Below are 278,987 nucleotides of genomic sequence, written 5' to 3' on the forward strand. Positions count from 1 at the left end.
TTTAATCAGCATGTCGTTTGGTCTTTTTAAGCACAAAATCCTACACTGTGTAAACCATATGACAGTTGTTAGAGCTATTAAAGCAGAGAGACAGTGGCCGTTACAGTAGGTTGATCACTTGCCTGGAAAGCCACATTGTCCCACACAGTGAACTTGGTGCTTTCTCTGTAATTCAAGGTTGGTTTGAGTAAGATATGCTTGACAATGATAACAAGTACATTCATCTCTCTTCAGGAAAATAAAAATGTGGGAGAAAAAATTATGGTCTCAATTGAAAAAAAAACTAAAAACAAAAAAAACGAGTGGACACTGAGCTGGTGAGTAGGCTATGTCCACTTTAGGATGACCAGAGTGGCTTGGCTGGGTGGTCCTCTGGGAACCCTCATGTCACTATCTAGTTAGTCTTTTTTCTTGGGCTGGTCAGATTTCTCAGAGACATTTTAAATCTCCTACCTGGGCAGTGAAGGTCCAGTTGCCAGAGATCCAGAGACAAGCAGAGCAGAAAAGCCAGGAGCCTCAACATTCAAGACCCAGTCTGAATGTCAGACCCTCTAGAGACCACTGCAAGGAGAGTAGAGGGGAAGAGGTGGGCAGGGGTTCCAACAGACTGACTCAGCTTTGCAGGAGTCCTCCTCATTTCGGTCCTTCCTCTTCCTACCCTGAGACCTCCAGTCCTAGGGCATCTAGTGCTCCCAGTTGCTGAGTCTTTCCAGGATGCTTCAGTCTAGATACAAGTTTGCCTTAGCTTCTCCCATTGCACTTTTAGGACTGGGCTTTCTCTGGTCAGCTACAGCAGTTACTTGCTTCCCACCAGGGCTAGCAAGTCTCATCATCTCTTCCCCTGCACGTTACGCCGTAACTTTTTTTTCTTTATCATGGATTTAATGGTTTTTTTTTTTTTTTTTATTTAGTGGGTTTTGAAGAAGGAGGGATGGCATATGTTCAACATGCCATGTCTACCCTAGAGCCTTAAACTGTATTGTAAGTGACACCTTTCTCCAAGTAGCTTCAGGTCTGATACATGTATGTGTTTTAACTAATCCTATCTCATACCTAAGCAGTAACAAGGAGGCAGGATTGTAACCAGCATTTCATGACGCTTCAATCCTTTTTCACATTCATTAACAAATCTCATGTTTTTGTTTGTTTGTTTTTAAATATTTTATTTATTTATTCATGAGAGACACAGACATAGGCAGAGGGAGAAGCAAGTTCCCTGCGGGGGAGCCTGATGTGGGACTCGATCCCAGGACCCCAGATCACTCCCTGAGCCGAAGGTAGATGCTCAACCACCGAGCCACCCAGGCACCCACAAGTCTCATGTTTAATAAGAACAGTTTTTAAATGTTTATAGCAGCCTTTTTAGGAAGCACCAAAAACTGGATACAACTAAATGTCCATGCACAGAGAAACAAATAAACAACTATTATATGTTCATACAATGGAATACTGTTCAGCTATAAACATGAATAAGCTACGGAAACATACAATATACACAAAAAGCAAAGTAATTTTAAGCCAGGAAAAAAAAAGAGGAGATATGATATGAGTCAATTTATATAAATCAAGAAAACAAAAACTGATCACTAGAGACAGAAAGCTCTAGTGGTTGCTGGGGGAGGGGAAGTGGAGAGGAAAGCAGGGAGGAACAAGGACAGGTTGGGGAGTAACAGATATATTCACTATCTGATTATGCTAATGGTTTCATGGCAGTATACATATGGAAAAACTTAAAGTACTCAGTTAAAATATGTGCACTCTTTTCTATGTCAGTTATACCTCAATAACACTGTTCTCAAAAAAATTGACTTCTACAGGGATGCCTGGGTGGTTCAGTGATTGAGCGTCTGCCTTTGGCTCAGGGTGTGATCCTGGGGTCCTGGGATTGAGTCCCACATCCGGCTCCCTGCAGGGAGCCTGCTTTTCTCCCTCTGTCAGTGTCTCTCATGAATAAATAAATAAAAATCTTTAAAAAAAATTGACTTGTATAAAACGTGAAATCTGATCTCCCAAAACTAACATTCAAAAGCCTTCACCTCACACACAATTCTTTCTTCTCATCCCATTGCTGGTCCTCTGCTCTCTCCAAGTACTGCATCTCTCAGAGCCCCACAACCATCGCTAACCCTCAACAGAGTTAGCTAGGCCTTTGTCCTGCGGCAAATAAATGAACGTGGATTGAAGATATAAGATAAATCGGGTATGGGGTTAAATACAGTTAAACAGACATCTCACTTAAGTCTTACAATAACTCTAAGGCAAATATTATTAAGCCAATTTTTCAACCAAGGAAACTGAAAGGCAGGTATCTTGCCTAAGATTACACTAGGATTTGAACCTCATCTGACCATTAAAGCTCCATGGTGGGATTCCTGGGTGGCGCAGCGGTTTGGCACCTGCCTTTGGCCCAGGTCGCGATCCTGGGGTCCTGGGATCGAGTCCCACGTCGGGCTCCCGGTGCATGGAGCCTGCTTCTCCCTCTGCCTGTGTCTCTGCCTCTCTCTCTCTCTCTCTCTGTGACTATCATAAATAAATTTAAAAAAATAAAATAAAATAAAAATAAAGCTCCATGGTCTCTCCATCTGGTGAACAATGATGGAAGAGAGAAGTATGTGACTGGTATGCAGGTCAGAGCAAGTAGGTAAATAAGTAAAATAACCCTCCTCGTGAACATACTGGAAACAACCCCGGAACCAAAGTCAGTACAGATACTGAAAATCCCTGAAAGCAAAGACTGGAGAAGCAGAGGAAAGAAAGGATTTATGTGATTGAGGTAGGAGTGTTGGTAGGAATGTAAGTCCAGTGGAACAGAACAAGACACCTAAAGTCAATGAAAAGCAACCAGATCCTGCAAAGATTTCCTTATTCGGAAACTTCCCTGGTAAGTGGGGCCTGAACCCAGGCAGCCTACTGGTGTCTCCCTAGTTCACCTTGTCCTTGGGGCTCCTGTAAGTTGACCCTAACCACTAGCATGCTTCCCCTGAAAGGTGTGTTATTCGTCCCACAAAGCAAAACAAAACCATTCCTTTGATAGGTCTTCATTCAGGTGAAAAAACTATAAGGCTTTCAGTAAGACTTCACTAGATACAGGATGGGTACAAAGGAGACATAAATGTAGATACAGGAACAATGCCTCTCTGACTCACACAATCTGGGCTGGATCCTATTTAGAGAGTTATCATCCCTCCCTCAACTCTAGAATGCTTTTGGATGCTTAGAATCACATAAGGGGGCCTCATGCCCTGGATAGGAAGCTCTAAAGGGACCCATGTATCACAAACCCACAAAATAAATCAAAGAATATACACGAGGGTCCCTCTCATTCAAGATCCAAGGACACAGAGTGACCTTGAACAGCTGCCCTCTTGATTTAGACTGTTTAGACTCCAGGGAAAAGGCATCTCTACATATATTTTTTTAAAGATTTATTTATTTATTTATTTATTTATTTATTTATTTATTTATTTATTTATTTATTTTATGATAGACATAGAGAGAGAAAGAGAGAGGCAGAGACACAGGAGGAGGGAGAAGCAGGCTCCACGCTGGGAGCCCGACACGGGACTCGATCCCAGGACTCCAGGATCGTGCCCTGGGCCAAAGACAGGCACTAAACCACTGAGCCACCCAGGGATCCCCACATCTCTACATATAAATCTATGTTCTGATAAATTAAAAATACAGGGAGGATTTGAGTTGCAGAAGCTCATAGGTAAGAGAAATGACACTTGTTAAATTTCTGTCTTTGCAGTTAAAAATAGAGCAACCCTACGATCCAGCAACTGCACTGCTGGGGACTTACCCCAAAGATACAGATGCAGTGAAACTCCGGGACACCTGCACCCCGATGTTTCTAGCAGCAATGTCCACAAGAGCCAAACTGCGGAAGGAGCCACAATGTCCTTCGACAGATGAATGGATAAAGAAGCTGTGGTATATATGTATACAATGGAATATTACTCAGCCATTAGAAACGACAAATACCCACCATTTGCTTCGACATGGATGGAACTGGAGGGTATTATGCTGAGTGAAATAAGTCAATCGGAGAAAGACAATCATCATATAGTTTCACTCATACAGGAAATATAAGAAAAAGTGAAAGGGATTATAGGGGAAAGGAGAGAACATGAGTGGGAAAAAATAGAGAGGGAGACAAACCATTAGAGACTCCTAACTCTGGAAAACAAACAAAGGGTTACGGAAGGGGAGGTGGGCCGGGGGTTGGGGTGACTGGGTGAGGGCACCAAGGAGGGCACTATGTGGATGAGCACTGGGTGTTATACTGTGTGTTGGCAAATCAAACTTCAACTAAAAAAAATAAAATGTGAGTGGGAGAAGTGTCAAGTTTAAATAAACAAATATATATGTATATATATTTAAAATAAATAAATAGAATACTTACAAAAAATAAAAATAAATGAATAAATTTCCCTCTTTGCATGAATGCAACAGATTCTTGCATAATTAAGTGTCCTTTTTCAGTAGTAATGCTCATTCCTTTGCTACTCTTCATGTTCTATTTTTGGTTCTGGAGGTTCTCATGAAATATAATTTTATTTACAACAGATAAGGACAGCAGCTAGAAAACATTTCACAATTTTAAACTCAGATGTACCATTCATTTTTTTAAATTGAAAGATTATTTATTTATTTATTTATTTATTTATTTATTTATTCATGAAAGACAGAGAAAGAGTGGCAGAGACACAGGCAGAGGGAGAAGCAGGCTCCAGGCCGGGAGCCCGACATGGGACTTGATCCCAGGTCTCCAGGATCAGGCCCTGGGCTGAAGGCGGCACTAAACCGCTGAGCCACCTGGGCTGCCCTAATTCTAGTCATTTTAGATGTTTTAGAAGAAAAAGTAGAAAACATGCAACTTAACATTTACTTAAATTTACATTTTTGCAACTCCTGGTTGGCTCAGCAGTTGAGCGTCTGCCTTTGCCTCAGGGTGTGATCTAGGGTCCTGGGATCAAGTCTCACATCGGATTCTCTGCATGGAGCCTGCTTCTCCCTCTGCCTGTGTCTCTGCCTCTCTCTCTGTGTCTCTCATGAATAAATAAATAAATAAAATCTTAAAAAAAAAAGACTTTGTAAAAATAAAGTCAACATAAATAAATTCTATGGACTAGATATAATATGCTAATTATGTTATTTCATTACTTAGGCAAGCAATACTCACCAATTAATGGAATACTTCAACATGTCCAATTATTTAATTATTTTGATGACTAGAACTTATTATAAAAAATATGATTTAGCATATTTTTGTGGAGTGAGACACCTGAGTGGCTCAGTTGTTTAGGCATATGATTCTTGATTTAGGTTCAGGTCATGTTCCAGTTGGGCTCTGTATTCAGCGCAGAGTCTGCCTGAGATGCTCCCTCTCCTTCTGCTCCTCCCCATGTAAATTAATTAATTAAAATTTTTAAAAAGGGCAATTGTTTCAGATCCCCTCCCTTTTTTTTTAATAAAAATTTTATTTATTTATTCATAGAGATGCAGGGAGAGAGAGAGAGGCAGAGACACAGGCAGAGGGAGAAGCAGGCTCCATGCAGGGAGCCCGACGTGGGACTCGATTCAGGGTCTCCAGATCATGCCCTGGGCTGCAGGCTGCGCTAAACTGCTGCGCCACAGGGGCTGCCCGATCCCCTCCCTTTTGGGGAGCCTTATACTATCATAAAGTAAACTTTGCTTTGCTGTTAATCAAAAGGAGATTAGGACCATGTGAACCCATAGACAGAGACCATGTGAACACAGAGGGAGAAAACAATCACCTACAAGCTTACAGAAAGAAGCCTCAGAAAAAAGCCAACCCTGCCAACACCTTGATCTCGTTGGTCAAGCCTTTCTGTCTGGGTACTTTGTTATGGCAACCTCAGCAAACTATTAGTAAGCAACACATTCAGCTTTGTCTTTTTGTTTCAGGTACTGATTAGTGGTCTCAAAATCCTTTGACAGGGACGCCTGGGTGGCTCAACCGTTGAGCATCTGCCTTTGTCTCAGGGCGTGATCCTGGAGTTCCAGGATTGAGTCCCGCGTCCGGCTCCCTGCGTGGAGCCTGCTACCAGGCTCCCTCTGCCTGTGTCTCTGCTTCTCTGTGCGTGTGTGTGTAAATAAAATCTTTAAAAACAAAAACAAAAACAAAATCCTTTGACAATCTGGAGGTTCCACTAACATCATTTTAAAGGATCATCATAGGAGGGGCACCTTGATGGCTTGTCTGCCCTCAGCTCAGGTCATGAACCCAGGGTCCTGGGATCAAGTCTCATATTGGACTCCCTGCTCAGTGGGGAGTTTGCTTCTCTCCCTCACCCTCTGCCTCTCCCCTCTGCTCGTTCTCTCTCTCTCACTCTCAAATAAATAAGTCTTTAAAAAAATTGGGGTGGTGACGTTTGCACATATCTGCGAATATACTAAAAGCCATTGATTGTGCACTTAAAATGGGTACTTTGTTTTGTTTTGTTTTGTTTTTAGGTAAAATACTTTCAGGTCAATTGTTAAGTCTCTCTGGCCTTCCACTCAGATATACTTCTCCAATCACATGGCATTAGAGTGGCTGTGATAATTTGGGGGATCTACAGAGTTGGGGATATATTTGATTTGGGTTTAATGAGATAGATTTATGCAGTTTGCAGTCATTTCTACGGATAATTAAGGTATCATTAACCATTGACCCGTAGGCCCGGCTTCCAGGAATACACCTATAGCCAGCTCTCTGTGCTGCCCTATGATAGAACAAAATACAAGTTGAAAGCCCTAGGGTGAAAAATGAGTAAGTCCTGTGGGGCTCCGCAGCAGAGGTTCTTGGTGATGATGGATGAAAAACCAGGCTTGAAATGTACAGTCAGAAGATGTCTATGGAAAGTTCTTCCAATAATCAGATAGCTAAAGTTGTGAGATTAAATCCCCATCAATGCCTGGCCACAGTGGGAACCGACTCCTGTCAGGAATACGACTGTTACACAAGGTTTATGATGTGCAGCGCACAAAGACTGGAAGCGCATCTCATTTTAGGTTTGCAGCGAGAGCGCAGGTGGATGAGCATCAGCTTCTCAGCTGAATATTTGCAAGGGACGTTCTCCCTGAGGGCTTGGCGTATGGAGAAGGGCTGAGAAAGGGCAATGAAGTCATGACTTTTGGTGGGGAAGCTGGGCCAGATCTTGATGGTCAGCAGACGGAGGCCTTGTTTCCTGAGAAGAGCGCTGGGCTCACTCCGATGGTCTGGCCGCGGGACGCAAGAGGACACTTGCAGTCCTCCTGGCCAGACAGTGACCAGAAGAGTCTGGTGCCCAGGCAGTTCCAGGGGAATTCCTGGATAAGTTTACAAATAATACGCCCAGTGATTTCAGCCGCGTCCCTGACATCACAACAGGCCTGGAAAGGAGCGTGACCGACAGGACACAGGACCAGGTTTCCCACGGGAGAAGATGCAGCTGCGCTCAGGCGTCCCGTGGGTCTTTGCGCGCCAGGCACCTTGAATTACTTGCTTACAGCTTGTTTTTCCACCGAGACCTGGGGCACGGTGAGCAGAGGGGTTGTGTCCATCTGCTCATCACTGTGTTCGTAGAAACAGAACACTTCGAGCCTTTTCTGCTTCAAATCTTTTTTTTTTTTTTTAAACTGATAGGAAAGGAGGCCATTTATAAAAGTATTTAGAAATTGAGGTGCCTGGGTAACTCAGTCAGTTAAAGGTCTGCCTTGGGCTCAGGTCATGATCCCGGGGTCCTGGGATTAAGTTCCACATCAGACTGCCCGCAGGGAGCCTGCCTGCTGCTCCCCCTACTTGTGCTTTTGTGCTCTCTGTAAAATAAATAAAATCTTTTTTAAAAAGTACTTAAAATTAAACCACCAGAAGAGACAAAAATTCAAATAAGCCAAAGGATTAAAATATCTTGGTTAAAGAAAGAACGATTACAAAAGCACCATGGTTCTTTTCCTTTTTTTTTTTTTTTTTTTTTAAGATTTTATTTGTTTATTCATGAGAGGCACACAGAGAGAGGCAGAGACATAGGCAGAGGGAGAAACAGGCTCCCCATAGGGAGCACGATGTGGGACTTGATCCCAGGACCCTCGGATCATGACCTGGGCCAAAGGCAGACACTCAATCGCTGAGCCACCCAGGGATTTTAAAAAATCCCTTTTTTAAAGATTTATTTTAGAGAGAGAGTGAGAGAGCATGAGTGAGAGGGCCACAGGAAGAGAGTGAGAGAGTCCTAAGCAGACTCCATGCCCAGTGCAGGGCCCAACGTGGGGCTGGATCTCACAACCCTGAGATCATGACCTGCGGTGAAACCAAGAGTCAGACACCTAACTGACTGAGAACCATGTGAACACAGAGGGAGAAACGGACTGAGCTACCCAGGTGTCCCCATTTTCTTTCTTTCTTTCTTTTTTTTTTGAGAGAGAGAGAGACTGAGACAGAGATAGCATGAGAAGGGGAAGGGGTAGGGATAGGGACAGAGGGAGGAGAAGCAGACTTCCCGCTGAGTAGAGAGCCTGGGATCATGACCTGAACTGAAGGCAGTCACTTAACCCCGGCGCCCTGGGTTCTTTTCTAATGGAAATAACGAAATTTAGAATTTATGGGTTGGTGGGACACAAACCTGTTGGAACACTGTAAACACCGTATGTGTCTGTGAGTGAGGTTGTATGCATCCCTACCATCAATAGTAAAAAATATTAACCATGCTGGAAGAAATAATGAATTGTACTCCTACTCAATAGTTAGAAAATATTATAAAAATTGTAGCCTATAAAGAGGTGAAAAAAATAACAGCACAAAAAAATTGACAGTGAAAATATGTAAGGAAAAGTGATTATAAAGTTTTATCTGGAGGCACCTGGGTGGCTCAGTCAGTTAAGCGTCTGCTTCAGCTCAGGTCATGATCCCTGGGTTGGGATTGTGCCCTAGCTCAGGATCCCTGCCTAGAGGGGAGCCTGCTTCTCCCATCTCCCTCTGCTCCTCCCCACCCAGCTCATGCTCTCTAATAAATAAAAATCTTAAAAAACCACAAAAACCAAAAAACGATGTGTCTGTTAATTTGTGTTATTTTTTTTTTTTTGGCATTTTATGTTTGTAGCATTTTGATTGTGCTTTTTTCACTCCAAATATCCACTTGTGTAAAATAAGGAAAAAATCTAATGAGAACAACAAAGAAGACAATTACATTGAGAAAACTGCTGCTCCCAGTGGACAATGGGCTATAACATCCCACTCTCACCCATCTCATCCTACATAAACCAAATTGTAAGACATCAAAAAAAGTTTTATAGTGCTTTCTACATTTGTCTAACTTTGAAGATACCAGTCTTAATGCTACAATGGTTATCTAAGCAGTTTATTTTTGGTACTTTTAAGACGACTTCATAGTTGATAGTTTTAGGACTAGATCAATTGTCTTGACTGTGTTCCATCCTTTTCCAAGGCCTTCATGCTTACCCTCTCCATCTCCCTACCACCCAACCACTGCCCCAGGTTCCTCAGCCAGTAAACATGCTGCAGTTATTCTTATACCAAAAAATATGTATTTCCTCACTCTTCTTCTCTACCTCTTTGTCCTAGTTGATGATCTACCACCTGGACTCTAGAGGGCTTTTATAAAGAAATAAAGGTATTGATCATGTTAACTAGAGCATTATTTATAATTAGAAAGACAGAAATAACCTAAGCGTTATTTTGCCTCCCCATAGTTGGTAGAATCATCCTCTAAACTAGAGTATGACCAGATTGCTCCCCTCATCTTCCTCACCCACAGGGTGGAAAGCTTCTGAACAAGACAGTCTTTTATGATCTAGGCTCTCCTATCTAACATCACGGCCTACATTTCATTGGACTATTATCTCTTACAACCCAATTATGTTATTAACAAGTTTTCCCTTTGTTCTTTTATGTCTGTAATAACTTCTGCTTGGCTAACAACTTCTTTTTTTAAAGACTTATTTATTTTTGAGAGAGAGAGAGGGAGAGGGAGAATCTCAAGGAGACTCTGTGCCGAGCATGGAGCCAGATGAGAGACTCAATCCCACAATCTTGTGATCATGACCTGAACCAAAATCAAGAGTCGCACAGCTAACCAACTGAGAGCTACCCAGGTGTCCTTACCTGACTTTTTTTATCTTCATCTTTCAAGACTCAAGATATCTTATCTTCCTTGATGAAGCCTTTCTTGACCATATTGCCTCAATGCCCACTGACATTTTGCCTGAGCTGAGTGTTCTTGTGTTCCCAATAGTAGCCTGTAAAGAACTCTTATCAGAGGACTTACCGATTATACTGACATTATGTTTCCATGTCTGTCATTCCACCCTCAAGTGCAGGTACCTGTACCTACTACCAGAGTGAGTGCTTAAATGTTTGCAGGATCCAAGATGGAACCATTTTAAAGAGTAATCAGTCTCAAATTTAGACTTTAAGATATTGGTTTTTTTTTTTTTTTAAGATATTGGTTTTTTAAAAACATGAACTGGACTATAAGGTACTTTTAAAAGGTACAGTACCTTTTAAAAGGTACTGTTTACTTTCCTCTTGTAAAGCTTTCTGAAGACTAGTGGTGTGAATTGGAAAAAATGACCCAACCTTATTTTAATGATTAAAAATAAAATTTCAAGCTGGAGGCAATCAGTATACTTGCTATAGTAGCTTTTATCATCCATCCCTGACAGGACCCTGACAGACAAAAACCAAAAACCTGGAAGACAGATGACTGTATTTTACTTCTTACTGCTGATCATTTCATACCTAGATTTTAGCTGGCATTTGTGTGGATGGCATTAAATGGACTCTTCTTTCTCAGAAATGGACTCTATTTTGTCATCCTTGGTGTATGTAGCTTACCACCCACTGCACCTAATAGTAAGTGTTTTAGAACTTTGCATTTTCTGGTCCCATGCAGTTTGTCCCCTCCTTCATCCATGCTTAGGGAGCACTGTGCCTTGTATGTCAGACAGCATCACGCTTCCTAGTTCCCCCTTTTCTTCAGAGAGCAGCTCTTTCTTCAGAATATACCTTCTCCTTCTGGTAGCTCCAGATTCAAGGTTCCCACACGCCACTTCATTTTATATAAATATTGTCAAAAATCACCTTAGCTTTTATTTTGTGATAATTGGTTTTTGAAAAATATCCTTTCCTTTCCCATGCTTAGGTCTTGAAAGAGTCCAATTCTTTGTAGAAATAGCATTTCACACCATGGCAAACTGTTTTAGAAACAAGACATACTAATACACCTAAGTCTTTATTTATTTGGCTCTAAGAAGAATTTGCATGAAAATGAGCCTATATGGCAGGTACAGAACGTACTGTAACAGCACCAGAGAGGTATCCTCTCTGCTCCACAGAGCCTCAATGTTTGAATACATACAAGTGACTTTAGTAATAAAACCAGAGTCCAGGAAAAAAGGAGCCCTTTAGGAAAAAATCAGTTTAGAGTGACTTTTCAAGTTGACCATTCCTTCTCATATATTTAAATTCAAATAACGGATACATTCACAGGCCCAAATGTTGGCATAGAATAAAATCATGTTCATTTATTTTTTCTGCATCTTAGAATTAGAAGGCATAAAATTAAATACGTTGAATGTAATAAATTCATCCATACAAGTGCAAGTCTCCAGCTATAATGCATTTTATGGCATATTTTTCATTTAAAAAATGTACCAGTAAATCAAAAAAGAGGGAGTATGTCCATTTAACTTTTATTTAAGTGTATGTAGGAGGTCTTCAGAAATCAAAGATGAGCATGAAGATATGGCCAAACATAAAATCTATCAAATTCAGTGAAAAGTTGCTGACTTTAAATAGTAGTTGTAAGAATGACCAATATATATTCTTTGTTAACAACCCCTCACTCTACAGTAAAAAAAAAAAATAAAATAAACATTCAGTAAACATTCTTTCCTAAGGTAGTTTCCCTTATATATCAGTGATTTATCCATTTCTTTGTATACACAAATTTGTTGAACATACCAATCAGTGGTTCTCACAATTGAAAAATAAAAGCACAAAAAAGTTTACACTCTTGTACAGGTAAATAAAAGATCACCTTGAATTAAACTGGATCTCCTTAAGGGCATAGTATAGTTTCAGTTTCAATAACTATTACATAATTAGTTTCTTACATACAAATATTGACATATTTGGCTTGTGCTTCAAAGCCTTTGTGTCTATGAAGTCCAGTCAACGCAGCTCATAATTTGAAGTCACTGGGGAGTTCTTTACTGCTGCTTGGTTTGACCTGATCATGCATTAGAGTCTCCTCAGCATCTGCTGGGGCACTGCACATATCCGAGGCATCATCAGCATCAGGGTCTAAGCCTTCAGGACAGGAAAGTTTTAGCAGCTCTTCCCGGAGCTGAGCAGTGTGACGCTAAATAAGGGAAAACAAGTGATATTAGAATTATAAACTCTGGCATTCTAACATAACACCATTTGAGGGAGGAACCGAGTTTAAACCAAAACCCAAAGCATCAAGCCTACAAATATTTATTGAGCACCTTCCTTATACTAGCTACTGTAAGAAGCAGTGAACAACATAGGCAAAAATCTCTAACTCCAAAATAATTGATATTGCTGAAAAGCCCAGAGTAGCATGCTCACAAACCCTACCCGTGCCCCCATCTCAATAACAGGAACAGCACTGCTAATGATTTATAAGATACCATTCATGTGTGATGTATATGCTTTTTAAATTTACTTTTAAAGATTTTATTTACTTATTTGACGGAGAGAGAGAGGGAGCACAAGCAGGGGGAGCAGCAGAGGGAGAGGAAGAAGGAGACTCCCCACCGAGGAAGGGAGCCTGATGTGGGGCTCGATCCCAGGCTGGGATCATGACTTGAGCCAAAGGCAGATGTTCAAACAACTGAACCACCCAGGTGCCCCTTATATACTTTTAAGCTAAAAGAGAGCAATCTCTTGACTTAGAATACATCCTGCCTCTGCCTAAATATTTTTGACAGAAAGTTCATAAATGAAAATAAAGGCCCAGGTGGCTCAGCGGTTTAGTGCCTCCTTCAGCCCAGGGCGTGATCCTGGAGTCCTGGGATCGAGTCCCACGTCGGGCTTCCAGCATGGAGCCTGCTTCTCCCTCTGCCTGTGTCTCCGCCTCTCTCTCTGTGTGTCTCTCATAAATAAATAAATAAATAAATAAATAAATAAATAAATAAACAAATAAATAAATAAATAAATTCTTAAAAAAAAAAAAAACCGCACCATTATTTTACTGAATGTAAACAAGTATTTATCAGGTACCAGGTCTTTTTCTTTAATTTTTTAATTTTTATTTTTTTTAAGATTTATTTATCCTTTATGATAGACATAGAGAGAGAGAGAGAGGCAGAGACACAGGCAGAGGAACAAGCAAGCTCCATGCTGGGAGTCCAACGCGGGACTCAATCCCGGGACTCCAGGATTGCGCCCTGGGCCAAAGGCAGGCACTAAACCGCTGAGCCACCCAGGGATCCCTGGTACCAGGTCTTATGTAGAACATTTGCAAATTGTTTTACACTAATTATTTCACTTAATGCTCAGAAAAAACCTTAGAAACAATTTAAACATTCTAATTTTTGTTTCAAAAGTAGGATCCACGCCCATGTACAGCCCAACACAGAGCTCAAACTCATGACCCTGAGATCAAGACCTGAGCTGAGATCAAGAGTCAGATGCTTGGGGATCCCTGGGTGGCGCAGTAGTTTGGCGCCTGCCTTTGGCCCAGGGCACGATCCTGGAAACCCGGGATCGAATCCCACATCAGGCTCCCGGTGCATGGAGCCTGCTTCTCCCTCCGCCTGTGTCTCTGCCTCTCTCTCTCTCTCTCTATGACTATCATAAATAAATTAAAAAAAAAAAAAAAAAAAGAGTCAGATGCTTAACTGACTGAGCCACCCAGGTGCCCCCCTCACCTTTTTTTCCTAATTTAAACCAGTGAAGAAGAGGATCCAGAGAGCTCACATAGTTTTGCATTCTACCACATGCTACCACTGAGATACAGACGTAGGGATGTTAACAGTTCTACAAATAATAAGTCTTGGTTTATAATTTTCTACTGGGAGAGAAATGATCTCAAATATCACACCAGGGCTTTGACAATTTGCTGTAGTCAATAGATGACTTTGAATATTAACCAACATTTACAGAACAATTTTTACGTATGAGGCACTGTGTTCAACAGTGACAATGTTAAAGCAAGAAGTAGACTAAAGATATAATCTCTGACCTCACAGAACCTAAATTTGGGTTGGATGTCTAAGACCTCTATAAAGATAAAAATAGCTACACACTTGTAGACATTTGTAAGATTTCAAAATATATTAACATGCTGGTAATTTGTTCTTTTTTTTTAAGATTTTATTTATTTATTCATGAGACAGAGAGAGAGACAGAGAGAGAGAGAGAGAGACAGAGACAGAGACAGAGACAGAGACACAGGCAGAGGGAGAAGCAGGCTTCATGCAAGGAAGCCTGATGCGGGACTTGATCCCAGGACTCCAGGATCACGCCCTGGGCTGAAGGCGGCGCTAAACCACTGAGCCACCCAGGGATCCCAACATGCTGGTAATTTGTTTCTCTACCCCAATTTCTCTTTCACTGTGGACAACAGAAGAACACATTAAGTAGGGAAGGAGAGGGAAAAATATGATGATTATAAGGGCCTAGCTGAGGTGGGATATTATGCTTTTATTGTGGAATTATTAAGCTAAGTAGCTGCTTACTCTTCTCAAGTAGCACTCAGCAGCAAAGATGTAGTTGAAATTATGTAAATTGGGACTGATTCAGGGATAGATATTTCTAGGCCAGAGTGACACAGAAATAACAGAATAAAAGAATCTGAGATATAAGCAAGACACCAAATGACATAACAAAGCCAAAGAAAGTGGACTTTTGCCACTAAGGTTTTGTGTATAAAAGAAAGGAGATATCTAAACATAGGTTTGGAGAAGACCAATTTGGTTATGGACTACAGAAACAACTAGAAGGGGGAAAACTAAGTCCAAGAAACCTGGTCAAATAGATAAAGCTGTGGGACATAAAAATAATGGGGGGGGGGGGGGGGGGGAGTTCCCAGCAGTTCCCTGAAGGCATCACTGATAAGATCTAGTACTGACCAAGTAAACTACATGAAAGAGGGGTTGAATAATATTTGAAGATTTTAAGATAGAGAAAAATGATTTAAAATTAAAAATATGGGGTGCCTAGTGGCTCAATCAGTTAGGCGTCTGACTCGATTTCGATTTCAGCTCAGGTCATGATCTCAGGGTTTCGAGATTGAGCCCTGTGTTGGGCTCTGCGCTGGCCATTGAGCCTGCTTAGGATTTTCTCTCTCCCTCTTCCATTGCCACTCCCTCTCTTAAACAAACAAATAGCTTCCACACAGCAAAAAACAACAACCAGCCAACACAACTAAAGACAGCCTACTGAATGGGAGAAGATATTTGCAAATGACATATCCAGTAAAGGGTTAGTATCCAAAATATACAAAGAACGTGTGTAACCCAATACCAAACAAATAATCTGTTTAAAAAATGGATAGAAGACAGGTACAGACATTTCTCCAAAGACATATAGATGACCAACAAACACATGAAAAGATGCTCAACATAACTCATCATCAGGAAAATTCAAATCAAAACCGCAATGAGCTATCACCTCACACTTATTAGGAGGGCTAAGATAAAAAAAGTCCAAGAAATAACAAGTGTTGGTGGGGATGTGGAGAAAAAAGAAACACTTGCACTGTTGATAGGAATGCAAACTGGTGCAGCCACTATGGAAAACTTTATGAAAGTTTCTCAAGAAATTAAAAACAGTACTACTCTATGATCAGTAATCATACTACACTGGGTATTTACCCCAAAATATGAAAACATTAAATTCGAACAGATATATACACCCTTATGTTTACTGCAGCATTCTTTACAAGAGCCAAATTAGAGAGGCAGGCCAAGTATCCACTAACAGATGAGTAGACAAAGAAGATGTGACATATATATACACGATGGAATATTATTTAGGTATAAAAAAAGAATGAAATCTTGCCATTTGCAACAACATGGATGGAGCTTGAGTACACTGCTAAGCAAAATAAGCCAGTCAGAGAAAGACAAATACCATGAGTTCAGTCATGTGTCATTTAAGAAACAAAACAAACAATGGGAAAAAAGAAGAAAGACAAAGAGAAAAGAGACTCTTAACCATAGAGAACAAACAGATGGTTACCAGAGGGGAGGTGGGTGGGGGGCTCAATGAAATAGGTGATGGGGATTAAGGAGTGTACTTGTGATGAGCATCAGGTGTTGTATGGAAGTGTTGGATCACTATATTGTACACCCAAAATTAATATAACACTATATGTTAACTACACTGTAATTAAATTGAAATAAATGAAATAAAAAAACTCATAGAAGTGAGAGTAAAATGTGGCTAGCTAGGGCATGGGGGTGAGAGAATGGGAAAGATGCTGTTTAAGTGTACAAACTTGCAACTAGTCTACAAATAGGTACTGGAGTAATGAGCAGAGCAGTGATTATAAACAATAATATATTACAATTACCAAACTTGGTAAGAGTCTATATCTTAATTGTTCCAACCAAAATAAAGAAATGATTATCATACAATGTGACAGAGGTGCTATGGCTACAATAATAATCATATTACACTATATAAAATGTATCAAGTTAATATGTTCTATATCTTAAATTTACACATTATGTTAGCTATATTTCAAGTAGCACTCAGCAGCAAAGAGATTAAAAAAAAGAGATAAAAAAAAAAGAAAAGAGATAAAAAAAAAAGAGAAGAAAACTTGACTGGAGGGAAGAGAAATTCTAATTTGAGACCTTCACTTAAGTAATAACAGAGCATCCAAGTAAAGATGCCATAATATAATTCTGAGAAATCAAAAACCAGGTAATAGTTGGAAAAGTTGTTTAAAGAGAAAATGGCTGGGGCGCCTGGATGACTCAGTGGTTGACGGTCTGCCTTTGGCTCAGGTCGAGATCCTGGGGTCCTGGGATCGAGTCCCACATCAGGCCTCCTGCACAAAGCCTGTTTCTCCCTCTATCTCTCTGTATCTTTCATGAATAAATAAATTTTAAAAAGAGAGAGAAAGAGACAGAGAAAAATGGCTTTTGGGGCACCTGGAGAAGCATGTAACTCCTGAACTCAGGGTTCTGAGCTCAAACCCTGTGTTGCATGTGCAGACTGCTTAAAAAAAATAAAATCTTAAAAAAAAAAAAAAAGAGCGAATGGCCTTTAAAGCAAAGAGCTAGACTTATCATGGTGACTTTGTAACATATATAAATGTGGAATCACTAGGTTATATACCTGAAGCAAACATAAAAATTTTATGTCAACTACACTTAAAAAAAAAGAAAGACACTAAATGGCCAAAGTTAAGGGTACAGATACAACTGAGAGAGAAAGAGAATAAAATGGCCCTGAGGGCCAAAATGTAATCCATCAGGTATATAATCATTTAGAAGGGGGAAGAAAAAATACACTAAAAGAATTGAAGAGCATGAGAAAAGGAGGAACCAGAGCACTCTACAAATGAAAACTGGTAGAAAAGACAAACATTTAGATCAGTGAAATGAGAGCTTTTTAAAAAAATTATTAAAAAATATTTTTTTTAAACTTAAAAAAAAAGTAAACTTGAAGCTCCAACTCACAACCCTGAAATCAAGGGTCACATCCTCTTCTAGTGAGCCACCCAGGTTCCCCAAGTGAGTATTTTCATAGATAGACAGACAGTGTTATACAAGCTTAAACTCAAGTAATCTAAGGCAAGGCAGGCTTCCATAAAATGAAACTTAAACTGCAACTGAATGGCAGTTAAGTTCACAGAAGAGGTAAAGTGACGGTAAAGTCCTGCAGGGGAGAGATGGGAACAGAGAGGGGAGCCAGAGTCATTGGTGTGGAGAACTGGTGGTGGGGACCTTGGGTAGATTGAAAAGTAAACTGCAAAAGAGAAAAGGGAAAAGAACAAAAACTCATTCACAGAGCACACGTTGTTGTCAACATCCTTTTCAGGAAGTGTCAACTCGCTGTCAAATTTAATCTATCTTTTCTACAGACTTTTGGTAGTAATTTAGGCCTCTGAACTTAAAATAAATGTTTCTTTGAATCCTTCTGATTCCTTTACCGCTGGTGACTACGGCTCTACCAATGAATATAGGACTCTTTGACCAAAGCCGCCAAGGGGCTCCTGTTAGGAAGGCTCACTCACCTTGAGAGCTGCTGCATGGTGGGACATAGTTCTGCCTACCCGCTTATCACTGCTGTACTGCTGGATATCTGCAATCCACTCCTCACACTGTGCCATGATCTCAACTCTCTTCAAGTAAAAATGTTTGTGTATAACCTTCAGAATAAAACAACCAAGGGAACAAAATGTGTTCAGGTCAGAATTTAGAAGACAAAATAAGTGGCATTACAAAGAAATGAAATTTAAAAGACTATTGCAATCATTTTGTCTCCACAAAACTCAATTTAGTGAATTTTACATTAACAAGGAAGAATCAGGCTAATGATATCAGAAGACATGTGTTGAAATGCCCAGATCTACAGCAACCAGACATTCAAACAGCTAATCATATCACAGAGAGGATAAAGACATATATAATGCAATACCAAGGTAAGCACTGTAAATAAATAGCCAGGAGAAAATAATTAGGAAAGTACCGACAACAGAAAAACTGTCAAATTTTCTACCTTTAAAACAGAACTCTACAAAAATACCTAAATAAAGACATTACAAATGTCAAAGATATTGATACAGAAATAAGAACAGAGCCATAAAAAAAGGCACTGTTATTACTTTATTAATTTTATCTTCTGGTTAATTTATAGTTAAGATTGTATTTTATAAATAGGGTATTTATTTGAGAGAGGGAATAAGTGTGGATTGTATTTTATAAAGTTAACTTGTCTTGTTTATTTATTTGAGGGAGAGAGCAAGCTTGCATGCAAGTGGATGTTTGTGGGGGATGGGGGAGGTGTCGAGGGAGAAGGGGAGAGAGAGAATTTTAAGCAGGCTCCAGGCTCAGTGTATAGCCCCACATGGGACTGTATCTCACAACCCTGAGATGGAAACCAAGAGTTAGAGACTTAAATGACCGAGCCACCCAGGCACTCCAAAGTTAACCTTCCTTGTAGTCATGGTGGTTTGCATATGGAATTTTTAAAAATTCTCTTGGAAAAGTCAGAATTTCTTCCTGTGTAATAAGCAGTAGGAGTCTACTGACAAATTTAAGTAAGAAATTAGACCAATTTGGAAATATTGTAACAGTTAAAAAATACTATTCTGGGGGTGCCTGGGTGGCTCAGTCCATTAAGCATCTACTTTTAACTCAGGTTGTGATCTCAGGGTCCTGGGATGGAGCTTCGCATCAGGCTCCCTACTCAGCAGGGAGCCTGCTTCTCCCTCTCCCTCTCCCTCTGCCACTCCCCTTGCTTGTGCTCTTTCTCTTGTTCTTTCAAATAAATGAAATCTTTTTTTTTAAATGTTTTATTTATTTATTCATGAGAGACACACGGAGAGAGGCAGAGACATAGGCAGAGGGAGGAGAAACAGGCTCCATGCAGGCAGCCCGATGTGGGACTTGATCCTGGGTCTCCAGGACCATGCCCTGAGCGAAAAGCAGACATTCAACCACTGAGCCACCCAGGCATCCCTAAATAAATGAAATCTTTAAAAAAAAATACTATTCTATATCCTAGGTGAACCATTATATTCCAAGAAGCTTATCTTCCCTAAAAATGGGCAGTAATACCTACAAAGTATTATTAGGAAAAATTGGGAAGGGATGTAAAACAGCAGTAAGGTCCTATTATTACATTTAACAATTGCCGCATTTGATGCCTATGGGGACACAAAAGTAAGGCATAACCTGACACGAAGAACCACAACAACCACAGAACCAGATAGGTGAGCACACCAAAAAAGATAGTTAAAAAAGTATGGAATTGTTGAATCACTATATTGGACACCTGAAACTATTAACACTGTATGTTAACTATACTAGAATTAAAATGAAATGAAATAAGATAAAGAAAAAACAAAGAAAAGCAAAAACAAGACCAAAAACCCCCTGGGAATTCAGGGTCACATGTGATTGGGAAAATCAGGAAAGCATTCATGACAGGGGTGCCCCTTGAGAGCTAGGTGAGCTAGGTTCTAAGGAAGAAAAATGATGGCTTCAAATTATACTTATCTGCTTTTTATAAAAGTCACCCCCCAACTGTGAGTTCCTTATGTTAACAGTTTTTCTTCCAGAAAAAAATGTTTATGTATGAACCAACAAATTATACATCAACTGAGTATAAATACTTACATGCTTATTTCAATACATTTTAAAAGTGAAGTTCAACATATACAGAAAAGTACACAAATCACATGTACAATTGGATGCATTTTCCAGTGCACACCAATGTAATCTCTACTCAGATGAGAAACAGAACATTATCAAGTATGCCAGAAGTCCCCTTTGTGCCACCTCTCATCGATAATTCTCATCCATAGGTATACACTACCCTAACTTCTTATTTTTCTTTAAAAAAATTTTTTTTGAAGGTGTGGGGGGAGAGGGAGAGAGAGAGAGAGAGAGAGAATCTCAAGCAGACTCCCCACTGAGCACGGGGCCTGACTCAGGGCTTGGTCTCACAATGCTGAGATTATGATGACCTGAGTTGAAATCAAGATTTGGATGCTTAACTGACTGAGTCACCCAGGTGTCTCTCTATTCTGACTTCTTTAAGCATGTTAGTTCACTCATTTCTGAACTTTTTATAAAAAGAATCATGAAAATGAAAATTACTCTTTTATGCCTGGCTTCTTATACTTATGCCTCTTATGTCTGTTGATTTTGTTGATAGGCAGGTGAACGGTTTCTAGTTTTTTTTTTTTTTTGGTTTCTAGTTTTTGACAGTTACGAATAATGTTATGAACATTCTCTATACTCAATATGTACCAAATTTCTATGAAGCACATACCAAGTAGTGGAACTGCTAGTCATTCAGCATATATTCAGCTGATCAGATCCTGCCAAAAGAGTTTTCCAAAGAGGCTATACTGATTTATATTCCTGTCAGAAGTGCGTCAGAGTTCCAGTTGCTGCACATCCTAACATCCAGTACCAAAAGCCTTTAAATTCCTAGAATACTGAAGAATAAGAAGACAGGGGCTAGACAAGGTAGGGCTTTGTAGGCCATGGTAAGGACTTTGGGTTTTTTTCTTCATATAATGGTAAGTCAGTGGAGTGAGATGATGAGATTATGTGTGGAGAATCTCTGTAGAGGGACAAAACTGGAAGCAGGAAAACCAGTGAGGAAACTACTTTAACGGTCCAAGTAAGAGGTAATGGTGGCTTGAAATAGGTCAGTCATGGTAAAGATGGTTTTAACCACCGGTTTTGATTATGTTTTGAAGAGTGGAGCCCAACAGGATTTGTCATCACACTGAATGTGTTATGTTAGGAAAAGAATCAAGTCACAGGTGGTAAAAGTTTAGGGCTTAAATGATGGTGCTTTTACTGAGAGAGAGAAGGAAGGAAGAATCAAGAGTCCAGTTTTGGGATGCCTGGGTGGCTCAGCAGTTGAGCACCTGCCTTATGCCCAGGGCCTGATCCTGGAGTCCTGGGATCGAGTCCCACACAGGGCTCTCTGTATAGAGCCTGCTTCTCTCTTTTCCTATATCTATCGCTGCCTCTCTTTTGGTCTCTCTTATGAATAAATAAATAAAATCTTAAAAAAAAAAAAAAAAGAGTCCGGTTTTAGTGTTAAAATAACTTTAGTACAATCTAGTAGACTTATCAAGTAGTTTATATATCTGGATTCACTCTTTGAATCTTAAGGCTAAAAGAAGGTCAGTTTCTGCCCTTGAAAAACTTATATTCTCCTTTCATAGCATGAATTTCTTCAGTGCGCTTGAGTTCTGAGTACCTTAGCGTAGTGCCTAAGAACAGCTGACATTCAATATAGGTGCAAAATGAATTACTTAAAATAAGTAACTCAAGCTTGAAAAGGGGCAGAATACACTTCAGAGCACAAAGAAATACTTGTTTGTATTTCCAGTAATATGAAGAAAAGTGATTTCCCATGGCATTTCAAGGTAAATTTCAAGCCTTTGTGAAAATAAAAACCCAACTTTATCATTCAAAGTGTGAATTCATTTAGTAATAACAAAAATGAAAGAAAAAATGATCTTTTTGCATTCTTTCAAAGTATACTCATCATTGCTATTTGATAAGGAGGATTTCAGGTACAATGCTACACAGTAGCCACACATAACTGCTTAGTTAGCTTAAAAATCAATTTGCTGGCAGATAACATGCCAATTTTTCCTCTAAAATGTTGAGTGTCTAGTACAATTTAAGAAACTGATGATGAAGAGAAGCAATTTTTAAAAAGAAACATGTTTCACAATACAGTTAAAGTAAGATGTGATAAAGTAGTTTGATACCACGGATGAAGAATACAATCATATTTTAGAAAGACTGCGGAGAGACAACTAACCACAGGAACAGTCCCTTTTCAGGATGTGGTGAAATAAAAAGTACTTGTGAATATGAAGACAGGTTTCAGAAACTTACTAAGCCCAACTTTATCCTAAAGGAAAGAAGATGTCTTTTCGATATTCACACATGGATATTAGTTTAAGGGAAAAATTTCTATTTGCAAGACAAATGTAGAAAGTACCTTGACCTCTAATAAAAAAGAGTTATTTTTATGAGGACTATTTTAATAAGATAGACAGTTTGTTAGTAGAATGCTAACTGTTAAAAATAAGAAATTTAAAAATTGTCCCCAAATATAGTCAGATGCCTTTTAGGAAGTAGGGGGTTTTAAAATTCGCTTCTATTTATATTACTTATCTTTTATGATTAAAAAGTATAGTTTAGTATACCACAGATTGTCTAAATATAGTCAAGTACAATACTAACAAACTATATTCTATAATGCCTTTAATAAAATGTTTCATTAATTTTATTGAACATACCTCTTTAAAGCATGGTGAAGGGTTTCTGATTTGTTCTAGCATTGCCCACTTAACCGTTGCTTGTCTAATGTTTCCATCGTATTCTCGAGAACTCTGTGTGCCACTGGGAGTGCCTCTAGACCGTTCATATCCTGGTTCATTAAAATAAGGCTCAGCTACTAATATAAGGGACTGAACAGACACCAACACCTGAGGAACAAAGAAATAAAGACAAGCTATAATGGGACATTTTTATTACTAGGAAACCGTATCTTTTAATATGTTCTCCATATATTTTTATCACCATAAAATGGGTGTTAATCATTAGGACACTGAAATACTGTATTATTAAAAGTAAAATTAAAATAGGTACAGTAGACTCATATAGTATTTGTATATTTTATGTTCTTGAATCCTTGAAAAAAATAAAATAAAGATATTTCTTGAAACTGCTTAAAAAAACCCCATTTGTTTATAAACATCCTCCACCAATTTAAATATTATTGTGCTTGCACTGCCCTGATTCTCAAAAAGCAGAATGCTAACCATGCACTCTTAATACTCACTTGTAAGAAAAAAACTAGGCATGAGGCAATCTTTATTTTTACTCCAAGGAAAATACTTTTTAAAAGGTATCTCGTATTTGCCTTTTTTTAAAAAAAAAGATTTATTTATTTATTTTAGAGAGACATTACAAGTGTGAGGGGCCAAGGGAGAGGGAGAGAGAATCTCAAGCTGACTGCACTGAGTGTAGAGTCCAATGTGGGGTTTGATCTTACAACGCTGAGATCATGGAACTGAACTGAAATGAAGATTCAGCTGCTTAGCCAACTGCTCCACTCAGGTGCTCGTGCATTTTAAAACATATACCACTTTGGAAGTACACAAATGCCTCTTTATTTATTTATTTTTTTTTTCAGTGAACTCAACAATATAGGAGTCATAATATTTACTTTATGGAATTTTCTGGAGCAGTGGATTATCTGACTTGTTCGGTCATTTTATTTCATGGCACACTTTACTGTAGCCATAAACTGTAGCCATATGAAAAAACAGTACATTAATAAATCCCTGAAAAGAAAAAATTTCTCTTTTTTAAAAGGACTTGATTTTTAATATTAAAAGTTATCTAGCTCTGAGAGCAATGTATAATATGTAAGTCAGAGACCACAGTAGACAGAATAACTTAACCCTTCACAACTTTTTTCGGTCATCTGTAAAATGAAGATAGCACCTACATAAAAACTGGCTGTGAGAATTAAATAAACTTTTGTGGCAGCAAAGTAGTAGTGCTCACTAAATAAATTTAATTAATACACAGTAGCTACTCTTTCTTTCAGTAAAAATCAAACCATGCATCCAGAAGACAGTAAAATACAAAACAAAATTATTTCTACTCTGAAAATAAAAGTCTTTTCACCCTATGTAACAGATGCCTGCAAAAAAGCGGTCAGCATGAGTTCCATTTTGATCAACAAAACTTAAAAGTACTACCTGGATCAAACAAAAAAATACTGTTTATCATAGCTACATCTGCCTAAAATGTTTTCTCAGAACATGAACTGACGTTGAATTAGTAATTAACTGGAAAACATTTACTACATAACATAGTATATTGTATATATAGCTATACTTAAGTTAATAATAAACAGTTATATTTTCATTCTGTAATGGAGGGTCACTAACTCCTAGTCAATCCTCTGATCCTTTAACAAAGTCATGAGTTATAGACCTTTATTCATGGGCTAAATTTACAGTCCCTCTCCTCTTTAGTTTTATATTAGCATCCACAAAAGTGCAAGAAGTTTCCATTGTAATTAGTTCAGAACTGACCAAATAAAAAACCATGTATCAGCTTCCTTTTACTATCTGTGTCAAAACAAAAAAATTCACCCTGTTGTGTGGTCTTCTACCAGGCCATTTAAGTAGTCAGCAGTAAGTCTCCTACAATTTTTTTTTTTTTTTTATGATAGTCACAGAGAGAGAGAGAGAGAGGCAGAGACACAGGCAGAGGGAGAAGCAGGCTCCATGCACCGGGAGCCCGATGTGGGATTCGATCCCGGGTCTCCAGGATCGCGCCCTGGGCCAAAGGCAGGCGCCAAACCGCTGCGCCACCCAGGGATCCCCAAGTCTCCTACAATTTTATATATTAATTTGGTCACTATACTCCTACCACTATCCATTCTTGTGACTTATTCTTTAGAATATACACTGATTTTCTATATGTCTCCCTCTGCCCCACATCGTTTAAGAGTTATTAAACTTTTGATTTCCTGTATTTTCATGTTGCATCTAAAATTTTATTATAGATATTTCAAGCATAGGAAAGTAGAGTTTATAATCCAAAATATTAACTTGCAACAAGAAATTACATTTTAAGAAATAATAACATCTCTGGTGTAAAAGAAACAATTAGTAAAATGCTTTTAGCCTTTTAAAATAGTTAAGTACCTGCCTCTGGAAAACTATGCTGATAATGAGGAGGACTATAAAACAGTGAATGGGGATCCCTGGGTGGCGCAGTGGTTTGGCGCCTGCCTTTGGTCCAGGGCGCGATCCTGGAGACCCGGGATCAAATCCCACGTCAGGCTCCCGGTGCATGGAGCCTGCTTCTCCCTCTGCCTGTGTCTCTGCCTCTCTCTCTCTCTCTCTGTGTGACTATCATAGATAAATAAAAAATTAAAAAAAAAAGAACTTTAAAAAAAAATAAAACAAAAATAAAACAGTGAATGATTTCCATAACTTTCCATTTTAAGAAAAAAAAGATATAAAATATATATAAAAACATGAATATATGTATATAATATAAATATGACTTTTGATTTTAAATTGTGCTAATAGTTAAGACTATTATTACTATGTTACTGCTGGATATAAGACCTATGGCCTAAGAATACAATATGTGATATTTTTATACAAATAACCATGATTCTTTAAGAATCTCACTACAGAGAAACCAAGCAATTCTATTAAAGCTTGCCACTGTTCAAAATAGTTTGGAGTTGTTTTAAATTATATATAACCTTCAAAAAATTTCTGTGGAATACTTTCATTCTGGCAAAAGTGCTTTTATTTATTTTTTTTTTTAAGGATTTTATTTTATTTATTCATGAGAGACAGAGAGAGAGAGAGAGAGAGAGAGAGAGAGAGAGGCAGAGACACAGGCAGAAGGAGAAGCAGGCTCCATGTAGGAAGTCTGACATGGGACTCGATCCTGGGTCTCCAGCATCGCACCCTGGGGTGAAGGCAGTGCTAAAACACTGAGCCACCCGGGCTGCCCTAAAGTGCTTTTATCCTTTGTGCCCATGTGATAAATAAAAATTTGGCAAAACAACAGTGGCACCCAAAATCTAACCAAGAAGAAATTAAATAATTTTCCCTGAGCCTCTCTAGTCTGCCCCTGTAGAAAGTATCCAACAGAGGATAAAGAGCAATGTGTTCCTGCCTACATGCATGTTTCTTGTATAATGTTAATAAAACCTCACAAAAGATTAATATTTCTAAAGAATACAGATGCAAAAATCCTCAGTATATATATCCAGTAACATATAAAAAGAATTATATGCCAAGAGACCAAGTGGATTTATCCCAGAATGCAAGGTCCAAAAATTAATATAATACATTGTATTAATAAACTAAAGAAACAAAAATAGTAGAATCATTTCAACAGATGCAGAGAAAGCATCTGACGAAATCTAACATCCATTCATAATAAAAATACTCAACAAACCAGGAGTAAAGAGGTATGTGCTCCACATGAAGAGAATTTGTGAAAAACTCACAGATAATATGATCTCAATGGAGAAAGACTGAAAGTCTTCCCCCTAAGATCTGGAGGAAGACAAGGCTATTCACTTTTGCCACAGAAAAGAGAGCGCCTACTTGCTCCTGCCCAAGTCAATTTGCAACAGATCTGAAAACCTAGATTCAGGAAACTATCTAAAATAAAGAGAATATCATATAGTTGCTGTATAATTTATAAAACTAAAAAAATTACAAGTAAAATATTTAGTCAATAATAGAGTCACAGTTCAATTAGAGTATATGAACTCAAAAGATTATTAATAGCAATTAGAAATTATAAAAATACAACTCGGAAAAATGGATATGCTCTGATATTAAGTGAACAGAAGTGTACGAATGATATATCTACTATGTTAATTCTCGCTCTGTGAACTATATATATGACAAGAAAACCCCTAAAAGAAATGTATAGAAAGGATAATTTTTATGTATGGGTACTTAAGTTTCCAAACTTGTAAGATTTATACCCTTGAGCTTAAGTTACTTTATTTGACAAGATTTTCTGTATATATTAGGTATACAGGCAATATAAAAGCAAAATCAAATCAAATTTTAAAACTAAGAAACCTTGAAAATTAATTATAAATTTATTTTAAAAATTATATAAATTCAACAAAAACTTTAATTCTCAGCTAACTCTAATTTACTTCATGAAAAACAGAATATCTCTGAATTTCCTTTTGTAGTAAAACTCATCAGAAGCTTAGTCTGACAAGAGTAATTAATACACATAAAAATATTTCAAAGTTTTTGGACTAGAATCAAATAATCATTTCTAAAATGTAGTAGTAGTTACTTGGGAGGAATATTCTAGTAACTGTAAGAAAACAGTTCTCTGCATGAATCATGTAACTTCTTTTTTCTTGGTCTAGACATTAACAAAAAGGGAAAAATTATTGGTACTATTTTCTTAGTTCATGAGGATGCTGCAAAGCCTTTTCAGAAAACCAAAAAAGTGACATCCGAATTATCTTTCTATCTTTCTTTTTTTCTTTTCTTTTTTTTCTTTCTTTCTTCTTTCTTTTTCCTTCCTTCCTTCCTTCCTTCCTTCCTTCCTTCCTTCCTTCCTCCCTCCCTCCCTCCCTCCCTCCCTCCCTCCTTTCCTTCCTTTCATGTATGTATTTATTTATTTGCCAGAGAGAGAGAGAATGCACACACAAGCAAGAGCAGCAGGCAGGGGGAGAGAGAGAAGCAGACCCCCTGTAGAGGCGGAAGCCCAATGCAGGACTCGATCCAGGGACCGTGGGATCACGACCTGAGTTGAAGGCCTAACTGACTGAGCCACCCAGGCACCCCTTAAACACTAAACTTTAACTGTGAGTTTGAACTACTATGAGCAATAATGATTTATTTCTGCTTCCTCAATAAACAAGGAAAAAAGTTAATTCATATTATTAACATGCTTACCTATCCCTTTGCTGAGACTCTGAATTAAGTTAAAGCATCAACAAAAAGCATTCGATGGGATATTATATAACATATTATGTGCTTAAGTGGTATGTGGAAATTAATTTCCAAAATTTAAGACTATGAAATGTGTGTGTCAAATGCTCTGCAAAATAAGAACTACAAATCCCAAGTTTTATGACTTTTAGGACAGTGCTTCAGAGCCTCAGATGAGTCCCATTATTAGCGAGATTACAGAAAAATCATATTACGTGTAGAAGAAAATGTATTACTAGTAGTTTATTAAATTCTACTCACATGAGTTGAAGCCCGGTAGTGACTGGGAGATAGGAGAAAATTATCAGTCTTACGTTATCTTTTTGCACCATAGCATAAGGGCAACTTAGGAATTTTTAAAATATTTATTTATTTATTTATTTGGATTTTTTTTAAACATAATTTTGAAAAAGTGCAACTTTCATCTTATGTCTTAAGATTCTAAATTTCAGACGAGACTCCACTGTATTAACTGCTCACCTATAAGCTATTCACAATAGCTTTTTGGTTACTATGTTTATTCTTGGTCACCAAAATAAATTTTTAAAAACATAGATAGTTCTTTATTTTTTAAGTAAAACTCAGAGAAATGTGTTTACTTGCAAAAAGCTTGAGGTCTGAGGATTCCACTTCTCTTCTGGTCTTCCATGCCACGTATTTAAGATACTTAAACACACCTGAGGAAGAAGAGAAGAAAGCATAAACAGAACTGAGTGCTTTTTAAAAGCAAACTGTTGCAACTAGAAGCAAAAATGAAATGCTATCACATCAGAGTATCTGTTTTATGTACCCAAACAAAACACTAAGAGTCAATAAGAACAAGTTGGCATCTTCAGATGTGATCCAAGATCTGTATGGCAATATAATTCCTTCGTAATGAAAAATGAATCAGTAACTATTACATGTTAATACAAAGAATGTATTTTTTAATGAAAACTCTTTGCCAAACCAAAAAAAAGTTTCAGGAGGAAAAGTAGTACCATTTTACATTAAAAAGACTGCCCTTGGGGCACCTGGGTGACTCAGTCCATTAAGCGTCTGCCTTGGACTCAGGTCATAATATCAGGGTCCTGGGATGGAGCCTTAAGTCAAGCTCCCTGCTCAGTGGGGAGTCTGGTTCTCCCTCTGCCCATCCCTGCAGCTTGTGCCCTCTCTCCCTCTCTCTCTCAAATAAATAAATAAAATCTTAAAAAAAATCTCTCTCAAAATTTTTTAAGTTTTGAAAATGGATATGGCTTAATGGAAGAAATCTTCATTTCCCTATCTGCCTCTATATTCAATTGTTACAACATATTGTTTTGGTTGAAGTATACAGATAAAACCTAGCTTCACATAAACATGAAGTTGGAAGGAGAGGACCCCATCAGCCTCCTGAAAAGCCCTTGAGGATCTTCTGGGTTCCTCAGAACAAACTTTACAACCCAGATAGATAGATACTTGTTCACTCAGCAAGAATGAACTCAAACTATCTGCCAAAGAGAGGTCAAGAGGTCATTCTGGAAAAAACAGAACTGGGGACATTTTATCTATATTTGTAAACTAATAATTTCATATAATAGGCAACTGATTTGGAAAATAAGTGGTCCTTAATAAAGCAGAGAAGTCCGTCTCCTTGCTATTCTTGCGATTACTCTGTGACTGAAATAATGCAAAATACACTAATTCATTTAGGATATAGTTGTATTAATAATTTAAAGAGACTTATATCTGAATAGCTCTGTATATTATTATTTAAGGTACTGTCAGACATTTGATTTTTAGAACATTCCTGTGACTATGAAGGCAGGTATTCTTACCTCTATCTATAGATCTAGAATCCAAGGTTAAATGTTACCAGTGTACAATACAGCAAAGACTATATAATTCAGGATATTCAACTCTCAGGCCCTTATCTGCTTCCCTATACCATTAAGTCTGTTTTTGTTTTGTTTTGTTTTTAGAGAGAGGGAGAGAGGGAGGAGAGAGAGAGAATGTTAAGCTGGCTCCACTCCCAGTGTGGAAGCTAAATCAGGGTTCAATCTCACGACCTTGAGATCATGATCTGAGCAGAAATCAAGAGTTGGATGGATGCTTAACTGAGCCACCCAAGCGCCCCTATACCATTACGTCTTAAGGAAGTAATTTCTTAAGTAAATTTTAGTATTTTACACTTAAATTCTATTCAGATTCTAGTCTCTCTCTTGAGTAAAGCCAACATTGCCATATCTTCTTTTCAGTTCAGTCAAAAAATATCTATTCTTCACTCTTCCACTAAAGTAAGGTTTATTTATCTCTGGTTAAATCTCCTGCAATAAACTCACAAAACAAATCCCAGTTTTATGATTTAAGTTTATGAAGAAGACAAAACCAAGGGAAAACTTAATCCACCTTTAATAAACCAGATCAACTTGAAAAACTTGCTTCTCTCATATCATCAAAGAAGTGTCTCCTTGTGAAGTCTATAAATTTTTTCTAACCATCTAGTAATTTTTAAACATGAAATACTTCCAGCATGGAATTCACTGCTGTAATTCCATCAAGTTACCCAAAATTACTTTGAAAAGTGATGATTGTTCTTTTAAATCTAATTTTAAAAGTTTTACTGCCGTATGAAATGCTTTTTATTATACCTCTTAGTCAACTTCCCTTTTAGATAGAATGCATCTTCCTATTTGTAAGAAAATATAAAACATTTCAACATAAATTAAGTGTCAAAAATAAGTTTACAATTATATGTATCATGAAAAACATGGATAGCTACGAAAGCAAAAAAAAGTGATGATACGCAAAAAAGGAATACAGAGTTGACAAGACCATGCTTTTGCCATTCAACTATCCTGAAGTACTTGTGAAAAGAGAACTGGAATTGGAGATACAGAAAGTAAAAAAAAAAAGGTGAGAGGCAAAGACAGACACTTGGCTCTACTACCTCCTGAGTGAAGAAAGCTCTCAACTGGCCAAGGAATATGTTGAGTAAGTTAGTCCCTCAGTAACTTCTTAAGACTCTAAGTGCGTCTCAACACTGTTGTTTCTGCCTTTTTTGGTTCCTTCTCTCTCTCATTCCTCAGGCTAATCTTTGCATATAGGAAAGAGAAGCACGAAGAAAGCCACGTAACTCTCAGAAAGAGATAACCAAAAGAAAGTTTTTGTTTAAATTACAAAGAACCTTTGGTTTCAACACTTTGGCATTAGAAACAAAAGGCCAAAATTATATTACCTTGCCATCATTATAAAGGTTTGGATTGAATCGCACGCTATGACCACCAGTTGTCTCTAGATTCACAAGAGGGGGTGAACTGGGATAATCTTGAGGAAAATATACGTCGAACTCAAAGCAGCCATTTGCATAAGGGGTGTCCGCTGGACCAGTTATCAGAACCTAGTATGCATATACAAATACACAAAAGTCCATGTCACTATTCCTAAACACTGCTTGCTATTTAGAAAAACACAATCCAACATGAAATAAGAACAACCTTCTTATATCCTATATACATTTCCACCAGAGTGTGTTAAAAATGAGGTTAAAAGTTAAAAATAACATGAGTAGGAAATGGTGTTAGATTAGGATTAAAGTTATTTAGTTCTGGTGAAAATGGGCTATTAAAAGAAAGATGGCATAACATCTTATGCCTTTTAATATTAAACCAAATACCTTTTAATATTAAGTTACTATTTTTCTGAGAGCTTTCCTTCATGATATTTCCTATAGTATTAAACAATTTGAAATTTTGCACATACTCATTATCACATCCACAAGGAAGGAGGGTAATTTTCTGCAATACATCTTCAGATAAGTTAATATTTTGAGAAGTAACTTAGTTTTAAGTATTTTTCTTTGGGATAATGAGACAAGTAGATAACAAGAATAAAAGTTTCTCATGTAACAATTTATGATAAAAAAAAAGGTTTTGAGAGAATAGTAGGTGTTTCTCATAGGGTTATTAGCAGTCTAAAAAAAAGCAGAGAACCCAAAATTGAGTATCAAAATTATTTAATGAATTTTGTTTAAGTCAATGATACTAATTGTGCAAGGCATGAGCAGCAAAGCCTCTGGTACTGAATAGTTGTGTGAAGGCAAGTGGCACTAGACAATCGGTGACAATTCTGATTTATGGTTGGGGGCTCCATGTTGGGATTTTTTTATTTAGGTACATCATAAGGTTTAACAGAGACACAGGCACAAGTCTGAACTTATGTGGTCCATTTAGTGATACAATACTTCCAGAAGCAATCATTCTATAAGTGGCTATTGTTTGTAACAAGGAAAAGGTAAGAGTGTGGTCAAATAGGCAGTCTATGAGATTTCTACTAAGAAATTATCCAAAAGAGCAAAACAAAGAAGTAAGCAGGCAAAAAAGCAAAATAGGGTCTTCAAATCAATGTGTCAATAGTTACAGCTGTGTATCTAAGAAGACAAACTATGGAACCCAGAATTAAATAACAAATGTAAAAAATGGTTTGTCACCATTCCTGTCCCTGTCACGTGTCAAATCTTTCTAATTTTCTTGCTGTAGCAATCACTTAGAATTAAGGCCAGGTCACCACAGTGTTAAAACATAAAGGTGCAGTTATTTATTACTGTACTACCATTACTAATTCACAGATCTTATGGTTCTGTAAATATATGAATTTCCTAGAAAAGGAAAGAAAAAAAAAAGGATAATCTTGAAGACTAATAGTATAAGACACAAGACAAATATCTTAGGTGACAAGGAAGAAATCTTTACACTTTCATCTACTGACCAACATTAAATCCTTTGATACTAAGCTCTTAAAACTATAGGCTGCATACAGCCTTTACTCAAGAAAGGTATTTTGGCATTTTCTTCTGAACTGTTATTTTGAAGAGCAGTCTCATACACATACTCTAACATTAAAAAAAGGACTCTTTTCATGAATGTCCAAAATGGTCAAGAGAATTTTTATTTATTAAAATTCATGTTATTGTTAGTGCTCTGTATGAATATTTGAATAATGACATCAGCTAGAGAGACAAGAGAAGCAGTTGTATGTTCTACCTTCATAATGTCAAGTCGTTCCTCATCACAGCGCACAAACACACTGGAAGAGGATGAAAGAGGCAGTGAGGTTGACAGTGTCACAGCTTCCTGGGCAAGGCGGCGGGCTCGGGCGGCACTGTTTGCATCATTTGCATTTTTCACCTGAGACATGTAGTGGTAATTTACTTTAAAACCCAACTTCCCATCTTCATCTTCAGAAACCATCTCAAATGTATCTGAAAGAAGAAGAAAAGAACACTGAAAAAAAAAAAAAAAGCACTAGGAACAGAGGATAGTTTTTATACTAACAATAATCGCAAATAAATCTCTAGCCCTTCTTCCACCCCACATGGAGAGGACTGAAGCATGGACGGGGAGTGCCATCAGTGAGACTATAACAGTGATGTATGGTGACAGATGGCAGCTGTCACATTTGTGGGGAGCACAGCAGAAGATCCAGAGATCATGAGTCACTGCTGTACACCTGAAATTAGTGGAACACTGTGTGTCAACCATACGCAAATCAAAGAAATTTTAAAACCCCACAAAATGCAGAAGACTGTGAAAAAAACAGGAACTATGCATGTTTATGTCACACCTACTGTTGAATGGATGGACTACGTAATGGAAGCAAAAGCAAGAAATGACTGTTTTTTAAAGATTTTATTTTTAAGTAATCTCTACACCCAACATGGGGCCTGAACTCACAACCCTGAGATCAAGAGTATGCTCTACGGACTGAGCCAGGCAGGCATCCCAAGGAAATGATTTTTGTCTACAACGTGAACACACTGATAGGTTATATCTATGCTATGACAGTGTAAAGCAGAAGACAATTTATTCTTAATATGAGTGGTATATAATATTTTTGCCAAAATAATTCAGAATACTAAATGGCAAAAAGCATTATTACATTTCAATTTTAAAGACAAGAATAGGTAGTTATATATTTCCACTGATTCTGGAATCAGAAAACAAACGTCCTAGGCTGAAGCTTACTCTTTCATTACTTTTGGAATTTAAGTTAATGGAATAAAAAGAGGATTATTAGGGTAATCTTTTAAGTACTTTGAGAAAATATAATGGGCTAATTCTTAACCATCTATTGAGACAGATTTAGAAAAGACTTAAAGTTATTCTTTACTTAAAAACTCTGTATACAATAGAAAGAAAAAAATAGATTTGAACTTCATTTCTAGTTCAGATTATTCCACCCTAACCAGTTAGTTACAACAAAGAGATTTATATAAATTTTAACACTAAATCAAAACGACATACAAGAGGAAATACTGTCATTAGAAGCAACAGTAAATTTTTATCTTATGTTCATATAATTCTAAATATATGGAAAAATTTTAGTCTTTTATTATAATTATCATTGATGCACTGAATCTCCCCAAGATATTTTTTTAAATTAAAAAAAATTATTTATGATAGTCACACAGAGAGAGAGAGAGGCAGAGACACAGACAGAGGGAGAAGCAGGCTCCATGCACCGGGAGCCTGACGTGGGATCCGATCCCGGGTCTCCAGGATCGCGCCCTGGGCCAAAGGCAGGCACTAAACTGCTGCGCCACCCAGGGATCCCTCCCCAAGATCTTAATAAGTACAAAGTTCTATGCTAGACTGTTTGGGTTAAATGATAAACAGAAAACTAAATCTGGGGATGCCTAGATGGCATATCGGTTGGGCGTTTGCCTTTGGCTCAGGTCGTGATCCTGGGTCCAGGGATCAAGTCCCACATTGGGCTCCCTGCGAGGAGCCAGCTTCTCCCTCTGCCTTGTCTCTGCCTCCCTCTGTGTTTCTCTCATGAATAAATAAATAAAATCTTTAAAAAAACCAAACAAACCCTAAATCTGCCTTCAAGTAGTTTATAATCTAGAAAAAGGGAGAAGACCTATAAAAGGTCACAGGTCTGTGCACTCCATGTTTAAAACAGGAGTGCCACAATATTTAATAGCTCTTTCAGAGAGAAAAAGAAACTTCTGGTGCATTTCTTGTGGAAATTATCACCAATTCTATAGGAGTAGAATCCAATCTAAGAAGAAATGTTGAGGGGTGCTTGAATGGCTCAATTGGTTAAGCGTCTGCCATTGGTTCACGTTATGATCCCAGGGTCCCTGGATCTAGCCACTGTGCTTGAGCAGGGAGCCTACTTCTCTCTCTGCCCCTCCCACTGCTCCCTCATAACTAACTAACTAACTAACTAACTAACTAACTAACTAAATAAATAAATAAATAAATAAATGTTGAAAGCTTTGAAAGCTTACTTTATCATATAGAACATATAACTGTTAACTGATCAAATGTACTGTCTTAGCAAAATTGATATTTCCTGTCAGTAAACTTGTGAACTGGAGTTCTTTCATCTGCCCGATTCTGCTGCCTTTCACATACTACAGAGATAAATTTCCCTTGAATTTTATAAATAGCAATCTGCCAGAAACAAACATGGACCCATTCCCATGTCTGGAGGAAAACTTTTCTACAACATATGCATAAGAGAACAGGATCTGCTAATACCAAACTTTTATTACAAGCTTCAATTATGGGCACCTGAGTGGCTTAGCTGGTTGAGAGTCTGACTCTTGGTTTCAGCTTGTGTCATGATCTCAGGATCATTAAGATTGGGCCCTGCAACAACTCTGCTCTCATCACGAATCAGCTTAATATTCTTCCTTTTCCTCTGCTCCTCCCCCTACTCACGTTTGCACGTGCACTCTCTAAATATATAAATAAAATCTTACCAAAAATATTTTCACAAAGTCTTTGATATCCTCTTCAAAAGGTAAAAATTCTCCTTTCCTTGAATATGGGCTAGACTTAGTGACTTACTTCTAATGAATAAAGCAGAAGCAGTGGTATACAACTTCCAAGACTAAATCATAAAAGGCAGTGTGAAAGCACAAACGTGCTTTCAGAGAAGGTAGATATATGTGAAGATACTTAAGAAGTACTATGGAGAGGCCTATGTGGCAAGGAGCTAAGGCCTCCTAACAACAGCCACATGAGTGAGCTCAAAAGCATAGCCCCCCAAAGCCAGTCACGATTTCATGACTGAAGGTCCCTCCAAAATCTTGAGAGCAACTTTGTAAGAGACTGTAAGCCAGAACCAGTATGCTGAACCATTTCTGAATTCCTGAGCCATGGAAACTGTGATATAGTTAACATTTTAAGCACCTAAGTTGTGGGAGTAATTTTTAATGCAACAAATACATCATATGGAGTAAGTTGATAAAATACTATAGAAACTACCCAGAGTCCAAAAAAGACATATAAACTGTTTTATTTTTTTTTTTTTTAAGATTTTATTTATTCATGAGAGACACACAGAGAGAGGCAGAGACACAGGCAGAGGGAGAAGCAGGCTCCATGCAGGGAGCCCGACATGGGACTTGACCCCAGGTCTCCAGGATTATGTTCTGGGCTGTAGGCGGCGCTAAACTGCTAAGCCACCCAGGCTGCTCGTAGACAATATTTTTGTTACTTTGGTAATCATTTATAGTTCCTGAATTTCCTGAATTCAAGTGCTTATTTATTTTTTCTTAAAGATGTATTTATTTATTTACTTATTTATTTATTATTTGGAGGAGAGAGCACACATGCAAGCATGTGTGTATGTGGCAGGGGTAGGGGGAGCGGGAGAGGGAGAATCTCAAGCTGACTTATTGCTAGGTGTGAAGACTGACAGAGGGGTTGATCCCACAACCCTGAGATCATGACTTGGGCTGAAATCAAGAATCAGACACCAAACTGACTGAGTCACCCAAATGTCCCCTGAATTCAAGTGTTTATCTTTTATTTTTATTTTTCTTAAAAGATTTTATTTATTTGTTCGAGAGAGAGAGAGAGAGAGAGAGAGAGAGAGAGAGGCAGAGACACAGGCAGAGGGAGAAGCAGGCTCCCTGCAAGGAGCCCGATGTGGGACTCGATCCGGATCTTGGGATCATGCCCTGAGCCGAAGGGAGACACTCAACTGCTGAGCCACCCAAGCATCCCAATTCTAGTGTTTATTAAACATAATGGTCATAACCTATCAATGTCTGGCACAATTATCCAAAAACATGAATTCCTTGGCAAAACTTACATTCTTTCTGAATAACAGCATATGCACTTCACCTCAATTCTTCCAATCTTAAGATGGTGAACAAGACCTTTCAAAGCTCTGCCTGAGTGCTTTATCATTTTCAGATATATCACTGCATGTGATTTTTATTGCAAACTTAGGAGGTAGGGTAGAGCAAAAGTTAAATGATTTATATGAAAGTTTCAAAGGCAGTATGACAAAAATCTATATATTTTTACTCTTGCTTTAATGTTCTTTTTCATATAGCCCAATTCTTTTGGCTGGTTCTCAAGGGTGGAAAAGAGGCACAGACAGTAACAGTTACTAATGGTCATCAGAATTTTGAATTCTGTGTTTATTTATAGGCTAGTACCTTACGGTGGAAGTTGATAGGCTCTTTACTTCAGTCTTGTCAAGAGTTTTAGAATTGGAAAGGCTATAGGTAAACTCTATGTAACTATGTTTTCCAAAGGCAAATCTCTTGGAATTCTAAAATGGTAACAGTAACAGACTTAGTCCAAAGTCCTAGGTCTTAGCTACTTTTACGCCAGGATATACAGCAATGGAGACTTCTTAAAATCACTTACTGCCTGTTTGTCAAACATTTGATTTTGTTTTTTTCCCCTAGGTTTCTAAAGAATCATGATTTCCAAATAGAACTAAAATATAGATATAAATTCAGAGATAAAAAGATGGTAAACATTTTTGCATGTGTGCACATATATATCAATATATATGCAGTGCACGAACACACAAATACATATGATATAACTCAGGGTGCAAGCAAATTTTTAAATCTTTAATTTACTAGGATACATTTCAGTAGCAGTTTACACAATGTGAAATGAGATCTCAAGAAATGAAGATTAAAATTTCAACTTACCAAACTGTAATTTCTTCATAACAGCCACATATTTTTCTTCAAGTGATTTCAATACTGATAAAGGTTTGGGTTTCATAGCCACCTTCTTTGAATATTCACCTAGTTTTTTTTCTGTTATTTGATATTTCAAGATAAATAACATAAACATACATTATGAAAGATTAAAACAAAAAACAATTAACTTCTAGAGTTCAAACTTTGAATTCCAAAAAGTTACCCAACTCTTTATAATTATCTTCCTATTGTACCATTTAAGAATAAAAGATTTCTTTTTATTTCTTAAATGTAACTAATAGGCCTAAACCCTCACCTTCAAACCTTAAATTCTTAAAATGTTAGTTTTATCTAATCACGCAGAACAGCTGAAATAAAATATATAATACAGATTTATTTATATATCCTATAGATAAGATATGAAAATACTAATTTCAATTCTCACATTGTCTTAATGTATTCTTTCCTATCCAATAGGAGGGCATTTCTCAATTTCATGACTATGAATAGGAAGGAAAAGAAATTGATCATGCATGCTGTCAGCCTACCAAATCTAGTCTTAATAATCATATATAATAGAAATAAATATTTTAAAATTAGATACTATTCATGATTAATTTGAAAACCTAACAACAAATTTTTAGGTAAAGGTACTTGCTTTGAAACCATTAGCAGAGAGGAAAGAGAGGCAGTTTAAAGTATACATCTCTGGAACAAAAGAAAAGCAGCACAAAAGCAGCAGTACTGTACCTTGATTGGCCTGCCGCAAACTGGTAGTGGCTGCATGGACGATCTCGGCAGTCTTCTGGATGTCTGGTACCAGCAGTGTCAGTCCTTCTGGTTCTTGATCAGATGCATCTGGTTTTACTCCTGTTTTAACATTTTCCCTTTTAGATCTGAATTTTTTTTTTAATATGGAAAGAAATGCAAGGAAAATTAAGATTTTAGGATTGAAATATAAGTACCTCCATAAATCAAAATGTGGTTAAAAAAATCAAAAGGATAGTATGTATTTCATTTGACACATATATGATATATAGCTGAAAGTAGTTTAAACTAGACTCGTTGCTTCTGAAGTCATACAATAATGCATAGTATAATAAAATTTTGGGTGGGTTTTCTCTTCATATGCAAAAATAAATAAAAATAAGAAATAAACATTGTAGAAATACTGTGAAAAGACCCAGATACTTGAAATGTCCTTGGATCCACACTTTTAAAAACACACTTAAAGTACTTATAAATACCTAAAAGCACAGAAATCACTTCTATTATCTAAAAGTGACAGAGGTGTATCCTCTAAGACTTGGGAGTCATAGGATCATATGTAGTTTTTCACATTAATACTATTTGTATTTCACTCAGAGTAAATGTATTAAACCCCAAGGGGAAAAATAAACAAGTAAAATGCAGGTTCACTGCTAGATTATCTTAATATAATGTGCTTTTATACATCAGAACTATATTTAAACACTAAGTTTTAGGGCATAATGATTTTAGAGGCATTCCCTATTCAGGATCTAAAATGTACCCCAACCTTATATCAAATTTTATATCATAATAGGATGCACCACAACGTCTAAGTGTATAAGGCATCAAAATGTTTCTTTAAATTTTCTAGATGAACACAGAATTTTAAGAGTCACTGAAAGGTAACAAGTGAATATCAATATCCTTTTTTCTATTTCAACTCTCAGCACATATTATTTACAAGATAATCATTACACTATTGCTTAGATACTAAAAGTTTATATCTTAGATACTAAAATTTACATCTTTGTCAATTCATTAAATAGATTAACTTAATACAAACTGAAATCACATATAAATAAAGGTGTTTAAAATATTCATGCTAAGGTATGACCTAGACTACACATTACTTACTTTTCTAGTTGTATACCTAACCAGCGAAACAACTTGGCAATTGTATTAAAACATATTTCACAAAGTGGGCATGGAGCCTTTGAGAACTATAGAAAGACTAACAGAAGGTAGAAGAGTTCTTAACAAAATGATATATTTATTTATATATAAATGAACTGTTCTTTAGCACAAAGACAAAAATCTGCTCAGAAGCAATTCAGTGCTTAACGTTAGGGAATATAAGAGGTAAATTAAGAACCACCACTCAGGTGGGTAGCAAGGGTAAACATGTATAGTATTATGCAAGTGTTTTGAACTGACTGCCATAGTGTGTGAAAAAACAAGTATCCACAGATATTTTTAACTGGAAGGTATATTGCCTAACATGGCAAGATGACTTGACTTAATGTGTCACTGGGTTATTGTGTTTTCTCCTATGCTCTTCCTACTTTTCCTGGTATAAGCAGTCACAGAGAACATATGGCCAACTTTCCTTTGCCACTTAGGACCATTTAATAGAGGTTATATATTACATCATTTCAGTCATCAACTTCTGTATATGTACAAATGTATATGAACATATATGTTTGCATGTATATGTAAGGGCAATATAGTAAGTGAACATTTTAGGACTGAAATATTAGGCATTTTAAGTGCTAGAATCAAATAAGATATTGTATCTTTTATAGCTATGAAATAAAGTTGAGATTATAGCTTATAGTGAGTCTGATAATTTTCTTAATAAACATATAATTCTGGTAGATAAGCTCAAACAGATTCTCAACTTCTACATTTACCAACAGCTATACGCTGCTTGATAGTATTCCTTTTGAATTTATAAGGATTCTCTCTTCCTGCCAATTATAAATTATTCTCCCTCTAATACCAGGGCTTAAAAAATTCTTAATAGGGCTATTGACCATAATAGGAAAATAATAGTAAGTAGTTTGAAAAAACAGAAGAGTTATGGTTATAGCTATAGCTGTAATAAAGATGATTTCCTAAAACCTGTCATCAAACAGTTGATCCATTGTACGCTCAATGAAGATTTCACTTGAGAAACACATATTGCCAAGCAGAGAAGAAAGATATGGAAGTGAAGCTCATTTTTGCAGAATTAGGGTATTTTCTCCTTGAAGAAATAAGAATGTCTGGCATGGAGAGTCAACTGCATCAATGCAATTTAGAGCAAGTTATCCTTGGAAAAAGTACTCATTCTAAATTTCAAGCCCTATACATGAATACCAATTTCCTAATTCCAGTTTTTAAAAGATTAGTAGGAGGCATTCCTATTATTACAATAGTTAAAATAGGATGGTACATTTTATATATTTTTTGACCACCAAATGAGAAAAATACTTAAAAAGTACAAAAATCTACAAAAGATTAAAAAATATTTTTTATATCAAATGTGTGAAAGAAATGATCTTACATATCTCATTTGGAAGATAATGGTTAACTCATAAAACAGGTATTTTAGACCTTTACACCAGGTTCAAATGAGAAATTTTTATGTGAATCATCTTCTTGACAAACACATACAGGAGAAAAAGGAATACTGTCCAAAAGGCAAGAGTACTTCAAATATACGAAGAACACACACTCCCTGCCTAATGAGGACTACAACTAGTCATTGTCTAATATTAAAAACTACAGCCAGTAGGTCTCTTTTCTATAAAAGTTGCAGGTTACTGTCAACCCATATGTAGGCCCAGCTCATGAAAAAAGGCCATACCTTAGCTCACATCCTGAAGTCTGTGGGAAAAGCTATTTGAGTTCAAGGCACCTAGCTGGAAGTAGGTCTTTGAGACTGACAATGGATCCAACATGGTAAAAGCAATCAGCGACGGCCGCTACCATGGTATCCGCTGCTTTGTGCATACGTTGAATCTGGTTGTGATCACTGCCCTGAAGAAATACGAGGAATCAACTGAAGTTTCTACTATTGCACAGAATTATCTGCAAACATTTTCCACTATGCTGTGAATTCCAACTAAACGGCTAACAAATTAAGCAAATTTTGGCTCTGTGACATATAATCTGAACTAGGATGTGAGCAAAATGGGTAAATCTTTCTTGTAAAAACAAAAGAAAAAAACCCCATAACTCAACATTCAGTTATAGTGACCTGCCTCTGCTAACACTATCACCCAAAATAAGTTGGATTTTTGTTAAGACTAAATGCAAAATATTGGAATTATATTCTTTTATAATCTATAAACTGAAAACAGCTTAATATAGCCATTTTCTTGGTAGAGCTTTAGGAAAGATCATCTCCATTCCCTGCACTCCTAATTCTAAAGTCAAAACTATCACACAATTGAAACAAACATTTAAAAAGCAGAGCCATGTTGAAGAAGTAATCTGTAGACAATATGCTGAAAATGTCCAGATTCCAGAACTATTAAGAATTAGCATCTTAGAGAAGATTCTAAAACTATAAGCAAATGAAACTTCTATATTTTGCTGTATACCAATGGGTCACATAATACTCCATAGTTCTAAAGCTGTTTGCCAGAGATTAAAGTCTAAAACAAATTAAGATTAAAAATAAGCAGAAAGATTAAAAAATATTACTGTGGAGAACTATTTGCTTCTAATTATCTTCAGAAAACATGAAAATATTCTTGAAATGCACCAGTAAATGGAGCAAAGACTTGTGTAAGATGAATGCTTTCCACTGTAAAAACTTAATTTTTAGCTGATTCCCTTTTGTTTTTAAACTCTTTCCAAATGGAAGTACCAGTTTTAGTTTTCAACATGATTTGAAACTCAAACTAAAATCCTATCTTGGGAAGTATAAATGAGCACAATAAGAGAAGGAAATACTCAAAAGAGAGGTATGAGAGGGTTTTAATAATAAATCTTGATTTCTAGATTAAATAACAATATAAATTTTAGGTTAAACATCACAGGACAAAACGAAGGTACTGTGTACTACTGTGGAGTGGAATAGCCACAAATAATATGCTTCATCAAGAGACAATCCAACTGAGGTAAATAAAACATAGTAAAAACAAATGTTGGCACTGCCATCTCCATCACTGAGTAAAAGGTTGATGGACTACTAAACCTGTTCAAGGTCATCAACAAAGAAACTTAAAAAATATATATATATGTATGGTTACAACAAATGCTTCCTCGCTATGAAACTAGGCCTCTTTCATTCTGTAAGCGTTAGAAGTAGAGGAAAAAGAGGTGGAACTAGGAAATGTTTTTTCAACAGAAACAAAAGTAGGAGGCTGGAACTGAAATTCTTTGCTAACTGACTGAAGCCCTCAAAGAAATAACTTAAAGCAATTATAGTAAGAGAATCTGATAGAAAATATGCCTTTTTAAAAGGAGGTCAACTAAATCCTATTGCTTAGACAAAAAGGAATTGGATATTTCTACAAGAGAATTCAGTTACTTTTAAATATGATGAACTTCTTCAGGAAGACACTTTGAGATATCTAAGAAAACCAGCAATAAAGGAGGGCCACACTTCAATGCTGTTTAAGAGGAGTGCAATGTCCAGAGCACCTTAAACTCAGCATAGAGGCATTTGTGTTGCATCCTCATTAGCATTTCAGATTATTTGACTGATAGCAAGTCCCTCTTTCAAATTTTTGGTGGAATATCAAATACTAAATATAGTACATATGATTATTTGCCTACTGGAATCAAGCAGGAAAAGTCCACATATAAGATTAAACAATTGCCTTTGTTCCTGCTCCAAAAAAGCTATGAAGTGTTACATTTATTCAAAAGTAAAACCAGACTACTATGGCTATACTCTGTGTTTTGAGATAACACAGGTTGGAACAGTGAACAGAAATTCAATTTCACCACGACTGATATGTAAAAGCTGAAGGGGTAACATCTTCACAGTGTAGACGATTTTGTGGGCAACAGAATGAATTTTCACACTAGACAATTATATTTCAAGTGGAAATGATTATGTGTGTGTGTGTATAACACTCTATACTTATATAAAAGTTTAAAGTATGATGCTACACATCCCTTTATTAATGGAAGTGTGTTGCTTTCGAGTTCTTTCATGCTTAAGTCTAAAATAAAATATGGATCAATAACTGGTCATATATGGGGGACTGTTTTTACTTGGTCTTCATTTTCAAAGATTAATTTTAGAGAGATCGAGTGGGAGCCTGTCGTGGGACTTAGCTCACAATGGTGAAATCATGAACTGAGAGGTAATCAGAGTCGGAGGCTTAATGGACTGAACCACTCAGGCGTCCTGCTTATTCTTTAAATATCAAGTACTGCTATATAAATTCTCTTTTAGATTTTGAGGGAGAGAAAGAGAAAGAGAGAGAGAGAGCAGAGAGAGGGGGGAAGGGCTGAGCAGGGAACCAGACTCTGGGCTCAATGCCAGAACCCTGAGAACCCTGAGATCATGACCTGAGTCGGAGGCAGATGCTTAACTGACTGAGCCACCCAAGTGCCCCTAATTCTTTCTTGACAAGGGAGTTAAAGATACTAGAAATATAAGGTATATTAAAATAGCAATAAAAGTCAGGAGATGAAAAAATAAGAGGGTGTGTGGGGGATAGGGAGAGGCTTTTTACAACATAGAGAAAACAATTTTATCACCTCAACACACTACCCTACAACACAGAGAAAACAATTTTATCACCTCAACACTACCCTAATTTATGCAAGTTGATACCAAATCAGTTTGAAAAGACAATAGAGGAAAAATTCATATACCAATAACTGAGAAATTTTCAGGAGTGCTTTACATTAATTCGTTTAAGTAAGAGAAACATCAAATGGCTAAAGCTGACTCACTCTTCACCTAAGTGATAATTATATAAAGTTGCTCCCTGCTCATGTACTAGAGAGACCAAAAAACAGTGAGGCTTAGGTTTACTTCAGTAATTTAGTAACTACTACTTAGGCACAACTCAAATGCTATGCACATCTAATGAAATATGCTGCCTTTAATGGCCTATCATGACTTGAAAATTCTGAAAATTCTTCAGGGTAATGAAAAAAGATGAGTAAAGGGAAGTATCAGAAAAACTGTGTAGAATTTGCATTATTAAATATATTTTTATAATTATTAAAAACAAAATTTTCAATTAGAAAATAACTTTACTTCACTGTCAACATTTAAAAAATTATATATCCTGAGTATCTAAAGCTGCTTCAGAAACAAATCCACCTCCCCAATTTCTAATTATTCACTGATGCACAAACTGAATTGTTCTTTGGAAGATAAGTTTAACTTAGTGGATAAATATATTTGACTGGGACATAGGAGATATGAGTTATCACAGGTCTGTCATTAAGCATCAGAGAACCCAGATCAAATCACAGTATTTATGGACCTTATTTTCCTTCATTTATAAAAAGAAGGATCCGAACTACCTGAGTTCCAAAGAGTCCTCTTATAATAAAGAAGATGAGATAAATATATATACAATGAACTACTACTCAACCATAAAAAAAGAAATGAATTCTTGCCATCTGCAAGGCATGGATGGAACTAGAGGGTATTATGCTAAGCAAAGTAAGTTGTCAATTAGAGAAAGACAATTATCTATGATCTCATTTATATATGGAATTTAAGAAATGAAACAGGATCATACGGGAAGAGAGGAAAGAATAAAACAAGATAAAATCATAGACAATGAAACTCTTAATTACAGGAAACAAACTGAGGGTCACTGGAGGGGAGGGAGGTGGGGGGATGGGGTAACTGGGTGGTAGACATTGAGGAGGGCACATGATGTAATAAGCACTGAGTGTTATATAAGACTCATGAATCACTGACCTCTATCTCTGAAAATAATAATAATATTATGCGTTAATTGAATTTAAATTTTAAAAAGTGCATTTGGTAAAATGAGTAACATCAAAAAGTCTTCATATGAAAGGGCTGTCATTCATAATATTTAAGGAAGAGTAAAAAAAAGTAGAAAAAAAGTAGAATGTGCAAATTAAAAGTCTACTACTTTAAAAAACTTAGAATTATTACCATTTATCTATAGACATTCTTTTTTTTAAAGATTTTATTTATTTATTCATGAGAGACAGAGAGAGAGAGAGAGAGAGAGAGAGAGGTGCAGAGACACAGGCAGAGGGAGAAGCAGGCTCCATGCAGGGAACCTGATGTGGGCCTCGATCCCGGATCCCCAGGATCACGCCCTGGGCCGAAGGCAGGCGCAAAACCGCTGAGCCACCCAGAGATCCCACCTATAGACATTCTAATATATTTTAAATCACTCTTTGCTGCTAATTTAAAAATATCTATTCTCTAAAAAAAAAGTCTCCTTATAGCTCTAAAATCTACAGATAACATGGAACAGCTTACTTATTGCAATGTGCATAGAAGGATTTGTTACAAACCAAATCTTACTCAGCAAGACACTTCGAATTCTGTAATTCAGAATGCTTAAAATAGCGTTTGAGATAAAGATAGTGGAGACTGTCCGGAAACGTAAAGCTCATATAATGTAATCTGATAAGGAATAATCATTTCATATTGTTATGTGATACTGTGGAGACGGAAGTATTAAATCAATTTATAATTTGTTAATCCCTTAAATAGTAGAATAAGTTGTATTTTGGCATTTGATCAAAGTGTTTTTCAAGAACCAGCTAAGCCTCTAGCCATTCTACACACATGAAGCCTAAGTGATCAATGAACTATTCTGGTAAGAGGTAGCGATGGTGTATCTGAAGTAAAGGGCAATGGACTTGTCTTTCTTCATAAAAATTTTGTTTTTAAAAATGAGCATCATAGGCATCAAGAGACTGGGGAGTGACATGCCAGATTTATAACCTATTAGTAAGTTTTTAATGTTAAACTCTTTTTTTTCTTTTTTAAAGATTTTATTTATTTATTTATTTGACAGAGAGCACAAGCAAGGGGAGCAGCAGGCAGAGGGAGAGGGAGAAGCAGGCTCTCCACTAAGCAAGGAGCACAACTGAGGCACAATTCCAGGGTAATTCTCAAGAAAAAAGAAAGGAAATCAATAAAAGCACAGAGGCCGAAACACAAATACTATACTAATCAAAATTATTTCACACTGGCAGAACAAAAGGCATGCGAGGAATACTCTGGAGTTCTGCCTGCCTAAGTCATCAATCTGACAGTTACGAAAATTTGTCTTCATCAGATTCTGACCCCCTATAATTGGTTCAAAATTAAGTGGCAGTGACTCTGGATCATCAATGAATACCTATCACAGTCTGTCTTTGGCAAGTGGGTAACTCTGCTGACACCTTGCATGCATCTTTGCCTTCTATTTGATAAACGTGCTCTCTTGTTCTCAATGCGTTTCCTCACCATCTCTCTAGCTCTTTTGGTCCCTGAGGAACTATTTCTTTCCACTGCTTGTAGGCCTAAATATTAAAAAGTATTAAACACAAAAGTCATTAAATCACAAAACTGAAGGGAAAAAGCTAGAAATTAAGACTTTATGAATAAAATAAACAAGAAGCCAGTAATTTTTTTCTGCATTAGTCAAGAAAGGATTACCAGAAAGACAAGAGTGTTTATGATTAGGAAAATTTGTAATCACCAACAAGGGATTTAATTCCACTTAGAGCATAAGCCCTGTATTTATGTGTGCATAAATATCCAACTCTTTGTTCTTCACAGGCGCCTAGGATAGCAGTGGACAAGCAAAGGAAATGGAGCTCTTTATCATTTTGGAAGTCCTCTGTTCTTTCTACCAAAGCGATTACTAAGGTGGCTTTTGAACAATGTCTCTGAAATAAAGTAATAAGCTACCTTAAATGACTGAGGCAAAGTTAAATAGAACCAATATTGATAGTTTAATTAGCCATTTCCCCATTTTTTGGTGAAATTATTATAAAAAGTATCAAAGGAACAAGAAAGAAATACAAAATTTCCGGATGAAAGCATCCTGAAATGCTCCAATACTGTTTAGGTTTTAAGTGATAGATCATGGAAAAAAATGGCCTAAGTAGAAAATTACATTTAACCTTACAGGCACAGCTGTTTTCAGATGGCTACACAATTAATGGACAAAACATGTCATCTACATTTTAAAAAATCAAATCCCGAAAAAATTTCTGATGACTAATTACCTTTAATCTTGTCTATTTCAGTTGGAAAATGTTGAATATAAAATTCTCTATTTTGAAGTGATACTTTTGCCTATTCTTTTGTGCTTCCAAAAGGGAACGTTATTCATGATTTAATGCTTACTAACAATCAGTCAAAAGCAATAATAATCAATTTGTCTATGTTAACCATTAGACTCAAATCAGCTCTATACAGTTACATATTGTGAATCTTGAAAGGACAGGTTAAGGAAGGTGGTGGATAGTAAAAATATAGAATCATGAATAAAAGAATATTAAAATAGTATTGACTTTAGGAAGTTTAATGTACAGTAAATATTTAACAACTGCCTAGGGAATGGTCAACTTTAAGTCAGAAAAGAGGGATATTATAAACCAGAAGTACTACATTCATTCTCTAGTGCTCTGGTTTACATCAAATATCAACCCCACCAGAGTACTACATTACTCATCAAACTATCCCATAAGAAATCAACATTTTATTAGGGTATAATTATAATTGAAGGGCATTTGAAATGCATCTTAGAGTCTATTTTTTCAAAACTTAAAATTCAGAAGCTACTTCTTTTTTTTTTTTTTTTTTTTTTATGATAGTCATACAGAGAGAGAGAGAGAGGCAGAGACACAGGCAGAGGGAGAAGCAGGCTCCATGCACCGGGAGCCTGACGTGGGATTCGATCCCGGGTCTCTAGGATCGCGCCTTGGGCCAAAGGCAGGCGTCAAACCGCTGCGCCACCCAGGGATCCCTAGAAGCTACTTTTTAGATATATGTATGTGTGGACATTGATGGAGATGAATATATAATTATATCTCATACACATAATAGCAAAAAAATCACTAATCATAGAACTACTAGGCATAAAAGGCATTCCTGTGGGGTTGTGCCACTGTGGCAACAACTCTAGTTCTTCCTCTAAGCAGTCATTCTTGCTCAAGGCTTAGAGTATATAGATAAAGTTGGGTGATGAAATCTGATCTCTGAAATCCTTTCAGTAGCTCATCACCACACTTAAGAGTAAGTAACCGTAAATACACCATTTCTCAACTTCTAACTCCTGCTTTCCTCTTCAGCCTCATCTCCCACTCATCTACCATACCCAGTCATACAAAATTTCTTTAGGTTTCCCTGAATATGTGATACTTTGTTTCATTGCTAACATTATTCTCAGTTTGGTATATCAACGAATGACCTACTTTATTTAGCTAATTCTTATTTTTTAGGTATCCAAATCAGGTTTGATTCTTCAGTAATATCTTATTCTTCTAATATGCCATGTACTGTGTAATTAAAACTGTCCAGTTATTGTTTACCTCATTTATCTGTCAGTCCCTTAGAAGAAGGATCCAATTTTCCTGCTATGCTCTCATGAACATTCAATAAACAATCTGCTAAATGAACAAATCAGACAGGCTCTTGTGACCAGGCCAGCTCTCTGCTATCTAAATACAATCACAGATTTCAAGATTTTATTTATTTGGGAGAGACAGCAAGAGAGAGCATAAGCAGGGGGAAGAGGGAGAAGCAGGTTCTCCCCTGAACAGGGAGCTCAACACAGGGCTGGATTCCAGGACCCTGGGATCATGATCTGAGCTGAAGGCAGACGCTTAACCGACTGAGCCAGCCAGGTGCCCCAAACACAAACTTCTAACACACAAGTCTGGCAATATCCAGGTCAATTATCTGCCTTTACAGTTTCTTAACAGTATCTTTCTGTTTCCTCTTACAGAGAGTTTCTAGCGTGGTTGGGGGCAGAGTCATAATCTCCTTCACTCTTTGAATTTTGAGGTCAAAATCAATTAGCGACAGAATAATCTCAATCAGGTTATTCCCAGCAGGAAAGTAAACTTCCCTTCAGCACGGGATCAAAACATTTCATTTCTCTCATCCACAATAAGAAGATAAAAATTGTATAAAGATATAAAGAAGACATAATTTAAATGAAATGAACCACAATTATCAACTAGAGACCTTTTGCAGAGCACACAGCAAATCTATTTTTTATTTAAGATAACCAAATGGTTAAACATATTAAAATTTCATTTGAAGGGAAAATTACTGCCCTTTGTGTATGCTTGGTTAAAAAAAAAAAAAGGAACAAGTGAGAAGTTAAAAAGGAAAAAAAGCCAATATGGTATATAATTAGTAAACAAGTACTAGCTCTCACTTAAGAAGAAAAAAAGAAAAACTATACTAAAAAGATGTACTTTATTCACCCTTACATTTATTACTGAGGGCAGAGATAAAAATAATGTAAAAATTTTCTGAGCTGAAATACACCTATACATTACTTTCAAGGCCATACCTCTAAACCCTGATAATACAACAAGGCTTACCCAGAAATGATCAATGAACAGAACATATTTGCTTTGACCATTCTCAAGAGTATTCTGGGTTTTTAAAAAAAAATACAGATGGGCTGGGGTAGGCAGGTAGGGGGAGGGGAAGTTTTATACTTTCAGACAGTGTTAAAATTAAACTTAGCCAATTTCTGTGGGTATGAAGTCTATAAGGAAAGTGGACTATGCTGATCTCTTTATCAGAGTTCTATTATAATGAAAATATGAAAAGAAATACATCTTTAGTCCTGATAGGCTGGAAGATAATATATTTTATCCTCTCACTCTGTGAAGTGGAAAATGAATTCTCGATGTACCAAATGTTGAAAGGCAAGTAGAGATGTTATAATATGTATGTCTTTGATGGTTTCCTTTTCTAACACAGGTTGTAAAATATAATACATATCATGAATAGTCCTAAGAATATTCAAATCCTATGGTAAAACTCACTAACATTGTTACTTTATCACTAAAACAAGTTATTAAAAGGTTACTGTACAGTCACTGTAAAGATAAAATAAAACAAACTGAATAATCATTATGATCTTTACATCTATGTTTCATTGGTACAGGATTTAGAAGCCTGAAGTGCCATTTTTCTTACTGAAGGAGGAAAGAATGTGAAGAGTAATTTTTTCCAGTAGAAAAGGAGGAAAACAAAAAGCTCCAATTAAATGAAAGTCAGTTACCCTCTATCTGAAATTGTATTTTATAGTGAATCATCAATATATTTTATACAGAAGTCAAGTTTACTTTTAAAAAATTATACTGCATATATTATGGAAACAGGAAATATATTAACTTAGGAAAAGCAACAAAAAAGGTGCTCTAAGTACACAAAGTCCATTCACTGCAATAAGTATCTTCCATAATTACCTTAGAATTCAATACAGTATAACACCATTTTTGCAGGATCCAACAGAAATTATAACTTAAGGAAATATATAATATAAAGAGTTTTTCTTATTTTACTGGTCTTACGGTCACATACCACCATAAATTTGTGATATTATTTTTAATAAAAGTTAATTATGACTGCATTCCACATCTTCACACAATTTTTTCATCTAAGAAATAAAATTTTCCTGGGAAAAAACAATGTTTCATATATTTTCAATTTTGTTATCAATTAGTACTATACACCTCATAACGCAGAAAGATGAGATACAGAAACACAGGACAAGATTCCCCTAAAAATATACACAAGGGCAATTTCAAAGTTTTGTATATTTTATATTATTTTGTCAAGAAATATGTTTATTATACAGTAAGGAACAGAGATTGCCAGGGTACAGACTGGATGTTCAATGAGACATTAGCTCAATTAGAGGATCAGACCCTCAGTTCAATTATGACATGACACTATTTTTAGGTATGCCAGACGCCTACATTTCTTGTTAAGATTTTTGCCGTGATGAATGATGGGACCATACATAATATTCTCTTCTCTATAACACAAATAATCTTCCATCAGAGATTATATACCTTTACATATTCCTTCCCTGGTAAAAGAGTAGTATGAACCTACAGGTTTTTATGTTTCTACCAACTGGTTCTTCTTTAATCTTTTATCCAATTTACAATTCTTAACTGCCTGGCAGTGAGTCACAACCTTTTAAAGTGATAGTGAGTACAAAAAATAAATAAGTACAAAATTACTGCAGCAGAATAAAGAAAAAAATTACTTTTTCAGTGACCAATTCTCTGCCATCATTTGATGTATATTGTGTTTCTCAAATTTTAGTATTTTAATTTAAAAAATAAGTGAAAATAGGTAGAAAAAATACATTGTCAAGATGGTAAAGAAGATTATCTGACTCAAAAGACCACGGCCAAAAGAATAAATTTCTACCGGCAGTATAAATACCTTAAAAATCAAAATTTCATTAAATGACAACCACTGAACAGATTCTGCTAAGAACAATTTTTACTACATTACTTAAAAAGAGTTTTTTTAAACATCTGAATCTAATGAGGTATAAACCTAAGCCAAAAATTCATTTAACAAATTTACCAAGAAGATAAATATTAACTTTACTATAAATACGACAAAACAACTGAATCCTCTCACTTCTAAAAAAGATTATAGCATGAACAGTATCATATATCAAAATGAAACAGAAGTAATCCATAAACCCAACAATTCTATTTCTATTTCTATGAATCTACTGTGTGGGGATTTGTACAAGCTTCAAAAGATGTATGTCTGAGGTTATAAACAGAAAATAGCCCAAATGTCCACTAATGATTAAGTAAAATATAGGATCTACAATGAGTAACGGCAGTATTAAGAATATGTCAGCTAGTATGTATTTATTGGTGCTAAAACGTGTCTTTGGTCTTAGTACTGACTAAATGAGCATCCATCTGTATACTAGGTACAATATAACAAAATTTAAGATAAACTCCAAACCTATACCTGTTAAGACTACACAAGGAGAAGTCTGACAAGCCATTGTGAATAAATGTTTCTGTAGGATTTGGTGGATATTTTTTTCTTTGTAGTTTAGATCTTGCTTGTATGCATGTGTGCTTAATCAACATATTTCATTTAAAAAACACATAGCTATTTTAAAAAGACTGGTAGAAGCACAATCAAGAGAAATGAACCAAGTATACTACCTTAAACGGTTGGTGTAGGTATCAACACAGGTCTTCATTTTGGCTAACAATGTACCAACAGAAGTTTGACATTCTGACTGTTCCTCTTCCTCTTCACCGTTCTCTGTAGAAAGAGGCAGCAGTAGGGGCACCATGGACGTACAAGAAGCAATGGCCCGGAGCAATTCCAGCAGAGCTCGATAGAGTGGCACATGTCTTGCCATGTCAAGAACTGTAAGAGGTAAAGGGGAAAGCATAAAATGAGAACATGTACAATTACAATGTAAAAGTTAAGTCCACACAGCCATATAACTTCTACTCAGACCTTTTTTTTTTTCTTTAAGATTTTATTTATTTTGAGAGAGAGAGAAAGAGCACACACACGAGCAAGTGGGAGGGGCGGAGGGAGAAAGAGAATCTCAAGCAGATGCCTGGTTAAATGCAGAGTCTGACATGGGTCTGAATCACACGACCCTGAGATCATGACCCAAGCCAAAATCAAAAGCTGGACACTTAACCATCTAAGCCACCCAGGTGCCCTGCTCGCTCACTCACTCTTTCTTTCAAATAAATAAATCTTAAGAAAAGAAAGAAAGAAAGAAAGAAAGAAAGAAAGAAAGAAAGAAAGAAAGAAAAAGAAAAAAAGAAAAAGAAAAAGAAAAAGAAAAAGAAAAAGAAAAAGAAAAAGAAAAAGAAAAAGAAAAAGAAAAAGAAAAAAAAAAAAGAAAGAAAGATAGATCTGGCTCTCTGCTCAGTGGGGTCTACTTCTCCCTTTCCCTCTGTCCCTCTTCCCTGCTAGTGCTCTCTTGCTCACTCTCAAATAAATAAATAAATAAAAATCTTAAAAAAAAAAAAAAAAAGACTAGGGATCCCTGGGTGGCGCAGCGGTTTGGCACCTGCCTTTGGCCCAGGGCGCCATCCTGGAGACCCGGGATCGAGTCCCACGTCGGGCTCCCAGTGCATGGGGCCTGCTTCTCCCTCTGCCTATGTCTCTGCCATTCTCTCTCTCTCTCTCTCTCTCTCTGTGTGACTATCATAAATAAATAATAAAAGAAAAAGAAAAAAACAAAAAACAACAACAAAAAAGTCTAATAGCCCACATAATACTTTATAGCCAAAATTCATTAGTAATAAAATGGAATTTTATTTTCAAAATTAACTTGAGGGATCCCTGGGTGGCGCAGCGGTTTGGCGCCTGCCTTTGGCCCAGGGCATGATCCTGGAGACCCGGGATCGAATCCCACGTCAGGCTCCCGGTGCATGGAGCCTGCTTCTCCCTCTGCCTGTGTCTCTGCCTCTCTCTCTCTCTCTCTCTCTGTGTGACTATCATAAATAAATAAAAATTTAAAAAAAAATTAAATTGAGGGATCCCTGGGTGGCGCAGCGGTTTGGCGCCTGCCTTTGGCCCAGGGCGCGATCCTGGAGACCCGGGATCGAGTCCCACGTCGGGCTCCCGGTGCATGGAGCCTGCTTCTCCCTCTGCCTGTGTCTCTGCCTCTCTCTCTCTCTCTGTATGACTATCATAAATAAAAAAAAAATTAAAAAAAAAATTAAATTGAAATGACAAAGCCACTATAGCTCAGGCAAAATAAAATGATATGATCAGTTTATCAAAGATATATAATTCAGTAGATCAACTGGTTAGAAAAAAAGAGTTAACTAAGATTTTCTTAAAGATTTCATTTATTTATTTGACAGATAGCAAGGGAGCACAAGCAGGAGGAGTGGCAGGCAGAGATAAAGGGAATAGCAGGCTCCTCCACTGAGCAGGGAGTCCAATGCAGGGCTCTGATGCAGGGCTTGATCCCAGGACTGTGGGATCACAACCTGAGCCAAAGGCAGACACTTAACTTTAAGACTGAGCCACCCAGATGCCCCTATACTAACTTGTAATAATTACTAGTTCAAATCAAGTGTTTTTTTAAAACTACATGCATCCAAGAATGAATTCCCTACTCTAAGAAAATGTACTACTTCTAAGGCTTTTATAAGTTCTTTTGTTAGGTTTTGTGGGTTTTTTCCAACTTCCAACATGATTTTGTGAATTGTGTTAAGATAAAGAGCTAACAACATTTTTCCTTCCTTTTCTTTTTTTTTTTAAAGTAAGCTCTATGCCCAGTATGGGGTTTCTGGTAAGAAAAAGAAAAAGGTTTACTACATTACTTAAAAGGAGTTTTTGTAAACATCTCAGGTCTCAGGACCCTGAGATCAAGAGTCACATGTTCAATCAACTGAGGCAACCAGGTCCCCTTAACAATTTTTTTTCTAATACCAGATATTAAATAAAGTTATTCCATAAATATTCACTGAAAACATGCTGCTAGATAGGATGAGAATACAGCAGTGAAGAAAATAAACAAAATCCCTCTCCTAGTGTAGCTTACATTCTAAATAGAAAAGGACAAATGAGTAAAATTTTCTTCAGATGCTAATAGGTACTCTACTACACAAAAGATTGAAATGGGGAAGGAGAATTGAAGGAGGGACCAGTACTGGGATTAGAGTATGGAGGGATGAAGCATAGGAATCCTGAACTTTATGTGGCAACTAATTAAAACAGTAAAATTAGTTGTGATGGTCTGAAGACAAACAGGGAGGCTGTTTAGAATGATGGAAGTAGGTCCTCATTTTCACACCTTCCAACAGTGATGCAGAAGACAGGGGTAGAAAAGTATGACTGCTTGTTCTTGCCTTATTTGAAATTTTACCTTCTATCTTAATCATATATAAAATTTTCATACATACTTGGTTATATTTAAAGTCTCTTTTCCAACCCATGGCCCTAATATTACTACTTTCTATAATTTGATAGTATAACATAGTATACTCTACTTTTCAAGAAAATTCAGTTAAAACCCAAAGTTACTAATCAATAGGCATAAAACCTGACATTAATACTTGTGAGGATACAAGAAAGCCAGACTTATATAAACAGGTAGATATGCAACTTGGTAATCAATTTGGCATTCCTTTTTAAAAATTTTATTTATTTATTCATGAGAGACACAGAAAAAGAGGCAGAGGGAAAAATAGGCTACATGCAGGGAGCCCAATGTGGTACTTGATCCTGGGACAGCGGGATCATGCCCTGAGCCAAAGGCAGACCTCAACTGCTGAGCCACCCAGGCGTCTCAATTTGGCATTATTTAATGCTCATATTTTATGACTTAGCAATACCACTTGTTACTATTTACCTAAAAAACACAGGTAATCAATATAACACTGTTTTTAGGGGCACCTAGCTGATTCAGTCGAGAGAGCATGTAACTTTTAAAATTTTATTTATTTTTACAATTTTATTTATTTATTCATGAGAGACACAGAGAGGCAGAGACATAAGCAGAGCAAGAAGCAGGCCCCCTGTGGGGAGCCTAATGGAGGACTCAACCCAGGACCCCAGGATCAAGACCTGAGCTGAAGGAAGATGCTTAACCACCAAGCCATCCAGGTGCCCTGCAACTCTTTTTTTAAAAAAGATTTTTATTTTTGAGCATGTGACTCAATCTCAGGGTCATGAGTTCAAGCCCCATGGTGGACATGGAACCTACTTAAAAAAAAGATAAAAAAAAAAAATACATAATACTGATTTTAATAGTGAAAGTTGGAAGCATTCTAAGACCAATAAATTAAAGGGTTAAATACACAATAATATCCAAATGACTCTATCCTATGTAGTATTTATAAAGAATATGGCAGATCTCCTACACCAGTATTTGAGTGACATAAGTTGCAAAATATGTAAAGAAACTCAAATATACTCGTTATGGTTGGTGAACTATGTAGGAATTCCTATGTAGGAATACGCAGAGGAAAAGATGAATTTCTAAACATTAATGTTGCATACACGAGTAACATTTCACACTGATTACCCTGACAAATCATAAAAGATTCCTGATAAGGCTATCATCTACTTTTTTTTAATTTTTAATTTTTTTTTTTAAAGTAAGCTATATACCTAGTGTGGGGCTCAAACTCACAATTTCGAGATTGAGAGTCCCATATTCTACCAACTAAGCCAGCCAACTGCCCCAAGGCTGCAGTCTATTTGGACCATTTTTCTCCTTCTCGACTCCTTTACCAGGCATATCACTTAGGTATATTTATGTCTAATCCTTTTTCTAAACAACATTTTTTTTGCGTGTGTATAACTGTTTGGAGAAGGAATTATGGCTCCCATTGTGTGTATGAGAAACTAAGATTTAGTAAGTTGTATGGGCAGCTAAATAGAATATAGCAAGACCAACACTGACGGTGAGGTACATCTAACTCTAGAGCTTTTTCATTAAACCATGATGCCTCCTGTTCAATAGTAGTCACTGTTCACACACAGAGCTATTTAAATTTAATTCAAATGTTTTACATTACAGAATTAAAAATTCTGTTTCTTAATTGAACTAGCCACATTTTCAGTGACTAACAGTCACATGAGTCCATACTGGACAACACAGATACAAAATGTTTCCATCATAGAGAAAATTCTCTTGTATAACACCACCTCCAAAAACTAATAAATTCCTTATAGTCTGAAAAATATGTGGTATTTGTGAAGTATATGGGGTCTACCCAAAGAAACAGGTCTTTCTCTGGGAGTAGTAGATATCACATAGACTAAAAGGAACAATGACTTAGTAATTCAAAAATAACGGGCATATGGGCTCTGCTCTACCCAAAGAGATGGGTATATCTCTAGGAGTTGTAGGTACTGCACAGAGTAAAAGAATCTCTAGACTATATTCAAAAGAGTGTGAATATTTTGCTTCAGGTTTGTTTCAAAATCAGTGATATATACATGTACTGGATATACTTGTATAGTTAAGATATAGAATATTGAGAATAGGGATCCCTGGGTGGCGCAGCGGTTTGGCGCCTGCCTTTGGCCCAGGGCGCGATCCTGGAGACCCGGGATCGAATCCCACGTCGGGCTCCCGGTGCATGGAGCCTGCTTCTCCCTCTGCCTGTGTCTCTGCCTCTATCTCTCTGTGACTATCATAAATAAATAAAAATTAAAAAAAAAAAGAATATTGAGAATATTAATCATAAACTAGTAATGGTACTTTCATGTAGAGAGAAGGACTAGGGTTGAGGGGGTAACATTAGGGTGAAACCCAGAGGCGGAGGCTTAAGTGTCTGAGCCACCCAGGTGCCTCTGCTTTCCAATGTTATTAAGTAACGTATACTGGGTAGCCCGGGTGGCTCAGTGGTTTAGCGCCACCTTCAGCCCAGGGCCTGACCCAGGATTAAGTCCCACGTCGGGCTCCCTACATGGAGCGAGCTTGCTTCTCCCTCTGCCTGTGTCTTTGCCTCTCTCTCTCATTCTGTGTCTCTCATGAATAAATAAATAAAATCTTAAAAAAAAAGTAATGTATATTTAAAGACTTTCCTCAGAGTTCAGTGTTTTTCCTAACATTCTTTTGAATGTTTATGTTTATGTTCCATATTACATTAACTATTAACTCCAGATAATCCATCCTACACTGCTCTGCAACATCCTATTGTTGGAAAAATTAAACCTAATAAAACAAAGCATGGCTTTTTATAAGTAATAATATATAATCTCCAATTAGAGAAGTAGCAAACTAAATTATATGCTAAACCACATCATATTAAAGTGGCTCCAAACATTAAGTGATAGGAGTTTATCATATATATATATATATATATATATATATATATACACATATATATATACACACACACACACACACACACACACACACACAAAACCTTGTCTTAGAGGTTTAAAACAAGACCCTTTGCCAGGATAATCAATAGGATTAAAAATAAACACCAATTTTGTTCTTACAACAAAATAATTGATGCAACGTGTGTGTTTTTTTTTTTTAAGACTTTATTTATTTGACAGAGAAAGAATACAAGTAGAGGGAGTGGCAGAGAGAGAGGGAGAAGCAGTTTCCATTCCAAGGCCCTGGGATCATGACCTGAGCCAAGATGTTCAATCAACTGAGCCACCTAGGTTCCCTGAGGCAACACTGTTTTTATTAAAAGACAATAACCCTGTTGGATTAAACCTAAAATATTCTGATTATAAACTATTTGGTCCAAAGAATATGAAGAAGTAATTTGATAAAGGAAATTTTAAAGAAAATGAAAAAGCACATCTCCAAATGGCAAAACATTATTCTTACTCATCAGTTTCTAAGAATAAAGGTATAAACCACAGTACACTGATTACTAATCCCCAAAGGATAATAGGAATTATAAGCAATGTAGTCCTTTTCCTTTCTAAAATCGAAAGATGACTAAATAATACAGGAAATGATTCTGATTACATTATCAATAAATCACTAAAACCAGAAACTAACTCTGGTTAGTTTAGAGGTAATCTACCTCTAAAGGTGGCTTCATGTAAGATTTGTATAAATTTAGATATAAATTTAAATGACATGTGATCTTAATTAGGACTAATAATTAGTGGTATTTTTTTTTTAAGTTTTAGGTTTTTTTTTTTTTAATTTTTATTTATTTATGATAGGCACACAGTGAGAGAGAGAGAGAGAGAGAGAGAGAGGCAGAGACACAGGCAGAGGGAGAAGCAGGCTCCATGCACCGGGAGCCTGACGTGGGATTCGATCCCGGGTCTCCAGGATCACGCCCTGGGCCAAAGGCAGGCACCAAACCACTGCACCACCCAGGGATCCCAATTAGTGGTATTTAATTGGTATTGCTATAAAACTTTCAATAATGCCTTTTATATTACAGGTTACTAACACCAAGCACTAAATTTTTTTCATAAGTACCCAAAAAAGGACACAAAAGAATGAAATGTCTGGACTTCTAGTCTAATATTATTTTTCTGCTGCTTCTGCTTTACCAGAAAATAAATTTACACATTAAGGGCATATTCATGATGCTTTACAAAGAAAACTGGATACTTCTAAACAGAACACTACTGTCTCAAAGGTAAATAGTGATTATGATAACACTGGGAGCACACATGCCACACAAGAACTATTTAAGCACTTTATGTATATTAAATAACTCAATTCTCACAATTTCATGAGGTAAATATTATCCTCATTTTCCATATGAATAAAGTGAAGCACAGAAAGGATAAAAACTTTGCTCAAGGCTGCATAATCAGTGAAGTAGAGAGGACAGGATGCAAAAGCAGATGGTCCAGCTCTTTAGTCTACATCCTTAAGCACTAAAATATAATGCCACTCAAAGGTCACAATTTCAGAAAAAGCACTAACATGATTAACTACCACAGAGAGAAAAAGTATTTCATGCATGGTGAAAAAAATTAGTATAGCTGGAAATTCATCCTAACAGTTTCCTTAAAGCACACTAAAAAAAAAAAATGTTAGTTGCCTTTAAGCTTTAATATTAAATTTTTTTATCAATAGATTTTTATAGCATGGTCTCAAATTTAGCTTTCTACTGCATTCACATGATAAAATGAAAAACTTAGCTCTTTATTTTAATTCTCAGGAATCTTGAAAGTGTGTCAGGATTTTTCTCCTTTTTTTTGTTTAGATTTTATTTTTAAGTAATCCTCATATCCAATGTGGGTTTCAAATTCACAACCCTGCGATCAAGAGTCTCATGCTCCATCAACTGAGCCAGCCAGGGGCCCTGAGTGTCAGGATTTTCTGTCACTTTGTTACCAAAAAACTGTAAGTAGCCAAAAAAATCATGAAATAATTTTCAGATGAATTATTATTTTTATTTTTTAAATATTTTATTTATTCATGAGACATACAGGCAGAGACACAGGCAGAGGGAGAAGCAGACCCCCTGCAGAGGGCCTGAAGTGGGACTCAATCCCAGTACCCTGGTATCATGACCTGAGCAAAAGGTAGATGCTCAACCACTGAGCCACCCAGAGAGTCCCTATTTATAAGTCTTAAAATCAATTTATTGAGGCATAAGTTACAATCAATAAAATGAACTAATTTCCAATGTGCCTTTAATGACTTCTGACAATAAACACTCTGGTGTAATCACTGTCCAGATGAAGATACAGGATATTCTATCATCCCAAACACTTCTCCTTAGGCCTCTTTTCTCCTATGGCCAGCTTCAGATAACTCCTATGCTTCCATTGTAGAAAGCAGATAAACAGAAGAGAAAATCAACACCACCAAATTGGTTTTTTAAAAAAGAAATAGAAAATCTGAATAGCCCCTTACCAGTTAAAGAAACTGAATTAATTAGAACTCTTTTTATTAAAAAACTGCAGGTGGCTTTACAGGTAATTTTTATTGAACACTAAGAGAAAAATCATTTATTATTAATCTTGTTATATCCTTCAGAAAATAAAGGAAGTGGAAACAACTCATTTTTGAGGACAAAATTAACCTGATACCAAAATGACACAAAGACATCACAAGAAAAAAGAAACTATGAATCAATACCTCTCACAAACACGGGAAAAAAATACAATAAAACACAACTAAGTGGGATTTTTTCTAAGAATGCAAGGTTTACTTAAATGTGAAAAGTCAAGGTAATGTAACATATTAATGGACAAAAAAAGAAAAGCCATTATGAGCAGATTAGCCTAACAAAATTCAAAACTCATTTATGATAAAACTCTAGCCAAAACAGGAATAGAAGAAAACCACCCAACCTGATAAACAGGTTCTATAATATCCCTACTTCAGTCATCACATTTAATGGTGAAAGAATGAATACTTTTCTCCCAAAGTCACAACTCCAACAACATGTAGACTGTACAAGAAAAGAAAAAGGCATACAAATTGGAAAGGAATAAAAATGTCTTTAATGTACATGGCTTGATTACTTATACAGAAATCCTAAAGAATCTATAGGAACTAGTTCGTGAGTTTTACACGGTAGTGGGATATCAGGTAAATAAATAAAACTCAACTGTATTTTAATATACTAACAGGAAAATGAAAAATTTAAAAACTACCATTTACAATTGCATAAAAAATGGAAGTGGGATAAATTTAACATAAATTTAAGAGTACATAAACACTACTGAGAGGCATTAAAGGAAAGCTAAACAGAGATATACAATGTAAATAGATCAGAAGACTCCGTACTATCAGTTCTCTCCAAATTGTTGTAAAGACTAAATATAATTACAAACAAATTCCCAATTTGCCAAATGACTTTTGTTGGGGGTAGAAACTAACAAGATGGGCAGCCCCTGTGGTGCAGCGGTTTAGCGCCACCTGCAGCCTGGGGTGTGATACTGGAGACCTGGGATTGAGTCCCACGTCGGGCTTCCTGTATGGAGCCTGCTTCTCTCTCTGCCTGTGTCTCTGCCCTTCTCTCTCTGTCTCTATGAATAAATAAAATCTTAAAAAAAAAAAAAAAACTAACAAGATGACTTTAATATGCATATGGAAATTTAAATGCCCTGGATAATCAGAAACAATTATAACTGAATTTTTTTGCCATAGATTACAAATTTTATAATTAATGCATCTAAAAAGTAAGTAAACTCTTAGAGACAATTAATTAGCCCAATGCTCACCTTTTCAAACTGTTTGGCAGGACAAAGTAACAAAAAGAAACAAACAATACAATGATATTTTGACTAATGAATTCCCTAAAGGCAGAAAAATTCTCTGGTAAGAACAAACCAAAAATAGTTCATAAATCATACAAAGCCTGTTGGGCTTAAAAGCTAAGACTGGCAAAAACATTTCCACATAAAATTTCTATTCATTCCAGCCCATATAAAAGTTATAAGGGCTAAGCTAATAAACTCTGGTGTTCCAACATTAGTCTTTCTCTCTTCTCCATTGTGGTAGAAATAGCTAAGCTTTTTAAATTTCAAGTAGCTCCATACTTTTATCTTCTATAACAAATCTAGATGCCTGTTCATACTTCTAGCTATATACATACAATTATTAAAGGCTACTGATAGCCATTTCTGGAGGGTGGTAGATTAGGTAATCTATTTTTACTTTCTTCTTTGTGCTTTGAGGGATTGCTTAAGTTACTCACGGCATGGACAAAATGATGTCTTAGATTTGCTTTAAAACAATCTACTATGTTTATATATCTGTGTGTCTGTAAAGAATTGAGTGAGGATATAAATAAAAAAGCATGGCCAAGCTTTAACCTCAAATGAAGCTGGGTGATGGAGCTCATGGAGGTTCATTATGCTACAATCACTAGTTTTCCGTACTTTGAACTTTTCAATAATAAAAGATATTGTTAAATTGTCATAGTCATAAAGGGCAAAAAGTCTGAGAAATGTTCCAGATTAAAGGCAACGAAAGAGGTTACGTATGTAATATATGATCCTAGATTAAATGGTGGAAAAAAGCAATTTTTTTCTTTGCTATAGAGGACATGATTGGGACAATAGATGTGAAATACGAAAAATATTCGTGAATTAGAGGATTAGATGGTTGTATTAGATTATTAATTTTCTGTGCTGGGAAATTGGACATCCACATGCAGAAGAATGAAATTGGACCACTCTCTTTCACCATACACAAAGATAAACTCAAAATGGATGAGAGATCTAAATGTGAGACAAGAGTCCATCAAAATCATAGAAGAGAACACAGGCAACACCCTTTTTGAACTCGGCCACAGTAACTTCTTGCAAGATACATCCACAAAGGCAAAAGAAACAAAAGCAAAAATGAACTATTGGGACTTCATCAAGATAAGAAGCTTTTGCACAGCAAAGGATACAGTCAACAAAACTAAAAGACAACCTACAGAATGGGAGAAGATATTTGCAAATGACATATCAGATAAAGGGCCAGTTTCCAAGATCTATAAAGAACTTATTAAACTCAACACCAAAGAAACAAACAATCCAATCATGAAATGGGCAAAAGACATGAAGAGAAATCTCACAGAGGAAGACATGGACATGGCCAACATGCACATGAGAAAATGCTCTGCATCACTTGCCATCAGGGAAATACAAATCAAAACCACAATGAGATACCACCTCACACCAGTGAGAATGGGGAAAATTAACAAGGCAGGAAACAACAAATGTTGGAGAGGATGCAGAGAGAAGGGAACCCTCTTACACTGTTGGTGGGAATGTGAACTGGTGCAGCCACTCTGGAAAACTGTGTGGAGGTTCCTCAAAGAGTTAAAAATAGACCTGCCCTACGACCCAGCAATTGCACTGTTGGGGATTTACCCCAAAGATTCAGATGCAATGAAACGTCGGGACACCTGCACCCCGATGTTTCTATCAGCAATGGCCACAATAGCCAAACTGTGGAAGGAGCCTCGGTGTCCATCGAAAGATGAATGGATAAAGAAGATGTGGTTTATGTATACAATGGAATATTACTCAGCAATTAGAAACGACAAATACCCACCATTTGCTTCAACGTGGATGGAACTGGAGGGTATTATGCTGAGTGAAATAAGTCAATCGGAGAAGGACAAACAGTGTATGTTCTCATTCATTTGGGGAATATGAATAATAGTGAAAGGGAATATAAAGGAAGGGAAAAGAAATGTTGGGAAATATCAGGAAGGGAGACAGAACATAAAGACTCCTAACTCGGGGAAACGAACTAGGGGTGGTGGAAGGGGAGGAGGGCGGGTGTTGGAGGGGAATGGGTGACGGGCACTGAGGTGGACACTTGACGGGATGAGCACTGGGTGTTTTTCTGTATGTTGGTAAATTGAACACCAATAAAAATTAATTACAAAATAAAAAAGAAAAAAAAGAAAAAAGAAAAAAAATGAAAAAAAAAGATTATTAATTTTCTATATTCTGATTACTATAATGTGGTTATGTAGTAGACAGCCTTTGTCTTTTGGGAAATAAATCCTACAACACTTATGGGTAACAGAGCTATAAAGTTCCACAATTGGAAAATGTGTATATATGTATAAAATTTATGCGTGTTTGAAAAAAATTTAAAAAATTTATGCATGTTTGTATGCATGTATATATAGATAAAATGAAGGAAGGAAATCAGTATCAAGCTTTTATAAAGATGTAGGGGAAATGGCTACTCAATGTTACCGGCTAACATCTATAGAGTACAAGTTAAAATCTGGCAAAACAAAAAAATAAAAAGACACACACTTTTAATCACCAGTTCTAGTAATTCTAAAAATTAATTCTAACAATAAAATTATCAAGGTTACCAAAATTATAAAAGCAAAGGAATCAGTTTGTGCTTATCAGTATGGAGATGATATAATTACTAAATATCAATTGTGTGGTCAAAAAATGAAGATGTGCTCTATGATGTATTAGAACAAATTCCAAAGTATGTAATTTGAGGGTGGGGAGAAGCAGGAAATAGAAATGGGGTTGTATGCTATAGAGCCATTTTGGTAAAATATAATACAAAACAATAAAAAAGATAAGGATATGTATTCATATTTACTTGCTTTATACACACACAGGATCTCTATAAAAATATAAACAATTAGTAATAATGATTTTATCTAGGGAGCTCAACTGACTGGCTATGGGACAGAGGTAGGAAGACAACTATTTATTATGATATCATCTTAAAGCTTTTGAATTTTGAAACAAGAATACTTGGCTAAAGAGTAAGTATATAGTTTAATATTTAATAAAACTGACTTACAAGGAAAAAGCACATGATATTGTATATTTAGATAGGTGCTAAAATTACTTTCAAGAAATTAATGGATGTACAATACCCACTCTAAAGGTACAGAATATTTAATTAGTTTGAGAGCTTTAAAAATTTTACTTCGTTTATGGCACTTCAATTTTTCCGCCTAATTGGCATGATAGCATGAATTCAGCAGACCTAACCCGCTCTGCAGTAAAACTGATAAAAATTCTTTAAAAAAAAAAAAAAAAAACAACCCATCACTCAGGGTCTCTGGAAATGGCCCTAAGAGCATACAAAAAACTGAGAAAAAATTTATTCAAGAAACTCTACTAAGACAAAGAAAGAAAGAGTCTGTAGTAATTGAACCAAAATCCTGCTCCTTTCCTCTTTTCAGATCAGCAATAAAGAAAATCCACTCCAGACTGGTAGAATCAGGGTTCCATCTCCCCCTAGTTGGAAATAGAAGATTGTCTTCCCAAGAAGTGGGAGATATCAGCTTTTGTCATCCTACCATTGGTTACTTGCTGTGGCTAGGTTCTAGGTAGGTATTGTTAAGAGTTAGATGCTTCCTTCTGTCCTGGTCCCACCCGGGACAGAGGACTCAAATAAATAATTCTGCGAAGGTATATAAATGGCCAATGAACACTTGAGAAGATGCTCAAGATCACTAGTCTTCAGAGAAATGCAAATCAGAACCACAATGAGATACCTACCACTGCACACTAAGATGGCTGTAATTAAGCTCAGGTAATAACTTACTAACATGTAAACGTGCACCTCCACTCCTAGGTACATACCCAAAGGAATTGAAAGGAAGAACAGAAAGAGATATTTGTATGCCTATTATTGTAATGTATAAGCATTACTCACAAAAGGTGTAAAGAACCCAAATGTCTGTCAACTGATGAATGGATTAGCCAAATGTGGTAGATATCCAGCCATGATGGAATATCATTGTTATAAATAGAAATCAAGTACTGATAAGAACATCAATGAACTTTGAAAACATTACAATAAGCATAAGGAGCCAGTTAAAAAATCTTTTGATCCCATTTATATCAAATGTTCACAATGATCAATTCTATATATAGAAAGAAAGTTAATGGTTGCTTAGGGCTAAGGGGTGGTGAGAGGACACCAGGATGACAGCTAAAGAGTATAGGATTTGTTTTAGAAATAATAATGAATGAATGAATCAATGAATGAATGAATGAGATAAAAATATTCTACATGACTGTGGCAATAGCTGTGCCTATCCATGAATATGCCTCAAATCATCAAATGGACACTGTAAGTGGGTGAATTGTATAGTAACTTATCTTTCAACAAAACTGTCATGAAAACCTTTATCTTTTTAGTTAGTACTTATTCACATATGATTATTTTCTTCAACTGCTTTATATTATTACTTTGCACATGAGAAAAAGAAAACAATAAATTTTATAAACATTTTCCCTAATGTGTTAATTTTCAAACACATGAAAACATAGACATAAATACAACTTATACAGCCTCTTTCAACGTGGGATCAGCAAAAGAATGAAGCTTCAGAAAAGTCTTCCTTCTTCCATTAAAATTCTGAATAGCTTCCATTTCTACATTTAAATATTTGAAACATTAGAATTTATAATGATATAAATGTAGCCAGTTATCCAAAAATTTCCATTTGTACCATTTTATAAACTCATTTAATAAAGTACTGCACTTTTTATTCTTCCCAACCTGCTTCTACTTAAAATACAAAAGAGAAACAGAACAGAGCACAAATCATCCCAATAAAAACTCCAGTAAGTTATTTTGTGGATATTGGAGGATTCTAAAACCTATACAGAAAGGCAAGACACTCAGAATAGCCAAGACAATATTTAAAAAGAAGTCAAAGAACCGCTACAACCAGACTCTAAGACTTACTATAAAGTTATAATAATCAAGATACTGTAGTATTGGCAAAAGAAGAGACAAATAGATCAATGGGACAAAAATTCTACCAAAAATCTGTGCATGAAGGTTTATAGTATTCATAACTGCCAAAGCCCAGAAACAATCAAGATGCCCTCCAAAGGTGAACATATAAGTAAACTGCTGAATATCCAAGCTATCAAGCCACCAAATGACATGGAAGAGCCTCAAATACATGCTGCTTAGTGAAAAAATGACAGTGAAAGAAGCCAGTGTGAAAGGTCATATACTGCCTGATTCCAACTATGTGACATTCTGGAAAAGGAAAAACTGGAGCTGTTAAAAGGTAAGTCGTTAGTAGAGGTTTCAGGGGAGGCGAGGGAGGCTGGGATGAATGGGGAGAGAACAGGGAGTGTCTTAGGACAGGGACTCTATTTTGTATGACACTATAATGGTGGAATGCATGACACTATGCATTTGTCAAAACCCACAGAACTGCACAAAACACAGTGAACCTATTATGAACTACTGCCTTATTTAAAAATGATGTACCACTATTACTTCATCCATTGTAACATGTACCACACTAATGCAAGATACAAGTAACGGGGTATTAGGAGGAGAAGAGAGAGGGAGTAGATGGGAACTCTGTAAACCTACAACTGCTTTTAAAAGAAAAGTAAGGTATATTAAATTAAAAAGTAAATACATAAAATTATAGTATTTTAGAGAAAATTATACAAGAATATTACTAATTCAAGACACAATGATTTTCAAAAAGTAGTTAAATGGTTGCAAGTTATCAAGAATAGCAGGGAAAACCACAAAATGAGAAGCTACCTGTCCACTTTACGGATAATGCTGAGGACAGCCTGGATTGCTAAAACTCATGTAAGAGGAGTCAGGGAAAAAGACAGGAAAAATTTACTAGTACTGTATGATTGATAATTGAAATTTCTTTTGGATCTAAAAATAAATGGGCATAGAGAAAATAAAATACCTCTTTTAAGTAAATGAAACTGGGTATTTACTCCTATTCAAATGGCATTTATTTCATTTAATTAAGTTAGTAGTAGTAGGAAGGGCCAACTGGGAATCTTAAATTATGAAAATAAAGTATCTTCTCCTCATATAAGGAATGGAAGCAAAAGCTGAGGAGACAGGAAAATAAGCAATGGACAATGAGACTGAGGAGAGTCCAAACAGTGTGAGACATAAAACCTTTGGGTCTGGGCAGCCCGGGTGGCTCAGCAGTTTAGCGTCCCCTTTAGCCCAGGGCTTGATCCTGGAGACCCGTGAACAAGTCCCACAGAGGGCTCCCTGTGTGGAGCCTGCTTCTCCCTCTCCCTGTGTCTCTACCTCTCTTTCTCTGTGTCTCTCATGAATAAACAAATAAAATCTTAAAACAAACAAACAAACAAAAAAACCTTTTGGTCTGATTTATAAAGAACTTTAAATAAATCTCATTGCTGCATCCTTTCTTATGCATTTTGCACTTAAAATGTCAAGGTTTTGTATGTTTGCATTTTTCCTGGCAACAATTAGTTACATAAACAAGTGTGCTCATCTTAATGTCGAAATCTAAGAGCCATTAACACATCTGGCAATCTATACTTATGTCTGGAACGTGGAACACATCCGGCAAACTATACTTATGTCTGGAATGTGGAACATGGTTATTAATATCTAATTTTGCATTATTTGTGTTTTTTAAAAAAATATTTCCAAATATAACCAGAGAGGAGAATTTGGAAAACTAAGGAAAAGCTAAATTATGTTCTCTTTTTCAGATATGCACTTTTAAACTAACATGGATGGGTGGTCAGTGAACAAAAGGAGTCCATAAATAAACTCTTAATGAAAACCTGCCTGTTAAAACACAGAACAGAGCAATGTTTCAATCTTGAATTCTTTAATCCTATTTTTCCCCTGAAGAGTTGCATCAGAAAACCCTTAGTTGTCTTGATACTTTGATCCTTTTTATGCACGTGCTTCACTGTTATGATTAAATGTGACCAGCTGATAGAGAAAGAGGAAGAGGACAACACTTCTGCAACACCATGTCTGTAAGGGTGGCTTATTGCTCCTTTATTCAGAAGTAACAAGTGTGTGTTCAGTGACTGCTTACTACATGCAAGCAAAGTCACTATCTTCCTGATGCTCAGATATTTCCTGGTTGCTGAATTATGCAATGCCTGAAATAGACCTTAGAATTTTCAACAACTAAGGATACCGGTGTGTGATATCACTATAATTAGTCCAGTAAGAGAAATTTTCTAATTTAAAAGTAGTAATGAGGGGAGCCTGCCTGGGTGGCTCAGTGGTTGACCATCTGCCTTCGGCTCAGGTCATGTTCCTAGGTTCCAGGGCCCCCAAAGGGACCCTGGTTCTTCCTCTGCCTCTCTCAATCTGTGTGTCTCTCATGAATAAATAAATAACATCTTAAAAATTAAATTAAAAAATAAAAGTAGTAACTAGTACTAGAGTAAAATTCTCATTTTCTATACTTGAAGCTATATATACATATATATATATATATATTTAAAGGTTTTATTTATTTATTCATGAGAGACATATAGAGGCAGAGACATAGAAGGAGAAGCAGGCTCCTCACAGGGAGCCCAATGAGGGACTCGATCCCTGGACCCGGGGGTCACACCCTGAGCTGAAGGCAGATGCTCAACCACTGAGCCACCCAGGTGTCCCTGAAACTATATTTTAACAGAGAAAAAGACATTCAAATGACTCAAAAGAAACAGAAAAGTTTTAAGATTCATCAGACAAAAAATTCCTAAGAAATAACCATAAATGTTAACATTTTTCCGTGTGTGTGAAGCTTGTATACGTTCAGCATGTATAAAAGCTAAAATAATTCTAAGAAAAAAATGAAACACATTTACCATTTGCTTATTCCTGGCAGAAGCTATCAATTTATACAGAATAGTTACAGTGAAATTTACTATGGATTCCTAATGGAGAAGACTCCTCCCTCTGGATGACTTGAAAACATTTGCCATCTTCAGTATGAAGCCTATTCAAATTTTATTCACTTCTTTTTCTCTGAATACAAATAGAAGCTCTCCACAATAAGATCCATTCATCACTACCATGAACTAAAGCAGGATATCTGATAACACTTTATTCCTGATGCAATGAAGAGTAAGGAAAACATCGATTTTATTTGAAAACACTGACATTTAGTAATTTCATTAAAATGTGATTATATGTGCATACCAGACAAAATGACAGTAATTCACATTAAATATGTCAGTTTACATATACATAAAAAACTCAAAAATAAATTTATAGCTACTAAATACAGGATAATATATAAATGGTAGAATCTGATATTTGCCTTTTCATTACATTTTCTATTCTGTTGAACTGTTAAAATGGTAATAGATTTGAAGTTCTACTAAAATAACTCATCTATCATTTTGCATCATGTCAACAGACTAAAATAGAAATGCATACTGAAAAATTATCCAAGGAAAATATGGTAAATTTATTTACTATTTTTCTACATGTTGAAAGATATCTTTCCTAGAGATCTGTTTCATGGTTTTCTTTTTTTCTAGACCAAGAGATGTTCAGGGAAAATGGGTATTTCTGTCATTACAGTAACAAAAGACGTTTAAAAAAAAAGAAAAGGAGAAAAAGAAGGGTCTATTTTGGCCATATTAGGCATTACTGGGACAGCACTTCATCTCTTGTTAATTGTTTTTGTGTATGTCTATGTAACACTCTGGTGGTTTTTTTCATGGGGCTGCATTCAGGAAAATATTCAGCTCTCACAAGAATGATTTCTAAGCAGATCCCTTAAAAGTACATTTCCTGAAGATTATGACACACATTCTAGGGTAAGTGCCTTGCTCTAAGCGCAGCAATAAATATAAACAACAAAGATTAGTGCCAGAAATCATACAAGATTTGGTAATATAAACAAGACACCAAGGGACACCTGGCTGGCTTGGCTTAGTAGGTGGAGCATGCAACTCTTGATCTCAGGGTTAGGAGTTCGAGCCCCACATCGGGTGTAAAGATTACTTGAAAATCAAATCTTAAAAACAAACAAGACACAAAAGCAAAAATGCCACACACGTTATTCTAAATATACATATTGAATACATTTTATTTACAACCAGTTGCATTTAAATGTATGTTTTCTTTAAGCCAACTAACAATCTACCTAATATAGGATAGGAAAATTTAGTCAGAACGGGAAAGAAGACTAACAAAATATACAGAAAATATTTAGTCAGCATTAATAAACACTGAATATTTTCAAAATGACATCTTCTTTTGGATTTATATATATCCCAAAAGAAATGCATGCTTTATAATGATTTTTTTGGTATGCAACTGTAAGATTACATTAACGCTACATGGAAAAAGCATCCAGTTTTTTCCTGATCAATCTTCAGCATGTGTTGGCTTTCTCTACTGAATTTCAGTAATAAAAAACAAAAACAAAATAGAAGTTCACCCAAAGTGTAAAAACCTCAACTCAATCTAGTAAAATATTTGTTTATAGAATGTTGATTTAAGTGAACTTAAAACTAATGTGAAAACTAAACAAATTCATTATTCAAATATTTAATTTTCAATTAAGGAATTTATCTCATTTTGCCTAACTTGAAACATAAAATCATTCTCTATGACACATATACAAAAACAAAGCAATCAGAGATCCTTAAATTATTTCTCTGTGAATTATATATCCTTTCAAGTATTTGAATACTAAAATTTAATCCCTACTTATTTGCAATTAACAAACCCACAAAGTAAGGTGATAAATGTGCCTATCCTGAAAGATAATCACATAACAAATTTAATATAATTGGTAAACAAATTTATTTAAAAGACAGTTCTTCAACAAAAATAAATAAATAGTCGATTTTTTTGTACTGATCTGATAAATTTGATTTTTACAAAATCCTTCCTAACTAAACTGTATTCCCTCCTCTAGAAGATGAAGCTGTAGAAATTATACTTGAGTAAAATACAGTTAAAGAAAAAAGGCTAAAATTAACATTAGGTACAGAAAAGACAAAGAATTTTTTTTTTTTAACCAGAATATCCTTAGATTCTAATTACAACGTAACTACATAAACAAACTTTTCAAAAACTATTCTTTGGTATTACATATTAAAAACAAAACATGGCTCTGCATTTAAGATTCTTGCAAATGAAATTACTGAAAGGACATCTTAAGTAAGCATCATGATATTTATCCATTAGAAACAATTAGAAGGTGTTTTACAGCAGAGCTATGAATTTCATACATAGTTAGCACTAACTCTATCATATATAAGTGCTATAATGGAAATATCAATGAGTTCCATACAAATATATTGATAAAAATAACTTCTGCACCTAATAATTCATATACAATATTTAATCTTCCTTGCAATTTTCCAATTATTTAATTTATTGAGTTTAAACTCCTCAACCAAACCTTAGCCAACAAATTGTTTTGGGGATTCATGTGTTGACTTTCTCTACTAATATACCTAGATATTGTGAACTCTGACACAAGTTGGCAGTTCAGTCAGCAACTAGACAAGAAAAATAAATACAGAGAAACACACATCAAAGTATCAAAGACTGCCAGCAGAAGATCAAGTTACGTATGTTTTTTACACAAGTCGGGGCCAACTTGTTCTATCCAGCGAGAAGGGCATTCCACCAGGGATCTCGTTTTTTCCTCTCTCTCTTTCTCTCTGAAATATTTTATAGTTTCTCAATGTAAACCTAATTAACTTTTTTAGCCAATTCCTTTATTATGCTTTTTATTATTTATTTTTTATTATTTATATTTATATTTTTATTTTATTTATATTTATTTATATTTTATTTTTATATTTATTTATTTTATTATATATTTTTTATTATTTATTATTATTTTTATTTATTATTATGTTTATGTTTTTAGCCAATTCCTTTATTATGTTTTCCTCTATTTATCATATAAACATCTAGTTCGTGTAATATTTAATCATATAATAGCAATACAAGCAGGATACATTTGAAAGCAAACACAACTTTTAATAGATTTACAATTTAATTATTGAGAGGAGAAATATACATATACAAGTCTAGTTGTTTATATAAGAATTGGAGAGTTATATTTCATTTGGAAAGTTGGTTAGGTAGAATTACATTAAGCAAATTTATACTATAATGGGACTACAATGGAAGAAGTAAAAATACAAGCATTAGGTACACTGGCAACTAATAGGAAGGGAAAGATCACTTTACTTTGGTTAATCAAAGAAGGGATCTCTGACATTGCAGATATTTTATCCGTACAAAATTGTACAAATCATATCAAATGGAAGCCCATTTAAATTTTAATTAAAGCAACCAAGTCCCCCTCCTTTAAAATTTACAATTATTTAACAGAGTGATGTATTCTATACCAAAGAAATATATTCCCATATATGCCTTGATAAATGTAAGAATTCCAGATAAAAGAAACATTTGTTGATGAAGGCCTATGGGCAAGACACCCCAAGTGGATACTAACATGATCAAAATATGGCACCCTGTACTCTTTTACCAAGAATGAAATGGTAGATAGGTCCTGGCAGTATCCTGTTTTTGAATCTTCTGTAGAAATAAATACACTAAATGCAGGCAAGCAGACCAAATATTTTTGTACTCCTCATTTAATTCTTTTTTTTCTTTTTAAATATTTTATTTATTCATAAGAGATAGAAACAGAGATAGAGATAGAGATAGACATAGAGATAGAGAAGGGGGGGCGGGGGCAGAGACACAGGCAGAGGGAGAAGCAGGCTCCATGCAGGGAGCCCAACGTGAGACTCAATCCCAGGTCTCCAGGATCACACCCTGGGCTGAAGGCAGTGCTAAACCACTGAGCCACCCGGGCTGCCCTCCTCATCTAATTTTCAAGAAAACTGGGGCCATATTATAACACAATTTGGGATTAAAAACCAAATGACAAAAAAAAACAAACAAAAAACCAAAAAAACCAAAAACAAAAAACAAAAACAAAAAACCAAATGACATGCAACTCTACTTAGCAGAAGAATCTTTTAAAATTTTAACCCTTTACTGATAGACTGTTTATTAAAATAGTGCAAAGAAACATACATAATACAACTCAAAAATTTCAAAAAACTATTACCAAGAAAACTGTTAAGATATAAAGTTAAGTACTATGTCATAATGGCTCAATAATTTCTATTTATTTGTTCCCAGGCAATGTATATCAACAAAATAACTTTTCAAAAATGATGATTTACATATTTTCTATTGATAAACCACAATAGCTTTTCTTCTTTTTTAAAGATTTACTTATTCATGAGACAGAGAGAGAGGGAGAGAGAGAGAGAGGGAGAAGCAGAGACATAGGCAGAGTGAGAAGCAGGCTCCTTGCAGGGAGCTCGATGTGGGATTCGATCCCAGATCCTGGGATCACATCCTGAGCCAAAGGCAGACACTCAACCACTGAGCCACCCAGGCATCCCAAACTAATAGCTTTTCATGGTACAACCCTAATTTAATCTCCAAGCTCCCAAAGAACAATAGGCCCTCCTGAATTTGCTGCCTTTAAGACCAAAAAGATGGGTACAGGGTTGGGGGTAGGAAGAGAAGATTGTACATTTACTTTACTTGTACAATTGTATATTAAATTAACTTTTTAGTAATAACTTCAGGTTTTAAAGAATGTGGTCATATTTAAATTAAGACATTTGCCATAACAAAATTAACTTTATTTTCAAATAGGATAACTCATGAAATTAAACTTGAGTTGACTTTTTGAGAAATATAACCAAAGATAATATACAATAAGAATTCTACACATGTAAAATCCATTGTGAGGGAAATCAGATGGTGTAATACAGCTTGCAATAATGGGTTTTGTCCCACTTTAGCTAGCTATGGAACTACCAAACCAATACTGTGAAGATGAAAAAATTTTAATACAAATATATATCATTTAGCTAAGATAACTAGACAAGTTGGTAGGTACTCTATAATGTACCCAACAAAAAAGTCCTGTGCTTGTCTTCTCATTTCTACCTCTTTCTAACACAGCATGTTTATTTACTTCTCTTTTCCATACTGAAAAAACCATTTATATCTTGCTTCAAAATTTGAAAATTTGTGGGGCACCTGGGTCATACAGTCAGTTAAGGGTCTAACTTGGTTTAGGCTCAAGTCATGATCTTGGGGTCTTGATATGGAGATGTCAGCTGCAATGCTTAAGATTCTCTGCCTCTGTCCCTCCCCTTGGGCCCTGCTCTTTTTCTTTCTCAAATAAACAAAATCCTTAAAAAAATTTTTTTTTTAATTTATGAGTTTAATAACGGCCAAATTACTGCTAAACAGTTAAGCCTGGATAAATGAATAAATTTCTTTGGATTTTATTTTTGTCATTTGTCCCTTCCTTATCTGTAAATTGGCAGGGACTGAACAGGAAAATTCAAATTTTCCTTTCTGAAACTATATTTACCTCCATGCTATGAAACCAGCACTAAAATGGTAGAGATTTTATAACACTTTGATAATGAATGGCAAGTAATTTAATGTGCTTAATGATGCTGCTTTCTGAAAATAGGAGCATGTCATTTTCCAAAATGGCACCAAGACAACGTAAAGGTGAGGAACCCTAAAAGTAACATTCTACATTCATTAATGTTTTTTTTTAAACCAAATATTGCTAGCAATGAAATAGGATCCCCATCTAGTGGCCAGCAGGGTAAACTGCATGCTTAAAGAGCATAACTAACATAAATGTTAATTAACCATGGCTTGAGAAAAAATGATTCTTGTTTATAAGGGTCATACAGCTTTCAAAATAACATGGCAATTTGAAAAAGAAGTTAAAATGAACATATTCTTTATACAAAGATTTTCCTACCTACCTAACTACTTTTTTAAAGAGTTTTTAGGATTTCTTTAAAAATTGATACTGGAAATAAAACATTTAATTCAGTTTTTCAATTACCCACCTTGAAGCTCTGGCTTCAGATTTACTGTTTTATAATTTTTATAACAACTCTCTTATAAATTTAGCTCACTGAATTAAGTTATTTCAAGAAAAATTTAAAAATACATACACAACACTGCTTGGTACATAGAATTGACCAACAGAGTAATGTCACTGATTTCATGTTAATCTAATATACAAAACCATATAAGAACACTAACAGGCATCTTTATTTTACTTAGCATAAAAAGAACTTTTTAAGCTTCAAACATATTCAACTGTTTTAAGTAACTGGAACCATGCTATAACATTTGACAAATCTGATTAATTTAGATAAATATGAAGACTTATACTGCCCCTATGATGCTGCCCAACCAAACACTCCAAAAATTTCTCCATTCTTTCACTTATAACAAGCTTCTACATCTTCGTCTCCATGCATTTTCAGTCTAAGAGAGAGGCCAATATATGAAAAGGTTATAGTAGGAAAACTGCTATTAGGTTATTAAAAATTCCTCCTGAAATAGTTAATTCACACAGAAAAAGAAATATTAGCATTTTCTCCTAACAATGATAAGTCTGTATGAAGCTCCAGATACATACACATTCATAAGAGAGCATCCAGTAATTTTTAAATTTTACAAATTAATCTAAAAATAACATACTGGGTAAATAATGCAAACCCATTACTATGCTATAAGTAAAAATGTTGAGAATTACTTATTAACCATATGTAACAGGTATCATGACTAAATACAACCAGTACCTCTCTTTGGAGAACATGATCAGTGTCTCAGTTATAGAACTGTTACAAACTCAATAATGGAACACAGGTTGTCCTTTCCCCTAAGTAGTCAGTATGCACTCTTCATGCTGGTGATAATTTTGCAACTGCGAGTACTCTCTTTTTACCTCTGATGCAAAGATGTTCACAGTTAAAAGTGCAGATCAATCACTGTGTGCAATTACTGTTTATCAGTATGGCCAGCATATTGTTAATTGCTTAAAATTTCTGGCCAATTCTTAAACTTCCACCAAAATAAAACAGATTTATAGCTAACCTGCTACAAAGCTAGCCTTCTAAGAACTTGAAGTCTTCATTAAAAGAAACAAGGAGGGACGCCTGAGTGGCTCAGTGGTTCAGTGTCTGCCTTTGGCTCAGGTCGTGATCTCGGGGTCCTAGGATCAAGTCCTGCATTGGGCTCCCTGCATGGAGCCTGCTTCTCCCTCTGCCTGTGTCTCTGCCTCTCTCTCTCTCTCTCTCTCTCTCTCTCTGCGTCTCTCATAAATAAGTAAATACAATCTGAAAAGAAAAGAAAAGAAAAGAAAAGAAAAGAAAAGAAAAGAAAAGAAAGAAAAGAAAAAAGAAGCAAATTCTGGTATTCATGTCAATCTTTAATAGTAATTAAGAAGAAAAGTTATAGGATTTCAAAGTACCTAACTAGTACATTAGGAACTGCAAAAGTACAAAAAGGAGGTGGGAAGGTAGTTAAGAAACCACATTCAACAGTCAATGGCAGGCCAATGAAAAAAGTAGGGCATACACTACTGTATGTTTCTATATTTTGTTTTGTTTGCCTATTGTTTAAAAACACAGAAACAAAATGTGCACTACTTGACTACTGCTCTTAAAAGAGCCTATTGTGGGATCCCTGGGTGGTGCAGCGGTTTGGCGCCTGCCTTTGGCCCAGGGCGCAATCCTGGAGACTCGGGATCGAATCCCACGTCAGGCTCCCGGTGCATGGAGCCTGCTTCTCCCTCTGCCTGTGTCTCTGCCTCTCTCTCTCACTGTGTGCCTATCATAAATAAATAAAATAAAATTTAAAAAAAAAAAAAGATTAAAAAAAAAAAAGAGCCTATTGTGTCATACCTGTGTTTTTGTATATTACCTGCTGGTGATGTCAACAAACCATCTCTTGAATATAATGTCTCAAGTGAAATTATTAGCACTGTTCTCACACTTAAATACCAACTTGCCAGACAGTCTATGAAATAAATGGTGTACCCTGTAAAAATGTCAGTATTATGAAGACAAAGAAAAGCTGGGAACTGTTTCAGATTAAGAGAAGAAATATGACAAATAATGTAGAAGATTCTAGACTAGATAGTTTACCCTATCCCACCACCCAAAACTGCCAAAATAACAGTCTATCAGCAAATGATAAAACTGGAAAATGGACTACAGATTAATTTTCTAAAATTGGAATTTTACCAACTTCCAGGAAAAATGACTACTTTGTTTAGATTTTAAAATGCTCTCTAGAAAACATTTTAACCAAAAGAGATTATAAGTAACATATTTACCAATACAACATTAAACTATATTTTCCTAAAAAACAATTCATATTTAGAATATTCTACGTAAGCATACTTTTCTCACAAACTAAAGACCAGAATATATCACAAACTCAAGAATAATTTTCTCTGATCATCGAAAACATCATTTAAGAGGCGTGCTGCGAAATGACCTGACCTATTCATCTCAATTAAGTCACTTTTAATTAATTTATCTTACAGTATTATTTCAAAATAATTTGTTACCACACTCAAATATGAATATATCAATTCCAATTATACCACAGAAGAAGGTACTAGATTCAAGCACATAAAGCTAAACCCTGGGCTAAAACACACACACACACACACACACACACACACACACACACACACAGACAGACACCTTTTAACTGGTAAATAGTCACAAAGATCAAACTGATTTGTCATATTAAATTTCTAAAATAGTTCCAAGATACAGTATCAAAGTCTCTGTAATTCCACATGGTTACTAAAACCAAAGTTAATAAATCACAGTTTACTTATTAATATACACTTACCAGAAAATGTACCTTACATGAATGAATACATTATTTTAAACAGTAAAAGTAGGTAATACTGGATTTCCTTGACCCTGAACCATAATAAACATAAAAGCTCAGTGTAATACAAAGACTGAATTACAGAACAAGACAAATTTTAAAAATTTTGAGGATATACGTTTTCAAAGTGAAATGATTTTTTTTTTTCAGGTTCATCTCTGTTTATTGTTTTCAAAACAAAACTAAAAATCACCACTCAAAATGTTTGAGAAGAGTGCTCAGCTCCATCACAGTTAAAAGCTTTATGTAATTTGCAGCCAGAGCATCGAGGACTGGTGGTCACCAATGGGAGCTTCCGGCGTGGCCCGGACAGGGCCTGGGGCCTGGGATGGCTGCTCCCGCCCCGGGAGCCCCAGCTCAGTCCTCTGCACGCGCCATCCAGGGGCACCCACAGAGGACAAGGACAGCTCAGCCCCCACCGGGCTTGCCAGTTGCCCATCCGGCACCTCCCTCCCCCTCCAGAGGTCCCAAAACGTCCACAAACAAAGGCGTCAGGCAGGTGGAAGCCCAGGTGCTAGTGCTGTCAGCCTGAAGGCCAAACCGCAGCTGGGCCGCCTGCATGTTCTAGAAGGGGGAGCTCCCGGCTCCGGGCTCAGATTAATAAAATAAATTTAATAATGTGGAAGAAGATAAAAATCTTATCTCACTCTACTATTCAATTTCTCTATATAGTCCAATATTAAATTTTAGCATCAACATCTACAACAGTTTAAGTACTTATAGCTCTCTAAATATTTTACTTAATCAAAATATACTGTGTATTTCACACCTACTTTTAAAAAAAGATGAATGTGACGTATGAAACAGGTCAGTGTAAAGAAAAAAAATCAACCTAAATAATATATCACTTCAACATTTTTATGAAGAAATTTCAGGTAACTAGAAAATTATATGCTTTTAAAGCCTAATCATCTCCATGATAGTAGAAGATAAGGGGCAGCTACCACTTTTGAAATAGAAATACCTTTTCCATTCATCCAACGGTGCATTAAACTGCTCCAAGCACCAAACAGACTTCAAGACTTATTCCCATTACTTTTCTTACTTAGTCTTCCTTAATAGTCTATTTAAATGTGTAAATGTCTATTTTCATAAGAATATGAATAAAGACAGAAAAAGCAGAGCAGATTGTTGAAAATAAAAATAAAAAACTAAAAGTTCCTGGCTAAAAGGAGATGTTAACTGTTTGTTTTCGTTGGTAATATGTGTAAACAAAATACAACTTTCAATTATTATTTAGGAAAAGAATACTAATTCTTGGGACTAATTTCACAACTAAGGTAAAAATAAACTAGTTTCAATTATCAGTTGCATACTGGCAAAGTACTTACAGTACTTTTATTATTGAATTTGTAAAAGCTAGTACTCTTATTAAGTATCTATGGATTAGAATAATTTATTTATCTGCCTTTCTTCAAATTACCATCATCTGAAATTGTATAGTGTTTGAGATAAACAAACATTAAAATGCAAAGAAGTTCAATCAACCATATTTAGCTCAGAATATGGTCATGAAGCTGCCAGCCTTTGCCCCATTATTTCTAGTAATACGTTATTTTTTTTTTTAAAAGTACATTCAGAGGTTAAAACAAAGGGATAATGAAAAATTTGATTTTGTGTTCCAGGACAGGTCACAACACAGTTATCCATTTAGGAGTCCTTAAAAACAACTAAGTATCTCCAGAATAATTAAGAAATAAATCCATTAATCTCATATCTACATATACTGGGGAAGACTAATACCAAATACTTCAATTGTATCTTATTATTTTAATAGATTATAAAATAAGTTAACAAAGGACTAAGGAGAATGTCATTTACCTGAATCATTTCGAAGATAAGAGGACATAGCTGGGATGAGGCAAGACTGGCTGAGCAGCTCTAGAAGTACAGAAGGAAGGGCATTACTGTTCTGAACTCGACTCTCATGAGATGACTGGGCCTCTCCATTTATTGCACCACTCACAGGATTTATATAACTTGCAAGAACCTAAAAATAAAAATTGTTGGCTTTAAGTTGGATTTTAGCTTCACACACTTTAAAAGTCCACATTTTGTTATTCAGAGTACCAAAAGTTTATATTTTCAAGTCAGTCAGTGTCTATCTTTTAAAAACAAGGTATTTTTTTCTTCAGATTTTTAAAAGAGAAGGGTGTGCTTTTAATATGATGGTACACTACAGCTAGACATATAGAAAATAATCCAGCTAAGAACACATACTTAAAAACTTAGCAGCAATTCTGATATTATTTTATTGACTAGATCCACTTTACAGTTTGAGAGTGATCTTAAGAATTTTATACTAGAATGTGCCTATCACTATAGAATTGCAGAAAATAAGGCTCAAAGATTTGACCTATTTTAGTCAATTAGTTGATGCAGGGACTAAAGCTGCAGGGACTTTAAACACCTCCTCTTCTCATATTGGTGCTGTGGGACTTTCCATACTTGTTCACTTGCCCGATTCTAGAAAAGTCATAAAACAATATGAAAAACGAAGCTATAAATCAATAATTTTTTTAAGAGTCCAGATACAGCACTTTAGATGAAAAGATGACTAGAAGAAGTTAAAATGGTATACATTTTCCAGTTATTGGAGAATTTCACCCTTGTCACTTTCCTCTCCATGAAGAAGCTGAGAGGGAGAAATTTATAGTCACAAGTAGAGAAGAACAATCTTTGTACAGTGGTATCTTAAATGTACTGAGAGCGAGGAACATCATGTTTTACAGAAGTAGCTGAGCATGAGTTGGATAGTCAATACTTAAAACTCAATACAAAAATTTAAAAATTAACTATTTTATACAAATGCAAAAAATTTAACTGTTATCACTGAAAATATCAACTTTGTAAACATACCTGCAGAAGACAGGTAACATGTTCTTCTTCCAGCCTCTGTTTGGTTAAGGCTTGTTCCACATCCCATCCAGAAGCTGTAGAGCCTGTTCCAAAGCCAGTTCCTTTGGCCCAATACAGCTGCTGTTCTTCTGTTGATGTAGGGTTATGAGTGCTTGATACCTGTGGCTTATAAGAAAAAAAAAAAATGAAGTATTTTATATGAAATATATGAAAATTTATGAAAATTTCTATTTGGTTTTATTTACCCTCAAAAACATTTATCAGTACAAATGAAAATAGTTTAGCTGCTAAACAAAATAGTCTGAAGACGCCTCAAAAAATTTAATAAAAGATTACTATATGACCCAGCAAATCCATTCCTAGATATATAGCCAAAGAAACAAAAACTGATAAACAAATAGGTCCATGTCTTTTCACAGTGAGATTTTCTTAATAGCCAAAAGGTCAAAACAACCCAAATACTCATCAAAGGATAAATGTATAAACTAATTGTGATACACACACATACACACACACACACACACACACACACACACACACTAGAAATACTCAGCCATAAGAAGTAATGCAGTACTGATACACGCTACTTTGTGGATGAACCTCAAAAACATGCTAAGTCAAAGAAGACAGACACCAAAGGTGACATACTGTATCATTCCATTTACATTAAATACCCAGAGTAGGTAAATACAGAGACAAAACACAACCTAGTAGTTGCTAGGGGCAGGGGAAAAATGAGAACAAATGCTTTATTTTAGAATAAATAAAAAATTTAAAATATCAGTAAAAGATGGTATAAAGATGACAGAATTACTCTAAACTAAATAGAGAAAACAATGAAAGGAACAGGGATATGAGTCAGATCCCTTAGGATGAATCTAGTACAAGCATATCTTAGGAGAATTCTATAATGGTGTCACATGTTTTCAATTATAGTAAGCAAGACCGTTTCTATTTCTAGAAGGAATAATCCTCAATTTCTTTCTTATTCAGAATGTGATGTGTAGAAAAATCTCTTTTGGCAAAAGAGGACATATTAAATGATGTGAGACAGAAGCAATTATTTAGAATGACTGGCTTTATTAACCTCAAACTCTGTAAAGGTTGATTATTATTATTTTTGAGGACCGTAAAATTAATTTTATAACAAAAACTCTCTTTTAAAGAATTCTTGTTAAATATAACATACATTCAAAACTAATTCGAATTAAGGTCATCTTAATTACATAATTACTTACAAGGGTAATTTAAGAGTAATACTAATATTTTTCAGTTCTTTTTTTTTTTTTTAAGATTTTATTTATTTATTCATGAGAGACAGAGAGAGAGAGGCAGAGACACAGGCAGAGGGAGAAGCAGGCTCCATGCAGGGAGCCTGACATGGGACTTGATCCCAGGCCCCCAGGATCCACCCTGAGCTGCAGGCAGTGCTAAACCACTGCGCCACCAGGGCTGCCCTTTTCATTTCTTTTAATGGGAATATTTTCTAAGGAAAAAATCATGAACAATACTTTCATAAATTGATCTGCAATTTGGTTTTATGGATCTATGACTGAAAATGTCATCTTTCACATTTCATAAGATAAACTGTTAAATGAATGACAATTTCATTACCATATAGTTAACAGAATAACATTATTGATGAAAAGTTATTTATTTAAAAAAACTCTATAAAGTGTAACATATACACAGAAAAATCACAAAACAAGTTTAATGAACTGCAAAAACTTTTAACTGTGCAGGTCAAGAATTAGATCACTGTACATAAGAACTGCTCCTATTCCATTGCCTACTCATCAAACCTTCAATTTCTCCACAAAGTGAATTATAATCCTGATATTTATACACATTACTTCCTTACTTTTCTTTGCTTATAAGTTTACTACCTAAGCATGAAACTCTAGCCACTATAGATTCAATCTAATTGTGAACATCATATAATTGGAATCACGCTGTGTAGATAGTCTACTATGTGTGGCATTTTAGTTGTGGTTGTGAAATGCATCACTGCTGTTACGTGTAGTTGGCTGTAGCCATTCACTTTCATTACCTTATAGTGTTCCATTTTATAGTAGATGACAATTTGCTTACCCTTTCTACTGTCTCATTATTTTATCTATCCTAGTCACTTTATATTATGACAAATGATGACAGGACAATATTTGGCATGGTGGTCTTTGGAATTTTACACCTTCTGATGGGTGTGTAATCATAGTGTATTAAAGGTCTTCATTTGTACTTTTCTGATAACTAAGAAACATATCATCATCTCACATTTATTGGATATTTATGTATCCCCTCTTATACAAGTACCAGCCTACCCTTTCATCTATTTTTCTTTTAGGTTTTCTGCCTTTTCTTTTTGTAATTTTGGAAGCTCTCCAAATATTATGAATATAAGTTCTTTATCAGATATACCCAAATACAGTCTCTCATATATATTTAAGGTATAGTCTCCCATTCTGTGACTTCCCTTTTCTCTATTTTTTTTTTAAAGATTCTATTTATTTATTCATGAGAGACACACACAGAGAGAGAGAGAGAGAGAGAGAGAGAGAGAGAGAGAGGGGCAGAGACACAGGCAGAGGGAGAAGCAGGCTCCATGCAGGGAGCCCGACATAGGACTCAATCCTGGGTCTCCAGGATCACACCCTTGGCCGAAGGCAGGCGCTAAACTGGCGAGCCACCCAGGGATCCCCTTTTCTCTATTCTTAGTGATTTTGATGAAAAAAAGTTCTTAATTTTAACACAGTTGCTTTTTTCCAGCTTTTTTCCCTCATGGGCTAGTGCTTTTAAAAATATTCTTTTTAAGAAATCTTTGTCTACTCTAAGATCATAAAGGTATCTCTGGTTTTTGTAAAAGGGCATTGTTATATTTTGTATTACATATATAGATCTGTCATTAGTTAAAATTAATTATCGCATATAGCGTACATTAAGGTTTAAAGATTCATTTTTGTTCCACGAGAATATTTACCTGACCCCAAAATCATTAATGATAAGATTATACTTACTCCATTATGTTGCAGAGTTACTGTTGTCATATCAGATAACCAAACACAAAGGGATTTAAGTCTCTATTGTTTGCTGGGCTTCTAGTCTATCCTTGTACTAATGCCACAGCTTAATAATAAATTTTGATACATGATAGCATAAACCTACTTGATATGCTATTCTTTGAAACTCCCTTGGCTATTCTTGACCCCTTGCATATTCCCAAAAAATGTTAGAATTGGCTTGTCAATTTCCTTCAAAATAAATCTGAAATTCCATCAAACATAAAGATCACTTTGATAAGAAATATTATTTTTTAAAAATTTATTTGACAGAAAATTTATTGCACAAGCAGGGGGAGTAGCAGGCAGAGATGGAGAGGGAAAAGGAGATGGGGGGGGAGGGGGGAAAGCAGACTTTCCTCAGAGCAGGGAGCCCAATATAGGACTCAATTCTAGGACCCTGAGATCATGACCTGAACCAAAGGCAGATACTTAACCGACTGAGCCATCCAAATGTCTGATAAGAAATATTACTGAACTGTTCTATTTTCTGTGCCCACGGAAATAAACATAAGCACAGACCTCAGTTTATTAAAGATTAGTATTTCTTTATAAAAAACTTCACATATTTCATGCATAAATGTCTTGCAATTATTTTTTTAGATTCATTCACAGATATTTTCTTTTTGATGCCTTTCTAAAAAATATCTTAAAAAATTTCTTTTAGGTTATTTTCTGGTATACAGATGTAACTTAAATACTGAACCTAGATACTGTATCCTCATTAAACTCATTAATTATTTGGGGGTTTTCTAGAAACACAATCAAATCATCTTGAAATAATGAGGGTTATTTTTTTCTTTATTTCCCTTGTCTTACTGAACTGGCTAGAAGCTCCAATTCAATACCATGATTCACTAAAGTCCAAGAAAGAAAAGGATGAGAGATCAGGGTATAAATTCAGCATATTCTGGAAAGCTTCTCAAGCTACTAAATCTTAGTTTTTCAAGTAGATGGGTTTACTTATGGTTTTTAAAAGAGCCTAAAAGGGAAAAAAACAATTCACAGTTTCTCTTTTAAATACCCTTTGTTTTAGGTGCACCTGGGTGGCTCAGTGGTTGAGAGTTTGCCTTTGGCTCAGGTCATGATCCTGAGGTCCTGAGATTGAGTCTCACATCGGGCTCCCTGTGGGGAGCCTGCCTCTCCTGCCTATATCCATGTCTCTGCTTCTCTCTCTCTGTGTCTCTGATGAATGAATGAATGAATGAATAAATAAATAAATAAATAAAATCTTTTAAATAAATAAATATCCTTTGTTTTACAAGCAAAAAAAGGAGTACACTGAAATATTATTTCAGGAAAAAACCCTATTCTGTACTCCATGTTTAAACTTAACTTTTTCATAATCTAAATAATTAAAACTAAACCCACCTCTGCTTGATTGAGACTAGAGTTTGGTACTCGTGGGGCATGGTGGCTCAGAGCAGAGAGGCAGACAAGAATGAGATGTAGTGCTCCAATTTCCAATGCCATTCGCCTGAGAAGCACACCATCATCAGTTGTCAATGGTGTAGTACTAAACAAGCTACGAAGGACATGAAAAGGAAGAGTTGGAAGCACATTGGCTGATGGAGACTGCAGAATATGACCTAGATTAAAAAGAAAGACAACATTAAAACTATTTAAGAACATAATAAAGAACAATATACAGGGTTACAAATTAATAGTGATAACATAACAGACAACATGAAATATAGTACTAAATTTATTAAAAACAACCCGAAGACAACAAATAGAATAATACCTGAAAATTTAATAAGTGTCTGGAAAAACTCTAAGATATCATATATGTAAACAAAAGTAGCTGAAATGTATTTATATGTTAATTAATAGTTATAGACTATGTTGAGATTATTATAAACCAGAAATTAAACTAAAACCTAACAACTAAAATAGAAGCATTGAAAGTTCCTCACAACAGTATAAAGATAATCTGATTGCCTTGGGAGTAGTTTCAACCATGAAAAGGTAACAAAACAGTAAAACTATTTTGTTTGGTCTGTAACACAGTTTTCTATTACATCTAGTTAGAAACGAATGCTAAATGCAAAAACCCACCAAAAACTACTGCCATATGAATGGTGGATGAGACAACCACCTCAGAAATGGATATGAGAATTACACTTTTTAATAAACAGTCATTGAATATTCACTAAAAACAAAAAGCTGAATGGCATAAAGGCAATTTTCTGCTAAGGGTTACACCTATCATTTTGTAAGAGTGCCAAAATATCATTTACCCTTCTATCTACTTAAATTATAAAACAAACAAACAAACAAACAAACCCACAGATCAAGTAATTAGAAATTCCTGATCTGCGGTGCCTGGGTTTTAGCTCAATTAATAGTCTGAGCCACAGAGTCTGCTTGAGATTCTCTCTCCTCCTCTCTCTGCCCTTCTTGCTCTTGTTCTCTCTTTTGCTCTCTAAAATAAATAAATAAATCTTAAAAAAAAATTTCTGATCTATTGAAACAGGTGTATACAATTTATATATGAAACCAAACAACTAAGATTACTTAGTACACAGAAGTTGTAATTTAGTAAGTTATTACAAAAACATTTAAAATAATGTTACCATTTTTAAAGAATTCCATCAATATGAAAATACAAAAGAAAAGAATGTGGGTTTTTTTTTTTTGGTAAAATATGTACTTTGAATATTCAATAGCTTCAGAGTTACAGGATCGGCAAATAAATTAACAGTTTTATTAAATTAAATACACTTGTAGTAAGGGTTTAATATTCTAACTGGCATGTTACAGATTTCACCTCTAATCAAAACCATGTGACTTTAAAATTAAGAACAATTGTTAATTTTCAAATGGAATGGTCATTAACTGAAGAATCACAGGTAAACTGAAAATCTACTTGCTAGGCTACCCTATATTAGGACTCTTTAATATTCCCTTAAAATGAACAGCCCAAGGGAAACAACTGCCATAGCTTTCTATTATTATCCTGTATTATTATATTAGAAAATAATTATTATGTAAGTTTATTTTCCACTTTCTATGTAGTCTAAACACTCCTTCCAGATTCATTTTAAGACAGACTGCCATATCATGACTTGGTTCATACATTTTAATAGATCTTCATTACTATTCAGAATAAAATCTGAAGTTCTTAATAATACTTGATGATCTATTATCAATAATAGCTTTTCAAATGAGCTCTCAGTGCTTTTTGTGCAAATTGTCATCTGCTAACTTATCCTCTCTCATATAATCTAAGCACATAAACACTGCTCAACTCATCTTTCTAGCTCATCTCAGCCTTGACTCTGTCCTTCCAGGCCCTACTAAAAATTACTATGCCACTGTATTCATATAGCTGGGTAGTAAGGAAACAGTTTCATACTTCTGAGCCTTGATAATACAGTACCTCTCCCCAAGTCTTTTGTATGCTTATATATATTGCTTGTTGCTACTATTGGAGAACATTAGCTACATGACAGCAGGATCTAAAGAGCTGCTTCATTTTTAACTGCCTCTGATGGTATCCAGCAGTTTTATAACCAGTGAACACATTTTGTATGAATAAAGAAATGAAACTGAAGATTTTTTAGGCCTTGCTGTATGTATCATTAGAATGAAACTACCAACACAAATTATATAGCAGTTTTACTATGAAAGAAATAATGAATAATAGGCACTGCTCTGAATAACTTTTACACAACCTACCTATGTTTAATTTCATTAATAATTTCAAAGACTTACTTCCTTCTCCATCATCTGTCACTCCCAATACCAGTCGAAGAAGGCACTGGGCGTGTTTTCTCTCTTTCAGTAGCACTTCAGCATAGCCCGGAAGACGAAGAAATAATCCAAAAGCAGCCAAAGAATGGGCAGGTATGGGAGACATAGTCTGTACTGCTGATTTGATAGGTGGAGGTTCAGCTGCAATGGTTTCTGGTGCTTCATAAACTAATTCCCCTGATTGCTCAATTGTCACCCATTCAAACTGATCGCTATCTTTTGGCTTTTCTTGAGTGGTTGAAGTTACTACCGGAGCACTCACCTAAAGAAAAAGAAAATATCTGCTTGGCTATTTGTGTGTTCAACATCAGGTTCAAATTAAAGACTTGACTTTAAATGATCTCCTCAAAATAGAGGAATAAAAGGACCAATAAAGGGACATGTTTTTAAAAAGCTCCCAATCATCAGGAATTAAATGGTATCATGAGTATGGTGGTATCTGATAAGTACCTCTACTTTAAAGTTAGATACATACATCCATACATTTATTTATTTCTAGGTAAAGTTGCTGGTTTATCCTTTCTATCAGTTAAGAATCTGTAGACAGTCTTTAAGACTATGTAAATATCTTGTTTTTCCTCCAAACTTCAGTTAGAATTAGCACTTTAAAAATTCTTACCTAAAACAATAATTACTACAGTGGTTGCCAAATAGTGACTTTCTACCGTTCCTTCTCCATTTATTAGTTGGCCCTGAACTGTAAGTAAAAATGTTCCCTTCTTCTCTATTTATTCATTCATTTATTAATCTCTAACAGTATAGAACTCTAGGGTTCCCTGCATATAGATCAGGGTGGATCCTAATCAGTGCCATTTGTCTTTATAAAGAGAGAGAGATACAAGACAGATGGCTGTGTGAAAATGTAGGCAGGAATTGGACTGGAGGAGCTACAGGCCAATGAAAGCCATGTGCCAGCAACCACCAGCAGCTGAGATGAGACGGATTCTTCTCCAGAGCCTGCACGGGGCCCACGGGTCTTGCAACAACCTCATTTCAGACTTAGAGATTCCCTACCCCATAAGAGAATCCATTTCTGTTGCGTTAGGCCATTCAGTTTGTGGTCCTTTGTTAGGAAACATATATATACACACACATATATACACTAAGTACATGAAATTACAGAGAATAATTCCCCTACTTCATTCAATAAAATCAAGTGCTTTGTATTTACAACTTTCCATGAGTCACACTCCTTCCTCATTAATAAAAGAGCACTGAAAGTACCTACCTCAATAGTAACATTAATTAACAGTTAAGTGGTTAAAGCAGTTTGCTTTTAAAATTACCTGAAATGGAAATGGTACCTAAAACAGGGAAAAAAGCTAATCAAAAAGACAGTGCATTTGGGTAGAGGTATACACTACTATCTAACTCTCCCATTTTCAGTAATATCCATAATTAATATACCTAAAGAAGCACAGAAATAAAATATTACAGTGTGATGACCATAAAATCAAGGTAATGCTTCAGTGTAAGGACGTTGGCAAATGTGCTCGGTCTTCAGCATTTCTTTGGAACCAACTAATTCTCACAAAGCTCTGAATAGGCTGACCTTTGAAAGACTTATATGATACTCAAAGACTGTAACTCAAAAGGTTTACAGAACTAAGTTTTTTAAAAAGGAAAAAAGAACAAAGGGCTTTGCTGTGGAATGATATATTTGATTAGGAATTTTATCTTACTTGTTGAATTACTTCTGGATATAACATGGGTAGTCTTTCTGCAATAAGAGCCAGTCCACCCATTCCTGCAAAAACTTGTAATGGTGACTGAATGGGACAGGTTTCAAGTAAAGATTCATCCAATATCCCATCCATACATTCATCACTTGGAGTGAGAGCCTCATCTTCTGGACAGCTACCAAGTAAGTCTCCATGATCTAGAACAATAAATTACAAATAACAGATAAGAAAGGATCTCTTTTTATAATAATCTTTCATTTACAAAGTAGATCTTCTTGTCACCTCTACTCAACAAAGAACATAAATATTTTAGGTTATGCAGATAAAGCTTTAGAGCCAGATGCCACAATAGTTTTTTTAATGATTTCTGATGTTGCTTCTTATAGTCTTGCTACTCAAAGTATGTTCACTGGCATACAACCACTGGCATCATCCTAGAGCTTTGGAAATGCAGAATTCTCAGGTCCCACTCTTGACCTACCGAATAAGAATCTGCATTTTAGAAGTGTTCTGTAGGTAAATTATATGCATATTAGGTTTGAGAAGCATTGTCCTTTAGGGCATATTTGTAAATTATATTGTATGTAAAAATAAGTAAGTCCACAGAGATTCAAAGCAAATGCTAATATATATATACACATCATGTTCTGAGTATCCCATTACAAAAAACTGAAAACCAACAAAGACTTCTCGTACTGAAAACTAAAAATTATACCATACTGATTTAACTTTGAACCACTCAAAAAGAAAAACCAAAAGGTTAGTATGTTTACACAGAACCAGATTCTATAAACACTAAAAACCCAAATAATCCTACTGAAAACAGCAAAACTTCTTGAAATTTTTTTGAAAACACTAGAATTTACTGAAGAATGCAAAAGGCTAACAATAAATCAACACATGTGCTTATAAAATAAGTGATGCTTTAAGAGAAATTAAGATTAATTTCTAGTGAAAATAAAAGCAATTTTTTAATACTTACAAAAAATTCCATCATAAAGAAAAATACTTCATTAACTTAATATAATAAAAACAAAGGTAAATTAAGTCATTAGCTACAGAAATTCCTACTTCCTTGGATCACAGACTATAGTTTTATTATTATTATTATTTTTTTTTAATTTATTTTATTTTTTTTTTTTTTCACAGACTATAGTTTTAAAGAAACATCATTACATACCTTTTTCAGGGTGTAACCTTTTAAAAGAGTCTGTTTTTGATAGACTTGGGTCTGTGATAACTCTAGATCCCAATTTAACAGTCAGGTCTATTGAACGGTAACCTTGAGGAAGTTTTCGGTCGTATAGGAGAGTTAAAAGTTGGGCAAGTGTCATTTCTGCTGGCAATGGTTGGCCTAAAAATGACATAACTAAGTTAAATCTGGAATCCAAGAGGGAGACATTTACTTGGTCTGATTTAGTCAATTAGTTACTGTTTTTACTGAACTGCACATTAAGCCTCTGATTCAGACACCAATTTAAAAACAACTTAAAATGAGCACATGCAAAGTTTACAGAAATCTATTTCTGACACGAGAACAATTTTTGTCTACAGAAAGTATTACTAACAAAATCCCACCAAGATATTCTGAGCCACAGCAAGAAACAAAGAAATAGACATTCCTACAAATCTGGGGTTGGCAAAATCTTTTCCATACAGTCCAGAGAGCAAATGATTTAAGCAATGAAGACTATACAATCCGTGTTGCAACTACTGAGTCTACCACTGTGGCACGAAAACAGCTATGGACAATACACAAACAGGCATAGCTGTATTTCAATACAACTTTTTTACAGATAGAGGCACCAAGTCTACTAGCCATAGTTTGTTAATCTCTGCTATAAATCAAGAACATAAAGCTAAGAAGGAAAATCCATTCAAAGTAAGTTGGCAATTGGATTATAATGAAGCACAAAAATGGATATAAATTTGGTATCACCTTGACCAATGAAAAGTATACTGGTCAAAGTATACCTTCAGGTAGGAAGACAATACAATACTGCCTATCAATAGTATGGCAAAAACTTCTACTATAATCAGTTCTTCAAAATCTGCCTCACGCTGATTCCTATATAACTTGTTATGAATTCCTTAAAACATTATTTTTACTGATTTTATAGCACACTGACAGCAAAATTTAGAAACCTAGTAAACAGTAAATATGCAACATTATGATGTTTAAAAGGATATGTAAAAGGTTACTCCTTTTTATCTCATTTTTCTTAGAGGGAACTGTGTGGACAAAGTTTCACTAAATCATTTATCTTATCAAGAACAACAGATTAAACAGGAGTCTGGTGGTTACATGTCTTCAAAATTTTTTATATTTTTACATATTGTGAACATTACCTGCCAAGAGTTTGTGGAACAGGTGAAACACTGGGACAGTAATTATTTTGTTGGCAGCCTCCGCTCCTGAAGAAGCACTTCCGATTTTATCAGGCATTGTTCTCCCTCTCCTGGATGGTGGACGAGGTGGTGTAGCTGACACAGCCCGTTTAGACTGGGATTTCAGCCCTACAAGAATCAGTAAAATTCTATATATAGCCACACTCATGAAATAAAAGAGTATTTCTACAATATTTTTAAAAAGCATCACATTCCTTAATGGGAAAAGAAAGGTTTCTTCTCATTTTTATATCTGATCTCCCAATTCTATTTGCCCTTCACAACACATCATGAATTTTTGTTTCATGTTTGTAACTATCTTTAAGAAAGTAAAAAATAATGCTAAATTCTATGGTCTCAGGGAACCTGGGTGGCTCATTTGGTTAAGCATCTGCCTTTGGCTCAGGTCATGATTCCAGGGTCTTGGGATCGAGTCCCGCATGAGGCTCCCTGCTCTACTTCTCCCTCTATCCACTCCCCCTCAAGGTTGCGCGCGCTCTCTCTCTCTCTCAAAAATAAATAAATAAAAACCTTTTATTGTTCTGAGTGCCCACTTACTGTAATGGGCTGCCCACTTACTAGAAAGTATTTTTGTGCAAGTATGCATAGGAAATCTTGCATTAATTCTTCTGTGATAGATAAATTCCACCAATATAGAGATCTCCCTCCTACTTAAGGAGTAAAATAATATAGGCTAAACCTTCTTTTCTGGGGTGCCTGGGTGACTCGGGTCATGATCTCAGGGTCCTGGGATGGAGCCCTGCAACAGGCTCCCTGCTCTGTGGGGAGTCTGTTTCTCCCTCTCTACCTGCCCCTCCCCCACCCCTTACGCTGTCTCACTTCCTTACTTGCTCTCAAGTAAATAAATAAATAAAATCTTTAAAAACAAAAAGCCTTTTATGAACTAAAGTCATATCACTGATGTTAAATAAAATATCCTCCAAAATGATCAGTTATCTCAGCCATTTTGTCATCTATTTCACCTGACAGTATGAGCACAATTCTCTGTATGCTGTTTAGCTTAAATGGAGTATTTAAACAATTCACAAATGTTCAGTATCTGATGAAATATAGTATGTTTTGGACATAAAATAAGTGTAATAATTACACTGCCAGTTAGTAACGGATTTCAGGTACAATATCTTTACCTCCAGTATTAAAATTTCATTACAAGTCACCTTTTTTTTTTTTTGCATTAATAGTTATTACATGAAGTTCCTATAAATATGTGTTATATTTTATAAAAACCGAAACAAAATCAAGATCATAAAAAACAGAAAGCATACCTGAAGCAACAACAACACTGTAATTGTCCTGAAATCCATTTTCTGCCTTAACTTTTTCTTTCTCTTCATGGTTTTTCTTTTCTTTGTCATCCTTCTGTTCACTAATTAGTTTAGCAGTGATACTTGGTGTATCTGTAAGAAAATATTACCTAAAATACACTGCTTTTCAAAATCATTAAGAAGGAAGCTATAAATATTTCAAACAAAGATTACACAAGATATTACCACTAATATGGAGGGAATGTAAACGCATTTAGAAGATACTGATGTGGTAAAGCCTGCTGAGAGTAATGTAAGGGAATCACCACTGCTCATAAGCCTGAATACTTAAATTCCAATCTCCAGAAAACATCACAAATTACAGTGGTTATTACCTCTCAAGGCAATGAAAAACTACTACCACTTAATTTCCTTTGTTTTAGGCACAGTTCAATGTACTTGCCACCAACACATAATTTGGTCCTTACAACATGACGTATCAAGAAAGAATACTATTTTCAAAACTGAGTCACTGATCTAACCTATTAAAGGCAAATATGTAACATAAGCTCAGGACTCTTCTTAAAGCAACTATGTTAGATTTTTTATTCTACAAACAGGAGTAGAAGGGAACAAATTTCACTAATGAAAATTTGTTTTGCTATTTTTAACTTAGGAAACTTAGATACTTTAAAGAGCTTGCTTCTCCTTCTGCTGTGTGTCTCTGCCTCTCTCATGAATAAATAAAATCTTAAAAAAAAAAATCATGAAATCAATGATCTGATTTGGTCACCAGAAATTCAAAAGCCTATATGAACTATTTTTTTTAACTGTTTTAATATTAGTTATTCACTAAATGGATATGATTCTTTGTACTTTTCTAACTTAACAGTTATTATCTAAAGGTGCTTTATAAGGTTGTAAAGGTGAAACAAATGATAAAATAGTATGCTTTGTATTATCTCCTACTCTTTAGCTTTATTTGACTGTCTGAAAATATCCCTGTGATCTCAATTTCTGGAGTTCCTCCTAACTGCAAACTGCCTTTAGAGAGTACTTTTTTGTGTGAAATTTAAAAATTCTGTAAATACTAAAAACAATAAATATATAATCCAACAATACATTTACTTTCTTACAGAAACAACCAATCAATTCCAAATGGCAAAATACAGAAGTCAGAATGAAATACTTAAATAATAAAAAATTCACACAATTAATTGATAGCATAATCAGGAAAATCAGTAAAGATCATTAGGTACTAAGAACATACTGTTATTCCAGTAAATGCCAAATACTAAAAGATATCACTAAGAAAAAATTTTCTCAACATTCTGTTTAAAATTGTTCTAGTTTGAATAACCACTTCTGGTCAAGATAAAACAACAAAAACCAGATTTACTCTCCTACCTGAAATAACTATAAACTAGGAAAAATACATTAGTTTTCAGACAACGGCTGTCAGGAAGACAGGAGATTGATACCTAAATAAGTGAAAAAACTAATGAGGGGAGCGAGCCCTTGACTGCTCCAGCTCATTGCCTATATTTCCCAGGCCACAGACTGACATAACTCAGGAGTCACTCAAGGTGAGGAATGCACTGGGAGACAAAGGCGGCTGGCTGCAGTTTTCAGGTTACACTGTTAGGGAGGAGAGATGTGCAGAGAGCTTGAGCTCCGGAGACCTAGTGTCTCCTTTGGGTTTTCAGTGCATATGGATAAGCATTTTATTAAGAGGAAACCACCAAAGGCAAAGGAAAGTACTTCTCAACTGTAACAAGGGACCAGCCCCAGGGTCTAAAATTATGGTTGTAACGTGTGTTCCCAATGCCTAGGTCCTATCCTAACGGGGTTCTCAGAAGGGTATTTCCTCTGTAGTAAAGCTAAAGTAGCCCTAGATCTGCATTTTCAAATGTAGTATCCTACTTCTATTCCAAAATAGCACCATTTTAAAATTAAATTCATTAAAAATTTAGTTCCTTAGTCTTGCCAAACACATTTCATGTGCTTAAGAGCTACTGTACTAGACAGGATAAGTTTATAAAAAAAACTTCCACTATCACAGTAAGTTCTGTCCCAGATCAAAAGCAGCTCTTGTCCTACCTAATAAAACTTAAAAGCTGGCTCTAAAAGAAACAATCTGTTTTCAGTTCATATAACTTTACCCCAGAACAAGATAAAAAAATATTAAAACACAAAAATAGCCAGCACCCCAAAAAATTAAAAAAGTAGAAGTCACATTGCCTGACATCCAATAAAAATTTTCAGGCAAATAAAGAAGCCATAATATACAATCCATAATGAGGAAAAATAATCAAGATAAACAATCAGTGTGTTTAAGATGATAGAGAAAAGCTTATATACTTTAGAAAGGTCAAAAAGATATAAAAAAAGAACCAAAAGAACTTCTAACAAACACTACAGAGGAACAGAATTTTAAGATAGAGTAATATAAATTATCCAAAAATTCTAAACAGAGGAGGAAGAAGTTGGGGGGAAAAATGAACAGAGCTTCAGTGAGCTCTGTGAAAGAACTTCAAGAGGCTTAATAAAAATGTGTAACTGGAATTACCCAAAGAGAGGAGAGAAACGGACGACAGAAAATATTTGGGACAATATTTGTAAAAAAAATTAATTCCAAATTTGATGAAATCTATAAACCCAGATTCAAGAAAGTTAACAAACTCGCAGCATAAGAAGAAAACTACAAGGCATATAACAATCAAATTGCTTAAAAGTAATGAGAGAAATGTGTAAAAGCAAAAATACTGACACAAAACGTTTATTATGTGAAAGCAACATAGTGAGAAGCTTTAGGAAGCGAGTAAAATTATTGTAATTTTGGATTTGTTTTAACACATATTGATGAAATATACATACACATGGAAATAGATCATCAAATATGGCTAAAGATCATAAACATGCTTTAAAAGACCAAAGCATTGCTAATTAGAGTTATATTAAGCACCTGCAAATTTCTGATGTTTGCTCAGATGACTCAGTTGGACTTTTTATTAAGAGTGTTCTTACAAAGCAATCAATTTATTTTTTAAATTTGTAGGTAATAAAAGGAACTAATCTTTATTTTTTGTGTGGGGGAGAACTAATCTTTAAATTTTTAATGACTGAAAGACGTTTTAGAAAACAGTATTCCTTTATAGTAAAGATAAAGAAAAATAATTTCAGTTATTTTGTAATAATGTCTATTACTTTTCCATGATCAAATTAAATGTAAGACTCAATAACTGAACTTCAGTACTCTTCCCCAACTCTCCTTCTTTTATTTAATTATTCATTATTTTTCTTCATCACGTAGAAGGAAAAATTTTAAGACTATTATATATAGAGAAAAAGTCTGTAAAATTAAATTTTCAAAAAAAGTTCAGCTGTAAGAGGGTAAGGGAGACCTTTTCAAATAAGAATGAATGTTATTTATAGTTATAATAGTGTTCTAACATTTTAACTTAGAACATATAAAAAGAAAAGTATTATGTACACACTTGCATTAGATGCAGTGACTAAAACCAAAGAAGATTCTTTAATACCTTATTTTTTCATAGCAATCACATTCATTCACAAGGTTTAACTTACTATGTATCATGACAACTCCAAAATCTCTACAATCCAGTTTTTTACTCTAAGCTTAGACTTCTATTTCCCACTAATAGAAGCTTTTTTCTGAGACACTCCTAACTTTCTGCTGTTGTAAGCCTAGGTATTCCCTTCTACTGCATTCAGTTAGAAACATACTTACATTTGTATTAGAAGGTAAACATTCTTAAATTTATTTTTTAATCTGACAGCATACAAAAGATCATAATACTCTGAGGGGCAGAGTGTGCGTCTTGCTTACTCTTAACACCCAAAGGCTGATTACTGTGCTTAGACATAGAAGATGCTTACTCAATGCATCCATTGATTTTATTCACAGGATTTCTGAGAGGCAATAAAATAAAACTATCTACAGTTGATTTGGATTCTGCCATCAAAACCTTGTTTATTTCATAAGCTGTATGCTGTTTAAAGGCATCAATCTTATTAGAATGGCTTAGAATCATCATCTTAGAATACAGGCAAGAACCTAAGTGAAAATTTCTCTCTACTTTTTTCACTATTATACACAGTAAGATCATCAGTCAGGTCTACCCATTTCACTTTCATCTCTTGACCAGTCATTTCTGAGATCTAGTAAATGTTTATTAGAGTCCTGTCATTCCAATTAATAGCCTGCAAATCATATTATATAAGATAGATGGTTTACTATGAGAAAATTCCACCAATGGCTTCCCAAGGCTTGTCAACATTTCCTTGTCCATTCTATTGTAATTCCACATAACACATGTCACACCAAAGAACTATGGGAACTATACTTAAATCTGACTTGCCTGACACTCTGTCAAGAACTTCTGATAATGTTGTTGAGACTGGCAGATGAAGTGTTCGGAACTTATGGCCTGCTCCATACATTGGATGCTGGATGACATGGCTTGTGGCATTAATTCTACCTTTATACAGCTGAAAATTCAAAAGAAATCAAGAAGTGATTTCTCTGAAACATGTATCACTATAAAACCATTTCAAAAGCATAAAAGAATAAAAAATTTTAAATGAACACAAAATATAAAAGGTTTATTTAGTATATATTTTTAAATGTCGCGTATTTGCCATTTGATTTGTTGATCAATTTTTGTATTAGCACCACTCTACCAGATAATCACTTTTTCCCCCAATCAAATTACACATTTCATGGCAGGGTATAATTATTAGGCTATTCACCACAAGGAGTGTTATCCAAAAGAGATTTTTAAGTCCTATCATTAAGTATAAAGGTTATTCTTTATATGCTATTTTAGAAATAAGATATAGAGATAATTCCAGGCTCTGGTATGAAATTATAAAATATCTTTGCACACAGCTAATTATTAATATTCAATTTAACTGTTAAATACTCACTGGACAAGGAGACTGAAGAAACATTGTCACTTTCTCATCCTCCAGCATCAACTGCAAAAATAATCTACGTATAAACCCTGAAATGTTCCCTGATGTTGGAAGGTTCCCTCTTTGAGGAGATGTCTGAAAAAGTTCACAGAGAACCTGGCAAGTAAAGGAGATTTAAAAAGTTATATGCACTATTAACCTGCAGTTTTGTACTTCCAAGAATAAAAGACTATCCCCAGAAAAAATTTCTGTGAATAAGGGAAATTACTAATACAGGATTTGCACATAATAAATACCTAGTATAACCAAGTAATCTTTAACTTTAGTCAATATCAATGTGGTTACAATGTAATAAAAACAATGGAAAAAAGGGTATTAGAAATACAACACAAAGCCTTAATAAGAAGATGAGAAATTAAAATTAAGCCAGAAAGCAATAAGTCACAAAGTTTTCATGCTACCCAGAGGCACAAAACAAATTTTCATATATTCATATCCATGACTTTGGTTAAAATTGGTAATTTATGCCTTTTAATTAGGCACACTAAGCAGATATAGTTTCACAGTAATCAATTACTTGAGACAGTAAGGTATCTTGTTATTCTTCTCAATAATGTAAAATCATTGAGTATTTTTGGAAATTATTATAGCAAAAAAAAAGGAAATTATTATAGCTATCCTTTTAGATATATTTTCTTAAGATTTTATTTATTTATTCATGAAAGACACACACAGAGAAAGGCAGAGACACAGGCAGAGGGAGAAGCAGGTTCCATGCAGGGAGCCCAACGTGGGACTCAATCCCAGACCCTGGGATCATGCCCTGAGCTGAAGGCAGACGCTCAACCACTGAGCCACCCAGGTGTCCCCCTTTTAGATACTGATAGGCTGTCCTGAATAAGCACTGTAAATTAGGGAGTAAAAAAAAAAAGAAAAAAAGCTGATTCCTATTTATTGGGGTCTACCACATCTCAGTCTCTATGCAGTTACTTTATATACATCACGATATTTAATTATCTCAAAAAACTTTTTGAGGCAGGTATTATCATTCCCATTTTATAAGTTAAACAACGCGTGAGAATCAAACAGCTAGAAAGGAGTAGAACCTGGCAAAAATCAACTATAAGTATTTCTGAAATAATTCTAGCTTTCAAGATTTTGGCCCCAAGGACTTACTACAGTAAAATAACCTCTTCCATTTTTAAGGTTCCTTGTCAGGAGTCTCCTATCTGAAAACTACCCTAATGTCTGCTTCATTAAAAGCAAACCAAGAGTTGAAGCAATCCGGTTACAAGAAAATACAAAGCCTCACTGCAGATGAGATGCTTGTTAACCACCTTCAAGTGGTCAATCCTTTTTCAGCAGCTAAAGTGTTTTACTGGAGTTGGAGGAAGAGGATGGGAGTCTAAAAGGAGGAATGTATCAACTATAGCTAGAATCGCCATGAATTTGCCCATTATCTTATCAAAAAGAATACGTTTTGGGAGCCCCGGTGGCTCAGCAGTCTAGCGCCGCCTTCAGCCCGGAGAGTGATCCTGGAGACCTGGGATCACGTCCCACGTCAGGCTCCCTGCATGGAGCCTGCTTCTCTCTCTCTGCCTGTGTCTCTGCCCCTCTCTCTGTGTCTCTCAAGAATAAATAAATAAAATCTTAAAAAAAAAAAAAAAAAAGAATACGTGACGGTTGAGAAGAAGACGGAGGAGGTATCATCAATACTTTAATTATGGTTTAAATTCAGAACCTTTAATGTGTCGAACCCCAAACTTCATCATCACCCGTGCTACATACTCCTTTCTCAACTCATTTCATTAGTGTTACTTAACAGCATATTAAAATAAGATGACTAAAACATAAGCCAATTTTTCTAATCTTACCTGGGCCATCAGTTTTTGGTTATTAGGATGGCATGAAATGCACTGCAGAAAGAATGCAACAGTCGCATTCTCAATTGCTGTCCTCTGTTGAGTAGTCAATCCTGTTGGAGCAGCTGAAGAGAGAGAGGCTGATCTTGCACTAGTCTGTTGTGCACCTAAATGATGTCCTCCAGAAGTGGACCCAGAGTGACACAGTAAAAACAGAAGTGCTGTCCATAGTGGATTGACTTCAGACCCACCAAGCCAGTCTTTCATAACATGGCTACTGCCAACTTCTGTCAAAAACCTAAGAATAGGAGCAATCAGGTCTGCTGTGATAGGCATCTTATTACATTGCTGTGCAACATGATGCCGCCTGAGCTTGTCCTGAGAAGTATCTATTGACTGAGCAATGCTTTCTGAGTAAGAAATGTGACTAAAGCAAAAACTAGCCAGACTCCTCACAAGAAGAGAAGGCAAACCTGAGTCCAATAATTGTTTGATAGCTTCTGGAGATTGAGAAGAGGACGCAAGGGTTGCCAAATGGGATTCAGTTAGTGCGAGAGGTGCTTGTGCGTTTTTAGAGTCATCTGTTAAGGATGAAGTAAGATCTTGCTTTTTGCTATCATCAGTCATGGACAGTCTGTGGTGACACTGCATTGGAGGAGGGGTAATACCCATCCAGCCCATGAGCAAAGAAAAATAACTTGGGTGTATATGACACATGGAGCAAAGCAGACTGTCAACAGCTTTCTTCAAAACCATATTGCAGGGAAGAGACATGGACCAATTAAAAAGCAACCTAGAGGAAAAAAAGATGTCAGATTAACATTATATATGTATCTTTATTTAGAAAGACCTCAATACAAGTATTAGAAACCAACCTATAATCTTTAAAATTATAAAATCTATAAAATTATACATTTTATTTGACATAAAATATTATGACATAAGATTTCAGGAAGACTGTGATATATTTTATTTAAGTTTTTAGGTAGGTGAAGTTAGATTAGACTTGTGAAATGAGTATAGAAAATCAAGAGATCTATATTAAAATGGATCTACCATTCTCTGTGACCTCAAAAAAAGCCACATTAAGAAACAATGACAAACTATACAAAAGAAATGTTTAGATTGAACATGACATGATTGATGGCTTAAATTCACAAATCAAAAGCTATTAGGGAGTTTCATTAATAATTCATGAGTTATGCCAACTGAAAAGGTCAAATATAAAAATGACAGGCTAAAGGACAAAAGGCTAATCTTCTAGGAGTTATGGAACCTCTCAGAAATAAATATAATATTCTGTTACAGAGTTAGCAATTATAAGTTAGTTCAGCAAAGCCTTAGCTGAGCATAGTAAAGAAATGTGGGTAAGTGGAAACTACCAAAAGAATAATGGTATCAGATATCTAGAAAGTAGTAAAAACAACTAATCATAAAAACTCTCTAAAGCAGTAACTCTTTAAAAATTTCTGGCTATACTTTTTTTCCTCCATAATTGTACATTAATTACTCCTGGTGAGGAGTGGCCTGGGCGGCTCAATCAATTAAAAGTCTGACTCTTGATCTCAGCTCAGGTCTTGATCTCAAGGTTATGAATTTAAACCCCATGTTGGGCTCCACACTGGGCATGGAGCCTATCAAAAAAATAATTCTAGTGGGTAAATTTACAAAAAAAAGAATAAACACTATGAACTGTAGGAACATATACATTAAATTAAACACTCTAGATTTTAGCTGGGAAAAGCATGAAATGACATGAATTTATTTTCTTAAAACATGAAGATAAATTTGTGTGACACCTAATTTCAAAATTATACCTGATTATACATAACTACAACTTTCAAAGTATTATTATTCTCCAAATAGGCATATAAATACTGTTTCATCAAGTGAAAACCTCTAAAGATGTCATACTGGGGAAAAAGGGATTTCAAATATCGTACTTACTCAAAGAGCTCTCGGTCCAGCAGTGCTGGTAAATCATACTCTACAAGCAGTTCATAACTATGCCACAGAATTGCTGCCACACAATGAAGATGAGAAGGAGATGGCATAAGAAGACCATACTCTACTGTTGAAGAGTTAGGACACATGTAGCTCATCCTGCCACTTCTTCTCAAAGCAGCCACTCTTGCAGAATCACTGACCCATTTTAATAAGGCCTGGATTCTTAAAAAGAAAATGAATTCAAATAACCAATTATACCACTGACATTTAATATGGATAAATATCATCATTACATGTAAGCAATGTGTATATGAAAATAATATACTGTTTTTAATAAATTTTAAACTAAAATAGGAAGGAAAAGGAATTTATATAAGCAGAAAGAATACAGTAGTTCCAGTTTTCCTATAACCTTACTAATCTTAACTGATGAAAATGTTTGAAATAACAACCATTTTGCAAATAAACACTGATTAATAATTCATTTATTAAAAAATCAATATCTAGAATTATAGGATATAACACTTAACAAATTCACTGTTTTTTGTAGATTTTCTTTTATTTTGTAACAAATCCATACAACCTAGAGCAGTAATCTGGGGCTAATTCTTCATTGTGCAGAATCTCACGCACTACAGCATGGGTCATGCCTCTGGCCCCCAACCATTAAATACTAGCAGCAGCCACCCAGCCCCCTTAACTCTGCAAACAGAATATAGTCCCAATATATGTACTTTTTTCAAGTGCTATCCTACCCTCAATACCCTGGAGCTGGGGGCTACTGACAGAACACCACCTTTTAAAGCAATAAGGCTTTCGAGTTTATATAAAATACAGAAAACCGGGTAAGATTTATAACTGAGTTATTAAAACAAGGTATTTATATTTTTGTTTGCTTTCAAATTTCTGGTTTAGATCACAAGATTCTTTGCTTCAGAGTAAAAGATAGGGGAAGGAAGGTATATGCCACTTAATCCTCCTTTCTGCCCTGAAGGACAAGACCCTTTAAACTTCACATGACAGGAAATAAAGAGAAGTCAGAAAAACAGAAGAGAGGGACAAAATTTTCTCAGTTCACAGAAGCCAACAATCTTATTATGTCAGTTCCAAAATAGTTATGTTTTAAAAAGTATTATGCAGTAAAAACAACTTTGTTTAGGGTCATTTTCTTATGATTAAAACCATAAAACTATTAAAGAATCAAGTGTAAGAGATTTTAAGAAAGTTGGTCCAGAAAAATATTTAAAACCTATTTTTTATATTCTTTTTAACCCGAATAATCATTATGATTCAAACTGGGCCAAATTTCTTTTATCAAAAAATATTTTTTTAAAAATTCCATGTTTTTAAACATAGTAACTATATAATTTACATAAAGGATAAAGCTTAATGGAAGTCAGCTTATTTAATATTTTGAAGTTACGAAGATAAATTTACTTGATAAATGTCATTTACACATTTTTAATTAGAAAAAATAAAAGCAACTAGCCTAAAATGAATAAAAACTATTACATATCAATGATTAAAGTCCAATATTTACCAGGCACCTTCTATGGTTGACACTCTACTATATACTCCCCAAATCTGATCTATATAAATCTTGCCTTGGGAGTGATGGTATTCTGTCTCCCAAGCCAAGACAAAAGCTGGATTCAATGAACTTGGAAACTCTAATATCTAGCAGCTCTTCAGTAAATACTTATAAAATGAGTTAAGTACCTACAAAATTAATAATTTATAAACAAATTAATAAAGTATCAAATGATTTTCTTAAATATTAATCAAAATTACAAAATAAAATAATTCAGAAAACAGATTTTTAAAAATTTGTTTATAGAGTCACGTACTCTGTAATGTTCTTTTGATATAGATGGTACATATAAAACAAGAGAATGCCAAATCATCACTCAAAAATTTACCAATAAAAACAAGTTTTGGGCAGCCCGGGTGGCTCAGAGGTTTAGCACCACCTTCAGCCCAGGGCGTGATCCTGGAGACCTGGGATCAAGTCCCATGTCAGGCTAATTGCATGGAGCCTGCTTCTCCCTCTGCCTGTGTCTCTGCCACTCGCTTGCTTTCTTTCTCTCTCTCTCATTAATATTTATTAATGAGAAAATTAAAAAATCTTTAAAAAAACAAAAAAACCCCCACAAGTTTCAAAAATACTTGGGAGGTCTTATCCATTTGAAGACAGAAGACCTCAAGGAAGAACTACAAAAGTAAAACTCATCTAAAACTGCCTATACTAAAAAAAAACAAACAAAACAAAACAAAACAAAACAAAACCTGCCTATACTAAAATATCACTAGGTATCTAGGTGAATTATTCAGATGTTATTTACTTGGTATGATAGCATTTCACTTTGGGATAGGAAAAAAGGTAGAGAGTCTAATGAAAACCTGTCAATGAATATTATACATAATAATAATAGGTAATCAAAACAAACACTATTATCATGTCACTATAGATTAAGTACCTAATACAGACACGCTATTCCTATATTCAGACACAGTAAATACCACCTACGACAGTATGATTAAGATATCATTACAGCTTACAAAGATCTCATCACAACTTGGTTCACGTAAAAATATGTAATATTTTATTTCGTTCCATTCATCAAATGTAATATTGATTAAAAATTCTATTTGAGCTCATATTAGCTTAAAATATGTTAAAACATGTAAAAATTTATGTTTAACGTTCACAAAAATTTCTAGAAGTTGTATCATGTAAAGAATACAGTTAAAGGTATAATATATTCAATACTTTTATGAAACAATTTAAGGAGAAAGTATTACAAATAATGTTCACTACCATGTGACTGTGTGTATGTGTGTCCTTAAACAAAAAACAAGATAAACATATACCTGTCCTTTGTTCCAGGATCCTGAGTTGTTCCAAGCTGGTAAAGAATATCTATTGTAGAATCGGAAGAGAGTCCATTCAGTCTTCCAAAAAGTAAAGGGCTGTTCAAATCTTACAAAAACGAAACAAAAGGAAGTTTTCACAATTAGCAAATGGAAAAAGAATATTTGCTAAATTTAATTTTAAATTATTTTTTTTAATTTTAAATTATTAATTAAAAATAACTCTTTCATAAATTACAACAATAACAAACCAACCCCTTAAAATATTGAAAGTAATAATGGAAATTAATTTCAGAAACAGATTTAATCAAAAGATCACATAATTCAACTGTCATTATTTTGCAGATAGGTAAAAATTAAAATATCAAAGTTAACTGTTCACCTGTAGGATCACTGCCTGATGCTGCACAGTTTCTCAGAAGAATGTCTATAAGTTTCAGGCCAATTCTTGTGGATTGCAGTCCAATCTTTACAAGTACAACCTCAATGTTAGGAGAATGCATTCCACAGTATGGGGACATCAATAAGGCAGCACAAGTCTGTAGTAGATTAGCAGTAGGTGCAGCTGCACTGGCCATCATTCCTTCCAGATCACTGATGTGAGTAAGGCAATGATGTAATAACCGTAACCAACCGATACTGAAATATACAACACAAAATGGCTTATGTGATAAATTTAAGTAGCTCAAATTATTTCTGACATAAAACAAATCAGCATGATGTGTTTCACAAATACCAACCTGTATAAAAAAAAAATGCTTATAAGATCAACAAGAAATTTAAACACAGTAAGTTTCCTCCATAACAAATAAAAATTCTTAATCACTAATTGCATTTAGATACTATGTGCTTGCCTTTATTTTAGTCAGAAATGTTTATATATATATATATTTATATATATATATATATATATTTATATGTTTAAATACAAATTGCATAGAATTACAGCTGTGAAAAACTATAAAGTCTTGCCAGCTTGAGAATGAAACAAAACCCCTAAATTTTCTTATCAGGCAAAACCTTCAGTAGAATCAATATATAAAATTTTCAACTATCAAAATTTACTAAATGAATGTGAATTAAAGGCTATGTTCGGGTCTTGGTTAATTTGGTCCATTTGTATGGTTCCAATCTAACCCTTCTATTCACTGGCATTTAGGAATTACCATTTAAGACTAGGTCTCTGACTACACGGTCAATTTGTATGGCTCTAATGTATCCTGGTTACGGGTATTCGGAAATTCTTATATTAGACTGTGATCTGAAGAATGGAAACCTATACCCACATATGCCACACTGCAGATTATCTCAAGAATTAAAAACATATAAATCTCAATTTTAACCAGGCTCAAGTTCTACAGAATTAGCATTTCTATTATACATAGTAAAATTATGGTATTATATAAGTTACCTATGGAGCAAAAAACTTCCTATGCTCTAAAAAAGAAACCATGGAATAAAATAACTTCATAAAAAGCTCAGAAAGCTTTACTTTAAGAATGAGATACATAACATACCTTGTTTTGGATACCTGATCTTCAGATGGAAGAAAGGGATTATTAACTGTCGCTGAAGAAGTGGTACCAAAAGCAGTGAGGCCCAGTAATTTAATTTGTGAAAGGCCTAATGTGCTGGCATCTCGTGGGCGATGAAGTCTAAGGCAGACAGCAGAAGCTACTTCAGCTTTTACCAGCTGAATTTTTATGTAGGTGAGACCACTTGTAACAACGGGAGTGGACAAAGGTAGCATGTTTACCCCATCTGCACTCACTTCAACAGACACTGATGATGGGCAGGCTGTAGGAAGAGAATATTGAAAAATTACTAAAGAAAATATGAACTGGACTTCATGGCTTAGTGGAAATCCCAGTAAAACAGCAGCTTTTAGTTATATTCATTATGAATTTGCAAAAGAAAATTTATATGCCACATCATACTTTGTCACTAACTTTCACCATAATTGATTTTGGAACTATTTTCCAACAGAAAATACGAAATCTAGGGATCCCTGGGTGGCGTAGCGGTTTGGCGCCTGCCTTTGGCCCAGGGCGCGATCCTGGAGACCCGGGATCGAATCCCACATCGGGCTCCCGGTGCATGGAGCCTGCTTCTCCCTCTGCCTGTGTCTCTGCCTCTCTCTCTCTCTCTCTGTGACTATCATAATTAAAAAAAAAAAAAAAATTAAAAAAAATACGAGATCTATAATATAACAAAAATAATATTTTTAAAATTCTGACATTCACCAAAAAATGTGTGTAATCCACATGTACACACTTGAGTCTCTACAAGAAAAAACCTGCCAGGACACCTGGGTGGCTCAGCGGTTGAGCATCTATCTGCCTTTGGCTCAGGGCATGATCCCCGAGTCCCAGGATCAAGTTCCACATCGGACTCCCTGCATGGAGCCCGCTATGGCTCTCTCCCTCTGCCTATATCTCTGCCTTTCTCTGTATCTCTCATGAATAAATAAATAAAATCTTAAAAAAAAAGAAAAAAGACTGCCAAATTTGCAATTGCTCTATTATTTCTACTTTACTCATAATTATCACCAACAATATAAGACATCTGATTAAGAGGCCATGGTTTACTGTTTAGTCATTTGGAAAGAAGAATATAATAAAAACAAAGTGCTTTTCTATCAAATCATTATTTCACTACTATAATATTGCAATGATTTTTAATACAGCTGAGTTTAAAACCTGCTTTGCCTCTAGTAATTTAAGTCCCTTTCAAAATTTAACCAAACATCTAAAAGATTTTAAATTATTTTCTGCTAAAATTTAAGTAGGTTCAAGGAAGTAATATGGGAAAATTATTTCTAACATAATACGGAAGCCCACATAATAAACATATCAACTAAACTGATCTTTGATTTTAATTTTAATTTCAATTGTGAAACTAAGAAGTAACTTATACTATATGCCAATTACATGCTGGGTTTACACTGAGAACTAGACAAGTCATATCAATTCTGAAATTTAATCTTCACTTTTAAGACAAGTATCCACATTTTACACAAACTGCAGAGTCAAAGAGATTAAGTAATTCAAACTCCTACATGAACAAAGGGCACATTGTTTTTAAGATTTTATTTATTTGAGAGAGAGTGAGTGAGTGAGCAGGAGGGAAAAGGAGAGAAAATCTAAAGGAGGCTCCCGTGTTGAACACAGTACCTGACATGGGCCGCATCCCACCATTGGGACATCATGACCTGAGCCAATATCAAGAGTTGGATGTGGGCAGCCCCGGTGGCACAGCGGTTTAGCGCTGCCTGCAGCCTGGGGTGTGATCCTGGAGATGCAGGATCGAGTCCCACGTCAGGCTTCCTGTATGGAGCCTACTTCTCCCTCTGCCTGTGTTTCTGCCCCTCTCTCTGTGTCTATGAATAAATAAAATCTTAAAAAAAAAAAAAAAAAAAAAGAGTCGGATGCTCAACCAACTGAACCACCCAGGAGCACCAGGGCACATTTTATATTCAAGTCCATATTTGATTCTAAAGGCTATGTTATTTCCCCTGGAACAAAATATATCTTCAATTTCTGCTCCAATCCAATAATAAAACTGAAATGTTTTATTGAGCACATTTATAGTAGTGAGCACCTAACCTGGTGATATTTTTTTTAAGAGAGAGAAAGAGGTGTGAGTAAGCAGAGCGGGATGGAGTGCAGGCCAAAGGGAATGGGGGAGGGGGAGAGAGAATCGTCAGCAGGCTCCAAGCCCCATGTATAGCCTGATGCAGGGCTCAATCTCATGACCCTCAGATCATGGCCTGAGCTGAAATCAAGATGTGGAAGCTCAGCCACCCAGGCACCCCAAACCTAGTGATTTTTTAAAATGAACAGAGTTCTTCCTTGTAACCTCTATCTCAGTTTCCCTATGCAAATTCTAGCCTCACTTTAAAGCCACCATTTACATGGATCACTCTTATTCCTCCTAAATAAAAGCAATCTTGTCTTTATCTTAGATTTTCTTCTACATCTTATATCAACTTACATTTTTACCATGTAATATAATTATTTTGGATCTGTTAAAACACTATGAATTCCTGCATTTTCCTCTTGCCATTATATTCATATATTATATCTGTTTTTATCTAAGAAGTGTGAATTCTACAACTATATTAAATAATAGTAGTTAATTTTCCGAGTGGAAAAATTTATTCTTCCACATATGCCAGAGATCTACAAAGTTTCCCACACCTCTTCATCCAATTATTGAATGACTGTTGATAACAATTAAAATTAATCAGTCAACATAAATGAATGTGACAATTCAACAATTCTGTAAAAATCACTGCTTATACTGAAAGTATTTGGGGATCAAAAATGCAAAACAGTTCTCACATTCCTTTATAAATACTTGAAAGAGTTCTTGCTCCTCTTAATGTAAAACTTGCTTTCTAAAAATTCTTTTGAATTATTTACCTTGCAAAGTGACAACAAAATATATTCAGTGAAAAAAAGCATCGAATGAATGATACTCAATATGGTACAAATTTTAAAAATCAGCGGTGCCTGGGTGGCTCAGTCAGTTAAGCATCTGCCTTTGGCTCAGGTCAAGTTCCCAAACATAGGTCCTAGGATGGAGCCCTGCATTGGGCTCCCTGCTCAGCAGGGAGTCTGCTTCTCCCTGACCCCAGCCCTGCTTGTGCTCGTGAGCACGTATTCTCTCTCTCAATAAATAAAATATCTTTTAAAAATTTTTCTGAAAATCACAAATATTCAAACTATTACAATAACAATTCTTAACGTGTAATTATCTTACAATGGGAAGGGTAATGATAATAATAATAATTTGTATTATCTAACAAATAAATCTAAGCTAATTTCACATTACAGGACTAGCACTGAGGACAGGGCTAGACAAAGTAAGGTTGCTATCTATGGGTATGTAAACTACCTCACCTCAACTTAATCACCTAACCTGGTGATTTTTTTTTTTAACAGCTTAACTTGGGGGGAAAGGGAAGGCAAAATTATATATAACTGAAATATATGTATCTGGATTTCATGAAACATTCTATTTGTTTGAGGGGAATAGCCATGCTAATTCATTTCATGGGATATGATTTGGTGGCAATGTTGAATATTATACAAAAAACTTCAAAATTAAGCAATGTGGGAATCATACCTAAGGGTATCACTGTTTGCTGAATATTTTTCTTTTCTTCTTTATTCATTCATTCATGACAGACAGAGAGAGACAGAGACAGAGACAGAGAGAGAGAGAGAGAGAGGCAGAGACATAGGTAGAGGGAGAAGCAGGCTCCATGCAAGGAGCCTGATGTGGGGACTCGATCCCAGGTCTCCAGGATAGTGCCCTGGGCTGAAGGCAGTGCTAAACCACTCAGCCAACTGGGCTGCCCTGAATATTTTTCTTATTCTTAAATGTTTCTTGATTACAATTTATTTTCATAATGATTCTTTACAAAAAAATATTACTCACTTGCAAGAGATGCAAGGTGAGGTTGGATATGTATTTCTTTCAGAAGCACTGCTGCAGGAAGGTGAATGGTAAGGTCACACCAAGCCTCCTCTGGCAGAAAGATGTAAGACCAAGCAGCAGAACGAGCTCTTCTATGGGGTGGCGTGGCCTGTAAAAGCACCTCAGCTGGTTGGGCAGTAGGACTGCTAGATGTAATTGTACCTATTGAAGATATTTTAAATATAATAAAAAACTTTGTAGAAGAAACCAAATAAAGCATCAAGAACCATTCAAACCATAATAATTAAAACTAGAAAATTTAGCTAAAACCTTGAACATACGATGTTACAAATGTACTTATTAGTACATTTAGCATGATTTGTCACAGTAGTCACAAAACATCAGGACATCTAGTCAACTTGCAAGATGACAAGTTCATTATTAATTATAGCCTAATTTCTTTGTACCACATATTGAAGGAAAACTAAAGTAGAAACAACAAATCTAGCACAATTCTCAAACAATTTACAATGTTCAAGACAACCTTCAACTTTAACATAATGACCTTTATCTTAGTTGTCAATATTCATGGTTTAGAAACATGAAAAGAAATACATAAAAGAAACTGTGTAAACTCAGAAAAGCAGTAACTATTTAAATCTGAAGCTACTTAAAAAAAAAAAATCACCCAAAATAAGAAGGAACAAGTCCTTTAAACTGATTAACATTTACAGGGAAAACTGACATGAGAATTTGCTATTTAGTTTACAAATTGTTAAACTATTTAAGCTAGCAATAAAGACAAATGTGATTGCTAAGGAACCAGTAAGTGCTTCCTCCTAATCAACAGAAAGTTTCAAAAACCACTATCTTTAAAAACAATTGTTTGTAATTGGTGTTATTGTAACATAATCACCTTACTTCGACTATTTCTGCTTCATACCAGTTAATAAACTATATAAATTCATACCAATAAGATTTAATAATTCTTTCCTTACCCAGAGGTGCAAAGTTATGAATCCCTTCTGCATTGTCAGGCTCAGAAGCTAGTATTCTTGTTTTCAAAGTGCTATCAACAGCTTTATTTGGACCAGAGTCAAGAAATTTCATAATAGTTGATACCATACTTCTTGCAGTGTTTACAATAGCCCTTGTACTAGTAACCATATTGTTGCAAATGAGCTGAACGCCACCTAAATTTACAAAATACGTCAAATGAAATTATCTTTAGATAGTTTGACATTACTCATCTTTTGGAGAACACTACAAAAATGAGATCATACACTGTCAAATGAAGATACTTAAATGACATTTTTTGGAATTTATCTTACCCATATCATGGAATGCTTTCAAGGCATCACTAGTATCCAATACTCTCAAAATAAACCACAGTAATGGTTCAGATAACTGGCAAGTAGCAAGAGAGCCCTAAAAACAAAAAAAACAAAAACAAAAACCCACATGTGTATCATACCTTTAAAATCATAATTATTAATATCCTGTGAATTAGAGCAATTAAACTTATTAAGTATAATATTTTTCTATAGTTAATTATTCTAAAATGGTAGTCTTAATCTAAACCACTAAATAGAACATATCCGCCAAAATACATAAGAAATCTTACCCGAATCAGAAAGGAAGTGTAGTCTCCTCTCTGAATTCAGAGTCTTTTTCTAAAGCATCTGTCTATACCTACTATTATCATTTTTGAGCTTAAATTAACGTGCCTTGATTTTATCTTTCATTAGACACTACTTTCATTTATTTTTTTTTTATTTTTTTATTTTTTAAATTTCTCAAGTATTTATGCATTCTTTTTTTTTTTTTAACATTTTTTTTTTTAAATCTTTATTTATTTATGATAGTCACAGAGAGAGAGAGAGAGGCAGAGACACAGGCAGAGGGAGAAGCAGGCTCCATGCACCGGGAGCCCGATGTGGGATTCGATCCCGGGTCTCCAGGATCGCGCCCTGGGCCAAAGGCAGGCGCCAAACCGCTGCGCCACCCAGGGATCCCGACACTACTTTCATTTAAATATTGATTCTTCTCAATCTTTTTATCTACTCATGGAGAAATATACATATATGTGCAATAAAAATATAAGAAAATAATTTTACACTGACATACAAAATACTCTTCAAGAAAGTATGTTTTTCTCTTGTTGTTTAAAGATCTTATTTATCCAGTTGAGAGAGAGTGAGAGAGTAAGAGCATAGGGAGGAGCGGAGGGAGATGGAAAAGCAGACTCCCTGCTGAGCAGGGAGCTTTGATGAGGGACTCAATCTGGGGACCCAGGGATTATGATCTGAGCTGAAAGCAGACATAGATGCTTAACCAACTGAGCCACCCAGATGCCCGAGAAAGTACGTTTTAAAAGCAAACATATTTGAAAACATTGTAAATGGGCTAAAGTTAAAATAATCACACTGGTTCCTACAATTTCATTTTATAAGAAAGATAAAAAGCAATAATATTCTAATCTATTTTTCTTTCTTTTTAGGTTTATTTTTATTTATTTATTTATTTTTAAAGATTTTATTTATTCATGAGAGACAGAGAGAGAGGGAGAGACAGAGACACAAAGAGAGGGAGAAGCAGGCTCCATGCAGAGACCCGATGTGAGACTTGATCCCAGGACTTCAGGATCACACCCTGGGCTGAAGACGGTGCTAAACCACTGAGCCATCCAGGTATCCCATAACCTACTTTTCTTCTAAAATTATCCAAATCCCTTTTAGCTGAAAGAAACATGCAACATAGCTTGAAAAAAGTTGCATTAGATTTTCATATTAGTAGTATTTTCATACTACAGAGAACATTTTCATATTCAACTATGCTATCTCTAGGGGAAAAGAAAACCTACTTCTTGAGACAATGGGGGAAAATATCTAAAATTTAAGAATATGTTTTACTCTCATATCACTGTGGTCATTTTTGACAATATCAACTCTAGAAACTTTACATTTTAATTTCTATCAATAGTCTATAGTTCTTACCTGATGCTGCTGTTCTTTTTTCAATACATGATGTGAGCCCTGGTTCTCTGTTCTACAAACAATTCTCTATTCCCATTGCTAGAAGTTATTTACATTACTAAAATAGTTGCTAGGTTGAACTTACTTGTCTGCCCATATATCCACAGGCCATGTAGGTTAAAATTGGCTGCAGCATCATGTGGACTGTAGAAGCTTTTTTACTGAGAGTTGTCAGTATGGTAAATAATCCATCCCCAACCGATATGGCATCTAACCCACCATGAAAGTTCTCATGTTTGGTAAGATGTAGTCCACTTGCTCCTAGTTTAAATAAAAAGATGACACCTTTACAAAAACATATACCCTTAAAAACCAATAATAATTAAAACAGAGGCTTAAAAAGTCATTTCTCCTGAAACCACTGAAGGATCGATATGTAACAGTTATATATATGTGTGTACATGTGTGTAGAACATATACATATAGTAGAAACTGAGTTATTTATCACAGCATTCAGTAAAGCATATTTTTGGATATCTTCTTACATATCTCTGTTGCTGCTGACAATAAAAAGCTGCTGCTCTGTTGTACAACTGAGGAACGTCATCTTACATATTAGCTATGTATAAAGAAGAAAGGAAACGGGAGAGAAAGTAAATGATGTTGGTATGTAACTGTACTTCATCTAATTACAAAAAAAAAGATATGATGACTGTTTCCTTTACACAAAGAATTAAGGTAGACTAGAATGAATTTTGTCACAAGTTACAGAAGTTTAATTATTTTAAAAACTTAACATAAGATATTAGCTTTCAAGCAAGCAGAAAAGTTAAGCAACAGTTTAGAAATTTTACACTGATATATGTGTCACAGAAACTGTCACACTTCAGATAAAATTTTATATTTCATTTAAGAAAATGTGAGTAAATAAACCTTACTGGTTCCCTAATATAAAATTTAATGTGAAATTCTTCATCTTTAAAATATTAGAGATATACAACTATAAACTGTAGTACTTTACTTATAAGACTGACTTTTTCTTAATTTAAGAAACTGCTAGTCATTTGGTTAGTACTTTCCAATTTTTAAAAAATTCACATTTAAAATTCTTCCTAATTACAATTTCACTTATTGATAGCCACTCAATAAAAGTTTTCACTTGCATCATACAAAGAAGTTTGCAATAAAGTAGCTTTACACTATAAGGTAATAGAAAAAAAAATGAATCAATATGTTGCTAAAGAAAAGAGCTACAATTCCCGAAACAATATAAGATTAAATATTCTTAAATACTTACCAATTATCATCGCCATGGCACTGCTATTACACAGGCCCAGAGCAGACAAAATTTGGCTCATAATCTGCTGGTTGGCTAACACTAAGTCAGCAATATATGCAGGTGATCCTTGAATACTACCACTGCTTCCATTACTATCTTTGCTTCCTGAGACTTTTTCTTCATCTGAAACACTGTCTGTTGTATTGGTGGTCACAGACACTCTTGCACTGTATTCTCTATTGTCTGAAAGAGGCAGCTGTACTAAAATGTTAACCAGTTTTAACAAATCGAACATAAGTTGATCTCTTGTCATTTCTCCACAAACGGCTTTTGCATCACCTGGACGAATGAGGTTGGCAAAGAGTCCCCCAAAGCAAGCTCGAGCACCCACCGAGCTATCAGATCCACTTCGAGACATTACTTTGTCTGAGCAAGTGATATAGTGGTGCACTAAAAAGGTGACAGACTCGATTACAGCAGAAATAGTACTAACGGAAACAACTTCAAAATTCTGTTCCAGAGTAAATTCTAAGAGCTTTACTTGGGCATCAAGAGGTCCTTGGCCTGTCTGGAAAGCACCCCTGCAGAAAAAGAGAGAGGATTAAAAATCTATGCTTAACTTTTTGAAAAGTAACCACCACAACACAAGAAAGCTAAAATAGCAATTAAACTCCTGGTATTCATTGTTTCATTTTGCAGTAAATGGTTTCCATTTCTTCCTAAGTCATTCTTATCCTCTTCTCCTTTTACACAAAATCAAAAATGACTTCTCTTCCAAATAGAAAATTAAAGGACAAGTAAATCAAAGAGGTGATTTTGAAACTCCAGACTAAAATATTTTAGCATCACATAACACTCCTCATAAAATAAGCTCTGGTTTTTCATATCCTCAAATGGTACTATTTCAAACATTCCCTACTGATTATGATTTTCAAAAATTAAGATTCAGTCAAATAATTCTTGTGCATCAAGATCAAATGCTCTCAACTAGGAACGCCTGTGTGGCTCAGTGGTTAAGGATCTGCTTTTGGCTCCGGACATGATCCCAGAATTCCGGGATTGAGTCTCGCATCGGGTTCCCTGCATGGAGCCTGCTCCTGCCTCTGCCTAGGTCTCTGCCTCTCTACCTCTGTATCTCTACGGAATGAATGAATGGATGAATGAATGAATGCCCTCAAATACTGCTCATGCCTAAATATAAAAAGGTGGAGAGAATAGTGCCCCCAAATTAACAAAAGAAAGTGAAACTAACTATAAAGCCACATAAACCCATTGGAGAGCCTGAAATCCATGAAAAGATAGGCACCTCCAAGGACCATTGGCTCTCCCATGGCAGAATTTGAGAAGAGACACTGGAAACATTCAAATATTTAACGACTTGTTAAATCCTGGTGTATGTGAAGGTAATAACACAAAACCCTTGGTGTTCAAAGCCATTCATAGGCACCCAACAGCCCCAACTCCCTACCATACATTTTGCCCTATGCATCTATTCTGTTTGGCGGTTCCTGAGTTACATACTTTATAACAAACCAGTAAATGTAACTTAAGTTTTTTTTCTCTGGGTTCTGTGTCATTTTCATAAATTATCAAAACTGAAGAGACTACTGTGAGAACTCCTTGGTTTGTGTCCAAATGTGACAGAAGTGTGGCAGCCTGGGACCTGGGACTTACAAGTGTCCTCTCAAATGAGGGTGGTCTTACAGAATTGGAGACTTAAACCCTGTGAGTCTGATGCTGACTTTGGAAAGTCTCAGAACTGGATTGAATTGCAACGCAAAGCTTCTCTGAAAATATCAGTTATAGTGATAAACTTCTAGCAAGAATGACATATATATTGGGACGCCTGAGTGGCTCAGCGCTTGGGCACCTGCCTTCGGCTCGGGTCATGATCCCGGGATCCAGGATTGAGTCCCGCATTGGGCTCCCTGTGAGGAGTCTGCTTTTACCTCTGCCTGTGTCTCTGCCTCTCTCTCAGTCTGTGTCCCTCATGAATAAATAAATAAATCTTAAAAAAAAAAAAAGACATATAGAAGAAATGAACAAATTCAAGATGCAAATGCCAAATGTCCCTCAAAAAGAAATAGAAAGCCTGAATAATCATTCACTTGTGAAACTGAACATTTCCCCTATAAGAGAACTCCAGACTCCGTATTACTCAGGGGTGAGTAATATCAAATATTTATGTAAGCAATAAGACCGATTTCACACAACCTCTTGCAGAAAAAAGAGACACCTTGAATTATGAGTTCAGGATTACCTTGATATAAAAAACAGACACTTCACATAAAAACTAGACATTAGGGACGCCTGGGTGGCTTGGCAGTTGAGCGTCTGCCTTTGACTCAGGGTGTGGTCCCAGTTCAGGGATCGAGTCCCACATTGGGCTTCCTGCAGGGAGCCTGCTTCTCCCTCTGCCTATGTCTCTGCCTCTCTCTGTGTGGGTCTCATGAATAAATAAATAAAATCTTAAAAAAAAAAAAAAAGACATTATAATAAAAATGCAAACATCCCTCATAAACTATATTCAAAATAAACAAAATGTTAACTAATTCAATTCACTAAGGTATGAAAATGATACTGCATCATGAACAAGTGAGTAGTGGAGTATATCCTAGAATATATAATGATCAACACTTTTAAAAAAAGCAGTCAATGTAATTTCACCATGCTTATAGACTACACAAGAAACAACATATGATTGTTTTCAAAAGATGTAGAGAAAGCATTTTGCAAAATCCAAGAGTTAATACAAGATTTTTTTAAAACCTTAGCAAGTTAAAAACACAAAAAAACCTCAATTTGGTATCAGGCATCACAAAGGAAGCTACATCTAATGATATTTCTACTTCTGAAAGATCTCTACTTCTGTAAGAGAAAAAAAATAAAAAGGGCAAATTGAATCACTTCAATCAATCATACTGCAGGTCTAACCAGGGCGTTAAGAAAGGAGGCAGGGCAGGGTTTGGGGACTAACGCATACTTGTTAGAAATGAAGAAGTAAGACTGTTTTCATTCACTGACCGCGTGACTGTAGACAAAGAAAAATCCAAAGAGGCTATATTATTTTTCCTAAATTGATCTGTAAATCTATGCATTCTCAGTTAAAATCCAGCAGGGTTTTTGTTTTGTTTTATTTTGGGCAGTGCAGACAAGAATCAATAAATGTATTCTAAAACTTATATGGAAAAGCAAAGTAATGAGAATAGCCAAAACAATTCTAAAAAAGAATAAAGCTGGAAAATCTGCACTACCAGATTTCAAGAAACTATGAAGGTATCAAGGCAATAGGTATTGGAAAATTATAGACAGGGACAACAATTCTACAGAAGAGAGTCCAGAAACAGAGCAAAACAATTATGATCAACTGATTTTTTAAAATACATACAAAGAGAATTCAATGAAAAAAGCAGTCTTTGCAATAAATGGCATGGGAACTGGACATCCACAGGCAAAAAAATAAACTTTAACCCAAATGCAACATAAACCTAAAAACTAAAACTATAAAATCTCTAGAAGAAAATAGAGCAGATCATTTATATGACCTTGGATTAGGCAAAGATTTCTTTTTTTTTTTTAAGGATTTCTTTTTATGGCACAAAAATAATATATAAAGGGAAAACCTGACAAGTAAGACTTCATCAAAATAGAAAACTTATTTTCTGAAGGATACCATTAAGAAAATGAAAATACCATCTACAGACTAATAGAAAGTATCTGCAAACACTTACCTGATAAAATTGAATGACCTCTTTATAATAGGATGGCTATTTTTCAGTCATATAATTATTTTACCTAAAAGCTCTGCTCAGGATACCAGAGACTTTCTTAAAAAATATAGAAAACATGGGGCAACTGGATGGCTCAGTCAGTTAAGCGTCTGACTCTTGATTTCGTCTCAGGTAATGGTCTCAGGGTTGAGGTCAAGCCCCATGTTGTGCTCTGCACTGGCATAAAGCCTGCTTGGGATTCTCTCTCTTCCTCTCCCTGTGCCCCTCCCACCCACCCCACTCCCACAATCTCTCACTCTTGCTCTCTAAAAAGGAAATTTTCATCAGAAAGTAATGTCAGATTTTATGAAATGTCTTACAATATGAAGATAATAATTCATTAATATGATATGTATTATGATATTTAACCACTCATGCATTTTAAGAATAAACCCCCCATGGTCACAATTTATTCTTTTAGCATGCTGCCTGATTTTGTTAGTAAATTTATTTAGATTTCTCTATGAGACTGACATGTAATTTTTTTTTTTAAAGATTTATTTACTTGGGAGAGAGAGCAGGGGGAGAGAGAGAAGCAGACACCCTCTGAGCAGAGAGCCATGAGGAGCTCAATCCCAGGGATCATGACCTGAGCCAAGAGGACAGATGCTTAAATGACTGAGCCATCAAGGCGCCCCGTAATTTTCTTTCTTTAGCTCTTTTTTTCAGGTTTTCTTACAAATTGGTTTCAAATAAAATCTTTGGTAGCTTTAATACTCTCTCTGTATTCTAGAACAATTTAAACAATTTCAAGTAAATTTCACTAATCTATGAAGAAAGCATTAAAAGCAAGCAGAGATCTGACACACTATGTTTTCTTCATAGAGTTCAAGAATCAGAACTATAATAAAATGGAATGAAAATAGTCAGGAGAGAAATGGATAAATCCTTCCCTCTTAATTCCTACTATACTGCTAATCTGTTCTAAGATAAACCTCCAACCAAGGGGGAATTTCTCTGAAGGATCACATATTACTTTTATATAAGGAATAAATGTATACAGTGAAATTTACCTTTCTGTAGAAAGTATATGAATCAGCTTGAGCAAAAATTCACTGAATATCTGAGGACATGTTGAAGAAAGATGCACTTGTAATCGGGTAAGAAATTCTTGCATAGCTTGTGTAGCTGTTGGACCAACCTGAAGAGAAATGAAAACTTTTCAATAATTTTTAAATGAATAATTCTATAAATGGTATTGTCAAGTCAAGCACTATACTCTTTTAACCTTTCATATGAAGAATGAAAATATTAACAGTGATATCAGAAAACCAATTAACTTTTTATTTTTTTAATTTTTTAAAAAGAGTATTTATTTATTTATTCATTCATTCATTCACTAGAGACCCAGAGAGAGAGAGAGAGAGAGAGAAAGAGACAGAGGAGAGAGGCAGAGACACAAGCAGAGGGAGAAGAAGGCTCCATCCAGAGAGCCTGATGTGGGACTCGATCCCGGGACTCCAGGGTCATGCCCTGTCAGAAGGCAGGCGCTGAACTGCTGAGCCACCCGGGATCCCCCAATTAACTTTTTAAATATATTTCTTTTAAACTGAAAACTATAAATTCTAGTGTCAGTAATTTTATCATTATGGTTTAGAACTTATAGTAGGTTTATGTAACAAGACAAAAAAAATTCACCTGAATTACACAAGAAATGCATTCATAATGATTTCAAAAGTACAAAAAAACCTTTTGCACTGATTTTCACAAACCATCTTATTAATTACCTATTTCAAAACAGAAGCACTCAAAGAGGTTAAGTGATTCACAAATAGTCATGCTTCTAATGACTAGCAAGCAAATACTAACATGAATGAAAAAAATAAAACCACAAAGAAAAACTCTAGAGGTAAAAACAAACCCGTACCATTTCATTAAAAAATGCTTTCTCAAACTTCACTGTCATCAATGAAAGAAATGATGGTGAGAACCATACAAAGTAATCTGAGGTATGTTTTGGAATGTTTTGTAACACTTCTCTATATGATTTTATTCTATCCCAATTTGCTATGATCACAAAACCTGTGAGGAGTTTTGGTAAAATTCAATGTAATATAACTCTTCACACTGTTTGTAGTTAGATAAACTTAATTTCATAGCATTCTTAATCAAGCTTCCTATATAAAATTAAGATATCAGAGGAAAGTCTGAATTTCAATAACTTACTATGCCTTTAAAAAAATCAAAAGTGGGAAGAAAAGAAATCTCCATTTTATGCAATAGCATGCTCTCCAACAGCTGGCACTACTCGTAATAAGTCGTATAACTGTGGGCAATGCAAATAAAGCATCTTTTCTTGTATGTAAAATAATAAAGTTAGAATCAATGATCCCAGGAATCTTCACATTCCAAATTCATAAATCTCTATGTACAATAGTCACTTGATAATATGCCTGTTTCCAATAAAACTCTGGCCCCATCTAACTACAATAGTTTCTTCTCTTATTTTCATCCTTGTTTCATTTTTTTCTTTATGATCTGCAGAATCAAAGTATATGCAGTATGAGAGCACTGACTAAATGTATCCAATAGAATTTAAGCTCCAAGAAGTCTTGGCCTTGGTAACTACTTTTATGTCCAGCACCTAGAATGATACCTGGATCTAGCACACAGAAGCCTCTTAAAAACTTACTGAATATATGAAACATTAGAAAGGATGCCACTATTACAGACAAGTCAGCTAAATGAGAATTTGCCTAATGGCAAATCCAGAGAATAATTTTTAAGATGGTAAGTTTAAAAGTTGATAATGTTTAAAAGATGATAATGTTGCATCACCTCCACTAAAAAGACGCCATGAACATTAAATATAAATTTTACGTAAAAAGAAAATGTAGAAATATTTTAAAAGGCAGTCCAGGGATCCCTGGGTGGCGCAGCGGTTTGGCGCCTGCCTTTGGCCCAGGGCGCGATCCTGGAGACCCGGGATCGAATCCCACATCAGGCTCCCGGTGCATGGAGCCTGCTTCTCCCTCCGCCTGTGTCTCTGCCTCTCTCTCTCTCTCTGTGACTATCATAAATAAATAAAAAATTAGAAAAAAAAAAAAAAAAAAGGCAGTCCAATGTAATAAGAAGTTATTTGACATAAAGGGAGTTTACAGTAAGGCTAAAAGTGTTTATAAGCTCTGAGCAATATCACTTATTTTTTGTTAAATAATATATTTAATATTATAAAATGATTAAGTTAAATTATCAATCTTGCTAGTAAAGGTCATTATTTTTAAAAATGTTTTAATTCCAAATTTCTGAAATGCTACCCTTACAGATATTTTTTCAGAATGCCTCTTAAATTATCCAAACTTAATGCCAAAAATGTATACCTTCATAAAAATACAGTAAAAAAATCAAGAAAAAATTTACTACTCACTATGCTTCAGTTATCACTAATTATGTATCATTCAAAAGATATTATATTACATTGATACATAAAATAGTATCACTTAATACCTTAGCAATTTTACGCATTAGGTGCATTAAGTTTTTCTTTACAAATGTAATATGTTTATTGACTAGTCTGAGCCTATCACTAGGTTTCAGAAGTCATCTTACCTGCGGACTATGTTGATTTGTTCCATGTGGACTGGTGCCAGAAAGAAATTTCACTAATACATGAATCAGGTTTGGATCTGAAACCAGCAGATGGGCAGTACTCTCCTGAGTTCCAATGGTACTGCTCGAACCAGCTGTAAAACATTTTTTAAAAAAAGAAAAAAGCTCTTAACAAATAGACCCTAATACAACAGAAATGTAGTCTTTAAAATGTCTTAGTTTCAAGAAAACTCACCTATTTCTGAGCTAGTTTATTAAAAGTGTCTGAATCACTACTGTACTGACTGTGTTGGACTCATTATTTTCATCTATCTTGTCTAACTTCTAAAGGGACTATAAAAAACAGCTGGTTTAATATGCATCTTATTTAATACAGTCAAGTGGAAAAGAATTAAATTCTTGCTGACCTTTTGGTGAGCCTATTCTTGGTAATCATTTCCCTCTTTCAGAAACAGAGATCTACGTTTTGGGCAAATCTTAACCCTGCTTTCCAAGTTCAATCTAGGCAAAAACGATTCACTTTTACATGTCAGTAGTATAAAGGTTGTACACTATTAAATGATACACAGGTAACACACCAGTTTTCTGAACTGATTAAAATATCCTTTGAGTTAAAGCTATCTTGAATATGAGACAGTGATGTTTTTGAGCTCATATTTGGAAACATATTCCAAATGAAAAAACAAAAAAAAAAGAGGAACAGCACTTTGATGCTAAATAATGACTGAAGTTGACATTTATCAATGTGACAGAGCTATTTAATGAAATTAACCAGAAACAGAATGGGGATGAAATCTACCCATTTCTTATCATACCTATAGACAGAATGAAGACTTCAATTCATAAATGGCTAGGCCTTACTGTCTACTGCGAACTTTCATCTCTATCACAATAATCTCAAGAATGCCAAGTAAAACCCAGACTTAAATGTGAAAAATAAAAATTAATACACACTACAGAATATAATGAAGGGATAGCTTCATGACTTCAAGATACATAAAGCCATAGAAAGCAATAAAATTTCCTTAATCAAAAGGTGCAGAAATTATTTATAATTACATAAATATCTATCTTAATTACAATGAGAAAGAGGAAGGTAGAAAAACCTATTATCACAATCTAAGAAAAAGCAATTATAATTCTATGAATACAGCTTTTAGTGGTAAACTAAATCATATGTTCATGAATTTAATAATCATTTTTTTGAGGGCAAAGGTACTTTAAAAAGAAAAATATAAAACAGCAAACATTTTATTTTTATTTTGTACTCTAAAAGCAATCACTTTTATTTTAATAAGTAGTAAGCTTTGAGAAAGTAAAACTATGATTTCACCTGGTGATTTTGGCAGATGAGAGTATTTTATTAAAATAAGGAAGCACAAAGCCTAAGATAAATATATAAGAACAAATTCAGAAGAGACAGAGTCAAATAAGTATAAAATTTTTTCACAATGATATCAGTTTTTGGGAAAATATTAAGAATCTGAAGGTAAGAATAAAGAAGTACAGGTCAGAAATTTAAAGGAATAAATAGGTTTAAAGGAATAAATTTTTGAACTTACAATTAAGCTGCATATTTGTCATGAGTGTTAGACTATGAAGCACAAGGCACCATGTCCGGAGTAAAGTGTTGGGATACCAAGCTAACACGGTGAGAAAGCTAGTTATTGATGCTATACAGAAAAGAGAAAGGGGAAAAACTTTTAAGTAAGGAAAACCAAATGTTTATTAAGAATTAAGAATAAAATGAATAAATTTTAAAATATGACACTATTTCTTTGAATCAACTACCTAGTGTTCTCAAAACATAGAAATGAAGTTAATTAAATTAAATAATTTGAATATTATTAAATATTAATAATATTAAATACCATTAAACATCACTAAAACATTAAGAGTTAATAATATTTTATAGCTAAGTTTAAAGCTCAGCCCATAACACATAAAATGTTATCACAATAATGTGCTGTCCTTTTCCAACTACAGGCACTTCTACTGTAACATAGTTTGTTTTTTTTTTTTACTAAAAATCTTCACATTCTGCAAGACCAAAACCGGAAAATAATAGGGGACACTGGAAAAACAGGGAAGGAGTAAGACCACTGAAAACCAATGCAACTTCACAACAAAAGTACAAGCTAGAATAATTAGGTCACTTGCAAGGCCCAAGTAACTTGGAAGTACTCATGGCAGCTGGATAAGCCAAAGTCAAAATGTACAAAAATAATACACTGCCCAGACTGTGCTCTTCAAACACCCTTTAAAAATGGCTGATTCCAGATTTCAGGCTGTAATACACACAGACTGAAATATTTATCATATTAAACGCTAACAAAATCATAGGGAGAATATAAAAACAACAGCTAAGAAAGGAGCATCTTACTGGTCACAAATGGCAAAATTTACCATTAATAAGGATAATTATAACTCAAAAAATATTTTAAAATCCATAACTTATACAATTATTTATTAAAGAAACTAACTGATCATGCACATAGACCGCTTGTGAACCAATTCAATACAAAAACTTTTAAAAAAAGTTCTAGCATTTTCCCTGCCACTATTATACAAATGTACAAGAGAGGGTGGTGACATAATAGCCTATGAAAGGAATTTTCTTTTTATGGAAATATTTCAACTAAAATAGTGACAGAATCAGACTTTTTGCATTTTTGAAACCTTTAATGAATTATTAAGGGCATTGATTATTATGAATTATTATGAATTCTTAAGACTGAGCATCAAATTCTAAACAATGTAAAAAGAAAGGCAATCTATGAAATTGCCTTTTTAAAAAAATCAGATTAATACAGGTCTAACTACTAATTCATAGGAAATCAAGAGGACATCATGGAGATATAATCACTAAAAATCAGGATGCAGGAAATCCTAAAAGACAAATGACCAAACTTCTTTGATAAATGACTTTGTTAAGGGCATAAAAAAAGACAAGGAGGGAACCTATTCAGATTAAGAGGGATTAAAGAAACAATGAAAATATATGGATCTTATATGGATTCTATTTCAAATTTTAAAAAAATTTTTTAATAGTTGAGGCAACTGGAAATCTGAATACTAACCAGGTATCTGAGGATAATAATGAACAGTTATTTATTTCTTTCTCATCAATTCTTGTTTATGTATAATGGTTTTCACAATTAACAAAATTTAAAATAACAATGGGAGCATAATTTATAATGATTATTAGTATAATGGAAGAAATGAAAACCTATTAATTAAAGCTGGGCTGGTTCTTGCCAACAAAACACAGATTAAAGTAGGACTGTGAGCCACAGTCTGTGAGCTCTGTTGTACAGAGCTGTCACTAAGATTGAAAGACAAGCCTATGAAAGCAATGCAAGATACAGCATGCACCTCTGGCTAAGAAGAAAGCATCAGAAACAGATGATCATTATTTTTCTTAAAATATAACTAAAATAAAAAGATATATATATATATAACTAAAATAGATTTCTGCAGCAAGAGCTAAAGGATACCTCTATTTCTGTAGAAGGATATTATTTTACTCCCATTATTTCCACATTCCTGCACTTGTCAAAAGAAAAAAAAAAACACCCAAGAGCTAACTAATGCTACTTCCACAGGAAATGGACATCCTTCTCCAACTTTTCAATTCCCTTAGCGCTGATTCACATTTTTAAGAAACACCAGTGGCAACAGAACAGCTTACGAACAACGTATTTTTTGGCAATACAAAGATTAACACTGCAAATTTTAGTTACACACAGGCAGAAGGTAATACAAACCAGAGAAAAAGATCTTGTTCTCTCCTGAAAATTATCAATTAAAAAAAGGGTTTTCCCCCCACTAAAACACTATAAGCCTAATGACAAACAAAAATTTGGTAATATTAACCTAACGTTGCCTTTTTAGTTTATTTAATCTATGTTAATAATTTTCCTTCTAATAAATCTTACCCTGATTTAATGAAATGACAGGTATTCGATTAGCATTATATAAAAAAATGTCTGCTCCATTTTCTTTGTTTCCAGATGAACTAGAATTCAGGCTCAATGTGAGCCACAACTGGAGAAGTGATTCCAACTGAAAAAGAATGAAAATTGACGGGTGGGGATGGGGGGGGGGGGGGATGTATCTATTATATAATGAAATACTATTTAAAGAAAAATCTTATGAATGAATCCCTTTGAGTAATTAATTTTTCTATTAAATATTTCCTCTGGTTACTTCAATTCAGTTGGCAAGCAAACACATCTTAAAATTCTTGACATAACAAAATTTAAACTGAATTAAAATTTATCATTTACCTAATACATATAGTTTGCTAAGTTAAAATAGGTTGATTCAAGTCTTTAAATACAGGTATGTGTATAACATATAACTAGAATTACAGTAATAAATCTTAAAAATCATAAAAATTATAAATAACCTATCACTGAAGATCTGTGGTTATCAAAGGATCTCCAATATTTTTCCATCTGAGATAATGAATAAATCACCCCTGTCAGGTTGAGAAAGATCTCCCCAGTTCTTTTCATCTCTGGCTATAACGTGTGAAAATATACCATTTCTCCTGAAATCATACCTGAACATGATGGACTTGAAGCATGGAAAAAAGTTTGTTGAAACAAACATTTAACATTGGGACAGATGATAACTGTATAATAAGCTGGCTGGATTGGTTCGCTGCTTGTAAACTCCCTAGAAGTGAATCATCTGTTCCAGTAGGGGACTGTGATACTGAAAATTAAACACAATTATGATTTTATACACAAAGTATCAGGAGAAATGTTCACTAGCTATTAGTATGTATAGGTAAGTGAAATCTTTAAAAACTTTTTAATTGCATTCCTAAGAATGGTTCATTGTTATACTATTTGAAAATCTGTTAATGTTTACAACATTACCTGAAAGTCAAACAGATAATCATCAAAGAGAGAAGTTCCCCAATTCACAGCATTTGTCCATCAAAGTAATAAAGCCTTACTCTCTAGCAATTTTTATTTTCAATTTTTCCCTATTTAATGAGGAAAGGGAAGAAAAAGCAGAATCTTGACTAATTCTTAAGAAAGTAGTTTTAGAATAATTTAGACTCTAGCCCATTGATTCTTTTTTTTTTTTTTTTTTTAAGATTTTATTTATTTATTGAGAGAGAGAGAGAGGCAGAGACACAGGCAGAGGGAGAAGTAGGCTCCACACAGGGAGCCAGACGTGGGACTCGATTCCGGATCTCCAGGATCACACCCCAGGCTGCAGGCAGCACCAAACCACTGTGCCACCGGGGCTGCCCTAGCCCATTGATTCTTAACCTTGATTATACATTAACATTATCTGGGAATCATTAAAAATTCTGATGTCAAAGTCATACACCAAACTAACAAATGAGTATATATATTCATGGGGAGCCAAGAAATACATGAACTCTAAGAAAAGTTTTACATAAGTTTAAAAAGTTATTATGGGAAAGGGGGGACACAGTTCTAAATAGGACAATAATCAAAAGACACAATATTAAGAGAAATAGATACAAATTACAAAAGCATCTTCTAATAAATTGTTTTAAACAAGAAACGTCTAACAAAGAAAAGGGCTACTGAGGTCAGTACTGAGTTGTTTGTGGTCATAGAGAGCTGGCCCAACAAAGAGAGCCCTCCATTACTGACAGATAAGATACAATATTAGTGGATCAATATTGTTATCTTTTGATTGGTTGACCTTTTCTTTAGTTTTCACTTTTCTATCTCCCAACCCAAGATAAGAAATAAATGACACCAGCAAAGCAAAAGAATTCAATTTGACACAGAAAAGTCTAAAAACTCAAATTTCTCTAATGCACTGTAAACTCTCCTTCACAGGGGAAGAAGAACAAGATGCTCTTTCTAGATTCTAACCAGTACATCTACCCTTTAACTCACCATGCTCCAGAGAAGGTGAAGTAATTTCTCGGCCTAAGAAAAATAAAGACATCACTATCTCCCTAGCCCAGCTCCTTAATCTTTTGTCTTTGTGAGACAGGCTGCTATCTATCTTAACTGTGCCTGTCTGATAGGAGGCAATCTACCCAAGTCTAGCATTCTATTTCAGCAAACTACTGCCTGATGATCAAAATAAGCAGGCCTCCTGACAGTGTAACAGTTTATGTATCAACCATGTCCATTGGTTTAGATATTGTCTACAGCTACTTTATTGCTACAAAGTCATATTTGCATAGTTACCAACACACTGTACAGCTCAGAAAGCCTAAAATATTTACTCTCCGGTCCTTTATATCAAACATTTGCCTTCCTTTGATGTAGATAATTAGGTAGTAAATCCTCTCAATTTAGCAGTTCAATTAGGCCTATATATATTTCTTCTATCCTAGTCTTAAAGGATGATAAAGATGCCACTGCAGTAGCATCCCCTTATCTGTAGTTCTGCTCTCTGTGGTTTCTGGCTCCAGTTACTAGCAGTCAACTGCAGTTAGGAAGCAGATGATCCTTTGATTGACAGGTCAACAGTAGCCTAAACTCCATCTCAATGCCTACATCATTTACCTCACTTCATCACATCATGCAGGTATTTTATCACCAAACATCACCACCAGAAGGGTGATTGAGAAAGAGACCCCATTCACATCTTTATTACAGTATAGAATTATTTTACTATTATTGTTAATCTTACTGTGCTTAAATTATAAATCAAACTTTATTATAGGTATAAATATAGAGAGAGAAAAAACATGATATATAAAGGGTTCAGTACTATCTGTGGTTTCAGGCATCCCATTCCATCTCCTCAAAAGGGGGTGACTGCTACATTTGAAAATGCACTTTACTGGGACGCCTGGGTGGCTCAGCAGTTGTGTGTCTGCCTTCAGCTCAGGGCATGATCCCAGGATTCCGGGATCGGGTCCCACATCGAGCCCTCTGTGTGGAGCCTGCTTCTCCCTCTGCCTATGTCTCTGCCCCCCACCCCCGGTGTCTCATGAATAAATAAATAAAATCTTTAAAAATAAATAAAGAATAAAAATCCACTTTATCATAAATGTGGATGTAATGCAATGAACTCGTAAGCAGCTAGCTAAGCAGACAACTCTAGGAATTTCATTAACCATACAACACAATAACAAAAACACCACTCAGGTTTTGGACTGAATGTAAACATACTACTACATAGAGCTGTTCTGTTCCCCTTCCACTTTCCCAATTTATTAATCCTTTATCTTATCTCTCAACTTGCTACTAACTTAGTGAGGGAGAGGTGCTATAATATTTAGCCCACTCAGACTCACACCACATATGGAATTTAAAAATCTGTCCTCACTAAATGCACTTTAAAATAATCTAGAGATAAATCATTTGTTGCAATAATCTTGAGAATGGTGATTTTCACTTACATGTAGGAGATGTATTTGTTAATGCCTGTAAAATGGAATCTGCTTCCAAGGTAGACATCATTTTCAACATAAGTTCTGCTTGCTGTTCAAGTCCAACTTCTAGGCGAGCATCTAGGGCTACAAAAAGCAATTAAAAGAAAAAGAGCTATTTGATAATTATTTCTCATGTCTTACTTCCTACAATAAAATGTTGACATCCAAATGCAAAACAGGGTGATGAGTATGTCCTCATATAAGAACAACCTGTCAGGGATTATCAGCCACAGCAGGTACCAATATCTGTGCAAAGGAGGCTAAAAATGGGAGACTGGTTTTATAGAGAGAGGCAGATCCAAGAAATGAAGGAATGATAACAGAAGCAAATTCGTTAAGAATAATGAGAAATAGGTTCCTCGCTGTTGGAGAAAAGAAATATAAATATAGAAAGGGAGAAAGTTAAAATGAAATCTAGGTAACATTACTGTATGTTAGCTAACTAGAATTTGAATAAAAAAAAATTTAATTAAAAATAAAATGAGGCCCACAGGGTTAGATTACAGCCAGATATACTGACATGAACTAAAGGCATTCTAGATAAAAGGGCAAATACAGAAGCATAGATGCAAATGTGTGTAAATATACACCCACCCACCCACCGCCCCCACCCCACACACACATACACACATGCCCCAGATCTATCCACCAAGAGAGCACAGAAACAGCCACCAAAATGGAATTAACTATACCTAGCACCCAAATCTTGGTTGCTTAATCACATTCTTCCACTAAAAGGTTTTGAAATACCCTTCTTGCGGAAGTAGTTAATTCCCAGTCTGGGGAAGGAAAAGGAAATGATTAGCCTGGGGCATCTTGTCCTGCCAGGAAATAAGGAAGTGCTTAAATAAAGATGAGAACGTATCAAAAAGATAGATAAGCTAAAGGAGAAGAACCCACTGGTCAAATCTGGTATAATTTGAACATCAAAATAAATCATGAAAACACTGTGAATATACTTAATGCCATGGAACTGTATACTTAAAAATGATTAAAATGGTAAACTTTATGTTATTTATATTTTACCTTAATAAAAACTTAGCAACAAATAAATAACAACAAATTATGACCCACTGAATTAAACAGGAAGCCATGAGTCTATTTAAAAATAAATAGACTAATTAAAAAAAAAATACTTTCCAAGGACCACTCCCAAATCCACAAATTTTTTTTGTGTGTGTGGGAAAAGCGTAACTTTACAATGGACTGGCAGACTGCTCCTTAAATCAAATCACCAGTCATTGAACAAATTTAAACCATAAGCCAACTAACATGCAATATAAAAATCTGAGCATTACACTTCAGATACTTCTGGAAACAAAACATGACCTCAATCTAATCATGAGGAAATAGTACATAAACACAAATTTTGAGGGACATTTTACAAAATAACTGGCCTGTAATCTTCAAAAGCATTAAGGTCATGAAAGTGAACTCTGAAGAATTGTTCCAGGCTGAATGAGACTGAAGAGCCAGGACAATTAAATGCAAGGCACCATTTTGCTTTGCGTAAAGGAGATTATTTAAACACAATTGCTAAAACCTGAATGAGGAGTGTTAGTACTAATGTTAATTTCCTAATTTTGATGGAATGTGCTTCCTGACTGCTTACCTAGAAAAATGTCCTGATCTGTGCAAAAACCAAATAAAAATAAAACAAAAATAAATAAGATTAGCAAAAATAAACAAACAAATAAGATTATCAACTTACTCCCAATGGTTCAGGATAATAGATGCTGTTTCATTAAATTTGCAACTTTTCAGTAAAGGCATAATTGTTTCAAAATATAACAAAAGATTTTTATTTAAAAAAAAATCTGATATATTCTACATGACTAAAACAGTACAAAAATAGTATTCAGTGTGGTTTCAATCTGTTTACAAATAAAATACAAGTTTATTATTAATAAAAAATAAAAGAAAGCACAATTAATTAAAATCACTGGCAATCCCACACACCTCACAAATACATTTTGCTAGGTGTTACTTTGAGAAACAAAGGTTGCCCCATAAATGGAAGCTCCTTCAAACTGACTGACACCGAAATACATAGCTTTGTCATTCTGATGGCACACGTGGGAAACTAAACCCTCTCAGCATACACTCAGGCTCGGTCTCTTAAAATATAACACACACTTACCCTGAGATACAGAAACACTAACTGTCTGTGATCCATTCTTCTCTGTGTTTGCAGGTGGCTTTGCTACAGGAATTCCAAGACCTCCAATGTAAGGGTTGTAATTGTAGGTGCCATAATCAGCACCCCAATAATCATACCACGTACTGCTTATTGGCTTAAAAGAGGGAAAAAAATGTGGTTTATTTTTACCTCTTCACTAAAAGTGACATTATTTACACTTTCTAAACTCAAATAAGGCTACAAAATAAATATTCCCTTATCCTTTAAATCACCAAAACATACTTATGATCTTAATGATCTACAAGAATAGTTCCATAATATTCTCTTCATTTTATACCAAAATTTAAAAATACTTTAGAAGTTGACAGATAATTAGCATCCTTAACAAGAGAAAACTCATAAACTAAAAGAAGCAATATAAAATATTAAGGGTAGCTCTACTTTAGAAAATGAAGCTAACACAGAAGTAGAATCTGAAATAAACTGAGCTTAGGTGAGCTTAAATGCTGCTTGAAATTTAGTAATCTGCTAAACTTCCCCATGCCTATTATGGGTTCTTACTAATATATAAGACAATAATAGTGGCTACATTAATAAAAGGGTACAAGTATCCCCTATTCTATTGATATTTTAAAAAACTGCTATAGGACCTATTTGCAAATTAATGAATTTTGAGAACAATGACTAATGGACTGCATTTAGTGATAAATATGTATACTTTCCTGTTTTAAATGATTAAACCCAAAGTATAAAATGAAATATTTTAATTGCAAAGAATAGCATATCATACCTTAAAAACTTTGGCTGCAAGAGGATCTTTTTCCAAATCAATATCTAAAGGATCAATGTCAACTTCCATTAGATCTTGAAGTAGCTCAAGATCAATTTCTTTATCTTTTTCCAAAGAAGTAAGAGGAGGTGCACCTTCAAATAATTCAAAATGATTTTATTGAGAGAACATGTAACATAAAATTTAACCAATATATTACTTTTAATTACAGAGAAAGTTATTTTACTTGTATGTAACATGTTTCTACTGATAAAAAAATCTCTAAATTTTTGTACAATTAAACAATAGTTAAGTATACAAATGTATCACTCTAGAACATGCAATTAAAAACAGAATGCAGTAATATTTGACTTCCTAGGAAAAAAGACCATGGAATTAGCCCTTGTTGAATCAGGCTGCATAAACTTTGTTACTAAAAATAATCATTAACCATTTCTAGAATGGATATTACTCATCTTATTACCTACCTCTAATACATAAGGCACTATGTTACATCAAATATTTCAGAAAATGATACCCAGTATTAAAGTGAAAAGCAAAGCAAATTTAAGTTCTATGATTGCTATTCACCTTTTTTTTTCTTCCCTTTGATAAGTTTTTATTCAAAATAAGCTGTCCAAAATGATTTGACAATTATAGAATAAACAAATGTAAGCTTTTATGCAGCAGGCTTTTTTTTCATTGGTAGGCTTCTTTTCTTCAGGCTTCTTCATAGCTGCTGGTTTCTTAGTAGCTGCAGCCTTTGTTTTCCCCATAAAAGATTTCTTCTGCTTCTTCACATCCTTCACAGTAACAACTAACAGTCTTCTTTCCCTTCTTCCCTATTACAGGCTTCTTGCCTGGAACCTCTTTCTCATTTGATTTGGCTTCTGAGGCTGCTGCTGCCTGAACCATTCACAGCTTGTGACTTGGCGTCAGACGAAGAATGGTGTTCTGGCTTATGGCCTTTGCAGTGGAGTTTAGCTTCAACAGGCTCCTCAGGGTTTTCGGTGGATTTTTCTTCAGGATCCTGCGATGAATCTTCTTGCATGGTGCTCGAGGACTCTTTGGATCTCTGGGCTTTTCAAGATTCTACCAGGGTTTGTATTAAGCATCCTGTGCAAGGGAAGGTTGTAGTTACTCTTGAGAGGCAGTCTAATGCCAAGTGCCACACAGATCTTCTAACTTGCAGAAAGTCCTTTCGGTACAAATGCAGAAATATCACATGCTCAGTTTGCTTACATTAAGTAAAATAATTCCAGGGATGGTCCTGAAGGCTTTGAAGATACTGCTGTCCTCTTTATAGATGATACAGAGTCCCCCTGTGCTGGATACAACAACGGTTTCTCATTTTGTTCCTATTCTTACCAGTTCTCACTCACTGAAAATCATCAACCTTTTTGATATCATTCTAGGCTTTAAGTTTTTTAAGAAGCAAAAATGTCTCCTTGGTCTTCCTGTAGCCTTCAATTTTATATTCAACAACCAAAAGAAGTTCAGGAACCTCCTCAATATGATGACCTTTAGACATGACCAGAGCTAGTAAGGTCAAGGCACCCTGGGCAGAGCAGATGGTATATAGCTTCTATGTTGTGTTCACTATCCAGTGCCAACAATGTCAGGTTTTGTTTGGTGTAAACATGCAGGCCCCACAATACATGTTTCTAAAAAATGCTGGGCAGAACTGTGAGTCCCACTGCCTCGAACTCTGGGAATTTGAGCTCTGCTAGTACCCCAAGACTTAGCACTGGTTTGATGACTTATTAATTCACTGCCAGCTATCTGTTGTTTTTACATAAGGTGATATGAACAAAGTTCACAATATCATGTCAAATGGGACCCTTCAACACAGCAGGCAAAGTAACATTTTGTCAGATGATTCCCAATTTTCAGAGTATACAGATATCAGTGGATGAGCACACACCATCACAGGGTAGGAAAGGGTCATGCTCCTCTCAACCCTGCAGCTCCTAGAGGAAAAGCTGTTAATATCTTATTTTCCTATTCTGAATTAGAAATTAGAAATTGTTTTGTTCTCAGATTTCTCAAAGTTCTTAACCAGACTTGTATGCCTTACAATAAATCTTACTTTCCCATCCTTCTTACCCTCTTATCCAACCAACATTTATAGAACGCCTAACACATGCCAGCCTATACTAGGGTTTGAGTATGTGAGGATTAATAAAACGAATTTCTGCTCTCCAATAAATTAATCAAAGTCCAGAGGTGAGGATACACTACAGAAATCAAATCAACTACAGCATGATGATTGCTATTCAAGACTATCTAGTGTGGAAGTCAGCACCAAAGGTAGTCTCCAACACTGCTGGGGGTGGTAGTGGAAAAAGCTTCTTGGAGGAGAGCAAGCTTTATGCAAATCTTAGGTAAGAAGTTCATCTTGCAAACAAGAGAAGGAAGTCTATTCCAGATAAGGGAAAATCAGGTAAAAAGAATAAACTTATGAGAGAACCTAAAACTGAAAAATGACAAACTGGTGAAATGACCACAGCCCCTGCAACATACATGTTAGTAACTAAAATATACTCTTCAAAAAGTAAGGAGAAAAGGACTGTACATGCTAAGATACACATACAGTTTTTAAAAAGGCAAAAAATGAAGAAAAAAAAGAGAAAGTACCCTGAAAAGTCTGGATCTTAAAGAATAAGAGACTTTAACTTTGCTATCTTCACCAATGTGTATCTTTAAGTGTTTTCTAGATTACATTTTCTTAAATACAGCCAAATCTCAACCACAGCAAAATAATTAGGACATTATGAAAGGAGAGCATTTTATTACAACAAGCATTCATTCAGAGCATCAAACCAAAACATATTTAGCTAATATGGTTACTAAGGCCAAAGTCCTAAGACAAAAATATGAAAATTAATTATCTACATCACTAAAATTCTTAATTCTGAAATACATTTTCATTTAAAAGAAAAAGAGTGCTGAGGCTATCTTACATAAAACATAATTTAAGGATGTACCCGTTATATCATGTGTCAAAGGTTCATCTATAGTTTCTAGCAACTGAACTGAAGACTGCTGCAGGGAATCATCAGAGTCACCAGCTGTTGCAGCTACATCATCACTTACTGCTCCCTCCTCCATGGCTTCTGCAGCTACCGGAGCCAGCAACTCTCCTGTACAAAAGAAGATAGTCTTAATTGTTTTAATAATTTATTAACAGACCTCCAAAACATATTGAAATCTATTTTTCTTCCAGTATAGAGAATGACAGCATATATGCTCCATCAACTGTAATTCTAAATGGTTGCTACTGTTGTAACGTTAAAAAGACCTATTACACTTTGAGGGGTTACAGTTTCTTTTAAATGTTACTTATTTAAGCTATGACAAGCTAATTTGGACATACCCTACGAAAAATAAATCCAGACAAACCTGCTAATATATCCTGTAGCATACAAGTTAAGGAATACTGAGCCCAAGCACCACCCCAAGATATATCTCCTCTATTGAAGTCAGTTCCAACCAAAAGTAATAGTAGTCTTTCCAGTTGAGGTTCATTCACAATCTCACACAGATGTATAGTTGGCCTTGTGGCATTTGCAATGCGTGCAAGAACCTGCAATACATTTCACAAAATTATAGCAATTACATATGTTTTCTCCAAAAACAAACTATTGGAATAATAGTTGATGAGATATGTTTTTGGTGTCAAAATAATAACTTGAGATGAAACACAAAGAAATGTATTTTCATGAGCAAATATTAAAATCTCATTAAATATGGTAGAATAGTGGGGCCACCTGAATGGTTTTGTCAGTTAAATGTCTGACTCGTGATTTTGGCTCAGGTTACAATCTCATGGGCCTGGTTATGAGATCAGCCCACTTGAGGCTCCATGTTAAGTGGGAAGTCTGCTTGAGCTTCTCTCCCTCTGCCCCTTCCCGTACTTACACGCAAGCACTCTCTTTCTAAAATAAATAAAATCTTTAAAAAAAAATTCTTGGTAGAATAAAAATACTTTTTTATAAATAATGAATATGCTACAAGAAAGCCTTCAGGAAATTAAAGTCCCTTCACTACCATAATTTGACACTTATTTGCATATTTCCTATTTTAATTAATAGAAAAAAGGTAGGTTGGAGATAGACCCACCTTATATACATTTCAAATCTAGATTTAGTTTTAACTAGGTTAAAATATAAATCATGTCTCCTAAGAAATCAAACTCCTAAGATATAAGTAAAAAAAAAAAATTTTTAAGTCTTTCAAGGCACAATAAAAAACCATATAAAAGACTTATATAAAGAAAAACCATTAAAAGCACTATTATTACTCTTAATAAAAAAAAACAATTAAATACATTAAAAAGAATACATTCTTTCTATTTCTTACCCTCTAAGTCTGTAATTATATGTTATGCCTATTAGTTTACTTACCTTACAAACAAACAGTAAGAGATCTGCATGACATGTAAAATCCATGGAGAGGAGAAATAGAATAAGTTTCTGCACAACTGAAATACAACGTTCATGGGCCAGGGTAAATGGAAGTGGTTCTATCTCTGGACTTTCTTTTGTCGTTGTAACTTCTGTGTCTAAATTAGAACGGGACCATTCTGCTGTCCGACGTAACCGAATTAAATCTTTGAAGTGCTACAGAGAGAAATTGACAATATTTAAATCAGTAAATAATGTTTATTGAATGAAAATTCCTCTTCAGTATAAATTTATTTTTTTTTAAGATTTTATTTTTTTTATTCATGAGAGACACACAGAGAGAGAGGCAGAAACACAGGCAGAGGGAGAAGCAGACTCCATGCTGGGAGCCCGACATGGGACTCAATCCCGGGTCTCCAGGATCACACTCTGGGCTGAAGGCGGCGCTAAACCGCTGAGCCACCCGGGCTGCCCCAGTATAAATTTATTTATGGAATGAAAATATTCACTTAGAAAATTCACAACTTCTAAAGAACAAAATTTTAGATAAACCATAAGATTCAAAATAAAATTATTAAAAGCTATACTGAGCAATATATCTAAAGTCCTGTTGAGAGTAAGGTATAGGATATATAATAGAATTTCAGAAAAATGAAATTGCTAGATTAGGTCAAATCTAACATCTTGAATAAAAATTATCAAAACATCTTACACATAATTCATAAAAGTAGATGATAAAGAAATTTATGTAATGTAACATTAAGTATAGACTATTAAGTTGTCTCAAAATCTGATGGAATAACTATAACTTCATATGTATAGGAACACAATAAACAAAACTGGCTGCTGTATGTGTTATTCCTCTCCCACTTAAAAAAGACATTAAGTTATATTTTAAAATTTATTTGAAAATCGATGGACTTAATTTTCACTTAGAAAGAACACATTAAGAAAACTACATTTGCTTGAATCTTTTATCTTCAATTTATTGGCACACAATCCACTGAAAGGAAGCACACTAGAAACATACTAGAAGTCCACATTTATCATTTATTTCCTTGAGTTAAAAGCTACATTCCCCCCAAAAAAGGGTTTAGAATAAAACTTTCTGTTGATAAGCAAAACAAAATTTTAAGTTTATTAATTATTAAAGATATTAAATACTCAATTAAAAATATTAAAAGTGAAAGTGACTTTCCCAAAATACTTGCATTAAGAAGCATAGATCATACCTTTGAAGTAGCCTGCTTTAGTTTTGCTTGCTCTACCAGAAGTTTATATGATGATCCTTTGTTACTTTGTATTTTTTCTTTTTCCATCTGTTCCACCAAAGCTTTCTGTTTAGCTTTTAATAGGTTAAGTTGCTTTAAAAATTTTTTAAAAAAAGAAAGGAATGTTAATCTTTTCAACCTACATTAAGCTAACTTAGGTTAAGCTACTTAACAGTGTTAAAAATGACAAAGTAAATTATTATATACTTCAGTTTTCATACAACCAACTAATGGAATAAATACTTCTCTGAAAGATTTAGTTTTAACTGTGTTGCTGGTAAGTCATTTCCAAATCTTGACTGATCTCTACAAATTACAATTAAGACTTAATTCCTCACCCATGGGAAATGGAAATAAGTGGAAGACTTTCTTATGTAAACCATTAATGAGACTGGTAGATATATTTTGTAGAAAAATTAAGTATTTTTAAATATATGGGGGAAATATTTTTATTGCACAGTACTCTTACTTTTTTATGACAATCTCCTGCGAGTAGTACATTTTTTAGAATGTCTATGTTCTTCATTAATTAAAAATTTTATTTTATTATTATTTTTTTAAATTTTTATTTATGATAGTCACACACAGAGAGAAAGAGAGAGGCAGAGACACAGGCAGAGGGAGAAGCAGGCTCCATGCACCGGGAGCCCGACGTGGGATTCAATCCCAGATCTCCAGGATGGCGCCCTGGGCCAAAGGCAGGTGCTAAACCGCTGCGCCACCCAGGGATCCCTAAAAATTTTATTAAGATAACTATAGATACGTAGTTATAACAAATAAGATAGATCTCATGTACACATTACCTAATTTCCTCCAATGACAGCATTTTGTAAAACTATAATACCACAATATGGGGAAATTCACCAATTTTATTCAGATTTCTGAATTCAGATTTCTCCAGACATACCCTTTTGAGGGTATGTCTCTGTTTGTGTATTAATTCAACCTATGTATTGACACATGAACCACCACTATACGTGCAGTCCTTTTATATTGCCTATCCAAGTCCCTCCTATCCCATTTATCCAATCCCTAGCCCTTGGCAACCACTAGTCAGTAGCAATGAATCAAAACAAAGAGAAAATGATGTCTGCACAGGAGGACCTTAAAAATCCACTGAATGACTTAACCACATCCCTGTATAAGGCAGAACATTATCCTAAACAGAAAATCCCTATAAAGTAAAACCCAGGATTATAAATGAATGATTTAATTAAGAACTTAAACTATTTCTTTGAAGAATATTCCTTATTTTCTATTTTTGATAGATATTTTTGTTATGAGAAAAATTAACATAAAGAAATATTCACTTGGCTATAATCTCCATATATGAAGAAACATGTATCTTAAATTAAAAACAGCATGCACATTTACTAATCAACACATGTGTAAGAACTGCTACCAATCAGTATTTTTAGAAAACTGTTCTAGGAGTGCCTGGGTGGCTCAGTTGGTTAAGCATCTACCTTTGGCTCAGATTATAATTTCAGGAGGCCCTCGGATCAAGCCCCTGGCTGGAATCCCTGCTCCAACATGAGAGCCTGTTGGAAAGGCTGCTTCTCCCTTGCCCTCTGCTGCTCCCCCTATCTCAAATAAATAAATAGAATCTAAAAAAATTAATTAATTTAAAAAGAAAATAATTCTAAGAGTTCTATGAAAAACACATGGCACTTAAAAAATACAATTTTTAATTTATTTCAAAACTACCACAATCTTAATCAGAAACAAGATCCTTCTGCAAATGACAGTAAAACCATCAAATTCAAAGAAGTAACACTGATACAACACTACTACCAATTATGCCTCACATCCCACTTTAAGTTTTGCCATTGTCACAATAATGTCCTTCAAGGTGAAGACTTAAAATAATATTTCACTAAGAAAAATCTATCGGGTTTTACTCTATGTTCCATCTTCATATCTTAAATACAGCAAACAAACATATTCAATAAAATTAGCTAAATTTGAAAGGATGAAAATTATTACCACCTAAAATTGGTTCAGAGTTAAAAAAGAAAAAAAAAAAAAGAGTTGAGGGAAAAGCTGAAAAGTTTAAGATCATTTTTCCTGCCAAAGATCAAAGTTACCTCACAGTTGAAAAACTTGTAAGCAAAAATAAGTAATTTACTGCTAAGCCCATGTTTTTTAAAAAGCCTAAAGCTTTCACAAACTTGCCAGATCCTAAGGACTTTCATATAAACTCTCACTACAGTTTAAATCAATTATACAAATATTTATTGAAAAACAAACTAGGCTCCATAGTTCGTATGAAGGATATAGTATTTAACCTTGTATATACCATAAGAGAAAGACCCTTTTAAAAAAGTAGAAATAATAAAGTACTGTCTCATAAGAATTGATGTCAGCTATAAATTCACCTCTACACAGTAAAATGCTTATCAAACAAATTTTATGAAAATTCCCCCTACACTTTCTAGGAGGGATCATGGGACTAGTTGAAAAAATATATGCACAGGTGTCCTACAATAAAACCCACATTCTAATACATGACCTTCTGTGAAAGAAAGAGAGTATGTACATACAAATGTTTGCACGATAAGCAGAAAGACAAAAAATGTGTATTTGTATTTCAAAAAGAAAAAACCAACACTAAAGGGTTCATCAACAGGAAAATGGATACAGATTCTGGAACACTCATGGAACAGTGGTCAAGAATAAAAAAAAAAGAACCACGGATATACTCAATATGGATGAATCTCAAAAATATCACTTTGAGCAAAAAAGCCAGGTATAACATTCTGCATGACTCCTAACAACAGTTTAAGAAATCATTTACTCACAGCAAAATGCATGAATTTCACGTTAACAAAATAAAAGAATCCTCCCAAAATTTATGATGAATCAATAAAAGAAAAAATATAGAACACATGGGAATATATTGAATAGGGTACTATTCTAATTTCAAAATCAGAGAAGACCTCTTTGAGGAAGTTAATATAAACTAATGCCTAGTAAGTTATCTAAGCAAAAGGGTAAACTATGTGGTGTGGTGTGGGGGGTAGGGAAACTCACCACATACAAAAATTATATATGAGAAAACTGGGATTGGTGTTTCATAAATTCAAATTCAATCTGGCTAGACCAAAATTCAAACCTGAAAGTTATAGAGAGGGACCCCGTGGTAGATGCCCTAAAGCCATCTTAAGGACTTTTGACTGTCAAGCATGGGCCAACTGGAAGCTATTAAAAATTTGAGAAAGAAATGGTAGGATAAGACAAATCATAAGAGACTCTTAATCATAGGAAACAAAGTGAGGGTTGCTGGAGGGGAGAAGGGTAGGAAGATAGGGTAACTAGGTAATGGACATTAAGAAGGGCACACGATATAATGAGCACTGGGTATTATAGAAGACGGATGAATCACTGAATTCTACCTCTGAAACTAATAATACGTTATATGTTAATTAATTGAATTTAAATGTAAAAATGTTTATAAAAAGGATAAGGTTTGACTGTGACAAAATAGAGAGAGACACCTTTTGACTAGACAAAGAAAAATTATGGCCTCTCACTTAGAATGGTAGTGAGATGGGAAGAGGTAGACACTTTAAAGATCTCACCAAAAATCCAGAAACTACAAATTGTTGCCATCTTACTAATAAGGAAGCTCAGTCTCAAGATTGTCAAACAACTTCCCTAAGTACCTCATTAAATATAATACCTAAGATCTGATAACAAGTCTGTCTTATGCAACCTCAAAAGCAATGTTCTCGAACATTAAAATTTAAAAGACATATTGAAAATTACCTGTTTATGATGAACTAGCTGCTTTCTAATTTTTCGGGAATACAATCTATCAAGGCTACTGCTGCCTTTGGAAGACCTATTTATGCTCTGAGTGTGCAGATTATTGTTAATAAAACTCCACTGGTTACCTATAAAAGCAAGAAAAGGTTTTATTAGTAACTCTATTAAATATGATTTTAAAAATACGTTCTAAACCCAGAAAATACGAATTTGTAAATGTGCCAATCATGACAAAGCAGCTTTAAAGAAAATTAGACATTATAAACTGTTAGTAATATCTAACCCTATTAAGCTAATCTAGACCCTAAATGACTTCAAGATCGGAGCTTTCTCTGTCTCCAATGTTTTAAGATAACAGCTATCTTTCTCCAGTTGTTTAAGATTAATCTTTGTACAATATAGCTCTAATGTAACTCAATTCGAACAATTTGTTAACAAATGGTTCACTAATGCCTATGTCAAACCCATGCTTTTGTGTAAGGACATAAAAACAGGATATTCAATAATCTGACTTAATGCAAAAATAAGTTTAAAAAATCATGCTGTGAAACTCTACTTTCTCTCACTTTAAAAAATATGTCTGGACTTAGTATCATTCTTCTGCTCAACATCACATTTGCCCCATCTCCAGTTACTTGTTCATGTCTGCTTAACCTAAAGACATCTTTTCCTATTCTCTACTATCCATTTCTTAAATCAATTCAAATTCTTCAAAACCTACAAAAAATGTCTTCCATCAATGTGTTTCCACAGTAACTGAATGATATAAATAAAAACTATGACTTCCAAAACCGTAATATTCCAACTTTGTTTTGTAGTTATATGTGTAATTGTATAGAGGTATCTATATCCTTTAAATGAGTAAGCTGACCCACAGATTCTAAATATTTAAGATACGTTCCCTCTATACGGAAAAATTCCCCACTCTTTTCCCAAATATAACGTGCACCTTAAACAACTGATGGATGTGTCTATAAAATGCCTCAAGGGACGACCTTTCTTAATGCTAGAATACTGACAATGTGTAAAATTCAAAATTTATAGCAATTAAGGACTATATTTAGATATAAGATATAGCTATTTCAAAACCTTTATAAAAGTGTTGTTAGCTTGGAAGAAAGGAAGAAAATAATTTGTCTTGCAGTCGGACTTCCTTTAATTCTTAAATATTTCTACATCTCATGTGTTTATGGAGAAAGACTGAAACTCAAAAAAATAAAATCTGAGAATCTCCATATTTACGCATAAAAGCCCTTTATAATTAGAACTATATGATAAATATAATGACACACTATAATAAAATAAAGAACTCTTCACAGATTTCCTATTCATAAATTCATTTATATGTATGGTATTAGAAAGTATTTAAATGAGCATGGAGAAAAACCTCATGAAAGACATGGTTGCATTTATTTATTTATTTATTTGGTTTTGTTTTGTTTTTTGTTTTTAAATGGTTGCATTTAGACACTAAAAAGTCATAAGGGGCTTGTCCATAAAATCCTTCAAAAATAAATTCTATCCTTAAAACAGATTCCTGGTAAATTTAATTCATATTTTACATAAATTACATACAGCTGGAACTTCCAGGCCAATAGCCAGTTCTGGAACAACTGCGTAGTCACTCAAAATCCCCACCAACAGATTATTATAAACTTCTGATACCTGTCAGAAACCTCTCCCTGTCTTTACCATTCAGAGGCTTCTTTGCAGCTGCTGCTTCATCTTCAACAGTGGCCACATAATCCAGCAACCTGGACACCAGCATGACGACCCAACTGATCATGGGAATATCTAATACTCCTATACAAAGATGACAGCAGAAAAAATAACCAGATGACTCTAAGAGTTCTAATAAGGTCTTGAGAAGATAATTATGAGATAAAGCATTTTATAAATTCAAGATTACCTTATCACTACTAACATTAATATTTATTTATAATTAGCTTCAAAATTGGGACCTATGGCCACCAACTGAGTCACACATTGAACCTAATGGAAGACAAATATTTTATGGTATGAAAATAGATTCTTGAACACAGGTTGAATCCAAGAGATAATAATTTATAAACCAGGAAACAAGGCATAAGGTCCTATTCTCAGACTTCTAGGTAACTCAATTTAAAAATCTCTCAACTTTCCATAGTTTTCAACTAAGTTCTAAAGTTTTTGTTCCAATAACAATTTCTTTACTCAAATGAAACCCATTATGAATGACCAGAAAAGTAACTGTGTCTAAAATTGAGATTTGAGAGTCTGATTTTAGTTATGAAAGTTCCCCTCCCAAAAAATGCATAATAGTTTCCAAGTTCAAAACTCAAATAATGAAAAGGTAATAGATTTATAAAGCAGTAACCATGACAGTCAATCACGAGTGTCTACATTCTAAAAACTCTACAGCATAAAAATATTAACAAAACTTGCAGCAATTAATATTAAAAATACTTCACACTAGTTATTTTATAAAAACAATATTTAAGTAAATCTTATATTTATACTAAAGAAAACCACTTTAAATAATACCTTCAGTTCTCCTATGCATGGGTAACTGTGGCTGAAGAGGTGACAATAAATTATCCAAAAGATTAAGCAAGCTTTCTAATACTCCACTATTACTAAGTGATCTTTGACCAATGCAGGAAAGTAGCATGAAGACCCTAAAAGAGATGGAAATAAAATACCATTATGAATCAATTTGCTCATTTAAAAAAAATTCACATTGAAATTTATTTTTTTTTCAAGATTTTATTTATTTATTCATGAGAGACACAAAGAGAGGCAGAGACATAGGCAGATGGAGAAGCATGCTCCCTTCAGGGAACCCAATGTGGGACTTGATCCGAGGACTCCATAATCACAACTTGTGCTGAGGGCAGATGCTCAACCACTGAGCCACCCAGGGGTCCTCACACTGAAATTTAATAGACAAATGACAGGGTATGTGGTTCTTAGCATGATTTATTATCTGGAGCTATGATGCTAAAATTAGCTCTTTTCAAACTCTTTCTTATATTTCCTAACTATATCCATAAAAAGTCCAGAAAATTTTATTATAGTCTCAAATGAATACATATAATACATAAAGTAACAATCTATTAGGAAATACTTATAAACACAGATCTATAAACTCTACAGATGCAAATGAGGAAACTAAAGAATATAGTTTAGATGTATTATGTATAATTTTCTTCAATGCGTGCTTCACTGGGCATTCCCAAACCCTGGAAAGACACGCTTCATTTCTCTGCTCAGTATCCACATACACAGAATTTCAAAATCTGAACCCTAACTGTGAAAAGTAGAAATTACTAATAAAAAACAACTCCAATATTTTCCGACCTACCTATCCTGTGGAAAGATGAGAAGCTGCTCTGAATTGTACAATTCCTGAAGAACATTAGAAAGAAACTGACCCCACCATCTTTCACCACCACAGAGTTGAACAAGTAGAAGACCAGTATGCAACCGTATCTTTGGGGTTCCACTGATGCACAAGTGTTTAAAAAGCTCTTCACAGGCCTGGGCATGAAATGTGCTCTGCAAAACTGCAGGAACAGAGTGTCCTATTACAAAACAGAAAACAATAAAATTTCCTATTTAAGTGTATGCTGTAATATCAGTATCAGCATACCTAAATACAGTTTCTTATTCAACAGCAATCAATACACAATGATATTCTATTTATTTTGGTATTCATTTATTTATGCTTCACATGTAGAATTTTAATTGTTAAATACTGGAGGAGGAGAAAAGCTAGCATTTGAATCAACTATATTTCTTCTATGTGGCACTGGGTGTACCAGATATTTGAGAATGTATGTGTATGCATGTGTAATGATCAACAATAGCTCTCAGTTAGAAAAATCATAGTATATTGTTAGCAATTTATTAACAGTTTCACAATAACAATATTAATATTTTGCCAACAACAAATGATACACCACATCAACAGCAAAGACTTAAAAAAATAATCAAAAATCCATTTTTTTAAAAAAAGGAGAAATATGGGGGGGGGCGGAGTGAGTATTCATAAATACATTAGAAAGAATATCAAAAAAAAAAAAAGAAAGAATATCAAAATGAACAATAATCAGGACATATTAACACGATAACAAAATATGCAACAAGATCATATCAAACACATTTCCAAATACAAACCATTGGAAGAGTGAAGGAGACTGAGCAAAGTGTCCAATAAATATCTGATGATGGTACGCAACTGCTCTGTGGAAGACGTCTGAATTAAATCTTTTGGATCTGACGTTTCACTTAACGTCTTCCGACTTGCACCAAGAGCTACTTTGAGCCTCTGCACTGCATTATGAGCCAAATTCAGTTGAAGCTGTAGCTGAATACAGTCTTGATAGGCAGAAAAAACTCTACTGTCTTCCTCAACTGCTTTGTCTGGTTTTCGCAAAAAATACTGTGCGTTGTTAGCACTGTTGAGAGGAGGAAGATCAATACTTTGCAGAAGAGTTTCTAGTCGATGACAAGCTAAGTTATATCTGTGAGTAAAAAATAAATGTACAAAATAATTCCTGCAACGTTCTCTTTGATCTATGTGTACACATGTAAACTAAAAACTAAATCTCTAAAACACGTTAACATTAAGAATTAATTGATTATTAAATACTAAATGAAGCCAATTATTTAATCACAATATTTTAATTTATGAAATATTATTGTAACATTCTAGTTTCTAACCTCCTTTTCTTCTTTTTTTAAAGTTTATTTATTTACTTATTTTTTAGTAATCTCTTCACCCAACATGGGGCTCAAACTCACAACACTGAGTCAACCAGATGCTTCATTCTTTTGTTCTTTTCTATGTATCTATGCAAAGATATTTTTTGAAAAAATATATGTAATAAGACATACAAAATAAAGGGTTCCAGTAAGATTAAAATATACTGCAATTTTCTAATAACCTGCACTGTATATCCTCTTGTAGAGCAACCATCATTGCTAAATGCTGGTCAATTTCTGGTTGGTTTGCAGATTCACCCTCTCCCCTTAAAGGATCATGCATTAACTTCAGTTCGCTTTCCCAAGGCAAGATATATGTATGACCGTAGTAAAATCCTAGTGGGATTTTGGCTCGGGCATTTGTACTTCCATAACGCCCAATGACAGTGATCTGTAATTAAAAAAACAAAAACAAACAAACAAAAACATTAATACACATACACAACAATCTGCAAAAATACAATTCTGAGCAACATATTTAAAAAGATCGTTATACTTTTTAAATATATGTCTGAGTATCTTTCATAGCTTAGCAGAAACAGAGAAAGCATATCAATTCATTGTCTTTAAGTTCTTTACCTTCATGAATCTGCACACAGGTGGTGGTATCAAATCATGCAGAATTAGTGAATGGGTGCTTATATCAGTTGCCACTACCAGTCGCCTCCCATCCACCTCTTCTCCTAATGTCCAAATGTCAATTGATAAGGAAGCCAAGTCTCCACAAGTGGGAATCAATACATCTGTCAACAGTATTGGTCTGCCAAAATCCAAGGTCACAAATCTCCTTGCTCCTATTGGGAGAGAGAGAGAGAGAGAGCAGAGTTAACAAAAAAATATCATTGTTTCAATTAACCAAAAGACAGATTCAAAAACAGTTGGGAACACTCATATTAAAATAGGAAATCAACTTATTCAACTATAAACAAATGGGAAGGAAAGTAAATAAGTAGCCCTCAAAAATTTTCTGAAACCTCAACCCATGCTAAGACTTAAGTAAAAAATATGTAAGTGTAAGTTTGTTACTATGATGGACAATCAATTGTACAGACAAGCTTAATTTAAAACATTAGAGTAGAAAAATTTTATTATCAAAAATAGTATACAGATTAATTCAGAAAGTATCTGATATTCCAGTCATCTGGTCATTTTTATAAAAACTCCCAACAAGATGCATTAATATCATACTGTATGGCTTGATTTTAGCTATCTCAAGTCTTGTTTAACTTCTTCCAGAGTTAGAGCTCACATTGCGGTTACAGTGTAAAGTAAAAGTACAAGGTAAAAAGCAAATGCAATTACTACCACTAAAAAAAAATCTCTTAGGGCACCTGGGTGGCTTAGTCAGTTAAGCATCTGCTTTTAGCTAATGTCATGATCCCAGGATCCTGGCATCGAGCCCCACATTGGACTTCATGCTCAGGGAGGAGTCTGCTTCTCCCTCTCCCTCTGCCTGCTGCTCCCCCAGCTTGTGCTCACTCTCTCTTCTCTCCCAGGCTCTCTCTCAAATAAATAAACAAAATCGTTTAAAAAAAAAAAAATCTCTTGGGAAGATCCTCCAGTAAAGATAGACACAGCTTAACTCAAACAGTGTTTTTGCCCAGGTCCTGACACCACCACGGTCTCTTCAGTTTAGTACCAGGTGAAGTCGATGGCTTACTCTCAAGGGCCATGCTAAAGTGGCAGTATGCCTTTGTGTAACCATTAGAATCATATTCTGCATGGCTGAGATGTTCATACTACTGAGAAGCAAAAATGATGAGACAAATGGAAGAAAGAACAGATTTGCATCTCTCATCTCATACACATTTCAGAATAAGCCCAATTAGTGAAACAATAACAGAATCATTAATACCAGAATTCTTTTTCTTCTTTACCAGGTTGGGGTGAGGAGCACCTAATAACCTTGACAGCTGCATGTTACAGTGAAGGGATCAAATAAACTGCTAGAACTTGTGCTACTTTCAGTGAAGCTAGTTTAAAACAAAAAGGTAGTTACCCATACTTACCTAAACAGAAAAACTATTAAGTAACAAAGAACGTAATTCTATATCCTACAGTCAATTCCATTTATAAAAACCAAACTTCAGTGTAAACAACTGCTCATATTTCATAACACTGCACACCAACAAATCACACTCTAAACCATTTACATGGTTACAAACACCAATGCTGATACTAGTGGAGTATTAGTTGAACAGAAAAGACCATTAAGAATTTTATTTTTTAAAAACTCTCTTCCAAAGAAGAAACAGCCCAATGCAATAAAGCAAATATGGTTCAACTATTCATGTGATGAAAGGTAACACAGTATCCATTATACTCATATTATTCTCTTCTATAAATCACACGGACGGATTCTGGTGAACTCTGCGGCAGCTCAAGCCCAGAGCTAACAGTTTGGCAGGATTATAAGGTTAAATTGCCTGTAGTTTACTAGTAAATATGCTCTAAATGAAAGCACCTATCCCAGTCACAGATCACTGGCATAAAAATATGGCTATAAACTTTGATGAAATTTCAATTATTGAGACCATGCAGTATTATTAATCTTACTCAGTTATTAAAATCAACAGTAATTCTCTCTGCTATTTTCTGGAAATGATTTCAACAGCAGAGTGCTGGTCTTAAGAATACTAAAGTGTAATTTCTAATGTAATGATGACTGAGCAGCTATAATGGAATAGATACTTATGTCTATCACAGTTCAACAGGTGTGATTCACATATAGGTCAGATTCAAGGTCTAGTCAGAATTAGCTACCCTACTCATCAGCATTCCTGCATTCAACGTGGTGAGCACACAGTTGAGCCTTATGTAGTGCTTATTCTTAATAAAATGTACTTACCCAGGAACAAATGGGATTTATTTGCAAAGGAAAATCAAACTACATAATATTAAGACTCAAAGGACTGGCAGACTAGGCAAAAAACAGTATTTTAAGAAAGTCAAAGATTACCTGAATGCATTCGCTCTATAATAATGGACTGGTGGGGTGGAGGTTGAAGAAAATGTGAAGCATGAGAAATTGCAAGAGCTAGACCAGAACCAAGTGGATTCTAGAAAAGAAAAAAGTATAACTCTATATTGATATTACTCTTGCTCTATACAAACTAGTAACTGTAATATCAGATTAACAAGTCTCATTTCCTGATGTATATTTTGTAATACTTTACAAAACAATCTAATTTAATGTATTAAGCTTGTATAAGAAAATTTTGCCTTCTCATGTTAGCGTATACATCAAAATATTTTTAAATGTCTAAGCGAACACCTATTTAAAATATAATTTACCATTCTGGACTTGTTGGAATTTTTGTTATGTGCAGCAAGATTGACTGTTGGGGGATCAATAACTGAGCCTGGGAAAAGCTGTGCAAGTTCGGCATTAATCACAACAGAAACTGCTTCATTGGGTGGGGTGAGTGGTGGAGTCATAAAAAGTGGTGTTGTTTTTGGAGTGGGTGGAATAACATCAGATGGGTGGATGAAGAAGCCGGGGGCTGCCGCTGGGTTGGAAGGCACAGAGTTGTGAACAGGACCTACTGCTGAGGCTGCCGATGCCGCGGCAGCTGCTGCAGCTGTCGTCTGATGTAACTTGGCTTCCAGCTTTGCTTTCTGTAAAAGAAGTAAAAGCCACAACATATAGACTAGTCTTGCCTGCCCAAACTGTGGGGAATACTACACAGGAAGAGCTTAAAAAGATAAAGATGATCTGATTAACTAGATCTTAGTTAAATAAAACTGAAATTAATAAAAAAATGGACTCAACATGAATTGAGTATTTCTTCACTATTTAAACATCATTAAATATCTGACATACAATTTCTCGTGTTTTGGGGAACGAGGACTTCCACAAAGCAAAGGTGGAAAAGAAGAACAAGTAGATGTAATAAGGAAACAAAGTTCTCCTCAAACCAAAATATTAACAGGAGGAGGTAGATTCTCACGGCGCCTAACCTGATACAATGTCACCTACAAATGCACAGGTTGCATTTAGACCACAATGAAATAATGAAATCTCCAATTATAGTATATGTGCGGCCGAAGCGAGCACTGAAATCTCCAAAACATCTGCCATTATTACTAAATTTTAATCCATGTGAATTCAATTCATCTCTAAAATGTTTCAGGTTCTCAGGTTTGAAAAATACAATTAGTATTTTTACAGTTAGTAACTGTAACATTTGACCAAGAGTGTTGAAACAGGATGGATTTTTACTTAGAGATAACTCCCAAAAATATCAATTATATTCCCTCAGATATTTATCAAATTTAGATATATCACAAAGACGTTACCTCCATTTTTGTAGAAACTGATTAGCTCAGATCAGTCAACCTACTTTCCTTTATGAAATTAATGGGTCATTTTTACAGTACTTTTTTCAGCTTTTGAAGTTTAGAGACAGCATGAACAAAGAGCCAAAGAGTCTCCAACCTGTTGCTGAAGCTTCAAAAGCTGCTGCTGTTTCTCTTGCAGCACCTGCAGCTGTTGCTCGGCTGACGCCATTGCATGAGAGAGAGACTGCAAAGCTACCTGGGCTGCTGAACTCAGGGCTGTCGAAGCTTCCCCAACTGTCCCCGATGACAGTCCACCTACTGCAGGAGTAACCCCGAAGGAACTCACTGGCATAAGACAAGGGGGGGAGAAAAGGAATGAGGAAAAGGTTCACACAGAAACATATTCCAAGTATATTATCTGGACATTAAAACTCTAGTCTCATTTTAAAAGATAAGAATCTATAGAGTATCAATAGAGGAATGTTAATGGTAAAAGTATATTGATTAACAGTAATAGTATTTGAATTTAAGGGATCGGGAAACTACTTCTAAATCAAAGAAAAATTAGTGTACTTTTTGAGCTTAAAAATATTTTCAGCATATAAGAAATTTCATTTCTTATGGCTAAAATAACACAAAATGAGAGTAATCTTATTATATAATTCAAACATAATGAATAAACTGAAATATGCTTTATTAAGTTTTCCTATAGCAATACCACCTCCCTCTCACTCCCCCAAAGAGTTCCAAAAAGCCCTTCAATATAAGAACATCATTTAAGGGACGCCTGGGTAGCTCAGTGGATGAGTGTCTGTCTTTGCTCAGGGCATGATCCCACATCGAGCTCCCTGCGGGGAGCCTGCTTCTCCCTCTATCTATGCCTCTATCTCTGTGTCTCTCGTGAATAAATAAATAAAATATTAAAAAGAAAAAGAACATAATTTTTAAAATCTGATGACACTTATTTCTTCATTTTAAAGCACAGCCTAGGGACGTCTGGGTGGCTCAGTGGTTGGGCATCTGCCTTTGGCTCAGGATGTGATCCCGGAGTCCCAGGATAGAGTCCTGCATCAGGTTCCCTGCATGGAGCCTGCTTCTCCCTCTGCCTATGTCTCTGTGCCCCTCTCTCTTTCTCTCTCTCTCTCTCTGTGTCTCTTAGGAGTAAATAAATAAAATCTTTAAAAATAAATAAACAAACCAACCAACCAACCACAGGCTAGACCAAGTCTGTCCCATGCAGAATATGTAAAGCAAAGTTTCCTACCATATGCTTCCCAGAACACTAATATGGAGAGAAACATATCCAATTTTACCCATGTCAGGTAAGTCTGGCACATACTGCTTAGCCATGAACATTATCATCATTAAAGGCTCTACAAAATCCTTTAAGTTGAATAATTTCTTTGACTTTCCTTTTCAATGTTACTCAAATATACATTATAAAAATTACTCTCCCCATTAAATATTTACCAATATTTGTTGAAAACATTACAGAAAAAAGTACAATAAAAGCTTAATTTCACAACTTAATGAAACAAGTCAGCACAAAACAAAAGTAAAGACCAAGTTCAATAAAAGCATTAATATTTATATTATAACAGGCCTTTACTAGAAAGTTATATTGGGGAAGAATAACCACTACAATAATAGCAAATGTTTAGAATGAATTACCATGTGACACGGTTTTAATTAATTACCTATTCAACAGATGAACAACCCTGGGAAGCAGATACTAGAACTGTTTCTTAGTTAATGGCTCAAAGAAATTGAGCTCATAGTGGTAGAACTAGAGTTGGAACCACAGATTATGTGAAACCAAAACCAATGGAAGGGCAAAGCATGGAAGTTATATCAACTCCTTTTATCTTTGCATCTTCACCTTGCAAAAATACAAAAACAAAACAAAAAAAACCACTCAGGTATCTTGACAGCCTATCTTAACATCTAACAATGCTATACCGTGCCAGGATTTAAAAAAAAAAAAACAAAACTATTTAAAAAACTAAGCTGTAATCAAGAAGATAGCAATAAATGAACCTGTCCATAGCCTCTTACAATTAAAAATGTCCTCAACTTAAACAAAACACACTTATTACAGAACAGCCACACCACATGTCATTTAACTTCCAAGAATCCAACTATATAAGCATGGTCAAAGAAAGAGCAATCATAACTCACATAAGCTATGTGCCCCAAAATGAAATCCATCCACTTCATCTAATGGTCCACCAATGAAACAGCTATTAATTCCAACTGTAGAGGGATAATTATTAGACTTACTGATATTGTACTAGTACCTTTGGGATAATTAATTTTCAATATTAACCATGTAGAGTTTAGCCCTTTACTCACTTTAAAATCCCATGCCTAAATAACACTTATGGGAAAATGAATTAAGTCACCAGAAACATCTGAGAGACATAAACAATCCAAAAGAAGTAAAGTCATCCTACTACTACAAAATTTTAAAATAGTTTGACCAGTCTGAATTTTCAATATCTTTTTCTATTTTTATATAAGTGCCTCAAAAACCAGATATAAAAATAATGGAGATGAAAACAAAATAAAAATGATGAGACCACCATTTCTATTCGGTATCACACAGAAAGCCCTAGAAAGCACAAGAAGGAAAAAAAAAAAAAGAATGATTAGAAAAACTCTTAACAGGGGATCCCTGGGTGGCTCAGCGGTTTAGCACCTGCCTTCAACCCAGGGTGTGATCCTGGAGTCCTAGGATCGAGTCCTACATTGGGCTCCCTGCATGATGCCTGCTTCTCCCTCTGTCTGTGTCTCTGCCTCTTTCTCTCTCTCTCTCATGAATGAATAAATAAAACCTTTTATAAAAAAAAAAAAGAAAAAAGAAAGAAAGAAAGAAAGAAAGAAAGAAAGAAAGAAAGAAAGAAAGAAAGAAAGAAGGAAAAACTCAACAGATATCATGACTGTGTTCATAAAGTCTTTAAGAAACTATAAAATTATATTTAGTAAGCTAATATAGCAGTGTCACCACATGAGATTAATATACACAAATCAATTACATTTCTTTATACCAGCAACAAAAAAATGGAAATAAAATTAAGAAAAAGATCACTTACAATAGCATTAAAAAAATCAAATGGCTAGGGATTAATCTAAAAAAGATGTGTGAAACACCAACATTGAAAACTAAAAAACATCTCCTGGAGTAACTGAAGACTTAAATATACTAAATATGCCATGTTAATGAACTAAAAGGCTTAATATTAAGATGTCAATTCTCCCAAACTGGTTTATATTCAAATTCTAAATTTAAAAAAATAAGCTTTTTGGTGCATAAATTAACAAGTTGACTCTAAAATTTAAATGGAAATACAGAGATCTAATGTATAGCATCTTGATGATAATAATGCTGTATTATACACTTGAAAGTGGTTAAGAGTAGATCTGAAATGTTCTCCCCACAGAAAAGAACTGGTAGTTACATGATTAAGACAGAAGTATTAGCTAATGCTATGGTGGTAATCATTCTATAATACATTAATGTATCAAAACACTGTATTGTACACCTTAAACTTGCTCAATATTATATGTCAACTATATCTCGATAAAGCAGGGGAAACACAAATAAAAAACACACAGAATCTTTAAGAAAAACATTCTTTAAGAAGAAAAATGGTGGGGGCGCCTGGGTGGCTCAGCATTTGAGCATCTGCCTTCATCTCCGTATGTGATCCCAGGGCCCAGGATCGAGTTCTGCATCGGGCTCCTTGCAGGGAGCCTGCCTCTCACTCTGCCTATGTCTCTGCCTCTCTCTGTGTCTCTTATGAATAAAAAAATAAAATCTTAAAAAAAAAGAAAAATGGTGAAAATGATGGATTCCACTTCTATGTATATGCTCAAGAGAACTGAAAACACAAAAATGTACACAAATATACTGCATAGCAATATTTCTTTTAAAAAGGTAAAAAGAAGTAACATGCCTGTTAATAGTAGATAAACAAAAGGAGGTACATAGAAATTGTTATAAAAATGGTATATCCATACAATGGAATACAATTCAGTCATAAAAAAGAATTATGTACTGATACACACTAAATGGATGAAACATGAAAACATTATACTAAGTGAAAGAAGCCAGACAAAAAAGGACCACAAACAATACAATTCCACATTTATATAAAATGTATGGGGTAGGCAAATCCAAAGAGACACAACATAGATTACTGATAGCCAGGCAACGGAGGGGAATGGGAATTGGGAGTGACGCCTAATGATTACAAAATCTCTTTACGGTGTAGTGGAAATATTCTTGAATTAGACAGTGATAATGACTGCACAACAAACTTTATATCAATTTTGTAAGTCTACCAAAAAAAGAAGGAAAAAAAGCCCTGGTGAACATATACTATCAGATTTCAAAGCTTAATATAAAGTTACAATAATTAAGACAATTAGGTATTGGCATAAGGCTAGACAAATGGACCAATGGAACAAAAACAGACTCATGCCAACAGCAGAGACATGATTTTTAACAGTGGTAACACTGCAATAGAGTGGGAAAAGGATAGTTTTTTCCCATAAATAATAACACAGAAGAGAGAATTAGTAAACTAAGACAAATTAGAAGAAAATACCCATAGTGAGCGGAGAGGTTAAAAAATGGAGAACTGTATCATTTATACTGAAGTATAACACACATGGAATTGCTATGGTGGTAATCATTCTATAATACATAAATCCATCAAACCAATAAATTGTACATCTTAAACACATATAAGATTGGAAACACAGAACAGAGAACACAGAAAGTAAGTCAGAAACAATGTCTGCACAGTTAACAGCTGAGATCTTTCTAAAGCTGATGGAAGGTATCAAGTAAGGATTCAAGAAGCCCTATGAATCCTAAGCAGGTTAAATACAAATGAAACTGAATATAGCAACATCACAGAAATAATAACTAGAATTCTGTAACATGTCAAAATATACTTTGAGAATGAAGAGGACACCTCTGGATCTAATAAGCGAAATATGAGATTTATTGGTGTGACATTCAGATAAATTATGTATGGAAAACAGATCACAACATGGAACTGATTATGCTAATTTAGTTGGTTATGATGAAAATGCATTAGGATTAATTATAGTTTATATTAATAAAAAATGGCATCAGTTATTATAGAATCTATCCATATTGTTTAAGGTTATATATGTGTTACATATGATATGTATATGGAGAGAGAGAGAGAAAAATGATATCATATCTAGGATTCCTTTCTCAGCTAAGAGAGATAAAAGTAATGTGAAAAATATCAATAATACTGGAATCTGGATAATAGCTGTATGATTTGTTCACCTAATTATTTTTAAAAAGCTGAAAATTCCCTCCTCCAAAAATGAAGCTTATTCATCATCAGTAGACAAAAACAAAAGGAGACCATACAGAATACTTTTCCAATAAAGAAAATCATACTGATTTCAGTACAAAAGAAAACAGAGGAATGAAATGGAATTATGAGATAAATCCAAATGAATACTGAAATATAAAAAACTATAATGATGTATCTGGGAATTAAAATACACATAAAATTAAGGTATAAAACCACAAGACCATATATATAAGGAAAGTGACAAATATTCTAGATATTTGCACTACATATAGTACAAAAGGCAGTTGGACTTCTGAATATCAAGGTATGTAAGTATTGTGATCTCTGAGATAACTGCTAAAAATAGAAAAGTAGAAAAATAGTCCAATAAAAATATAATAACCAAAAAAAAAAAGTAAGAGAGAAACATCTAATTGGCAAAAAGAGACATCTAATGGAATATCTGTATATTAAAAACATAGCAAATTTAAATATAGATACGTCAGTAATTACATTAAATGTAAATAAACACGCCAACTGAAAGCCAAAAAAAACAACCATAAGCTGCTTATGAAAGAAAACGCTCGGGATCCCTGGGTGGCGCAGCGGTTTGGCGCCTGCCTTTGGCCCAGGGCGCGATCCTGGAGACCCGGGATCGAATCCCACATCAGGCTCCCGGTGCATGGAGCCTGCTTCTCCCTCCGCCTGTGTCTCTGCCTCTCTCTCTCTCTCTCTGTGACTATCATAAATAAAAAAAAAAAAAAAAAAAAGAAAGAAAACGCTCAAAGTAAAATGAAGGAAAAATGTTTATCATACAAATAGCAACCAAAAGAAAGATGATGTGAAGTATATAAATACCAAATAAAGTAATTTTAGGGAAAAAAGCTAGCACAGATCAAGAGATAATTCCTAATGATGAAAGATTAAACTCACAAGAAAGATATAAGCAGTCTAAATCTGTATGGTAATTTCAGAATACATAAAATACAGACTGATGAAACTCAAACAGTCACCTCCACAGATAGAGTAACAAGAATTTAACTGACTGATCTTATGAACTAAAAGCAACCAAGGAGTTAATCAATAAAGACAGAATCTGAAGAACACAATTAGCAACTTCACCAACAAGTGGGGAGTAAACATTATTGTCATATATTCATGGAATATTTATAAAAATCTACCTTCTACAATTCCCAACACAGTGTACAGGACTGACAGAGTAATTTTTGACCCTATAACAATTTAAATAAAAACCAACAGCAAGATAACAGGAAAATCTTCATACATTTAGAAATTAAAAAGTGCATTTCTTTAATATTACTTCCTAAATTTGAATATATGGAAAACCTATGAAGCAGCAAATCAACCTCTACATTCATATCCAAGAAAACAGTATATCCAGTAGAACTAAAAGCATCACAGTAGAACAATCCAAATATCAGTCAATAGTACACTAGTCAACAGACGCATAAATTTTGTTTCATTCAGACAACAGAATCTTAAACAATGAAAAAGACCAAGTATCTACATCGACTGATAAAGATGAATTTAAATTTAACACTCATAATGCTGAACAGAAGGCAGACCAAAAAATACATAAAAGCAGATTTATAAAGGCTTTCTTTAACCAGCGACCAGAAATGCATTAATTATGTGGTTATAAAATGAAGCAAACAAAAACCAAGGAATGATTACTCTAAAAGTTAGGACAATGTTTATCTTTTAGAGGTCAAGGGAGAAATTAGCAGAAGGGGACATGAAAATAGCTTTTAGAGTGCTGGAGAAATTATTTCTTGATTTGGTGGTCATAAACTGCTGGATTATACAAATGTTTTCTGCACTTTTTCTTAAGAGCATTATATTTCACAATTAACATGTTTCAAAAAAAGTAAATAAGAAGTAGAGAGACTAGAGTCACCTTTAAGCATCTTAGGATAATAGTCAAGACTTTGCCCAAACATTTAATAAAAATCCCTCTGCTGGTGGTAGTTTCAGTGTAGGTGAAATACAAATATGATTATATAGCTACACTATCTTTGGAAATATAAGAAACTGGTTCCACTGCTTGCTTCACAGGAGAGGAAAGGGAGTATGAATGAAGAAATACTTTCTTTATTCAAACCTAATCATCTGTCATCTAATTTTATACCCCTGAAAGCATTACTTACTCACAAACACATGAATTTTAGACCCTTACTTTGAAAACAGTTCCAAGAAAGAGTCTGATTTATAACAAAGAAATTCTCTAAAATTTCAATTTCTTGTCATTGCATTTTCCTATTCCAGTTTACATGTATGTCTCTACAAAATGACTAGGACAATCCAAGAAAGCAAACACAAAATTTCATCCTTCTGTCATTCCTATATAAGAGAAATATTAGATTTTAATTGAAAGTTCTCATATAAATGACATAAGTCAAGGATTTCACTTAGAGGTTACTTCCACAATTGGAATATAGAAGACGACTCTGAATAAAAAAGCCACTCAAAGAACCACTAATTTCCTTTTAAAATCCTTCTTAAGATTAAATGTTTTGTGGCTTCACAAACTGTTTTCTGTTAAACTGTTGAAGAAAACAAAAAGAAATCCACAAACACAAAACTGCCAGCAGAACTCATTCAAGACAATATTCAAACTCTTCTGTTACTATAAAGACAAAATCATATCCAATGTTTTTAATTATAAAAATTACAATTTTTGTGCTAAGACAGAATTATAAATAAACGCTGATCCTAAGATGTAAGGAAAAGAACATATATATAAGAAAGTACATAAAAAATAAGAGTTCCATTGATTCATTTAAGACACCAACAATACTACATATTCAACACATTTAAATAGTGGCTCATATATCTGAAGGTGCTTTAAAATAGCTGGAAAAATAATATTCCCTCTTTATTCTTCCCAACGTTCTCCAAGATATTTTATAATGTGAGCTTTAAATATACTGTGAGCCTTAAATGCAAGAAATAACATTATGATGCCAAAACTACATGTAAGACTGGTCAACACTTAAGGAGTGTTGAGGCTAGATAAAGGAAATGTAGCCTATTTTACTTTTCCCTTTACTTTTATTATATTTAGTATTTTCATATTAAAAGCTTCTAAAAATGCAGACACACACACACACACACACACACACAAATGGATTTTAAGATAGTGTTCTAAAAGAAAAAAAAGGGAAACTATGAACTGACATAATGGAAAACTACTTATGATTTCCCGCTATTAATAAGTTTCTATTTAACATGACACCAAAGGAAGTTACATTTAATATAAATGGATACTTGATTACTTATATATTGCTTTTTTACTTCAGCATAAAATATATAATAAAAAGAGTGTATAATAAAAGAAGGTATATACCAGTAAACGTACTTGCATCATCCCTTTCTATTCTGGTGCCATCACTAGTTGACACACAAGTAAAGTGCAGGGGTTCAACTTCCAGAAGTCCAGTGAGAGATGTGAAGCTACCTTCAGCAGCTGTGCAACTACTGACTTTTCCATTTCCTGTGAAAGAGACAAGTGTTATACTATCTAAATTAATTTTTAAAACATAATAGTCACATGGAAAATTAAGAAGATGTAATACAAAACCCTTATACAGTGCTTCTACAATGGACATATTAAGAAAACTCACAAACAGAAGATACTTGTTTCCATGCTGCAAAAACAGAGCTGCAGAAAAGCAACTTAGTGGCCATTCACAATGAAATAGTAACAATTGATTTAGATTTTAAATGAGGAAAAAATAATGAACGGGCTACTAATATTAATTACACAATTTATTAAGTATGCATAAAATCAGAATACATTCTTTCACATCAACTGTATAAATATGACACTAAACAAAAACTAAAACATTTAAAAATATTATCAAGATTTACCTATAAATATATATTTATATTTTATATATATTATCAATTTTAGAATGAAGCCTAATACTTTATAATCATAAAAATATATCTGACCCTTGAATAATGCTAAGTTTGGGGTGCCAACTCAGCACAGTAAAAAATCCACATATAACTTCTGACTTCCCAAATTTAACTACTTATAGCCTATTGCTGACCAGAAGCCTTACAGGTAACATAAATAGCTGATTAACATAACTTTCACATCTTATGTGTTATGTACTGTATTCTTATAATAAAGTAAGCTAGAATAAAGGAAATGTTAATAAGAATATCATAAGGAAGTAAAAATACATTTACAGTACTGTATATATCGAAAACAATTCCACATATAAGCAGACCCATGCAGTTCAAACCCATGTTATTAAAAGGTCAACTGTAATTTAAGTTAGCAAGCATAGTTGAAAAATAAATAAAATTTAAAAATAAAATAAAATTCAGATGATCACAAATCCAGAAACCATAAAACCACAGCAAGAAGATCGGACAAAAGAATTAACAGTGTTATGTGGTATGGGGGGAAGGGGTTATTTCCAATACTGTTCAGATATTTTGGAATTAGCACTGTTTTAAACCGAATTCTTTAACAGATAAAATTAAACATAAATCAGAGATGGAAAGAATAGGGAGTTACAAAAACTATTAACATCTGAAGGGCTAAATTAAATCCAAGACTAAATAATCATAACTCTGCTCTCCAAACATTTCATCAGTGCAACATAGGACCTAACATGTGCTTTAAAAAAAAGTATTTACTGAGCACTTACTCCACCAGATATAGGAAACACATGAAAAAACAAAATACATTTCTCATGAAACACCTATTCTGTTATGGTAGTAACCTAAACAACTAATCATATAACTGAACTTTAAAAAAAAAAAAAAAAAAAAAAGGTCTTGCCCTATAATCCAGCATTTGCACTACAAAGTATTTACCCAAAGAATACAAAAATACTAATTTAAAGAGATACATGCAGCCCAATGTTTACAGCAGATTATCTACAAAAGCCATATTGTGGAAAGATCCCAAATGTCCATCAATTGATGAATAAAGAAGATGTGGTATTTTAGCCATAAAAAGAATGAGATCTTTCTTTTGCAATAACACAGATGGAGCTAGACAGTATTATGCTAAGTGAAGTCAGTCTTCATCATATGATTGCAAGATGATTTTATGTGTGTGGAATTTAAGAAACAAATGATCATAGGGGTATTAAAAAGTGAGAAGCAAACCAAGAAACAGACTCTTAGAAAACAAACTGATGATTACCAGAGAGGAGGTGGGTGGGAGAATAGGGTAAATAGGTGATGGGTATTAAGGAGGGCACTGAGTGTGATGAGCACTGGGTGTTACATATAAGTGTTGCGTCACTAAATTATACCTGTGAAACTAATATTACATTGTATGTTAACTAACCGGAATTTAAATAAAAACTTTTTAAAAAGTGCTGTGTTTTACTTAAAAGAAGTTCAAAGGACTAGTATGTCTAAGAGAAAGCAGTCAAAAGTCACAAAGTAATAGAATGCTTCCATGATGAGGTAATGAGATTTATGAAAAGCATGACATTTTTATGTATTTATTTCAGGCAGGGGAATCCTCGAAAAAAAATGACATGGGTGAAATCTCTCCGGTAAGAAGGAACATGGCACATGGAACATGAAGGACTATGTGGCCAGAGGAACAGTTCTCTACCCAAACACCCCTCTATATAGCTTTAAAATGATTACGAACTATTAAAGAACCTTCATTTATGTTGGTTATATATATAGATATTCATCATAGCAGAAATCTTAGGATGAGAATATTTTAAACATTAACTCATGTAATAGTAATAAACTCATTAGATATAAATAGCATACTCTGATGAAAAATAACTGTCTTCAGACAAAAATAACTGTGACAGTGGCAATGTTTTACATTTTTGCAAAATTCTTTAAAATCTGGCTTATCAAAGAGAATAGCTATATTGTCCTATCTCCACATTCAATGCACTGCAGCACGTTGTTTGGGTATAGCTTTTTAAAAAAAATCTAGCCTATCACAGATATGTGTGATAGGAAAAGGAGTATTTTAATAGTCTTACATATTCAAAAACTTTGGTAAGTGGTAATATTTTTGAGGATTATTTGCAATGTGGTTTCTGAAATTTTTTTTTTAAGATTATTTTTATTTATTTGAGAGAGAGACAGAGAGAAAACAAGCAGGTGGAGCACCAGGCAGAGGGAGAAGGAGAAGCAGATTCCCAGCTGAGCAGGGAGCCCAAAGCGGAGCTTGATCCCAGGACCCTAGGATCATGACCTGAACCAAAGGCTGATGCCTACAGTTGAGCCACTAAGGCACCCTTTTTTTTTTAAAGTAGGCTTTACACCCAGTGAGGAGCCTACAGCAAAGCTTGAATTCACAACCCTGAGATCAAGACCTGAGCTGAGACAAAGGGTCAGATGCTTAACTGGTGCCCTTGGTCTTTGAAATCTTATTGATGAACTTCTCAGATTCTATTGCATTAATATTAATTGGCCTTCCTGAACTTTTAAGGAATCTCTTACCCATTTGGAAAATATGGTTGACCACTATATATACATGTTAACACATTTCATTATACAGTATCAGAAAATTACATTCAGTAATATCACCATAGGCCATCAGAAAAATTGTTATATACTGGAAAGCTGTCAAGTTAAGTGGACAATGCAAGTTTTCCAAAATTCTAATTTTTGCTTAAAGCTCTTTTAACATTGTCAAGAAACACTATCAACTGGATGGATACTGATAGACTTTTCCTATTCATTTCTGAAAAAATATCGACTAAACAATCAAGTGTGAATAAACATATTTTGCAGGCCAGTCATTCTTGCAATAAAAATGATGTTCCATTAAAATAAGCAACTAGTTCAACTTGTAACTCAAATAACTACTCAAGTGTGTTTCCTTAAAACAACCATGGTACTTCAGTGTGCAGCAGAAGTGCTTCATGCCTATTTCCCATTTCATCACAGAATACTTTAAACATGAGTACTGGCAAGTTCAAAACTTAATAAAATAAACAACTTTTACTGCCTCATCAGGGACATTTTTAAGTGAAACTGGCATATTTTTCATTGCCAAGGGCAGAGAAAAGAATATCACGCTTTTGCAGAATTAGTATAAATGTCATTGCAGTAATAAAGGCAAATAATATTGCTGTATCACAAAGACAGTTGACCCATGGATTCCCTGAAAGCACCTCAGGGACCCTGAGCAGGTCTACAGACCAAACTTTGAGAATCACTGAGCCAGAGAATGGAGACTAACAGAGGCAATGGTACTAGACTAGGTGAAAGGGAAAGAGGACCAGATCGTTCAAGGTTTTATATGCTGCAACAGAGACGCTGGACTGCAGAGTAATGGAAAGACATGAAAAGTATTTTAAGGAAAGAAGTAAAGTGAATAGGTTTGTATCCAAAACCAATTGAACTCACTGCATGTGTAGAATGTACTCAAGAGAGACAAGAGCAATGCAGAAAGACTAGTTAGAATACTATTACTGTAGTCCAGATTCAAGATGACTGGCTTACTTGTAATCATGGGAGGTAAGGGAATAGATTTGAAATATATGATGGTGTAAAAACAAAGATGATCTGTTGACAGCCTCAAAGTGGAGGATGAGGAGACATCAAGGATGATATTCAGATTTCTGATTTGGTGCCAGTGATGCCATTAAGTGAGAAAAGAAATGCTGGACAAGGATTAATGCTGAGACACAAAATAAGTTCATTCATACGGAGACTTAGGTCATGATTTCTAAGTCCTTTGTTTACTGAATATGCTACTCTTGTGTATTTAACTCACTGAACTGACCTGAACTTTATGATCTTTTCCTTATACTCTCTCCATAATGTATCTCATTCTATCCTAAGATATACAGAACGCATCTATATACCTAGTTCTAACCTCTTCTCTGAGTTTCACTCATATCAACTGATACGTTGGAGCACCTGAGTGGCTGAGTCAATTAAGGATCTGCCTTTGGCTCAGGCCATGATCCATCCCAGGGTCCTGTGATCAAGCCCCACATTGGGCTCCCTGCTCAGTGGAATGCCAGCTTCTCCCTCTCCTCCCCGCTCATGCTCTCTGTCGCTATCTCTGTCACTGTCTCTCTCTCAGATAAATAAAATCTTTAAAAAAAAAAATTTAAGCAAATTAATAAATTGCTGTGTCACTTGGATAGAGAAAGATTAGCATAAAGTACTCAGAGCCTAAGTCATGAAACAGAGGAGGTATCACTTTTACCCAAGGCAACGTAACCCATTAAAAAGCAAGTAACAGTACTATCTTTTTCATTAAAAATGTTCATGAACATGTGTAGCAAACAAGTCTAAAGAGCTAAACATGCTGTCAACAAAGGTAATCTAAGAGGGTGAAAAGGCTGGAATTAAGGAACTTTATATTTCATTTATATTTCTGTATTTCATTTTTCTTTTGTTTTTCACAATTCATAATCTACTTTAAAGTAAAAGAAACTGAAATTAACTCCCCACACTTACTTCTATTTAATATGATAATTATCTTAATATGCTTACTCAAAATTCTAACATTGTGGTTTACTGGCAACACTTCTAATAAGTTCAGTAAGATCGGAGAAAATAATAGTCATTATTTTAAATTACAAAACTAAATAAACACCAAATTATAGCACTGAATGGTTAAACATTCAATACTAAAAGCATATTCTTCGAGAAATGTATACAAGAATACGTGTAACACTGTACAAAGTTTGAGGATGCTACATATAGAAAATTATATTTTTCATTTTGCATCTTTATTATAATATATATATATTCGCTTTATTTTCTGAAATATGAAATAAAACGTTCTTTGATTTTGTGAACATGAAAGGCATACCAAATAAAAGTGAAAAGGCTACAACAAATAATTAAATTTTAAATAGTTTATTAGCATTAAAGTTGTACTGACATGCAACGAAACACACAAAAAAAAACAAACAAAAAGCAAACTCACAACCTTTCCAAAAATAACTTCAATATTCTTTTAAGGGGGAAGTTATGAAATAAATGCTAACAGTTTCATGATTCACAGATGTTAAGTTCTAAAGAATTTTAAAGACAATGTAGTAACTACAATCTGTTATATCAATGGTAGCTTAAACTAAAGATAGAAAATTCAAAAGTTTCTTTAATAAAAGGTGTTACTACCTGAAAGGACATCTGACAAATCAATTTCATCTGACTGGACACCAATGCTGCTGTTGTATACATTTTTACAAGAAGAACCACTCATCTCCAAATCAAAAAGGACTGGATCAAACGGTGAGCTATACAGTCCATATCTGAAAAATAAAATAATGTCCTAACAATTTTCCTGTCAGCCATCTAATTAACATATTACCTATTTACTTAGTTTTGAAAGCAGTGTGACACAGGGCAAAAGGAAACACTAACCAGAGTTTAATCCACTAAATTCAGTGAATCTCAGCTGTGTTCCCCAGAAATCCATACTCTAAAAGAAGTAGTCCAGATTCAACAAATAATAAAACAAGACTGAATCTTTATCTGCAAATTGAAGCAAGGAAGAGATAACCAAGTACCCTTCTCTCAACTCCAACATTAAATACACTGACTAGGCAGAAAATACAAAGGCCTTGATTAAATTTTATCAAGATTGAGATTTGTCACTGAAGAAGATCACAAAATCATCTTGTTAAATAAAAGAACACTTCAAACACTGAAGATTAGTCAAGAATTCAAACCTAACCTTTAGCTATTTATTGGATTATGTCGAAGTTTTAGAAAAATCAATCAGCAGATGAAGAATACTGATTAAGGCCAGTAAGTGATTTATATAACTCCCACTACAAAATTCAAACAATAGAGAAACAAATTATCTTAAACGCTTCTTCAATCAGCAAGAAAATACCACTTTAAGTATCTTAATACAATCAGTCCTCTAACAATTTTAGGGACTTTCAAAATTGTTAAAAGGAACTATTTCAGAGAGAATAGTGGAAAAAAATCTTAGGCTACTATTTAGAAAAAGGAAATGCATAAATATAATTTTGCAAATAAATATATACATTAACAGTTCTGTGCAAAGCTGGTAGCAGAAAGGCCCATTGGTAGTCATTATGTATATTAAAATACCTTGTTTGAAGTAAAGCTTCCATTGGTGTTAGCCTGTCCTGTAACTGTTTGGACACAGCAGTAAGCAAAGATGCACATGCTGTACTACACCCAGCCAAATCTTCATCTTTAACATAATTCAGTAAGACAAAATACCAATACACAGAACCTGAAAACAATAAAAAACAAATCAATGTTTCTTTTCTTCATTGTTCCCTAACAAAGAGAACTTCAGATTACATATTTATCAATAAGTTCCCTTATAAAACAACTTACAAGGAAGGATTAATTCCTTGGAGGGCACTAAGAGGACAGTGCCAGAGAATTTCAAATATATTTTTTAAGAAGTGTATCAAGTCAATGTAGGCATTTAGGTTTTCAATAACCTGAAATGACTCTAAGGGACATTTTAGAATAGCTGGAAAAGTACAGAGATGTCAGGACCCCCAGCCATCCTTCCTGAAATACTATTTGGTTTATACTAAAATTCTCAAAAACAGTAGATGGCTAGGAAGTACAAAGAACACGTTGGCAAGTGAATAGAGTGCAGCTACCCTATGGTGCCAATTAGATAAGGACCAGCATAGTTTAAAAGACGATCATCATCAATAGCCAAACTTTGGAAGGAGCCTTGGCGTCCATCGAAAGATGAATGGATAAAGATGATGTGGTCTATCTCTACAATGGAATATTACTCAGCCATGAGAAACGACAAAGACCCACCATTTGCTTCGACATGGATGGACCAGGAGGGTATTATGCTGAGTGAAATAAGTCAATCAGAAAAGGACAAACATTATATGGTCTCATTCATTTGGGGAATATAAAACGTAGTGAAAGGGATTATAGGGGAAAGGAAAAAAAAAATGAGTGGGAAATATCAGAAAGGGAGACAGAACATGAGAGACTCCTAACTCTGGGAAACGAACAAGGGGTGGTAGAAAGGGAGGTGGGCGGGGGATGGGGGTGACTGGGTAACGAGCACTGAGGGGGGCACTTGATGGGATGAGCACTGGGTGTTATTCTCTATGTTGGCAAATTTAACACCAATAAAAAATAAATTTAAAAAAGACAATCATCATGATGTACTATAAAACTTTTAGAAAATAAGAGATATCTAAGTAAACCTCAGAATTTACACATCCTATCCCTAAGAATATCCTTAAAAAACTATTTTAAACTCCAAGATTATTAAGAGTGAACAACAGGGTCCAAAACATCTTAATCTATATAACATAAAAGTTAACAGTTTCACTCAATTTATGTCCAAGGTAAATATAAACAGATTCTTTATCCAAATTAAGGTATTTATACAATAACCATTTATCAACTAACTTTGAGCAGGCTTTTATTCTATAATACCAAAAAGATCAAATCCTTATGAAATAATCTCTGTTGAATAAGTTGATTATTTATTAAACAAAAAACTAGTAAGAAAAGTCTAGGGATCCCTGGGTGGCTCAGCGGTTTAGCGCCTGCCTTTGGCCCAGGGCGAGATCCTGGAAACCTGGGATCAAGTCCTATACCAGGCTCCTCGCATGGAGCCTGCTTCTCCCTCTGCCTGTGCCTCTGCCTCTCTCTGTGTGTCTTTCATGAATGAATAAATAAATAAAATCTTTAAAGAAAGAAAGAAAGAAAGAAAGAAAGAAAGAAAGAAAGAAAGAAAGAAAGAAAGAAAGAAAGAAAGAAAGAAAGAAAAGTCTACAAAAAATTAGGTGTAGAGGACAAATCAGTAGCTCCTTATGGTAATAGCATAAAACAGCATTAAAAATACTTTTAACAGTATTTTTAAAATCTTCATTACTGTATATATATGCTATTTTTAGGGGACTGCTTTGTAAAGTGTTACTCAAGAACTACATTCATTCCACTCCCCCTTTATTTTTTAATACTACATTCATTCTTGAATGGCATTTCTATAGTCTTCGGGTGCTGAAAAAACCTACTGGTCCCTTTTAGAGTTCTAGTTAGCCCATCTCCCTACCAATCACACAAAATACATGCATGGACCATTCTTCTACTTATGTCATCTCTCTGGCACTTGCTGGCATTTTAGCAAATTTGTGATATCTGATCTATATTCAGTGACAAACCAAACAACTCAAAAACTTGAATGAAATATAGAAAATGTATGAATTAAGATGACTTCCTATTTACTTAACTCTCCCACTTTTTCCAAGCAGTATTACTGAACAGAGTATCTGCCCATCTGATAAAATCACAATTCATCAACCCCTTAGAGAAGCTACAGAAAAAAGAGGGAATAACCAAGGAAAAAATACTTACTAAATAATCCTAAATACACTGCAAGATATTTCCTATGACTACTGCTATTTGTGATTAAACTAATTTTACATACCACCAGTTGCCGCTGCAGGTAAAAATGACATATTATCAAGTAAGGCCTTCAACAGAACAGATCCAAATCCTGGTTGGCATGGATCACATTTGCCATTACTGAAAATTTTAAAAGAAAAACTGTAAATATATCACTCAATATCTACATTCAATCCTAAATGTTGTGGAATACCTAAGAAAACCCTTTAAAATGCATTCACACAGATTGCAAGAAAAAGTTTGCCCTAAAGCCCTATATACAAACAGAAAGATAAGAGGGAATGATTATACTAAAGGTCTTCGTAACTGTGTTCTTTACCAAAAAGGGCTAACAAGCACGTATACATATAGTCAATACTATCAGTTTTTAAACATTTACTAGATGGTTTAAGTCTCAGGATCCAGAAAAAAGGTCTACACGATGTTACAAATAACATAGTCTCTGATAAGACTGTCATATAACAGGGAATAAGGTTTTAGGTGAAGAATCCAAAGACAACCAGGGAATATAAAAGTGGGAGAAGGGTTCCCCTTACCAAACTCCCCAAACTAATATTAAGGCAAAGAAGCTTAGTAGACTACATTTATTAAGAGGTGCCTGAGTGGCTCAGTCTGTTGAGTGTCCAATTTTTGATTTCAGCTCAGGTCATGATCTCAGGATTGTGAGATCAAGCCCTGAATCCACGCTCAGCAAGGAATCTGCTTGAGATTCTCTCTCCCCCTCTGCGCCAACCCCCACTCGAGAACATTTTAAATAAATAAAATCTTAAAAAAAAAAAAAAACTTATGCAATTTGACATCTTCTCCTAAGAGCCTAAAATTCTTTCTTAAAATCTCAATAATCCTCCTCAACTTTTGAAAATTCTCATTACACATTCATTAAGTATCAAATTATACTACAAACAGTACCATCACCTGCCAAACCACAGGTGCACCTACAAACCAGACTTTTTTTTTTCTTTCAAACCGGACTTTCAACAAAGAAACACCAACCTAATGCACAGGGCTAGAAATCGGGCACACTTATGGGCTATGCTTCGTCCTGCCTCAAAGAAGCAAACACGCACGATGTCTGCAAGACATTTTCGTGTTTTTGAAAGCAGGCTCTCATTTCCTTCTTTGGAGCTGCAAAACAATAGCAGACATTTAGACTCATCTTGAACTTCTATTTATAACATCCAAAGCGCAATCATCAATGGTAAGTAAAATCTTAATTAACCTTCCAGGTCCATTTGAATGTACTCCAGCTAACCAACAGAGGGTATCCAACACAAGGCTCTGGGCATGTTCTGTGATTTGGCCATCATCTGCTTTTCTACAAAGAGTGTTAAGAAGCTTCTCATGAAATTCTGAAAACTGTAACATAGCACATCGCTGCACTCTAAAAAAGAGAATATAAATCCATTAACAACCAAAATAGAACAGTTAGACTAAAGCTATCACAACCTGGTTGGTCATATGTTTCATTCTGAATCATGAATAGCACAATCAAAAATATTCTTCTGAAAATTAAATTTTACAGTGGAATGTTGACCAATTAATGTTATGGTATTAAAAAACTTAAAACAGCAATTAAGCAATACTTGGTTTGTAAAAAGTTTTAAAAGAAGTTAAGTTTACAATAATGTATTATATTCTGACAAAAAATGAATAAAACTTCAAATTATATTTCTTTCTTTCCTTGTTCTACAAATACCTTATTCCTCATATACTCTAAGCATTATATAAATGCCAGGAATAAAACAATGAAGTAGAAAGATAATTCATACCCTCACTAGGATTATAAATACCAAAGTGAAATGGAAAGCAAAGAAAAATTTTCAAGTAAAAGGCTTAAAAATACTATATGTGTATGTTGTATTTGTTGGAATTCTTCTTTGCATGTTTATTATTTTAAGAACAGTAGGAGAAGAAAATGAGGTTACCTTTCCTTAGAAATTGAAGTTTTCTTAAATCTTCGAATGGTGACTGAGACCTCCTGCAGCAAGTCACAGCCCCGGAGGTTCTCAGATTTGCGGGTACCAGTTGCATTTTCATTCTTAACATTAGATGATTTTTCCTAAACATACAAAAACAAACAACTCAATGAACAAACAAATGAAACTAAAAGATTATTTACTACTTAAAGTTTTAAAAAAAAAGAAAATAACTGAATTATGACTATCAAAACATATATATCAAATTAAAATGACGGCTTTTACCCTTGTATTCAGGAAATGACTCATTTCCCCCAGAATTATAATGGGGGGAAAAAAAACAAAGTCATTGTTTCAAAGGCAATAACCCAATGGTTAAAGATTAGAAAGCCAAAGTCCTGAGACCAGTCCCAGCCATAGCACTTATAAGCGATATGAAATATGACTGCTCCCCAATCTCTACGGTTCACTCACTTTCAGTATGAAAATGGATATAATAGTAGCACCTGCTCTGCCTACCTCAGAGTTATTTTGAGGATTAAATCAGATAAAGTACACAGAAGTCCTTGAAAAATTGGAAGACCTATACAAATATAAGATGATTGGTGTTACTGATATTGCTATCGTTGCTTATGAATAATGATGATAGAGAAACAAAAATCTCTGGAGTTCAGGAAAATCCAAGATCAGACAACTATGAAGAGACTGCATGGTACACAGCTACTTGTAGAAAATCAACCTTGAAATTAGGATTTATCTCTAACATTACTCCCCAACTTCTCTTCCTGCATCATCCCAAATGTTTACCCAAAAAAAAGTGGTAAGTACTAGTAAAGGATATAGACGTAAAACTCTAAAACCTAAATAAATATTACGGCCTAAAATAATTATAAAGGGAAATATCTGCTAACAATTACTCTCTGCTGAGTATACTTTATAAACGTTTGCTTAAAGTTAATTCAAAATATATTAATTACGTTTTTAAAGTCACTGCAAAAAAAAATTATAAACAAACCAAATATCTATTGAAAAATCAATGAAGGGTCATACTACTTCCAATTGTGTGTCAAATCTTGTCCATAATGTTTATAACAGTATTGTTGTGGTTCAAAATGACACTGCTTCATACCTTGCCTGCTGCAACTTTTGCCAAGAGTGAAGCAAGTGAATAACCCTTGTTACTCTGGTGTTTTAGGGATGGAAGTCTTACTACAGGGCGTATACCACCATTACAGATCTCATCTGTTCCTCTTTCATTCACTGCCTTGACATGGATTAAAAAGGAACGATATTTTCCTCCTGCCATACCTAAAGGAGCAGGAAAGAATGGGAAAAATAACTGGATCATCAAAAGATCAAATTGTTTTTCATCTTCATAGAGCAAGTTAAATAATTAATTCCATAAAAAGAATAATACACTTAATCGGAATTTTCAAATTATATTGTTTGAGTATAATCATCAAATAACCTTCATATGTTCATAGCAAAAGAACAAAAAGCACAGGAGTTTTACAAACACTGTAAGATGGAAAATTATGACTAATTGTTACAAACATTTTGCATATTTTTCCCCAACAAAATTATTCATTTTAATAACATTTTGTGAACTATGGAAAAACACAAAGAAAACACTATCTTTAAGGCACTGCCCAAAGATAATAATGGTATCATTATGTGAATCCATCTAGTCTTTTTATGCATGCATGCACAAACATACATAGGTGCATACACACATAAAAATAAGCAACATCGATGAAAAAGCACAGGCTTTGGAGTTACTACCTGGGTTTGAATAATGGTCCTGCCATTTATTAGGCATGTGACAAACTGATCTCCTGTGGTTTGGTTCTTTCAGATGTAAAATAACAGTACCTACCTCAAAGGCAACTAAACACAACTGTGCATGGAACAAAGAAAGCACTCAATAAATACTGGTTATTACCACTAGTACATTCTTTTTTTTTTTCTTTTTTTCTTTTTTTTTTAATGATAGTCACACAGAGAGAGAGAGAGATAGAGAGAGGCAGAGACACAGGCAGAGGGAGAAGCAGGCTCCATGCACTGGGAGCCCGACGTGGGATTTGATCCCGGATCTCCAGGATCGCGCCCTGGGCCAAAGGCAGGCGCTAAACCGCTGCGCCACCCAGGGATCCCAGTACATTCTTTTTTTAACTAAACTGAGATCACACCACACAATCTTTAAGTAAAATATATTGTAAAAAGACCCTGAAAATAATACACTCACCAGTAAACAAACCATCAGCCTACTGTTACCTCACAGGTATTAAATCTTTCTCTAATTACATAAGCTACCTTTGTTGTTTTCCAGTGACTCGCATGCCTACTGTGCTAGCATTACACTGTTATATTCTTATTGCTGTATTATTATTCTTTGTTCTGGTATCTGACAAGATGTTCCCTGTTTCCTTTTTCCAAATTTCTTTGATCCACATCGTCCTTTTCCTCTAAAACTTTAGCATTATTTACTCCAATTCCAAAGATTTTTGGAGATTTGGTAAGAAAAAAACATCGTTGTTGGTAAATTCTAGAAAAATTAATACTTTTAAATTGAGTCCTTTTTTAAGATTTTATTTATTTGAGAGAAAGTGAGAGACAGAGAATGAGTGGAGGGAGACGGGAAGAAGAGGGAGAGCCTGTGGGGCTCCAACCCAGAACCCTGGGATCATGACCTGAGCCAAAACCAGATGCTTAACCATGTGAGGAACCCAGGTATCCCTGAATTGAGTCTTTTGAACTGCATCATTTAATTCCATCCTCCAATTTGGCAAAGCCAACATCTTTATTTTCATATACAAATTTAAGTTTCATACTCTCATTCAGCAAAAGTAACTTATACTCTCAACAGTATGAGAGATTTGGAGCAACTGGGTGGCTTAGTGGTTGAGCATATGCCTTTGGCTCAGGTCGTGATCCCGGGGTCCTGGGATTAAGTCCCGCAACAGGCTTCCCATGGGGAGCCTGCTTCTCCCTCTGCCTACGTCTCTGCTTCTCTCTCTGTGTCTCTCATGAGTAAACAAATAAAATCTTAAAAAAAAAAAAATGAGAGATTTTATTAGTCTTGCTCACTGTTATATGCCAGTATGTGGCATAAACACCAGAGGATCTCCTAAACATAATGAATGAATTAGATATAGTCAAGAGAGTGCATCAAAACTTGTATATATATTACATCTGCAACTAAAGGTAAATATGTAAATGTAGACAACTAATATGAAGAGAATGTACACAAATTAAAGTAGTTGTTATTTAGATGGTCAGGTATTTTCCTGGTTTGAGACAGGATTGCATATCCTACTCCACCTCTAAAATAACTTTAATAATCCAGCCAGGTATTTTGTTGGTTGGCTTTTTAAATTTACCCTTAGCATACAAAAGCTGTTATATATAAGAGCCCTACAATTCCAACATCAATCCTCTATATAATAGCCAATTATTTTAAAATATACATTAATTATAATGTGTTTATGTGAGACACTCAAATAATTACATTTGATATTATCAAAACTCTTCTGTAACAATCCTGTTAAGAGAACATATAACAATAGATAATACTAAAGACACAGGACTCTGAGTTGATGGGAAAGGCAACCATGCCAGGACATGTCACCTGGTTACTCAAAAAAGTTCTGCTGTGTCACACTAAGTTATCATATTCATTTTCTTCATGTTTTCTTAAAAAGCACTAAAACCTCCAAAACACAGACAGTAGTATCAGAAGTTTAACATAAAAACACAGTACTTCAGGGAGCCTGGGTAGCTCAGTCAGTTAAGAATCTGCCTTCAGCTCAGGTCATGATCTCATGGTCCTGAGATCGAGCCCACATTGGGAGTCCACTTCTCCCTCTCCCCTTCTGTGCGCACTCTCTCAAATAAATAAATAAAAATCTTAGGAATAAAAAAAAAGTCACTTCTGAGAGGAAATGATCTAAGCTACCAGGAAACTGATGGAAATGTTAATGTAAATCCCAAACAAAATAAAATCTTATTTTTTTGAGATCACTTTCTTTTAATCTATTTTTACAATTGTGGCATTATTTACTCTGCTTTTGTAAAATATGTTACTTCACCTTTAACAAGTTTGGGGCTTGTTAATGTCAACATCCCAGCATGCCCTGATAGATCAAGGCCACTAGCAAGCCATACTGGTCCACAGAGAATGTCTTCTTTATGATCTTCTAAAAATGGACATAATCTAAGACCTAAAAAGAAAAAATATATTTTCTTTTAAATTAGTTTGTAATTTAAAAATATGAAATAAGCAAATATCCATCCCATACATAATATTGCCACACAAAATACCATACTTAGAATGTACTCAAATAAGAATTCACTATCATGCTAGGAACTATAATCAAAGATCTGATATATGTTGCTTTCCATTCCCATATTATTTACATTCACCTTGTCAAAAAAAAATTATAAAACCATGACATGATTTTAAATCCCAAGATATTAAAAAACAAGAATACAAGTATTAGCACAGCTGTGTTCACAAAGATGAGCTGAAAGTTAAAGCATATTGCCAAAGCAGAATTATAGGTTATTTTTTAATTGTGTTTTTAAAACCAAGTTTTTGCAAGCCATAAGGAAATCTCTGCCCAACATGATGCATTTGGATCACTACTCCTTTTACTGTCATGGACAACAGCTCTATAATTTAACTCACACTGTGATTCCTCTACATCCATGTGCTGCATTTCTTCATTCAAATCAACCAGGGACGGTTTCCCATTTTGTTCCACTTCAATGTTAAGAGCTGGAGACAAAGGAAAGGTGATCTGCCTATCTACTGCTGTTTCTAGAGGATAAAAATATTAGTAAACTTAATTTTGCTTAATATCAATAATTTATGTGCCTGAAATTCTAAAATTTTCTGTTAAAATGGGAACTACTGTGATATTTTTAATCACAGATGATATAAAATGGTTGTCAGAAGAAGAAAAAAAAAATTAGATTCCATTGTTTCATACACTCTTCTCTCTTTTAGTGGTACTAAAATATTCACCTGAGAAATAATTTGCTGGCAACTAAACTAAAAGTTCTTACCCTAGGCTGCAGAGTATAAGCACCTGCAAAGTTTTTAAAAACCAATGCCTAAGCCCTAGATCCAATTAAATCTGAATCTGCCAAGATTCAAAAGAATGCACCACACATACAAACACACACACATATACACAAACACATACATATGTATTTTGAAAATAAGAAATCTTTCAGGTTTCACTGTTTCTACTCCCTAGACAGACATTTTACTCTGAAATTATCCCCAGCCCTTTAAATGAACCTATTAAGGAGAAAACACTGATGAGTAACATCTAATTCCCAACATACTAAATGTATACAATCTATTTAAATAACTCAATATATCAAATTCTGAACTTGTAAGAAAAGTAAATAATGCTGGATGGATTTCCAGGTGTGCTTCTGTATTTCATGAAAGGTTGGGTTTCACCAGTAATCTTAAAAGAATACGTGACTTCCATTAACAAAGTTCTTTTCCCGTGAAGTCTCCACTTAGGAAGAAAAACGCGTAAGTCTAGGAATGATAAAACTGAAACTAATTCAAAAAGAAACTAATTGAATTTCCCAAATAGCATAATTAAATTATTCCAGTTTATGCAATCCTATATAATCCTGAGCTACTGGAAAACCTCTAAAATTAACTTTTCTTAACAAAACCACAAAAAATAGAGCAGAAAAGAAGTACGGGGGTAGGGGACAGAATGGAGAGGAAAGGGAAGGCAGGTGAGGGACATGAAATCTACACAGTCAAGTTGAAAATTCATTTTCTTAAGAAACCTTCAAATATAAATTTTGATTCATTCTTACCATTGACTTTCCCTAAGCCTGGAGCTTTATTTTTCAGCAGTGTCACTTGTATCTGTGGAATATTGGTGATGTTTGAGTTCAATACAAATTTGAAGTCCACATGTCCAACCATACAAGCTTTAGGTAGAACCAATTCAAACACATGTTCATCCCAGCTGTTGCTGTCAAATAAGGAGTAAATGGTAAATACAGCAAGTCTTTCTTTGGCCAAAACCACATTATCATCAATTAACACTTTTCATACTCTGATTTGCACCCTCAACAAAACCCAATGCTTCTCACTGGGATCAGCTCCCAAAGAGAGGTTAAACTTAGGTCAGTAGCAGAGCTTACCTTAGAAATTGACAACAATCTTGGGAACTGAACATCCCAATATACCCTGTTCCTTACACTGTGGACTATTATGCATCAGAATTATCTGCAGATTCCGGAGTCCTACCCTCAGTCTCTATGAGTGAAGTCTCAGGAATCTGCATTTTAAAATAAGAACTTCTTGTATTTCTTAGACATATCTATTCTGATTTTAAATTCTATATAAAGCCTGAAAAATAAAAATCTCCAAACCACACTCCACTAATTTCCAGACTCATTCAAACATCTACCAAACATTTCTAATTTACTATAAGTAAAGCCAAACTTAATTGCCTACTCCTATCTCAGTAAATCTAATTTTCAATCCTCTCAATCCAAAACCTCAGTCATCCTGGACTCTTCTCTCTCACACAATATGTTCAATGCATCAGCATATACTATTCCTTCTACTCCAATTATATCCAGAATGTGACCACTCTTTTCACTACCTCCAACAACTATTATCATGGTCCAAACTACCAAAAACAAACTGCAATATCATCCAAACTAGAACCCTCACTTCTATCACTGCCTTTGAATATACACAACCACTCATAATCTATTGTCATCACAGCAGTCTTACTGTACTCTTCTAGGATGTAAATTCTATCATTCCTGTATCCAAAGCCCTGTAATATCTTCCTAATCTTACATCACTTAAAATTCTCAACATGGCCTAAAAAGATACTCGTTCTCTGGTGTCCAGCTACTTCTTTTGACCTGACTTCCTCTCAGTCTCCCATACCTTCACTGAACTTCACCAACACTGGTTTTCTTGCTCTCACTGGAATTCATAAAACACTCCTCAGGGTCTTTGCACTTGCCATTACCTCGGAATTAGTGTGTTCATGGAGGCCTTCCTGGCCCCTTATATACAAAGTACCGTACATATTTTCTCTCGCTCTTGCACACATGCAGTCTGTCACCACATCTTATATTTCATAGCTTTTAGACTATGTGGCATAGCAGACATCAGCTTACTGTCTATCCCCAAGAGAATGTAAATTCCAGTGACAGTCATAATACTATTGCCTACAAGAGTGCCTACACAAAACAAGCATTTAAGTATCTGTTAAATAGGTGGAATGGTGCAACTGGGTGATGGACATTAAGGAGGGCACACGATGTAATAAGCACTGGGTATTATATAAGACTGAGGACTCAATGAACTCTACCTCTGAAACTAATAACACACTATATGTTAAATAACTGAATTTAAATAAAAAAATAAATAAAATTACCTTTAAAATAAATAAAGAAATAAATATATGTTAAATAAACTTGTGAACTGAATGTCCAAACTAACTGCAATGGTGGATTACTCTGTTTTATCCTACAACCAAGAATATAGAAATTTCCAAAATTAAGGTGATGAATGAAAAGAACCAAGTTAGTAATATACAAAAGTTAAGAGAAGCAATAATATATCTAAGAATTACATGTTGCTGCCAACAAATATGGACTTAAAATGAAATACCTTAGAAGAATGTCTTACCTGTCAGTCTGTAGTTTCCAAGTTCTAGTGTGCTGAGCAGCATCTCCATGGTGTTGCTGATGCAGATGTTGAGGATGCCTCCTTTGCTGCTGTTCTTGTTGAACTTCTACCCAGCATGGAGGAACAGTAGCTGAAAACCGTGGAGTCAAAGTCTCAAAGCGGGTTAGCTCCACTAGAGATGTCAAGATGTCAAGGGTGAATGGCTGGTCCACCAATAAATCAACTCCTTAATAATAGTGAATACAGAATTTGAAGTAAGTGTTAAAAAATAGTAGTTTCCATTCATGTGTTTTATATAGTCAATTACAAAACTTGCCAAATATCCTAGAGTTATTAATGTGAGCTCAGTTATCTATATGCAAATAAAGTAACTAGCACTAACTACATAAGGGCCATAACAAAAATCCATCTTGAATATTTTATATTATAGAGAGGTTATTCCTTATTGGAGAAACCCAAACTCAACCTACCAGAAGAGCCCTGACTGAGCTTTCACCAGCACTAAGTTAGCAAGGGTGATGAAAGTAGTCCTGAAATGCAAGCTAAAACTGTATCAAATCAATAAGTAACTTTTAGACTTTGTTATTTACAAAACAAAATGCTAAACATCAATAAATACATAACATTTGCCCTTTGTTACTTTATAAAAAAGTAATTTTTTAGAAGTCATAAGCTACACTGATGGCAGATAAATACCTAGAAACCAAAAGCTTCACCAGCACTATTTTACTTCTGTGATAGTAAGGAATATCTTGTATGCATACCAATACTGTAAGAGTAATAATCTGCTTCAGAAAGATTAGTTTCTCTCTTATGAAAACGTGTTCATATATATGAAATTTCTAATATTAAACAAAGGCTGTTGTACCTGTTCCAATTAACAAAAGTTTATGAAAAAATTAAAATATGAAATCTGATAGGTTTAGAATATTTTCACAAAAAAAATTTACACTAAGTTCAAAAGAATTATTAAATGTATACTTCAAACCACATTTCTCAAAGCTTAGAGCATTTGAAATCAGACTAAAACTGTTAAATACTGTTTGTGTTAATAGTACAGTATATCAATATCCCATATTTACATTATTTATTTCCTTATAATGTAATTCTTTTCTCTATCCAATAGTATTTATGGACTACATATGAAAATTCTCTTGTTCTAACAATACCCTATAAAATAAGAAACATTCACTGTGTTAGCTCTTTAAACCGAACTGTATAGATAACCAAAATAATCAAGTCTTGATTTATTATAGCATGAGACATGAGTCAATTTATCTCAATCAGGGGACAATCTTGCCTCCCAAAGGCCACATGGATGGAGGTGATTGTGCGGCTGGACTGTAGTATGTAGAAGCCAGAGATCTGGTAATACAGCACAGGACACTCTGCCCACAACAAAGAATTATCTAGCCCAAAATATCAATAATAGAGTTGAGGCTGAAAAACCCGGATATATAGAACAGCATGTTTATACTGATAGGTACTAAAGTTAGCATATATTATACTAATAATCACTAAAGGTTTGCCTTGTGCAAAGAAAAATGATCAAATGCCCAAACATTAAGGGTCCATAAAAATCAAATACCAACTTTATGTATTATTTCTATTTGGAAAACATCTGAGTTTAAACACACTTTTCATTAAAGATTTATTAACCTTTTAAATGCTAGATGTAGGGAATAAAATGTATTAAGGGCTAAGAGTATAACATTAATGGTACTGTGGGAGCACAAAAAGACTAAGTGTAGTCATAAAGGGTAGGGAAAGAGAACTCAGTGAGACATGGAAAGGGCATGATACTGAATCACTTAAGAAATCATAAAACGTTTACTGTAACAAACACTGAGAAGACTGGAGTTGTTTCATAGAAGTCCAAAAGTTTTAAGCAGGAGTAACACTTAAACTATACTTCTGAAAAAACAGTTCTGGAGGGCAGTACAGAACATAGAAAGAGAGGAACTAAACAACATACAAAAACAAGTCTATCTAATGGTGCACAATAGGGCAGTGAGGATCTGAATATACCCTAGTAAGAGAATATTTTTCCAGCTTTTCAATTCCAGTAGTAATATCAGTATTAGCCACTCCACTGACTTTATACTTGATGAACTCCTCTATTTCATGTTTATCCCCCCTCCCAAACTAGAACAAAAGCTCCTTAATGGCCAAAATAATGTTTTTATCTCTTAGGTAACATCACCAATACTGGCCAACTGATCATCAGTGAAAAAACTTTTTAATGTTTACAACAATTTCCAACTACTGAAAAAATGATAATAAATAAAAACAATCCTAGTGAAAGAATGGCAACAGAGAAATGAAGTTCCTCATCAAAGTAACCAAAAGCTGACGGTAAAATCTGAAAGAATTTTTTAAATTATCTAAGATAGACTAAGAAAATTTTGAATATCACAAGAATTTGTGTTTTTAAGATTCATTTAAAAACTTAGTATCGGGATCCCTGGGGGGCTCAGTGGTTGAGCATCTGCCTTCGGCCTGAGGCATGATCCTGGAGTCCCAGGATCGAGTCCTACGTCAGGCTCCCTGCACGCAGCCTGCTGCTCCCTCTGCCTATGTCTCTGCCTCTCTCTCTGTCTCTCATGAATAAATAAATAAAATCTTTTAAAAGTAAAAATATAAATACATACATACATACATACATACTTAGCATCATACCTGAAATGCCAGGACTTGAAGGATTTGATAAAGGTTTGGAACCTTCGGAAGATGGTTCTATCCCTTTAGAAAGAGATCCATCCACTAGAATATCAGCTTCATCAATATCATCACAAGTTCCTCCAATTTGGAGAAAATGAAGCTCACCACCTACAGTGTAGTAAAATTTAATCAACACAGGTACATAGAATATGGGTAAACATACAAATGCATACTACTTAGTTAAGAAATTTAATTTATTTTAATATCACTCACAAGCAGATAAACAGGGCTGCCAAAGTGACATATCTTCCGGAACATAGAAATTAAATTGACAAGGAATCACAAACTGAAAATTAAATTTAATATAGAAAATGACAAATATATAAACATATATGAAAACAGTTATTTACCTAGTATAAACTACACATAAGACGCTATCTTAAATGCTTAATTCATTTAGTCTTCACAAAAACCCCTGAGGTAAGGACTATTACTGTGGCCACTTTACAGAGGAGGAAACTGATGCACTAAATATCCCAGGAGTAACAAAAATGAACAAAGATTCTTAATTTTTTTAAGGATTCACAATGAAATGAAATGATATTAATTGAGTTTCTATTTTTTGTATTTCTCATAGGAAAAAACTGAAGGCAAAGTTAGCAAATATTTAAAGAGAAAAATCAATGGATAAAAGAATATTCTACACAAATATCTGGAGATTCACTTCCAATATGACCGAATAAGGAAGATGTCAACTCCTCTTCCTGAAAAGCAACTATAAAGTGAGACACACTATCATTCAACCAAGATGGGGCAAGCAATAAAGACAGGTAGATGGGAAGCTATTGTCAAGGGGGGGGGGGGGGGTCAATGGATTTGGAGAGCCATCAGTTTAAAGAACTCAGTGGCAACAAACATGAGGTGCAATCTGAAGTCATGACCCTGCCTGGAGCAAGCAAACTTAATAAAAAGTTACAAAAAGTGACAAAAACATAGGAAGTTTGCTAAACTCTTGACATAATCCATAATGAGCAGAGGTTGTACACATGTATAGCAAAACGAGATGGGACTCAAGCCATCCACATATTCCCAGTCAACTAAGCCCCATGCATATTCCAAAAAGATGAGAGAGGGCCTAACAGAAAATAAAAATAAAGCAAATAAAAGCCAGGACACACCTGAATACTGCCTCTCTGGTGAAGTTACTTGGGCACAATCACTTATCAAAATCTTGGTTGAATACTATGCCAAGTGGACACAGAGGCAACAAATAAGAATCAAGATTTAAAAATTAAAACCAAAAAAAAAAAAATAATAAAAATTAAAATAAAAATTAAAACCAGAAAAAGGGGAATCCCTGGGTGGCTCAGCGGTTGAGCGCTTGCCTTTAGCCCAGGGAGTGATCCTAGAGTCCAGGGATCAAGTCCCACATCAGGCTTCCTGCAGGGAGCCTGCCCATCCCTCTGTGTCCCTCATAAATAAATAAAATATTAAAAAAAAAAATGAGAGGAGACATCAGTGACTTCATACTGTAAAAGAAATGGATTTCACAGATGTAGTCCTGATGGATTACCAAACAAAGAAAGCAACAACAACCTCCAAAGAGGGGAAATCAGAATCTAAAATTCTGCAATGTTCTTTAAAATGTCCAGTATTAAATAAAAAATTTTAAGACATGTAAAGAAAGAGTGACCTCTGCTTAAGTAAAACAAAGTCATTGAGAAATATCTCTGAGTTCCCAAGATTTAGATTTGGCAGACACAGACTTCAAAAAAGCTACTGTAAATATTTTTATAGAAGAAAAGAAAATCAGGTATGGAGATTTAAAGGAACAAATGGTGGAAATGACTCAACAAGAATCTCAACTAAAAATTAGAAATTATTTTAAAGAACAAAGGGAAATTCTGGAGTTGAAACATAAAACAGCTAAAATGAAAAGTTCACTAAAGACGCTCAAAGCAGGGCAGCCTGGGTGGCTCAGCGGTTTAGTGCCTCCTTCAGCCCAGGGCCTGATCCTGGAGACCCGGGATCAAGTCCCACATTGGGCTTCCTGCATGGAGCCTGCTTCTCCCTCTGCCTCTCTCTCTCTCTCTCTCTCTCTCTCTCTCTCTGCCTCTCATAAATAAATAAAATCTTTTAAAAAAAGAGGCTCAAAGCAAATCTGAAATGGCAGAAGGAATCCGTAAAATAAAAATAGAGCATAAGAAATTAACCAATCTGAATTTAAACAAAAAAAAAAAAAGAGTTTTAAAAACGAAAAGTATCTCAAAGACCTATAGGACAGATCATGTGTACGAGTATATGTGCAATACAATAATGCAAATTAACATCAGACTTACCAGAAACAATGGAGGCCAAAGGCAACTGAATGAGATGCACAGGAATAGTCAACCAATAATTCTATACAATACTATTCTTCAAAAATGAATGTGAAATAGAAGCATTTCAGGATAAACAAAATTTTTTGCTAGGAAAACTGTCCTGTAATAAGTACTACAGAAAGTCCTTAAGATAAAGAAAGCAATACCAAATTCCTTCTCTCTCTCGCACCAGAAATGAGTACTGTAGGTGATGAAATGAGTAAAGTAGGTGAACAGAATTATGTTTTATCTCATTTCTTTGTAAATTTTTTTACAAGACAAAAATTATATACAGTAACTTTTTGTTTGGGTTTATAACTTATTTAAATGCAACATACAAGACACTGGTAGCACAAAGGTGCAGGAGAGAAAATATTAGAACAAAGTATATTTTACTAGAATTAAGTCAGTATTATTCTAAAGTAGTTTGTGACAAAATCACCGAGAACAGAACATCAAAAAAAAAAAAATATCTCAACAAAAGCAACAGTAATGTCACGCCAAATGATGCAGTAGGAAGTTCTAGACAGGAAGTTCTAGAGGTCAGCTACTGAACTAAAAAGTGACTGAAATCAACTATTTCAGAACTCTGAAGCCTAACAGGAAACAATGCCCAGACGATGCCTGATAAAGGGAAAGGCTGCCGATCTTTCATGAAAGTGGCCTGAAGGAAACAGCTGCCATCTCCCATTCCTCAGCACCTCTGCCAGCTGTGGAGAAACTGGCCCACATTTCTGGAGTGGCTGCCTGGTGGTATATACGTATAAGTATATGTATGTATGTACTATTTCCGAACTTTAATCAAACACAGCTGCATCAATTCTATCTTTAGTATATTATTGATACTATTTGAAATTACCTTACAATATTTATTAGTTGTAGATTTTTATCAAAAGGCTCAATGATCCTTTATGAGAAAAAAAGAGTTAGCTATTTGAATACATTCTTATGACTTGTCATGGAAATGTCATGTCCATTTGAATCATAGTCTGTAATCCTTTTTAAAAAGTTTACAATTACTTTATGGACTATCATATGTACATTTTAAAACTTCAACTTTTCTTTTCTCTTTTTTGTTACTAATCTCATCCTTTCAAATGCATCTTGATCGGTCAATGGTTGAAGAGCCAGGGGATAATTTTCAAAGTGGTTAACTTCTCAGGCTTTATTCCTTGTGCTTTGATCCATCTGGATAAATTCCCTATCACATAAGATTGATTCCCAGGATTTTTTGTTGTCCAAACTCCAAGGATACATTAATCTATTTAAATACTACTTCTCGTGTGCCTGGGTGACTCAGTCAGTTAAGCGTCCACCTTCAGCTCAGGTCATGATCCCACGGCCCTGGGACTGAGTTGTGCATTGGAATCTCTGCTCCAAGGGGAGCTTGCTTCTCCCTCTCCCTCTGCCTGCTGTTCCCCTTGCTTGTGCTGTCAAATAAATTCTTAGAAAACAAAAACAAAACAACAACAAAAAAACCCTACTACTTCTCTGTCTCACAAAAGCATATCTCATCAAACAATTAAAATGATTAAAACTTGACTGTATTTCTGGAAAATACTAGTATCTTACACAGATGTGTCCTGGGGCCAGGTCACTCAGGTTTCCAACCCAGCTCCATTCTGGATAGCTCATGGCATATTAAATTAGTTTCATTTTTTTTAATCTTTCACATTAAAATAACATTCTTTAAAACTCAACAAATCTTCTTTTTTTCAAGTGGGCTCCAAGCCCAGCATGGCTTAAACTCACAACCCTGAGATCAAGACTTGAGCTGAGATCAAGAGTCAAGATGCTTGGGATCCCTGGGTGGCTCAGCGGTTTGGCGCCAGCCTTTGGCCCGGGGCGCGATCCTGGAGACCCGGGATCGAGTCCCATGTAGGGAGCCTGCTTCTGTCTCTGCCTCTCTCTCTGTGTCTATCATGAATAAATAAATAAAATCTTAAAAAAAAGAAAAAAAAAAAAAAAGAATCGATGCTTAACCAATAAGCCACCCAGGTGCTCCTACAAGTCTCATGTTTTCTTACATTCTGGCAATATAATGTACTTTAAGCACCCTGACAACAGATGCCCAGGTATGAATTCTGACTCTGTCATTTACTGGCTCTGTGACTTAGGCAAGTTACTTCACCTCTCCTACTCTCAGTTTCCTTATCTGTAAAATGGAGACAATAATACCTCATAAAGTTGGCATGATGACTAAAAGAATTACCAGAAGTAAAGCTATCACCACAATGAACTGGCATATACATGATTAATAACTTCAAATTATCATTCACACCACACAGTATTTTAAAATTTTTCTAAACTTTATAACTCTACTCCAAAGTCTTATCAGTCTAAAGTTATTCTGCATTACTCATTTTTTAAATTAATCTGTCTGGGGTTTGATGTTATTTGAAGATTTTTCTTCTCCTTATTTTCCTTAAATGTATTTCAAAGAAGGCAATCTGAAACACTATATTCACCACTACCCTTCTTAGCCAAACTCTTGCAATCTTTTAAAGCAAGGAAAAACTCAAGTTAATGCCTCCCAAGAACCATGAATGAGATGTAGGACTTGCCTCACACTCAGTTCCTCTCCTAATCAATGGTTATAGTTATCTGGGCTTCAAGTATCTCCTGGTCCTACAGTCCTGCTGAACTATCAATAAAACTATTCACTTTGCCTAATTTTATCAGTAATCCTTTTCAAAAACTGCTTTATCTTTCCAACTTAAAATATATAATAAGAAAAGTAGAGCGAAAATATGCACACTATGTGTTCCTCTGTATGGGGCCTCAGATGTTGCAAGGTGATTCCACCATCAGCCAAAGGCTAGGAGTAAATCAGACAAGAAAAATTTATTTGGCAAAACTAGTAATTATTTGCTAAATATTATTTCAGAAGGAGATAACAACCAGTATATATACTCTGTGCCAAAAAGTTTACATACATTATTTAATTCTAAGAAGCCTGATAACAGGCCTTCTTATCCTTGTCTATAGATAAACAAAGGTTTACTGAGTTTAAAGTAACTTGCCCAAGGCCACACATTTGAGCAGATGCAGAGTGAGGACTCACAGAAACAACAGCAGGTTATTTTCTTGAGGTTAAAGCAGAGAAGATACTTTGTGAGAGACATTAACTTATTTACAATTAGAATCCTTACCTAGGGCAGTAGAAAAAAGTTTTAAAAAGTTAAAACAGTAGAAAGTTTACCACTTCATTATTAAAAAAAATAAATTTATCTCCATCTATATGAATCTAAAATTCACACTAGGTATTAATAAATGAATGCCATATACACTGATTTTATAAGATTTGCAAGAGAACCAAACAAACCAACAGCTTACCTTTGGTGCACGCACACAGCCTGTCTGTGCCCGAGCAGTAAATGACAGAAACAAATGTATCCTGTTCCTCAGTGCCCTCCTTTTTGGGAGGTTCCACTTTGGCCAAAATTTCAAAGTTTGAAAGATCTAGTATTTTTACATATCCTCCCTGAGTAGTTATTACCAGGTGTCCAAGAGTAGAAATATCAGCCTTTTTTTCGCTTTCAATGCCATTCTTTGAGGTTAACTGCATTTCCTCAATAGGTTCCTCAGAGTCATCTTCTCGATTATCCAATATATCTGGTGGAAGCAAAATGAGCGAGGTAATTGTGTCCTGGGGGTCTTTGATATGTTGGATTTTTATTGGCTCCTCTTCTAAAGTCACTATCCGAGTGGCATAATTCATTTTATAAAGTATTAAATATCCGCCACTAACATTCCTCTGCTCAGGCTGAATTATCAAAGGAGTTTGTACATCTGCTGGTGATTCATGTTGGATTACACTAATATTTGCACCATTCACTACAGTAAGATTTGATTCCAGCTCACCTTTCCGTCTATTACATAGTGCAGAGTTTAATTTATTTAAATTATTCAAGGCCTCTACTTGATTTATTGCACTCAAGGATTCAACAGGGCATGTCCGCAGTCCTACCAACAAATGAATTCCATCAGCACAAGGAGTTAGGGAGTCTATACAAAGATTCTCCTCCTCTGCAAACTTTGGCAGCCTTAAGCACTGAACCAAAGTCCCAGGCTTGGGAAACACAGAGTTCCACTTCTCAGAATCTGGAGAGGTAAGGTTGGCTGCTGCATCTGCAAATTGCTGAATATAAGTCACTGGAGGATCCTGCAATAATAACTGCTCCTGACTATCCAGCTCCATTTCAATAATCTGTGGAACTGTAAAACCATCATCATGCAAACTTTTGCTCATTATATTGTTCATCTGTGAAAATATTTTTCCTGCTTTCTCATCAGACTCCTTGATGCTATAAAGAAGCAAAATGGGTAAAGTCCTCCTTACCAGAGGAGAATTCAATTCTGAATTAGTGCAGGATTCATTGTCAGTTGACCCTTGTTCTGATATACTTTCACCCTGAGTTCTGCTTAAACCATCCAGTGACCTGTGAGAATTACTACTAATGGGTGAGGTAGCAGGAGATTTATATGTTAATAAACCTCCAGCTAATAAACATGGAAAGGGAATGTTGTGTTGTTCCTGGTGCTTTTCCTTTGTCTTTTCACTCTTAGAGTTTGTTAAGCAAGGATTTGCCCCAAGTTCTTCAAGATCCTTAACAGTATCTTCAAGCACATTTGCCACAATCTCCCACTGAAGTTTTTCAGGCTGCTGGAGAATGCTGAGTGCTGTTATATCAAGGCTCACTTCCATGGCTTCCTTCTGTGATGTATGCCCTTTGAAAAGGAATAATATTCATTAGAATTGGCCGTGAAAATGCAAATCACAAATCTTTAGTATTACATTTTCATTAATTTTCTTTTTTTACTCATCCAATCAGTGCATTATAATTATGTAAGTGGAAGAATTTAAAGTATTTTAAAGAGAAGTTAATCAAATCTGAGACAAATCTACACCGAAAAACCACTGAAGTATTCAAGAGACTCAAAATCATTTTCAATTTAGAATATATTCTCCTGGTAATTTATGAGCAAAACTCCCCCATCCTCTTTAATTTGGGAGAATGATTATTAGTATCAAAATAACAGGATTTCAAAAAATAAATAAATAACAGGATTTCTGCCCTTCAATTCTAAACCAAAAAATACTCAATACCATTATAACTGTCACTTATGCACTTTATAGAATATCCATGAAACGTCATTACAACATCAGTTCCCTTTCTTTTACCATTTAGAAGGAGTCATAGCATCCTCTCCTCTCTCCCACCCCACCATGCTAATTATCAGTTGATTATCATAGTACACAATGTAATCCTAAACTCAGCTTAGAAAAAAAATAACTAGGAAGAAAAAGTTCCCACAATTTGCCATTTTAAAGTGAAGCATAAGTGTCTTCTGTATAATCTGCTAATTTATAGCTCATTTAAAGTCAACTACATTACCCCTTAATAATCATTCATCTGTCCCCTTACAAAGAGTACGAAAGTCATTTCTCAGTCTCAACACTCCAAGCATGCCATGTCTGTCTACACAAAACCTTGCAACAGAGGTCACTCAACCCCTAAACCAGGTATAATCTCTTGATACTGAACTGAAGGTCTGAACCAATTTTGTTTTTTTACCAAAAGCAAAAAATACTATCAGTCGGGCAACAACATTATTAGCAACAGTAAGTCTAAGTATTTCTTCTGGGAAAAAAAAAACAACAACAAAACACTGGAATTGGTTTTACAATTCTAGATAAGAATACAGAAGAAGAGAGTAAAAGAAATAAATATAAAATAACTCAAGGCAACTGCATGAAAGTTTGAAAGCTGCCCAAGTAATGTGCAACTGCAATTCATGGAACATCATACACTTAAGATGTTCTAAAAGTTCTATTTACACAATTTGTTAACTCTTTCATTATTTCTTTAAAATGCTCACTGACAGCTTTATCTAGAATTCCCTATTTTCTGAGGATAATCTTCTCATTTCATATAATGTCATTATTATGACCTAAAACTGAAACCATTTCCAGTTAAAAGAAAGTAAATTTTAATTATACACTCAATAGTTTAATTGTCGTAATGAAACTGGTTACATTTCAATGTTACATTGAACCAGTTACAACCAGTTACATTTATGTAACCACTCATTTAGCTACATTCACATGTAGCCTGTCTATACTGCCATGAAATATTTATATTGTAAATATTATAATATTTAACATATTATATAAATATTAACTAATTTAGAATAATAAAATTAAAAGTTGACAGTAAGATTTTTGACAGCATGTAATACACTGTAATAAATCTTGAGGATGCTCAACTATTTATTGGACTAAACTGAAACTTATATAAATGATTTTTTTTAAGTTATGGTCAGAAATTGCCAAGAAAAGGCTATTTTAGTATTTATAGATAGATAATAACAAAATAACCACTAATTACATATATTAAAACACATATAAGAAATATTCAGGGTTAGTGGCAGAAACAGTGGAACTATTCATTAAGAAGGGCAGTATGACAAGTGGCATTATTACTCTGCTTCTTCCCAACAATTTAAGCAACACCTAGGAAACAGCCTATGCTGTACATTCTACTTAGGAAAACTGACAAAACATAATGACAACTGTCAAATACTGCAGTAAAGAAACCCAATACCCCATCTCAGAATTTTTCCAACCTACTGAACTACAAAACGAGTATTTACACGATATACCTACAAACAGCCTACAGGACACTATCTACATAATCATTCCACATATTGTCCATATAATCACTTCTCTACTCTGCTGACCTAGGTAGTGTATGCCAACAGTTCTATCAGCCCAGATTCCTAAGGTGAGCAACTAGTTTTACCTAAGCATTTTTCTAAAACTATCAAATTTCAGTTTGAACCCTTCTTCAAACTCCTAACATTCTTCCCACTCTTCACACAAAGCATATTTATCCTTAATTCAGTTATCTGGTCCCAAAATCAAACTTTTCTTTCTGACATCATCTAGATACTTTCAAAAGTCATAACCTTCAAATGGAAAACAGTAAAAGTCTCTTAGTCTTCAACATTTTTGAAATTAAGAAATACATTCCACAATCCTTCAGACTGTATCATTCACTTTGATGGGAATCACCTAGAGTTGGTAACTTTAAGTTTTGAAATAGCATCTACGACTTATTTTAGATACTTCAGGAATAGAACGCATCTCCCATTCACATCACAAGCCTCCATAAACTCACCAATAAACTACCAATACAACAGAATTAACTGAGAATATACAGTAGTTCCCTCCCTATATAGGCAATGGATACATTCAAAGATCCCCAGTGGACACCTGAAACTGCAGATAGTACAAAACTCTGTATGTGCTACATTTTATTTGTATACATACATATAATAAAGTTTAATTTACAAATTAGGCAGAGTAAGAGATTAACAGCAATATCTAATAATAAAATAGAATTATAATAAACTGTAATAAAAGTTATGCCAGTGTAGTCTCTCTCTCAAAATATCTTGCTATACTGTACTCAGTCTTCTTGTGACAATGTGAGATAAAATGCCTACGGGACGAGTTGATGAAATGCCTACGTAATGAGAAGTGAAGTGAATGACATAGGCATTGTGTTCTAGTGTTATGCTACTATTGACCTTTTGACCACATGTCAGAAGGAAGGTCATCTGCTTCAGGATAACAGTGGACCAGAGGTAACTGAAACTGTGGAAAGTGAAACCCCACTGGGTGGGGTGGACTACCGTACATATTTTACTGCAAATGAATGAACTACTTCTAAATCCTAAAAGGAAGGAATTAAAAATTTTGAACCAGAGGATTTTCTTCTTTCCATAGCCATCTTTTAATACTACATAAGGACAACAATCCCAACCCTAAATGAGGTATCACAGAAAACATCAACAAAAATACATGGTGACTTTCTAGAAACAGGGAAGTGAGGTAAACAGGACTATAGTATCTAAAGCAATGTGAAAAGCAACTAGGCATAGATGAAAAAGACAGAGTATCTAACATTTTCCAACATTCCTTAGAAAAGGGATAAGGAAGTTGACAAGAAATAGGTATAATTAGAAAAATACCTACTGAGATCATTGGACCCAGAAAAAAGAGCAAAACTACAGCACACAAGGTTATGGTTAGAATCAAAAACTTTAAGAGCAGAAAAAGAAACACTTAGTTCAAACACTTTACTAAGAAAAACTGAGGCCCAGAGAGTTTAAATGACAAGACCAAAGAGTAGGTTAGCAGAAGAGTTCAAGCTCTAAATAGGTCTCCAGGTAACCTGTGACCAGTTTATTATTCTTTCTCAGATTAAGAAATACAAATGTAGCCCTTTTCTGTTTTTGCAAAAGGACAGCAAAATGGCAAAAGAGTATTCTCTTCATCAGACTAATTTTTTTAATGAATCTATTTTTTCTTTTTCTAGAGCTAATTATACATCTGTATTTTTTCAGGGTATTTTCCTACTTAAATTTTTTTTTCTTTCCTAAAAACTACTTCAAAAGACAACAAGGTTTAACCCCAAATCACTCCAGCATTGTTTGGGGGCTTTAAAAAAATTTCAGGACATTTTAGAATTTAGAGAGCACCTGCTATTCTATACTCTAATTTTTGAAAACCCTACCACACAAAGCCATGTGTGTTTCTCCCCCAGAGATTTAACAAGTTATATATGTCCTCAGTTCATGAGGTATGACATTACAAAATTGCCACAATTTAATAACAGTCACTTTTTAAAAATATGGCTACTTCCCAGGTACTGTGCTTTTTTATCTTAATCAGTCCCCAAAATTCTAATTCACAGAGGTTAACATAACTCTTATGTACTGGGAAATGCATTTTGCCTATAATAAATGCAGAATTTGAATTCTGATATAGAAAAACTGTTTTGAGATGTACGATTAGCCTTGCCTATTACATAAGTACATTAAGATATGAAATACATGCTTTCACTTTAACATTTAAGATAATGAGTAAGGCAGCACTTACTTGATGCCTTAATGTCTGATTTTATACTTTAAAATTTTTTCTCTCTTCACCCGTTTTATTTTGGGAATAAAGAACTTTAATTTCAATAATACTTTTATTTAATAATAGAATAAATCACGCAAATATACTGAACACATTCTGAAGAGCTTAATGTCAATTTCTTGACATTTGTGACAAAAACTTAGTAAAACTGTCACTTCACTTGTTTGGCTCAAATAAGTACCACTTAAAATTTAAGTATGGGACCCTACATATACTAATTCAAGATCTCTAACATTTAACATTTGAGTTTTCTCTGTGTTTTAGTAAAAATGTAGAGTTTGCATTAACTAAGAACTTCAGAACTAAAGTAATATTTAGCCTTACCTGTAACTGTATAAATGCAAGGATTTAAAAAAACAGAGTATCTAACATTTTTAACATACCTGTCACAGAATCTGATCTGGAATGCTCTTCACTGTCTGAATCCTCCAGTAAATCATCACTTAAAGACAAAGTAAAAAATAATTTGAATTTCAAAAAAAAAATACGCATATTATGAGACAAAGAAAAAAGTACGTTATAAAAACCACTGCTCTGCATCTCATATGTAAGTACCACATAAAATTATTAAAACTAGCTTAAATAACATATAAATAGATCATAACTGGCTGGTAATGCTTATAATCAATTAACTTAAAATCATAAAATAATTATCTATCTGAAATAGAGTGTGGAAACCTCTAAGAATCTATAATAAAATTTGAAGAGATTTAAAGACTTTTAAGGTATGATTGGGAATAGTCTGGGTAAATAAATGGATAAAAGAGAGTGTCAGCTAATAAAATCAAGTAAAAGCTTCAGGTAGTAAACTGTAATAACTATTACTGAATTCAGGAAAGTTGTCCTAAAATCAAATAAATGTGTATATGTACATATACTCTCTCTCTCACATACACATACACACATTTCATTTTCATTTTGGGTTTTGTTTGTTTGTTTGTTTTGGAAGGGCTGATAACTCCTTGACAAGCAGGGAAACTATTACAAGAGGAGGTTAAAAAGAGACGGAAGTCCCTCCTTTTCTCTTCACTTAGTCAAGAAATTGCCAGCCTCTGTCTTTGCATCCATCTTTATCCTCATTCTCTGTTATCAGACAAGAAAAAAAATTAATAAAAAATTACTCTAGTATAATATTAAGCTGTGTCTGTATTCTAACAATCAACACTTCTACAGCATTCTACAGCAGTTCTAATGTTCTGATGACCTCAATTAAAAAAATAAAAAGATGCACTTTGAGGGAAAGTAATATTAACTCTCCTGTTCTGAAACAATATATTTCATTTACAAATGAAATAACCAGGCACTGATGCAATTTTAAATGAAATATAAGTTAGTAATCTCTGTTAAAAAAAAAAAAATGTCTGGAATACTGGAATATAGACCAAGGGCAGGGGCAGGACTCAGTTGGACATTTTTGACAAACTGCTGTTTTAAATTTTTCAAATGGAGGGGCACCTAGGTGACTCAGCCGATTAAGCATCCGTCTTCACCTCAGGTCATGATCCCAAGGTCCTAGTATTGAGCCCCACATTGGGCTCCCTGCTTAGAGAGGAGCCTGCTTCTCCCTCTCCTGTGCTCCCCCTGCTTGTGCTCTCTCACTCTCTCTCTCAAAAAAATAAGATCTTTTAAAAAATAAATAAATTTTTCAGGTGGAAATAACTTCATAAAACTATTCTGTGCTATAATTTAAAACAAAAAAAAAAGTGCAAAAGTTCAAGATTCACTAAGTAGCCTTAAGCTATTTAAATGCTAATTAGTTGATTTCAGAGAAATAATAAAGATATGAGGAAAAATAAACCAAAAAAAAAAAAGAACCCAACAGGAAATATTAAACACTGGGAATTATCCAGAATGACAAACTCCAAACCAAGAAGACAAAACAGACCTCAAGTATGGGAGGGTTCACTTTAAGAAAAAAATCAAACATTACCCAGAATCTAAGGAAAAAAAGGTTTAAATAAAATAACTATATATTTTATTTTTTATTCTTTCTTTCTGTCAATTTCTTTGTCTTTTTCTTTTTTTCATTTTTTCTTTCTTTCTTTTTGTATCCCTCTCTCTCTCTCTCTCTCTCTCTCTCTCTCTCTTTTTATATGTGTGTCTATGTATGTATGTATACCTCACACCCAATGTAAGAACCCAGCATGGGGCTTGAACTCACAACCCTAAGATCAAAACCTGAGCTGAGATCAAGAGTTGGACACTCAGGGGCAGCCCCGGTGGCGCAGCGGTTTAGCGCTGCCTGCAGCCCAGGGCGTGATCCTGGAGACCCGGGATCGAGTCCCACATCGGGCTCCCTGCATGGAGCCCGCTTCTCTCTCTGCCTCTCTCTCTCTCTCTCTCTCTGAATGAATAAAAAAATTAAAAAAAAAAAAAGAGTTGGACACTTAGGGATCCCTGGGTGGCTCAGCGGTTTAGCGCCTGCCTTTGGCCTAGAGTATAGTCCTGGAGTCCCGGGATCAAGTCCCACATCAGGCTCCTGCATGGAGCCTGCTTCTCCCTCTGCCTGTGTCTCCACCTCTCTCTCTCGCTAATGAATAAATAAAATATTTAAAAAAAAAAAAAAAGAGTTGGACACTTAACTGACTGAGCCACCCAGGCACACCAGGGAGTTGTGTATTTTATATATTTATTTGACAGAGAGAGAAAAAGAGCACAGGCAGGGTGGATGGCAGGTAGATGGAGAGGGAGTAACAGGCTCCCCACTGAGCAGGGAGTCAGATTCAGGGCTCAGGGCTCCATCAATCGCAAGCTGAACCCAAGGCAGATGCTTAACTAACTGAGCCACCAGAGCGCCCCCAACTAGTTGTGTATTTTAAAGTAGGATTCTAGGTGTCTTGATATGAAATTACAAATAATGTTACAAAAGGTTGCCAGATAATCACCTTAACGGGCAAAAGACAAAACAAAAACAAAAACAAAAACAAAAACAAAAAAAAAAAACACACTCTTTCTAAAGTTTTTCAAACTATAATCTTTTTTTAAAAATTATTTAATGATAGAACAATTCTCATACCATTTCATAATAAAATCATGAGTGAAATGATTGAATTGTATGCTAAAAGGGTGAGTTTTATGATATGTAACTATACCTTAATAAAACTTAAATATGAATTTAAAAACAAATACATATTTAAAAATTTATATATATGTTAACTGGATGTGATTATGGATACTCTTATGTTTCTTCACTTCTCTGTATCGTCCAATTTTTCTACATTAAGCATGCATTAGGTATTTAATAGACTCTAGATTTACTAAAGCCTTTTACATGTGCAAGACCTTTTGCAGAGTAATAAACATGCAAAATAAACAAGGTATTACAAATAAATTTTAAATGGTTATTTAGGATTATCTGTTTTTGAAAACTGAAGATACTAGTATTACAGGGATACTTTAGCTTTGATGTATCAATACTATAAACAATTTCAAACTTTAATACAGGAAATTTTTACCAATTTGAAAAATATACAAATAAGATAAAAATGTTAATTTCCTAAAATTAAATGTGTTCCCAAATAATCTTCCTTCTCAAATAACTATTATTCCCTGAATAAATTCAGAACAACAACAAATGTTGCCTTTCAAGTAGAAACGATCATAAACAATCCATAAGCAAACTATGCTAATTAAACTTCTTGGCTAAAAATAAATAAATAAATAAATAAAAATAAACTTCTTGGCTAAGCTTTAATTTGTTCAATTAACCTATTATTATTCAAGCTAATGAAACCCACAGAGTATATTTTAAAACAAATTATGTTGTATCTTGTGCCACAAAATCAATATTAGTTTGGTTCACTATATTCACTACAGAAATCCTGCTACCTTTGGGGGAGGGAAAAGCCAGAGAGGGAGACTGAGGTTAGAGATGATACTTCCAACTCTTTAGCTTCCTTCTATCACTCCAATTTAAGAGTATTGTTTCTGTATGATTGACATCATTTTCTTAGGAGAAAAGGGTCCTTCTACCCTAGAAAGACTACCTCTTAAGAGCATGCAGAGATTCGTATCTCAGCTCCAGCACACTTTCCCATATAATAACCTGTCCACCTGAAACACTGGGTACATTTTACCTGTGTGTGTGTGATATGTGTGTAATCTTAAAAGTATGTCATGATTTAATTTTTAATCCACTAATACAAAACTCCAAGACAAAAGTTCTAATCAAAATCAGTGTTCAGGGGGCACATGGGTGGCTCAGTCAGTTAAGCATCTACCTTCAGCTCAGGTCATGATCCCAGGTTCCTGGGATCAGCCCCACATAGGGCTCCCTGCTCAGCGGGGAGCCTGCTTCTCCAGCTGCCCCGCTTATGCTCCCTCTCTGTCAAATAAATAAATAAAATCTTTTTAAAAAATTACAGTGTTCAGGGGTGGCCTGGATGGCTCAGTCAGTTAAGCACCAACTCTTGGTTTCGGCTCAGGTCGTGATCTCAGGGTCATTGAGATTGAGCCCCATGGTGGGCTCTGCTCTGAGCATACAGTCTGCTTCAGATTCTCTCTCCCTCTCCCCTTCCCGTTCATGCTCCTTCTAAAATAAATAGATCCTTAAAAAAATAAAATCAGTGTTCAGAAGCACAAACCAATTTCATTATCTTCTATTAATTTTCCACTAACTTCTAAGAAAATCACAGAGCTCAAGCACACTTATATTCTAGTCCTATCGACAAATGTGGTCAAAACTCAGACAACAGCAGCTCAGCAGCTTTTTCATCAAGCTCTCACAGGGATTTATAATAACTAAGAACAGCCATGAAGTTTTAATACAGTCTGTTCCAGAACTGAGACCACATTCATTTACCTACTCGTAATTTATACATATCATTAACCAAGAAAGACTAGACAGAAATGACCTTTCCAATTAATCTGTGAATTCTCCATTATTTCCATTAATGAATTAAATTGCACTAATCAAGTTTTACATTAGTTCTCAATGAAAGTACATGCCACCAAAGGGACTGTGAAGTAAAACAGTATTAAGTTACTGATTGTGGTATAGCGTCTATCACAGATCAGAACACAGGAAGCCCCTGCAAGTGAAATGATAGATCATCTCAGCATCAGGACATCTGATCACAGTTAAGTAGGCTCCATTTCACACTGTTACTTTCAGAATCTTCAAAGGGAGTAGTTTCTACTGCTTAAGACAAGTTGAGTGGCTTATGGAACCCTTCATTCTATCTGTTGAGAATACTGCATATATTGCTCTGTAATCCTAGCCCAGTTCAGAGTTATAACTGCAGTGTCTTGGGAGACGAGTCGTTAAAGTAAAATTATACGTTGACCTTCTTGCCCCCACAAAGATCAAATACAGCTACAAAAATCAATATTGTCAGACAAGCTGAATGAAAAATGTCTTACCAAAATATCTCTACAGCAGTAATCATCATGCCTCAACTCACTGATGACTACTGATAAACTGCTCTAAATCATCAGGTCATCTTCCCTAGCCATGGGTTATTCCACTATTCATTAACACTTCTACAATTTGAGGTGCTAATGAAAAAAAAGTGGAAACCAAAATCACTTGGTTCAACTGCTCTAGGAAAAGATTTAGAAGAAGGCAAAATGGTAAATTTAATCCAGGGATTTTGTTTCCTTATTTAGACTTTATTTTTCAGTGCAGCAATTCTTTCCAATTGGCAAAGACTGAGACAGAAAATAAAGTACATCTTACAGAGGATGGCATTGCTGAATAAAAATTTTTCAAATATCACACAGCTCTTTCAGATTTTATAATGAAATATTTGTTCTCTACTCTCTTCACCTAGTAATTTTTTCTGCTTAAGTAGAATTAAGAGAATATAAAATTTAGAAAAACACATAACTTTTATAAATGCAACTAAAAAAAATTCACACACCTATCTCCTTCCAATTTTGGTATGTCTGAGCAGCTAGAGGAGTCTTCCAGCCACGCCAAAGTTGGTCTCCTTGAATCAACTGCTGAGCTTGGTTCTCCCGACAGAATAAGCTGCTGTACAATTGCTGGGTCATATGCATTAATTTCAAACTTTAAGTGCACCTAAACAAATGAAAAGCCTAAGTTTAAGACGGATTTTTTCCTCAATTACTAACCTGTTACTTAAAACTAAAATGTACCTTCATAAGTTTGGAAACATCCCATATGCAGATCTTTCCTCGTTTTGTTGCGGCAGCGAGAAAATGAGGGCAGCTCCCTGACCCAAAGCAAGATATTCTATCAGTTCCGTCCGTACAGGGAAACTGTGCAGGACTCGTGGCGAGAGTGACGGACAACGGCACATTCTGTGTGTGCTCACCCTTCACAAATGGGCAGTTCGGGGAGTGTCTCTCGTGTTCAGACCTTTACACAAATTAAGGAAAAGTTTACTGAACAACAAACCTGTTAAATCTGTAGATCAAGACAGAACTTCAGGATCGTCTTTTCTTTTTTAAAAAACAAAGTATGCTTTATGAAAAAGACTCAAACGCCACACCATTCAATCTCACCAAAATCACTCTAACATATTCAACCACTCACTTTAGTAGTTTTTATTCCCTTTAGCAGACCACACATAAAATCAGTCTCTGATGAAACAGAAGTACTGTAGTAGGACTTACACTATATTCACATACTGATAAAATTGTGTAAAGCCCTGATATTCCCTCACACTGATTCCTACAACTATAAATAGCTACTTGGTTTCAGTTTAAAATTCTCCATAAAGATACAACGTATCTGTAAAGATATTGTATCTGTAAAGATACAATGTATTATATACCTGAAATTTGAGAAGAGGACATATCTTAAATTACACCTTAACACATGTACACACACTAATTAATAACTGTGTAGAAGTGGATGGAAATATTAATTGGCTTCATTTTGGTGGTCTTTTCAGTGTGTATATATACAAAAATATGAAGTGCATACCTTAAATATTTATAATTTTTACATGTCAAAGATACCTCAATAGTTTTTTTCAATACAGCTTTTAAAAATTAATCCTATATAACTATATGCATATCGATATTTATGAAAGGCACAATTGTAAATAACATCTAGGAAAACTCAATATGTCATTCATACCACAAAAAATTTTAGTATAGATCTGGAAGCAAAAGATCTATAAAGTATGTATAAAATGACCTATATTATGAACAAAGAAATACATCTTATACATTCACTACAGGACCAGACAAAAACTTCTAAACAAAATTTCTTTTCAAAGAAATGCAGAAAGATAATATTCATAGACTGTACATTATTTCTTTCATATAAACACTTATTGAGCAAAAAGAAATGTTAAATTTTACTTAGAAAATTCTAATATGTTTAATAAAAATAAAACACTAGGACTTCTCATCAAGATCAAAACTAGTATAATGACTTTAAGAATCTTCTCAGGGCAGCCCCGGTGGCGCAGCGGTTTAGCGCCACCTGCAGCCCGGGGTTTGATCCTGGGGACCCTGGATCGAGTCCCACGTCAGGCTCCCTGCACGGAGCCTGCTTCTCCCTCTGCCTGTGCCTCTGCGTCTCTCTCTTTCTGTGTCTCTATGAATAAATAAAAACTTTAAAAAAAAAAAAAAAAGAATCTCAAATACTGAAAGCAGGATCAACACTTAAAAATTATCTCTCCAACTCTGTGTCATTTTTTCTTTCTGGTTATTCTCTTTTTTTACTCTCATTAACTGTAATTATAAGGCATTATCTGAAGTCAGGATGCTGCTACAAAAAAAAAAAAAAAAAAAGAATCCTTTATTGTGTATTGCCACGGCAAAAAAAGGGAAACTATGCTTATAAAATATGCCATTCCTGGGGGCACTTGGGTGGCTCAGTGGTTGAGCTTCTGCCTTTGGCTCAGGTTGTGATCCTGGGGTCCTCGAATAGAGTTCTGCATCAGAATCCTTGCAGGAAGACTGCTTCTCCCTCTGCCTATGTCTTTGCCTCTCTTTGTGTTGTCATGAATAAATAAATAATCTTTAAAAAAACGCCATTCCTTAGGGTGTACGTCTTTCTTTTTACAAGCACCTACAACTTACCCTATACCCATATAAACCCTGGACAATCTGCAATATGCAGATGTGTTACATAATTGCTTTTAAATGGCATCCCAAGCACATATTTTGACTGGTTTCTCTCCCAACTAAATTCTAGGCTATTTTCCTCTTTCCATCCTTCTTTCTTCCCTGAGTTTTAACTTTTTAATTAAAATGTTATTTACATAAGTGACACACAACTATATAAAATAAAGCTAAATACCACTCAATTATGATATCCAATCCCAGTAATCTCTTTTCCCACCTCCAAATACCTTTTATGAATTTAAATCATATACTTCTAAGATATTTTTCTAAGTTTATATATATATATGTACGTAAGAAAATACAAATTTTTTCATTTTAAATAAAAGTACTACTATATGAGTCATTCTACAAGAGATTTCTTAATAACATTACCAAATGTTACTGATAGTGAATAATAGACAGCAAACTACTGACTCCTTTTAATTGTTGGATAATAGATTATATGAGCATACCACATTTTATTTGACTATTCCATCCTGACAAACATTTAAGATGATTCCAGTTTTTCATTGCAGTTACCGTCCATTTTATGCCTCTTAGCATACAAGAGGAATTCATTCCCTCAGGTAAATAAATAGTAGTGGAATTGCCAGATAATAGTATGTGTTCATTTTATTTTTTAAAAAACTTCAATACCCCTCCAAAGTAGCTCTATCGACTCCCATCATCAAAATAGGAGAGTTCCATTGTCCACTTCCAAGTCTTCCTTCTTTTCCCCCTTACAGATTCAGAAGGTACCTAGGCTCAGCTCCCCAGCTCTCTTCAATTCAGTTTCCTCCTATCCACTTAGAACACTGTTCTCAAGCCCTCAGAGATGCTACCAATTGCTTAATTAAATCTGAAGAATCCTGAATCCTAGGGCAAGAAGAGAATTCTTGATTCCCTGACCATGTCAAGAAAAGATAGGTTCTGCACAGCCCAAGTTGAATATTTGAATCAATTTCCCACACACATAAAAAAACTTCTGAAAAAAGTTACATTCTGTAATATCATGGTATACTTTTTCAGGGATGGGTTAAATAACTGTTTGAGCATCAGTCTGAGAAACTAAAAGATACACATTAAAATGATTTCTATATATATAAATAGTTTCTAGGGGAAAAGAGTGAGTTCCAAACAGAACCTTCACCTAAACTGGAAATTGCACATGTTCAACTCTCAGTTGACAGAGGGACACATGTTCAATTTTTCATACAGTAAACCCCACTGTAAGTGGGATCCACGTGCATACTCAACCGGCTTCAGCTAGTTCACCCCATTCACGATCAGCTGATTAACATTCAGAGACCTGAAACTAATTTTACTGCAAAATAAATGATGGATATATCTTAAAAGCAAACCCTGGTTCCATCACTGACTAGCCACATGACCTTTGGCAAATTTTTTCTTTATTTACAATAGGATAGTAATTCCTATCTCACTGAGTGACTATAAGGATTAAACTGGGAATATTCTCCATTCCCTCTTATTAAATGAAGATAATAATACCTATTTCATAGGGCTAATGTGAGAATTTAACGAGTTAAAAATAAATAAAATGCTTAGGATGCTACATGATAAATAGCATTAAACAAAAATTCACTATTATTATTACTGTTTTTATTAATAAGGTCTCAGTTATTTGTAAAAATTACGTTTCAATACATGATCTCTAATGTTTATCCAAATTCTGAACTTTCACCCATTAGAATTCAAAATTACCACACACTCCTTAAAATTACTTCAGAGTTAAAAATGTAAATCGTAAGGCTCTGCTCTGTGGATTCCCTACTGACAGGCAATAGACCAAGATTAAACTGCTGAAGTTAATCATGTAATCAAACTTACTCATCATAGCCTTCTGGTTTCAGGACCTAATTCTATTCTTTGGCATTTCTCCTATGTAGATTTTAGGAGGTCAAAGACCTTAGTTCCTGTATGCCAAGTGATGCGACAACATAGTGCTATCTCAATCTCTTAGCACAAAGACAAAACTACAGATGGTAAAAAGGCAAGAATATTATTATATCTAGATGAGAATTTAGAAACCTACTTATAGGATTAACTTAGGCTATTACCTCCAAAAAAAATCAAAACTTACCAAGGTTCATCAGTAGGTTCCCAACAAACGAGACATACACTACAAGTAAAGCACATGGCTCTATCATCTCCAGATGAGGCAGGCTGCAATGAAAATTCATAAAGACAGAAAAGGTTAATGTTAAAGAAATCTTTAACTCTTAACAAAAAGTATTCTAAAAAAAATTCATAGGACTGCCCGGGTGGCTCAGCGGTTTAGCGCCACCTTCAGCCCAGGGCCTGATCCTGGAGACCGGAGACCGAGTCCCAAGTCAGGCTCCCTGTGCGGAGCCTGCTTCTCCTTCTGCCTATGTCTCTGCCTCTCTCATGAATAAATAAGTAACATCTTTTAAAAACAAAACAAAACTGAATCTCATATAACCAAACGAGAAAGTCAAGTAAAAAGGAAAAGCAAACTAGTGAACCTAATTCATGTAATCTTAAAACACATGTGACAAAATGTCATATAATATATAAAATAACATACCAAATCTGAACCAAAATATAGCTCTGAAACATTAATATTTTTGAGGACTTAGCACCAACTATGCTATAGATGTAAATTCACTATATATTTTTTAAAATCAAGAATAATCAGCCCCTCATGCGGGCAGAAGATTCCAGAAAATCTGATTTTATCTCTTTGCAAAGACGGAATACAATGAACAATAATTCAACAGAAAAGATACTGAGGCGTCACTTCACAGAGACTGTTGTAGCAAATATCAAATAGCAATGAAGATAAATTAGTAGGAAAATGGTCCATATTCAAACTTTAAAGTCAGGAAAATAAAAATTACTAATAATTCTAGTATTAGCCAGCCTCCAAACAAACCTAATTAAAACTGGACATCTGACAAACTATGAATAAAATAGTCAAATATTATGAGTTTCTGAATTAATTTTAGTTAAGATATTCCAAACACTTTAAGATTAACTAAGGAATAATCACTCTGTGGATTCTTTACAATAGTTACTTCAATATATTTCAGTTTAGAAGGATTGAAAGTTAAATAAGCATGCTTTATATAAATTGATATGTAAATATTAAATTTCCTAGATTCTTTACTGGTAAGCCATTCTACATTACCCAAGTGAAGCCTCCTTTAATTAGTATATTATACCCATCTGAAATCATTTTTAGCTCAATGAAACTCTCTATAATGTCTCTCTCTCATCTTTTGGTCACACAAATCCCTATACTCTAACGCTCTCTTTTCTTACATAAATCTGTTTTCCTTGAGTAATCATTCCTCTTTCTGTGCAATTTCTTTTTTTTTTCTTTTAAGATTTATTTATTTATTCATGAGACACAGACAGAGACAGAGGCAGAGACAGAGACATAGGCAGACGGAGAAGCAGGCTCTTCGCAGGGAGCCAGATGTGGGACTCGATCCTGGATCTTGGGATCATGCCCTGAGTCAAAGGCCTACGGTGAACCACTGAGCCACCCAGGCATCCCTCTGTGCAATTTCTTAATCAGATCTTCAAAGTGTATATATTCAGGTTGCCCTGTACCACCTGCAATGTTGCTTCTATAGTTATACAGAAGTATGTGGGTAAATTGTATCCCAACCAAAATTAGAGTTTCAGGAGTAACTGCAATGTGTTACTTTTGTTGCATTACCCTCAGAATTTACTACTCTGTTATGAAGTAGAAATCAAGAAGTAGAAATTAACACACATCCAAAACTAACACTTTTCAAAGGCAAATGTAAAGAATACTGCCTTGTTTCTGAAAGAAAATAGTTATGAAGCACTAACTCAGTGGTTAGTTACTTATAACAATTTTTTTTCCTTTTTGGACATAATACATGCTATAGGAAATACCCAGTCAGTATTCAAAAATATAAGAATAAAACAAAACTCACATAAATGCATACACACAAGCACATAGCAAGGCTGCATAAGTTTTTGATAAAGTATTAAAATGTTGATGATTTTACTTAAGACTATAAAAGCACACTGAAAAAAAAATGTTTTTTGAGTTTTTTCTACCTGATGATAAAATCCAGCTTGAGCCATGGGATCTGGTTGTGCCCATCTATAGCCTACATGAGGCCATGAGGTAAATGTCTCCCGTCTGTTAGCTTCACTATACATCAACGATCTAAAAGTAAACATACTTTATGTAATCAAAGTTAGGCATCAAATTATAGTGACACTCTTACTTAACAGTCAAGAAAAATTTTACTGGATTATCAACAAAAATTGGGAATGGTCTAATGACTGAGTTCAAATATGTATTTTAAACTAAGAAGGATCACTTTTAGGAATTTCTCTTACACACTGTAGAGAAAAAGAAACCTGATTGATGGCTCAAACTGATAATTCCAGGGGTAGATTAAATTAATGAATGTTGCATAATTACCAAGCAAAGAACAGAAAATCTGTAGACATAAAGACAGAGAGTCATATGCTTTCATCATGTGCCAAGTTTTGCATAAATGGATAAAACCACAATCAAAGGAACGGTGGTTTTATCTAAACCATGATGAGAAAGTATTTTCCAGTTTAATTTTTTTTTTTAAGTAGAACGCAATCTTCTTTCTGTTCTTTCTCCAGAGAAATCCTTTTCTAAAAAAGGTGTACTTTCCAGGGAATTATCAAAAAGGGAAATCTTCATATGTTTTCATATTAAAATACATTAGCGCTGAGTAAACCTACAGAGTATTTCTTTAAATGAGTTGCTTTTTAAAAAAAAAAATTTATTTACTTTTTTAAGTGAGCTCTATGATCAAGGTGAGGCTTGAATTCACAACCATAAGATCAAGAGTCGCATGTTCTACCAACCCAGCCAGCTAGGTTCTCGACCTAGAGTAGTTTTTTAAAGAATGATACCAAATTTAGAAAAAGTCCAAATGGCTTCAAGAAAGAAAGGACCAGTAAACAAAGGTTACTCTTCCTAACACAAAAGTGCAAATTATCAATAATAGGAAGCGGGGGACGGGGGCAGCAGGGGGAGAAAGTGGTAAAGGTCATCACAGTGAGACCAAAAAAAAAATACTTTTCTCTAAATTCTTCCCTTAATTAGCACATAATTTCCTATAATACTGCTAGCGAGCTTAGTTTAATTCATAGTTGTGTTCTGGTTTGAAAAGAACAAAATATTTGGGTAAGAAAAGCCTTATCTGTTTACAGGCTATAGACATCTTCAGGATCTGTGTGAAACAGACAATTGTCCACTTACTTAAATTACTAAACAAAAGAGCAATAGCATCTAACAGACCCTAACTCAAACCTCTAACAAACCTGAGTTCATAAATGTCCTAATGAGGTTCCCAAATTCACTTTTAATGAAACAAATACCAAAGTCTATACCAAAATTAGTATTTTGAGATATTTAAACACCTCCAGAAACACAATATCCTATCCAGTAAATGTATTTCCTAAAATAAGACACTTACAACAGATTGCAGAGATTTCTTTAGAAACCCAGCTACTATTTGCAAAGAAAATAGCTCTGAAGGGCTGTTTTATAATCTCAAGATAGGCATAGCTCTAGGAAAAGAAATACTTATTTCAGGTACATTTTTCCCCCTCTCCAGACATACACTAGGGAATATTTTAATGACAGTCATACCACATATCATGTGATTGCTGTTCAGATTAAAAATTATAGTCTCTACATTTTACCCAAAAGACAGACAATGCAATATAACTACAGAATATCAAAAACCCTTCCCAAATATTAACACAACCAAAAGCAGCTATTTATATAATTATAGAAGTCACTCAACAACAAATAGGCAACTGATTAAGCAAAAGTCTCAGTTTACCCAGCACTAAGCTAATAAATATTGCAAACTAATAGATGAGCCATACTTAATAGAAGTTTATTTATTCAGTAGGGGCTTTGCTAACATCAGTATGTACTATTTATAAATGTAATTCAGAAAAAAAGCACAGAAGTTATAATTCACATCCACTGAAAATATGAAATGCTACATGGGAAGGCAAATGTGAACTGAATCAAAACTGCTAAATTTAATATTTCCTCATAAGCATTTCTAAACTTCAATACTTTTAGTAAGGATCTGGTAAATGTTATTTCAAATGGCAAATCATTTCAGTTTTTAAATAAACGTATTATTTGGCTTTTTAATCAGTTTTACACGAAGCAGGACCTCAATGAATCTCTACTGAAGAAAATAATGGTTGAGGTATGATTTCTGTGATACGCTGTTTAAATCCAGGGTGGGCAGCATAAAAATTCAAAATTGCCCTAAATGATTTTTTAACTCTTTTCCTTTTGTAAGTGGGAAATAATATATGGCTCTTATAAATAGGTTCTGGCACGGCTTTTCAATTTATGAAAATTCATCTCAAAGATCACAAAATTTCATCAAGGCAAAATAATTCTTATCTATTGAATAATTACATTTTTAAGCAGACTCAAATATTTACTGAGTACAGAGCTAGAATTTTCAAAATAGTTTTATGACCCCTTTAAATCCCTTCCAAGCACCAAGAGAAATTGTTTAACAGGAATTCAAGTACTAATTCACTTCAGTATTTTGATATGAGAATCTGGATGGTTTTCAAAAACATTTTGAAATACATTTTTAATCATAATTAAATTTTTGTTACTCTTGGTTAATCCAAAAACCTAATCAATTCCATTTCATTGTCACATCTCCTTATAAGAAAGGTTATACCTGTCCACAGAACGGCCTGGCCCCACTCCAAGTTCTGGACGAGCACTAGGTAAGAGGTAAGACAATCTGTCCATCACTGAGGATGCCACAGGTAAGGCAGCAACATTTTGATTTATTTTCTTGAGTTCATTCACAATGGCACTGGCAATGGACTTCAACACGTGATGAGGAAGATGAAATGTAACCGTGGCCCACTGAAATAAATTGGGAGTGTAAGCAAAGGAAAATGTCAACAGTTTAAACCAAAACTATAACTTATACATCATAAAATAAAAAGCTATTTATCAGGCTTGAGTCCATTTACTCCATTAATTTACCATGTAAGGCAGGAACTTACAATTATATGAAAAATGAAACCGCAATTAGAAAAAGTTTACAACCTGATGGTAGACATCTTCTCACAGATGCATCAACAATTTAGGATAACGAAAATCACCTGTTATTTTTCATATTCCTCCAGCACACTTACAATAGAAAGCACAAACTAGGCACTCCAATCTCTCCACTCAACATAATTTGCTTGTACAATGTAGTGATACTGTACATACTCATAGGCATATGAAGATTTACTTCAGTTTAGCAGTCTTATGTATTTGCTGTTGTTGCTATATACAAAGTAACTAGAAGTACAGATCTTGTAGTCACACAGACTTGGATTTCAAGACCATCTTCACCACCAACAATGTGACCCTACTCAAATTAACTTCAGTCTCCCACTTTTGTAATATGAGGAAAAACAATACACCTACTGACATAATATTCTTAAGAAAATTCAAGTGAGAATTGGTACAATGTTTCATACAGTAAGCATTCAACAAATATGAACTACAATTATTTAGCATTAAAATTATTTTTAAAGTTAGAAAGCAAATATGCTAAGTATTATTCTACCAGAGAAATAAGTTTATAAAATAATTTCATTTTTGTATACTGTCCCTGCTCACCTATGGTTTTCTAATCTGTCTAGCACATTCTAAGCAGCCTACTAAATTATTATCTATCCACCTAACTAGAAAAACTTTTGGACAGAAACATACCTTGAATTGCTAAAGAGAAAGAAAAAGAAAAATGAAATCCTCTTTGTTTCTAGAAATAACCCTTTCATAGATCCAAAGACTCTTACCTGAATCCACCTGAGAAAGGGTAGTACTACAATAAATGCCCCATTATACACTGTAAACCATACTCCAAGCCATCCCCAAAGGCACCTGCAGACATTCACTACGGTCATTGTCCACTGGGAAATAGGAAATATTGTGATCTTTCAGGCTTTACAAAGCAGTAGCATTGAAACTGATGTAAAAAAAATCACTGTGGTCCACTAGTTAAAGTGCAGACTTAGGATGGTCAAGTGATTAATAATAGAGTTTTGGGCCAAAGTTGTATCAGTGAGCTTTGTGGATCCCTGTACCTATCTTGTAGTTATTTGTCAAGTTCCAAAAAGCATAATTGAAAGAGATATAAAACAGGCAACTACAAAAATTTCCTCATTGCTTCTCTGGTCCTCTTTAGGAATTATTAAAGGAAGAAAGGTCAAGTAGAAGCCCTCAGAACTTCCATTCTCTACAAACCTACTAAACCAGAGCAATACCACACTTCTGAGGAAATTTCTGAGATTAATGTCATGCTAAGAGACCTGAAAGATAGAGGAATTCAAACTACCTCAACTTAATTTAATTGGCCTGTCTGGTCTATGCAAAATGTGAATGGATCCAAAAGAAAAACTGGATTATAACCTATTAGGTGACTTCAAGTGCAGCTGCTATTTCAAATGAGGTTTCTTTACTAAAGCAAATCAACAAATCCCTTGGTTTCTGGTAGGCAGTTACAGTTCTGTGAAATACTTTTTTCTCGATGCTAATTTTTAACAACCATCCAAAAGTAGACTGCTTTTATCTGGCTGTAACAATCAATCTTCAGTCCTACCCTGGGATTATTGCTCATGCTCTTTACCATATCATATCTATTCTGGAGACAGCTTGATCAACTTAATATCCTGTAGATCACCATACTGCTCTACAACATCATGCTGACTGGTCCAGATGAGGAGGAAGGAGCAAGGTACTTATATACCTTAGTAAAACATATGCAAGCCAGAGAGGATCAATAATGCCCAGAAAAACTAAGAGTCCCACAATCTCTATGAAGTTTCTGGAAGTCTTTTGGTCTGAGCATGTCAGGATATTTCTTCCAATAAGAAATATCCTGCAAGACAAGTTGCTATAACTTATAAAAGCAAACAATGAAAAAGAGAAGCACAATGCTTGGTGGGCCTAGTTGGATTCTGGACCCAATATCTAGCATATCTGAGTATGCTATTCTAACTCCATTATCAAAGAATCCAGGCACAGAACAGGAAGCTCTGCAGTAGGACCTGGCTCAACCACAAGACATTCTGCCACTTTTACCAGTGAGCATAGGCAATGACACCAGAAGTGTATGCAGTAGGTAAAGATGCTGAAAGGCCTGTCTGGCAAGCTGAACTGGGACAATCACTAGCACAATACTAGGGTAAAACCATGCCCTCCCCTGTAAATAACTGTTGAGAAAGTTTCTGGCTTCTCCTTCCCCGACAGAAATTAGTACCAATCCATGAGATAAATGTCTGTGTGATCAGAGTCGCCTGGGTGTCTTGGTCAGTTAAGCATCCGATTTGGTTTCAGCTCAGGTCACGATCTCACGGTCATGAGACAGAGCCCCATGTTAGGCTGGGTGCTCAGTAGGGAAGTCTGCTTCTCTCTCTCTCCTGCTCTCTTTCTTTCTCTCTCTAAAACAAATAAATCTTTTTTAAAAAACATGTGTGCAGGGGATGCCTGGGTGGCTCAGCGGTTTAGCGCCTGCCTTTGGTCCAGAGCATGATCCTGGAGACGCGGGATTGAGTCCCACATCGGGCTCCCTGCATGGAGCCTGCTTCTCCCTCTGCCTGTGTCTCTGTCTCTCTCTCTCTCTCTCTGTGTGTGTCTCTCATGAATAAATAAATTAAATCTTTACAAAATAAAAAATAAAAAAAAAAAAACACCTGTGCAATCAGAGCTGTCAGAAACGAGATGTTATATGACATACCAAACCGTAATCCTGGGAACAAAAGACAAGTCTCTTTCACTGAGTGGTTTACAAGAGATAAACCTTGAGAAAGTCCAAAAGGTCAGTTTTGGACAAGTTGAATAAGCATGTAACTCAGACTTCTGTAATACCTACTATCGTAATAATTCCTCTTTCTCATTCTGCATTGACGGCTTCACAGAGAACTCCTTACGAGGTAATTGTAGAAGAAAATCCATGGCTCTGATTTACAAATGGTTCTGCACATTTGGCTGGTACCACCCTAGAGTGATGGCTTCAACCATTACAATCCCTATCAGGACAGTGGTGAAGGTAAATCTCAGTGGGCAGAACTTTAACCAGTATATGAGGCTGTTCTCTTTGTCTGGGTTGAGAATTGCCCATAAGTGAAGATCTTCACTGATAAACAGACAGTATCTAATATTTTGGCCAGATGGTCAGGCATTTGGAAAGATTAGGATTGCAGTTAAGGGTAAAGTTCTAAGGACAGACCTCACAAAATAAACAAGGTATGTGAAAATATTTATGAGATACACAAATGCTCATCAAAAACCATCTACTTCCAAGGAAATGGACAAATTATACAGATTGTATGAGTGTCACTTACCCTCTCCATAGCTACTCCAATGCTTTGCTCAATGGACCTGTATGCAAAGTGCCATGGAAACAGAGATGGAGGTATGTACAGGTCCAATAACACAAACTTCCTGTCACCAAGACTAATCAGGCTACAGCTGTTACTGATTGCCTAATCTATCAATAGCAGATAATAAAGCTGAGCCACTAATATGACACAGTTTTCCAGGGGGAACAGACGGCTATCTAATTACAAGTTGATTATACTGGGTTCTTTCAGCCATGGACTGGGCATCAACTTACATTCACTATAATAAATATGTGTTCTACGTATGCGTTTACCTGTCTGTCTACAACACTTCTGCGATACTATTAAACCACTGCCTGTGGACTAAGAGAATGGCTTATGCACTATGATGGTATTCCACACAACTTTGCTTCTAACCAAGAAAGCACTTCACAGCAAAAAACAAAACTAAACAAAACAAGAAAAACACAGCAATGGAATTCTGTCCATGAAGCTGATTGGTCTTACCGGTTATCATCCAACGAGCCTGACAAAAAAAGTGTAGTGCCCTACTGAAGTCTCATTTTCAGTACTAACTGGAAGAGAGGTTCTACCTTACAGAATGATGAATATGCTTAGACTCAACACAAATCAAACACTTAACGGTTTCTCCCAAAAGTGTCGCTATTATATTTAATACTCCATTCAAAGATTTTTTTTTTCCAAGCTTTAAGCTCTAGCAGTCCTACATCCCAAGGGAGAGTGTTCTATCAGGAGTACAATGGTTCCATTGAATTATGTGTTGAAACTGCTACCCAGCAATATTGGGCTCCTCTTGTCACTGAATCATCAGGCAAAGAAAGCAGTTATTCTACTGCTTGGTATGATTAAAACTGACAAACAAGGGGAAAATGGATTGATGCTAACTGATAGGGGCAAGGAGAACTTAATAAGAAATGAAGGGAGTGCCTGGGTGCCTCAGTCAGTTAAGTATGTGCCTTTGGCTCAGGTTATGATCTCAGTGTCCTCAGATAGAGTCCCATGTTGAGCTTCCACTCAGCGAGGAGTCTGCTTCTCCCTCTTCCTCCGCCCCTCCCCCTGCTTGTGCACACACACTCTTTCTCTCAAATAAAAGCTTTAAAAAAAAAAAAATAGAAACCAAGGGATTCTCTACGGTGCCTCTAAGTCCTCCCATGTCCAATAGTAACAGTGAATGGGTGATTACAAAAATTAAAACAGCATCACTGAGGATTTAGATCCTGCAAAAGTGAAGACTTGGGCGGGTCACCCCACCATGCAGACATCTGACAGCTGAGGTGCTGAGGACAGATATGAAATTGGAAGTAGAGGGAAGTTATAAATTATCAAGTATATCCTTTTGACCATTATAGAACTGAGGGATATAGTAGCTATGAATATTTTCTTCTCTTCTTATTACACATGATGGAGGATGTAGATTTAGATCCAGACACACAGATGCAGACAGACATACAGATTTATTTTATGCAAGATTTTTGGATGTAGTTAATCTTTAAGTAGCACAGTTCTATTATCTAAACAATGAAACCTAAAAATAACTAAATTTTAGTAATTAGTATTAGCTATGGATAGATAAAATACCTATTAGAACTATTCATCTTTCATTTGGGGGGATGGAGAGAGGGAATCTTCATTTGTAAAACATGAAAACATAGTATTTTTGTTGTATAAAAAGTTCAAATATGCACAGAAAGTATGTATGGAGATGATGAGTAGCCAAAGGGTACGCTGCGCCAATTAAAAAACTATTCTCTCTCAGCTCCAAACTGATCCTTTGTTTCTCTTCCCTATCATGTTATGGCTGGGACTCTGCAAACTGTACTACTTCTTTGCCAGCCAGTTTCCTGGCTGTCAGGTTCCAACAAAAGGAACACAGGATGAAAATTGGAAAGCATGATGAGGGCAGAAAAGACTTCTCCCAGCTATTACTGATCACTGCTGTCAATGCTGATTCAGCACAGGACCTGGTGGTAGCAGCTGATTCTTCTAGTCTTCCATGTTTTATTTACTTAGCATTCCCAGAACCAGTCTCATACAGCTCCTCAGAGGTATTAACAGCAGCCACGCAGCATCTCTCTTCAGAGATCCATGTCTCAGCTCAAGCTCCGAGCCCCAAGCTCCAGCTAGACAGTAGCTCCCCGAGAAGCCTGAGGAGCTCCCTGAGAAGCCCAGACCCACAGAGCCTACTAAGTTTGTTGGTGCTGACAACCCTAAGCTCTTGCTCTGCAGACCTAGGTGACTGCTGCTTCCTAGGCTTAATATCTCTGTGCTTCCTCAGGGCTCCCTTTCCACTTCTTCAGTTCTCAAACGTATGTTAAAATCAATTCCTTACAATAAATTCTCTTTGTTGGAAAGCATAGTATGGTTTCTGTTTTACTAAATAAAATGTCCCATCAAGAGAATAGTTAATATCATGGTAAATCTATGTTTAAAAATTCAATATTAGGAAGGATACAGCTGATCTGAGGATTAATATGAAAGACACTCAAGATACATTCTTAAGAGATAAAGCTAGGAATGTGCTGTAAGTCTGAATGTGTGTGTCCCACACTCCAAATTCATCTGTAGAAATCCTAACCCTCAAAGGTGACGGGTACTAGTAGGCAGAGCTTCTGGGAAGTACTTAAGTCATGAGAATAGAGCTCTCTGAATGGAATGAATGCCTTTATAAAAGAGGCTACAGAAAGATCCCCTGACTTTCCCATCATGTCAGGACAGAGTGAGAAGGAGCCAAGTATGAACTAGGAAGAAGGACTTCACCAGAAAACAACCATTCTGGCACCTTGATATTGGACTTCCCTGCCTTAGAACTATGAACAATAAACTTCTGTTGTATATAAGCTACCCAGTCAGTGGTATTCTGCTATAGCAGTCCAAACAGATGACACTACATCACATTTTAGTATAGTTACAACCTGTACTTAAGAAAAAAGAGAGCAGGCAGCCCAGGTGGTTCAGTGGTTTAGTGCCACCTTCAGCCCGGGGCGTGATCCTGGAGACCTGGAATCGAGTCCCATGTCGGGCTCCCTGCGTGGAGCCTGCTTCTCCCTCTGCCTGTGTCTCTGCCTCTGCGTGTGTGTGTGTGTGTGTGTGTGTGTGTGTGTGTGTGTCTCATGAATGAATGGTCTTAAAAAAAGAGAGAATAGTCTTAAAAAAAAAAGACTTTTTTTTTTCTAAAAAAAAAGTCTTAGAAAAAAGCTATAAAATCAAAAATTATTTTTAGGAAGATGGTTTACCTTCTACCTTACACCCTTTGGTATAAAAATTCCATATGTTTTATTACATTTAGAAAAGAAAGAAAAAATCAATAAAAAATATCCAAGGATTTAATTCAAAGCACCATCTCACAGATACATCCTAGTCATGCCCACCAAAACATTATTTCAACAAAAGCCCAAATGGTCCCATTTCCAACGATATGTTCCATTTCTCATGAAGTTCATCACCTGACAAGGAAGTTCTTTCAACAGCCTCTCGACCAATACAGAGCCACCAAGTACAGAAGCTTTAGGAACAAAGGAAGCAAATAGTTCCCACAAACTGAAGATAGATTTCAGTAAAAATAGTTTCAACTTTTAGGTGACTTATAAACACATTTTGTTCTCTAAAAGAGAAAAATCTAGAAGTACAATATTTCCCAGGGCAGGTCAAGAATGGGGAAAGGAGAAAGGTGAAAGTATGGAGGTGTTCTTTCTATTAAAATCCAAACAAGGTAATTTTTTTTTAAACTTCTTACCTTAGCAACTTTGTGGTTGGCTGCAGTCTCATGAGATGTATTTTTTAAACCATCTTTGAGCTGTGTGATGAACAAATCATAACCCTCCGTACTAGAAATATCTACCTTTTCTAAACATGCTGATAAGAGCTGTTGTGCCTAAATAAAAAAGATGATCACAGAAAATTAAACACAACAAAAACTCTTACATTCAGATCCTTATTCAAATACTTTAAATTGTAATGGCTCTGACAGGTATTATAACTAAAGTTTACTTTTACTTTTTTAATCAAACTTAGTCATATATAATTAATCATATATTGATTTGAAAGGGCTGTTACAAAATTAAATGAGATAAAGCAACATATTCAGTGTAGTACCACCGAGTTAAGTTTTAATACATGGAAGCTATTATAAACCAAAGCAAGATAGAAAAAACAGAACAAGCTAATACCTGGAACAAAAACAAAAGGCAAAACTTTGAAGAGATAAATGTGAAATCCTTCAATGAGTTTTAAAAACTCAAATTACGCAAAACCATAAGAGGGAATATTCACTAAGTCAGCAGGTAATATAAAAGAGCCCTCTGTATTATTACCCAGATATTCAGAAAGAACTACCTTAACAGAAATGCGTGGTTATTAACATTTGGAAAAGAATACATCCACACTGATCCAACCAAACCTAGGACCTCATACTTCAATCAAGACAATGACAAACTATGTGGTACAGTAAAGGATGTTTGGGACGGTGGAAGGTCCACAAATAATGTTATGTGAACAAAAAGAATTGTAATTATTTACGTAAACAGAAAATCAACAACAGATGTTAATGGCCAACAAGGTAGAGAAGGTAGTAGAAGCCAGGTAAAAACCTAAAATTATCAACTGATTTGAGAGTCTATTTCATCATAAATATTCCAATATTTTATTGTAATTCTGTAGTTTTTAAAACTTGAATAGTTTGAACCATCTTTCATTGTAGAATATATATATATACACATATATACATACAAATATATATACATATATACATACAAATATATATACATATATACATATGTATGTATGTGTGTATATATATATATATCCTTTATTAAGATATCAGCCTGATTGGGATGCCTGGGTGGCTCAGTGGCTGGGCGCCTGCCTTCGGCTCAGGTCGTCATCCCCGGATCTGGGATCAAGTCCCGCATTGAGCTCCTGTGAGGAGCGTGCTTCTTCCTCTGTCTATGTCTCTGCCTCTTTCTCTGTGTGTCTCTCATGAGTAAATAAATCTTTTTAAAAAAAAAATATATCAGCCTGATTAAATTATCAGCTAGTATATATTCCTCATATTAGGAGGAAAAAATGTTCACTACAACTAAAACTAATTCCCTATCCAAAAATTTTAGACATGACCCCAGATCCAAATATTCTGAAGACAAAAAGAGGGCTACTCTCTCTTTTCAGAACTCAAACTTCCAGCAACATACTTTGAACAATAACATATAACAGACAACTCTGATAAGACACTAAATGTGAAATCTAAATGGATCTATGTCAGTATCATTTTTTCTTATATAGCCTTCCAAAAAAGAAAATAAAAACATTTATACTGCACTTTATATTTACACACTGACAATCTTCATGTCCTAAAAATGAGAAATATGCTATACTGATTTTATCAACTAACCATACCACCAAATCCAAAACAATTCATAATTAACAATTTGGTACAAAGACAAAAGAATATCTCACTTTATTAGAGAGAACAGCATTATAATCTTTTATATTTTATTTAGGATGATTTAAAATTCAGTAACTTTGAAAAACGTATTTTCAAATTACACTATATGAACATCAACGCACACTTAAAGATTTTAAATTAGAGTGGAACTATAATTAAGTAAAGAAAATGTAACACTATAGAAACATATATATAACTAAAATTTTAAACTGGGATTGTTAAAAGACATGATACATACCAAAGATTACTGGCCTCCACTGATTTTCATTCCTCCCTTCCATCTAATATTTTTTAAAAAAAGAACTACCCCTTTTCCAATCTTCTCAGCTTGACGTAACTATGTGACTAAATTCTAGCCAATGGGATGAACACGAAAAGAGTGTATATGAAAGTTTGTGAGACAGCAAGAAGGACTGAAGGGAGAGAAGGAAAGTGGAAAGGAAGGAGAGGCAGGAGAGAATATAAGAGAAAAACAAAACAAGAGAGAGAGGGAGGGGTCATACCAGTGTGCTCCCCTGGATTTTTGCCTCCCCTTTCACTATAACTGGGAAATACTAATGACACTTGGAACAGCTGTCATGGATTTATGAGATGGAAGCTAAGTGTTGAAATAAGCAGAGTTACCCCTACACTTAGCCCTGTACTATTACTGAAAAAACTATATTGTTGAAGCCATTATATTTTGGTATCTCTGTTACAGTTCAACCTATACGGTTCACACTTTAAAACCACTTCAATAAGCATCAATACAGAGGAATTAAATGTGATCAATAAGTCAATTCTCAATTCTCCATTTATATAGGGGTACATATAAAATGTCCTGAAAGGACAACCTAAAAGGTCTGAGATTATATTAAGTAAAAAAGTACATTGATTTATTTCAACTTACCTCTGTAACAGGTAATTCAAGCTGAACCACATCATCCTGCTTTGAAACTGGCGTTTGCAGAGCAGTGTCTAACAACAAGATTCCATTAAGGTCCTTCCTACACCCTACTGCATAATCATCCACAAATATAACTTTATCCACCGCAGATATATACTGACATTTCACCTGTCCACCTGGTTTAGCTGTTAAAAGAACAAAAATTCAACACTTAAGATTTAAAGACAAATAGTCCATTAAAAATAAATGTTTTCATGGACGCTAAATACAGTATTTAATCCTGCAATGGAAAAAGTTGCTCCAAAGAACATTATTAGAACTGATAAACTTGTAATATGTACTATAGATCAAAGTATTATTGTCAAACTGTCAGAACTTAACAACTATAGAGCTGCTTGAAAAGAGAATATAGGGGCGCCCAGATGGCTTAGTCAGTAGAGTGGCCAACTCTTGGTTTCAGCTCAGGTCATGATCGTGGGGTCCTGGGATCGAGCCTTTCATCACGCTCTGTGCTTCAGGATTCTCTCTTCCTCTGCACCTCCCCTGCTCTCTTTTTCTCTCTCAAATGAATAAATAAACCTTTTTCAAAAAAAGGAAGAGAATATAATTGTTCTCAGAAATAAATAGGGGCATGTGGCTGGCTCAGGTGGAAGATCATGGGATGCTTGATATTGGGGTCTTGAGTTTGAGCCCCACGTTAGGTGTAGAGATTACTTAAGTACATAAAACTTAAAAAAAAAAAGAAACAAATAGTAAAGGGGTATGATATATATAACCTACACTCAATAGAGCAAAAGTAATATGTGTGTATATATATGTGGGAATGATAAGCAAATGTGGTAAAGTATTTAAAATTAAAACTAGTACAACTGGGTAAAAGGTATAGGGAAGTTCTTTGTTCTATACTATTTCAAAATTAAAGTGTTCAGAAAAAAAATTTTAAATAATTCAGTACTTGTCATTTTCTGCAAAATACAATAAAGTCACTATGGCCAATTTCTAGGTAATTACCACACAAGTTTTGAGGGCTTTTATGTCTGAGATAAAATTATGGAAAATGTTTATAACCTAGGAGAACTAGTAAAGCCCCTAGTTGAATCCCCACTGAGAAAACAGTCAACTGTCACTGAAGATCAATGTTCCCTGAAGTTTCTGCTCAGTCAGTATCAGAATAGTATTTTAATGGAGAAAGTCAGTGAATATACAAACCATAAAATTTCTCAGAATAAGTTAAAGTGGAATTTCAGAAGTCTTATAAAAAACAGTAACAGACAAGAAGCTAATTCAAAATATCAACAATTTAAAGAGTCTAGATATGTATGCCAATTAAAAGACCAATTGTCAGAATGAATTGAAAAACACATATACAATCCAATTTTATGATATCTTCAAGAAACTTTTACCCTTCTAAAGACAAAAGTAAGGAGCACCTGGCTGGCTCAGTAGGTAGTGTGTGACTCTTGATTTCCTGACTGTAAGTTCAAACACGATACTGGGTGTAGAGATTATTTAAAAACAAACAAAATACGGGATGTATGGGTAGGCTCAGCATCTAACTCTTGATTTTAGCTGGGGTCATGATCTCAGGGTCATGGGACTGAGCCCAAAAGACAGGCTCCATGCTCAGCACGGAGTCTCCTTGAGAGTCTTTCTTCCCTCTCCTGTCCCTCCTCTTGCTTGTACACACACTCTAAATAAATAAATAAAATCTTTTAAAAAAATATTTAAAAATAAGGGCACCTAAGTGGCTCAGTCAGTTAAGTGTCCAACTCTTGGTTTCATCTCAAGGTCCTGATCTCAGGGTTGTACATTCAAGCCCCACACATTGGGTGTGGAGCCTACTTAAAAAAAAAAAGAGAGAGAGAGAGATTAGGGGCCCCTGAGTCACTCAGTCAGTTGAGCATCTGACTCTTGGTTTCAGCTAGGGTCATGATCTCAGGGTCATGGGATCAAACCCTGAGACAGGCTCTATGCTCAGCAAGTAGTCTGCTTCAGATTCTCTCTCCATCTGCATCTTCCAGAACTCATGCGTGCACGCTCTCTCAAATAAATAAAATCTTTTAAAAATTAAAATTAAAAAAATTGAAAATAAATAAAAGCATAAAGAGGATGGAAAAAAGATATTTCAGGCAAATGTTAATCAAAGAACAGATGAAGTGGCTATATTTATATTAGACAAAGATCAGAGCAAAGAAAATCACCATGGATAAATGAGGTCATTACATGATAAAAGGGCCAGTTCACAAAGAAGAAAAAACAATCCTAAATATGTATACAACTAAAAAATAACTTCAAAACACATACAGCTGGGTGCCTGGGCCTCCAACTCTTAATTTCAGTTCAGATCATGATCTCATGTTCCTGAGATCAAGCCCCAAGTGGTGAAGGCTGCCTGCTTAATTAAGATTCTCTTTCTTTCTCTCCCTGTGCCACTCCCTCATCTTAACACACACACACACACACACACACACACACACACCAAAAATTACAGAACTGAGAAGAAATAAGCATCCAAATTACAGCTGGAGACTTCAACATTCCTCTCTCAGTAACTAATAGAACTAGCAGATAAAAAACCAGCAATTATAGAGAAACTGAACACCACCATCAAGGAATATGATTTTTAGAATATTCCACCACCAACAGAATACAAATCCTTTTCAAATGTACAGAGAACATTCATCAAAATAGATCATATCCTGCGTCATAAAACAGACCTTAAAATTAGAAGTATGTTCTCTGACCATGATGTAAAAATCAGTTACAGAAATGTAACAGGAAATACTGGAAGATAAACAAGATACTCCTAAATAATCCATAGGTCAATAAACAAGTTGCAGATAATTCAGAAAGTATTTTTAATTGGAGTGAATTTTATCAAACATTTAAGAAAGAAGTAACATCAATTCTACATAATTCTCCAAGAAACAGAAAAGGGAATACCTCCAAACTCATTTTATGAGACCAGCATTAACCTGAGGCCAAATTTAGAAAAAAGTAGCACATAGGGATCCCTGGGTGGCACAGCGGTTTGGCGCCTGCCTTTGGCCCAGGGCACCATCTTGGAGACCCAGGATCGAATCCCACGTCGGGCTCCCTGCATGGAGTCTGCTTCTCCCTCTGCCTGTGTCTCTGTCTGTCTCTCTCTCTCTCTGTGACTATCATAAATAAATAAAATCTTAAAAAAAAAAAAAAAAAGGTAGCACATAAAAACTACATACCATCATCCCTCATGCATATCGATGCAAAATCCTCCACAAAATAAAAGGAATTTAGCAAATATAAAAAGAATGATACAGCAGGACCAAGTAAAGTTATCCCAAGACTATAAAACTGGTTCAATATTCAAGAATTAATCAATATAAGCTACCATATTAACAGCTTAGAGTAGAAAAACTGCATAAAATTAATAGATGGAAGAAGACTGTCTCCTGAGGAAGACAGAGGAAGAAGAAGACTGTCTCCTGAGTAGGGAGCCTGATGCAGGGCTTGATCCCAGGACCCGGGGACCATGACCTGAGCCAAACGAGTCTGCTTCTCCATCTCCGTCTGCCCCCTCTTCCCACCTCGTGCTCGCTCTTGCGCTCTCTCTCTCTCAATAAATAAAATCTTTTAAAAAAAGGTTATAGTAAAATCAAAACACAAAAATCAATCAATTGTACTTCTATATACTAGAAATCTGAATCTGAAATCTGTAAAAACAAGTTTACAATAGCTCTAAAAACAAAATACTTACATATCTAAGAAAAGGTATAGAGTATGTATGCTGAAAAGTATGAAAGGCTGGTGAAAGAAACCAAAGACCTAATGAAACCATGGTCAGGGATTGGAAGAGTCACTGTAGGAAAGATGTCAATAATCCCCAAATTACTCTACAGATTTAGTGCAATTTCAATCAAAATCCCAGCAGGAGGGGTATCTGGGTGGCTCAGTTGGTTAAGTATTGATCTCGGCTCAGCTACCGATCTCGGGGTTGTGAGTTCAAACCCTGCATTAGGCTCCACACTGGATGCGGAGTCTACTTTTTAAAAAAAGAAAGGAAGGAAGAAAAGAACAAAAGAGAGAAAGAGAAAATCCCAGCAGGATTTTTTAGATATAAAGTAATTCTAAAATTTATTTGAAAAGACAAAAGAATTGGAATATCCAAAACAATTCTGATAAAGTTGGACAAATTACATTATGTGATTTTTAAGACCTACTATAAAACTTATAGTACCACTAGGAAGTGTGGTAGTGGCAAATGGATAAACATACCGATCTGTGGAGCAAAAGAGAATCCAGAGACAGGCCCCAATAAACATGGCCATTTGATTTTTTGAATTATTTTTAATTATGGTAGATTAACATAACATAAAATTCAGCATTTTAACCATTTTTAAAGTGCACAGTTCAATGCCATTAAGTACATTTACACGTTTGTGCAACCACCACCACTATCCATCCATAGAATGATAAAACTTGCATAACTTAAATACTATAACCATTAGGCACTAACTCCTCCTTCCCACTTCCATAATGCCCAGCATCCAGCAAAGCAGACTCTACTTTCTGTTTCTATGAAACTGACTGTTTCTAAATACCACAGATAAGTGGAGTCATAGTATTTGTCATATGGTTTCACTTATATGGGGAATATAAGAAATAGTGAAAGGGATTAAAAGGGAAAGGAGGGGAACTGACTGGGAAAAATTAGGGAGAAAAACCCTGAGAGACTCCTAACTGAGAAACAAAGGGTTGCGGAAGAGGAGGTGGGTGGTGGGATGGGGTAACTGGGTGACAGGCACAGAGGAGGGCACTTGATGGGATGAGCACTGGGTGTTATACTATATGTTGGCAGAGTGAATTCAAATCTAAAAAATAAATAAATAATATAAAATATTATAAAAGAAAGAAGACATGGGAAAATATCCATAATACCCTATTAACTAAGTATAAGGAGGAAAACAGTTCATAAAATATCACTGTAATCTATATTCTTTTTTTTTTTTTTAAGATTTTATTTATTCATGAGAGACAGAGAGAGAGAGGCAGAGACACAGGCAGAGGGAGGAGCAGGCTCCATGGAGGGAGCCCAACATGGGACTCAGTCCAGGTGGGACTCGATCCAAGGTCTCCAGGATCATGCCCCGGCCAAAGGCGGCACTAAATCGCTGAGCCACCAGGGCTGCCCTGTAATCCATATTCTATAAAAATATTTTTTTCTTTTTTTTATATATTCTATAAAAATATATTTAACAATGGGGCGCCCAGGTGGCTCAGTAGGTTAAGTATCTGCCTTCAGCTCCAGTCACAAACTCAGGGATCTGGGATCAAGCCCTGTGTTGGGACTCCCTGCTCAACAAGGAGCCTGCTTCTTCCTCTTCCTCTGTCTCTCTCTCCCCCATTAGTGCACGAGCACAGTCTCTCTCAAATAAATGCTCGTGCTCTTTCTCTCTCAAATAAATAAGATCTTTTAAAAAATCTTCTTAAAGAAAATAAATTAAACAATAGAAAAAAGGGAAAATAAATTGTCACACACCAAAATGCTAACAATGACTACTTAAGTAACCAAATCATAGGTGACTATTCTTTTCCTTGGTCTATCTGATGTCCTATTATAAGGCAAATCAAAAATTTTTTTAAGATTTTATTTATTTATCCATGAGAGACACAGAGAGAGAGGCAGAGACACAGACAGAGGGAGAAGCAGGCTCCCCACAGGGAAGCTGATGCAGGACTCCATCCCAAGATCACAATCTGAGCCAAAGGCAGATGTCTGCTCAACCACTGATAAATCACTTTCTAAACGGAGATTTTCAAAGGTAAGAAGCTGTGTTTGTTAAAATCAACTAATTCTAATAACCACTTCAGGAAATAGTCAATTCTTTATCAAGTCACCATTCATGTGCAATCCTACAAAAGTTGCAAAAACATTATCAGAATTACATTATCTCTGCAAACTGAAAGGACACACTATAAAATTCCATTTCCACAGAGATAACATTAGAGTTCAATTCTTAAAATACTTTCCTAAAACACAGTATATACAAACATCATTCAAAGTCAATAAAGAGAGGACGCCTGGGTGGCTCAGCAGTTGAGCGCCAGACTTTGGCCCAGGGTGTGACCCTGAAGTCCCAGGATGGAGTCCGGTATCAGGCTCCCTGCATGGAGCCTGCTTCTCTCTTCCTGTATCTGCCTCTCTCTCTCTCTCTCTCTCTCTCTCTCATGAATAAATAAATAAATTCTTAAAAAAAAAAAAAAAGTCAAAAGAGGGTGCAAAATCAGTGTTCTTACAAAGTTTTTATTTTTTTTTAATTTTTATTTATTTATGATAGTCACAGAGAGAGAGAGAGGCAGAGACACAGGCAGAGGGAGAAGCAGGCTCCATGCACCGGGAGCCCGATGTGGGATTCGATCCCGGGTCTCCAGGATCACGCCCCGGGCCAAAGGCAGGCGCCAAACCGTTGCGCCACACAGGGATCCCTTACAAAGTTTTTAAAATACAATTAAAGTAACCAAAATAAAATCACTTAACAAGGGATCCCTGCATGGCGCAGCGGTTTAGCGCCTGCCTTTGGCCCAGGGTGCGATCCTGGAGACCCGGGATCAAGTCCCACGTCGGGCTCCCGGTGCATGGAGCCTGCTTCTCCCTCTGCCTGTGTCTCTGCCTCTCTCTCTCTCTCTCTCTGTGTGTGTGTGTGTGACTATCATAAATAAATAAAAATTTAAAAAAAAAAAAGATTTAAAAATCACTTAACAAAAGTTGTGGGACACCTAGGTGGTTTTAGTGATCGCATCTGCCTTCAGCTCGGGTCATGATCCTGGGGGTCCTCCGATCGAGTCCTGTATTGGGCTCCCCACAGGGAGCCTGCTTCTTCCTCTGTCTCTGTCTCTCATGAATAAACAAATAAAATCTTTTTTTAAAAAAAAGTTGTTAAGTACACTATATTACTCAAAGTCAAAGCAAGTATTATTATAAAACAAAACTCAGTGCAAAGCAAAGCAAAGTATGGGAAAGTTCAGGAGCTAGGCCATGAAAAAAGGGTAACACATGGATGAAATGCGAAGCAGGGGATAGTATTATTCCAGGCACGAGAACTAACATCTGTCCAGGCATGAAAGAAGGTCTCCAAAAGACAAGACACTTCTTGGAATTAAAGAGTTCCAGTTCCAGGGTGTCTGGCTGGCTCAATCATTGGAGCACATGGCTCTTAATCTTGAGTCATGAGTTCAAGCCCCACATTAAAGGTAAAGATTACGTAAAAAAAATCTTAAAAAAAGAGACAGAGAGTTGCAAGTTCCAATTCCCTCTATTCAGTGCACCTGAAAGTTCCACCAAATCACCTATTTTACTATAATCTTAAGCATCTGACATCAACTGATGAACATAATCATCATGAAGTTTCCATGGATGGGACTCAATCTTTAAGGACCTACTCCCTGCAAGAAATTTTGAGGCCTATTTCACATATATTATTCAATTTGTCACAGTTAAATCTCTCAAACACCTTGGAACACAAAAGCTACATTCTTCCTTCAGGATTCTGAGCTGGCTATAATCAAGTAAAATTTGGAAGCTACCTTCCCCATCTGATGTTGCTCAAGATAACCCTAACCATCTATACACAAATTTGGTGCCACACAAAGTTGTCCATGAGAGAAGGAACTCAGCCATAAAGGAATACAGTTCTATAATATGGAGCACATAATCCATGATTTTCTATTTGGAGCTCATATTTGAAACTACTGTTCTCTGTTGAATACCGATGGCACATATACCCAGACTAGTAGTCACACAGACCTTTCATCATTCCTCACATAGCCTACATTTTAAGTCAGTCCAAGTCAAATTCCATCCAAATATGATGGAAATCCATCTAGCTGTTTTTGCAAGCTACAATAACAGTCCAACAGAAACTTCCCTGGATATCTGCCCTGCTGCTTCCTCACATAGTTTGCTCAAGGACCACTTCAGAGACTCTCCCAGACCACCTCACAAATTTACCCATTACCATCTCATACCAGCTCTAATTTCTTATGGCATTGATCACCACTTAATATTAGTGTGTAATACATCTAGCTCTTCCCACTAAAGCATGAGCTCTAGGAAAGCAAGGACTTTGTTAACTGCTGTATCACCAGTGCTTGACACACAATAAATAGTTTTGAAGAAAAGAATCATTTTCTAGTTTTGGAAGAACTTTTTAATGTTTTTAAACTATAATGTGATAAAATACAGTATTTTCACAGCTTTATCTGCTGACACAAGACAGTTCAAGCATGAAACTAGTTTTGATCTGGTACAGAAAACTCCAGCCATCTCTAGCCTTCATAGTCCCATTTTCCACTACCTTACTCTTGCACCCAGTATGAGATCACTGTCCTGGCTATAGTGGCATTTTGGTGAACAAGTATCAGAGCACTTAGCTGGTTCAAAAATCAACCAAAACTGAATTACAGCAGAAAGGGACAAACTAGAAAGCAGCAGCAATTTGGTCCTTGATATATCCCTGCTGCTTACAAGTATATTTCATTATATATATTCACTAAATAAAATTTAAAACGCATGGGGGAGGGATCCCTGGGTGGCGCAGCGGTTTGGCGCCTGCCTTTGGCCCAGGGCGCGATCCTGGAGACCCGGGATCGAATCCCGCGTCGGGCTCCCGGTGCATGGAGCCTGCTTCTCTACCTCTCTGCCTGTGTCTCTGCCTCTCTCTCTCTCTCTCTCTGTGACTATCATAAATAAAAAGAAAAAAAAATAAAAGAAAACGCATGGGGGAGGGAGTGGTGCATGGATGGCTCAGTCCATTAAGAATCTGCCTTTGGCTCAGGTCATCCTATGGTCCTAAGATAAAGCCCCACGTCAGGCTTCCTGCCAAGCAGGAGCCTGCTTCTCCCTCTCCCCCATAACTCCCATTGCTTGTGCTTTCTAGCACTCTCTCTCTTAAATAAACAAAATCTTTAAAACACACGCACACACACACACACACACACACACACACACACACACACACTGGGGTAGATTTTAGTAGCAGACTAACTTGGGAGGTTTCTCTTACCAAAAAAATTAAGGCTATATAGAATACTACTCAATTCAAATCAAATTACTCTCTCATTTATCCCAGGCTTATCAAACAAACTTAGTCATGAAGTTTGAACCTCTAAACCTAACTGCACATTAGAATCATCCAGCATGATGTAATAGTTTCCAAAAAAAAAAAAAAAAAAAAGGTATGCCTGGGCTCTACTCCAAATCACTTAAGTCAGAACACTGGGACCCAAAGGGTGCCTGGGTGGCTAAGTCAGTTAAGCATCCAACTCTTGAGTTCAGCTCCCAGTCATGATCTCAGGGTCATGAGATCGAGCCCTACATGGGACTCCTCACTCCCTCTCCCTGTGCTGCTCCTCTCCTTGTTTTCAAACACATGTGCACTTAATCATTTTCTCTCAAATAAATAAATAAAATCTAAAAAAAAAAAAAAAATACTGGGACTCAAGCAGAATTTTTTTAAAGTTCCCCTGATGATTCTAATGAGCAACCGAGGCTGAGAACCCACTGCCCTTTGCATCTCCCCAGTCTTACTTCTCTCCTACTTCATAACAAAGTACAGAAATAAATCATGAGGACTTAAATTATTGGCACCCATAATAAATGTCAAAGAAAACACTCCTATGTGCCCCATTCTAACATTCCTATCATTTCCACCAAAGAGTAAGCATATTTATCTCCCCTAAAATACATCCCTGATTTAACATACTCAAGTGAGACCACAATTACTTCCGTTGAGGACTACCCTTGTCACAAACTATTTTATATGGCAATTACTTCATTCTTTTTATTTGTAACTCTATTATCTCTTTTTTTTTAATTTTTATTTATTTATGATAGTCACAGAGAGAGAGGCAGAGACAAAGGGAGAGGGAGAAGCAGGCTCCATGCACCGGGAACCTGATGCGGGATTCGATCCCGGGTCCCTAGGATCACGCCCTGGGCCAAAGGCAGGCGCCAAACCACTGCGCCACCCAGGGATCCCTATTATCTCCTTTTTTATACCCAAGGAGTTTGTCTTAACTTTTTCATTTCCTTCACATTTGAGGTCCTACACTTTAAAAAGATATTTCTATATTCATTATCAGGTGATTAAGTAGTCTGGGCAAAAATTTGCCCAGTCTGGAGGGATGCCTGGGTGGCTCAGTGGTTGAGCATCTGCCTTTGGCTCAGAGCGTGATCCTAGGGTCCTGCAACCGAGTCCCGCATAGGGCTCTCCGCGGGGAGCCTATTTCTCCCTCTGTCTCTCTCTCATGAATAGATAAATAAAATCTTTAAAAAAAAAAAAAAATTACCCAGTCTGGGCACTTGGCTGGTTCAGTCAACAAAGCATTCAACTCTTGATCTCAGAGTTGTGAGTTCAAACCCCACACTGGACGTGGAGCCTACTTTACAAAAAAAAAAATTTTTTTTAATTAATTAATTAATTAATAAGTAAATAAAAATTATTTTTTAAAGCAAGAATTACCAGTCCATTTTAAAGAAGTAACTCTGCAAACTTACCTTGCCAAAGGCATGAGGCTATGAACAATATAATGCACACATCAGAAAGGTACCTCCCACCCACTCCCCACTGTTCCTTTAAACTATATTACAGAAATCTATTATTGTTTATAGTCTATCTGTAGTTAGTTACAACCAACACCTCTAAAGACAAAGTACCAAATTTTCAACACCTTAAGTATAGTTGTAACTACAAATTGCCAGTTAAACAACAAGGTTATAAAGGGTGCACATGTACTTCTGCTTCCTCCCAAGTCTCACCAAAAAGATAATAAAGAAACAAAGAGGGCATTAAATAAACCCACAAAGGCAAAAGGAACAAGTGAGGAGAGGATAGCAAAAAAATTTTTGAAGTTGGAGGACAGATGGAAGCGCCTTAACAGACTGATTTGCCCTGTAAAAATATCAAAGCTAAACCAGCAGGAGGAAATGCCAAAGTAACTGTGTTGTAGTGGGGTTTTGCTTTTTTTTTTTTTTTTTAAGATTTTATTTATTTATCTGACAGCACAAGCAAGCAAGGGGAGCTGCAAGCAGAGGGAGAGAGAGAGAAGTAGGCTCCCTGCTGAGTAAGGATCTCAGAACTCCAGGATCATGACCTGAGCCTAAGACAGATGCTCAACCAACTGAGCCACCCAGGCACCCTACGGGTTTTTTTTTTTTTAAGATTTATTTATTTATTTATTTTAGAAAGAGAATGAGATAGTGTGTGTGGGCATACAAGTGGGGAGAGGGGAAGAGGGAGAGAATTTTTCAAGCAGGCTCTCCACTGAGAGGGGAGCCCAAGAGACATGGGGCTCCATCTCACAACCCATGAGATTATGACCTCAGCTGAAACCAAGAGTTGGATGTTTAACCAACTGGGCCACTCAGGTGCCCCTGGTGTTGTAGTGTTTTGCAAATTACGTAGTAATAAGTCTAAAACAAAAATTACTTCAAAGTAGTAGCCTTTCACAGTATTTTTCCAACTAACTGACACTAAGACCAAAGCTCATTTGTAATAATGGGTCCCTAAATTTTTTACCTTAAACTAAGAGTTCTTGCCCTGGAATATATATGTGAGCCATAGATCAGAGGGACCAAATCCAAGATCTTCAGGCTATCTCATCACTCCCGTCCTTGTACTCTGAACTCTAAAACCAACATGCTTATAACAAATACTACCTGCTTCATGCCTCTACTCTTGCTCATGCTGTTCCCTCTACCTGGCTAACTCCTTTTCTTTTTTTTCTTTTTTTAAGATTTTATTTATTTATTCATGAGAAACAGAGAGAGAGAGAGAGAGAGAGAGAGAGAGAGACAGAAACACAGAGGAAGAAGCAGACTCCATGCAGGGAGCCCAATGTGGGACTGGATCTCGGTACTCCAGGATCACGCCCTGAGCCAAAGGCAGATGCGCTTAACCACTGATCCACCCAGGTGTCCTGGCTAACTCCTTTTCTTCCAAGATCCAAGGTGTCACCTCTTCTAGAAAACTTTTCAAATTGGGAGGCAGGGAGGATTTCAAATTCATCTTATTATCTTCACATAGCAAATAAACATTTGTTGAATTGAACTATATAATTAAGAACACACACAAAAAAATACGAACACCAAACCAAAAGTAACACTTCTTGAGTGCCTATGGTAGATTCAGCAGTACCTATGTCTATCAGCTTTTTTTTTTTTAATTTTTATTTATTTATGATAGTCACACACAGAGAGAGAGAGAGAGGCAGAGACACAGGCAGAGGGAGAAGCAGGCTCCATGCACCGGGAGCCCGAAGTGGGATTCGATCCCGGGTCTCCAGGATCACGCCCTGGACCAAAGGCAGGCGCCAAACCGCTGCACCACCCAGGGATCCCTATCAGCTTATTTAAACTTTCCAATAACCCAACAAGTTAGGTGTGCAAAGAAAAGTTAAACATCTTGCCTAAAGGCACAAATAAGTGGTGAATCATGAAATGAAATGCAGTCTGGTTCCAGAACCAATATCCTTAACCACTAGGCTCAGCATTCTCTATAATTGCCAATGCCTTCCTAATTTGTGTTCCCAAATCCTCAAGCTTCAACTCTGAATTCCCAATGCCTTCTGGACATCTCTCCTTGGATGTCCTTCAAGAATCTTAAAATTAATCTTAAAATCCAGGACCAACATCACTATCTCCCTCTTGCTCCCTAAACTTCTCCAACAATAACTACTCACCACACCTTCTTATATTACTTATTTCAGTTAATAAACACCATTCACCCAGTTACCCAAAGTAAGAACCTTGTCACATGAGTACTTTTCACCTTGTCAATCTTTCTCAACCCCATACTCACTAAAAATTATGTTGTTCCTATCTTTCAAACTAACTTTCACAAAGCTCTCATCACTTCTCACACCTGGGCATTAGCTTCAAACCTCTCTAAAAACAAATTTGATGATGTAATTACCTACAATGGCTCCTTACCATTGACATCAAGTCAAATTTCTTAATAAAACGTATTATGATCTTGTCCTTGCTTATCTCTCAGCTTCAACTCTAACCATCCCCTCACACACCCTAAACCCCCAACTGGTTTCCTTGAAAAACTTCTCTTTGTTCCTTAAATTCACCATGTTTTGAAAAGACTAAAATGTCTCCACACAAGCAAGTACCCTTTTTTTTTTTTTTAAAGATTCTATTTATTTATTCATGACAGGGGGAGGGGGGCAGAGGGAGAAGCAGGCTCTGTGCAGGGAGCCCGAGGTGGGACTTATTTCCGATCTCCAGGATCAGGCCCCGGGCTGATCCTGGGCGCCAAACCGCTGGGCCACCGGGGCTGCCCAGCAAGTACCCTATCTTAAGATGATGATCCCCAGTAACATTCCCCTCCCACCATCTCTCATTTTTTTTTTTTGAAATTTTTATTTATTTATGATAGTCACACAGAGAGAGAGGCAGAGACATAGACAGAGGGAGAAGCAGGCTCCATGCACCGGGAGCCCGACGTGGGATTCGATGCCGGGTCTCCAGGATCGCGCCCTGGGCCAAAGGAAGGCGCTAAACCACTGTGCCACCCGGGATCCCCCATCTCATCTTTCAAAATAAACCATAAAAGCAACCGCCTTGGGACGCCTGGTGGCTCAGCGGTGATCCTGGAGTCCCAGGATCGAGTCCCACATCAGGCTCCCTGCATGGAGCCTGCTTCTCCTCCCTCTGCCTGTGTCTCTCTGCCTCTGTCTCTGTGTCTCTTGTGAATAACTAAATAAAAAAATAAAAAAATAAAAAACCTCCTTTGAGAAGTCTTCTATTTCCCTCAGATTGAAGAAACTACCTCTTCTATTCACACAGCTTTCTGCCTATCTGAATTACAGTACTTATAACATTATGCTAAAATGATTTACCTAGACACATCACTAAGCACACATTCAAGAGCCAAAATGTTGCCTTACTTTGTCCCCCTGTGCCTAGCAAATGTTCAATAAATGTATAAATAGCAATCAACTAGCTCTTCACATTACCTTGCTTTTAACAATTTAAGTCCAAAATCAATTAACTTACATAGTTTATATTTCTCCTATAATACAAAAGTATTACGTATATCCATTAGATTTTACCCAGTCACATTTCCACATACATGGAAAACTGTAAGAATACTGCCATTTCAGGATGCCTGGGTGGTTCAGTGGTTGAGCATCTGCCTTCAGCTCAGGTCGGGTGGGATCCCAGGGTCCTAGGATCGAGTCCCACATCAGGCTCCCTACAGGGAGCTTCTCCCTCTGCCTGTGTCTCGGCCTCCCTCTCTCTGTGTCTCTCATGAATAAATAAATAAAATACTAAAAAAAAGAAAAAAGAAAAAAACACTATCTTTGAACAGGTAATAGTAAAACTTGGAGAAGTAAATGTAAAAAAAAATTTTTTTTTTGGAAAATCTTGAGGATCTTAAAAACATAGCAAAATAGGGGTGCCTGGGTGGCTCAGTTGGTTAAGCGACAGTCTTCAGCTCAGGTCCTGATGTTTGGACCAAGATAAATCCAAGTGGGACTCCCTGCTTAGCAGGGTGTTTGCTTCTTCCTCTCCCTCTGCTTCTCCCAGTGCTCATTGCTCTATCTCACTCTCAAATAAATAAAATCTTAAAAAAAAAAAAAAAAGCAAAATATTTTTTTAACTTTAACACAAATTCACTCTAATTAACTGTGGGACAATGTTCTGCTAATAAAACAGCAAATTGGGCCACCTGGCTGGCTTAGTTGGTAGAGCATGAGACTCTTGATCTTTGGGTTACAAGTTCAAGCCCCACGTTGGGTGTAGGGATTACTTAAAAATAAAATATTAAGAGGAAAAAAAAATATATTAAGAGGAACCTGTGCAGTTTGTTAAGCGTCTAACTCTTGGCTTCAGCTCAGGTAGTGATCTCCGGATCATGAGAATGAGCCAAGCTCCATACTCAGCGAGCAGTCTGTTTCAGACTCTCCCTTCCCCTCTGTCCCCTTCCCCCACCTCAAATAAATAAACCTATCTTTAAAAGTAATTAAAAAATAAAATCTTAAAAAGTAAAACAGCAAATCTTTGACATGAGGTAGGTCAACACATAGTATTACTAAAATCTGTCAACTGCAACATAGTTTATACTCAGCCCACAAAGAGATTTGCCCAATTAAGTTTTTATAAAGAACTCAGATGCACTGAGGAGACAGCTATCTTCTAGGACTACTGAAATCCCAACTCTATATGGTGTTTATCACCTATCATAAAATAATTGAGACTGCCTGAACCAAGGTAAGTCAGGAAATAAGAAGTGGTCTGAATCATTTACAATTTCCAAAACTGAGACCTAGAGGAAGATTTTACTTTTTTTTTTTTTAAGATTTTACATTTTATCCAAATTAATGCATGCCTAATTCAGAAGCAGTAAAAATATTTTTTTCTACCTCTAACAAAGTGATAATAAATGAGTTTTATCCCCCCAAAAAAATATTTTTTGGGAATTATGCAGTCTAACCTAACAAGTTTTTATACTCCAAGACTTCTTGGAGCAGGCGGCTCTGGGCTTTAAGTCTATACAGAAAGTTCATATCAAAAAATAGAGAGTAAAAATCCACCCAAACTGAACTTTCCTGCAACTGGAATGGAATAAATACAGTGACCATCGTGGAAATTACTCAAATCAGATCAATGTCAAAGGGAAATATTCATAAAGAAATATGAAACCAGAATTGTCTATAAACACTGAGAAGCTTTGGAGTTTATTCACAATGACAGAAATCTGGAAGCGACTTCAGAAACTGAAGAGACATGATTTCCTTTTACACATATGCTACAACATCTACTGATTAATATCCATACATATACATCCTCAGTTATTTACGTACACCTACTACATAAACAGTCCATATATACATAGAACTAGTAATACAACAGCCTTAACATCATTCTGACATTTAGCTACCCAATACACTGAAAGACATTTATCCAAATAGAGATAGTATTTGTCACCAACATTTCCATTTCCATGTGCATTTCAATGATATCTATCTGTCCTCTGCACATAAACACACTAAGTCAGTGAACATTTTTTTAAAGTAATAGTGAGGTGGGATGCGTGGGTGGCTCAGCGGTTGAGCGCCTGCCTTCGGCTCAAGGTGTGATTCCCAGGTCTGGGGACTGAGTCCCACAGTGGGCTCCCTGCGAGGAGCCTGCTTCTCCCTCTGCCTTTGTCTCTGCCTCCTTTCTCTCCCTGTGTCTCTGATGAATAAATAAAAATCTAAGAAAGTAAAAAATAAAAAAAAAAAGTAACAGTGAGGAGCATGACAATAGTAAGTACCCATGAGGGTTAAGAGAACATTCACTGTGTACATATGCCAAGCAGCATTAAAGCACTTTAACACGTTTACCACCTAATCTACACAACCATCCTATTAAATGTTAATCTTAATTTACAGATGAAGAAGCTGAAGTTCAGGAAGTTTAGAGAGTGAATTAGTAAGTGAGCTAAAATTCAAAATTCAGGAATATTTAAAATATAAATACCCATTCTCTTTCCACATGCCCTCAAAACAGTTTATTAAAAAAGCAAATACAAAACGTACTACATTTAGGGGAGGAGGGCACTATTTCAGAAAGTAAGAGAAAACACTACTACCAATGATTAAATAAGAAACTACTTAACAAGGGAGCCTAGCTGGCTCAGTAAGTAGAGCATTCAACTCTTGATCTCGGGGCCATGAGTTCAAGCCCCATGTTGGGTGTAGAGATCACTTAAATCAAAAATGGAAGGAAGGACTGAACAAATTAGCAATACTTTACCCTTACATCGAAGCAAAAACTAGATCCAAATAGGAAAAATTCCTTAGTTCAAATTTAGGATTAAGTTCAAAAGATTTAACACAGAATATCAAAAAGGTTTAAGTAAACAAAAAGAGTATTTACAAAGATTTACAAGTAAATAGAAGAAATATTTTTGAACACTGAACACACAGTTCTAAGAACTGTGTATTAACACTTAATCCTCACAATTAGTATAATTATCATCCCCATTTTGCAAATAGGGAAACGAACAGAAATGTTAAGGAATTCAGGCAAGGCTACACATTTAAATCGGGAGGTGAGGAAAAGAAGATATTGGAATCCTCACCTGAGCCAACTGTCTCCAAAACCAGGCTCCTTCCAATTACGCTAAATTGCAGGCACAAACAATAGCTAAAGAGAGGAACAGACCTAGTAATATCAACAATATGGTCAAGTGGTGTATGTAGAGCTATTTTGATAGCTCCTGCATGGAGCCTGCTTCTCCGTCTGCCTGTGTCTCTGCCTCTCCCTCTCTGTATCTCTCATGAATAAATAAATATAAATTTTTTAAAAATCCAAAGTGCACATATTAGCCTATGAAAAGATGTCCAGCATCAAATGTCATTAGGGAATTGCAAATTAAAACAATAAGATACCACTACACACCTATTAGAATGGCCACAATCCAAAACCAAAAGCATAAAACGCTGAGAAGGATGATGAGAAGCAATAGGAACTCTCACTTACTACCACTGGGAAAACAAAATAGCATAGCCGCTTTGGAAGACTTCTTAAAAAACTAAACATAGGGGGATCCCTGGGTGGCTCAGCGGTTTGGCACCTGCATTTGGCCCAGGACACGATCCTGGAGTCCCGGGATCGAGTCCCGCGTCTCTGCCCCCCCCCTCAAATAAATAAATAAATAAATATTAAAAAAAAAAAAAAACTAAATATAGGGCAGACAGGTGGCTCAGCGTTTTGGCGCTGCCTTCAGCCCGAGGACGTGATCCTGGAGGCCTGGGATCGAGTCCTACAACGGCTCCCTGCATGGCGCCTGCTTCTCCCTCTGCCTGTGTCTCTGCTTCTCTCTCTGCATCTCTGTGTCTCTCATGAATAAATAAAATCTTTAAAAAAAAAAAAAAAACTAAACATACTCCTAACACATGATCTGACATTCGTGCTCCTTGGTATTTACCCAGATAAACTAAAAAGTCATGTCCACACAAAAATCTGCACACAAATATTTATAGCAGCTTTATTCATAACTGCCACAACCTGGAAGCAACCAAAATGTCTTTCAGGTGAATGGGTAAATGAACTGTGGTACATCCAGACAATGGAATATTATTCAATGCTAAAAAGCAATAAGTTAGAAAGCCATGAAGAGACCTGCAAGAACTTAAATGCACATTCCTAAGTGAAAGAAGCCAAACTGAAAAGGCTACATACTGTATAATTCCAACTATATGATATTGCAGAAAAGGCCAAACTATAGAGACAGTCAAAAAGATCAGGGAGTGGCAGGGGGTGGGAGAGAGAGACAGATTAACAGGCAGAACAAAGAGGATTTTTATGAAAGTGAAACTATTCTGTATATCAATTTGTCAGAACCCATAGGATGTGCAACACGAAGAGTGAACCCTAATGTCAACTATGGACTTGGGGGATAATGATGTGTTAATGCAAGTTCACTGACTGTAACAAACACATTGATAGTGAAAGGAGATTGTTTGTGCACAGGGAGCAGGAGGTATGTAGAAACTCTACTTTCTGCTCAATTTTACTGCGAACTTGAAACTGCTCTAAAAATACAATCTATTTAAGAAAAGAAAGGGGAAAAAAAAAACAAAGGTGTATTTAGCAGGTAGGATGTAAAGAAGCATCTATTTAACATACTCACTAGCACATATACACAAATCAAAAATATTTATTAATATTTTGTACTAGGGAAAATAAGGGGATATAAGCAAGGGGACAGGTTTCTTCCCACAAGGAATTTTAAATATAGTTAAACGGACATTGTATATTCACAAAAAGCTAAACAAAATGGAATTTAAATAGTTCAAGAAAGAAAATATACCACAAACACTAAGCTGCCAAATTACCAAAATAGACGTTAAGAGGACAATATGTGCGTAGGGGTTCAGTGGATCACTTCAGACTAAAAGAATCAGGAAGTTAAGATCTGCTCTAGGTTCTGAAAAATAGCTAAGATATGTCTGGAGGGAATTGGTGCATTCCAAGAATGAGCAAAACTACTGAGCTAGGAAAGGAAATTAAATGAACCAGTTCACAAAACTAAATAGGGTGATAAGACTAGAGAGACTGGTAGAGACCAAATCATGGAAGTCAAAGAATGCCAGGCCACAGAATCAGCCTAGAGACTCAGAAATCTTAACTCTTAAAGGCTAAAAGGGAACGAATACTGCCTAACCAATGTTGTACTGATAGCTTTTAATCTAATGAAAGTATATTTACAAACATTTTGTAACAGATACAGATACTGTGAAGACACACACTAGTGGACAGTCAAAAATTCACCTTTTCCACCCAATTGAATATATATACACACAAGTCCTGCTCCCATCCTTCAATTTCCAATCTACACTAAAAAGCTACCCATAACCCTAAAACCTGAACCCATTCAGAAGACACACTATCACCCATTAAAACTATTATGGTTATACCATGCTTTTTCCCTTTACACAAAGAGGTCTTTCCTGTGGAGTATAAAAAAAGTTGCTCCTTGCCCCCTTAACTGGAAAGAGGGGTCACATTAGGGCCATGGTCACTACTGGCACCTTCTCCTCATTCTATTTATAGGACTGTCACCCTCTATTAATCATTAAGAGCAAACCTCAACAAATATATAAAATACATACGTATTCCAGGCAAGACCAAAAAAAAAAAAAAAAAAAAAAAAAGCAGCACTTCTCCCCAATCACCTGAATAGATGACATATACAAAACTCTATAAAACCTCTGATAGTTATTATTAATAGCTGTGAGTCTCATAAATGAAGACATTTCAGATTTTGTCCATTGCTAGTTTCAAACCTTTTCTGTAATCTTTTTGTTTACCATAAACTCTCCTACATATTGTTAATCACACATTCAAACGTCAATGCATGGGCATCTGCAATTGTATTCCATCCCATACTTTTCTAGTTAACAAATTCCACAACATATCTCAGGCAAGTTATCCCAAATCAATGATGTCCTGTGCATGTACCCTGAAACTCGTATTAAAACCCTTAAAACCTTCTCCTTTAGAAATCTACCACTAGAGTGACTGTTTTCTTCCCTTTCACAACAGACACATTCATACATGTCCAATTTCCCCAACCACTTATAACTCTAAAACACATTATTTCTCTCATAGGCTCCAACCATAAACACTCCGGTAGACTCCTTTCTATCAAAAACATTTTAAAACTTCCATTAATACAGCTTTTTATAAAAAATTCAAATACATATACTACGGTACCAATTAGTCAAAGTTTAAAATCATGAAAGACAGTATTAGATACTGTTTAAAGATACAAGCATACACTAAAAAACATAAAATGTGTGAAAACAATAAAACCAAATTAAGGGGAATGCTCATGGGGGAGAGAGGACTGGAGGACTGCCATCCAAGAATTACAGAGAAGGCTTCAACTTTCCAATGTCTTATTTCACAGTCAGAGTTACATGTTTTTTCATCTTATTCTTTAACACCTTTCTCTATTTGAAATATTTTAGGTGAGTTTAAGAAGAAAGATATCCAATTACCAATCAGTATCTCCCTCTCATACATAGTGACAAGTTGTTACGTCCAAATTGTAGTTTCCGCTCATTGTTACATCTGGGACACCACCCCCGCCCCCCGCCCCACCCTACTCGCCCCGACCTTTACTAAACCAAGAAAAGAAAAAGTACAAGTCTACAATACGAAACTTTCTCTTAGACTTATCTTAGATATGATCCAGGTTTACATTCTGTAGCTATCGACAACCCATTTCTTTCACAACTCTCACATCAACGAAAGTTAAATTCCTTATTTTATCCTTGTATCCCTACAGTGCTGTCAACTCTGACATGCCTGATTACACAGTCAACTAGAATCGCGACCTGTATCTGTGTATGTTAACATATAAGCGAACTGGTAAGCCACAGAACTAGCTTGCTTGGCCAAATGCGGGCATTCCTACAGATCTCTGTGCACGAGTCTAACTCCTATATTAACTTTTCAATCTCAACTTAGAACGTTTAAGTTCAGCTACACATCGTTTAACCGCAAATGAAATGTCATCTTCGGCCCAAGAAAACCTGGCCAGGGCAATTCCAAAGCACTGCACTCCAGTACACAGAGCGTTCACCTAGTGCATCAAGTCCCGTCCTGGAACAGCGTTCACGCCTCCCCGAAGTGCTCTCCTCCACCGGAGAGACTCCCATACCTCCGAATCCTAACTTTTCGGCTCGCTGTGGTAAAACAAGGAGAGAGGGCCGTAAGTTTCACCTCATCAGGAATCTACGAGGGAATCTACGTTTTGTACACCGCGCGGGCCCTCAGTTTCTCATCACCGGGGGGGGGAGGGGGGGCGGCAGAAGTTGGAAGCCCCGAGCCAGGGGACAAGGTCTAGTCTTCCACGGCGTCCGCCAGAGTCCTAAAGCCGTCGACCAACAGTTCAGGCAGCGGGCCCGCCTACTTCCCTCCCCACCCCCACTCCAGGGGCACCCCCGCCCCCACCCCCCGCGCGAAGCCCGCGGTACATCCCTGCACCTGCGGGTCCTGGAACAGCCGAGTACCCGCTTCTCTGCCCCAGACGGAAGGGCTTGGCTGCCGGCTCCGCCGCTCGCCTCCGGCCACCGGGCTCCCCGTCGGGCCCAAGCTCTCCGACCTAGTAGAAGGCAGCAGCGGCCCCTTCCGCAGGTCCCACACGGGGGCCCGGCCTGCTCGGGTGCCGAGCTCCGAGGCCTCCCCACCTCCCCCGGAGGACCAACCTATACCGGACGCTCAAGGCCCGAAAGGCGACTCCCACCACTCCCCGACTCGCCAGGCGTTTCTCCCCAGCTGCAGCCGCTGAGAAAGCCCCACGAGCCCCACGGCCCTCGTCCATCGGCTTCCGGGCCCGAGCCCCCAGCCCTGCGCTCGCCACCCCACGCCCGTCACGCCGCTTCCCCTCCTCCGGAGGCCGGGCCCCGGGGCTGGGCGGCTTCCTTCCCCGGCATCCCGCGGGCCCGGCTCCTCCCGCGGCGGCCCGGCCCCCGCCCGGCGTGCCGCACACTCACCGCTGAGCGCCGAGGCCTGCAGGGTGGCCCCCGAGGTGCCGTCGATGACTTTGATGGTCCCGCGACTGGTGACGGCCAGGATGGCGTTGAGCGCCGGGTGGTAGGAGAGGCTGTGCAGCCCGTCGGCGTCGCAGCGCATGCAGCCGTCCCGCAGCACCAGCCACTCGGAGACCCCGGCCGCCCCCGCCGCCGCCGCCGCCGCCGAGGAGCAGCCCGGGCCCGAGGCCGCCGCAGCCGCAGCCGCCATCTTCCGGCCTGCGCTCAGCACAATCACACTGGGAAGCGGCTCAGTGACAGTCCCGGGAGGTGCAGCGCCGCCGCCAGTCACCATCCGGGGCCAGGGGGCAAGCGGAGCGCGTTAGCCGGAAGTGAGGTCAGGCGCCGGCACGCACGCGGGACGTCGGCCGCGCGCCCGGAGGGGCCACGCTCGGAGGGCGCGCAGGAGGCGGGGCCCGCGGAGGGGGGCGGGCAGCGGGCGGCTGGAGCATGCGCGGGAGGGCTCGCGCGTGCCACGCGCCTCCGGTCCCGCCGGCTCCGCGTCCGCAATGTCCCAGTTCCCGCCCGCCGTCCCCCCGCGAGCCTGGGGCGTGGCCGCCGCCGGGGCTCCGCCTCGCGCCCTCGCTCCCGGCGGAGGGGGTTGGGCTCCGTGGGACCCCGCGCGGGGAGCCGGCTGGCGCGGGCGCCCTTGCGGCGGTTCCAGCTGCGCCGGGACGGTGCCCTGCGGGCGCGGCGTAGCTGCTTGGCTGCGGCCGGAGGGAGAGCCCTTGGGCCCTGGTCCGCAGGCCAGCGGACTGCACCCTGTGGTCTGCACTGGGAGAAACCAGACGATGATGCACGCCGTCATACCCAGATCTGGGCTTTTTTGTCGAGCAGAAGGGCCAGAGAAGAGGTGCTGGAAGCATATCATTTAGCTTAGTGTCCTTATCCGCATCCATTCAAGTTTGTGGATTGTTAATGGGGGGGGGGGGGGGGGGCCAGAAAGGACTGTAGTCAAGTAAATTTACTAGTCGTGCGCCTTTGAGGAATAGCAATGCGTTTTTAATCTTTGTATTTAAAAGCAGTTATTAGAGTCACACTTGCAAAGACAGTACAGACCTCTGTGGTCTGCCTCCCCCAAAACCATAATCCCTATCCAAATATCAAAAAAAAAAAAACAAAAAAACAAAAAACATGGACAAACTCAAATTGAGGGACGTCTATAAAATACCTGACCAGTGCTCCTCAGAGTTGGAACAGACAGGTTTACCTGTCAATTTACCCAGGTTCCCCAACAGTTATATGTCACATAAGTTTAGTACAATATCAAAAGCAGGGATTTGACATTTATGTATTGTGGATATAATTCTGTCCTCTTCTCGTGTGGATTGCTGCACCACAACCAGGATACAGAACTGTATGTTCTGGGGATCATTTGATTATCTTAAAAGCCTAAATTTTTCTTCCTTAAAACCTGAAGTCCTGTTGGCAAATTGAATTTAAGTAAAATATTAAAAAAAAAAAAAAAACAACAACTAACGCACAACTAACGTACCGTTGAGAGGATTAAAAGTCATGTAAAATGTGTAGAGTAGCATGTGATACACAGTAGGTGCTCAATGAAAGTTAATTGTCCACCCACATTCCTGCACACTTCCTTCAGGAGTCTTCATATACATTATCCCAACTACCTCCTAAACCTGTGTTTTTTTTTTTTGTATGCAAACTTGTATTTATATAATCTATCCATTCCATTTTGGAATGGCAAATATGCCATTTTTATCTGATGTTGGGTGGCAACATATAATAAAGTGGAAAAATACCCAAGTATTAAAGTCAACATGAATATCTGATTTTGAGTCACTGCGGCTTCATTTATCAGTTCTATCTATGAACCTGAGCAAGTTACTTACACATCCTGAGAATGTTCCACCAAGTGTCAATTGGAAATGATAAAATTATTTGCCCTACTTAGGTTTGTTACAAGACTTGTAAATTGTAAAACTTACCAAAGTACTTGAAAACTGTAAAAATGGACACATTGAGAGGTTAAGGCTTGTCCAAGGTCTCCCAGTTTAGGAGGAGGGGTTAACAGCAAGCTAGAGTTTGAACTCAGACAGTTTGACTCTAGAACCCAGACTTCTAACTTAACCCTCCTGCTCAAAACTTCAGTGCCTTGAGGTAAATAAAGTATGCAAATAATCAAATCTAAATGTAACTGGAGGTGTCATTCTAAAAGTGTTTTACATCTTAGGACACAAGCAGAAACTAAAAACTACTATTTCAAAGTTGAGCCAAACTTTTTCATTAATCTGAAAGGGTACCTGAATAGGCCTTAAATGCAAATCAAGTCCCCCATTGTATTGATAGAGAAAACAAACTAATAACCTGAACACTAAATTTAAACTTAGTATACTTCAATGTTATACCATATTGAAAAGAATTGAAGCAGTTTTATCTGTTAGCCTGTGATACATTTTTTTTTAATTAGGAAAAAATATCTGTCTTTTCTATGAATTTAGACTGCTCTCACTTGTAAACCAGCATTTTCCAAAGCTACCCAGAAGATGTTCTGAAATAAAACACTACCATAATCAAATGTAGGAAACAACTACCCCTATATTTCTCCTCTTGGAGATTTATAATACACATAAGCATACCAAAAGCTCTGAGACCTCCTATGATAAAAAACCTATTTAACCTTCCTTAACCAATATTTCACAAACTCCTATGACCATAGATTCCTGAAAAAACAGTGTTTCAAAGAACACTCTGTAGTGTAACTTGTTGCTTGTTTTTGTGAATACATATTTTTGTTGAGTGCTTCCTGAGATCTCAAAAAACTGCAGTTTAGGGGATCCCTGGGTGGCTCAGCGGTTTAGCACCTGCCTTCAGCCTGGGGCGTGATCCTGGAATCCCAGGATCGAGTCCCACATCGGGCTCCCTGTGTGGAGCCCGTTTCTCTCTCTGCCTGTTTCTCTGCCTCTCTCTCTCTCTTTCTGTCTCTCATGAATAAATAAATCTTAAAAAAAAACAAACAAAACTGCAGTTTAGTGTTTCAGGACTCAGGTTAAGATTCCTTAAATTGAAATTACCATAAAAACTGGAAAAGCTGAGTGAAGTTCAGCATCAACTGTGTTGATTTCTTTCTGCATATGGAATTGAGAATGAATACTTCTAACTTTGAAAAATACACTGATTTTTATGAATAGTCTATTTTGAAGTGATGGACTTTGAGGGCTTCCAGCCAAACCATTTTGGGCATAGGTGGTGATTGCTTAAAGAAAGTAGAGGGCAGCCCCAGTGGCACAGGGGTTTAGCACCGCCTGCAACCCAGGGCATGATCCTGGAGACCCTGGATGGAGTCCCACGTCAGGCTCCCTGCATGAAGCCTGCTTCTCCCTCTGCCTGTGTCTCTGCGTCTCGATCTCTCTCTCTGCATCTCTATGAATAAATAAATAAAATCTTAAAAAAAAAAAAAAAGAAAGTAGAAATTCCCAATGACAGTCATTTAGAAAGAGGAATTTGCTGGAATCACAAATGTGGACTTGGAAAGGGGGCCCAATACAGAAAAAGCATTTAACAAAACCCTGCATCCATCCATTCAAAGAAAGAAAAAAAAAACAGCCAACTAAAAATAAAGGAAAATTCCCTCAACTTGGTAAAAAGCATCTACCAAAACAAAAACCTACAGCTAACAGCATACTTAACAGACTGAATGCTTTCCCTCTAAAATCAAGGACAAGTCAAGGACATCTATTTTCACTACTACTTTTCAAAGAACTAAAAACTCTGGAACTTATAAGTCCAGAAGTCTTGCAACAAGGCAAGAAAAAGAAATAAAAAGCATAGAGAGCAGTTTCTCAGACCCACCCATCTTTACCTTGGGCAGCCATTGGTGGTGGGAGGCAGTCTTTATGAAGAAGAGTAGAAGTTAAAGTCTCAAAGGGCCTGACTGACCCACAACTACAGGTGATGATTGGCTGAACAGAAGTCTGTGTCTGCAGCTCCATAAGAGCAGAGAGAGACCAAAACTGATTCTGGAGCTTATAGAGTAAACACTCTCCCTAATGATTCCCTGGTAAATACTAAGGGGACACTGAGTGGGTAACTGAGGTCATGCCATGGGAGCTAAAATTTGGGCACATTTATAACACACGCTAGTAAAACTCACAACACACACACAACTGAGCCATATACAAACGTTGCCTAAAACAAATGCCTGATGTAATAAAGGAATCTAAATTTAGAGGGAATAAAAGTGTGTTGATAAGAACAGAATCTCTAAACTAAAAAAAAAGAAAAAAGAAAAGAAAAAGAAATTATCACCCTAATGCCCAGAAGTTTATAGGCAGATTTGCTTTATCTCAATGCAGAAAATTATGAAGTTCTAATGATTTCTAATGGAAAGGCTGATACTGACAGCCCATATGTATATCATTAAAATTTACTCTCCAACAAAACAACGAGATACAACTTCACACTCATTAGGATGGCAACTATGAAAAGGAAAAAACTGAAAACCAGAAAGTAAGTATTGATAAGGATGTGAAGAAATTGGAACCTTTGTAATGAAGCATCTTAATGTAAGGTGTGGTATTTGGTTTCTGCAGTAGCTGCCTGGGCAAGCTACACTCCACCACCAAGAAGTGCAGGGGAGTTAATGTACCACGTGGCGGACTTTGACCATTAAGGCATAGAAGATGGAAAGGGATTGGCTGATAATTCCTCTCCTTAATGGACTGTTTGAAAACGCCCTGGTTCCAAAGAACCCATTTGAAACATATACTATGTGAATGACAAGTCATCTATGTTTCCTTATGAAACTAACAGCCTGCTAATGCAACAATTTATATTTGCTTTCTCTACTCTCCTGCCTCTTGTTCCTTTTCCCCTCACTCTTGCTGCCCTAAGATTGTATCTCCTAATAAAGCCTTCACACGTTCAGAAGAAAAGGAAGGAAGGAAGGAAGGAAGGAAGGAAGGAAGGAAGGAAGGAAGGAAGGAAGGAAGGAAGGAAGGGAGGGAGGGAGAGAGGGAGGAAGGGAGGGAGGGAGGGAGGGAGGGAGGAAAAAATTGGAACCATTGTACACTCTTGGTAGGAATGTGAAATGGTACAACCACTGTGGAAAACAGTATGGAGGATCCTCAAAAAATTAAAAGAGTTACCATATAATCCAGCAATTCCACTTATGGGTATATACCCAAAATAACTGAAAATAAGGTCTCAAAGATACTTGTAAACCCATGTTCACAGCAGTATTATTCACAATAGCTAAAGTGTGGTAAGAACCCAAGTGTCTATCTGTGATGATGAATGGATAAATAATAATGGAACATTATTCAGCCTGTAAAAGAAAGGAATGACATGCTAAGATATGGATGAACCTTGAAGACATTATGCTAAGTGAAATAAGCCAGTCACAAAAAGACAAATAGTATATGATTCCATTTACATGAGGTATTTAGAGTGGTCAAATTTGTAAAGATAGAATATAGAATTCATAGAGTTAGAAAACCAGAGGCTAGGGACAAGGCATAATGGGAACAAGGCACTGTTTAATAGGTACAGAGTTTCAGTTTTGCTAAATGACAGGAATTCTGTGGATGGACACTGGTGATGGTTGTACAACAGCATGAATGGACTTAATGCCAGTGAACTATGCACTTAAAAATAGTTAAGATGGTACCACCACACCCCTATTAGAATGGCTAAACTCCAAAAAACTGACCATACCAAATGCTAGTATGGATATGGAACACTCACTTATTACTGGTAAGAATTCAAAATGGCAAAACCCCTTTGGAAGACAGTTGGGCAGTTACTTACAAAGCTAAACATAGTTTTACCCTATAATGAAGCAATCACACCATAGGTATTTACCCAATAGAGTTGAAACTTTAATTGTACACAAAGCCTACACATGAATATTTATACCAGCTTTATTCATAATCGCCAAAACCTGGAAGCAACTAAGATGTCCTTCCATAAGTTAATGGATAAACAAACTGATACATCCATATGATGGATTGTTGTTCAATGCTAAAAAGAAGTATACTATCAAGCTATGAGAGATGTGAAAGAACCTTAACTGAATATTACTATGTGGAAGAAACTAAACTGAAAAGACTATAAATTGTATGATCCAACTTAAATGACATTCTAGAAAAGGTAAAGCCAGGGAAACAATAAAAAGATAAGTGGTTGCCAGTGATTTATGGGGAACAGGGAGGGATGATTAGGTGGATGATGAGATTTTAGGATGGTGAAACTACCTTTTTTTTTTCCTTATCCAGAAACATTTTAATCTCTTAAAAAAACAAAGCAAAACAAACAAACAAACAACGACAAAAAAAAAACACAAAAAACAACCAAACCTACTTTGCTCCTTTTCACAATAGTGCACATTTTAACCATAATTTAGTTATGGCTACAAAACATCAGAAGATTTTTTTATGCATCTTCTCTATGGTATTAAAAAAAATTGTGTGCTTCTAGTCTTTAATTGGCAGAAATATGTCCCCAAAAAGAAACCATTGCATTTAAGCCACATCACCAAAAAAGAACAAAAAACACAACAAAACAAAAATACAACAAAACAAAAATGAAACAAAAAAAAAACAGAGCATAATATGCTTTTACTGTGTGTCTTACAGATTGACATGACCAAAAATCATATATTTTCATTCAATTTCCAATTCCCCCTTCCATAACATGCGCCAATTAAATATATGCTCTGGGAGCCATAAAATGTACCAAACATCTATCTCTTCAAAAAAATGCATTAAGATATTTTTAAGAATTTTTTTGTTTAAAAGGTGAAAAAAATATAAACAAGAAACTGATTCACTCCCTTACTTTATGCATCCATAAACTAAACCATACTGTAATGGTGGATGAAAGACATTATGCATTTGTCAAAATCCATAGAACTATACAACACAGAGAGGGAACATTACTGTAAACCATGGACTTTATGTTAATAATAATGTACCAGTATTGCTTCATTTACTTCAACATATATGCCATACTAATTCAAGATGTTAATAATAGGAGAAACTGAATGCTAGGGAGGAGATATATGAGGATTCTCTGCTCAATTCTTCTGTAAATCTAGAACAGTTCTAAAAATTAAAGTCTGGGGCACCTGGGTGGCTCACTTGGTTAAGCATCTGCCTTCAGCTCAGGTCATGATCCCGGGTTCCTGAGAACCTGCTCTGCTTGGCAAGGAGCTTACCTCTCCCTCTCCCTCTGCCCCTCGTGTCCTCCCTCTGCGCGCTCTCTCTCAAATAAATAAAATCTTTTAAAAATAAATAAAAATTGGGCAGCCCAGGTGGGGTTTAGCACCGCCTTCAGTCCAGGTAGTGATTCTGGAGACCTGGGATTGAGTCCCATGTCAGGCTTCCTGCATGAAGCCTGCTTCTCCCTCTGCCTGTGTCTCTGCCTCTCTCTCTCTCTGTGTCTCTCATGAATAAATAAATAAAATCTTTTTTTAAAAATTTAAAAATAAAAAAATAAAAATTAAAGTATATTATTTTAAACTTTTATTTTTTTATTTTAAAGTTTTAAAATGAGTTTCATGTGCATTTTATTACAGCTTTTTTAAAGATGTTTATTTATTCATGAGAGACAGAGAGACAGAAACATAGGCAGAGGGAGAAGCAGGCTCCCTGTGGGGAGCCTGATGTGGAGCTTGATCCCAGGACCCCAGAATCACAACCTGAGCCAAAGGCAGACGCTCAACCACTGAGCTACCCAGGCTCCCCTTATTACAGTTTTTTAAAGATAAAAAACATTCACTGTAAGGAGAAAATATTCTACATTTGCTTCTCAACACTGAGAAGTGATTAGAGTCCCCCCAGTTTTTCCAGATGGTTTTGTTTCACATTAGTGGTATGCTAGTGTCTGGAAAAAGGCCAGAGATAGGACTGTTACACATGTGTATATGTGGAATGTGAAAATGATGATTTATAATAGGGAAATATTGTCATGGGAATAATAATAATACCACTCCAAATATTGCTTCTAGTGCCAAAGACCAGACTCCGTGAAGTAAATACATATTTGTAGGTACTGTTTTTAAAAAATTACTCTCTGTAGTAATCTGCATAAACTTAGCAGGGTTTTTTCCACTTCAGAAATTGGAGTTAATCATCTTTAAGTGTGCCAATGTTTCTTGCCTTCCTCTTTTACATGTTTTTATCATTTTTCTCACCTCTACTATCCTCATGGTTTTCTTGCTGTTTCTATGGAAAGTGTGTGATATAGGATAAAGATGAAAAGTCAAGCAAATTATCTCATATGAATGATGCAGTATTGAGGAGGATGTACTGATGTGTGCAGTTTACTCTGAAATGCATTTAAAAAGATACGTTGATGAATGGATGGATAGAAGAATGGATCAAAATGGATAGACGTGTAATAAAGCAAGTATAGTAAAATGCTACTCATTAAATCCAAGTGGTCAGTATACATGTTTACTATGAAAAATCTCTCAATTTTTTTTAAGATTTTATTTATTTATTCATGAGAGACACAGAGAGAGTCACAGAGACAATAGGCAGAGGGAGAAGCAGGCTCCCTGCATCTAATGTGGGACTCAGTCCCAGAAACCTGGGATCACAACCTAAGCCAGAGGCAGATGCTCAACCACTGAGCCACCCAGGCGTCCCAAGTCTCTCAATTTTTGTGTACTTGAACTTTTTCATAATAAAATGTTAAAAAAAAATGCATACCAGAACGAAAAAACAAAAGTAAACACTTATAATCTCCTTCTGCCTCCTTCCAAAAGAATTATTTTCCAGGGCAGCTTTGTCACTATCTAGTGACCATGAGTAAGCTACTAAAGCTTCCCAACTCAGTCCTGTGATAAATTATAAAACTGAACAAAATCAGCAGTTTCCAAGTGGCATTTTATGTGTTGTCAGCATCAGAGTTATTATGGAGTCCCATCCACAAAGGGCTAGATCCATATAATCAGAATCTCATGGAATCTATATTTTTACACAAGCACTTCATGGCATTTTGATACCAGTCAAGATTAAAAATCCTTGGATTAGGGGATCCCTGGGTGGCTCAGCGGTTTGGCACCTGCCTTTGGCCCAGGGCGTGATCCTGGAGTCCCGGGATCGAGCCCCCCGTCGGGCTCCTGGCCTGGAGCCTGCTTCTCTCTCTGCCTGTGTCTCTGCCTCTCTCTCTCTCTCTCTCTCTCTCTCTCTCTCATAAATAAATAAATAAAATCTTAAGAAAAAAAAAAAAAAGGCAGCCCGGGTGTCTCAGTGGTTTAGCGCCGCCTTCAGCCCAGGGCGTGATCCTGGAGACTCAGGATGGAGTCCCACAATGGGCTCCCTGCATGGAGCCTGCTTCTCCCTCTGCCTGTGTCTCTGCCTCTCTCTGTCTCTGTGTGTGTCTCTCATGAAAAAATAAATAAAATCTTAAAAAAAAAGAATTTATTATGACCCAGTTACTGGGTCAGGTGTTTATTAAGCACTTATTACACAGACTAATCACGTGATAGGGTAAAGATGACAGAAACAGAACAAAGAGACAATCTCTGCTCCTTGGGATTTGCAATCAAATGAGCAGACAGACATTAACCAAATCATCTCATCAAACTAAACACTACATTGCAAATGTGATAAGAGTATGAAGGAGAAACCCAAGTGCTATGAAAAAGTAACAGGGGAAGCTGCTTTGGCCTGGGGAATCAAACCAGGCTTTTCCACAGAAGTATAAGTCCAGCTGATACCTGAAACCTGGAAAGGAAATACCAGTATTTAGGAGTGTCTTGGAAAAGAGAATATTCTGTATGAAGGCTGTAGGGCATTTGGCTTGAGAAAGCCAGTGCCCCTGGAGTTCAGTAGACAGCGGGAATGAGGTTCGAGAGCAAGGCAGGGCCAGCGTTTGCAGGGTGGGTAGGTAGGTGGGGGCCACACTAAGAATTTTGGACTTTAGGGGATCCCTGGGTGGCTCAGCGGTTTAGCGCCTGCCTTCGGCCCAGGGTGTGATCCTGGAATCCTGGGATTGAGTTCCGCATCAGGCTCCTTGCATGGAGCCTGCTTCTCCCTCTGCCTGTGTCTCTGCCTCCCTCTTTCCCTATCTCTCATGAATAAATAAATAAAATCTTAAAAAAAAAAAAAAAGAATTTTGGACTTGACATTAAGTACAAAGGAAAGCGATTAGCAATGGGGTGATATGATCTGACTTGCCTGTAAAGAGACCACTCTGGCTATTGTGTGCTGAGAAAACTTAAAAGCCACAAGCAGGGCCTGACTGGGGAGAAACAATAAGGTGCTCACCTAGGATGCAAAACTGGAAAACCTACCAAAACACTCAGTGAGCCAGATATAGCATATTTTATATATTTTTTAATTTTTTAAAGATTTTTATTTATTTATTCATAGAGACACAGAGAGAGAGAGAGGCAGAGAGAGAAGCAGGCTCTGTGCAGGGAGCCTGCCGTGGGACTTGATCCTGGGTCTCTGAAATCACGCCCTGGACTGAAGGCGGTGCTAAACCACTGAGCCACCTGGGCTGCCTTTTTTTTTTTTTTTTTTTAAGATTTTTACAGGTATAGCATATTTTAAAGCAAGACTTGAGGGATGCCTGGGTGGCCCAGTGGTTGGACACCTGCCTATGGCTCCGGTTGTGATCCTGGGTTTTGGGATCGAGTCCCGCATGGGGCTCTCTGTGGAGAGCCTACTTCCCCCTCTGCCTATATCTCTGCCTCTCTCTCTGTGTCTCTCACGAATAAATAAATAAATCTTCAAAAAATAATAATAAACCAAGACTTGAAGAAAGATCAAATCTATAAACAATGGCCTACACTCACTCTCTCTGTTTTTGTAAACAAAGCTATGTTGGAACCAGAGCTGGGATTGGTTTGAATGAAAGAAGTACAACAGGATTGTGGGAGTGCAGATGCTGCCCTTAGTTAAAATTTTGATGTTTTTTCACCATTTTTTGTGTGTATTCTTATTTTTAAAAAATTATTTCATTAAACATCATTTATCCTGAATACTAAGGTTTGGAGCACCCTCTTAAAATGTTGCACCTAAGGCAAGTGCCTCACTTTGTTTCACCTTACAAGGACAGAAACAGGAAGACCAATTAGGAGATTATTCATCTATTCATTCCATCAACAATGGCAGACACTATTCTACACTTTGGGGGTGCAGAATGAAAAAGGCAATTATAGTCTCCATCCTCTCACAGAATGTATATTCTGGTGTAATATAAACAACCAAAAGACCAAGATGATTTTAGACTTTGTCAAGTATAGTCAAAGAAGTAAAAGAAAGAATCTAATCTGGTAACCAGGAGGGGGCTACTGAAGGGAATGTGGCCAGAAAAGGCCAATAGAATGAAAATCTGAATGGTGAGGACCAAGGAAGGGGGTCCCAGGAAGAGGCAATGTCTACATAAGCTGGCATAGGATTCAGGAGGGTGAATAGTGACCTGTGCTGGCAAAATGGCAAAGAAATGTATAGCAGTGGCTGATGTGAAATGTTTTAAAAAGTAGAATCAATAATTGCTTCAAAGATCCTGGAGGGACATACAAATGTTTTCAAAAGACTTCACATTCCCTGACCTCACAGTTGGTGGAATGAAGGAAAAGTGTGACAGCAAATGCTTTAACTGTCATTGATAAGTTTAAGTCCAGCAGAAATCAGGAGTCAGAGGAATGAGTACATGAACACAGCTACAGACCACTTCCCCCAGAATCAATACTTTGATGCTCCATAAGCTCTAGCTCAAATGCCCACAGCCTCACAGATTTAAAGCAGATCCATGTCTCTAAGAGCTCCACTCCAGTTTTCCTGAATAAAAAATAATATAGGGAGAGTCTAGCCAGCTGACATGTAAGGAAGAGAGATGCTGTTCACCTCAGGATCCTTCTCTAAATTAGCATGCTCTGTCCTTGATGCCTAACATTTTTCTGCAGCTGTGTTCTCTTCTCAGTGGAGGGTCCCCCTTACTCATCTCTTATCTCTTTGGGTATCCTTCCCCTCATTCCTAACCTGCCTCACTGTGTCAGGTTGTTCCCTGATCTTGATAATGAACAGCCCTTCTGAAGAGCAGTCTTTCCCGTAAGGTAGCAACTACAGTGAACTTTTTCAATACATAAGTCAACATTTGGGCAGTATATAGTTTGAGAAGATTAAAGGAGGAACACTAACCTAACCATACCTTACAACAATCCTCAGGTGCAAAATGTTGTCTTTGCTGTTTTATGGATGATGCCACTGAAGTCCAAAGGAGTTAGAGGGATAAGGATGATCATATATTTGTAAGTAGGGGAGTCAAGGCTTGAATTTGGAACTCCTGCTGGACTTCATAACCTGTATTTTCAGCCACTATTCATATTAAACTTCCCCCAAAGGGGTATAGCTTTATTCATTTGATATTAGTGCTCAGAGAAAAGGTGGTGTAGTGAGAGGGATGCTCATCAGGTCAGCAGACCCAGGTTACAATCTGGCCTGTTGCCGGTATCCCTCATTCTATCCCCCTGAGCACTCTTTCTCAATCACAGGAGTCTCTAACATCCTCTAGGGGAACCTCCTTGTCCCACTACAGACTTATAAGTTGGAACTGTTGCCATATGGGAAGCCAGGATCAGTGTAGACAGACTAGATTCTTTTAAACAAAGTTGTCAGTTTGGACTTTTGTGTAAAGTTTCCAATTTTTCAATGTTAGCAAGGAATGCACAATTGTTAAAACAACACCAATAACAACAGCAAAATCCTCTGTGTGAACAAATTATATCCTTGGACCTAACCTGACTTGGTCTCTGCTGTAAGAGAACTGTCTATAGAATTTTTCTCCTGAAGAGAATATACTTGGTTTAAAAACACATCTTAACAAAAAATTTTTAAAAATTCAACCAGATTGTAAAGGAAACTCGAAATGGAATATAAATTATAAAAAATTAACTTAAGTGCATCATGAATCAATAACATAAGCATGCTGTAGGAAGTGGAGCAGAAAAAAGCTAACCCAAGTAACTTTGGAAACCAGCATTTTGACTGTATACTATAAAGTTAACCACACTAGGTACTGTACCCTGGATAGTTAGTAAATTTGTTCTCACAAGTGCCTGGGTTACTAATTCTGAAACCACTTTGTACATTGGCATTATGTACCCTCCAAGGAAAGTACATCATTTGAATTTTTTTGCTAACAATGCATAGCCTCAATTGAATCATGAGAAAAATATCAGATCTGAACCAAAGGACATGCTACAAAAGGACTGTATGCTTCACAAGTGTCAATACTCTTCAAAAATTTCATAGTCTTGAGGACTAGGAAAGAATAAGAAAGTGCCAGAGAACACTTAAAGAGACATGATAATTAAATTTAATGTGAGGGATCCCTGGGTGACGCAGCGGTTTGGTGCCTGCCTTTGGCCCAGGGCGCGATCCTGGAGACCCGGGATCAAATCCCGCATCGGGTTCCCGGTGCATGGAGCCTGCTTCTCCCTCTGCCTGTGTCTCTGCCTCTCTCCCTCTCTCTCTGTGTGACTATCATAAATAAAGAAAAATTTTAAAAAATATATTTTAAAAAAATAAATAAATAAATTTAATGTGAGATCTGGGATTGGATCCTGGAACAGAAAAAGGATGTCAATGGAAAATCTGATGAAATCCAAATAAAGTCTGTTGTTAGTTTATACTGTTGTACTCATGTTAATTCCTGGTTTTGGTAAATGTACTATACTTTTTCAAGACATTAACACTATGGAAAACTGGGTGATAGGTATTCAGGAACTTTCTGTATTATTTTTGCAACTTCCATGTTAAATCTAAAAGTATTTCAAAATGAAAATCTAATACACACACACCCCACACACCACCACCCACACCACACACCAACATGCTCTTGGCTGACCGGCAGAAGCCCTCTAGATCAGATTGAGAGGCAAAGAGAGAGCCAAACTGCTTTGCTGAAGAAATTCATGGAAATTTTGAGAGGGACACTAGAAAGTGGGGGAGAAGATCAAGGAGGAGACGAGTACCCAGTTACAAGGCTCTGTGGAGAGGCAGTCATGAAGACAGAGTGATTGAGGGAATTTTAAGAACAAGATCTACATTGAGGTTATGGGACCCTAATGTGCTACCAGCAGTGCTATGCTGGTGTTGTGGGGATTGAATGAGTCAGGATGATGCACAGCTGTGCCACAGGATGGCAGAGGGACAACACTGCAGAGGAGGTAAAATAGAGAAAAAAGAGAAGTCAGCAGAACTTGAAGACAGAGACAACTAGAAAAATATGTGGGTACCACAGGAATTTCCAGAGTTTCTTTTTTTTAAGATTTTATTTTTATTTACTTGAGAGAGAGCAAATGAGAGAGCACAAGTGGGGAATAATAGGCAGAGGGGGAGGGAGAAGAAGACTGCCCCCCCTGAGCAGGAAGTCCAATGTGGGGCTCGATCTCAGGACCTTGAGATAATGACCTGAGCCAAAGACAGCCACTTAATTGACTGAGCCACCCAGGTGCCCCTATTCCCAGGGTTTTCAAAGAAATATGGGGTTTCCCAGTATACTATGCTTTTGAACTATTTTACTTAAAGTTTATTTTATTTTATATTTTTTGTCTTTAAAAAAAATTGTTCCTTCTCCTTCTCCTCTTCTCTTCCTCCACTTTCCTCCATCCTTCTGTCTTCCATTTGCCTGGCTTTTCCTCCCTCCCACTAACAGTTAACCACCATTATTAGTTTTGTAAGTACCATTCTAGAAATCTACACATTTACAATAAAATATGAGTATATATTGCCTTTCTCTTTACTATTACACAACTAGCATATTCTACATAGTTTTCTCCACCTTACTTCTTTTGCTTAATGATGTTTCTAGTAGATTTTTCCATATTAGTGTATGAATAGCTTCCATGTTCTTTTATATATAACAGTATGCCAGTGACTCTATGTACCATAATGGTTTTTAAACAGATCCTATTGCTAGATATTATGGTGATTCTAGTGGAATTGCTGGGTGAAGTGCACAGGCACTATTTTTTTTTTAAGATTTTATTTATTTATTTATTTATTTATTTATTTATTTATTTATTTAATAGAGAGAGTGAGTGAGGGGAGGGGCAGAGAGGAAGGGAGAGGGACAGGGAAAGAATCTCAAGCAGACTCCACACTGAGCGTGGAGCCCAACATGTGGCTCAATGTCACCACACCCATATCATGACCTGAACCGAAACTGAGTGACAGATGCTCAACCAACAGACACCCAGGCAACCCCATATATTATTTTATTTTTCTAGATATTGGTAAATTGTCCTATGAAGAGGAATTTTATTTAAGGTTACTTAATTTTATTTTTATTTAAATTTTACTTAGTGAACATACAGCAATATTGGTTTCTGGAGTAGAATTCAGTAATTCATCACTTATATACAACACCCAGTACTCATCGCAACAAGTGCCCTCTTTAATATCCATCACCCATGTAAACCCATCCTCTACCCACCACCCTCCATCAACTCTCAGTTTGTCCATTATTAAAGAGTGTCTTATGGCTTGTTTCTCTCTCTCCTTTTTTTCCTTTCCCCCTTCTCATATGTTCATCTGTTTTCTTTCTTTTCTTTTAAAAGATTTTATTTATTTACTCATGAGAGACACAGAGAGAAGCCGATACATAAGCAGAGGGAGAAACAGGCTCTTCATAGGGTGCCAATATGGGACTCAATCCCTGGACCCTGGATCACACCCTGAGCCAAACGCAGACACTCAACTGCTGAGCCACCACAGGTGTCCCCATCTGTTTTCTTAAATTCCACGTGAATGAGATCATATGGCATTTGTCTTTCTCTGACTGACTTAATTAACTTAGGATAATACACTCTAGCTCCATCTACATCATTGCAAATGACATGATTTCATTCTTTTTGATGGCTGAATGATATTCCATTGTGCATATATGCCATATCTTTATCCATTTATTAGTCAATGGACATTTGGGCTCTCTCCATAATCTGGCTATTGTTGATAATGTTGCCATAAATATCAGGGTGCATGAAACCCTTCGGATCTATATTTAAAGATTTATTTATTTATGAGAGACAGAGAGAGAGAGAGAGAGAGAGAGAGACATAGAGAACACATGGATGCATGAGTAGGGGAAGGGGCAGAGAGATAAGCAGACTCCCAGCTGAGTGCAGAGCCAGATGCAAGGCACAATCCCAGGATCTTGAGATCATGATTCAAGTCAAAATCAGATGCTTAGCCTACTGAGCCACCCAGATGCCCCTCAAATATGTATTTTTGTATCCTTTGGGTAGATACCCTGTAGTGCAATTGCTAGGTTAGAGGGTAGTTTTAACTTTTTGAGGAACCTCCAAAACATTCTCCAGAGTGGGTGCACCAGTTTGCATTCCTACCAACAGTGCAAGAGGGTTCCTCTTTCTGCACATTCTCGCCATCACCTGTTGGTTCTTGTACTGTTAATTTTAGCCATTCTGACAGGTGTGAGATGGTATCTCATTATGGTTTTGATTTGTATTTCCTTGTGATATTGAGCACTTTTTCATGTGTCTGTAAGCCATCTGGATGTCCTCTTTGGAAAAGTGTCTATTCATGACCTATACCCATTTCTGAACCAGATTATTTGGGGCAGAAGGTGAGTTTGATAAATTCTTTATAGATTTAGGGTATTTTTTTTAAAGTTTTGCATGTAGAAGATTTTTTTAAAGATTTTATTTATGTATTCATGAGAGTCATAGAGAGAGGCAGAGACACAGGCAGAGGGAGAAGCAAGGCTCCATGCAGGGAGCCCGATGTGGGACTCAATCCCGGGACTCTGGGATCATGCCCTGAGCCAAAGGTAGACATTCAACCGCTAAGCCACTCACGTATCCCATAGATTTTGGATATTGACCCTTTGTCAGATATATCATTTGCAAATATCGTCTCCCATTTGGTAGGCTGCCTTTTATTTATTTTTTTGTCAAGTGTTTCCTTTGTTGTGCAAAAGCTTTTTATGTCAATGAAGTCCCAATAGTTAAATTTACTGAAATTTTTAATGGATTTTATTTATTTGAGAGAGAGTGGGGAGCACAAACAAGGGAAGCAGCAGAGGGAGAAGGGGAAGCAGACTCTCTGCTGAGCAGGAAATCCCACGTGGGCCTCTATCCCAGGACCCCTGGCATCGTGACCTGAGCAGAAGGCAGACACTTAACTGATGGAGTCACCCAGGCACCCCAAGTTCACTGAATTTTAAAGGACAAGTTGGTCATAGTAAATTGGAGGATTAAGGGGAAACCAATCAAGTGAAATCGCAAGGTCCTAAAGAAAGTCCTAGAGGATTCACCAAAGGGTGACCCCATCTAAGCACATTAAGATGACCTTCCTCTGCAGAACTACCTTAATGTTCCAGGTCTTCATCATTTCTAGCATGTTCTTTTTTAAATAATGAAAATACCACCAATTCCACATCTAGGAATATCGCATGATAATGCCAGCAGACTTGTGAACTGGCATGGGTACAAGATTATTTCTCAAAGGACTATTTGTAATAGCAAAAGAAGCAACCTAAACATCCACCAACATGAGACTTGTTAAATAAATTATGGTATATAATCATACAATGGAAGACTAGACATCTATAAATAAGAATGGAGAGGTTCTTTTTGTGGTGGTAAGGCATAATCTTCAAGACCCACTAGAAAGTGATTTTAAAAAATACAAGGCACAGCAATGTGCATAAAGGTCATCATAGTGTAAAAGGGGAGGGGAGACTATGATACACATACATACGTATGTATGAACAAAATAGCTCTGGAAAAATACACACGCAAAAAGATATGATTGTTGGGGTGCTTGGCTGGCTCAGTCAGTAGAGTATGTGACTTTGATCTCAAGGTCATGAGTTCAAGCCTCACATTGGGCATGGAGCCTACTTTAAAAAAATTAAAATAAAAAATACAAAAATGTTTTAAAAAAATCCAGAGCAGATTGTACTAGAATAATTTCTTTAAAGATATGATTGTTCACTTCTAAGGAGAATGACTGAGTAGCCGAGGGGCAGTTACTGCAAAGTTTTGTGAAACTTTCAAAGCTTCAACCATATGGACTCATTCGCAAAATAAAATTGTCAAGTAAGTTTCTTAAAAGGAGAAAAGACTGACCAATTAGGCACTATAAGAGCCAATCAGGGCCATAGTGGTCGTAAACACCACAGAAAAATGATTAATCTTGAATTTGGTGCCCTTGCACAGCATTTGGCCTCTTGCTGATACCTTGGGTGATCCTTTCTGTTCCTACTCAGGGTATCTCTTTGTACTTTAAAATGGGTGTGTCATTTTAGTGGATAAGGTGGATTGGTCACTCAAGCTGCATTCTACCCTTCTCTGGGGTACCTTCCTGTACAGGAGAGGCTAGAACATCAAAACCTGCAGCTCTGGCTCCTTTGCAGGTACAACTCTGGATGTGAGTTGGCTTCTGTCAGTTACTTACATTCAAGTGAGATTTGGAAGGGCAGAAATGAGGTAAGAGCTATTTTCCTGTTCCTCTTGCTTACTTTTCTGCTGCAGGTGAGGTCATGGAAATGTGAAATTTATTGTTTTATAGCAGCACCCTTTAGTGTTCCTTTTACAGCTTTCTAGGGGTTGGAGTGCAGTTACAAACAGGAGCCATGTTGGATTCCTGAACCCTGAATCCATGAAGCCTGCATCTGCGTATTGTGGTCTTGGACTCAGTCATCCCAAGTAGTGGCCTCAACAGGCAGTCACCTAGTGAGTCAGTTCTGCTCTAGAAGTCACTCCTGACGTCCCAGCCTAGGACCTGCTACTTCAGCCTTTTCAAAGATTTCCTAAGCACGTCAATCTGTATAATATATCCCTTCATGCTTTCATGCTTAAGATACCTCCAATGGTTTCTATTTCCTGCACTTAACCCCTATCTGGTACAATCAGAAAGACTTCAGAATACTTGGAAATGCTGTGTCTGGACCTTCACGTTCTAGTCCAGGTCATTCTCTCACTACTGCCCCACCCCCTCCATGGTCTTGGCCTGCCCTTCACTGTAATTCAAAGCTGATCCCAGTCTAGTAAGATATGCAGACCTCAAATTTAGTAGTCCTCTGGCTTTGCTGCTTATTCTAACCTAACTTTTGTTCCAAGCTTTTCAGCATCAGGTATAACCAACCCCTGGAGTTGAGCTTCTACAGTTGTCACTCAGTTTCTGAACTAGATTTTTGCTTAATACCCTGGAAGCTGAGTTCCTGCATAAATGATTAGAAAATTATCTGGATCACTGCTCACTGTAAGAGCTCCAGGCTGGAAACCAACTCAGGAAGCAGAATGGCTATACAGGTGGTTAAAATACTGAAACAGGGATCTCTGGGTGGCTCAGCAGATTAGCGCCTGCCTTTGGCCCCGGGCGCGATCCTGGAGTCCCGGGATCGAGTCCCACGTCGGGCTCCTGGCATGGAGCCTGCTTCTCCCTCCTCCTGTGTCTCTGCCTCTCTCTCTCTCTATGTCTATCATAAATAAATAAATCTTTCAAAAAAAATACTGAAACAGCTACTATCCAGGACAGCCTAGTGTTTCCTCACACTTCCCTTCCTAACTGGAGGCCACCTGGACTCTCCCTCCAATGCATCCACTCGAGAGTTAATGTTCCGTCCAGCAGGGTCCTCTAGGCGCTGGTTCCAGAGTCACTCAACTTCAATTCTGGTTAGTCTTTGACTGTTCCCAATTGGTTGAAATATTTTGAAGAGCATCTCTCTATACAAGCCTGTCATGTCTTTGCTGATTGGATAATCCTTTTTACTTCTACTATTTCTTGCAGCTGGGATACTTGCCTTCCATTTATTCCATAAATCTTTACTGTTCAGCTCTGGGGACTATTATTTTTTTTTAATTAATTTTTATTGGTGTTCAATTTACCAACATACAGAAAAACACCCAGTGCTCATCCCATCAAGTGTCCACCTCAGTGCCCGTCTCCCATTCCCCTCCAACACCCGCCCTCCTCCCCTTCCACCACCCCTAGTTCGTTTCCCCGAGTTAGGAGTCTTTATGTTCTGTCTCCCTTCCTGATATTTCCCAACATTTCTTTTCCCTTCCTTTATATTCCCTTTCACTATTATTCATATTCCCCAAATGAATGAGAACATACACTGTTTTTCCTTCTCCGATTGACTTATTTCACTCAGCATAATACCCTCCAGTTCCATCCACGTTGAAGCAAATGGTGGGTATTTGTCGTTTCTAATTGCTGAGTAATATTCCATTGTATACATAAACCACATCTTCTTTATCCATTCATCTTTCGATGGACACCGAGGCTCCTTCCACAGTTTGGCTATTGTGGCCATTGCTGATAGAAACATCGGGGTGCAGGTGTCCCGACGTTTCATTGCATCTGAATCTTTGGGGTAAATCCCCAACAGTGCAATTGCTGGGTCGTAGGGCAGGTCTATTTTTAACTCTTTGAGGAACCTCCACACAGTTTTCCAGAGTGGCTGCACCAGTTCACATTCCACCAACAGTGTAAGAGGGTTCCCTTCTCTCCGCATCCTCTCCAACATTTGTTGTTTCCTGCCTTGTTAATTTTCTCTGGGGACTATTATTATCCAACTCTTGGCTTTAGATTCCAGCTTCTACTGATGTCCAGGATCTTTATATTATCTATCATATCCTTCTGACAGATCTCTGAGGTTTGAGCAGCCTCACTAATTCGTTATTGCAGAAAAGACTCTTGGGATTATGGACACCTTTTATTTATTTATTTTTAAAGATTTTATTTATTTATTCATGAGAGACACACAGAGGGAGGCAGAGACACAACACAGGCAGAAGGAGAAGCAGGCTCCATGCTGGAAGCCCTGAGCCAAAGGCAGATGGCTCAACCGCTGAGCCACTCAGGCGACCCCATGGACACCTTTTAAAAGCCTCAATTTTTACCTGCCTTTTAGTCCCAGGTTTCTGAGCCAATCCTATTCTAAGCAGTATGTATAAAAAATAACATTTAAAAAACAGTATCTTTTAAAAATATTTTATTTGACAGAGAAAGAGCTAGAGTACAAGCAGGGGGAGTGGCAGACAGAGAGAGAGAAGCAGGCTCCCTGCTCAGCAAGGAGCTCAATGTGGGGCTTGATCCCAGGACTCTGAGATCATGAACTGAGCTGAAGGCAGATGCTTAACCAACTAAGCCACCCAGGCACCCCCAAAAACAGTATTTTAAAAATATTTAAATATGAATTATTTTTTAAAAGATTTTATTTATTTATTCATGAGAGATACAGAGAGAGGGAGAGAGATGGACATAGGCAGAGGGAGAAGCGGGCTCCCTATGGGGAGCCCAAGGTGAGACTCAATCCCTGGACCCAGGATCACGCCCTGAGCCAAAGGCAGATGCTCAACCACTGAGCCACCCAGGTGCCCCTGTTTAAATTCTTTAGGCTAAATAAAAGTTTATCTCATGTCTACTATTAAAAAATTGCTGGCTATGATTTAGGTCTTCTCTTTAATCTGTTATTGGAAAATACTGTTAAAATCAAGACAATTTGACAAAATTGGTCAAATTTGCACTCAATAACGATAAACGCTGGCAACTTTTATGCTGGAAAAAACACACAGTAGGTTTTTTTCATATTATTTGGATCATTATTCCACCATATAAAGAACCAATGGTTGCTTGAAGTTACAGAATTCAGGGATGCCTGGGTGGCTCAGCATTTGAGTGTCTGCCTTTGACTCAGGGTGTGATCTCAGAGTCTCAGGATTGAGTCCTACATCAGGCTTCCTGCATGGAGCCTGCTTCTCCCTCTGCCTGTGTCTCTGCCTCTCTTTTTCTCTCTCTGTGTCTCTCATGAATAAATAAATAAAATCTTTTTAAAAAAGAATTCATAATGTATCTACCTTTTAAAGTATATTAGTGCTTTTCTTGTAAGGAATCTAAGAAGGAGGTTACAAGATAAGTTCACAAAGGGAGAACATTTAAAGTAGAAGAAATTCAGGGGCACCTGGGTGGTTCAGTTGGTTGTTTGTCTTTGGCTCAGTTCATGATCCTGGGGTCCTGAGATTGATCCTCCCACATCAGACTCCCTGCTCAGTGGGGAGTCTGCTTCTCCCTCTGCCCCTCTCCATCCCTCCTCATGCTCTCTCTCTCTCTCCTCAGATAAATAAAATCTTAAAAAAAATAAGGTGAAGAAATTCAAATGGGTGCATATTACTTGTTTTATTTCAGAAAGCAGACCTGTTCTAAATTAGAAGACAAGATATCCTTGTGAACATGTATTCATCTATGGCAGCAAAACAAGGACAAGGATCAAACAAGACGATGACATACAAGAACACAGCAACTAAAAAAAAAAAAAAAAAAAAAAAAAAACCAAGAACACAGCAACTAACCAAGAGTCCAGTGAAGAACAATGCCAAGATGTGGCAGATCTGTAAGCCACATGTCTCCAGAGGACTGAAGTCAGTGGGCTCCAAGGAGCATGCATTCAAAAAACAGAAGTATTTCATGCTGTAGATGGACAAAAGAGGCACATATGTCTTCTCTTCAGTAGGACGAAAAGCAATTGGGATTTATAGGAAAAACAAAACAAAATCTCAAAGAAGTCATGGTCCAGATATGAAGCAAACTAAATTGTGGTTTGATTTTGAACAATTTATAGAATTTAAGGAAAGGGATATTTTCTCTTAACTGGCAGAGACAGGGGTCAAAAAGTGGACTCATGTAAGAGGAAATATTGTCCTGGTTTAGCACCTGTTTCTGCACTGAGTAATGTTTACAGTGTGATAACAGAGCAAATGTTGTTTACTGCCATTCAACGTTTAGATTTGGTTATGGTCAAAACATTGAGTATTTTTTTATATATATAGCTACAGAACAGTGTCATTGTCATTAACCTTGATGTCATAACATTAAAAGATAGAAAGCAAAAGTGAAGCTGACAGGTTGGTTGGAAGGAGAGAAGGAAAGAAGGGGGAAATGGCTTCATCTGACCTACAGGGGAGACAAGAGCTACTGTTTAAAAAAAAAAAGAAGAAAGAAAGCTTACGAACAAGAAACAGCAGCTTAAGTTATAAAGACTTTCCATATAATAACTAAAGATAATATACCAAAACTAGAGAGAAAAGAGAATAGCTTAAGTGCTTGGGTGGCTGAGTTGGTTAAGCATGTGCCTTCGGCTCTGGTCGTGATCCCAGTATTCTGGGACTGAGCCCTGCATTGGGCTCCTGGCTCAGCAGAGGGTCTGCTTCTCCATCTCCCTTTGGCCTTCAACCCCACTCCTCGCTTGTGCTCTCTCACTCGCTGTCTCTCATAAATAAATAAATAAATAAATAAATAAATAAATAAATAAATAAATTCTTCAACAACAAAAGATTTCTAGACATGTGAGGTAGTCATTGAATACAAGAGATTAAACATGATTTTCAAAAGTATCAGATGACCTGAGGTTTTGATACACATTGATTAGTTTTGTGGAAATTTCCTTTCCTAGAGAGAAATACAACTGAATGGTGGTGTAAAAGAATTCTCATCACTTTGTAGCTTCTCCATTTTAATGGGGACACCTTCAAGCTTACACTCCTGAGAAGTAGAAATCATTTTGCTCAAGCACAAAATAAGCAGAGGAGGATGGGGAGAGATTTATCCTGTCCCATTTGTTGGTACAAGTAGTTGTGGTCTGAACAGCTTTAAAAAATTGCACAGCATGTGAAACCCTACAGGGGTGGATTCTTACCTAAGTCTCAAATATCATTTGAACTTTTTAATGAGATTTCCTAAGAAATGTCTAAAATGTCATTGAAAAATCCTTTCGTTATACTAGAAGCCACATAAATTTTCTTTCATACTCAATCTCCAACGGATATTGGCTATTCTCCACTTTCCTGTAACCTAATTTATCTATAATCTTGTATAAAAATCTCCCCCTTGCTACATTTTGAGACAAGAGTGGGATACTTACAAGGTAGCTAGTTATGGGGGATCCCTGGGTGGCTCAGCGGTGTAGTGCCTGCCTTCGGCCCAGGACATGATCCTGGAGCCCTGGGATCGAGTCCCACATCAGGCTCCCTGCATGGAACCTGCTTCTCCCTCTGTCTGTGTCTTTGCCAATCTCTCTCTCTCTCTCTCATGAATAAATAAATAAAAATCTTTAAAAAAAAGGTAGCTAGTTATGAATTTCTGATCCAGTTTTAGTGCATACATAAATGAAGGGAAAATCATAAAAAATACTCAGAATCAGAGCAGCCATTTTTGATTGGTTAAAGTAAATATTGAATATTAAGTACTAAGCACAAACTAGCTGATAAAATTCTTTATCAAGATAGGACTAGAAGCATTATTCTATCCCTAGTAGCACTTTAACTGCTTGAAATTTTAGAAATGTATTCATTTTGTGTAGGATTTCTCACCTTTGTACTATTGACATTTTGGACCAGTCTTTGCTGTAGGAGGCTGTCCTGTGCATCATAAGATATTTAGTAGCATCCCTGATTTCTAACACTAGATGCCAGTAACATTCCCTTCTCTCCTCAACCTCCTTCCTCCCAGTAGTGCCAACCAAAAATGTCTCCAGACTTTGCAAAATATCCCCTGAAGGCAAAAGTGTACCTGGTTGAGGATCACTGAATGTGATTGTATTTTTTAAAAACTAAAATTTATTTAATTTTAGAGACTACTGTGTCAACTTTGCCTACTTCTTACATGATGAATTTGTCTTACACACAGTTGAACATCTGAACTTGAGAAATACAAACCATGATGGACTCTGATTCTTAGGTAGGATAAATGAAATCGGTAGCACTGCAATTGATGGCATTTTCAATTAACTTATGGATAGCAGAACAAATATGATTAGATATTTTTAGCTTATGGAGGTCTATCTTAAACCATACATGGCTGATAAACAGTGTGGAATCTAAGCTCTTAGGATTTCTCTTGAGTTAACCAGATGGTGTGCTTATGATCTGCCTACAAAATCCTTCCATTCTTTTCAAATAAAATGCTATTTTTTACTTTTCACTTTAAGATCATATGCTTTCAATTCTTTCCAAGTGAAAAAAATATATAGGCTATGTTAGACACTAAAATAAACTATCACAAGTCCTGGGATTCCTGGGACTTGTGATAATCGAAGGAAAATGCCACCTACATTCATGATCTTTATCCTCACAGTTTCATATCTTCATATAACCTAGGTTTCTAATCTATCCTTATAATGATAACACACATATATTATGTGCCAGACACATTCTTAGCTCTTTTACATACATTTAAATAAAAATTTTTCCACTTTGTTGTACTATTGATACATAAAAAACTACACACAGTTAATGTATACCATTTGATGAGTTTGCACATATACATACACCCATGAACCATTACCATAATCAAGGTAGTAAAATCAGAATTTCAGACAGAAAAGTTGCAAAAATAGTACAGAGAGCTCCTTGATACTTTTCACCCAGATTCACCAATTGTTAACATTTTACTACATTTGCTTCTTCTTATCCCCTTCATACATCTATAATATGTAATTTTTTGGGGAACCATTTAAGAGTAAGTTACATTGTCATTTTATCTCTAAATACATCAATACTGAATTCTTCCTAAAATCATGGAAATCATAACTAATGTAATACTATTATCTAATCTATATTCAGATTTCACCATTTGTCCTAAAAATGTCTTCTAAGTCAGAGGAAAATCCAAGACTATGTTTGTATTCAATTGTCATGCCTCCTTAGCATCCTTTAATCTGGCATAGTTTCTCAGTCTTTTTCTTTTTTTTTTTTTTAAGATTTTATTTATTTATTCATGAGAGACAGAGAGAGACAGACATAGGCAGAGAGAGAAGCAGGCTCCCTGAGGGGAGGCTGATGCAGGACTTAATCCCAGGAATGCAGGATCACACCCTGTGCCAAAGGTGCCATCCCTCTCAGTCTTTCTTTATAGTAAAAGACATTGACACTTTTGAAGAGCACAGGTCAGTTGTATTTAGACAGTCTCTCAGTTTGGACTTGTCTGATAGTTCCCCATGATCAGATTCAGACTAAGTGATTTGGCAAGAATACCACAGAAGTGATGCTGAGTTCTTGTAAGTGCTTCAGAAGGCATATAACATTGCTTCGTCCCATTATTAGTGATATTACCTTTAACATTGGTTAAGGTAGTATCGACCAAAATATTTCTCCGCTGTCGAGTTATTAGCTTACTCTTCATACTTAATAGGTCTCTTGTGGAAAGATACTCTGAGACTATGTAAATATTTTCTCAAACTTTCATTCACTAGTTTTAGCATCCATGATTATTAGTATTATGTTTGCCAAATAATGATTTTCTAATTCCTTCATTTCTTTCACATGGCTTTCTACTTTGAAAAATGAACTTTCGTGATGCCTGGGTGGCTCAGTGGTTGAGCGTCTGCCTTCGGCTCAGGGCATGATCCTGGAGTCCCGGTCCCCGCATCAAGTTCCCTGCAGGAAACTTGCTTCTCCCTCTGCCTGTGTCTCTGCCTCTCTCTCTGCATCTCTCATGAATAAATAAAACCTTTATAAAAAAATGAAAACGAACATTCTCTTTATCTGTTTATTTATCTCTACCATTGTGACCCTTTTCTCTTTTTTATAAGAGAGAAAGAGGAGAGAGCGTGAGGGAGAGAGAGAGAGAGAGAATCTTTTTTTTTTTTTTTAAGATTCATTTAAGAGTGACAGAGAGCAAGAGAGAGCACGTTCACAAGCAGTGGCAGGGGCAGAGGGAGAAGCAGACTCCCTACTGAGTATGGAGCCCGGTGGGTCATGGGGCTCAATCTCATGAACCTGAGATCATGACCTGAGCAGAAACCAAGAGTCAGATGTTTAACTGACTGAGCAACCGAGGCGCCCATGGCCCTGTTCTTTATTCAGTAGGTTCTATTCCTTTGCTTTTGTTTTTTTTATTTTGATGTTCAATTTTTTTTGAGATTTGGTTGATGAGAGCAACTTCAAACAGGTTCCTGTGGCTTGGACATAGCACAAAAATATGTTCCAGGTTCATGTTGTATTTTCCCTGCCTCAGACCTGGAATCAATCATTTCTTCAAGGACTCTTAGTTCTTTTTAATGGAGAATGGAATTTAGGAGCCAACATCCAGATGCTTTGTGCATTCAGTACTACAGGGCTGTATGAGTAGACAAATGGGAAATAGACATATTTATACGCACACGTACATATATACACGTTAACATTTAATCATCACTACAGCCCTATGAAATAGTACTACCTTTATTATTTTTGTTTTACAGTTCAAGAAACAAGGCACAGAAATTAAGTAACTTGCCCAAAAGTCTGCCAGTTAAGTGATACACACGGCTGAGCTTAGAACCTGGATGGTCTGGCTGCAGGCCTACCCTTTTAGCATAAATGCGTAAAGGTAAAAGTATTCTCAGAATTGAGAAGAAAGTTATACTATGTGATCTAAAATTCTCATTGAGTTCTTTGACTTTAATGTCCTATCAGTTTTCCATCTGGGGAAGAAAGGAGTCGGGAATGTACCGCTGACCTATGAATCAAATCTAAGTATCAGACTAGATAGAGAATTTCTTCCCTCAGAAAACTAAAGGCTTGCAACTGCACCAAACTTACTATGCCTGGTTCTCTCTTTCCCAAGGATGAGTTCAGGCCTTCAAGGATTTTCAGGCCCTCAGGGAAATAGGTCTCTGGTAAGCCTACCCAGCGATCCTGTAGATGTGCTCAAACTTCATCGATGTGCTCAAACTTCATCGTATACTATGCTGAGGCTCTATTTCCTGCTGCTTAATTCACACTTCAAAATACTCAGGAAAAGCAAGAAAATTAGTCTATTTTATAAAGTGGAGGATGAAGAGGATCATGGATTTTTAAATAAGGTCAAAAGAAATTTATTACTAAAATTAATCAGGAAATACTTTATGGTAGGTAGGATATGGGGAAGTTTTTAATACCTATCCAGAGAACATCTTTCTTGCTCATGATTATGTTGCTCTAAAAGGAGCAAAAATATTAAGAATGATTTGTAAGCCAAACTGAATTCTGACCAGAAAGGTAGACTTATATCATGACACCAATGTGAATTTTATCCATAGAAGATATTTTAATAGCAAAAAGAATGCTGAATATACATTAGATATATACCTTTAACTTTGGGAGTGATATCATGAAAATTTTTTTAAAAAATTCATGTGATACCAAAGCCACAGATTTTTTTTTTTTTTTAATTAGAGAGGGAAGGGGGAAGAGCAGAGGGAGAGGGAGAAAAATAATCTTAGGCAGGCTCCATGCCCAACGTGGAGCCTGATACGGGGCTGGATCTCACAACCCTGAGATCATGACCTGAGTTAAAATCAAGAGTCGGATACTTTACCAATGGAGCCACCCAGGCACCCCCCTGCAAAGTCAAGAATTCTTAAAGGATAGGGAAGCTCTATATATTCTATTCTAACAAAAGAAGTGTCAGCAATTCAATTTGAGTAAGAAGGGGAGGTGTTCAAGGCAGCAAATTTGCTGTGATTGGAGCTGTCAGATGAACTCAGACAAACCCAAAAGATGAAGAATAATTTTTTAAAATGTAAGACAAACTAAGAATAGTGTGGTAGGGTAGCCAGACTATGAATTATCTCTGTATAGACTCATACATACCTGGAAACTCAATACACTGCAGGTCAGTGGGGATATGTTGAATTATGTACTAAATGTTGCTTGGACAATTGGTTATCTACATGGAAAATAAAAAAATTGGGTCCTATTTCACACCATAAACAAAAATAATTAGCAGGAGGATTAAATAGGAAAAGCAAAGATTTTAAACAAGGGAATGCTGAGCATAGGGAGGATATTCTCATCACTTTAGGATAGAAAAGAGTTGTTTTTTAAAACAAAATTAAAACATACAGTATGAAGGAAAACCACTGACATTTGATTAGATTTGATTAGAGTTAAAAATTCTGTACAACCAAAAATACCATAAACAAAATAAAAAGACAAGATTCAGATTAGAAGAACATATTTGCAAATGCAAATGGATGATAAGGAATTATTTTTTGGGCACATAAAGAAACCTATAAATCGGATACCTGGGTGGCTCAGTGGTTGAGTGTCTGCCTTTGGCTCAGGTCCTGATCCTAGGATCCTGGGATCAAGTTCTGCATTGGGCTCCTCGAAGAGAGCCTGCTTCTCCCTCTGTCTCTGTCTCTCTCTGTCGCTCATGAATAAATAAAATCTTAAAAAAAATAAAGAATCCTATAAATTAGTACAAAAAAACAAATATTGTGAAATAATAATGACAGAGGATATGAACAAGCACAAGAGCCCTTTACAGAAAAGGAAACCTGAATAGTTAACAAACATAAAAAATACTCCACTTCACTGGTAATTAGGGACATTAAAACCACAATGAAATACAATGAGATTGACAAAAGTTAAGAATTCTGAGTACCTTAAGCATTGGTAAAGATCTGAAGCAAAAGGTAAAAGGGTATGTTGGTGTCTCAACTTTATTTTATTTTTAAGATCTTATTTATTAAAATAAAATATCTTATTTATTCATGAGAGACAGAGGAGAGAGAGAAAGAGAGAGAGAGAATGAGAGAGAGAGAGAGAGGGAGGGAGAGAGGGAGAGAGAGGCAGAGACACAGGCACAGGGAGAAGCAGGCTCCATGAAGGGAGCCCGACGTGGTACTAGATCCTGGGTCTCCAGGATCAGGCCCTGGGCTGAAGGCGGTGCTAAACTGCTGAGCCATCAGGGCTGCCCTATTTTATTTTATTTTTTTAGATTTTTATTTATATATTCATGAGAGACACACACAGAGAGGCAGAGATGTAGGCAGAGGGAGAAGCAGGCTCCATGCAGGGAGCCCAATGTGGGACTCGATCCTGGAATTTCAGGATCATGCCCTGAGCGGAAGGCAGGTGTTCAACTACCGAGTCACCCAGGCATCCTGGTGTCTCAACTTTAAACACCAATTTGCAGCTTATATTGAAGTAGATGTTCATGCCCTAGGGCCCAGCAATTCTACTCCTAAGTAAAGTTTCCTTTAGAGAACTGTTACTTAAGTCAAGGCACAATGAAAAAGTATATTCATAGCTACATTGTATGTAATACACATATTTGGTAACAACCTACTCCATCTACTGGAGAAAGGATAAGTAGGATGTGGTACATTTAATTCAAGAAAATTCTCTACAGCAGTGAAAATGTAAATTTACAGCTGTCTCTCCACAGATGAAGCTGGATACAGAGGAATATAAACAGGAAGATACTACTGACATACAAACTTAAAACATACAAAATAATCACATATATTGTTTAAGGATATGTACACACACAGTACAATTGTAACAAAATGCATGGAAATGAGAGCCACAAAATTTAGGAGAGTCTTCATTTTTGTTGGAGAGAAAAGTAAGGAAACTATGATTATGGAATACAAACTATTAGTAATGTTTATTTCTTAAAGTTTGTTTTTTAACACAGGTGATTAATCTGCATATCTTTTTTATGTCTGAAATATCTCATAGTATACTTAAAAGAAATATCTCCTTTGTCTTATTTTCCTGGCTGTAGACTCATCATGATAGAAATGTATTTCCTCATTACGATAGGCATCACCCATTTTCCAGTCAAGTCTTTGTTATAGGATTCTTTTCCACTGGTTGTGTGTAGGGAGAGTGAGGGTGGCTACAACTCCTATTATAGGGGCTGTCATGGAAAAAAATTCCAGTACTTTGTTGAAAAGGAATTAACCTGGCGCTAAGGATGGAACAGGGATGTGGAAGATACTGGTGCTTGGGATGGGAAAAGGACGAGCCTGGTTAGAGAAAAGGGAGTCCCAGGGACTGGGAAGGGGACTGGCTTTGCTGGTTTTCTTAAGAGGTTTAATGTGTCAGGGTGCCTGGGTGGCTCAGGTTAGGATCTCAGGGTTGTGAGACTGAGCCCTGAGTTAAGCCCTACCTGGGCTTAAGATTTCTCTCACCTTCTTCCTCTGCACCCCACCCCCACCCTGCCCAAAGAGGTTCAGATGTGTCCGTGTCCATAGTGGTCAAAGATGGCATAAGTACAGGGGCCCTGAGAGCAAAGCAGAAGTCTTGTGCTGTACAGGCCTGTGGTCAGTGGGGAAATGGCAGTGAGGGCATCTTGATGACCTTTACAGAGCAACAATGGAAAACTCAAAGAACCACACTCAATCTTTGGCATCGGGTAAAACTAGGGGTTCTCATAAGATCCAGTGAAGGGGTTAGAAAATCCCATATTCCACCCATATTGGAAGTCCTACAGCTAGGTCTGAAACAGAGAAATATGTTTCTTGTACCTGAATGATTATACATTAAACTAGTATCAATAAGCTACCACAATGAATAAGCAAAGGCTAGAGACTATTAGGAATAGGTCCAAATACAGACAGTGCAGAGTTAGCAGGTAATGGGAAGGAAATAGAGCTAGGAGTCTTTTTTTTCCTATCTTCTCAAGGGAGGAAAATAACCTCCAAATCACTTGGCCAGACCAATAGTAAAACAAGAAAACTTAGGTTCATAATAAGAGACCTTGTACAACAGAAGTGTTAGATGAACCTATAAGCTGGACCATTGCTGTGATTCAGCTTCCAAGAAAATAAGTCCTGTAGTTGACTGCACTGCCAGATTAGTAGTGTCAGATGATCAGAGAAAGAGAGAAATCTCACTAAGTGCCAGTTAGACCACATCCAGGTTTGAAGAACATGGACTAGCCAAAAAGAACTCCAAAGTGAGTGAAATAGAGCTTTCAGGTAACTATATTCTGTGACAAGCTGTTCACAAATATGATGACACACTTACAGAAAGACTTGCATTCCCTGTGCTTTAAAAAGGTAAATATTATCTATTTTCTCTTATATAGGTTCCTAAAAATCAATGAACACAAAAGCATACTTAGAATAAGATGTACAAAAGTTATATAAAATGCCCACGTTTTAAGACTATGCATAAGAAAAAAAGTGTATTAGGGTTCTCCAGAGAAAAAGAACCAACAGTGAATACATAAAAGTATAAATATGTATATATGTATAAATATATATGAAAAAAGTTTTATTATAAGGAATTAGCTCACATGATTACAGAGGCTGACAAGTCCAAAGATATGTAGAGTAAGCAGGCAAGTTGGAGACCCAGGAAAGGCAACTGCATAGTTCCAGTCCAAAGTCTGGCAGGCTTGAAACCCAGGAAGAGTGGAGTCCGAAGGCAGGAAAACAGATATCCCAGCTTGAAGGCAGCCAGCCAGAGGAACTATAGTTTAGCGGGTGGGGGATGCGGAGGTGGGAGGGCAGGGTAGGAAGGGAGGAGGGTCAGCCCTTTTGTTCTATTCAGGTCTTCAGGATGATGTCCACCCACCTTATGGAGGGCAATGTTTTACTCAGTCTACTTATTTAAATATTAATGTCATTCAAAACATTCATAGAAAAACTCCCAAATAATGTTTGATCAAATATCTTTTAGTAAGGTCAAATTTCCAAAAATACTTTCTTCATATTCTAAATGTCTACTCTTTCAAATTTCTAATGAAGAAACCAAGCAAGGTTTAGTATGATTTTCAAATCACCTTTGTAGCTCTAAAACTATAGCCTGCCATTGAAGCCAAAATGTAATTTCAATTATCATTATCACAATTCAGAGCTCTTCAGATATTAACTTTCCCAGAAAAATTTACCTTTGTTTGTGAGCATAAATTTATGATAGTAACAGTTTATTGGGAAAATACTTTAAAATGATTCATTTATTTATATCTCTATTGCATTATTTAGAGATAATCAAAAGTAGTGACTGTGCCAAATTAAAACATCTGGAAAGCTTTCTAAATTTTGGCTATAATTCCAGATTTCCTCCCTAGCATTTCATAGTACTGTTTGTTCAAAACACAATAAAGTTTCCATACAGTTCTTATTGGAATCATTTTCTTTGGAACACCTATAATAAAGTTTGTTATTTTCTCCCAGATGTTATCTTCAGCTCCACAGCATCAATGAAAGTCATTAAACTATTTTTTAAACTGTGATATTTTGTCTTTTAAATAAATTAAGACACTTTTATTTGTAACAATTGAAGTTTTGCAGTAATGATTGAAATTTATGTTGTTTTTGTCAGGTATATTTTACAAGTGAGATCATAAATCTAAAATGCAAAGTGTATAAAAGTTTTACGAAACATTTCATGCCTAAAAATCCTTCTTTGTACCAACTGTTAATATGACAAATAGCTGGTGTTAACAATTTGGTACTTTTAAAAATTGCACCTGAGAATTTCAATTGATCAAAGAAAAAATATTTTAAAAGACACTATTTCAAATTCTTTATTGTTGAAAGTAATATATGATCTCCTTAATCATCTCCCGATTATTACAAATCTTTGAACTATGAGCTAAGTGAACATGGTTGTTCTTTGGATGAAATATGAGTTTAGCATTTCCAATCTTCAACACTACATTTTTTGTTACTGTCTGCATTCATCATTCACATCACCTGCAATAAGTCATGCTTTTATTTCAGAAATGAAAATCACTGGTTTTATTTTATATTAATTTTTGCACAGTACCAAAAGACATTTCAGGATGTTTCAAGAAGTGTCCCATGCTAGAGTTATCATATTTTTCCAGTTTTAGAAAATGAACATTTATGACATTTAAAAGGAATGCTAAGAAACTTACCAACATTTTGCTGATACTTCATTCTGGGTGGGTTTTTTTCCTCTCTCCTCTTACAAGGTTTAGTTCAAATATAATATCCTTATAGAAAGTATGCATGATACAAGTGTACAGCTTGATATATTTTCAAACTGAACACACCCATGTAATTAGCACCCAGATTAATAGAACAGCATCCTAGATGCCCCAATTCCAAATCCTTTCAGTTATTTCCTTCCCACAGAAGAGTAACTGACATCTTGTTTTTGTATTTTACATAAATAGAACCATGAAGTGTGTATTATTTTGTGTCTGGCTTCTTTTTGCTAAGCATTTGGTTTTTGAGATCATCCGTAATTTTACATGTAGCTTTAGATCTTTCAATCTAATATATCCTATTGTGTAAGAGTGCCATGATTTGTATATTTGGGTTGTTTCCAGTTTGGGATATTATTAAAAGTGCTGCTATGAACACTCACTGCTCTGACCAATTCCTTAAGTTTAAAAGAAATTAAATTGAAAATCACGGGTGCCTGGCTGGCTCAGTCAGTAGAGCATGCAACTCTTGATCCAGGGGTCATGAGATCAAGCCCCATGTCGGGCTTAGAGCTTACTTTAAAAAAAAAAAAAAAAGGTCATTCTCAGTTGCATTAATCCCACTCCAACTATTCAAAGCCCACATAGCTGCTATACAGACAACACAGAATACAGACTACTTCCATCATTGCAGAAAATCCCATTGCACAGTGCTGAATTTATGTTGGTGTACATATGGAATTGCTGGGTCATAGGGTATGCACGTTCTGCATTGATAGCAGATGTCAAACAGTTTGGGGGTATCAATTACTCATATTTTGTTATAAATTCTCCCATTTTAAAATACTAAAACACTGTATTTACTTTTCACCTAAGAACTACAATTCACTAAAAGTAAAAGCAAATAAAAATGAAACTACTTAGAAGTAGCAACTGTTAGGGCATGGAGTGTTTCACAGGTAAAGCACAATGTAGCAACATTATTTAACATGACACAGGTCAAGCTAACAGATGTTGCAATGTTTCTCCTATGCCATTATCAACAAAAGATCCATTACCAATAAATGTCACAATAGAACTAACAAATCTGTATCAGAATTTACGTAATTGGGATCCCTGGGTGACGCAGTGGTTTAGCGCCTGCCTTTGGCCCAGGGCGCGATCCTGGAGACCCGAGATCGAATCCCACATCGGGCTCCCGGTGCATGGAGCCTGCTTCTCCCTCTGCCTATGTCTCTGTCTCTGTCTCTCTCTCTGTGACTATCATAAATAAATAAAAATTAAAAAAAAAAAGAATTTCTTCAAAAAAAAGAATTTACGTAATTAACAGTACTACTATTTATCAATGGTAGGGATGCATCTCAATATTTTAATAACTAAGACAGCCATGCTCATGTCTATTGCTTAAATCAGATCTGCTCATAATCTGAAATAATACTGGATATTACCAACCTTTCCAAGGTTTGGCAATCTGAGGGGCCAATTTGTCCGTGTTTAAACTGCATTTAATCACAAATGAATTTGTGCATCTGTACATACTCATTGGTCTTTAAAAAAAAATCATTTCTTTCCTCTTGGATTGCTCATTTATATACCTTGCCCGTTTTAATTAACAATTTATAAATATGCTTTTACTATTACATATCACATAATACATGACTGCCCACATATATCCTTTTACCATTTTAAATTACTGATTTATATATATTTTAAAAGATTTTATTTATTTATTCATGAGACACACAGAGAGAGGCAGACATAGGCAGAGGGAGAAGCAGGATCCCTGTGGGGAGCCCAATGTGGGACTTGATCCCAGGACTCCAGTATCATGCCCTGAGCTGAAGGCAGACGCTCAAATGCTGAGCCACCCAGGCATCTCTATATTCTTTATTAAGGAAATTAGCCTATTGTCTATCTAAGTCTTACAAATATTTCTCAACTTGTAGTTCACCCTTTCTCTTACAGAATTGTTTTAAATGACATGTAGTCAATTTTCTTAATCTTTCTTTTCAGTTTTTGTGTTTTATACCATGTTTTGAAATCCTTAATTACTCAGAGTATATGAAAAATTAATTCCTGGTTTTTCTGGCTTGTTTTTGGAATATTTGATGTAAGTGTAATTTACCTTGTCATAAAAAGTGGGGTGCAGATCAAGCTTTATATTTTTCCAAGTGGCCTGCCATGTCTTTTGTAAGACACTGCTAGTTACCTAACTGGCACCCATTCTCCCTTACTAACAGAATTGCGACTTTGTTTAGGGCAGTAATGTGCCCAGCTTAAAGTACTTTCCCAGACTCTTGGAGCAAGGGTTGCCAAGTGATGCAGTTCTGTCCTAACTTTTAAATAAGAGCAACTTTGACATGGTCCTTCTAGTCTCCTTTTCACCTTTCTTTCTGCTAGGAATCTAGATGTAATACCTAGAGGTGAAGCAGCTACCTTCATACAATGAAAATGAAAGCCACCCATCCAAACTGGAAGAGTAAAAAGATAAGATGAGCCTGAGTCCTTGATGACATTAGGTTGCCATTTTAGTCCTGGATCATATATTCTTGCATTTCATACTATGTGAGAAACATAAACTCCTGTTTAGTGAAGCCACTGATCACAGGGTTGCTTCTTGTAGCCAAGAATGTTCTTATCTGATGCAGTACTGTCACTTATTTAATAATTCATCTCTCTCTTTAGTACTCTCTATACCCAACATGGGGCTCAAACTCACAACCCCAAGATCAAGAGAGTTGCATGCTCTTCTGACTGAGCCAGCCAGGCATCTTGATAACCCACGTTTTTATATCAATTTGATAAGCTATCTTTATCATATTCTAATTTCCCATATGTAATTTGGTATATTTCTGGAAACTCTCCTGTTTCATTATCTAAATGACTTCAGGATCCCTGGGTGGCACAGCGGTTTGGCACCTGCCTTTGGCCCAGGGCGCGATCCTGGAGACCCGGGATCGAATCCCATATCAGGCTCCCGGTGCATGGAGCCTGCTTCTCCCTCCGCCTGTGTCTCTGCCTCTCTCTCTCTCTCTGTGACTATAATAAATAAAAATAAAAAAAAATAAATGACTTCAGTATTATTATTAATAGGTAATATATCAGCTAATGTTTACTGACTACTAGGACAATTCAAAGGATGACAGCCCTCTGAGCCTTAATTATTTTATATTAATGTTTAGTACTTGAAAGCCTAAAACAAACAGTGGGCTTTAAAAAGTAGAAAAGATTAAAAAGGAAAGCAAAGATGTTTCCCTTATTTATATAATGGACTGTGGTAAAAAGCAACTCCTATGTTGCTAAATGGCAGCACTGCTATTATTCTATGTCGTAAGGAAACAAACACTAGATTCGGGGTTTGGAGACAAACTCTTAACTGGTAGGTCAACAGTGTTATTTTATACAATCCTTTCTTAGGTCTAATTTCCTCATCTGGATAGTGGGAAATAATTATACTCATTAAGTGATCTCTAAGTTTTGCCTAACTTTAACACTCTTAAAGACTAATAATTATGGCCACTGGTTTTGAAATTCATTAGATGTGGACTTGAATTCAGGATTCAGCAATCAGTTCATGTATTCATTCACAAAGTACTGGGGATACACTGATGAACATGTCAGAAAATGTCCCTGTTCCAGTGCATCTGGCATTATAGTGGAAATTAATAATTTTTAAAAAGGTGGTATAATTTACCTATGTTAAATGTATAACTTGTCTAAAACAGTTTTAAAAATTTTTAGGACTGCATTATAACACACATACAGAAAAGACTTAAAACATAAGCTTAACGTGATATTAAAAACTAAACATCCATGAAAGAATTCCTTTTCATGACTCTTTCCAAATACAAACCATCTCCTTCCATATTAAGGGTAACCGCTAATCTTTTATGGTGATCACTTTATTTTTTATAAAAATGACTTTGCCAATTGGATTGTGGTAGCAGTTCTACAACTATACAAACTTACTAAAAACTATCAAACTGTATACTTATGATGGATGTACTTTGTGGCATGCAGTATATACCTCATTAACGCTGCTTTAAAAAGACTTTGTACCTCAGTAAGTATCTCTAAACACTATTGCTTAATACTGCCTGTGTTTGAACTTCATATAAATGTAGTAATACAGAAGTTCTTTGGCTTCTGCTTTCACTCATAATGCTCTCCATGTTCTTACTTATGGCTCCAGTCATTCATGCATTTTCATTGCATAACATTCCACTGGATTATACCTATTTATCCACTCTATGTTGATGGACATGCTATTTCCAATTTTTGGCTATTATGAATCATGTTACTATGCACATGTCTCTTGTGGCATATGTACAACCATATCTGTTGGGTATAGGTCTAGAATTGTATATATTAGCTTTTAATATTAAAAACACATTTCTGATACTGTAGTCCTGACAAAGAAAACAGCTTAGAATGTCAGGTATGGACAGCTGCCAACTTAACCTGTTCAATTTCATGAACTACTCAACTTCAGCCAAACGTGTTTTCATTTCCTTCTACGTATCCACTATTCCCTCTGCCTGGTTAGTCCTCCCTCCTATTTCTGCCTACTTAACTTTTACTTATCCCCAAGATTTTAGCTTAATCATCATTGCCTAAGGGAAGGCTTTTTTCATTTTTTTTTCAATTATACATTATCTTGATACCCCAGATTTATACTTATTTCTGCATGTCTTGCCATTGTTTTACAACTTGTAAAACTAACTGGCTATCTCTCCAACAATACTGGCTCATTAAAGTTAGGGTGTACATGTGTGGTTTTTATATATCAATGTATCCTTGCACCTAGCACAGTGCCCACCACATACAAAGGGGTCAATAAATAGTTGATGAATATCTATCATCTCTTCACATTCACGGTATCTAATTTAAATGCTGTTTCTTCTGAATGTCTTGTTCTTACCATCCTTTAAAAGTAAAATTTTATTAAGCAAAAAAATTGTTCTAAGTCCCATGGGGCAAAGAAGATTGACTTACGAGGGACTTAGCAACTAGGCCCATCATCATGAACAAGAGAATAATTCTGCATAAGGATTACAAATCCTGGAGTGTTTCATTATCAAATGATGCATACTATTTAATTGATACTTCACATAGCAACTGATTAATTCCACAAAAGTGAGTAGGGGCATTATAAAATCAAGCAAAAGTAAGGAATTTCAATCATTTACCTTCAACAATGAGTGCTTATTAATATGAACAGCACCAATCCACTTTCATATTATCTTTTTTCTTTTTGTCACCAGCTGATAAATTTCCTCTATAACCAGTCATTCTGTGTAATTGATCCTGAATAAATACTTTGGTAAGCTTTTTTTGCTTGTTCAGTTTTTAATAAAAATCGCTAAGTGGCAGATACTGTAGAAAAACCAAGGTTTCTGTTCTTGATATACATAATTTACTTATATTCCAAGTGTTGATTTAACAAAATTATCAAAATTATTACAGGTAGCAAAGTTTATTTCCAACTATATTAATAACCTTCACATGCTCTAATTACAAGTTA

At 35.9% G+C, this 278,987-nt stretch overlaps 1 protein-coding gene and 1 pseudogene across 30 annotated transcripts; both read right to left on the reverse strand.

Annotated features, from left to right (window-relative positions):
• Positions 1-11,224: 11,224 nt before the first annotated feature.
• On the reverse strand, positions 11,225-240,160 carry BIRC6 (baculoviral IAP repeat containing 6). 30 transcript variants are annotated; one of them, XM_072767346.1, is made up of 75 exons: positions 239,823-240,160; positions 217,785-217,966; positions 215,189-215,326; positions 207,768-207,961; positions 205,108-205,219; positions 203,132-203,214; positions 199,105-199,327; positions 198,867-199,027; positions 193,389-193,447; positions 187,350-188,744; positions 181,672-181,821; positions 178,993-179,218; positions 177,147-177,307; positions 175,984-176,073; positions 175,385-175,516; positions 172,426-172,604; positions 171,306-171,439; positions 170,600-170,761; positions 170,374-170,505; positions 169,403-169,500; positions 167,065-167,212; positions 166,120-166,253; positions 160,388-160,522; positions 153,845-153,919; positions 151,824-152,011; positions 150,680-151,003; positions 150,345-150,444; positions 147,965-148,179; positions 147,568-147,776; positions 146,798-147,144; positions 145,983-146,202; positions 145,163-145,296; positions 144,305-144,442; positions 142,640-142,767; positions 138,833-138,964; positions 137,601-137,816; positions 136,597-136,780; positions 136,182-136,337; positions 133,216-133,349; positions 132,426-132,579; positions 130,253-130,369; positions 127,460-127,614; positions 126,831-126,957; positions 124,455-124,565; positions 122,893-123,026; positions 120,357-120,484; positions 115,592-116,154; positions 114,440-114,615; positions 112,651-112,747; positions 112,318-112,512; positions 111,341-111,541; positions 107,413-107,692; positions 106,278-106,534; positions 105,896-106,004; positions 103,025-103,246; positions 101,090-101,870; positions 99,228-99,371; positions 98,660-98,789; positions 94,299-94,430; positions 92,974-93,141; positions 91,805-91,978; positions 90,625-90,821; positions 88,904-89,204; positions 86,558-86,775; positions 82,131-82,295; positions 81,093-81,261; positions 53,029-53,239; positions 38,896-39,041; positions 38,152-38,262; positions 33,221-33,438; positions 31,417-31,578; positions 28,820-28,897; positions 22,995-23,183; positions 18,225-18,359; positions 11,225-12,368 (listed from the first exon to the last, which is right to left on the reverse strand). In XM_072767346.1, exons 1-75 carry the CDS (start codon positions 240,151-240,153, stop codon positions 12,189-12,191), a joined length of 14,694 nt encoding a protein of 4,897 aa, XP_072623447.1. In that variant the 5' UTR covers positions 240,154-240,160; the 3' UTR covers positions 11,225-12,188. The 30 variants fall into 30 exon arrangements, 28 of the variants coding, with proteins under 28 accessions (XP_072623447.1, XP_072623453.1, XP_072623450.1 ...); XM_072767352.1 differs by having other exon boundaries at positions 82,131-82,289; positions 151,923-152,011; positions 175,984-176,115; XM_072767349.1 differs by having other exon boundaries at positions 151,923-152,011; positions 175,984-176,115.
• On the reverse strand, positions 133,692-135,239 carry LOC140600009 (large ribosomal subunit protein uL4 pseudogene; annotated as a pseudogene).
• Positions 240,161-278,987: the final 38,827 nt, after the last annotated feature.

Source organism: Vulpes vulpes, chromosome 8 (assembly GCF_048418805.1).
Source record: "Vulpes vulpes isolate BD-2025 chromosome 8, VulVul3, whole genome shotgun sequence".
NCBI classification, from domain to species: Eukaryota; Metazoa; Chordata; class Mammalia; order Carnivora; family Canidae; genus Vulpes; species Vulpes vulpes.

Excerpts from the sequence above, each read along its gene's own strand:
- BIRC6 (XM_072767343.1), bottom strand. The coding sequence starts at position 240,153 with ATGGTGACTGGCGGCGGCGCTGCACCTCCCGGGACTGTCACTGAGCCG. Across the intron at positions 112,513-112,650 it reads GAAAGCATTCCATGATATGG|GTGGCGTTCAGCTCATTTGC; the intron begins GTAAGATAAATT and ends TTGTAAATTTAG. Across the intron at positions 91,979-92,973 it reads GTTCCACAAACTCTTGGCAG|GCCAACCATTGCCAGCAGAA; the intron begins GTAATGTTCACA and ends TGTCATTTTTAG.